Source organism: Siphateles boraxobius, unplaced genomic scaffold (assembly GCF_051911475.1).
Source record: "Siphateles boraxobius isolate OS27281-9 unplaced genomic scaffold, OSU_SipBor_1 19, whole genome shotgun sequence".
Classification (NCBI taxonomy): domain Eukaryota; kingdom Metazoa; phylum Chordata; class Actinopteri; order Cypriniformes; family Leuciscidae; genus Siphateles; species Siphateles boraxobius.
In genome coordinates, this window is record NW_027508799.1 from 15,400,613 (window position 1) to 15,688,970 (window position 288,358).

General features: G+C 39.3%; 7 protein-coding genes and 1 pseudogene across 30 annotated transcripts in view; 2 read left to right on the forward strand and 6 right to left on the reverse strand.

Moving 5' to 3' along the window:
• Nucleotides 1-925: 925 nt before the first annotated feature.
• Nucleotides 926-76,191, reverse strand: gramd4a (GRAM domain containing 4a). 3 transcript variants are annotated; one of them, XM_077233900.1, is made up of 20 exons: nucleotides 75,857-76,191; nucleotides 71,712-71,919; nucleotides 60,303-60,411; nucleotides 28,788-28,908; nucleotides 27,604-27,665; nucleotides 25,854-25,989; nucleotides 23,217-23,242; nucleotides 23,016-23,107; nucleotides 22,241-22,332; nucleotides 20,579-20,627; nucleotides 20,403-20,474; nucleotides 20,014-20,057; nucleotides 19,420-19,529; nucleotides 17,755-17,909; nucleotides 17,521-17,538; nucleotides 7,127-7,271; nucleotides 6,856-6,949; nucleotides 4,814-4,904; nucleotides 3,069-3,137; nucleotides 926-1,519 (listed from the first exon to the last, which is right to left on the reverse strand). In XM_077233900.1, the coding sequence occupies exons 1-20, from the start codon at nucleotides 75,883-75,885 to the stop codon at nucleotides 1,421-1,423; spliced, it is 1,821 nt and encodes a 606-aa protein (XP_077090015.1). In that variant the 5' UTR covers nucleotides 75,886-76,191; the 3' UTR covers nucleotides 926-1,420. The 3 variants fall into 3 exon arrangements, with proteins under 3 accessions (XP_077090015.1, XP_077090016.1, XP_077090017.1); XM_077233901.1 differs by lacking the exon at nucleotides 17,521-17,538; XM_077233902.1 differs by lacking the exons at nucleotides 926-1,519; nucleotides 3,069-3,137; nucleotides 4,814-4,904; nucleotides 6,856-6,949 and having other exon boundaries at nucleotides 7,035-7,271.
• Nucleotides 76,192-83,535: 7,344 nt separating this feature from the next.
• celsr1a (cadherin EGF LAG seven-pass G-type receptor 1a) lies at nucleotides 83,536-183,659 on the reverse strand. Of its 21 annotated transcripts, none has more exons than XM_077233919.1 (36): nucleotides 179,753-183,416; nucleotides 145,639-146,277; nucleotides 144,182-144,404; nucleotides 143,273-143,388; nucleotides 138,255-138,343; nucleotides 132,300-132,380; nucleotides 116,448-116,605; nucleotides 115,052-115,215; nucleotides 114,817-114,942; nucleotides 110,228-110,400; nucleotides 109,965-110,150; nucleotides 109,779-109,892; nucleotides 107,098-107,272; nucleotides 106,862-107,003; nucleotides 103,146-103,266; nucleotides 102,841-103,024; nucleotides 102,627-102,728; nucleotides 100,647-100,741; nucleotides 100,311-100,520; nucleotides 99,233-99,416; nucleotides 98,978-99,121; nucleotides 98,674-98,854; nucleotides 98,355-98,522; nucleotides 98,082-98,208; nucleotides 97,462-97,662; nucleotides 95,752-95,926; nucleotides 91,849-91,961; nucleotides 91,667-91,746; nucleotides 91,449-91,575; nucleotides 90,346-90,471; nucleotides 89,986-90,080; nucleotides 88,383-88,483; nucleotides 88,061-88,204; nucleotides 87,706-87,933; nucleotides 86,022-86,286; nucleotides 83,536-84,513 (listed from the first exon to the last, which is right to left on the reverse strand). In XM_077233919.1, the coding sequence occupies exons 1-36, from the start codon at nucleotides 183,279-183,281 to the stop codon at nucleotides 84,486-84,488; spliced, it is 9,114 nt and encodes a 3,037-aa protein (XP_077090034.1). In that variant the 5' UTR covers nucleotides 183,282-183,416; the 3' UTR covers nucleotides 83,536-84,485. The 21 variants fall into 21 exon arrangements, with proteins under 21 accessions (XP_077090034.1, XP_077090033.1, XP_077090035.1 ...); XM_077233918.1 differs by having other exon boundaries at nucleotides 83,536-84,516; XM_077233920.1 differs by having other exon boundaries at nucleotides 83,536-84,546.
• Nucleotides 183,660-184,751: 1,092 nt separating this feature from the next.
• Nucleotides 184,752-194,398, reverse strand: trmu (tRNA 5-methylaminomethyl-2-thiouridylate methyltransferase). Its single transcript, XM_077233903.1, has 11 exons — nucleotides 194,193-194,398; nucleotides 193,660-193,825; nucleotides 193,462-193,568; nucleotides 192,863-192,985; nucleotides 192,286-192,458; nucleotides 192,026-192,079; nucleotides 191,325-191,391; nucleotides 190,410-190,510; nucleotides 190,146-190,290; nucleotides 189,618-189,700; nucleotides 184,752-185,519 (listed from the first exon to the last, which is right to left on the reverse strand). The coding sequence occupies exons 1-11, from the start codon at nucleotides 194,272-194,274 to the stop codon at nucleotides 185,370-185,372; spliced, it is 1,251 nt and encodes a 416-aa protein (XP_077090018.1). The 5' UTR covers nucleotides 194,275-194,398; the 3' UTR covers nucleotides 184,752-185,369.
• Nucleotides 194,399-197,572: 3,174 nt separating this feature from the next.
• LOC143742401 (solute carrier organic anion transporter family member 1C1-like) lies at nucleotides 197,573-203,735 on the reverse strand (annotated as a pseudogene).
• Nucleotides 203,736-207,778: 4,043 nt separating this feature from the next.
• On the forward strand, nucleotides 207,779-212,448 carry srr (serine racemase). 2 transcript variants are annotated; one of them, XM_077233905.1, is made up of 7 exons: nucleotides 207,779-208,145; nucleotides 209,111-209,321; nucleotides 209,395-209,576; nucleotides 209,663-209,793; nucleotides 211,049-211,197; nucleotides 211,341-211,430; nucleotides 211,552-212,448. In XM_077233905.1, the coding sequence occupies exons 2-7, from the start codon at nucleotides 209,144-209,146 to the stop codon at nucleotides 211,791-211,793; spliced, it is 972 nt and encodes a 323-aa protein (XP_077090020.1). In that variant the 5' UTR covers nucleotides 207,779-208,145; nucleotides 209,111-209,143; the 3' UTR covers nucleotides 211,794-212,448. The 2 variants fall into 2 exon arrangements, with proteins under 2 accessions (XP_077090020.1, XP_077090021.1); XM_077233906.1 differs by lacking the exon at nucleotides 207,779-208,145 and adding an exon at nucleotides 208,902-208,955.
• A 229-nt stretch (nucleotides 212,449-212,677) lies between these two features.
• On the reverse strand, nucleotides 212,678-214,192 carry tprkb (Tp53rk binding protein). Its single transcript, XM_077233907.1, has 4 exons — nucleotides 213,965-214,192; nucleotides 213,202-213,324; nucleotides 212,946-213,122; nucleotides 212,678-212,859 (listed from the first exon to the last, which is right to left on the reverse strand). Exons 1-4 carry the CDS (start codon nucleotides 214,103-214,105, stop codon nucleotides 212,773-212,775), a joined length of 528 nt encoding a protein of 175 aa, XP_077090022.1. The 5' UTR covers nucleotides 214,106-214,192; the 3' UTR covers nucleotides 212,678-212,772.
• A 514-nt stretch (nucleotides 214,193-214,706) lies between these two features.
• On the forward strand, nucleotides 214,707-218,921 carry alg10 (ALG10 alpha-1,2-mannosyltransferase). The gene is made up of 3 exons (XM_077233904.1): nucleotides 214,707-215,096; nucleotides 215,176-215,373; nucleotides 217,194-218,921. The coding sequence occupies exons 1-3, from the start codon at nucleotides 214,932-214,934 to the stop codon at nucleotides 218,250-218,252; spliced, it is 1,422 nt and encodes a 473-aa protein (XP_077090019.1). The 5' UTR covers nucleotides 214,707-214,931; the 3' UTR covers nucleotides 218,253-218,921.
• A 27,797-nt stretch (nucleotides 218,922-246,718) lies between these two features.
• The window catches only part of LOC143741650 (copine-8), a 161,428-nt gene continuing 119,788 nt past the window's right edge, over nucleotides 246,719-288,358 (reverse strand). Inside the window, exons 14-20 of the mRNA XM_077233941.1 lie at nucleotides 278,006-278,052; nucleotides 277,316-277,497; nucleotides 276,426-276,553; nucleotides 261,788-261,890; nucleotides 260,795-260,852; nucleotides 256,250-256,323; nucleotides 246,719-249,377 (exon numbers count right to left, since the gene is read on the reverse strand). Of these exons, the coding sequence (XP_077090056.1) occupies nucleotides 249,189-249,377; nucleotides 256,250-256,323; nucleotides 260,795-260,852; nucleotides 261,788-261,890; nucleotides 276,426-276,553; nucleotides 277,316-277,497; nucleotides 278,006-278,052 (781 nt within the window). The 3' untranslated portion in view covers nucleotides 246,719-249,188. The remainder of the gene's footprint in view (nucleotides 249,378-256,249; nucleotides 256,324-260,794; nucleotides 260,853-261,787; nucleotides 261,891-276,425; nucleotides 276,554-277,315; nucleotides 277,498-278,005; nucleotides 278,053-288,358) is intronic.

Consider the following 288,358-nt stretch of genomic DNA (forward strand, 5'->3'; position numbering starts at 1 on the left):
GAATTGAACTTAATTTAGTAACGGTTTAAAGTGACAAAACGTTAATAAGTAACCGGTGTTTATCTGTAAGACATACATACATGAAATACTTGGTTAAAAAAATTCTACAGCACTTTATTTGACAGTCCTGTTCTAGTATGTACTATGTACTAAACTTAACCTTAATATTAAATCCAAGTAGTTACCTTATATTACTCAGTACTTTCTTGTAGGAGTACAAAGTTAGTACACATACTGAAAAATAAAGTGCGACGTTTGACACCTTTCATATCTAACTAGTGCTTTCAAGCGTAAGCAAACCAATCGATTAGCCGACTGCTAAGACATTACAACCATTTTTAAAGAAAGGCCATTTGAAACCATTTTGAAACTACACTTTCCACAAAGTTAAGTTTGGGAAAATGTTCTGCTAAACAGACATGAAGCACACTTTGCTTAGAGGTGAGATTTAAGTGAGTTTGAGTGTGACTGTTGTGCGCACACAGCAACAATGTAAACAAATGTAAAAAATAAAGGCGTTTTTTTTTTTTTATCAGTCTGAAAGGTCATTTGCACTGACAGTGATTTGCAGTGACAAAGCAACCAGAAGTCATTTTCAATGAAAGCTGTCGATTTCTAGCAACTCGAGCAACAGCGACTGTTGCCAACATGACAAAGTGAGCAAAGTTTAACCATAACCAGCCTCATAACTTTTAAAAATAAGTCTTTTTGAGATTTGAAAGATGCTGAAGATGGTGAAGAATGAATATAGTGCACAAGACATATAAACTACCTGTACGGCGCCTTCAATCGCCAACTCTAATTAAAAATGAATGACTTCCTGTCGATTTGTTACTGCAAAACGCCTAAAGTGTGAATACACTTTTTATTTATTTTTTGTATTTATCATTGTTTTTGTCTTGTTTTCCAGTACAAAATATCTAAATTTAGTTAAAAGACAAATTTACTTGTGAAGCAAAATTGTGTAAGAAAACAAGACACATATCTTGAATTAAGTAAAAAAAAAGAAAAAAAAAGAATACTGATTGAGAAAATGAAATCTTGCAGTGTTTAAAGTGTTCAAGATCTTCCTTAACAACACCCCCCCCCACGGATAACATCTTCCAGGTTAAAACCAGACATGACATCTGAATCATTGACAGATGAGTACAAAACACAAAGTCGGATCAGTGTGCTCATCTTTTGAAAGCCAAAAAAGGTCACAGTCGCATGACGAGAAGCCGGCCCGCATCCCTCCGGTTGGAAAAGTCTCTTTCTTTGAGATGCAGAACTCTCGCTGGAATGTCAGCTCGCTAAAATCTCCTGCTGGTCACGTCTCGAGCCTACAATCATTCAAATAACTGTCAATTAAAGTTAACCAGACGCTGGTCCGATACTTTTTTTCCAAACAGGATATCCTCAAGAAGGATAAAAGGTTGAGTTATGTCTCAGGGTTGGCTGTGGTCATGATCTTCATGTACTGGGTAAAGATCGTCTCAAAGGCCTCGTCTCTGTGTATCATGGCACCAAAGACCAGTGGCTGCGAGAACAAGATAAAGCGATTCACTGTCAGACTTTACTCAATTATTCATCAAAGCAAAAAGACAGACACTTTATCTATTTCAATGAGAGTGATGTTGCTGTAAAAAAAATAAAAAAGAAGACATTAAATCGCTTTTAACTCTTTTTCCGCCATTGACGGATATTTCTAGTTTTACGCGCTTTCACTGTTATACGGTAGGGTGCGCTATTACGCATCTTCTGAAAGAGTTCGGAATCTCCTGATCAAAAGAAATGTGAAGAAGAAGAAGCAGAAACAAGCGATAGCATATGTATGGAAGCTTGTTTCCGCCACAGAATAAAAAGATAAAAAGGTAATTGCGCCTTTTTATGCAATCGCAAATTTATATCTCACAATTCAGACTTTATTTCTCACAATTGCGAGTTATAAAGTCAGAATTGAGATATAAATTTGCGATTGGAAGAAAAAGAGTACTTAATGGACTTTATAAATCGCAATTGCGACTTTATATCTCACAATTCTAAGAAAAACAATTGCGTGTTATAAAGTCAGAATTGCGAGATAAAAAAACAGAATTGTGAGTTTATATCTCAAAATTCTGACTTTATAACAGACAATTGTGAGTTTATATCTCGCAATTCTGAGTTTATAACACACAATTGTGAGTTTATATCTCGCAATTCTGACTTTTATAACACGCAATTCTTTGAAATAAAGTCAGAATTCAAAGATGTAAACTCGCAATTGTTAGATTAAAAGTCGCAATTATCTTTTCAAATGTTTTATTCTGTGGCGGAAACGAGCCTCTATGCCTATGCAAGCAGATAAATATGTAAAATAACGCGATCGTCAACATTAAACAGCCAATAAAACTGCCTAAATGTTACAGAATGAAATGTCAACCCAGGATGAGCTATAGGACTGTGAAGCATTGGTAAGTAAGTTGATGGACTCGATCTACTCCATCTGTGTTTTGATCATCGTTTTGAATCCGATACGACTTTGACAAAAACGTGTTTTTTCAGCTTTAAGCTCAAAATGTTGCTTTTTTTATGAAACTTCCTCGCATTCAAGTGTTGATAAAAAAGAATGTATGAAGGTAGAATAAAACTGTTTGTTTGTTTAAAAGCAATAAATACAATAAAATATTCTGGGGGCCATGAAAATTTTGTGACAATGCTAAAAAACGCTGGTGGCTGGCAACCTTTTTTTTTGGTGGGGAAAGAGTTAAGCAGGACGTATTTAAGGTACATCCAACTCGCAACTGCGTGATTGTTTTATCGTAACAAAATTGAACTATATTATCATCCAGCTCTTTACATAAAGTAGGATATATAAGTATGCATTTACAGTATACTCACATAGAGTGGTACTTTAGGTATAGCAAATCTCAACTGTTTGATTGTTTGTACCATTGCAAAGTTTTAACTATTATCGCCCAGGTCTAATCTGCTAAATATGTCTCGAAGGTATTACGATAATAAAAATATTAACATCACGATTTTCTGCTTTGAAACCATGTGTATTGTGAAGCGCTATACAAATATATTTGACTTGACTTGACTACCTTCTGTGTTGACGGTGTGGCAATAGAAATGCCCATTCCAGACCCAGGCAGAACTGATAAAACTTTATACTGTGAAAAAAGAAAAGCAAGAGTTATTGTAACAGTAAGCGATTTGCAATAAACATTAAACATGATATGGTAACAACCCAGACAGCAACATAGTGTCGGCCCAGATCCAGTACAGATCTGGTACAGTACATCTGGATTCCACCCGTACCAAATGTGGGCCAGATTTGGGCCGACACTATGTTGCTGTCTGGGAATTCCTCAAAATGTCCTATTATGGGGGAAAAAGGATAATGAATAGAGTATAGCTCACTTTGGTCCACTTTGCAGCTTTGAACCATTAAATTACTCAAGAAAAAAAACAGTTAACCTCCCCTCCCCCTCGAAACGTCGTCTGCATGCAACTCTTCATGTTGTGTTTCGGAGTAGACTACATAAATATTAGACTAAATATCCCTTCACAACTGACTGCAAACTGCCATTCAGATCTGCCTCCATTTAGTTAGCAACGCCCAACTTCATACAATCCAATCCACTTGAATTTCACTTAAATATATGTCACAGCAGGGAAGAAAAGAATAACGTCCGTTTAATGCCGACTATAAATAACTGAACATGTTTAGAAAATCTGATGTGGTAAACCTCACAAGCTTTGTCAAATCTAGTGACTTAGCTCTTCATCAGACGTGTTCTTTTGTATAAAGTTTTTCATCATGGAAATTGCAGAAGTCAAATTTGAGTTTGCCATCGTTCAGTGTTAAGGCTGGAATACACTACACCACTTTGGCCCCGATTTTTTATCTGGATAAGAATGACGATAGTAGCTAAAAAAGTCATAGCCAGTCTGCAGATGTTTGGGCAGTTGGAGTTGAGTAGTCTGGCCTCAGATCCTACATTTAAAATCAGACAGACAACAGTCAGATGCCTTTAAACAAATTCTGTGCTCATCAGACTTGAGTAGGCCGTCGGTCGGAAGCTAGGTATTTTAGTTGATAAAGTTTTAAATATGGATATTTTTCTCACACAAACGCAGTGCTTGGCTTCAGAAGGCCTTTATTAACCCACTGAGACGGTGTGGAGCACTTTTATAGAGAATGGATGCACTTTTTTGGGCTTCAAATTTTGGGCTCCCATTCAAAATTATGCCATTATAAAGCTTAGATTAGCCACTTCATGTTTTAATATAACTCCGATTGTATTCGTCTGAAAGGAGAATGATATATACACCTAGGATGACTTGAGGGTGAGTTAATCATGGGATAATTTTAATTTTTTGGCGAACTATCCCTTTAAGGTATGAGAAAATGTGTGTATAGAACTTATATTTTAAGGTCTAAGATGAGCAGTTTTTTGTTCTGATTGCAAAATAAATGTGAATATTTGCAAATAAATATTCTAATAATTACAATTGCATGATAGCTGTGCGAAATTATAATTTAGAAACTCTGAAATTGCTTTTAGTAATTTTAAAATAATTCCACAAATATTTAAATGAAAATGCATTTTTCATGGGCAGCCAGTGATGGATTGCTATGTGACGCAAAGTTCATAGAGCTCATATCTAGAAAGTGCATGAAAGAATAAATAGTCAAAGATCCATTAAGTTTATTAACAAAAGCTGAAATAGTCTCATTTATTTCTGTTAGCTGCCAAGGCAACATTTTCATGCAATATTTATATTTTACTTTGTTTCAGCTTTATTTCAACGACTTTTTAGTTGGAAATAACACTGCACATACCTTCTGGATATCTGTGATGTCCACCAGTTTAATAACTTTGTTCTTCTTTGAAGACCCCGATCTTGAGCTGGAGCTCTCAAAACACAGGTAGCTGATGGATGGACAGCCAATTGTAATTATAATGTTACTGCATTAATGTACATGTTGATTCTATGGTGCTTCTCAATCTGTTATTATGTTAAACAATGACATGAACTTATTCATAATGACTATCAGATACTAAGCAACAGTTGTTGGGGGTAAAGCGTTACAAGAAATCCGATTTACATATGTCATCAGATTACTTTTTTAAGTTACACATTACTTTTAAATTTGCAACAAAATATCAGTTACTTTTTTAAATGAGTAACACAAGTTACTTTGATTTTCATTTATTGACTAACATCTCTCCTGTCTCCATGTTGAGAGAATTGTGAGTAACTGAAGAGGTGTTGTGTGCGCTGTGTGAACATGATGGTTTTTGTAGTTCTAGACTAAATGTGAGCATGACTTTACTTTTCACTTGCACTAAAGCATTCAGAATTCCTCAAAATGAATAGAAACATTAAAATGCAAACTCAGAATATTACGCAAACCTGCAATAATTAAATATGTTAAATAATACAAATATACTTTATGCATTTAATCTCACTTTATTAACCAATGTCGTTGGTGCTGACCTTTGATGATCCAATTCATCTCTACTAATACGCAAAAATGACTTTAGTTAAACATCAAATTTGTGATTAGATTTTTTTTTCACAATCCAGAATGGCAGCACATCTAAAGTTTAATTTGAGCTGCCCAAAAATTTAACTTTTATTAAAACTGTTATTAAAACACAAACAAGCAAGCCTAGCTCAAGTGACAAAAAGTAACGCAAAAGTAATGCAACACATTACCTTCCTTAAGAAGTAACCAAGCAACACAATTAGTTACTTTTTAGAGACTAATGCAATATTGTTTTGCACAGCTGGTCCAAAATGGAGTCGCTACAGTTCTTACCAGAACCAGGAAGTATGACCGTATTAGCCCGGTTCTGTCAACACTGCATTGGCTCCCTATTAAACATCGTATAAAATATTGCTGATTACTTACAAAGCACAAAATGGTTTAGCTCCCCAGTACTTGAGCGAGCTCTTAACGCATTATAGTCCTTCACGTCTATTGCGATCTCAAAATTCCGTCCAGTTGATAATACCTAGAATGTCAAAATCGACTGCTGGCGGTAGATCCTTTTCCTATTTAGCACCAAAACTTTGGAACAATCTTCCTAACATTGTCCGGGAAGCAGACACAGTCTGTCAGTTCAAATCTAGACTAAAAACACATCTCTGTGACCTAGCATACACATCACACATAATAGACTTCTATAATTCAATGTTAGGCTGCATAGATTAGGTCAGCCTGAACCGGGAACACTTCCCATAAATCCTGATGTACTTGTTACATCATAAGAAGGATGGCGGCTACGCTTATATTAGTCTCTCTGTTTATCCCGAGGTTTACCGCAGTCCGCCGGATCCAGGCCGTATCCGGATCTGATGAAGGACCTGTGCGTGGACACGACGACAACGCAGTCCTGAAGTGTCACTAGTCTCTCCACTGTGAAGGCCTCCTTCCCTTCCCTTTACCTCTGTACTGATAAAACTTTGTCGGGATAGTTCAAGTTGACATGGCTACACGGAAGCAATAACAAATTCTGTATTATAAAATGTTCAAGGCTTGTACCTTGGAACCTATTTCATGGTTTGCATTCTCGAGCTACCAGGCACTGTTTTGTGCAAATGCGCGGCCGGATCGCTTAAGTTAATAACTAATGATCATTGCGACAGAAGTGAATCAATCAAAATTAACTTTAGCTGGACAATAACTTTATTCTAGAGCTGCTGTAAAGCCAAAACAATCTCTGTTACTTTAATTTCCTATTATTACCGTGAAGCTGCTTTGAAACAATCTATATTGTTGAAAGCGCAATATAAGTGAAGGTGACTCGACTTGACTATTGTAACATTACTTTTAAAAGTAACTTTCCCAAACACCGCTGAGCAAATGTTTCTTACTTCTCAGTGACGAAGAGCATCCCGTTGCGAATGTAGTCAGTGGGCATCTTCCTGTCTCTGTTTATCAGACAGCATCTCCATCCATTCTCACACACTGAAAAAAACAACACTACTAATTCAATTGGTTGTACACAAGTGGAAAAATAAAAATCAGTTTGGCTTGTCCAACTGAAGCCTTTTTTGTTTTGTCTATTTATGTTTCAAGTACTTTTTTTTTTTTTCAGGATGCGGAGTCTCATAAGACAAGAACCAAGTCTACGAGAGGTCTCACCGGGCAGAGGTCTCTCATTCTCGGGTAGGTTGAAGATCTCATGGAATGCTCCTTTCTTTGTGTTGTGTGAACGGCCAGGCTCTTCCTCTCGGGTCACTCCGGCTGGGATGGTGGCTAAACTGCTCCGTGAGACCACTGGCTGAATCTTAACATAAAAGAGAGGGATTTTGTAACAACTCAAATAAATAGCTTGCATTAACTGATACTTTTAGCCATTACATTAATGTGTAAAAAAACATTTTACTTACATAATGGGACATATTTCTGGTATGTATGATATTTATATTCAGAAAGGGTAGGTGTTTGAGGGGGTGAACAATTTTTTTACTCTCTTCTGGAAAAACATGCACTAATCAATCACTCACAATAGCAATTATACCATGGTCTGCCTGAATACTCAATTCTGATTGGCTGAAAGGTGTGCAGTAAAACCGTTTAATGCACAGATAGTTCCAAGTCAGTTTAATCACCATTCTATATCAATGTGCTGCTTTTTATTGAAGCACACACACTCACATGTATCCCAGACAGCATCATAGTGTCGGCCCAGATCTGGGCCACATCCGGTACGCGTTGAATCCACATGTACAAGATGTGGCACGTTTCTGGGCCGACACTATGCTGCTGCCTGGGATGTCACTGACTCGCACACAGAAATCAAAGATTTCGCTGTACATACAGAAACAGAAGCGCAGAAACTTATCAACGCTATCCCGTTTAGAGAGAAATAAAACTAGATAAAATTAAGTTATAACTACAATGTACAATACCGTTAACTAAAAGCTAAGTTAAAAAGATAGGTTTTTAACTGAGACTTAAAAAATTTCTATTGTTTGAGCCAGCTGGATATGAAGGGGAAGACTGTTCCACAACTTGAGAGCCACAACTGAAAAAGATCGGTCACCCCTTTGACGACTTTTTAGAATAATGGACAGTCAGCAAAAGTTGGTTCGTTGATCTTAATGTCCTACCTGATATGTAAGATCCTAAAAGGTCAACAATGTAGTTTGGGGACATGTTATGGAATGCTTTAAAAACCATTAATAAAATCTTATAATCGATCCTGTACTGAACCGGCAGCCAATGACAAGAGGATAATACTGGAGTAATGTGGTCCCTTTTATTAGTGTCAGTCAGAAGCCTTGTTGCGGATTTCTGCAACAGCTGCAGACGGCAAAGTTGACGACAACAGATCCCTGCATAGATCTGAAGGACAGTGCTAGGACTTGCAGTAGTCCAGTCTTGACGTAATAAAAGCATGGATGATGACCTCCAAACTTTAAAACTAAGAAAGGGTTTATTTTATCTTAGAAATCAATCTAAGCTTTTAGATAATATTACTGAAACATTACTCAGCAAGGAGGTTGTAACGTTGCTGTTTTTATAGTAATTCAACTCACAGCTTCATTGCTAATAGAGAGACTCTGCACAGCCATCCACATCTCTCTCTCTCTCTCTCTCTCTCTCTCTCTCTCTCTCTCTCTCTCTCTCTCTCTATATATATATATATATATATATATATATATATATATAAAGGCTAATTAATTCAAATAAATGTCCTATCATACAATCAAATCATTTTAACCTTACCGCACTACTTTATCTCTGTGTCAGATTTAGAGCGGACAGAATGCTATATCTAACAAGCCATAGCTGACGAAATTAACCACCATTTTAACCCTTCCAGTCAAATTTAGCGCTACAAACATCAATGACAGCTTTAATTGGTCAATTCTGGCAAATGACCATGGTATAAGTGGAATAATTAACGGCTAGCAGTGTATTAAAATGATTTGAATGCTTCCCTTCGCGTCAGGTGGTTCCCTTTCAGTCGATAACGTCGGACGTAGTCGACGCCGACTGAAATGGGATCACGCTAGGGAGCCTATCGTCTTCGAGTATTATTGAACGAGCCAATACACATTGGCGTGCGAGATTTGCATCTCACACTCCGCCCCGCAGCGCGGGTATAAATACGGAAGTGGATGCACGCACCATTTGCCTTTCGCTTCGGAGCCGAGCTTCATGTCTGGATCTGAAGAGTGTTGTTGTACAACGAGCGAGTGTGTCGGCGCTTCTTTGGGAAGTCTCTCCTGGTGTCGGTGGTTACAGCGCGAGTGCAGCGGTGATCGCGAGCTTTAAGCTCTCAACTGCTGTTTTCACAGCAACCAAATTTCTGTTTGTGTTTGTTTGTCTGACGGTCGGTTGAGGGCGAGAAAGTGAGTGCTTCACTGGCACAGGGTGCACCATTCCTGTGTCAGTGTTGCCGCGGTCATTCCCCTGTGTGCTCCGGCACTGGTGAGAGTTTTTCACTTCCTAAAAGAGCAACACGGGTGCGTTTGCGTCTTTTTCAAGATAACCATTCCCGGTAACCATTCCCTGTGGGCTCCTCACCCCTCCCTTCCACTGCTACCATTGGAGCCTCCGGTGTTATCTGCTGGTCCATCTGTAATGGGTGGGCCAGCGGTTTCACTCGGGGCTCCCCTGGGGGACAGGATGTGGATTGCAGCATCAGAGGGTGAGCTGATGTCTGGAGATGACGACTCGGCTGCGTTGTCTCCCTCCGGGAGTTCAATGTTGCCCGAGCCGGATCCAGAATTATCAGCTATGCTGAAACGGGCCGCCGAGGCTGTCGGGCTCGAGTGGAACCCTCCACCGTGTCCTGTTCAGTCTCGGTTGGATGATTGGTATCTCGGGGCGGGCCGTGCTGGTTCTCAGCCCGCCGCCCCAGTGCCCTTCTTTCCCGAAGTGCATGAAGAGCTTACTTGGTCGTGGACGGCACCTTTTACTGCTGAAAACGACTTAAGTAGTTCTTCCTCCCTCACTACCCTTGTCGGAGGAGCGGTGAAGGGTTATGAGGCTATCCCTCCAGTGGAGCGGTCTGTTGCGACTCATTTATGTCCAACGGCCACTGCATCCTGGGTGGGGGATCCTTGTTTCCCCTCGCGGGCCTGTGAGTTCGCGTCAGGATTGGCGGTCAGAGCTTACAGAGCTTGCGGGCAAGCCGCTTCCTCTTTGCATGCCTTGGCGTTGTTGCAGGTCTACCAGGCCAAGACACTCATGGACATGCACGAGGGTAGTTTGGACCGGGCGCTCATGAGTGAGCTCCGCACCGCCACTGACCTCGCCCTCCGGGGTACGAGTGTCGCGGCGTGTGCGGTCGGTCTAGCGATGTCCACTTTGGTGGTCCAGGAACGCCATCGTTGGCTCAGCCTGGTTGAGATGGCGGATGCGGACAAGGTTCGGTTCCTGGACTCCCCAATTTCCCAGGTTGGGTTGTTCGGCGACGTGGCGGAGAGCTGCGCCCAACAGTTCTCTGCCACCCAGGTTCGGACGGAGGCTCCCCGACACACCCTATCCCGGCGGCCCGCTGTTGCCTCCACCCTGCCGCCGGGGATAGTCCCTCCGCCCGTTCGTCGCCGAGGGCGCCCCCCTGCCGCTGCCTCCGGTTCCGCGGGGTCTCCGCAACAGCCTTCACCCAGGCCCCAGCGTAGAACCAGCAGCAGGCAGGCCGCCCAGTCTGTCTCAGTCACTGCCCAGCCAGGGGGCGAGTGTCAGAAACGTTCCTGAGACAGGCCACCCAGGGATGGGGGGACTAACTCTTCAGATGGTTACCGTTCCACCATTGGTTCTCCGGAGTCCAGTGGTACCCAAATTATCAGAAGAGCGAATTTCTCCGTCCCTGGGTCCCAAGAGGGCGAGGCTGGCGGCTTGCGACCCTGTAGAACAGCCTTGCTCCCCCCAGCCCCCTCTTGTTCGCCAGCCCGCAACACGAGGCGGTCGAGGACCCGGTCATCCGCCTTCTCTCCCATCCTCTGTTGCCCCGTGGAGACAGGTAAGTGCAGCACGGCTCACTCAGACCCCGCTTCGGGCCGCCCACGGGCCTTCCGAGCCGGGTCCCTGTCCTCCACCGCGCTGCCCCACCCCGGGTATGCCTGTGTTACCTTTGGTCCCCCTGGTCCGGTTCGTCGAGGCCTGGAAAGTGCTCTCCAACCCGTCCGGCTGGCTCCTCCGTACCATCAGGCTCGGCTACACGATTCAGTTCCGCCGGAGTCCGCCCAAGTACAGTGGCATTCGCCACACTTCAGTGTCGAGCGAATCTGCTCCTGTCATGCGCGCGGAGATCGCGGTCCTGCTGGCGAAGGACGCGATAGAGCCGGTGTCGGTAGCCGATATGAAGGCCGGCTTTTACAGCCCGTACTTCATTATACCCAAGAAAGGGGGTGGGTTACGACCAATCCTGGGCCTGCGAGTCCTGAATCGGGCCCTTCACAAGCTCCCGTTCAGAATGCTGACGCAGAAACGCATCTTCCAATGTGTCCGTCCCCAGGATTGGTTTGCAGCGATCGACCTGAAGGACGCGTACTTTCATGTCTCCATCCTGCCGCGACACAGGCCATTCCTGCGTTTCGCGTTCGAGGGTCAGGCGTATCAGTACAAAGTCTTACCCTTCGGGCTGGCCCTGTCACCCCGTGTCTTTACGAAAGTTACGGAGGCAGCCCTCGCTCCCATGAGAGAGCAGGGCATTCGCATTCTCAACTATCTCGACGACTGGCTGATACTAGCTCAGTCTCGGGAGCTGTTATGCGAACACAGGGATTTGCTGCTCCAGCACATCAGCCAGTTGGGTCTTCAGGTCAACTGGGAGAAGAGCAAACTCGCCCCTGTGCAGAGGATCTCTTTTCTCGGTTTGGAGCTGGACTCGGTCCAACACACGGCGCGCCTCACAGAGAATCGCGCCCGGTCGGTGCTGAACTGCCTGAATTTTATCAAGAGCAGAACAGTGGTTTTTCTGAAACATTTTCAGAGGCTCCTGGGGCATATGGCAGCCGCAGCCGCAGTTACGCCGCTCGGCCTGCTTCATATGAGACCACTCCAGCACTGGCTTCGCGACCGAGTCCCGAGGTGGGCGTGGCGGAGAGGCACGCTCCCTGTGAGAATCACCCCGGCCTGCCTCCAAACCTTCAGCCCGTGGTCGGACCTTTCGTTTCTCCGGGCCGGTGTGTCCCTAGAACAAGTCTCCAGGCATGCTGTTGTCTTCACAGACGCCTCCAACACCGGCTGGGGGGCCACGTACAACGGGCATGCAGTAGCTGGCACCTGGACGGGGTCCCGCCTGCATTGGCACATCAACTGCCTCGAGTTGTTAGCAGTGCTCCTTGCTTTGAGACGCCTCAGGACGACGCTGCTCGGCAAACACGTACTGGTCCGGACGGACAACACTGCGACCGTTGCGTACATCAACCGCCAAGGTGGTCTACGTTCCCGCCGCATGTCACAACTCGCCCGCCACCTCCTCCTATGGGGTCAGAAGCATCTGAGGTCGCTTCGTGCTGTTCACATCCCTGGCCTGCTCAATCGTGCCGCCGACGAGCTCTCACGACAGATTGTGGCCTCGGGAGAATGGCGGCTCCATCCCCAGGCGGTCCAGCTGATATGGGACCACTTCGGGGCCGCACAGATAGATCTGTTTGCCTCTCCGGACTCGTCCCATTGCCAGTTGTTTTATTCCCTCGAGACGGATGCACTGGCTCACAGCTGGCCCCGGGGCCTCCGCAAGTATACGTTTCCCCCAGTGAGCCTTATTGCACAACTACTGTGCAAAGTCAGGGAGGAAGAGGAGCAGGTTTTGCTAGTTGCCCCTTATTGGCCCAACCGAACCTGGTTCCCCGAACTTTTTCTCCTCTCGACAGCTCCTCCCTGGCCTATTCCTCTGAGAGAGGATCTACTCTCTCAGGGACGGGGCACCATATGGCACCCGCGTCCAGACTATTGGAGACTCCATGTGTGGTCCCTGGACGGGACGCGGAGGTTCTAGGTAGTCTACCACAGGCAGTCGTAGATACCATCACGTCAGCGAGAGCTCCCTCTACGAGGCTTGCTTACTCCCTGAAGTGGAAACTGTTCGTTGAGTGGTGTGCTTCTCAAGGAGAAGACCCCCGAAGGTGTTCGATCATTTCCGTGCTTTCTTTCCTGCAAGAGGCTTTGGAGCGTCGGCTGTCCCCCTCCACCCTCAAAGTGTATGTCGCCGCTATTGCCGCACATCACGATGCAGTAGACGGGAAATCCCTGGGGAAGCATGACTTGATCGTCAGGTTCCTGAGGGGAGCGAGGAGGTTGAATCCGCCTCGCCTCCCCTATATACCCTCTTGGGACTTATCTCTGGTGCTAACCGCACTGCAGAGACCACCCTCCAAGCCTTTGGAGGTAGCAGAGTTAAAAATTCTGTCCCAAAAGACAGTTCTCCTACTTGCTTTGGCCTCCATCAAGAGGGTAGGGGACCTGCACGCATTTTCGGTCAGCGAATCGTGCCTGGAATTCGGGCCGGCTAACTCTCACGTTATCCTGAGACCCCGGCCTGGATATGTGCCCAAGGTTCCTACCACCCCCTTTCGGGACCAGGTGGTGAACCTGCAAGCGCTGCCCCCGGAGGAGGCAGACCCAGCCCTGGCTTTTCTCTGCCCCGTTCGCGCTCTGCGCTTGTACGTGGACAGAACGCAAAGCTTTAGGACCTCAGAGCAGCTCTTCGTCTGTTATGGAGATCAGCGGAAGGGAAAGGCTGTCTCCAAGCAGAGGTTGGCCCACTGGATAGTGGATGCCATCATCTTGGCGTATGAGTCCCAAGGTGAACCCTGTCCCCCCGGACTGCGAGCTCACTCCACAAGGAGTGTTGCCGCTTCTTGGGCGTTGGCGCAGGGTGCCTCGCTGACAGATGTCTGTAGAGCTGCGGGCTGGGCGACACCTAATACGTTTGCTAGATTCTATAGCCTACGTGTCGAACCGGTTGCTTCCCGTGTGCTCTCTTCTCATAGAAGCCAGTAACACCGTGAGCCCCGGTTCAGTGTCGGCTTGCTGCGCCATTCCCCTCTTACGGACCGGATACGTGCGCCGTTTCGCTCCGGTTGAATTCCCTTGTCCGGAACCTGTTGACCTCCTCCGTACCCCCCCCCCCAACGTCGGACGTGGCGGAACGTCTGGTGTTAGGCCTACCACTCGTATGCAGTGTGGCACCCGTGTTAGGCTGGGTCCATATGTTGCGGTCCCTACGGCGACCCCATATGTGTATTCTTCCACGATACGGCTCCCCAAAGTGAGCCCGTGTCTTTCCCTTGGCAGAGTCCTGCCGTCACTGCAAATTGGTGTGTCTCCCCCCTCTCTAGGCTGGAGCCACCCCAGTGACATTCCATACGTTATACTGCCCGGCCCTCCGCCTAGTTCATATGTGTATATCCCCCCCCCCCCCCTTTCGGGTTGGTTGGGCTTCCGCAGCGTCCCTTCCTTCCAATGTTGGGCACGCTTTCCCAGTGTTACCAAGTCTAACTGAGTGGGTCTTGTGGAACAGCAGCGACTTCCTGGCCTAAGCCCTGTCCTTTTCCGCTAGAACGTCGGGAGGATCAGAAGGCTTTTGTCTAGGCACTGGAAGGTGGCAGCGTTAGTGGCGTGTTCAATGGTTGATCCCATTTCAGTCAGCGTCGACTACGTCCGACGTTATCGACTGAAAGGGAACGTCCTGGTTGCGTATGCAAGCCACCGTTCCCTGAAGGAGGGAACGGAGGACGTAGTCCCCTTGCCACTACCACTGGACCACCGCTGACTCCGAGTTACGCTCGGCTCCTCAGCGAAAAGCAAATGGTGCGTGCATCCACTTCCGTATTTATACCCGCGCTGCGGGGCGGAGTGTGAGATGCAAATCTCGCACGCCAATGTGTATTGGCTCGTTCAATAATACTCGAAGACGATAGGCTCCCTAGCGTGATCCCATTTCAGTCGGCGTCGACTACGTCCTCCGTTCCCTCCTTCAGGGAACGGTGGGTTGCATACGCAACCAGGACGTTCTTTGCCTGCATGTATTAAAATCGTTTGATACACAGCTAGCCGTGAATTATGCCTCACTTTTAATATGTATTAGGGAAGAAAACAGGTTTCATTTTGATTTCATGTTGAGTTTAAGCTCAAAACAATACAAAGTGCGTTCACGGCATGTCTTAATTAACGTAATTATGAGATTGCGACTTGTAAAAAGCGTTCACGTCCTCGTAGAACTCATAATTACAATTTGGAAACAAGGATTTTTCCGAGAGTTCCGATTTGCAGATTGATAGTGTTGCCATAAAAAAAAAATTCCAAGTCCGAGGACATGAACAACTCCGAGTGGGAAGACGCGTGTTGTCATCTCGTAATTACGACATGGCGTGAACACAGCGAATGTCAACGTGAAATGAGTTCATGTGGGTTTCAGTAAGTCAGTGTAATGATGTTTGAAGGTTAAAGGTAATGTTAGCAACCGCCATTGAGCTCATTCTCAAGGGCATGTAGTATGTTCTCTGTACAGATTCCCAAACAACACAGTCAAAATACTAAATTTCATTCTCCTAAAGGCAAACATTCAACTATTTCTACCTCTAATGATCTACTTCTAAGAACCCAAACTACAGCTGCATTGTTGTGTAAACCAGTGTTAATTTAGTTAGCTAAAAGCATGAAAAAAATATACTGACATAAAATATTATATAACGAATAAAATAAAATTTGATTTCAGCTAGTTTCCAAGAAAACATGTCTCATTTTCATTTAGTTTAAATTGATGTACTAAAATAACTAAAATTGAAACAAAAAAATGATACAGACATAACAAAATAATACAAAATTACAAAAACACAGAAGATTACTAAAACTAATAAAAATAATATTAATAATAATAATTCAAACTGTTAACAAAAACAATATAATAATATCTCCCTAATACTAAAATAACACTGGTGGAAACTACTCAAAGTAATCCTTTTCTATCTATGCACACACACACAGAACAAACCCATCAAATCGTCTGTGAAAATGGATTCAAAATGGCACATTAGCTGTTAACATTACATTAATATGCAATAGCTACATTAGATTACATTAAGCAAAATCATTAATATTAAATACTTTCATTAGATCAGTCAATTAATGCTATTTTATATCAGATTTTAAATAAAGAGCCAATTCTGCAGAGAGCAAGAAATGCCCATCTGATATTACACCACATAATTATATTTTGGATGAAGGAAATAAAGACTATTTTTAAGACCGTTAATATTTGCATAGTGACTTAGCTTTCATGACAATAAGGTACACCCTCAACACATTCATTACCATAATGCAAAAAATAAAATAAAAATCTCATTCCTATTACTGTAACACAAACGATTATACTGTATAATGCTTTTATTATAGTAATGAGAACAGGATTTTTTCATTATAGTGATTAGAATGTGATTTGATCACATTAGAGTAATGAGGATCACTTTTTTATTGTAGTTAGAGAATATGTTTTTAAGGATTAGGGTAATGTACAGCATACAAGCTTGTTTCCGCCACAGAATAAAAAAGGTTATTGCGACTTTTTTTCTTACAATTGTGACTTTTTCTCAGAATTGCATGTTTATATCTCGCAATTTAGACTTGTGAGATATAAACTCGCAATTCTGAGGAAAAGCCTGTATTTTCTCTTTAGAAATTTGACTTGATAACACGTAATTGCGACTTTATATCTCACAATTCTGAGAAAAGATGTCAGAATCGCAAGATATGAAGTCTCAATTGCCTGTTATAAAGGTTTTATAGTTTATATCTCACAACCTGTCAGGGTTGTGAGATATAAACTCTCAATTGTGAGAAAAAAAGTCAAAATTGCAAGTTTATTGTGAGTTTATATCTCACAATTCTGGCGTTATAACACGCAATTGTGAGTTTATAACACGCAATTTTAGCTTTATATCTCGCAATTGTGAGAAATAAATTCAGAATTCCCAGATGTAAACTCGCAATTGTGAGATAAAAAGTTGCAATTATCTTTTAAAATGTTTTATTCTGTGGCGGAAACAAGCTTCCATAGTACAGAGCCCCTGAAGGGACATGATGATGGGAAAAAAATTGGAGATGGGAGGAGAAATTACATGTCTTTTCCCTATCTCATTTTTTCCCAACACCATTAGATGCTCTGCATTTTGACATTACAATAAAAAAAGAATGGGCTTTTTTTCATTACAATAGCGTGAACTTAGGTGTGAAATATGCCTAATTGTAATGAAATAAACTAAATAAAATCCTGGTCCTAAAAAAAATAAAATATGTCTATTTTGTGGTGAAATAGGACCTGAACATTTCTCTGTGAGATAAGAGTTAAGTTAGTTGAGATTAATTGAATTGGGCCACTGAGACTAAGTGGCAATTTTGATCCACTTGGCCACAGACGAAAATTCATATCACAAGGTGCATCTAGATCCAAACACACACAGGTAAAGAAAGTAAGGTCAGCTGGTTTGATCACACACACACACACACACACACATGCACACACACACACACACACACACACACACACACTGGCAGAAGCACACCACAGTCCCTACCTTCTCACACCCAGACAGCTGAGAGAGAAAGACAACAGATTATATGTGATCGTCATGTCAGCGACCTATACTGATGATGATTCCCTTACGAGGCAACACCCATCACTCTCATACGCACATATTTACAGTGCCTGACACTCTGAAAAAAAATGTTTTAAATAGGTATGACATTTTAAGTGTGAAAACAACCAGGAGGCTGCTGTATGAGTATGACATTATCTCTTTCTGTCTCACCCGTCGAGACACAGTGGCATTGCTGCGCTCTTTCAGCTGAGGGTCCGTGGGCAGGTTGTTCCACATGATGAACGGAGTGTCGTATTTGTCTCGGAGTTTCGGGCAGCTCTTAAAAAGGAAGTCTATAATAAAGAACTTGATGCCTGCGTAAAGCCCTACCAGGGAAGACACATACACACACCATGAGAATGATAAAAACAACTGCATTTCAGCACAAAAACCTTCTATTTTGCAAGATTTATTTCATTGTGTTTAATAAAATTAACTTTAATTTAATGGAACAAGGTGAAAACACACTTAATTTCACAGAATGATCTTCTGTACTAAATATTATGGACAAAAATACAATACACTACCATTCAAAAATCGGTAAGATTATTTAATGTTTTTGAAAGGTGTTTCTGATAAGGCTACATTTATTTGATAAAAAATACAGTAAAAAAAACTAATATTGTGAAAAAATGATTACAATATAAAATAACTGTCTTCTATTTTAATATAGTTTATAACTGTGATGAAAAAGCTACATTTTAAATGCTACATTTTCAGTAGACTTTAAGTCTTCAAAGAAGTTGTGCTGATCGTTATTTAATTTTTTTAACAATGTAAAGTATTTACAGTCACTTTAGATTAAAAAAAGGCATCCAAGGCTAATAAAAGTATTCACTTCTTTCAAAAACATACATTTTACTGATCCCACATTTTTGAATGGTACTATACCTTGTTGCTAAATGTCTCTTGTTCAAAGTCCCCCTGTGGTGAAAATCAAGTTTTTAATGTTGTTTATACCTCTATGTGGTGTTTTTAAAATGCTTTAAGACAAACCATGTGCAAATTCATAAGTCAACACCATCGCTGAGTATTTTCTCTTTAAAACTGCAGTGAACCAAAGACAGTCTCAAAAACGCGGTTTGAAATCACTGGTGTTTCTGACGTCACAAACTACCTTGTAACCAATCAGGGTGCATTTCCCATACAACGATGTAACTCGATGCTTCACTACCGTAGTACGATGCATCGTTGAAGAAATCAACTAGCCAGTCACGACTATTTCCCGATACCATATTGTTGCAAAGTGGTCATTGAACCACGTTGGTTTATAGACGTCACATAGGTGGTGGAGAAATAACTTATTTTAATGAAACTATTTGAGATCGAAATAAAGCTAGATGTTTTGATATAAATTACAGACATGGCATCTGAAGACTATTTCTCGTTTTTCTCAGTTATTTTGCTTTATTTCCAGATTCAATCATAGGCTTGTTCTTGCATACTAGAGCACATTCGCACATGCGCAGTTTTCAAAAACGGTGCTTTAAATCTCTTGACAAACTCAAAGACGTAAATGACATTTGTATGTATTCTAAATAAAAGAGGGGCTAATTTGCATATTCAAACAACCGTGTATACTAAATGAGGCAAGGGTGTAGAGTTACATTCAAGCTATTTTAAGGCATGGAAAAAATATTTAAATATGTCATTTTGGTGATCAAATATGAGTTTTAAGGGATAAAATGATTGACTACAGGGGGACTTTAAATATGCTTACAGCATATTTAGTTTCACATGAAAGCAACACTGAGCCATTCAGAATGGCGGTGTTATTAGTGTGTATGGGGTGTTTATGTACAGTACATATGTGGGGTTATGTATAATGATTCTCACCGATCATAAAGCCCATCAGCTTGTATGGCAGGACGCAAGAGGAGATGAAGGCCACCCACAGAGCGATGTACAACTTCTGAGTGATCTCAGGCTGAACCCACATAAACAAACTGATGTACACAAACACATACAAACATGGAGAAACATTCATTAATTTCCTTCAGGTCACTTTCCCTGTAGTTTTTGCGTTCACCTGTAAACCTCACAATACATGAAACATGTGTGTTGTCAAAATTGTGTGCTCTCACATAGGCAATGAAATATATTTTTCCCCATCTCATATTATTTTCATCATTTTTGTATTTGCTAAGGTTTTGCCCTTAGAAACTTCTCAAAACGTTTGCTCTGTCTTGTGAAATGTGTGCGTTATTTGCGAAAATTGCATTTTCTCTCATCTCATATTACTTCCATCACCAGCTTTATTTTTGCAAAAAAATGTGCATTTGTTTGTGAAGTTTTTAGGGAAAATGCTAAAAGTTTTGCAAGGGAACGCAAAAGCACATTGATAATGTTTTCACCCATCTCATATGTTTCCATTACCATGTCCCTTTAAGGAGCCCGTAGTCCTACAATAAAAGTTACAGAGCTACTTACTTTTTGATTTTCTCCAAAACATCTGACATCTTACCAAAAAGATTCTGCAGAAAAATACACACAAAATGAAATTTGAGACATTTCCATAAAATTTAAAATCACAATCTAACATTATAAAATAAAAGTCCTCAAAAACTATGAAATAAACAATTTTACAGTAATTTCCATCTATGCTTAACAACTATTGGGTATTTTTCTTTCCCAATGACTATTACAAACTCACTCATATACAATTTTGTTTTAAATTATTTTTTTGTAAATAAATTTAAACATAAAATAAGCCTTCTAATAGAAAAGATTTCGAGAGCAGGAGTGTGTCCAAACTTTTGACCAATAATATAAATGCTATGGATAGCTTTATTATTTAAATGAAAATGTAAAGTTGATACCTGTGCTTTTTGTGCGACGTCGAGGACTAACTGAAACTTTTCAGACACAGTCAGGTCTTCTTTTGGAGGTTCCTGAAAAGAAAAAAAAAGACCACAAGGAAGAAAATTTAAATATGCCAAATATAAAAATAAAAGTCACTTACATGCTAACATACACCCTGGAAAACCATTCCTACCACAGGTTCAGAAACTTCAGGCACAATACTCCACTGAATTCTCCATCCTCTATAGAAAAACAACAACATTAAATCCATTTGTTTACGTTACATGAACACGTATATACAGTGCTGGTCAGAATTATTTGCCCCCTTGGTAAATATGATCAAAGATGGATGTAAAAAATAAATCTCCATTGTTTATCCTTTTGATATTTTATTTTAAAAAATGCAAAAATCTTACCTTCTATTGAAGTAAAAGAATTGAAAGTGGGGGGGATCAGATTATGAAATAAATATTTTTATTAAATACTTTTTGCAACCTCCTTTTTCCAAGATAACAGCTCTGAGTTTTCTTCTATAATGCCTAATGAGTTTGGAGAACAACTGACAAGAGATCAGAGACCATTCCTCCATACAGAATCTCTCCAGATCCTTCAGATTCCCAGATCCATGTTGGTGCTTCTTCTCTTCAGTTCAGCCCACTCATTTTCTATAGGGTTCAGGTCTGGGGACTTGGGTGGCCATTGCAGATGCTTGGTTATGTGCTCAGTGACCCATTTTTGTTTTGATTTTGATGTTGGTTTTTGACAACTGACACTACTGGAACTTCAAACGGGACGGGTTCAGTTACTTTTTAAGCGTTCTATGGTCAGATGAAACAAAAAAAGTAACTTTTTTGGCAGCAAACACTTTAGATGGGTTTGGTTCATACAGGGATAAAAAGTACCCCATGTATCTTTAATGCTGTGGGCCTAATGCTTTCTGCCAGAGGTTCTGGACATCTTGTTCAGATACATGGCATCATGGATTCGATCAAATACCAACAGATAAAAAAAACAAAACCTGATAACCCCTGCTAGAAATCTTATAACGGGCCATTTCTGGGTCTTCCAACAGGACAGTGATCCAAAAACAAACATCAAAATCAACACAAACATGGGGCACTGAGCACATAACCAAGCATCTGCAATGGCCATCCCAGTCCCCTGAACCCTATAGAAAATGAGTGGGCTGAACTGAAGAGAAGAAGCACCAACATGGATCTGGGAATCTACAGGATCTGGAGAGATTCTGTACGGAGGAATGGTCTCTGATCTCTTGTCAGCTGTTCTCCAAACTCATCAGGCATTATAGGAGAAAACTCAGAGCTGTTATCTTGGAAAAAGGAGGTGGCAAAAAGTATTTAATAAAAGGGGGCAAATAGTTGTTCCCAATGTGTTTTGGAGAAAAACATTTATTTCATAATGTGATTTTCCCCCCACTTTCAATTATTTTACTTCAATGAAAGGTCAGATTTTTGCTATTTTTTTTAAAATAAAATATCAAAAGGATTAACAATGCAGATTTATTTTTTACAGCCATCTTTGATCATATTCACCAAGGGGGCAAATGATTCGGACCAGCACTGTATACGTACACATATGTATGTTTATTAATATACAGTCACTGCATGTGCAGTACATGTACAGTGATAATGTCTCCCTGAGTGCACTCATATGCTGACACAAGGCCCAAGTTGACTACTGATCTTTTGGTAGTATAGAAATTCTTACAATTGGCAATTTCAGGCAATACACGACAACATAGAAATTTAAGTTAAATCTAGGTAACATTTTTAATTTAACCCTGAAATGATTTGACCGTTTCAAAGCCATTCTAGTGAAGAAATAAACATTTTACCTGGCGATGAGGTAGTTCAACGACAACCTCAGAATGGCTAAGAATAGAAACAAAGGAATAGCCCAGCCATGCCATGCTGCATTCATATAAATCTGTGACAACAACACAAAACACATTACATGGCTGTCCCCTTGATGAGCAATTGAATGAGCAAGTAAAGATTTTGCAAATAAAACATTTGGTAACACATTATTTTAATTTTAGTTACACTTAATTATAAGGTGTCCCTGTTACAGTGTAATTATATATTTAAATACTGAGTAATATTAATCAACTACATGTACTTACTATAGGGTTAGGATTAGTGTTTGTTTTAGGGTTAGTTGCATGCAATTAACTGTGCATATTTACTGGTATTACTATATTAAGTACACACAACGTGTAACAAAGAGACTAAGGTTACACTATTTAGTAATAACTGTAAATTATGCATAATTACATGCAAATAGCCCTAAAACAAACATTAATCCTAACCCTATAGTAAGTACATGTAGTTGCTTAATATTACTCAGTACAATATATAATTACACTGTAGCAAGGACACCTTAAAATAAAGGGTTACACTTTATTTTAAGGTGTCACCGTAACCGTGTAATTATATATTTAAGTACTGAGTAATATTAAGCAACTACATGTACAGTACATACTATAGGGTTAGGGTAGGATTAGGCTTTGGTTACCGTAACTTATTTGTGTCTAAAAGAAATGTATATGTGTAAAATGTACAGTATATATGTGTAACTGTAAACATAGAAAAATGATGAAGGCCGCTCACAATGAAGGCAATTGCTGACGTATATACTGAGTGCCAGTTAGATAAGGCGGAAAGATTCCGTAAGAAATTTGTTACCGGTCTGGCACCCCGTTCTAGAAAACAATAAAAAGATAAACAAGTAAAGCTGAAAAATCGAAGCAAAAGAGCTTTTTGTAAAACCATGAAGTACATCAACAAAAACAACAGCAAAAATAGACTTACTAAGTCGTCGCATATTTTCAGTTAATCTGAAAAAAAAAAAAAGCAGTTTAATTTAGCCACAGTTCGAGATATCATTCATGTCAATGGCACAAACAGTGGGGGGCAAGTTACCTTGCCTTCAGCTAACATCACTAATTTCTTCCACCAACCACGGACTGTCTTGTATTTTTATAGCGAAGTGACACTTAAACTGTGTAAATCAATGAAAGCAGACAGCTGTAGGCAGCACATACTCAATTCCTCTCTTCAGAGACAGATAGATGTACTTCATTGATCCCTGAGGGGACATTTAAAAGACATGGACTCAATAGCCTCATGTATAATTGAGGCAGGAACATGCATTGACTGGACATCAGATCCAGAACTCCACAAACCACAAAACCTCAAAGATTCTCAGGTGGTTTCGAAATAACTGTCTGTATGATATAAACCAAGTGGATTAAAAAGTGAGGAAGCTCTAAAACTTTTGAAGTTCTGAACATACTGGATTCTTCTTCTTATTAGGGGTTCAAGTGCATAGCTTGAGTAAAAAAAAAAGTTTAACAAGGTAATTTAGAAAATGAGTCTGGCCAAGTGCATGCAAAAGCCTATAACTCCTAATTGAAAACTCGGAACTTCATGAAAATAGGTGGGCACATGTGGGGACAAAATAATCGTGCAGATCTGACAATAGGTGCTTCTATCCACATTATTCCTGCGCCCCATGACGCTTTGCGCGAATTATGGGTGTAACTTCCATTAAGCTGTAAACAATCAGGGAAAGACTAGCTCTGGACGCAATAATATATTTTTAAACCGTGTACGATGACATTACATTATTCTACTTACCCTTCAACCATTGAACATTAAAAGGACATTTAAAAGTGTAAAAGCGTAAACAAGGTACTTTCAACAGACTATGAATAATCTATGAAAAAGTATCTTTCCACAGCAAAATCGGCGGTAATCTGTATTATGTAACATATGTTGCCTTAATAATAAATTAAATGTTTTACTTCAGCATTGCGTGATACTATTTTAAAGTGATTTCAGTCATTTTGAGAGATAAGAAATTGTAAATTTACCTGTGAAACCAAACCTGGAAAGAGACGTGCAGGATTTGGGGAGTATTCCAGTGAATTGGTATAGGCTACATCGTAAATTAAATCGGGGGAGAACAGACCACAAATGTGCAGTATATGTTGACCTTTATCATACTATTTCAGCGAAATTCAAAAGTAAAAAAGAAAATAATCATGAGGAAAAGAATGCAGAGCTCTTACTATAGATATTCTTGTTATAACCTGTCACGTTAAAATACCAAGTGTTACGTTATTCTGATGTTATTCTTAGATAAAACATGAAAGAAAATTGATAGCTCATTAAGTCAAACTGACGGATCAGCTTTATTTGTAGGGCAACCTTATGATTTGAAATGATTCGTTTCAGTCCTTTTGAATGGGAGTTCCCCAAACCGGAAGTGCCACCCATAATTCAAAACGCAGTAAGCTTGTCAGGAATAAGGTGGATAACAGTTACAAAGATGAAGAATGACAATGGTCCTATGATTATAATGGGGAATTCCCTGTAATTGCCATTCTAACCACTAGGTGGCAGCAGAGGACCAATCCCTCAATTTTGAGTCAGCCTAGGGTCATCAGCACCCATGTCATAAAGGTCATAAACCCAGATAATTGTTGCTGGCAGCTATATTTATTATTATTATTGTAACTTGTTGAGTCCTGCTTCACTAGTTTCAGTTCAGTGTATATAAATGGAAAATTCCAGTAGACAAAAGGTAAAAGCAAGGCTGTACAGCGCATGTTTGTAAGCATAGATATAATAAATACATAGACGCTCTATTGGCCGCTTTGGAACGTTGCTGCCATACTTCAATGTGTCCGCCATATTGCTGAGGGCAAGACTGCGCTGTAAACAAATGCAAGTAAACGGGTGAGCTGCGGTTTTTCTGGATAAAAACAAAAATAACGATTTCAGTGGTTTGTATGTGGTGTACAAAAAGTTCCATCTCTAGTTATTTAAAATCTCGATAAATAGGCTTATAAAATATTTTTTTTTAATAAGGAATTGTCAAAGCTCAGGCTTGTCATGTATTTGGCTTTTTATTCTTGGATAAGAATTGTGAACCTCATAAAAAAACTTCTAAAACCTTTACAAGCAGACTTGACTTGAGTTAAGATCTTGTAAAAAGATCTTAAAAATTAGTTAAGATCTAATTATAATTATAGTACAAGTAATTATAATTTCTGAAAAAGAGCTGGACCACCAAAAATTAGACGACCAAGGTTAAATTTGGCATGGTAAAACCTAACACTAACCCACTGATAAGTACATAATTTGATAGAACCAGAGGATAACATATTTTAGAAAACTTTTATTTTGACAGTTCTGAAAGTAAAAGCTTAATTTTATGTCAGTTGATGGGTCTCCTCTTTGTCACTATACTTGGCCTATTCTGACTAAAAGCATCCTTAACACAGGGGGGCAGATGTTTACAATAAAATGTAACTGGACAGAGAAAGAAGAACTATGGGAAATGATAACAGCGCAGAGTATTTTAGTGTCACAAGAATGAACACTTCTTCCAAACCTGTACAGAGTTGTATAATGTTCCACAGGTGATCGTTCTTCACTGACCTTTTAGCACTTAGTGGCTCCTCAAACTCAACTGTGTTCTCCTCAGGCTGGAAGCGAAAATCCTCGATGTAAACCCCAAACCGATCATACAGCCAACTCTGCAGCTGCGAACACACCGTCTCCTTCTGCTGTTTGTCTACAGTGAGAGTTTAGAGATATACTTCATTCAGAGGCCATAACCAAAGCTCTATTAATCTGAATCCTGAGAGTCAGGGAGCTTGTGCTCTACATTCTCATTTCCTGCCTCAAACAAAAGCGGTCGATCTGGCCTAGTTGGTCTACAAATTTAGAAAAGTGCCTAAAATAACAGCTGAAAGCTTCCTGGAGCAGAGATTTCAGAATTACTAACCAAAATCAGGCGGAAAATCCAAAAACGTTATACTAGATTAGAGCAACTATTGTCACTTTAACCCAAATGACTGAGACAAAAAGACTTTTCAAAAAGAGATTTAATTGAAATTACTGTTTTTGTGGCTGTAATTTACAAAATTTAGTTTTTAATGTTTTTATGTCGTTTATATGTCTATGTGGTGTTTTTAATATGCTTTAAGACAAACCATGTGTATATTCACAAGTCAACAGCATCGCTGAGTATTTTCTCTTTAAAACTGCAGTGAACCAAAGACAGTCTCAAAAACACGGTTTGAAATCACTGGTGTTCCTGACGTCATAAATGACCTTCCAACCAATCAGGTCAACGTGTGATCGTCAACGAGTGGATCTCTGAGCTGGTGTGTGTGAGTGGAGGCGATTTTTGAGGTCATTTTGGCGATCAAAGAGTTTTAAGGGATAAAATGATTGGCTACAAAGGGTCTTTAACAATTAGGATACTATATTTACCATATTATGTATGACAACAGATGTACAATAGTCATACATGACAAAAAAAAACAGCAGAAAGCGTAAACAAGATTTATTAGATTTAACAACTTTCATTTTATTAATTTTTTTAACTAAAAATAAGAACAAAGAAGCAAATTACAAACCATTGAAAACAATTGAAAAAATACCTCAGCCGCGTGAAAAAACTCTTTGGTGGACACACGGCCTTAGAGTTGAACTAAAAATGGTGAGGTGTAGACATATTTTCATCCAAAAGTGAATCATTTTGAGACTTTTAGGGGGAGTTTACACAACACTAAACTCGTTTTCAACTAAAAATGACAACAGCGTTTTGGGTAACAATTTTTGAAAACGGGTTTCAAAATACAATGTTAAATTTTATAGTCTCCATGTAAACTACAAAAACATGAATTTGTGATAACAGTGACATCATGCGCATGCGCATTACATGTTCAGTCCATAGGTGCATAGTTTCTTTAAAAAGTAATATCTACTACTGGCCTGGCATGAATAATACAGCATTTTTAGATGTTTTTCGTGGATGCATGTTAACTGGGATTATTGTCGTTAGTACACAAAAACTTTTACATTTTAAGTACATCGTTCTTGTGTAAACGTATGCTTAAGCCCAATTTATACTTCTGCATCGAACTCACGCCGTAGCGCGTGCGTACCCTTCGGCGTACCCTGACGTGCACCTCTCCAAAAATGTAACAACAAGTCAATTCTACGCAGACGCAAGCGCTGTGATTGGTCTGCTAGAACCCCTCCCTCGGGTTTCACATGCTCCCTCTGCAGAAGTATAAATGAAAACCAACGCGTAGTCTATAGCGTAGAGGCTCCGGCGTAGGTCCGACGCAGAAGTATAAATCAGCCTTTAATGTCATAACATTGTGGGTTGTGTTACCTGTGCCATTAGCTGCAGGTGGCTGCTGTTTCCGTGGAAGCTGAGGTGGAGAATCTTCACACCTGCACCAGAAAACAAAAAATACTTTAACTTTCCATTCATACAAAAACTTACATTAAAAAAAATGACTATAAATATGTACTTCTATGAAACATATTCACAGTGGCAGAATATGACAGAAAGCAGGAGCAAGTGGCATCTGCAAACAAATTATGTTTTCATAGACCTAACCATACTTTTCTGAGCTATTTTTGCAATGACTTTTAACCAACTTGAGTCAAGGAGTCTGCAATAAGTGTCCTTATTAAAAAAAAAAGAAGTAAACTCTTAAAAATCATTTTTGACAATTGAAATGAGGCTGAAATAAAATAGAACAAAAAATATTAGATGAAATACTTAAAAATGTTTGAGTACTTAAAAACTGAAATAGACTAAAATAAGTGTAAGCTGAGCTACTAAAACTGACTGAAATAAAATCAAATTAAAGCTAAATAGAAACATTAAAAAATATATATTATAAAAGCACATAACAAAATGAAACTTAACCTGAAATTAAAATTCAAAATATAAAAATAAATTCAAAATATGAATATATATATATATATATATATTTATATATATACTAATTTAAAAAATATAATATATAAATTATTATAAGATGACGGTCAATGACAAGCCACCATTCACAAAAAAACAGTGTAAAAATAAAGTAAAATAGAAAAAATAAGGATGCAATGTTTATATAAAACTATAATCTGATTATTTTGATAATTGTACAGATAAGAAGTTAGAAATCTATTACGGTTTTAATATTTATAAAAGCAAACACATTTAATATTTATATATTATTTAAGTTTTAATTGTTTTGCCATTTTTCCAAAATTTTGAGGACTTTAGTATAAGCTAAAATGATATAAAACGTTTGATTTGTCAAAATCTCATCCACACATATTTGCAGATCAATGGTCAGAAACCTCTCTTCAACCTACAGTGGCAGCCAAACAGAGTACAGGACCGTGTCATTGAACACTGTTTACACAAACTATAGAACTAATTCCAAATAAGAAGCATCCCTAGTACTTGCATAGAGCATCTGTGGTCTCAGGCTCTCAGGCTTGTTTGAAACTTTATCTCAACTCATTTTATGTAACGAGCTCATTTGTGTTGGTGTGATTTTTTTTCACCTGGTCTTCAGCACATCGCTCATCTTCTGTTCCAGGTCAAGTCTTCTGCTGCGTTCTCTCTCCAGCTCCTGCTTAAGGGTCTCCACATTGGTCTCTTCTCGGAGCTTCCGCAATTCCTCCTCTGAAAAATAAACAAAAACAAGAACATACAAATCAATGTGCTTTCTGTATGAAGACAAATATTATGATCCAGACCTGGATATGTAAGTGTTAACAGGAAGTTTTATAAACATATTTGAATGTTTTCTGACATACAGTACATAGATGTACCATGTAGAAAAATTGAGTGATATTTATTTTATTTTTAGTGATTTTTATTTATTTGGCACATGAATATGATAATAATATATCACCACCTAATGCCCAATGACCCAGACAGCAACATAGTGTCGGCCCAGATCCGGCCAACATCTGGTACATGTGGATTCCACACAGTCTAGATGTGGGCCGTATCTGGGCCAACACTATGTTGCTGTATGGGGAGTGATGATGGATCTATTCATAATACCATACTATACTTTTCCATTCATACAAAAAAGTTATGACTTTTTTTTTAGTTAATACAGTAAGAAAAAATAAGTTAGTAATAGTAATTTTAAATGCTATAGTTAAAAAATCTTCATTACGATACTTGTTAGCTGTACAATCCCTTACAATATATGCCCATTCGACATGGAAACCAATGCTATACTTCGATGTCCCCTGTGTCACTTCACCCTCTCTTTTTCTTATGTGACGATAGAGTTCAAATAAATAATTAATTTACATTTATATACAAAGGTACTTAGTAAAGTAGCTTTGTAATAAGCAGGTTCATTTGCACTCATTCAGTCATTATTGGAAAATAAACCCCTTTTGGATTATCGAAGATGTTTCAGCTTCACATCGGGAACAATTTGAAAGTGTTTTCCTCAATAACTCTCCAGTCTTCTCAGTGGGCTAATGTACCGCTGTGACCCTGCAGCTATGTACTCTACATGGTCTTTGTTCCCAGCTAAGCATTATAAATATCTAAGTGCTAATATGAGCTTCCCTCATACAGAGAGCCATAAAGGAGAGAATAAGATCTGAGCGACCATCAGCGCTCTGTAAAACTCTAGTACCTGAACCCTGAGTTCAGAGAGATGACCATTAGTGGAAGTGCTTCTGTGTGACAGATGGTTTCAGAAGAGATGAACATCACTAAGCAGGCAGTCAATTAATCTATAGCGATGTTTCTATTCACAGCATTTAGATTTTCACAAGGCTGAACTGCCTAAATATAGATTCTAAATAAAATAAAAGGCCCAGTGATCCTAATATAGGCCTAGCATCCCTTGTTATTGGTGTTAGCTAAGGTACGCACGGTAAGGTAGCTAAGTAGCTGTTGCTCATGCGTAGAAATAGAAGTTTAAACAAACTTAGTAATAAACTTGGTGTGTAATGTTTCTTCTGGTATTCATTTTCTAAGCAATTTTACTCATAGTTCTCGCACTGTTTTCAACTAAAAACAGAAAACTATCAACTACTCAGAACACTTTAGCAAACTGCATAGCAAGATGCAAACAGTTACTCTGAAACCCTTCGTAAGTGCACTGCAACTTTGTTACATCCACTTAGAACATCTTAGCAACCACAATGTCCTGGCAACCATTTATAACACCATAATAACAGCACAACATTGCGTCAACAACCATTCATAGCATCTTAGCAACGCTAGCATTGAAACACTCTGAAAACCTCCTATTACAGCCATAGCGAGAAAATCTAATTAATACAAATAAATTTTTTCATGGCAAAAAGTTTTTTTTAAGTAAATAAAGAGTTCTTCAAAGTGTTTTTAATTTGTCAATAGCTGATGGACAAATCACACAATGTACTGAGCTGTGGTCTGTCTCATCATCTGCATCCAACATCTTTAGATCTGTCTCCATCATTAGAGACAGGCCACACAGAGAACAGACTGATTATGATACTACAGCAATCAGTTCATCTCTAATTCTCATTGATCTTCATGAGGGGAAAAAACACATTTTCTGCCTGTCTCTTCAGGCAGAAAATCCTATATTTCTGCCTCCTTTATTATTACTCGAAGGCTGAATGTGTCTGTGGTCAGTCTGTTAATATGAACTACAGAATATGTTGACTGAAATGCTGAAATTATATGTTAGAAAGCCATGCTAGACACATTTTACACTCAGTAGCTTCAGAAAAGCATGATGACTAATACAGTGTGTGTCTGGCTATTGTACAGGGTTTCCAAGTTTCGTGTAACAAAACCAGCCTAATTACTATTCAAAACCTGCCTAGTCACGGCCAAAACTATCCCAATTGTGATATTATGAAGAATGTCGGTAACCAAACAGCTGATGGTCCGTAACCGCATTGACTTTCATAGTATTTTTTTCTTTATACTATGGAAGTCAATGGGATACATCAACTGTTTGGTTATCCATTTTCTTCAAAATATCATCTTTTGTGTTCAGCAAAAGAAAAAGATTTCAGGTGCCCGACACCTATAAAGACACTCCGCCAACTCCCGCGAAGACTTCAGATGATGTAATAACTGAATCAACATGCACCAATGCTACATTTTTCTAAATGTCATAATCATTTGTTAACAAACAAGTATTCATTATTTCAATGAGCTAATTGTTTTTGCATTAAGTTATTAGATTGTTTAAATGAATACCTTTTTCGCTAACTTTGATTGTGTATAGGCCTATGTATATTTCGGAAATACATAACTTAGACAGTTACCTCTGATAACAGATCACTCTAAATTGTAATATGGGCTCATGTATTTTCTGTAAAGCTGCTTTGAAATGATGTATATTGTGAAAAGCGCTATACAAATAAATCTGAACTGAATTTAATTGAATTGAATTGAATTTGGAACAATGTTAGGGTGAGTAAATGATGACTGAATTTAAATTTTTGGGTGTACTATCCCTTTAAGGAATAGTGAGAGCAGACGAAAGAATCGTGAAATAGAGTACATTTTTACATTTTCTTAGCAGGTTGCAGTTAGGTGCTCACAGAATAGATTTGAGCTTACAGTTTTTGCCTGTTTCTTGAAAACTGTCAGGGTTTAGTTTGAATTTAATTAGTTTGAATTAATTAAAATTAAAGGATAGGTGGTTTGTTCCAGATTTATTTTTCTTTTTTTTTAATTCTGGTTAAAAGTCTCTTCACATCCTAACACCAATCACTAAGTTAAGTGGTCTAAATATATTTATATGTATATAAATCGTCTGTGGAAGGTGTAAAATGTCCGTCCAATCGTTGCCCTCGGAACGATGTCCTACCTGCCTGTCAACGTATGTATTTTCATACCTCCGCATACATGCTCATGCCGACATCAGCGCATTTCAGCCCATTTTATGCTGTGCAGAGTTCGACAGATGTCAGTCACAGCACCTTTTACAGTTCCTCCTGAAATAAAACTAGAGCTTATGCTGCGTTCACGCCAGAACTACTCTAATTCGGAAGAGATTGACGTTGTACTTGGTTCGTGAGTCGAATTTATGCGTTCCATCATTTGCAGCAGTCAGGTGGTACAGGCAAATGCTCTTTAAGTTGTTTATGTTCCGTATTATTGTAATATTATGTGCTTTTGAGACATGAGGTAGTTTAACGCGGTCTCTCGTGATGCTTTTGTTTGCTCTCTGCTGTGTGTGTTCATGTGTTTTGGAGGAGGGTCGTGGCTTTGGAGACTCTCTGAAGAGAGGGTGAGATCTTATGATTTCAAAGCTAGCTCGCTATTGCTAGCCTCTCTGAAAATCACCTATACCCTTTTTAACAAATCTTTACAGTGTTGCATTAAACATTTAGCCTATATTTCTATTTCTATTACAGCAATTCCATCTGCTTTTGTTCTTGTCAGGCACAATATCTTCAAGTAGAAGGATGCCACCTGAAAAATTTGCTTCATAAAATAATGTTGTCTTATAAAATAATACTTATCTTACAACAACAGCCTTTAACTTTGACTGTATTAACAATATAGAAAGGCTTCTAGTATTTTTTTATTATTATTATAGGTATGGATTAGCTATAGATTCTTGTAAAAGAAATGATAAGCAATATAAAACCTATCAAAGTAAGAATGCTGGAAGGTCATGAATATATATATATATATATATATATATATATATATATATATATATATATATATATATATATATATATATATGGCACTCTGTCTCTGCCTCTTTTTCATTCCTCCTTCCTCTCCCGACACTCTCTTTCTCTCTTAGTAATAATAGCCCTACACAATGTGCTTCACGATCTCGCTCTCAATGCCAGTAGATTTACAGCACCCCGCAGACAGACAGGAGACGCCATAAGGCAGCAATAACAGAAGTGGAGTGATCTACTGTAGTGCTGATAGTCCTCCATCCTCCACAACAGAGCCATTTCAGAATGACCACACACGCTAGACAGATAAATAGAGATACGAGTCATTATGTCTGATGTATGTTATGAGTATACGTTGCATTTGTTGTGCTATTTTTTATACTAAGTACTGTATAGGTTGAAATTTGAAAGAATATAAATATAATATATAAATCATCTATGCTCAATTCAGTCCTTATATTAAAAAGGGCTGTGGCTGCACCATGGTAATGTAACGATATAAAAGAAAATTCTGTCATTACATTCTCATGTCGTTCCAAACCTGTCGACTTCCGTTCATCTTCGGATATTTCTTATGAAATCTGAGAGTTTTCTGTCCCTCCATAGACAGAACTACCACTTTGACACTTCAAAAAGTTCATAAAGAGATCATAAAACCTATCCGTATGAATTGAGCGGTTTCATAAAAAGTCTAAATTAAATCTGTTCATCATAAAAAGCGATCAAGTCTTTTCAGAGAATTTGGACTAAACCGCTCAATTCATATGGCTTAGTTTTACAAACACTTCATTGACTTTTTGAAGCGTCAAAGCGGTCAATGGAGGGACAGAAAGCTCTCAGATTTTATTAAACACTTCATTTGTGTTCTGAAGGTGAACAAAAGTCTTACGGGTTTGGAACGACAAGAGGGTGAGTAATTAATGACAGCATTTCCATTCTTAGGTGAACTATTCCTTTAAAGGGTTAACTAACACAAAAAGTCAGCATTTACTCACCCTATTGTACCAAATCCAAAAGATTTTAATTCATCTTAAAAACACAAATGAAGACACTTTTTAAAACCTAAGAGATTTGAGGTTTCAGGCTACAAAAGGCCAGCTTTCATGTGATCAGGCACACATATTGAGCTATGAGGAAGTGAGGATATTTTGTGAATAAAGACTTCGTTTTTGTTTTGTTTTCACACACAAAGCAATCACATCGCTTCATAAAATGTGGATTAAACCACTGGAGTCACATGGATTACTTTTTATTCTGCCTTTTATTATGCCTATATGACTTTAAAAGTTTTGATTACCTAGACTTTCAGGTTCCTCAAGTTCCTAAGCTTTTTCAGGTCAGTACGTCTACCTTGGTTTGTTTCGCCAAGTGTGTAGTATAAACGCACATAAAAAAATCGGGGTCACACTTTAGATTGGGGTCCAATTTTCACTTTTAACTATTAACTACAACTTTTGCCTCAATAAACTCCTAATTACTGCTTATTAATAGTCAGTAGTTGTTAAATGTAGGTATTAGGTAGGATTAATGGATGTAGAATATGGTCATGCAGAATAAGGCATTAATACGTTTTTTTAAAGTACTAATAAACAGCCAATGTCCTAGTAATATGCATGCTAATAAGCAACAAGATATTAGAATTAGACCCTAAACTAAAGTGTTTCCGAAATCGGAAATAGTCAACAAATCAGAATTGGGCATCAAGTGGCCTTAGCAGTCTGGATGCAAAGCAAGTAAATGGCATCATATATATCTGGTCTAAGGCTAGTTTCGATCGATTAGAAAATGTATCCATATTCAAATAAAATGTACCAAAATTAAAATATAATTGCATATAATGTATTTACAAAAAAACAAACAATATTTACCCAAAATAAAGGAATGTAATATATTGCTGACTCATACCTTAATATCCAAGTTAGAACACCGTAATAAATTAGCACACATATAAACAAGCTAATTTCATCTCCACCTATCAGACGATATAAAAGATTCAGGAGCTCTCAGAGCTGTTACACACAAACACACCAGACTAGCCGTATAAGGCTGAGAGATGTATCCATCCACATCCGTAATTCCCTAAATAAAACCTTGTTGGCTTCCTCTGCTAATGGTTTGACACTGCAACATTATGATTGTTACTAGAACAACACAGTCACACCACAGATTTATTTGAGAGCTCCACTTCGAGAACACCAATTATACAAAAACTCAGGCCAGCCCATTTATATTGCAGTGCCGGATCCTGACATAGGCGATACAGGATTGCGCCCACTCTCAGTTCTGCTTGCCACTTTAATTAAATTTATTTTATTTTATTTCTTTATGGATAACTTTTATGGAAACTCCATGAGCTATTCTTTATAACAAGTTTCGAATGACAAAATCTATTGAGATTTTCGTCAACGAATACAAAAACTAAACGAAAATTTAGGTACGATTTGAGAAGAGATCAGAACTGATGTCCTGCGTGTGTGGTAGATGTGAATTATAATGTGCTGATCTACCCGGCGGGACATGAGTTGTCACGTGCTTGATGCATGTCTCATAAAACGTTAAAAAATGTAAACGTCTGGGAGAAAGAGAAGAGCAGACATATGGATTTAAAAAAAACAAAACAACAATGAGTGATGCAAATTTTAGCAAATTAACACTGCATCAGAGACTAAATTTGATAAAATTTGCATCACTCATTTTTTTTCACGTTTATTACTGTGAAGCTGCTTTGAAACCATCTGTATTGTATAAAGCGCTATATAAATAAAGGTGACTAGACTTGACTTGACTAACCAGTTCAATTTAAAATATTTTATAGACAACATCAGTGGCCTAAAGTTGAAGAAATATGTGCTGACCAACCTCATAACCTAAAGCAAAGGTCACAACCAGTCACTTGTGGTTTGCTGATCTTAGGAAGCTTACAAGTGCTCTTACTAAGCTTGGCTGCGATTCATGTAAACCTATTAAGAGCACAGCAGAAAGGAATTACCATATACCCTGGAGAAATACTAACACCGCTAACAAAGCTAACAAACAGCTCCCTGTTAGCAGAGAACAAACATTCTTGTCAGTTTGTTCTCTGATTGTGTAATTAGCATTGACCAGTGGCCTGGTTTGATGTTCTGGTAATACTGCCACTCTGCATTGCATCATGGTACTATAGCTTTGGGCATGACCTGTTTTACTGTTGTCACAACACTCCATCAAACTCTCAGCCAGTGCATTATGTGTGGATGCCACTAGACAAGTATATACATTACTGTAAATACCACACATTTAAAAAGTAACTGAAGAATGTAGAATTAGTAATACAGATCTAAGACCCTAAAGAAATAGAACACCCAAAAATGAGAATAAGGCCATCACTTTCTCACCATTCCAAACTTCTTTGACTTATTTCTTCTGTAGAATACAAAAGGACCAAAGTAAGTAACTTTTTATTAAATTACAATTGATTTTCAATTATTGAATTCCATGTACTATAAAATAATCCTTGTGCACAAAATTCCAAGTCTTCTATATTTTTGTGTGAAAAACACATGGAAATTTAAAGCTGCAGTCCGTAGTTTTTCCTCTTTGTCGCCATCTCTGTTCGAAATCTGCAATTGCTGTTATTCACGGAATTATCAACTTTACGTGGGTTGTGCCTTGGCACGGCACAGCGCGGATGAATTCAATGTTTTGAGGAGAATGTGTGGCTGTCAGTCACCGCGCCGATGTGGATATTGTCATTCTGAATCACAGATTCTACTTTTTGGAAGTATGACCAACATAAGAATTTTCACCGGAAAATGTCATCTGAACAAGAAACATTCACTTTTGTTCTGGCCAACTAAGGGAAAAAAGCATTGCAGTAAATCGCACTGATTAAATCTAATGATCGCTTAGTGTACAGTCTTTATGTGTACAGAATAGATGTGACGTAATGACGCAAACACATGCTCGAATTTCCCACAGAAATCCACCAGTACCACTGGAATTAAAAACATTATTACAAGCTTATCATTTTGAATCGAGCTAAGGCAAGCAGATAGTTTTGAATACTGGCTGGTTTTGTACTTTCTCAAACATTTATTTTGGTAAATTTTTAAACTAAAAAAAGTTACGGAATGCAGCATTAAGTGTAAATGTCAAAAGTCAAACTGGTCTGAATGATTCATTCACAATATCTGACATATTCAGTACTTGAAATAAGCTCACTGACTTGGTTAACTGCTCACTGGAAAGGAAAATTACCAGTGAAAAATGTATTACATTTCAGTCTCTTTCTCACATTTGGCTTCAGACGACATTTGTGATGCTTATATTATGGTTTTGAGTCCTTGTTTAATCTTAAAGGCTTCTATTCCCATGCATTGTAATTGCAAAGAAAAGAGCGACCAGAATTTCTCCTTAGGCACAAGGGACAAATATGAGACAATTTAAATTTTTGTGTTACCTATTACCTTAAATCAACACTTTTAACAAGAAGAATCGAATCAAGACAAGAGCTTGACTAAAATAGTGTTTACCACTTACTTAGGCTATGGTTGCCTTTGAGGTCATCTGTGACTCCATTGCAGAAGAAATCCATATCTGAGAGATAGGCCTCCATCTTGGCCTGATGCATCAAGAACTCATGAACAATCAAAGTCACGCAGTGGTTCTAATGTTCAAGCATAGTTGCCTTCAGTCATCAAGGCCCCAGGGATTTTTTGTCGAACACAAATAAATATTCTTAAAATTCATCTATTCCTGTTGGTGCACCAAAAACACGTGGTCAATTTTGCCTGTTGTGAACTTGTCCAAATGACAGGAAATGTAGAATCTAGAAGCTGGCATCCAATAGATTATGTATGTCCTTTACTACAACCCTCAAAACAACAATCATAACATGCAGCTTAGCGGACTGGATCTAAACCCTGCCGGTAAATCTACCTAAAGGAAAACTACTGTTCCCTACTGATTGAGGTGAAACAAAAGCTCTATTCATCAGAAAAAACCATTGGTCCGTACTGTTCACATTCTGTAAGGTCTTTTCCACAACAGTGAGTCATGTACACAAAGACAATAAAGTGATGTTACCCAACTCAACCAGGTTTGGTACAGATGCTTCCATGACTTCATGTGGTTCAGTGTTGTCAATGACCAGACTGTAGTTTAAAAAGGATCCATTTGAATTTTTTTCCATTCATGATTTGCATGCTCAAAGAGTTTGGTGTATCTTTATATAAATCAGCCACTACTTATGACACCTATTCATAACTCTAACAGAATTACACCATTAGGAACGAGGGTTTAAGTTCCTCTAAGCATTTTTGCAAATATCTTTTCCTTGCATCATTAGCATCAGTTTAACTTTGATATTGTTTTATATAATGCCAATGGGGACCATTATCCTTTGTTTTGAATTCAAATGTCAAGGGACTTGTCATATATGTATTTGCAAGAGCAAGCAGATAATGCCTTTAAAGACAAATACAGAGGGCAACGCTTCTGCTGTTTCATACCAACATCCTGTTTCTAAGAAACTTCCTGAGATGTAGCTCATCTGTCTTTGGGTACACAAGAAAAAGCTTACTTCCTGCACATCAAAGTCAGAACATCATTTCAGTCACCATGTCATTCATCATTTTCTACTTGGTATTATCAAAAGTGCTCAGATAGAATAGGATGACCATTGCTTTGTTTGTAATCCATTATTTTATTAAGCAGGGCTCAAATCTTGTGCTCTTGGACCTTTAAAGACCACATAAACATAGCCTTGGTTGGACACATTACTGGTCGTGGTCTGAGTCTCATTTTTCACTCTTTTTGGTCCAGATCTGAGTCATGTTTTATCTCAGACCACAGTCTATTTTCGCTGTACAGAAGGTGATAATTACCTCAACCAGAGGTCAGCAGGCATCTTCAGCCATAAAGAGAATTTGCAATAATTTCATAAAAGCTCAGAAAAGCAACTGAGTCACCGTACGAAATATCTCTGTGTTTGAAATAAATGCTGCAACAAAAATCAGCATGTTCTCTGTTTCAAGTGATTAAAATGGTTTTCGATCAACAGGTCTTGACTCGCCTATCTCAGGTCTTTTCCTTTTCTAGCGGTCAGGTCTTGGTCTGGCTCTTAGGGTGTGTGGTATTACTCTGGGTACCGTTGATGCATCGCATCTCACCGCAACGGCTAGAAGCTGTCTACACTGGACGTGACAAAGCGAACGTTGCAAATCCATTTGTCCTTCCTATGAGAAGTATCGGGAGTGCTTGGGATTACATCAGTTTCTGTCGGGATTTGTCGTTTCCCATCGCGTCGCGAGGCATCCTGTGTAATCAACGTAAAATGGATTATATTGGCGTTTGTCGAGTCGCAGCAACGCTGCGCTCGCATCCGGAGTAGACACGGTGTTGGCAGTCTGTTATGTGTTTGGATCTGAGTCTTAGAGGGAGGGGCTGTTATTAGTGTAGGCTCTTATTGGTCTGAATCTTAGGAGGTCTGTTATTGATTTAGGTCTGGGTATCAGAATGTGTGGTATACTGGTGTTGGTAAGGGCCTAAGGTGGTGGTCTAGTATTGTTTTGGGGCCTGGTATTGATTTGATTCTTTGGTAGTCTCTAACTGGTCTAACTCTTAAGGGATCTGGTATTTGTTTGGGTCGTAGGGCATCTGTTATTAGTCTAGGTCTTAAGGAAGTTTTGTTTTGTTTTGAGTCTTTGGTTGTCTGGAATCGGTCTTAGTCTTAGGTATTTTAGAGACGGTCTGGGCCTTAAGGGGGCTGGTAATATTTTGGGCCTTTGGGTGGCTGAATTAGTCCTGGTCTTTTGGGAGTTTGGTACTGTTCTAGGTCTTAGGGGGGTCTAGCAATTGAAGACTTTGCTATATTACTATATCCATTATTATGGTTGAAGAGAACATTAGAATAAAGTAAAATTTCTAATATCAAAGCTACAATATTCTAGCAAACAAATGCCTGAATAGACTATTCTGCTGTCATCACCAATCTTTAATTATTCATGGTGACTCTGAGACACTGTTCTTGGTATTGAGAGCCCAGGGCTGAGACATGGTTGGTGTATTGTTGTACTGTGTTAGCTGCCTTTCACAGCAGTGATCCTCTCGTTCCTCTGAGAGAAAACATAAGCTTTCTCTCTCTGCGTCAGCGGCAGGCTTTCAGTGCAACAATAAACTCCTAAGTGAATGCCGCAGTCGCATGGTAACCTGCCTGAAAGAAATAGAAAGTGGAGGAGATGGTGTGGGTGTAGTACATAAGAGAGTATCATACATAGGGATGTTGTTTTCGTAAATAGCAGAAAACCCCAGCAGGTTTAGGCCATTTGAGCCACCAGGCTTCTTCTGGCATTTATGGGGGGGGGCTACTGAGTTTTTAGAGGTATAATGAAAGTCATTTTCATTGTCTTTTAACATCCTTGTTTTCTTATTCTGCTGTTTCATTCTCTTTTGTCTATCTATCCTCTATAAAAGTGCTCTGGATCAATGTTGGCCCACTCACTGGCCTAATTCTGTCCTGCTCTTCAGCTGATATTTTACAGGCTGTCACAGTTCCTGCAAGCACCACTGTCATACTAATTATGAGTCAAGGCCACAGTGAGGGGTCAAATCTGACAAGCAACCAACGATTCTTTATCACTTTTGGAGGATGGCATTTTTACATGTCTATAGACCAATAGCTTGCCAATATAAAACAAGCTTGCTAGGTTGTTGCTATGTGGTTGTTGAAATTTGAAAGGTGTTCTGAAATGTTGCTTGTGATTTGTTATGTTGTTACTAGGGGGTTCTGAGTGGTTGATATCATATTCTAAACTTTATATTCTAAAACCTACAAATGACTCTGGTCATTTACTGATCATAAGGCTAACCGCTTAAAGTAATCTTTACTGGTATTTGGTTGATCTTATACTACTGTACTGTAAATAAAGGGCCTTAAATTACACAATAATAAGTGGTTTATGGCCTTTTCAAATTTCTTTCAGGAAACTTTAATGTCTACTGTGTTCCCTTTCGTTGTCACTCCGAGTTACGTCGGATGACGACGAATGGGGTTTCGCTTAGAAAGCCTATCAACTTCGAGTATTACAAAACGAGCCAATGGCAAAGAAATGCCATGGGTCTGCGGAATTTGCATAGCGTATCTCGGCCCTACCTCGTGGGTATAAAAGGAGGACGCCGGCAACATGCAGATATGTTTTCGCTTCGGAGCCAAGTTTATTCTTCGTTCCACAAGCCATCTCTGAACTGTCAGCTTTACAGAAGAGCGAGATTCTCTGGTGTTGGTGTGACGGCGATCTCCCGGCGAGCGCACACTTCCTGCTTATCTGTGCAGTGGTTTGCCAGTGAGTGTGTTTCTCCCCGGGCGCTTCAACACTCTCAGAGTTTCTTTTCTCTCATAAAAGAGCTTGCACGTGGCACGTCTTTTTAAAGATGCATCGCCCGTGCACTTCTGGTTGCGGTAGACTGGTGGCCGACTTTGATGGGCAAGAGCGCTGCATAGTGTGTTTGGGCATTGATCACGCTAGAGCAGCGCTCGTGGATGACTCATGTTCTCACTGCGGGAACATGACCATCGCAACATTACGATCAAGACTCACTGATCTCGCAAGAGTGTCGGTCCCCTCATCCACACCCCGATCTAGCGCCTCCACGAGAGGTTCTACTTCGGCTGGTGGCAGGGTGATCTGAGGGTGACGGTTTGGAACAAAGCGCCGACTATCCGTCCGTGCCCAGCCGCACACTCTCCAATGTTGCAACCCGCGAGTGTTCAGGGGATTTCCGCGGGACCATCTTCTGATGCCCCGCGGATTTCCTTTGGCGCACCAGAGGAGGACACTATGTCTATTGCAGCATCACAAGGCGGGTCTGATTCTTCTGGAAGTGAAGATTCGTCACAGCTGCCACCTTCTGGTGTGCATACGGTTGTGCTCGAGTCCGATCCGGAGATGACGGCCATGCTTTCCCGGGCCGCCGCGAACATCGGTTTAGAGTGGTCCCCTCCACCCAGTCCCGAGCGCTCGCGGTTGGATGATTGGTACTTGGGTAAGGCCGCGGACCCCCGTCCGCGTCAAACCCAATACCTTTCTTCCCGGACGTGCATGATGAGATCTCAAAGTCCTGGAAGACCCCCATGTCTTCCCGTGACCGCTCGTTGATCTCATCCGCCTTTCCTCCCCTCGATGAGGCGGCTGCCCGTGGGTACACTGGGCTCCCCTTGGTTGAACGCTCTGTTGCGATGCAACTGTGTCCTCAGAGCGCTTCTTCTCGTGATGAGCCTAAGCACCCATCCAAGGCCTGTAGATATTCGTCTACGCTAGTGGTGAAGTCTTACAGAGCGGCGGTACATGCAGGCACCTCTTTGCATGCCATGGCCATTCTGCAGGCCTACCAGGCCCAGATGCTCAAGGACATGCACGAGGGTAGGACAGACCCAGGGCTCTTCAATGAGCTGCGCGCCGCCACCGACCTTGCTCTCCGAGCGACGAAGGTGACCGCACGCTCCCTGGGTTTGGTGATGTCCACAGCTGTGGTCCAGGAGAGACATCTTTGGCTGAACCTCGCTGATATGCGGGATGCCGAGCGGTCCCGCCTGCTCGACACCCCCATATCACAGGCCGGCCTTTTCGGCGATGCAGTCGAGGATTTTGCCCAACAGTTCTCGACTGCGCAGAAACAGACTGAGGCTATCAAGTACATTCTGCCCCGACGGCACGCTGCTGCCTCCACCCAGCCGACCGGGCAGAATACTCAGTCTGTTCGCCGCCGAGGGTGCCCTCCTGCGGTTCCCCCCCCTCCCGGGGGAATCTTTTGTTCTCCACTCCCCGCTGCTCACCCCCGGGTGGGCAGCACCCTATTGTGGTTAAAGAAAGAAGTGACATGTTCATCCCTGAGCACACAGAGTTCTCGGACGACACGGTGCGCCGCCTCCGAGCCGTGCACCCCTTGTCCCCCTCTGTTCCAGAGTCGGATGACAGCACGCGCCGTCCCCGGACCGTGCAGCTCTCATCCCCCTCTGTCGCCAGCCCCCTGGCAGAGCAGACCCCCGTGGAACGTTCATCCTTCCCTGGTCTCCTCTGTCAGGACGCGGTCAATGACAGTCATTCCGCCTCGCTGCCCCACCGACGGGAAGTCTGTGGTTCGCATGACCCCGCTGGTAAAGTTCTTGGGAGCCTGGCTAGAGCTCCCCAACCTGTCCCGCTGGGTCGCTCGAACGATCAGGCTCGGCTACGTGATTCAGTTCACGCGGTCTCCTCCCCTCTTCTGGGGAGTCCGCTCCACTTTGGTCGCTGGCAATGCCCCTATCATGAGAGCGGAGGTTGCCACCCTGCTGGCGAAGGGTGCGATCGAGACTGTCCCTCCAGCCGAAATGAGGTCCGGCTTCTACAGCCCGTACTTCATTGTCCCGAAGAAAACCGGTGGGTTAAGGCCAATCCTGGACCTGCACGTGCTGAACCGCTCCCTTCACAGGCTGCCGTTCAAGATGCTCACTGCCAAGCGCATTACGCAATACCTCTTTTCTAGGTATGGAAATCGACTCGGTCGCCATGTCCGCGCAGCTTACAAGCGAGAGCGCGCAGTCACTGCTGACTTGCCTGAGACAGTTCGAGGGCAAGAGTGCGGTTCCACTGAAACTTTTTCAGAGGCTCCTGGGGCATATGCCATCTGCAGCCGTGGCAACGCCACTCGGATTGTTTCATATGAGACCGCTTCAGCTTTGGCTTCGCGACCGAGTCCTGAGGTGGGCATGGCAACACGGCACCTTCCGAGTACCAGTTACTCCGACATGCCGTCAGACCTTCACCCCATGGTCGAACCTCAGTTTTCTACGGGCCGGAGTGCCTCTGGAACGAGCTTCGCGGCATGTTGTTGTAACGACAGATGCCTCCTCCACGGGCTGGGGCGCCATGTGCAATGGACGTGCTGCCGCGGGCTCCTGGATAGGACCCCAGGACCTATGGCACATCAATTGCCTCGAGTTGCTGGCTGTACGTTTTGCTCTGCGCCGCTTCCGGGCCGTGCTCAAGGGCCAACATGTACTAGTCCGATCAGACAATACCGCGACTGTAGCGTACATCAACCGCCAAGGTGGTCTGCGCTCCCGCCGTATGTCGCAACTCGCCCGCCACCTCCTCTTATGGAGTCAGAAGCATCTGAGGTTGCTTCGTGCCATTTATATCCCCGGAGCCCTGAACTGTGTAGCCGACGAGCTCTCACGGTTTCAGTTCCTTCCGGGGGAATGGCAGCTCCATCCCCGGTCGGTTCAGCTGATTTGGGACCAGTTCGGGGACGCGCAGATAGATCTGTTTGCCTCTCACGACTCGACCCATTGTGCCCAGTTTTATTCCCTGACCGAGGGCACGCTCGGCACGGATGCACTGGCACACAGCTGGCCGCAAGTATGCGTTTCCCCCAGTGAGCCTTCTTGCGCAGACCTTGCGCAAGGTCAGGGAGGACGGGGAGCAGGTCATTCTGGTTGCGCCTTACTGGCCCAACAGGACCTGGTTCTCCGAACTAGTACTCCTCGCGACAGCACCTCCCTGGCCGATCCCTCTGAGGAAGGACCTCCTTTCTCAGAGACGGGGCACCCTATGGCAACCTCATCCCGATCTTTGGAACCTCCACGTGTGGCTCCTGGATGGGACGAGGCAGGTTTGAGTACCCTACCACCAGCGGTGGTGGCTACCATCACTTCCGCTAGAGCCTCGTCCACGAGACATCTCTATGCGTTGAAGTGGAACCTCTTCGTCAACTGGTGCTCTTCTCGCCAAGAAGACCCCGGGATATGTTCGATCAGTGTCGTGCTTTCCTTCCTACAAGGTGGGTTGGAGCGAAGGCTGTCTCCCTCCACCCTAAAAGTCTATGTCGCCGCCATTGCCGCACAGCATGACTTTGTTGAAGGTAAGTCTTTGGGAAGGCACGACCTGATCGTCAGGTTCCTGAGAGGGGCAAGGAGACTGAATCCTCCTCGCCTTCCTCTCGTTCCCTCTTGGGACCTCTCAGTGGTGTTAACTGCCCTGCAGAGTGCTCCATTTGAGCCTCTGCAATCAGTGGAGCTTTAGTTCCTGTCAATGAAGACAGCGCTCCTGGTTGCACTGGCCTCCATCAAGAGGGTAGGGGACCTGCACGCATTCTCCATTTACAAAGCGTGCCTGGAATTCGGGCCGGCCTACTCTCACGTGATCCTAAGACCCCGGCCTGGATATGTGCCCAAGGTTCCCACCACTCCCTTCCGGGACCAGGTGGTGAACCTGCAAGCGCTGCCCCCGGAGGAGGCAGACCCAGCCTTGGCACTGCTCTGTCCAGTACGTGCTCTCCGCGCCTATGTCGATAGAACGCAGTGTTTCGGTCGACCGTGCCCCCTTGGTGTGACTGCCCACTCCACCCGGAGTGTGGCGTCCTCTTGTGCTCTAGCGCATGGCGCCTCGCTGACAGACATCTGCAGAGCTGCAGGCTGGGCGACACCGAACACATTCGCCAGATTCTACAATCTCCGAGTGGAACCTGTGTCCTCTCATGTACTCGCTTCAACCAGCTAGTACTGGACCCGCTCAGGTGTCTTCGCTTGCTCGCCATTCCACTCCACGGACTGGATACGTGCGATATTCTCCTCAGGTGAGCTTCCCCGAAAGCCCTGAGTTCCTCCAGCACTCCTGACGTCGGCGCCAGCGCTATTGCCTGCGCGTCGGCTGGGGGCCTCCCGTGTGCATGGTCCTTCCCCTGAGCGACCCCCACATGTGTATTTCCACTGTAAGCCTCTCTGAGCATGTGTTTTTCCCTTGGCAAGCCACCTTGCCACCCCTGGGGTTGAAATATTCCACCTGCGGCTGGACACCCCAGTGTTCTCCATATGCATCCTTCGGGTCATATGTGTATTTACTAAGTCCCCCCTCTGGGTTGGCAATAATTGCATTTCCCCTAAACCTTGGGATATGCTCCCCAGTGTACCTTGGTATTCCTGTGCTAAATAGGAGTCCTTCGTCCGTGCCAGTCTCACGACAGGGATCTCAGATTTATGCAGGGCACTGAAAGCAGCCGAGAAGGTGGCGTGATTAGACTGGTAACCCCATTCGTCGTCATCCGACGTAACTCGGAGTGACAACGAAAGGGAACGTCTCAGTTACGTATGTAACCCTCGTTCCCTGAGTAGGGAACGGAGACGTTACGTCTTCCTGCCACTATCTGCTGTACCGCGGGGATTGCCTGAAGCTCAGTCTTGGCTCCTCAGCGAAGAAACATATCTGCATGTTGCCGGCGTCCTCCTTTTATACCCACGAGGTAGGGCGGAGGGACCATTTCTTTGCCATTGGCTCGTTTTGTAATACTCGAAGTTGATAGGCTTTCTAAGCGAAACCCCATTCGTTGTCATCTGACATAACGTCTCCGTTCCCTACTCAGGGAACGAGGGTTACATACGTAACCGAGACGTTTTTTCTGTAGGGAGGACAAGGAAATAGGAGACAGAAAACATAGGTTATAAATAACAGCAAAAGAGAATAGCTAATTTCAGAGCAGTCTGGTGTGAAGCAGCGCAATTGAGATTAGGCTAAATAATGCAAGAAAAGGAATCCTCAGCTGTGATGTGTCTTCACGAGGAACTGTTATGTAACACTCCTTCCTACACATATGTTATGAATATTGTGTGAGTGATATTTTTCAAAGACCTCAGATGAATTATGATTGGATTTTCTTTGTGTCCAAGAGAATGAGCTTCTATGCATTGCTTAAATGGAGTCAATATACTGAAATATGTCTGATTTATATGGTTGAATCAGCATTTTCATGTGTGGGGTTTGTGTGTGCTGCCAGAGAGAAGGCAATGAACTTCTCATCTCTTAATCTCATTACTTAACCCTAACAAACATAGAACTGTGACACTGCAACAAACACACATATGCTGCCATGACTCAATCATGTCTATAAATCACATCATAAAATGAATTCAATATAGAGTGGGGTTCAAATATCTGACACCACATTGAATGTAGGATTTAAAATTTAATCTAAACCTATTTGTAGGTCTCTAATCAAAATGGTATGACATATTAAATAATAGGGCTGCCCCAGACTAAAGATATTTCTAGTCAACAAGTAGTCACTCATTTAAGCCATTATTCAACAAGTCGGATGTAAATGATATTAATTTAATTACTTGTATACTTGGGAAGTCGCATCGGAAAATGGTTAGTTTCAGGGCAGAGAAATAATATTGTGTGTTACATTGTTCTACATTACAGAGAAATACTAAACCATAATAATGAGCATTTATAATATAAATTAAGCACTCAAGCGCACACATAAAGCTTTCAGCAATGCACAGGCCAAAGTAATGATGTCAAGGAAAAAAAAGCAAGGAGGCTGTCTGAACATTTTAACAATATATTAATAAATTTGTGATTTCTGAGTCAGTGTCGGCTGCAAAGATAGCGCCTTTAGAGAGAAATGCTCTAAAACTAAACACTGAAATTGAATAGGATTAAATTTATGTCCTGTACACTTACTTGTTCTGAGCTCCATGGAAAACATTTCTAAAATTAAAGAAACATTTCTACATATGAAACAAGAAGCTAATAAACACACGATTACGACAGTATATGAATTGTGTGTGATTTTCAAAAAGTGAGTTTTGAGTAAGCGTAAAATATATCTTTAAAATTGTGTCATTGCTTGATGCTAATTGAGCTCTAATGCACCGGACATGCCAGGAACGTTTGTTAAAAGAATTCACATAAGGTCCCAAAAATATGCTTTTTTTTGTTTTGTTTTTAGACTTTAAATCATAGGTGGATTATATATAGGGATCAAGATAGATGGTAGATGGGCAAGCCATGTAATGCCAGAATAAAGGCTAATAATGGCTGAAATTCTGAATACAAACAAAAGAATAATGATAAAAGAATAATGAAGATTAGGTCAAAAGTGAGAAAGGTTTGTTTGGCAATAGACTGCAAGTGGGTGTTTACAGGGCAATCCAACCCATACAGAAATGTAATATATGTCAATATATGTAAACTACACATATAATGTCAGTGCCCATGTATGTCTGCTGCCTATATGAGAATATATGCAAAATGCATATATATATAAAACACAGACATATATGAAACATTTATTTAAAATATAGCAAAAATGGCCGTTTTCATGTAAGTGCCATATATTTTCCCGTATATGCACATAAATATTAAATATATGTAAGACGCATATATGTATATATGCATATATGTGCTTATTTCAATTCATCAGTATCACATGCATGTATGTTTACATACATTTATTAAATATGTGGGAAACAAATATGGATCGATGTCACATATTCATACTTAATGTTGTCCATATATGCGAGAAACCAATACTATACTGTAATATATGCAGATATATGGTATCATTTATGGATGAACTCAAATATTTTCTTCACATGTTTGGACACATAAATGTTCATATATGTTGCAGGCATATATTGTGTTCTCAGATAAGTCAAATATATGTACAGATATATGTCATACTATTTAAAATATAAGTACATATATGGCCATATATTCGATTTTGGTATGGGAATATTTGATTAGCATCTTATCAGCCTTCTCTAAAAACTCACTTGACATGATCTTAGAAAATGATACATAAGAATCATAGTTTTACAGATTTAAAGTGAAGCATGACCACATTTGTGGCTTCAGTTTCATTGTGTTTTAAATTGCTACACTACAGGCACATCATATTTTATAGATTTAAAATATATATTGTTAATATTTTTTTAAGATAATATATCTCCATATTAATTAAAAAAAGTCTTGAACTGTAAACTCTCAAGTGTTGGCTTTCTAAATACATGTTGGTTATCTATTTAGAATGACTTTTTTATTTTGGGTATGTCATTTATGCCCCACTTGCCAAAATGAGGGGGTGTGGGAGAAGGTGTTAAACAAATCTGAAGTCCAAATCTTTAAGTTTGAGAAAAAACAATACTGGAGACAAAAATTGTAACATGGAGTGCCTGTGATGTCAGCACAACTGCTCTCTGATGACTGGTAACGCATTGTTAAATGGGTCAGAGCCTTAAGACGGGAACACACGGGATAACACACACACACACACACACACACACACACACACACACACACACACACACACACACACACACACACACACACACACACACACACACACACACACACACACACACACACACACACACACACACACACACACACACACACACACGCTTAAAATAGACTCTCTGTCATATGTGGAAATTGATGTCAGCAGAGGGTAAAACCCAGCGTCTGTTCCACACACACTCCCATCAACAAAATCTGTAGTTTAACTGGTAGATCATGGCGCTATCAACAAAAATAATATAGGTTCAACTCCTGGTGCTGGCTAGTGCATCAATGTCAAATATATGTGCTTCGTTGAATGAACAGAACCACAAAATAAAAAGGAAAACCATGATTTTCTTGTCCATGAAAAATAAAAGTTCATCTTATACAGAATTTCCAAATAAAACATAAAAAGTGGAAGGTGATTTACACTGCCAAGCTACCAAAATGAGAGAAAAGCACAAAAAAGCATCCCAAAGGCAGCCCATATGACTAATCTACTATATTTCAAGAAGAGATAGCTTTGTGTGAGGAATAAGTCAAAAAAGTTTTCATGCACAGAAAATCTTGAACTCTGCAGCTCTTATTCAGCTCACAAATCTCATTCATGTTCAAATCAATTCAAACTTGAGTTCGATGAAAAAATGTAAGTTTTAGACATGTCCCCCAAGTCTTAGACCTACTTCAAAAGACTTACAGAAGATGTACACTTTTATTATGTCATATAAATCTTAAGCTCAAATCACACATAAAAAACACTTATCTGGTCCAGCTAATGCCATGCGTGTTTAATAGTAAACAAACTTGCTCTTTAAAATCTACAACAGGACTCATAATACTGCCTCAATCAAAACAGCGATTGGCTGTTTAAACTAAAAGGCAAGACTTTAGCATTGTAATATCTAGCACTGTAATTTCACCTATTCACATACAGTATGCATGATATGCATATTTGCACACCAGAGCTCACAGATATGGCTATAACTCTGAGCAAAAATCCTCAGTGCTGACGCTCTAGCAGCTTCACTCCTTAATCCCTTTCCTACTTCATATTTTATATCTCTCTCCCCATTCATTTTCTTCTAGCTTTCCTCTAGCTAATGTGTGCTGTCTCACTCCCTCTCATGTGTGGGTTCTCCTGTGTGTGCAGACAGTGGAACGCTTCGGGTTATATAACAGTATATTGTGACTGTGTCATTCACTAATGACCTTCAGTTGCGTTTTCCTATGACATTGTCAAATGAGACACTGAGCCAGTCCAATGTTTACTGTAGCTGTGATGGACAAGATGTCCAACACACACACACACACACACACACACACACACACACACACACACACACACACACACACACACACACACACACACACACACACACACACACACACACACACACACACACACACACACACTCACACACACACACACACACACACACAAAGTTTAATTGTTTTTCGTTCAGGGTACGGACTGTCTATTGACTGCTTTAGTTCTTATACTGAGCTAATTATATTGTCTATACCCCTAACCCTTACAGAAACATTTGCATTTAAAGTGTCCCTATTATGCTATTTTAAAAGTTCCAAATTTTGTTTTGGAGGTCTCCTAACAGGCATCAAAGGTCAAAAACCACTTTCATTTTCTCATAATGTACATTGCACATCACCACATTTTTCAATGATTATCAAACGACTCGTCAAAAGATTCAGTCTCTCGAAATCCCTCCTTTCCGTGAGCTACTCTTCTGTGATTGGCCAGGTGGGCCAGTCTTTTGTGATTGGTCTACCGCTTACAGAGAGTGTCGGAAAGGACAAGGAAAGGAAACGTCCATTACCATAACTGAATTTCAGCTCCGGAGGCTTCCTAAAGCTCAGCGATTGTACACACTGTATCAATCTGAGAACGAGTCCGACGGCGAAACAGTTATTCAACCTAAACCTCCATCGAAACCACCAAGCTCTTCACATCCTCATCCTTTGGAAGTGTTTACAAAGTGTATTTGTTTTTGCAGAGCTGTCTTTTCGACAAGTACGCAACACGAACCAGCTACAACGTTTAAGGGAGGGTCAAAGTAGACGTTGTTAGTGGGCAGCCAATGAAGATCATAGGCGGGCATTATGCCAATTTGTTACTGCGTCACGTTTGCAGGTCACGGAAGTGAGACTGAACCGCCTAAACGAGTCGTCAGGAATTCTTTAGGGGGACAATAACTTTATTTGTCCTGCACTTGCGACTTTCACTGCATGAAAGCTAATAGAATTTTTTTCCCCAAAGCAAGCTGTAGGATATTCAAGGTATAGCCTACATTTTATCAGTATATGTGTTCCACTTATGCTTTCAATCTAAAAAAGGACATAAAAGCAATATACAAGTACCATGAAATAATCCATACAAGTTATGCACAACAGTTATTATTCACTGAAAATGTCAAGCTCTCTTTGGCCATTCATGAAAGAAGCAATGTCCTGTTTGTGAACGAATCAAGTAATCTTTTCTGTGAATTGGTTAATCCAGTTCATAAAACTGTTCTGAATGATTTGTTCACATCAAAAAGAATTGGTTCTCAGAATCAACTAGATTTGATTTTGTTTCAAAGATCAGTTTGTAGCAGTTAGAAAGGTAAAATCTCAGTTTGTTTCTCACATGTTGTATGGGTGACTTTTATGATATTTTATGCAAATTGTACATCTATTTACGCTCTAGTTCCCTTTCAGTCGATAACGTCAGACGTAGTCGACGGTCGACTGAATTGGGATCTCGCTAGAGAGCCTGTCTTCTTCAAGTACTATTGAACGAGCCAATGTAATTGGCGTGCGTGATTCGCATCACACACTCCGCCCCCGCGGCGCGGGTATAAATACGGAAGTGGATGCACGCACTAGTTGCCTTTCGCTTCGGAGCCGATCGTTTGATGTCTCTGAGAGTGCTGTTGTTCTACAACGAGCGAGTGTGTCGGTGTTCTTCAGGAAGACTCTCCCAGTGCTGGTGTTCTACAGCGCGAGTGCAGCGGTGATCGCGAGCTTTGAGCTCTCAACTGCTGTTTTAACAGCAACAAATTTCTAAATGTTTGTGTGTGTTGATGGCTGGTTAGAGGGCGGAAAAGTGAGTGCTTCACTGTTTCAGTTCTCTGTTCAGTGTTGCCGCGGTCATTCCCCTGTGTGCCCCGGCACTGGTGACGGTCCTATTTTCTGAAAGAGCAACACGGGTGCGTTTGCCTCTTTTTCAAGATGTCATTCCGCCCGTGCGTTTCTGGGTGCGGTCGTTCCCTGTCTCTCTCTGATGGTCACAACTGTTGTGTCACGTGTTTGGGCTTACAGCACGCTGAGACAGCTTTTGTGGACAGCTCATGTTTTCACTGTGGGAACATGACTGTCGCAGTGTTGAGGGCGAGACTCGCCTTCGTTCGCGGAGAGCGAGTCCCCATTACCATGCCCCACCCTCGGGTGCTGTGTGGGATGGGTGACCGGAGGATAGTGTTGGATGTCCCGCCCGGTAACCATTCCCTGTGGGCTCCTCACTCCTCCCTTCCACTGCAACCACTGGAGCCTCCTGTGTTGTCTGCTGGTCCATCTGTAATGGGTGGGCCAGCGGTTTCACTCGGGGCTCCCCTGGAGGACAGGACACCGATTGCAGCATCGGAGGGTGAGCTGACTTCTAGAGATGATGACTCGGCTGCATTGTCTCCCTCCGGGAGTTCAATGTTGCCCGAGCCGGATCCAGAATTATCAGCTATGCTGAAACGGGCCGCCGAGGCTGCCGGGCTCGAGTGGAACCTCCACTGTGTCCCGTTCAGTCTAGGTTGGAATCTGGAGTTTGGTATCTTGGGGCGGGCCGCGCTGGTTCTCAGCTCGCCGCCCCAGTGCCTTTCTTTCCCGAAATGCATGGAGAGCTTATCAGGTGGTGAACAGCATCTTTCTCTGCCAAAAACTGCCTGAATAGCCTTTCCCCCTCATTACCCTTGATGGAGGAACGGTGAAGGGTTGCGAGGTGTCACTCCATTGGAGCGGTCTGTCGACACAGGTGCACCTGTGTCCGGCGGCCGCTGCCTTTTGGGGGGATCCTCGTCTCCCCCCTAAGGCCTGTGAGTTTTCGTCTGTTCCGACGGGCAGAGCTTACAAAGCCTGTGGGCAAGCCGCTTCCTCTTGCGTGCCATGGCGTTGCTGCAGGCTAGGGCACCCATGGCATGCACGAGGGTAATCCAGACCGTGCGCTCATAGGTGAGCACCGCACTGCATCCGACCTCACCCTCCGGGGTACGGGTGTCGTAGCGTGCGTGATCGGTCTGGCGATGTCCACCTTGGTGGTCCAGTAGCGCCTTCGTTGGCTCAGCCTGGTTGGTATGGCGGATGCGAACAAGGGGGATTCCTGGTCTCCCCAATTTCCCAGGTTGGGCTGGTCGGCGACGCAGTGGAGAACTGCATCCAACAGTTCTCTGCCGCTCAAGCGCAGACGGAGGTCATCAGGCACATCCTGCCCCGGTGGCCAGCTGCTGCCTCCACCTGCCACCGGTGGCAGCTCCTCCGCCTGCTCGTCGCCGTGGGCGTTCCCCGGCAGCCGCTCCTGCTGGCCCTCCGCAGCAGCCTCCACCCAGGCCTCAGCAAGGAGCCGGCCGCAGTAGAGACGCCCAGCCCGCTCCAGGCGCTGCCAAGCCAGGTGGCAAGCGACAGCGAAAGCATTCCGGAGCGGGCCGCCCAGGAATGGATGAGATGCTCTTGGAGTGGCACGATCACTCCCTCCCCCCGGGTGAGGGCCGGGTGGAGCCTTTGTTTGTGTGTGTGTCTGTTCCGCCGCTGGCTCCCTAAAAAAAATAAAAAATAGCGGAGCAAGCGGTACCCACACTTCAAAGAGAGAGCAATTTCATCTGTTCCTGGGTCCCAAGAGGGCCAGTCTGGCGGGTGTGACCCTGTATAGCCTTACACCCCTCAGCTCCCCCTTGGTCGCCAGCAGGCAGCTTGGTGCGTTCGAGGACCCGGTCATCCGCCTTCTCATGCGCCCCCTGCCGCTTGTGGAGACAGGTAAGTGTTGCACAGCACACTAACACCACTCTCTCTACTTTGCTGCCCCACCTCAGGCTCGGCTACCCCGCTCAAGTCAGTGATAGTCATCACATTAAGTGTTGAGCAGACGTGCTCCTGAAAATTCAGTGATATTCATCACACCGAGTGTTGAGCAGTGCTCCTGACCTGTGCGTGCTTATCTTATCCTGCTGGCAAAGGATTTGATATAGCCGCTCCTCCAGCCGGTACGAAGGCCAGTTGTAAACTCGTTCTTCGTGCTACTAGGTGGTAGGTCGTGACCATCTTGGCCCAAGATTGGTCTGCAGCTCCGACCTGAAAGACATGTGCTTAAGAACAGATCTCTACCTTCCGCACCGCAGGCCATCCTGTGGGTTGCGTGTAAGGGTGCAGTATCAGTACAGTGTCCTTCCCTCCGAGTGCTCCAGAGCCCGTTGGGTCTTCAGGTCAACTGGAAGAGAGTAATCTCGCCCACGGGCTTAGTATCTCTTTTTCAGTTTTGGAGATGGACTCGGTCTAACACGTTTCTCCAATGAGAATGTGTTCAGCTGGTGTTTGAAGTGAGAAAGGATCCCACTGGAAGAACTTTCAGAGGCTCCTGGGGTATATGGTAGTTGCAGCCATTGGCTTCCTCCATATGTGACCGCTTCAGCGCTAGCTTCATGATCGAGTCCCGAGGTGACCGTGGCAGAGCAGCTCACCCTGTGTGACTATAGTTCATCCCGGTCTGCTGCCAAACCCTCTTCAACAGAGGGGCCATGTACAAGGGCGTGTTTTAACGGGGGCCTGGGCGACCCCCGACTACACGGGCATTCGTGCCTCGAGTTGTTAGACATTGCGACCGCTGCTGTCACAACTCACCCGTCACCTCCTCCTTGGAGTCAGAAGCTTCTGAGGACGCTTTGTTCCACTCTTCCCGCTTTACTCAATCGTGCCGCCATCGAGCCTCACGCCAGTTATAGCCAGGGCAAGTGGAGACTCCATCCCCTGGGTCCAGCTGGGTCATGACCATTCCGGGGCCGCTCAGTTGCCCCCCCGGTTTCATCTTTCCGCCAGTGTTTGTGTAAACCGAGCGGACTACCCTTGGACAAACACTGGGTCTCAGCTGCCCCAGGGGCCGTTTAACCCCAGTGAGCCTTCTAAAAGTGACTGCGACTCATGGTCGCCTTGCGCCTGCTCAAGTCAGTGAAATCATCACACTTCATGTTGAGCAGAATTGCTCCTGAAACTCAGTGAAGTTCATCGCACTCAGGTGTTGAGCAGCAATGCTCCTGTAGCTCAGTGAGTTCATCACACTCAGGTGTTGAGCAGAAATGCTCCTGTAGCTCAGTGAATTCGTCACACGCAGTGCTGAGCAGAAATGCTCCTGGTGCTCAGTGAAGTTCTTCGCACTCAAGTGTTGAGCAGAAATGCTCCTGAAGCTCAGTGAGTTTATCACACTCAGGTGTTGAGCAGGAATGCTCCTGAACTTGTCACACCCAAGTGCTGAGCAGAAATGCTCCTGGTGCTCAGTGAAGTTCTTCGCACTCAAGTGTTGAGCAGAAATGCTCCTGAAGCTCAGTGAGTTTATCACACTCAGGTGTTGAGCAGGAATGCTCCTGAAGCTCAGTGAACTTGTCACACTCAAGTGCTGAGCAGAAGATGCTCCTGAAGCCCAGTGATCTTCTCATGTTGTGTTGAGCAACGCTCCTGTCTTTTTTGCGCCCGTCGCTTGCACCTACGTGCTAAGTCAGGAGAGGAACAGGTCTTCATAGTTGCCCCTTATTGGCCCAACTAGACCTGGTTCCCATCGACAGCCTTCCTGACTTCCCCTGAAAACTCTTTCAGGGACGGGGCACGAGGGCACCCGCGTTCTTCCCCCGGAGATTCCTGGCGTTCTTACATCTGAACACGGAGGTTCAGGTGCCTATCACAGGGCATGTGATAGTTACCATCACTTCTGCGAGCACCCCCTAGAAATAGGTAGCGTGCTTACGCCTTTAGAAGTGGAACCTAGTCGTTGAGTGCGTCTTCTCTCCAGAGGAGATCCTGAAAGCTTTCGATCACTTCAGTGCTCTCTTTCCTGCAAAATGGGTTGGAGTAGGCTGTTTTCCTTCACCCTCAAAATGATGTTGCCTCGGTGTTTAAACGACGCTCATCGTGTTGCAGAAGTGTGCAGAAGCACGTTCTGATCGTCAGGTTCCTAAGGAGCAAGGTCTTGTAAATCCTTGTGTCCCTCTTTATCCTCTTGGGCCTTGTCCTGGTGCGACTGCACTGCAGAGACCGCCCCTGAGCCACTGCAGGCAGTGAGTTAAAAATTCTGTTATATCAGTTCTCCTGCTCGCGTGGTCTCTACTAGAGGGTAGGGACTTGCTCGCTTTCGGTCAACGTATTGTGCCTGGAGTCTGGGCCGGCTAACTCTCACAAGCTGAGACCCCGGCTCGGATTGTGCCCAAGGTTCCTACCTCTCCCGTAATAGGAGCAGGTGGTGAGCCTGCAAGCGCTGCCCTGGAGGAGGCAGATCCACCCCTGGCTTCTCTGTCCGTTCGCTTGGACGTGTACAGAATGCAAGCCATAGACCTCAGACCAGCTCTACAAATATCTGTTGGAACTCAGCAGAGAGGGAAGGCTGTTTCCATGCAAAGTTGCACTTAGTGCTTGCCTTCATTTCGGTGAAAATCCGAGATGCAACATGTCCACTTAGGTGTTGAGCTCCTCTATGATGAGTGTAAAGTGCTCCGCCTGGGCGTTGACGAAATGCTTTGCTAAACAGATTTTAGAGTTGGGGGCTGGACGACACCTAGTTGAACCGCTGCTTCCCGTGGGCTCCTTTCTCATGAAGCCAGTTTCACCGTGAGCCCGGTTCAAGTGTCGGCTTGCTGCGCCATTCCCCTCCTATGGACTGGATACGTGCGCCTTTCTACTCCAGTTGAGTTCCCTTAAAATTGAACCCTGTTGAGTTCCTCCACACCCCTCCGACGTCGGACGTGCGGAACGTCTGGTGTTAGGCCTACCACTCGTAAGCAGTGTGGAACCGGTGTTAGGCTGGGTCCATATGTTGCGGTCCCTACGGCGACCCCATATGTGTATTCTTCCACGATACGGCTCCCTGCGGCGAGCCCGTGTCTTCCCTCGGCAGAGTCTCTCTGCCGTCACTGTCCGGTGTGTCTCCCCCGTCTTAGGCTGGAGCCACCCCAGTGACATTCCATATGTTAGACTGCCCGGTTTCCGCCCAGTTCATATGTGTATTCTCCACGTTACCTCCCTCTGGGTTGGATGTGGCTTCCGCAGCGTCCCTTCCTTCCAATGTACGGGGAACGCTTTCCCAGTGGTCCTGTAGTAACAGCAGTGACTTCCCTGGCCTAAGCCCTGTCCTTCCCCGCCTTAAGTTTGCGGGGGCATCAGGAGGCTTTGGTTTAGGCACTGGAAGGTGGCAGCGTTAGTGGCGTGTTCAAAGGGTGATCCCAATTCAGTCGACCGTCGACTACGTCTGACGTTATCGACTGAAAGGGAACGTCCTGGTTGCATATGCAACCCTCCGTTCCCTGAAGGAGGGAACGGAGGACGTAGTCCCCTTGCCACTACCGCTGGACCACCGCTGACCCCGGGTTACTCTCGGCTCCTCAGCGAAAAGCAACTAGTGCGTGCATCCACTTCCGTATTTATACCCGCGCCGCGGGGGCGGAGTGTGTGATGCGAATCACGCACGCCAATTACATTGGCTCGTTCAATAGTACTCGAAGAAGACAGGCTCTCTAGCGAGATCCCAATTCAGTCGACCGTCGACTACTTCCTCCGTTCCCTCCTTCAGGGAACCGTGGGTTGCATACGCAACCAGGACGTTCTTTTTAACAGGTTTTTCTCCTGAATTCAGCAGAAGAAATTTAAACATATTTAGAGCATCTTAATTTTAAGCTGAACTATCTCTTTAATAAAAACTCTATTTACAGTAGTCCAGTTACGAAGCAGTTTTTCTCATGGGAACTGCAGCGAGAACATTTTGTCCACATTATGTAGGTGTTTTCGTTTTACTATCAAAGTGCGGACACTCTGTTACATAAAAAGATAGCAAACTTTGACTAACAACATTCACACAAAAGTACCAAAATGCTTTCTCTCTCACACACATCCACACACTCAGGATGATCAATAGCTAATCAGTTTACAATTAGGTAACAATTGTAATTTGTGCACCCTAATACATGAGGCACACCTTTTTTGTTTGGTGTTAACAAGACTTAAGCCATGTGGTAAACTGACCAAAAAACTGTGTCCTTCTCATTAAACCAACCACATAAACACAACCCCACTATCAAGATACAGAGGATACAAATTATCTGTTCATGTCACTACAATAAACAACAATAGCGTAAAATCGTTCTGGGGGGTAAAACCCTCTGGCAACAATGTTTTTAATATGTATATGTATTTTTGTCACTTTCTGTGACATTTTTGTCAAAAGACCCTGGTCAGAAGTATTTTTAATAACAACAATGGTCACACAGTAAAGGCTTTATAAATCATGCAAATTAAAATAAAACTTTCAGTGAAACTATGCTACAGTGCTCACTCACATTAGTTGCATGTTAAATAATGGATCGAAACCAAAATATTGGCTTTGGGACGTTGCTACCCTCTGGCTAGGGTGACCACCATGTTATTGCTCGATTGCAGGACAGTAGATGTGATTTTGCAGGACAATGCGTGACACTTTTGTGATAAATACATTAACTGTTATTATACTATGTAAAAATTTATTTAAATGAAAGCCTATTTGCTTTCACGTTGGATGATAACTTTTTAAATCGTCAGTAAGCTTTGTTAATTGTGACCGGCTCTCTGACTGGCACACAATTTGCCCAGGTTTGAGTAATGTAATTTACTCTATGGGACGCATTCAGTCTGCTAAATTTGATCAACGGAATAACAGGCTAGAAGATAAAAATAACATTCAAACTAAAATAAATTTCCTGTAGCGACTAGTTTATTTTTCTCTATGAGACTATGCAAACAATAAATGGCTGGTGTAGCTGTATTTAATGACTTTTGATGAGATCTACACTGGTTCCTTTGACCATCCATAGGGGCTTTCGCACCGGAGGAACTTTTTCATATTTCCTAGAACTATTAGCGGAAGTTTCCGGTTTTTAGCGTGTTTGCATCGCAGGAACTAGGAATAATTTTAGTTTTAGGAACTCCTTTTGGAGGAACTAATTTAGCTGCTACTTCAGAGTCGGGTCTAAACCAGCACTATTGGAACTACCAGTGACGTTAGTGTACGCTGATTGGCCGAACGCACGCAAAACACCAGTCCCTGCCATTTTTAAAAAAGCTGTGTAAACACGGATTATAGCCTGTCTATATTTACTGCAGAAACTAACTCTACGAACATGGACAACAGTGATAGATGAGCCTCTTAACCTTTATGATGAGGAGAAAATCCAACGCAAAAGTGATACATAATTACAATAGCAACAGCTAGCAACACTGAACATTAACCACACGGCATATGCTAATACCTTTTCATATACTGTCTACTTTCTATTTAAAACAGTTCTAGCTAATAATGTAATAGACAGGACTTTTAGACAGATTGTAAATTAATGAACGCGGAGAATGCAAGCACTGTCGTTCTCAGCGCCATCAAAATAAAAGTCACAACAACAAGCGCAGCTTACGTCACTTCAGAGTTCCTAATGGCGGTGCGAATTCAACCAGGAAAACGTTCCTATGGCAACCATTATTTCTTGGGGAAACACCCTGGTGGCTAGTTCCTAGAACTAAGTTCCTAGAAGTATCCGGATTTGAAAGCCCCTCATGTCATCAGCGGAAAAATCCCACTCTACGAATGCGTTGGTTGGCTATTTTTTTTTCTAACATGACGGCTATACAAATGGATGTTTTAAATGACAATCGCATTTTTAAGTATTATATTTCTTTTTGTACTTCTTATAGTGATTGTAATTTCAGGGAATGAAAAAAAAATAATAGAGACACTTAAATGCGGGGCACTTCTTACATCTTGCAGGACGCGGGACAAAGCTCCCAATTTTGGGACTGTATTTTTGCTCACTCTACCTCTAGCATCTCATATCTGAATAGCATCACACCATCATTTGGGTCAGATACTGAAAAATTTGGTAAATTCCAAATTAGTATACAATGCATGCTGAACACCATCTTATATTGCATAACCTGTAGGTATGAATGAAACATTGTGCATATACTGTACATCCACAGTATATATAGGGCAATCCCAACTTTTGTTTAGCTTTACTCCACATATACATAGAATACAAGGAGACGTTCTTCTTCAAGTACTCACGTAGGAAGTGTTTCTCCAGTAAGGCAATTTCCAAATGACCCTTGACCTCATTGAGACGTTCTGATTCGCTCCTCAGGTCTTGCATGACAGACAAAGTCCCCAAACCAGCCTAGAAAGAAACAGACAGGGTTATTGACAAACATGGATGTGATACATCCCACACACACAAAAAAGCTAGTCTCTCCGAGTGGTGACTTACAGAATACTAGTCCTCTATATGGTGTCTTCCTCCTGTTTTAGTCAGATAAGCCTCAACCTGAAGGCTGGTCTCAATGACAAATGTGGACTGTACTACAATTCTGACTCACTGATAGCACAACATGAACCTGCTTCAGACTCCATTCCGCCCCACACAGACAAACACACATACACACACACACAGGCCGAAGGAACGCTAGATCTGCAGAATGATGAACCGCAGTGAGTGAGAAAGAGAGGGAGAGGCAGAGAAACTAGGTGAGTGAGAGATTAGGAGAGAGGGCGGCACTGCAGATACACAGCAGAAAAGCAGAGGTGTCTCTTTAAGAGGCCAATGCGACTGACAGAGCAGGCATGCTACAGTATCTTCACTGACACACACATACACACGTGCGTTTGGGAAGAGAAAAAGGGAGAAAGGAATTAAGAGGATGAAAGAGATCTCGGGAAATCATTCTCGCTAGTTTGCACAAAGAAACGTTTAAGCAAAAAGGTAGCTTAGAATGGATTTTGTGATGGGCAGTTAGTTCTTGGCCATAGGTTTTTCAAGGCAAGCAAATCACTCTAGAGCTGCGAGAAGATTCTGACAGCTGACTGGCTGATGGCATCACAAAATGCTATTCGCTAGCGACTATCCTTAAAGGTAGGGTAAGCAACAAGGTGGCTAGCAATAGCAAGCTAGCTTTGAAAGCATACGTTCCTCATGAAACATGATGTCTACTCGAAAAATTAAAAACACATAGGCTAGGTTAACAAAAAGTCTTATTAAAAAAATTGCCCAAAAATACCTTTAACAGTGATGTTAAAAAGAGAGAGAAAAAAATTATACTTTTAACTCTTTCACCGCCAGCGTTTTTTTTTAAATGTTGCCAGTCACACCCAACGTTTTTGATTTTTCCAAAAAGTTCATGGCCCCCAGAATATTTGTTGGTATATATATCTAAGCTTGCAATAAATATAAAAAAGAAGAAACCATCTGCTTTTATTCTGCTTTTTTTTTTATTCTAGCTTCATGCATTATTTTTTTTATCAACACTTAAATGTGAGTAAGTTTCATAAAAAAGGCAATATTTTCAGCCAAAAGCTGAGAAAATCACGTTTTTGTCAAAGACTGATTCAGAACGATGACCAAACATAGATAGAGTAGATCGAGTCCATCAACACCCCTAATGCTTCACAGTCCTAACCACTTCCTGGGTCAACATTTCATTCAGTAACATTGGGCAGTTTTGATATGTTGATAATTCCGTTATTTTACATATGCATATGATTACATACAGTATGTTAACGCTTGTTTCTGCATATTCTTCGCATTGATCAGGAGATTCAGAACTCTTTCAGAAGATGTGTCATAGCGCCCCTTACCATATAACAGTAAAAACACAGAAAGCCAAACATATCCGCCAATGGCGGGAAAAGAGTTAAAGTATCCCAAATAACTTAGTGAATGTTTTGCTATGTAAAATATAAAATTGATGCTTAATTTTGTAGCTTACAAAAAAAGTTTTTCATTAAAATTTTTGGACCAACTAGGATATAAATCATGCAGAATTCCACAAATTTGGATACCTAGATTTAGGTATAATTAATTCCTAATACAATTATAATTAATCCACTTAATTAATTCGGATGCTGTCTTTGGTTATACAGTAGACTCTTAGTTTCATTACTACATTTCACAATCATCTCATAAGGACTTCAAAAATGCTTGACAATGTCACCACAAAATGGAAAGAGTTGGGAAATCCATTCTGAATCAAGTGTTTGCATGCAACAAATTCCAGGGATAGGATTCAGAATTTGGGGAATCAAAATAATGTCTTAAAAGTAATATGGCAATCGGATTGAATGTTTAAATGACTTAATACTTAATCGAACCATTGAAAAATTCTGATTCATGTGCATGTAAAGTCAAACATAATGTGACAACAATGTAGCATACTCCAATTTTCCATAGGTTCTCTATTCCCATCCCTTCTAGCTAACTTGAATCTTGCACCTCTGTGACACAAATCAGAGTGTCCTGAGAAAGAAGGGCGATGTTAGAAGGGTCATCAGCAGAGGCAGTTTCCAGTAGGAGACTAGCTCTCATAAATGGGGTATTCAAAGTCAATCAAACCCCTGCTTGTGTGAAAAAGTGATCTCATTAGCCCCGGCCTTCAGGGAGTCATTAGTGAATGAATAAAATAGTAAAAAGTGCTGCATCGACACATTCTAAACAACATTGTGATGGCTCCATGTGTATCTGTGTTTGTATGTGTGCGGCAGAGCTATTTCGATCCGCATGCGAGCGATGACTCACTCCTCTCTGCTGTCACATCACCACTGGTTACAATCTCTGTAAGCAGGCTGTTGCATTAAACACTAAAGTTGCCCATGACGCAGGAAATTACCAATGCAAACATATGCAAACACAGTGGTAAGACTGGTCAGCAGGTTACATGCTTCCTGAAAGCCACTGCAGAGGTGTATCGATATTTAGCTCTTCAGAATGTTTTATTGCCAAAACTCAATTATGTTGGAGAGAGCTCAAGGTCTGTGGGAACCATTACACTATCATTTTGAATTATACAAGCCTTTTGAAAAGCTTAGCCTTGGACAAGCCAAATATGCTTCAGGGTATCATAGAAGCATCCCCAACACAGCAGCAGAAAAACTAGAGAGTAGAGTTGTCAAAAGTACCAACTTCGGTTCCAAGTCGGTACTGAAATTTAAAAAATGTGACGATACCAGTATTTCCCTCTAGCATTTCGAACGCTGTTGGACGGATTCGTAAACACCTCTGATTGGCCATTGTGTTCACACGCTCAACATACCTGTAGAGTATATGTCTGTGATTAGCTACAATGATCAATACTTCAAAAACATTGCACTTCACCGAAGTGCTTACACAGATACACACGGGAGCGTTTGAAAGCTGGCGTCTAACAGCGGATCCATCCATCACTGGATATATTAGGGATCCGCTGATAGACGCCAGCTTTTAAACACTCCAGTGTGTATCTGTGTAAGTGCTCGGTGAAGAGCTTCAAAGATGTCATTGTTAATCATTGTAGCCAATCACAGACATGTTGAGCCCATCAAAACAATGGCCATTCAGAGGAGTTTAAGAATCCGTTCAACAGCGCTTAAAATGCTAAAGGGAAATGCTGGTATCGTCACATTTTTTTATTTCAGTACCGACTTGGTACCGAAGTCGGTACTTTTTGACAACACTACTAGAGAACTAGATTAAGAAAGGGGAGGGGGGAAATAACATAGGCAACATCATATTTTTATAAAAAAAAATTAAAATATTGCATAAAAGTTATGGATGGATACATCAACGCTGCATCTGAAATCAAATAATTCCCATACTATATATTATTCAAAAAACAGTGCGCCAAAAAAATAGTATGCCCAAATACAGATAAAAACAGTAGTCCCCGGGAGAGGATATATTAATGGAAGTTAAGCGACACTGGTAGGTCAAGTGATCGTAACAACATGGTGGGTGAGACGTTTTGGGTGTTTGTTTCTTTGATATTTTGGTGCCTAGATACGGGCAAGAGTCTCTCAGTGTAAGCTAATAGGATTTTTTTCACAAGTATGTCAGATCAATTAGACAATAATAATAATTCATCCTTTTACACTAACATACTAAACTGTAATCAGTCATGGCCTAATGGTAACAGAGTTGGACTGGTGACCCAAAGGTTGCTGGTTCGATTCCAGTAGCGGCAGGAATATGACTGAGGTGTCCTTGAGCAAGGCACCTAACCCCCAATCGCTTCCCGGCTGCCACTCAAGGCTGCCCGCTGCTCCGGGTGTGTGTATCCACGTTTGCAGTGTGTGTGTTCACTACTCACTACTCTGCTCCTAATGTGTGTGCACTTACTTGGATGGGTTAAATGCAGAGGTCAAATTCCAAGTATGGGTTACCATACTTGGCCTTCACTTTCACTTCACTTTATAAAATCAATGCGTGCAAGTCATTCCATGGGCAACCAATAAAAAAACGCCACCATTGTAAAACTTGCATAATTTATTGCCTCAGAAAAATGTCCTAATGCCAACAAATAGTCGAAACTAAGATGGATCAGGAACAGAATCCAGTTCCGAACCAGGGTTAAACACTACCACAGGGTTTTAGAAATCTTATGCAATTTTTACAGTTCACATCAAGCACATGGGTAACTCCCAGAATTAAATGCCACTCCCTTAACCCAGACCTTAAATCAGTTAGAACACTTGGGATTTAAACTCGTGACCATATGTGCCGGTTTGATAGGATTTCAGCTTTAGAGGATAACAAGACGTGACTCTTGCCTCATAATGTCCGTGGCTGATTACGCCACTGTCAACTGTAAATAAAGCTGATAAATATTGTTGTTATTACAGCACAGTTTATTTGTTGTGTCTAGTAGCTTGATGCTATTGTTTCACTAAGTACATCAATAGTCAATATTTGTAACAATAGTAAGACATAAAAGACTCGAAAATGTCACGTTGTTTTCACTATGTTGGCTATACATTTCAAGGAAAAACTTTTTTATTAAGTCTTTCCCTCAAGAACTTTTTTCCCCTCAAGTCATTTTTATCAGTTTCCACACAAGATCTTAGGTCTTATCCTCATAGTACTTATTACATACTAAAAAACAAAGCATAGCTTATACTGGTGACCAGTAATGCTAGATTTTTCATAAGGGTGCTCATGGCCTAGATCCATGATGAGAGCGCGATGAGAAGAAAAAGGGATTATTTCATTCCACACCCTGGTGACATGTCTCAGCGTCTACTTGGTGTCTTGCCAATTTACGGCAGTATCTTAACTCATTGTTTTATAACTGACAGTTTTTAAAACAGTTCCACACTGCTTACACTCTTGAGCTTGTTTGAGGAGTCTGATGCTAACATGTTGCTAAGCTAATGACTCAATATTCTAATACACACGCAATTGCCTGAAGTAAAAAGCTATTGTTAGGCTATAAGCCATCTACACCACGGACGCATAACTTTAATGTCACCACCACTAAACTTTTGTTTCAGTCTTTATTTCAATTCTACAAGTTGGAAAGTTTGAGTTATAATATATTTTGACTGTTTCATTAAATATTAAGATTGTGCTTAGAAACACAGCAAGAATGTAAAAGCAGACTAGTAAGTAGATGAGTTCAGTTTGCATGTTTGGTGTGATGAAGTTCAATGTCCCAGAGAACCATTGGACCACTTGAAAATGTAAAAAATATCCTGAGCTGTGTTATTTCAGTCATTTAACCAAAAACTTATAAATGAAATGAGTGAGAGAGAGGAGGCGGGTTTGTGTGTCAACTCGCTGTCGGAGAGATGACAGAACGGGAATGCGCAGCTGGTATCCTGTGTCTATTCGAGAATTCAGCGCAAAATTAGTATTGGAAGCGTTTCAGATATTTCAGTATCGGTATCGAAAATCCGATATTTCTGACAACACTACATTTAGTTTACTATTTCAGGAGCCTTTTGTGTGACTGCGTTACACACCACTGCTGAAATCCACCTGCATTTGACAGGTTGGCTGGTGTTAATGGCAAGTCCTTACAGTGAGGCAGAAATAAACATTCTAAAGAATTGGGTCAAGTCTTTTGATTTGGACCAATTACTAAACATTTTTAAATTCTGGCTGCTAAACATACCATTTTAATGCAGTTTTGGAGGGACAGAAATACCTTAACGGAGCTAGCAGCAACCCTCCTCTACCTGAGGACTAAGTTAAAGTATCTATTTTGTAAGTTTATGTAAAAGACAGGTTGATGAAAGAACTGTAAGCTCAAATTCAAAAGCTTTTGAAGTCTACTTCATTAAAGCATGTTTACACACTTAGGCCTACTGCACATGATTTTAAAAACAGTACCATTGCAGTTTTTATGTTTTGATTTTAAATTGGTATGTGACCTAAGAACGATCTTACATTAAAGGTACATAAAGGTGCTGAGGTCTGACTTTGTGGTGCTCTGAAATTAAGTTTTCTTAATATTATTATGTGATGAAGGACTTTGAAAGAAGTTTGACAACTAGTTTACGGTTAGACTAGGCTAGCTATCGATAACGTTACACTGACACAACTTAATTTAATGCTCTGAATTCGCAGCTAATATCAAATCCATAACTTTTTGATCAAGTTAAAATTTCCAGGTCAACCACAAATAATCCCACTACCTTTTAATATCATCTGATAACTAATTCAATGCCGATTTGTTGCTTTTCTCACTTACCACATCAAGACCATCTGTAAAACATTGCCAGCTCAACGTGCGAGACGAGTGAGTTGCTTGAACATACACAGCAAAGATTCTAGAGCGCTACGTGCGCAAAAAAATTATCAGGGAGGAAAAATCTGAGGGGGCACGTGCCCCTGTGTAATTGCCCACTTTGAATGGGCATGACGCCACTGAGTGCATGTTCTCCCTTTGTTGGTTTGTGTTTATTGTGGGTGCTTCGGTTTCTCCCACAATCTAAAGACAGGCAGGATAGGTGAGCTGAAGAGACTAAATTGCCGGTATCTAAATTGTGCGCAGCACTGCGATGGACTGGCCATCTATTCAAGGTGTCCCAAGATGCTAGGATAAGCGCCAGGAATCATGTGACCCTATTTAGGATAAGCTGTTGGGAGAATGGATGAATAGTTTAGCTGTATACTATTTGGAACACTCAAAGATCCCTGAAACTACTGCCTGGGTGGGCAACTCACTAGGTTTTCGAACAGAGCCATGGATAAGGGGTGAGAATTAGACACCTTCTATAGAGAAAGATGCTCTACAGCATCCTAGAGAAAAAAATCCCACATGACTGTCACCCGACAGCATTTCAGTTTACATTTAAAAAACAAATGAAGCAGAGAAGGTTGGCTCTATTGTGAGACACTTATGCAACACCATGACTAATCTGAGGCTCCGTCATTGAGGGGAAAGCCTCAAAATAATCAGAACACCAAATTACACAGCTATGACCATAAACCTCTCAGAAAACATCTCCAACACGATTACGGCAAGGAATTCTTCCATAAACCATCTGTGAAATGAAAAGGTACCAGACTGAAGCAGCAGTGTCTGGTTTTAACAGGATAGTAAAGTGCATTAAAGCATAATTTGGCTGCAGGATGACAGACCGAGGACTGCATTTCTTGCTTCCTTCATATCAACTCAGTTTAACCAGACGAATGAGACAACAGAGATATTTACAACATTATGGAAAATAAAGAATAAGTTTATGTGAAAAGGTCAGACTCTAAAAGAGATTCATCACAAGCACAATTTTAATAGAGAAAACTGATTTAAAGGAATTGCATCTACCTTCTCATACAAAACAATGTGTTCGAAATGTGTCCTTTAACACAACATTCTAGCAGCCATCAATCTTCAAATGATTTAAAAAACTCTACATAGGCAACAACACCACATGCCACACAAAGAGCCCTGTGGACAGACTTAACTCACAGTTGATTTCAATTTACCATCAGCATGTTAATATGCAGTGCATTTTTATTGATACTTAATCATCAGCGCAATGTGTTCAGGGAATGCCTTCTCTCAAAATGATACAATTGGCAAAATAAGCCTTGACAGTTTTCCTCTGACATTTTGTGGTATATAATATTTGGTAACTGACATTTGACCAGTGTTGGCTCAGCAAAGAGCTGAACTGAGACCCCAAAATGAGAACCCAAGTCCAAGTCCAAAATTACCTTAGAATGCAGCATTATGTTGATACCTACCATTTGTGTTGGAAGCAAACATATGATGCCTAGGTAGATTCACTAGGTTTTGCAACGGACTTTCTGTAATACATGTATTACATAACTAACATACAGAAATTCCTAAACTGTTTTCCTAAACAGCCACTATTTGTCCGACGGCTTGTCCTGTATTTTACTTTCTTGTTTTTATTCTAAACTATTTTTATTATTCTTATTTCTTTTGATTATTTTAATTTATTCTATGTAAAGCACTTTGAATTACCATTGTGTATGAAATGTGCTATATAAATAAACTTGCCTTGCCTAAACGAGTACTTCATAAGGGGCTTTCGCACCAGGTAGTTACAGGAACTTAGTTATAGGAACTAGCCACCAGGATGGTTTCCCGAGAATTAACGATTCCCTTAGGAACATTTTCCTGGTTGCGTTCACACCGCCAGTAGGAACTCTGAAGTGACGTAAGCCGCGCTTTATGTTGTGACTTTTATTTTTGACGGCGTGGCATGCCTTTATTTTGTAAGCGCTGAGAATGCCAGAGCCTGAGCTCACAGTGCTTGCATTCTCCGAGTTCATTAGTTGACGATCTGTCTAACAGTCCTGTCTAATACGTTATTAGATAGATCTGTTATACATTGAAAGTAGACAGTATATGAAAAGGTATTAGCGTATGCCGTGTGGTTAATGTCCAGTGTTGCTAGCTGAGCAGAAATCCATAATCATGTATCACTTGCACTTCAAAGTTGCGTTAGATTTTCTCCTCATTGTAAAGGTTAAAGGACAAGTTCGGTATTTTACATTTAAAGACCTGTTTTAAGATCGTTTCTGATGAAATAGAACGGTTAAGATTGAAATTTGGAAAAATGCTGCTGTCCCGAGAATTTTCAGTTTCTGTGTTAGCACCCCCCCACCTACACAATGGTATAATAGGGCACTGGAAGAATCATTCGTAAAACGCATTAAACTTTAGTTTACAAAGACATGAAACTCACCGAGTGGTCTGGGGTGTTCACTAATAAGCTCAAACAAAAATTGCTGCAAAAGATGCTTTCCAACAGGTTTTATCGTACAACCCCAAATCAGAAAAAGTTGGGACATTTTGTAAAATGCAATAAAATCAAGAATCTGTGATCTGTTAATTCTATTTAACCTTTTATTAACTGACAAAAGTACAAAGAAACGTTTTCCAATGTTTTCACTGACCAACATAATTGTATTTTGTAAATATGAACAAAATTTGATTTTGACGGCTGCAACACACCCCAAAAAAGTTGGGACAGAGACCAAATAAAAGTGAAAAGATTATCCAAATTAGATTATCCAACTCTTTTGAAACATTCCACAATGAGCAGGTGAATTGGTAATAGTTGAGGGTATCGTGTTTGGGTGTAAAAGTGCTTCTCATTCTTTTTAAGCAAAGATGGGTCATGGCTCATCACTTTGTGCCAAATATCTTGAGAGAATTGTCAAACAATTAAAAAATCCCATTTCTCAATGCAAGAATGCAAAGAATGTATGCCTTTCATCATCTTCCATACATAATACTGTCACAAAGTTCAGGGAATCCAGAGAAATCTCAGTCTGTGTTGGGTAAGGCAGGAGACCTCTGTTGAATGTGCGTGACCTTTGAGCCCTCAGATGGCATTGCACAAGATACCATCATGCTACTCTGTTAAATACAGACACATGTGCTCAGGATTAATTTGGAAAACCGTTTTCACTGAACACAGTCTGACGCTGCATCAAGAAATGCCACTTGAATCTCTGTTATGCAAGGAGAAAGCTTTACATCAGTTCTATGTGGAGATGCCGGCGAGTTCTCTGGGCCTGAGCTCATCTCAGATGGTCTAGAAGACAGTGGGAATGTGTGCTGTGGTCAGATGAGTCCATGTTTCAGCTTGTTTTTGGGAGAAAATGGACATCGAGTTCTCAGTCCCAAAGACGAAAGGGACACCACAGACTTTCACCAGCGACAGGTGCATAAGCAAACATATGTGCTGGTATTAAGGTGCACCATTGCAAACGGTATGGGTAACTTGCATTATTGTGAAGGTACCATTGACATGGAGGCATATATTTGGATTGTACAGAGACATAAACTGCCATCAAGATGACATCTTTCCTGGGAAGCAAGACAATGCCAGGCCTCATTCTGCACATGCTAAAACTGAGTGGTTTCTAGACACTCTGCACTACAGAAGGGATGTGCCTGCCTGTTTACTGCAGTACAGATATGTCTCTTATGGAAAATGTATGATCCATCATGAAAAGGAGAATCAGGCAACGATAACCACAGACTGTTGAGCTGCTGTCTTGTATCAGACAAGATTGGGCAAATATTCCACTAGCAAAGCTCCAAAAATTAGTATCCTCAACTCCCAAATGATTAAAAAGTGTAATTAAAAGGAAAGGTGAAGTGACACAGTGGTAAACATGTCTCTGTCCCAACTTTTTTGGTGTGTGTTGAAGCCATCAAAATCTAAATTTGTTCATATTTACAAAATACAATTATGTTGGTCAGTGAAAACATTGGGCAATGTTTCTTTGTATTTCTGGCAGTTAATAAAAGGTTAAATAGAATTAACAAATCACAGATTCTTGATTTTATTGCATTTTACAAAATGTCCCAACTTTTTCTGATTTGGGGTTGTAGTTTTTGTCCAACTCCATTGACTTGTATTGGATGTTCTGTGAGGTACAGTATTACTCTGCCGACAGAAACGCTATAGCTACGCTATTCAAGCTCTCAACGGAAGAATGTCCGGTTGTGAGGCGTTTGGAAAAATAGGTCCACGGTTTTACAACGAATGGTAAAACACCTGTTGGAAAGCATCTTTTGCAGCGATTTATGTGTGAGCATAACAGTGAACACCCCAGACCACTCGGCGAGTTTCACGTCTTTGTAAACTAAAGTTGAATGCGTTTTATGAATGATTCTTCCAGTGCTCCTATGAAGCCATTGTGTAGGTGGGGGGGGGGGGGTGCTAACACAGAAACCGAAAATTCTCGGGCCAGCAGCATTTGTCCAAATTTCAATCTTAACCATTCTATTTAATCAGAAGCGATCTTAAAAACAGGGCTTTAAGTGTACAACACCGAACTTGTCCTTTAGGAGGCTCGTCTATCACTGTTTGCCATGTTCGTAGAGTTAGTTTGTGGAGTAAATATATAGGCTATAATCTGAGTGTTTACACAGCTTTTTTAAATATGGCGGGTGCTGGTGTTTCACGTGCTTTCGGCCAATCAGCGTACAATAACATCACTGGTAGTTCCTCCATTGCTGGTTTAGACCCGACTCTGAAGTAGGAGCTAAATTAGTTCCTCCAAAAGGAGTTTCAAGAACTAAAATCGTTCCTAGTTCCTTCAGTGCGAATACGCCAAAATCCAGGTACTTTCCGCCAATAGTCCTATAGGAACTATGAAAACGTTCCTCCGGTTCGAAAGCCCCTATACTTTACAAAGTTGCCAACTGAAATGAGAACATCTGTAATTACAGTACTTACAGGGTCTCTTTGCTCATCATTGTCTCGTATTGAAGGTCGAGGTCTCAGTAGCATATCATCACTACATTCAGTGTCCGACCCCGTAGGGGACTCGGGTAGATCCATGAAGTCATCTCGTTTTGGACCGCGGAATCTTATTTTGTCCAGACGCTTTAGCATGTTCAACACAGCTGCTTTAGGCTTTACCTTAACATTGTGTATGGCAGCCCTGCAGAGTCAACAAAGTACAACAAAGTATTAAGGACAAAGGGACAAACTTTACAGGGAACTTTAAAAGTAAGAACTTACACAGGAGAACAAATGGTTACATTTTAAGGCCAATTCATGTTTGTTGGGTTTTGTCCGTCGGCGTCTGTTGACGTTGGTCAGAGTTTGTTTTCACCTGACTGACCATGTTCAATCAGTGTTTGTTTCTGTCTGTTGGGGCAGTGTGAACATGACAGTTATTTTTCATAAAATACTAAATCCAACTGCCAACTTGTTTGTTGGTGTTTGTCTATGAAGTGTGAATTGCCTTAAAAAAGAACACAGGTGTTACACTGCCAACCCGCTGGAAAGCTCACTTATACATAATGAAGAAGCAAAGGGGCTTTATCACAGTGTGTCAATATTACTGACAGCCCGATATATATCATCCAATCCCATTAATTAGCCAATTCGTGGCTCTTTTTGAGATTACTGGCGTTGGCTGATGCTCGTCAACTTGGTCGACTGACAAAAGTTTAAGTACTGTGTAGTGTTTTTTTTGATTTCCTCAATCATCCTCTATCAAAAGTTAAAACATTCTGAAGCAACTAAAAAACAAGAAAGAAAAAACAATTAAAAATCATACGCAATCATAACATAACCATGAATTTATTCAACAGCAAGGTTTTATTCACTTGACATTAATGAGCCGATTAAATAATTAACAACCTGAAGCTTTTATAATGAATATGTACACACCAAAGTATGCAAGCCACTAACCTGTTCTGATTTCATTAATAACACAACCCTTGTTTAAACATGAATCTCCTCTCTGAAATATTCATCATAGTTTACCCAGAAGTCACCTCTCTGATACGTGCTTATATCCTCAGGTCTTCCACAAAAACACGTGAATGAATATTCTCAGTAGTCTCTAAGGCTGACCTTTTAACACGAAAGGGAATTCATCTGCTGTTTTTTCTGAAAACCAACGGCAAGAGGAAATCTCTAATGATCACAACAAGTTGGAAATGGATTAGGGGCTTTTCCTGCCTTGGGCAAAAATCACTGACCAAAAGTTGTTTTGTTTAAAGTACAGTGGAGGAAGTGCCATATGTGGATTTCCCACAGAATGTAGTTGAATAGTTTCAACCATTATAGAGGACAAATGGCTTCAGTCCACAACCTTAAAAACCATGAAACCCCCCCCACCTTTTTCTACTTTTCTCCATTTAACCTCTGCTCTAGCCTGATTCCTAATAGCTTTCTATTAAACATGCTAATTGTGTTTACATATCATTTACTATGTGTTGAATTGCTTGTTATGTTCCTCTTTACTCAAGTCGCTTTGGATAAACCGTCAGCTTAAGTAAATGTAAATTAATTTTTTTTTCCATGGAAGCAAGAAAGTCATAAAGGTGTTGAATATTAACTTGAGGGCGAGTCAATTATAACAGCATTTTAACACTTTTTTAACACTTACAATTTAAGCTAATATTTACAAGTTAAAATGACAGGTTAAGAATAAAAAGGTATTATGTAGAGAAAATAATGTCATATATTATATCCAGCCATGAGAGGCAACAAAACAATGGGGACGGGAGATTCAATTGTAACCGTCCCTCTCAGGAACTACACTATAGAACAGGGATTGGTTTGAGAGCCATCGGTGCTTATTATTATGAAATTATATTTGGCTGTTCTTGTGATTCTGCATGCTGTGAGAGCTGCAGAAGTCTCTAATCAAGTACACAAGGCGGAAGTAAATGTGTCCACCCACAGATCTCTATTCTCTACATGAATATCCACCACCAAGGTGGATACACCAATCTGAACACCATTGAGAGCACTGGACAAACACCATGACTTTCAATATCAGAGGAGATTCATATTTGCGAGACAGAGATTAAATTCAGTTCATTAAAGATCAAATATATGCTGCATATCACACAAATATATATATATACTTCTTTATTTGTGCATTAGTCATCCTCAGAGTTCAAAGCCACAGTTGCTGCCTGCCTACATACACTCTCTCAGCAGGATTCATGCTTTACACTGATCATTGCTTGAGAAAACAGATAAATCTGAAAATGACTAAATCTGAATCGGTCATTCAATAGATACATGAATCAGTGAACAATAGTTCAAATTATTACTAAATCAATTGATCAGTAAATCAAAAGTTTAATTCATCAATGATTCAAAATTCAGCTTATTTTAATGATTCAGTTGATTTGAATCAGTGACTCAATAGGTCATTGAATTTATGGATCAATTAATCCAAAAATGAATCAACAAATCAAGTACTCAATGGATCGAATGACTGACGATTCAGATTATTTTATTGAATTAACCACTGAATTAAAAGTTTGCTGAATGAATGAATCCATGGATCAGTTAGTTAAAAGATTATTTATATCAATGAAAATAAAAAACAGATCGATGAATCGGTTTATTTTCATGAATCAGTTGATTTCACAATGGATAAATGAATCAGTGGCTCAATCATTGAATGAATTACGTATTGATGAATCAATGATTTTGTCTGGGCTATGAATAAAATAAATAAATAATAATAATAATAATAATATAATCCATATTTTCCCATTTAATTTGTCTTGGATGACAAAAGTTTAAAAGTTAAATTTTTAAGCTGATTTAATTTTTTAAGCTGCTTTGCCTCAGCAATCTAACAAAATGATCGAGACGGCCAATCAAATCAAATAAGGCAAATAAGTCTTTAGTGGAAAGATATCAAACCGTTTTTAGAAATGTTCAGCGAACGACAGTAATAGACAATCTAGTGATGCAAACTACTCAACTCTTCATGAAATGTTGCCGTTTTTGCCATAAATGAATGTGATGACATAAGAAACGTTTGCGTTTTCGACATATTGGACATACGAATAAGAGTCAATGTGTGTGCATTTTAAAATAAAATATTATTTTCAAATAGTTTAAGGGATAGCCTAGTTCACCAAAAAATGATTTACCCACAAGTTGTTCCAAATCTGTATGAGTTTCTTTCTTCTGAAGAAAACGTTGGTAATCAAATAGTTGATGGACCCAATTGACTTCCATGGTAGGAAAAAAATACTATGGAAGTCAAAGACTACCATCAACTGTTTGATTAACAACATTCTTTAAAATATCTTCTTTTGTGTTCAGCAGAAGAAAGAAACTCATACAGGTTTGGAACAACTTGAGGGTGAGTAAATGATGACAGAATTTTCATTTCTGGGTGAACTAAACTATCCCTTTTAATTGATTACTTCATAACTGAAATTAGACTAGTAGGCCTACAGTACAGTACAGTATAACTTATTTTACCATTCTTATTTATGAATTCCCTTAAATCCCTTTTAATACTTTAATTATTCAATTATTTTAATATTACTATTATTGTCGTTGTTATTATTATTATTTATTATTATAATTAACCAGCACAAAAACGATCATGCCTAAACGGAACAACGAGGTTGATCAGTTGATCAATGGATCAGTAAATGAATGAGTGAATGACTTATTTCAGGATCACGCGAGTCACGCGACATTCATCGCAACATCACCATTAACAACTTTCACTCCATCATCATCATACGCATGTTTTAGGCCGTCTAAATGTCGTGTGTGTGGACACAATGTATCCGTTCTCCACAGGATGATACATTTTGTACCTTGATTGGCGTGTCTGAATGACAGAATAACGGCCGCGTTCCTGGAACGCATTTAAATGCCACATTAAACAAAGACATGACACATTAGATTATGACGTATGACAAGCTTAGCTATTTAAATCAGCAAGCTCTTAGTGCGACACTGTCCGTGATAGCTTCGTTTTCAAGATCGTTTCTCTGAATAGAAATGAGTTTTCTCTATGAATTATGACAGTGGTGAAGAAGACATAACTGTAAATCGCCTGTTGCCGTCTTGAATCTGTTTAAAGGTCCGCTTACCTAGCTCGCAAATCGTAGCAAAGTTTCATGAACCCTGCTGATAGTCTGTGATAGATCCTTCAGGAACACCTGCTGTAAATATAGCCCAGCTTCCCCTCTGCTGTCTGAAAAAGAGCCGCACGATGTCCCTGGAGCCTGTATTGTGTGCGAGTTAATGTCAATCCCCCCCAGAGAACAGGGATCTGCGTGTGTTGTCGATGTCACTGAACTCACACACACACACACACACACACACACACACACACACACACACACACACACACACACACACACACACACACACACACACACACACAGTAGACGGGCAGATCTCTTAAACGAGTCCACTGATCTCTTAAAGGAGCCGCAGCACTGTCTACTTGTTACTATAATGCAAAACAGTCAGATTGACATGCATGATTTTAGGTAGCGGACGAATATACGTGACGACAATGCATTATTTATTTATTTATTTATTTAATTCTTGTTAGAGTTTTACTTAATATTATGATTATGATTATGATTATGATTATGATTATTATTATTATTATTATTATTATTATTATTATTATTTGTAGTAGTAGTAGTAGTAGTAGTAGTAGTATTAATATTACATGCGGATTTTATGCCTTTATATTAATTGTGCGACTATATGAAATATTCATATTTGCACACTATATGTGTTATATACTGCATAAGCATTTACTAGTGAACTAGTGAAGGTAAAGATGTGATTAATATGGCAACTATCTCTTTGCACTATCTGTTATCCCCCATAACACAATTACATGAATATTTTTTTTAAAGATATGTATTGAAAATTGAGTACACGCCTACTGTCAAGTGATGTCAATTATATTTCATCATTATTTTATTTTTAATATATATATATATATATATATATATATATATACACACAGTATATATTAATAATAAAAAAGAGTGAAATATAATTGATATATATATATATATATATATATATATATATATATATATATATATATATATATATAAACAGAATAAGTCTACCCCTGTAGGTTATGAAGGTGTTAGTTCTTTACCATTATGAACTGATAATGAACTGCACTTGCATTATTATACATTTTGTGTGTGTGTGTGTGTGTGTGTGTGTGTGTGTGTGTGTGTGTGTGTGTGTGTGTGTGTGTGTGTGTGTGTGTGTGTGTGTGTGTGTGTGTGTGTGTGTGTGTGTGTGTGTGTGTGTGTGTGTGTGTGTGTGTGTGAGAGAGAGAGTTTGTGTTATATGCTAAACTAAAGGGGTAGACTTGTTGAGATTTTAGGCCAAAACACCTTTGTTACTACTTTAAAATCACAATAAATTAAATCCATAGAAAAGATGTGAGAAGCTTTTAGTCTCTCTCATTTAGTTTATTTTCTGCATTTAATTGTAGCCTATTTAACGCAACAATAGCTATAGTAACTACTTCTTAAAAAATGCATATGTATAAACAGTAAACAAATATATAAGTATATTGAAATGCTATATGCTACAAGTTTTACTTACATTTTTCAAACATGACGAGCAGAACTCTCAAACTCTTGTCCTGGATCAGACCCAAGAAGACCTTTGACTGCTAGACATAATCAATAATCTCCTTTTAAACAAGAATCACGTATTCTTTACTGATAAGATTACAGTAGCTACACATTGCAAAGCAAAGACTAACTGATTTTGTTTAGTCATTCCATGAAGAGTTACAAACATCAAGAAAACGCTCAAGGTCCTCTCAGTGGCTGGCTGTACCGCTAGATGTCGCCAGATAATACCGGAGATGTTTAGTGGTGAACGTTTGTCGTTTTAAACAGATTTTTTTTAATGCTTTGCCTCATGATCGTCTTTAAATTTCACTCGCATATTTTATTCTTATGAAGCCCCTTAACCATGCGAGATCCAACAAGACAAGTTAAACTATGTTTAATTACGTTTCATACTACATTTCTTCAAGCAATATCAATTATTCCATTAATTATCATATCACACTTGACCAGTCTTTCACAACAGTAAGTGTACCTGGATATAGAAACTATACAGTATAGGCATACTGTTAATGTAAATTATTTATAATGATGAGAATCTGCTCATAACGTGCTGTGCTATTTTTTAAAGGGATAGTTCACCCAAAAATTAAAATTCTGTCATTAATTACTCACCCTCATGTCGTTCCAAACCCGTAAGAAGTTCGTTGCTATTCGGAAAACAAACGAAGATATTTTTAAAGACATCTGAGAGCTTTCTGTCCCTCCATTGACAGCTACGGAGCGAATGGAGCGGTTTAGTCCAAATTTTATGAAGAGACTCATAAACTTTATATAATGAACATATTGAATGTAAGCTTTTATTCACATAAACATTGATCCACTCACACATCAGTTGTGGTAAACGGAAGCTCAGCATGTTCGATTGACGTTTAAGAACTAACAAGGTTCATTTTTGTGTGTTACACAGCACGTTTGAGCTTCAGCAAGAACCAGTGAGGTTCATTTTTCTGTTACAGCACATTTGATCGTCCGCAGGAACCAATTAAGGTTCATTCTTGTGTTACGCAGCACATTTGATCGTCCGCAGGAACCAATAAGGTTCATTGTTACGCAGCACGTTTGAGTTTCTTCAAGAACCAATGAGTTTCACTCTCGTGTTACCCAGCACGTTTGAGCTTCTGCAAGAACCAATAAGGTTCATTCTTGTGTTACGCAGCACATTTGATCGTCCGCAGGAACCAATAAGGTTCATTCTTGTGTTACGCAGCACATTTGAGCTTCTTCAAGAACCAATGAGGTTCATTCTTGTGTATTACGCAGCATGTTTGAGCTTCAGCAAGAACCAATGGGGTTAGTTCTTGCTGATCAATGTTAATTTGTGAATAAAAGACTAAATTAAATCTGTTCATCATAAAGTGAACGAGTTTCTTCATAAAATTTGACATGAGGGTATTAATGACAGAATTTTCATTTTTGGGTGAACTACCGCTATAAGAGGGGACACGTTTGTCAATAGGCTACCCAACCCTCCCATGATCCAGACCAATCCAAACCAGTACTAGACCACTTGAGGCTCAGAGCCATGCGTGCTGATATAAAGATTAAAATGTCAACTTAAATGAACTGAACTGCATAAAAAGCTAAATGTTTTTAATGGTCAATTTTTAACTCCTTTGATGACTACTTTCTCTTGTGCAGAGTGAAAAAAGATACCACACTAGGTAGTGGTTGTGGAAATTATCACTTTTGGTACACTATAGACCATAAGACATACAGTGTATATCCACATGCACCAACACTTCAGTTGTTGAGACCCTGCTTACATGGTTCAGAAATGCCTCAACACCACAAAATTAAGACTCTGGAAAGGGAGACAGAAATACTCCTGACCCATGACAAGAAAAGAGACATCAGAGACTAAAAGATATTCCGGATAAAAACAGTATTTGTTTGTGTGAGGACAGAGAGTAAATTAACCATGATGATCATACTTAAAGGAATAATTCACTTCAAAATAAAAATTCTGTCATAATTTACTCACCCTCAAGTTGTTTCAACCCTGTATTAGTTACACAAAGGAAGATATTTTGAAGAGTGGTTGTAACCAGACAGTTGGTGGACCCCATTGACTTCCATAGTAGGGGGAAAAATACTATGGAAGTCAATGGTGCCCATCAACTGTTTGGTTACCGACATTCTTCAAAATAGTCTCCTTTGTGTTTAGCAGAAGAAAGAAACTAATACAGGTTTGAAACAACTTGAGGGTGAGTAAATTATGAAATAATTTTTATTTTGAAGTGAACTATTCCTTTTAATCCTTTTGTTTGACCCTGAGGTATCAAATAAGCCAATAGATGGTGCTAAAAGTTATGGAAACTGCCTCACAAAATACAAACAATCATATGTCATACCTATATTTTACTGTATCTCAACTATAGAGGGAGATCGGTTTATGGCTGTCAAATTTTTTGCTTCAGCATCAGTAACTTGCTGAATTTGTTAGCTAGAGTGCTCCAACTTTTATACAAAGTACCCACATTTGTTTACTGCAAAAGGCATCAATTCAAACCTCTGCCGGGGTAGGATTTAAAATATGCTGGGGTAAGTTGTAACAATTAGACAAAAGAAGCATAAACTGTGGCCACACCATGCAATATGCTTCAAAAATAGGTTTATAGCAAAATCTACAACAATCTACCCCACCCCTGCAAGCCAGTGTTTAGCTAGCTGTATTAGCATAATGGAATTAGCAGGTTAAAAATGCATCACATTCTGCCTCAGAAACTACAATTTAATCTAATATAAGTTATATGAGTGTGTCTGCAAAAGTTTAAGTACTAAACAAAATTAACTTTAAGTCAAAAAAATGTTATTCTTACCTAAAAATCTTTTCTTTTTCTTCATACAATCATAGGACTCCTAGCAAAACAAAAGTAAAACTAACATGCAAAAAAATGTGTCTGCTAATGTAAATGAAACCTTTAGTATATAATACTATTAGTTTGGCCAATGACACAGCTTACCCCAAAGCATTCAAACACAATACCTCACATTTCTTTTCACATCTCTCAAATATACTGAAGGAATACCAAGGAAAGATAGAGACTATTTCCCAAAGGCCAGACTATTTCCAACCTGTTTTGCCCTCATTTTCCCATACTTTCTCTCTTTTTCCTGATGGCACTAAGTATGTGAGAATTCAGGAAGGGCCAAAGTTTATCAGCACCAAGCTGACTGACAACTCTTAAGTAGCTGTAACTCTATCCGTCCCGCTAGATTTCTGCCCAAACCCTGTCAGTCCTGACAGCAGAGGAATGCTCTTTCATACATATTACTTGCTATTAGCAACCAATTTTACAACTTATTTCTCTAATGTTCCATATTCCGCTTTAAAACTTTAAAATTAAGTCCTATTAATTACCTTTTGTTAATGCATAAACGGACAATACATTTGTTACAGTATTTTTTCATATTTGTTTTCATATATAACAAAATACATCTGTCCATTGTTAGTTCGTGTTAGCTCAGGTCCATTAAAAAATATTGACGGATACATCTTTTGATTTGACTAATGTATTAGTTAAAATGTTGAAAATAACAAATGTTGTTGACATTAGTTGTTAACACTTTACAATAAAGTCTCGTTTGTTAACATTAGATCTAAAGTTAAGAAAAAAAAAAACATTTAAACAGACTCAAAGTGTGAAATAAGCAGTTGGAGGTAACGCAATGAAAGCTTTAGTTTAAGTTCTGTCAGGAAGACTCAATCAGCACGTCATGCATTACCTCATTCCTATCCAATCAGGTGTTAACAGTCACAGTATAAAAGATTGGTACTTACACTTGTCTGAGTTCGCAGATGCTGACGCTGCCATTCACCTCCATCCTCCCCAACCACCACCAAGATGGTACCTTCCCCTCCATCCTCCCCATCACCACCACCAGGATGGTCCCTTCCTTACCTCCAGGGGGTCGGCTGCGCCCCCGCCTTCATCTCAGGCGGGACATGCAGATTCGGCTAACCTCGCTTTGCTCGCTAAGGACGGGGCCTACGCCAAAGAACTTATAAATTTATGCTTGCTGAGCTGTCAATAAATGTATACAGCTTTTCAATTAATCTCCCGAGTCTTTCTGGTAGAATTACAAGTAACACGAGTTACATAATTAGATTACTTTTTCATAAGTAACTAGTAAAGTAAAGCATTACTTTTACATTTACAACAAAGTATCTGAGCATGCATTTACTCATCTAACTTGCACAAAAACGGATTTCCTCAAAATTAATAAACACAGTGAAATTAAAATATTAGAATATTAAGCAAACCTTTTTGTGTTATTATACAAATATACTTTATGTATTTAATCTCACTTTATTAACCAATGTCTTTGCTGCCGACCTTTGATGATCCAATTCAACCATACGTATAAGTAAGAAAGAAAAAAGTTTAGATAAGCAACATATTTGTTTCTTTCTTTTTTGTATTGCTTAAGTAAGAGAGTTGAACTGTTCTTCTCTGGTGTCAGCACAGCTGAAAGCTTAATTTGATAAACGCCCTCTACTGTACAGGAGTGAATTTGCATTTCCTTCAGCCTGAGGCTTATTCATTTCACTTTTGAGGTTAAAGGGCCACTTTACATTTTCCAAAAATAACTTAATAATATAAATACTACAAACTCTATTTTAAACGCATTACTTTCCATAAAAAAGTAACTAAGTAACTTTTTAGGGAGTAATGCAACATTGTAATGCATTACTTTCAAAAGTATCTTTCCTCAACACTGGAAATTAAGATATTCTACCACCCTACACTTTCTGATTTTGAGCATAAGTTTAGAGATCATTCACTTCAGTTGTTAATATTTCATGTTTTCTTTGAAGTGAGGCAGTTAAGATCGCTCAGGATAATCAAGCTCAGCTGAAGAGGAATTCTTGCTCTGCCACCTGCGACAGTAAATGTGTTACACTGGAATTCAGGGTAAAGGGCAGAAAGCAGGCCTGAGTGAAGTAAATCACAAACAAGTCACTCAAACTAACCTAGTGATGAAGCTTGCATATCCAACCTAATCTACCTGCTTTTTATATATATTTAAAGTTGAAATAAGCTTCTTTTGAAATAAGCTAGATGCTAACACAAAGAATATGTGTGGTATCGAGACTCATTTCCGTGACATGGAAGCATGTTCCAGTGCTGTTTTACTAGATACGGATACTAGCATTATGGAATTAAGCAATAATATATTGACTAACAATACAAAAAGGGTCATATTGATTGCTTCACTCACAAAGAAAGTTTGTTTGAGAAATATGCCCGTAGCAATGTATTTCAAAGATGTAAAGCAGTAAAACACAAGGATTCATATATTTGAATAAAATACTTGATTAAGAGGTTATGGAATGGCAAACGTGTTAAAAGGAACAACAACAACAATTCTGTATAACTAATATATTGTCCCCTTGGGTCTCTAGCTGCCTTAAATTTAAACAAATCTTTTAAACAACTTTTATGATTATTATTATTTTTTAATGAATTGAATTATTAATTAATTAATTAATCAATAAAAAAGAAATGTATTTGAGGAATGTAAATATGAAATATATTTGTCATATTTTGTGACCAGGGAAAAAAAAATCCTAACTTCATTATGCTACCAGGAGAACAGTTTTCTTGAAATGTGAAATGTTCAATTATATACTTATTGTTTAGTAATTTATTTATTGTATTTAATATAAAATTATTATTATATTATTTAAACTTTAACTAGCAATTTCTGTCTGTGACCATAAATTAATCCTATGACAAAATGCCAACTCTAACATTTGTTAGAAACTTTAAAATTGTAATGTAATTATTCATGTCATTTTTATAAATTTACTTCATGTACACATATAAATAATAAATATTTTAAAATATTTATTTTAGAAACTATTTCCAGCATTGATTTTAAAGTAGATGTAATCTCTCTCTCTCTCTCTCTCTCTCTCTCTCTCTCTCTCTCTCTCTCTCTCTCTCTCTCTCTCTCTCTCTCTCTCTCTCTCTCTCTCTCTCTCTCTCTCTCTCTAAAATGAAAATAATTTTTTTTATTATTATTTCTTTTTTTATGTGTATATATAAACTTTAGTGCTAATCCTGATTTACAGAAAAAACTGTTTATGTTTATGTTTACTAGACCTCTCAGTTGTGCTTGGAATGAGACAAAAAAAGTTACAAATTCAGTGAGCTTTTATTTTTACAGCTTCAATTTTTGTCCAGTGTCTGAAAACATAAAAATAAATACAGCTATTTCATAAGAAATCCAGTGTCTTTTGTGGTGAAAAATGATTTAAAACATCTACGAGTCTCTTTCACTGCTGTGACTTTGGAACATGAATTATGAACTTTTCGATTAATAACAAAAAAAAAGAAAACACATTCATTTTCATTTCCTTGAGTCTAAGGGCAACGTCTTCACAGTTCCAACATTACTAAACATCACCAGTGAATATGGTCAAAGTTGAACAGTGTTTTTTTTAGTCATGTTTTGAGACTAGAGCACCAGAGAAACCCAAATGATTAACGCTGCAAATCAAGTACAAAAAACATCTTTGATTGAACCACATTGGATAAAAATAGTCTGGCATGAAATGTTATTAAAAATGCTTTTCAATATACAAATGTGCCTTAAAAATATTACAATTTCAAAACAGCAACAACAAATATATATCTACACAGTAATTACACGAGGAAGGCATTAGTCGAGAGAAGGATCTCCTCTATGAGGACGGGCCAAGAACATTTCAGCATTCTGTGATCAGAAAATGTCTCTACACAGTTGCAGCCTTGTGCGATCATACAAAACTACGTACGAAACAACATATGTGTCTCTTCAAGTCCACCTGTCAGTCAGTCAGAGCGCGTCGCTCGGCATGCTGGGATGGTTGAAGTCCCACGTTGAGTGGTTTGGCACTTCTTCTTCGCTGACCTGGTCTTGCGTATTTAGATACATTCCCTTATTCTTTCCTTATGGTTCATTTAACAGACTGACATCTGCAGTAACACTGTCCTCCGATGAAGCCTGGACCCCAGGGACACGCTGGAGAGCAAGGTGCGCATATAAGGAGGGGGTTTTTGGGTAATCCACCTTCCTCCCATTGTCAAGGGCTGATATTCGTCCCTCAAGAGGGCAGAAGTTCCTCCGGTTTCCTGCTGGGTCAAATTGATGTTTCATTACTGCCGCTGTAGTGAGCAGAAAAGGGAGAGAAAAGGGAGGAGGATACATGCGGGTTAGGAGGGTGTTCTGTAGGGATACAGCAGCCGCATGCCACATGGACAACGGGTGTAAAGAAGACGCTCTTTGTTTTCGGGACACATGCTCCAACAGACAACAGAGCTGAACAGAATCAGAGGGCTCAGGTTTCAAAAACATGCAAAAATGAACATCCATAATCTAGAAATATCTGGTACTAGTACTTCGGTAACAAGTCGAAAATGTAACAATACCAGTTTTTGTTCAGTATCGTTCGGTGGAGTCACTACGGTTTAAACATGCACAGTACAGTTGCAACATGTGTGCACCTACATCATGTGTTGATTTTACATATATACGTTATGTAAATATATAGGGGTGCAACAATCTATCGTATCACAATATATCGCAATACAAAAATGCAACAATATGTATCGTGGATAGTGGCAATATGTATTTCTGTGAAAAAGTTTCATGAGTTTTAGTGTCGGTACTACATTAAACTACTATAATGTTGAATATAATGTATAATAATGCAATGGGGGAATATTTGTGGGTCCTGATAATGCCAAATGTCTTCTGTTACCAGTAAAAAATGGCTTACATTACTTTTTTAAAATATCTAGCCAGTGACAGAGTGCAATCATATTTGTCTAAAATAATTCTCTATTTTCAGCTTCAGAATCAAGAATATTTTTGTTCTGGTGTCACTATTGTCTGGTGCATTGGGTTACCAGCACAAGCCTATTCATTTACACACCCAATGTAATATCAAATTTTTTGTTTGTACATTTTTTGTTAACCTTTTACCATAAGTCTTGGAGTATCGCGCTAATATTGTATCGTGATATGTATCGAATCGTGACACGAGGGTATCGTTACACCCCTATTAATATATAATAATCACAGAAAGAACAGTGAAATGTCACTAAGAAATAAAGAAATCTCTTTTTTTCAGTAACACTTTACAATAGGGTCACATTTGGTAACAATGGTTAATGCATTAACTAACGGTGCGTAATATGTTTGCATAGCATTGATTAACCTTTGTTGATGTTAGTTAATAAAAAAATACAATTGTTCACTGTTAGTTCAGGGTGCATTAAATAATGTTAACAGAAATGTTTTAGCAAATGTTGAAATGAACTAAGATTAATAAATGATGTACAAGAACTGGTCATTTTTAGTTATAAATGTTTATAAATGTTATAAATGTTATAAAAATTCACCAATTTGTTTTTGAGGAAGTATCAACATTGGTATCATGATATTTCACTGGTATTAGTATCAGCTAATAATGCAATTATTAATAGAATAAAAGAATGAACCCTAATGTAATTTATTACCCATTACTGAACTGCCTTTGTAATTAAAACCAAACAAACAAGAAAAGAAAAGAAAACAAAAAACAGATAACAAAAGATAGGTTTGGGAGAAGAAAGGTGCAGTGTGAAGAGCCTCTTACTCAGAGTCTGAGTGGTTGCCGCCATTGACGGTCGCTGATTTTAGATTCATGGCGATGCCGTTCTGCTGTTCTCGTGGCGGGACGGGCGGTCGATGAGGGGGCTTGATGAGGACGTTGTGGCCATTTCCTCCATCATTAGAGGCTATAGAGGGTGCTCTGGAGGAGATGGTGGGGGGATTGTAGTCCGATAACTTCTCCCGAAGTTTGTTTTTCATGTTTTTGTCTGTCAGCGGAGGAGGATACGTGATCTTATTCTTCAAAATACCTATGAGAAGAAAGTACATGAGGATATTAGTATAAAAACTGTATGTAGAATGTATAGCAACAAAATATATTTTTGTACTTTTTTTTAAGCCTCTTGACCTCTTCGTTTAGGGGTCACATTTGGCTCCTTCTCAGTCAAAAGTGACAAAAGTCTTGTAGTGTAACTTTTTTTTTTTTCTGTTTTTGTTCAATACTATTTTTTGATTATTATTTCGAATTTTGAGGGGATTTTGTGATACTGTGCAATATTTATTTAATTATTTTTCAATAAATGCAATATTTCACATTAAAATGGCCTTTAAAATTATTTTTTTTAAAGTGAGAATAGTGCCATCCAGAGGCGTTAAAAAAATAAAAACTTGTGTAATATCGTGTTACCACCTGTATAGCTCCCTATATAAATATAAAGAGTGGCTTCGGATTGCCATTTTTAGACATAATTCCTTAATTTTATTAGGTTGCATATGGATATATATCTAGACATTCTAAAAGACTACTTTTTGTCAAGGTTTAGATATTGTGTTAGGTTACACTTTACAATAAGGTTCATTAGTTAAGATTAGTTACCTACCTTAGTTAACATGAACTAAGAATGATCAACACTTCAATGTCATTTATTAATCTTAGTTAATATCAATTTCAACATTTACTATTACATTATTAAAATCAAAGGTTGCATTTATTAACATTAGTTAATGCACTGTGAACTAACATGAACAAACAATGAACAGCTGTAGTTTTTATTAACTAACATTAACAAAGATTAATAAATACAGTAAAAAATGTATTGCTCATTGTTAACTCATGTTAGTTAATACATGAACTAATGTTAACGAATGAACCTTATTGTAGAGTGTTACAATTTGTTGTTAGATAAGAATCAGGTTTTGCATTATGATTACAATCAAACATTAACATTGTTTGATTGGGAACACATGGAACAAAGGGAACACATGGAAAGCATTTTTGTTACTCAGTGTTTGATAATTAAAAAATATAACAAAATAAGGAATGAATAGTGATAAATCTTCTTTGCTCTGCACTTTTTTTCTGTAAAGTGGCTGATTTGTAGTCTGATTTGAGTTTTCGTATTTCCCATTCATTACCTATGTCAGAGCAAAGGAGCCAAGTGTGACCTTTTTTCACCATTTAACATATCTGAATCATGTCCATGATGTTTTTGTGTGTTCACATAGCTAATGAGCCAAAAGTCACCAAGTGTCATCCTATTCTGATGAAGCAAAAAAGTTAAAAAATGTAAAACCTAAAATTGGCCAGAGTGTTAATCTCTTTATTTCTTTATTTTTGATTTCTTTATTATATTTATTTTTGATTTATCTTTCTAGATTTTATAGTTGAAAAAAATCCCTGCTCAACTGGTGTTTTACAGTTAATAAAAGTGTTCATTTTCCACTCTTACCTTTCCTCTGTTCAGGCTGGTGGTTGCTGTTGGCTTGAACGGAGGGTGTTGGTTGGTCTTTGTCCTGAGTGGTCTCTCCAGTGTGATTGAGTTTATTTTCCTGATGGAGCTCCACATTAACTTTCGTCTCCACTTTCAGTCTCTCTGCCCCTCCGGGATCTTCACTGTCACTAGCTGTCGTGGCTTCAATCGGCCAGTAAGGCTTGACATGATTGGACACTGTGTCCACTGAAACACAATGGACGTGGTTAATGTTATTTCGCACTTCAATAACCTGCAAATACTGTACATCCTTCAATTTTTTTAGATTTCCATATTTAACGTAATTATGAAAGACAAATACCATCTTTTGTACCCTTTGGAGTGCTGTGTAGTGGTTGTCTCTCATTATTCCACTTTGGCTTCATGTCGATGTCTTCATCCTCGCTGTCGGATGAGTGAGAGGAGGCGTACGAGCTGCTGTGTTCGTCTACAGAGAGCTCGCTGTCCGAATCTGAGTCTGAATACACACAACCTTACATCAATCTCAGCAGTTTGTTTAAGGATACATACAGAAGCTTAGCAATTTTATCAACACATTTTGTAGTTAGAATAAAGATGTCACACTACCCTAGTCTACATGTGGATAACAGGCATTAAGTATATATCAGTGCTGGCTTGGTAAAGTTTTGTCATACCATCTGCTTTAGTGCCGTTATGGAAGAGTGAGCCGTCAATGTCAGTGAGTCCGGCTTTAGCATTTCCAGATGAAACACTGGGCTTCTGACCCAATTCATCCCTGTGTAGGAGTGAAAGAAGGAGAATGAGAGAGATACAAGACAGATGCCCCTCACATGACCTCTACACAGTGAGATTAGATTCGAGTGAAAAACAAAATAAAATGAAAAATGTCCCACATATGACCAATCAGGCTGTTTTGACTTGCTAAAATTCTTGTTATCTAAAGGTTCAGCTTCATAAAATTGAGTCTAAACTCCTAAAAATGCACTTAATTACACGCCCAAGATACAACTAGCTTTTAAAATATACAGTATATATATATATATATATATATATATATATATATATACTTGCATATATATTGTATATACTTCCATGTATATGAAAGTATGGAGTTGCTACTGCTAATAAACACACAGACATACTGATGTGAGCATGTAAGATAAGCTACTGCTGCATAAATAGACATAAACAAAAGAAAACCTGTGGCAGATCTAGGCAGGTGGAGCTGGGGGAGGTGGAGGGGCTCAGAGGAACTGATGCAGGACTAGCTTACAGCAAATAATGAACCAGACAACTTCTATGTTGAGCAAGCAACAATCTCATTGGCTGCAAGTTTAGTTTATTTTTTTTATTTTTTTATAAGCACATTTCTACTGCCTCAAGTGCAGCCCAAAGTGCTTTTCCAATTCAATTCCAACAATACAATTCCATTACAATTCCAACAATAAAACCATTTAAAACCAGGATACAAAACACAACAACATAAAATTAATATATTTCGGTCTCTCTTGGGTCGGAGTTAAATGCCAAGCTATGGAAGTGTTTTTTCAAAGCCGTTTTAAAAGAATGCAGCGTGGGGATGGAGCGGATGGCGAGAGGTAAAGTATTCCATACCCTGGGACCAGCTATCCAAAAGGCTCGGTCACCTTTCCGCTTGAGTCTGGACCGGGGTACAAGATCATCAGAAGCCTTGCGGTAATGATGTGATGGCTTGCAGATTTCATGACTTATCAGCCTACGCCATATTAAGTTTCATGACTGAACTATATAGTTAATTGGTAGATCCTTCTGCTAGTATGCAATGCTAGCAACAAGCTTGCAGGGAGGTGTTCTTAAAATATAGCATACAATTCATCATAATACTGAATCCTGTCAGCAAATTCATATTATTTACACATAATGATAAGTGCTTTGAAAATGACTAATGAACTGAATCTATAAACAGAGCATTTGAGATGTCACATGGTTGCGTTCAGTGTATAGAATGAGACGGATGTTAACACACAACATTCATGGATATACATGCAGGGACAGGTTAGAGTCTGTGTACATTATCGCAGCACTGCAAAGCAAAGCAGAAGCCATGCATTTTTGCACATGCATATGAAAAGAGAAGAGTCAATTAAAAAAGAATAAATCATTAAAGCTATTGAGAAATGTCAAGTAGGATAGAAAGAGAAAGTGAAATGTTACATAATGAGCGTGTAGCGCCGTGCCCAAGCAGTAGCGTGTTACCTGTGCGTGTAAGTAAGGTAGCTGCTGTGACTCTTAGCTGACCTGACTGTGCTCTCCAGAGACACCGTCGACTCGCCGATGCCCGAGCGGAACAGCGCGCCGTCCTCCATGTATGTGTTATTACAGTTCAGAGTACGCTAAAGACAGAGGAAGAGCACAGTACTGTAAATCAAGACAAATAGTACATTTCCAGATGCCAGACCACTTCACAGCGAACTTCTTCCTTTTATATACGATGAAATTACTTTCTTACTGCTTGCAAATTACATAACTGAAATGACTTGGTTATTCATTTGCTACTAGACAAATTGACATTTAATCCGAATCTAACTGCTGTTTTCAGATGCATTAAGGATAATTCATGTATAAATATTGAATCATTTATATGTTACAGAAACTTACCGTCAGTAGGGTGGTGCGTGTGGTGCTGGACTCATCAGGTAACTGTTTCTTTCCCGTGAAAACGTTCTTCAGATGTTTCCTCACCTCTTTATTGAACACGATGTGGAAGAAGAAAATGAATATGCCCTGAAAAATAGAAACCGGAAAAGGAAACCTGTCTGTGTTAGTTATTTTTGTTTTACGTGTTACGTGCTTTTGTCATTTTTGAACAAATTTATTTAGCTTTATTTTTTATTTCAGTTTTACCTTAACTAATTTTAGTGCTTCAGCTTAAACTTATTTATTACAATTAGTTGATAAGCCAGGGGTTCTCAAGTCCTCTATCCTACAGATTTTAGCTCCAAACTTACCTGCCTGTAACTTTCTAGGGCTGTAATCTGGCTTAAAGGGATAGTTCACCCAAAAATGAAAATTAGCCCACGATTTACTCACCCTCAAGTCATCCTAGGTGTATATATTACATTCTTACGCTTTAGGCGTAAGTAGACTGCGTATAGCCGGGAGCTAGAATTTTTCTTTGTAACTTTAAATATGGATATTTTTCTTAGACAAACGCATTGCTTCGCTTCAGAAGGCCTTTATTAACTCCCCGGAGAACTTTTATGACGGATAGATGCACTGTTATGATGGATAGATGCACTGTTATGATGGATAGATGCACTGTTATGATGGACAGATGCACTGTTATGATGGACAGATGCACTGTTGTGATGGACAGATGCACAGTTATGATGGATAGATGCACTGTTATGATGGATAGATGCACTGTTATGATGGATAGATGCACTGTTATGATGGACAGATGCACTGTTATGATGGATAGATGCACTTTTATGATGAATAGATGCACAGTTATGGACTTCAAAACAGAAACAGCCATTCACTGCAATTAAAAAGCTTGGAAGAGCCAGGACGTTTTTTTAATATAACTCCGATTGTATTCGCCTGAAAGAAGAATGCCATATACACTGAATACTTGTGGATGAGTAAATCATGGGCTAATTTAAATTTTTGGGTGAACTATCCCTAAGCCTTGTCTGTGAAACCGGGCCATAGTGATGCTTTCCTTATTTCCATTTTTTCAGAAAGAGCATGACTTTTACCTGCAGACAGCTGAAGATGGCAAACAGATAGTGGAAGGTCATGACATCACTGTTAACAGCCATTAAACCCAGCACCCAGGTGGCGCTAATGAGCAACAGGAGTAAGAAGGCCATCCGCATAGCAGGACTGGAGCACATGCAAAAACAAACCACAATGAGCACCACTATACTTTATAAAACAATCCTCAGTAAATGCTGACAGGATAACAACGTCTTACATGACCCCAGACTTCTCATAGGAACGTTGTCTACGGCCACACGACGCCTTGGCTGCCAGCATAAAGATAACAACGTTGACCTGTTAAAGAGATTGTTTAACATTCAAGCAGTTAATGCATGTAGAGAATTACATGAGACTGATAGTTAGAATGATCTATAGACGACTGGCGGATAGATTTACCAGCACCACTACACCAATGGGTCCGGCAAAACTCCAGATGAGGGTGTCATGGACAGACAGCCAGCAGAAGTCAGGGTTTCCATATCCCTGAGGATCCAAACCCACAGCCAAACCTGATGGGACATAAACACCAACATGTATTTTACACCATCTTAAGATACCATGATTTTCTCTGTAAAACTTGCTTACTGCCATCATGATGGTGAACGTGATTTTACCACATCTGGAACAACATTCCAATCAAACAATTAGTTTTTGAGGGACAAGCTTGCAGTTAATGTCAAGTTTAGGCTTACAACCAGAGTGAGGAGCTTGTACATCAGTGTTATTCAGTTACCGTCATTCATTACCCTCTAATTAAAGGGATAATTTAGGGGTAGTGTTAGGATTAGGACTAATTTTTCAGACAGGAATGTTGTTCCAGGATCAACGAAATATGTTAATCCAGGAACATGTCTTGTTTGGCAAAATCAAGGTAAATCACAATGCTAAGATTTTGTAGGTGGGTTTCAGGCCGTTGTTATTTGGTTATTGCGAGTAATTTATAGGGGCGTTGCTTAGTGGTTGCTAAGGTGTTGCTATGCAGTTTACACTGTTTGTAGTTTTTTTAACAACCTGCTAGGGTGTTGCTACTGTAGGTGGTTGCTAAGGTGTCCTGAGTGACTGTGTTCTGAGTGGAGTCTTTTTTTTTTTGCAATGCTGTTGCTAAGTTTTTGGGAGTGTTTTTTTAACATGTGAATGCCACAGTGTTCAGGGTGGTTACTAGGTTGTTGCTACTGTAGGTGATTGCTAAGGTGTTGCTATGGTCTCCTGAATAATTGTTACATGGTTGCTAGGGTATTCTAGGTGGTTGTTAAGCAGTGTTGTGCAAGTTACTTCCAAACTGTAATACATTATATATTACTTGTTACTGTTATTTAAAAGTAATTCATTACCTTACAATATTACTGTCTCAGAATTGTAATGCGTTACATTACTCCTGTATTACTTTTGAGTTACTTTCACCAAAATAACTATACAGAAGTAGAACTTAACATTCTAAAATGACTAGGGCTGTAATGATATGCAATATGAAACCGAAATCGCGACACTCAGATCCACGAACTTGCAGAATACCCCTTCCAACTCCCAGCGTTATCCTTCCCGTCCAGATCCAATGCTACCACATCTTTAAATTACTATTAGTATTATTTGAAGTTAACTTAACATTATAAAATACGTAGACCTACACTACAAAACTAGTTAAGGATAAATTATTTAAAATTTGGGAATTCCAGCTTTATGGACATGACATTTGCAGTCAAAACTTGAAATATAAATTCTCAGACAATGCATGAATACCAAAATATTGAAACGTGTTTTTATCCATAGGCTCCTCCCTGAAAGGAGTCCAGACATTAGAAAAATATCAGTCTACACATGCGTTTTATATTTAATATTAGGGAAATAGACAGTCATGCGTGACAAAAAAAAAATCTTTAACTTTTAGGAGGCAACGATTTTTTTAGTTTTTTTGTAATTCTGTGAATTAAACTGCGCAAATCGGATGAAGAAGGGTTGGCTCTCCACAGAACATAAAATATTCATTTTATTTTATTTTTCGTGTTCTCATTTATGAGGAAAAAACAATGTTACAGAAGTGACAGTTCTCCGTTACGGACGCGACCGTTCTGAAGGACTGCACTAAAAGACTGCTTTAAAACTTTCACAGAGAACTTACACACACAAAGCCTTTCTTTAAAGTGAATTTCGTTTAGTATTAATTGTATCTTAATTTTAATCAATGTTTCATCAACCAATTGCCTGGATTTAAGCGCGTGAACTGGAGCGCGTCTCATAAATGAACCGAAACTCAGCGTATAAGGTAGCCTATTCACGGACCTGAAAAAATATATCTATATTGATATGTCTACTTGTAAACAGAACAATTAAAAACGAAAGAAAACAGACTGCTCTCTGCTTGTGAAATGAAATGTGCATTCACTAGCCTACTGCGAAGATCGCGAGTCAGCATCGTCAACTTCATCTTGACTTTATTAATAAACAATTAAAATGTCTCCTTGCTATATTTGACATATTCATAATCATTGCTCTTGCCGGTCCTTTGTGACAGCTTTTAGGTGCTTTATCGGCAGCGCCGCCGCCCTTACATGAACGCGTGACCACCGCATCAAAAACATGATTGCGTGATGAAAACATGAAAAATACCACATAAACATAGGCTAACTGTTTAGAAAGAAATTAGAACGAATAGCCTAATGCTCATACGTCCATCTCGCGAATGTGTAGTCTTCTTCATGCCATCTTCACCATTAGCTGCTTTTCCACTGGCCAGCGCGAGCACAGAGGCCGAAATTATACCTCACGGCACTCCTGTAAAAAATAAATCGCTATACAAATATATCAGACGCTGCCATTTAGTCTTTATTTACAGACTTGGACACCACACGCGGCTATTGACTGACCACGAACAGGTAATTTAGCCTACTTGCATTTTTCATTCGTTAATGTCTCCCGGTCTTCCTGTTATTTTTGTTTTGTTTTTTGTTTGTTTTACAATTAAAACTAAAAGTCTGTTGTAACGCAAGCCTTACTGAACATGTACCGAGTAAAATATTACTGAAAACTGATTAGTAATGCCTTACACTACTGCGTTACAGCAAAAAGTAATATGTTACTGTAATGCATTACTTTTGTAACGGGTTACTCCCAACACTGTTGTTAAGGCTATGCTATGCAGTTACTAATGTGTTCTGAGTGGTTTTATAGTTTTTTGCAATGTTTTTGGTAAGTTAATGGGTTTTTTTTAACATGTGAATGCCACAGTGTTCAGGGTGGTTGATATTGTAGGTGGTTGCTAATGATGCTAAGTGGTTTAAATCCTTTTGTTAGTTAGTTGCTAGGGCTTTGCTATGCAGGTACTAAGGTGTTCCAAGTGTTTTTTAGGTTGTGATGCAGTTAAGTTGTTGGGAGTGTTGTATTTTAAGATATTTCTATGTAATTATTGCAGTGTTTCAGGGTATTGCTAGTGTAGGTGTTTGCTAAGGTGCTCTCGTTGGTTTATAGCATATTGCTAGGTAGTTTCTGTTTTGAAATGTGCTATGTGATTGCAATGTATAGCAGCTGTTTTAAGCTATTTAGCAATGTGGATACCAGGGTGTTCTGGGTGGTTTCTAGAGTCTTTCTACAGTATATGGTTGCTAAGGTATTCTGAAATTTTTGCCCTTAGTCATTGCTAGGGATTTCTAGGATATTCTACAATTACTAATGTGTTCTGAGTGGTTTTTAGTGTTTCTATGCGGATGGATACTAAGCCTCCCCTATGTTTCGCTGATATTCTAAGATATTCTAGTCTCCAGATATGGTTTGGGTTCATCCATTAACAGGAAAAGTCTTCATATCATTCATATCCACAGCACCATTCCAGAAAGGAGTAAAAAAAGCAGACAGGCATTCATTGAGCTGGGAGGAGCAGAGAGGAGTCGAGTCAGCCTCTATTATCTGTAAGATAGGGGCTTTTTCATTGCTTTGAGCATGTGCCAGTGGAGAAAGTGACACCCATTATGGAGAGCGGAGCCATCGGAGAGAAACAGAAAAAGAAAGAGCGAGAGACCGAGAGGTAGTATTATGAAGACAATGGCATCCTGTCTCATTCCCACAGGGATCACACAAACACACACCATGTGTGGGCGGAGTCCAAGCCCGACAACATAAATGTGGCGGATTAAAAATATGTTCAATAGTCAAATTCATAAGCTGAAGGTGTGTATCTATGTTGACATTATGGACATTCGCTGAGTGCATGAGCGTACAAATATGAACCTGCAAAGACGTTAGGTTGGGTGTACTGTATGCACATGAAGTAGTAATTAGGGCATAGACTGAAGAGGGTGTGTGTCTGACCTGTAATAATAGCAGGGATCCCCCAGCCGATGGCGTAGTAGAAGCGCATGTGGCCATGGTTGATGTTTCTGACTTCTGTGAGCATGCGGTAAATGTGCAAACCCTCCACAAACGTCCAGGCAAACGTGCACATGTAGAAGTAGTGCAGGAGGATGGCTATCACCGTACACACAAACTAGAGAGAGAGAGAGAGAGAGAGAGAGAGAGAGAGAGAGAGAGAGAGAGAGAGAGAGAGAGAGAGAGAGAGAGAGAGAGAGAGAGAGAGAGAGAGAGAGAGAGAGAGAGAGAGAGAGAGAGAGAGAGAGAGAGAGAGAGAGAGAGCATATTCTCATTATTGCATTACATGCTTTACATTGATTTATTATTATTACGGTAATACAGTATATTAGCAAAAAAATACAATAATTAACAAAATAATAAAAATTTGAAATAAAATTTAAATAGAAATTTAAATAATAGCAAAAAATTTAAGGCGGCACAACAAATACTACCATGATGTAAAGATTTAAATATTAATTTATTTACATTTATACTTGGAGCAGAATTAGCATTTTTCAAGCTAAGATTTCTCTAGGTAATTTCAAAAGGCTTTTAAGGATTACATTTTTTGATGACTTAAATCAAATGAATACTACATTTTGGTGAAATAAAATGTGGACACACATTTTATATATTGTAATTGTATATATATATATATATATATATATATAAATACAAATATATATATATAAATAACCAAACTTGTTGGTAAAGCCTGTTTTCACTTAACTCATAGATTTAAACATAGATTATCCTTAATAAAAGAACATTTATGTGAATAGCATGTATCACTATTTGCAGTAAACAAGATGCAATATCTTACTATTTACACTTGATCCAAAGAAATTAAGTGTAAATAGCATCTACCTTCTGTTTCACTTAGTCTAAATAGCTACTGCATTATGTTAAAGATCGGAGTAGATATACATGCCTTCTCTACAGAGTTAGACCTAAACAGTGTGTCCGACGTGTAGCCAGACCACACATATATTAAACTAATGTGAGAGTGTGTCGGTATAACTCTAAATCGACCCCTAGTACTAACAGACACCAATGGTGCCTCCACGAGAAAAATCTGCTGGAAATTGTGGAATTTGAAGGAGCAAAATAGTGAGGATTTTAAAACTTCCATTCATGAGTGGTATCGCAAACATATTTCCATGTATAAAGCTTCTGTTGTTTCACATGCTGCAGCATCTATATAAAAATCTGAAATCTAAAATGCTGTTATCCAGTGAGTGCCACCAGAAAGATAGTGTCAAACCGCATATAAATGCATTTAAACCATTAAAGCTCTTCTCTACTCAGCGATGGATTGTCAAAAACACAAAATGAAAGCCTCCTCACAGCAATCGTAGCCATTTGTCAAAGAAACCTCAACTATATCCAGCTGTTAATTACAGACTTAAGAAAGCAATTAGTGGATTTTGAGAATGAGGATCTACATTCTGGATATTGCTGAGAGGGAAAACTACAACATGAGACTTTCTCGATGAGAAGACACCAAACCACATTTATCAAAATGCTCACTTGTGATTTAACGTGATGAAAGATCAAACCCATTTAGCCAGTCTTATAATTTCATGTGTGGTCTTTTGAGTTCCTGCTCGCTATCATTCGACAGTATTTTGCAGGTTTCACACAGTAATGTTCTGAAGAAGAGTTCCTCACCGGGTTCTCGGTCTGGTTGATTCCGATGAGGAAGACCAGCTCGGAGAAGAACAAGGCGACCACCAGGTTCTTGTGGATGCTGTGGAGATTGGAGCGTAGTTTGTGCAGGATGGCCAGCAGGATGAAGGTGAGGAGGAGCGCCAGCAGAGAAGCGGAGACTGTGGTGTAGGTGACGATCTTCAGGGGAAGAACATCACCATGCTGACAGAATGAGAGATAAAGTCGATAAAAGAATCAGAAAAACAAAAAACAAAAAACAGAAAAAAAAAACGTTTAAAGGGATAGTTCACCCATTTACTCTTATTTTGGCTTAATCTTTGGAACGCAAATGATATTTTTAATATTCTATGATTTCTGCCCAACCATTGACTATGCAATCAACATTTGCATTATAATACACATATAAATATACACACATCAAATTTGGTAAACAGAAGCTCAAACATGCTTGGTTCATGCATGAGAACCACTGAGGTTTGAAAATGGTGATTGTGTAGACTTTCAACTTTCTGACTTTCTGATGATAAACGTAAGTTAGGATGAATAAATGATTTCTGTGTTTTCATTTTTGGGTGAACTGAAGTTAATGGGGCAAGTTGGCAGCCTTTTAGCCACAGTACCTCTCTCTTGGAGATGTCCATAAGGACGGCAAAGCTGGTCAAGTGATTGCAGTGGCAGCTGATGTGCGTGTGGTTCCTGGAAATGAGGTCACATCCTTTGGACGACCAGCCACCTGTGCCGCCAACACTGACACACAAAGACATACCAGACTGGCATTAATCATCTACACACCAACAACTTACTGAAATAAGCATGCGGACTGATTTTTGAAATGCTAGTATTATCTGTTATTATGTGTGAAAATGAATGTGTATGGAGGGGTTGTGACTCACATGATAGAGTGGTTCCAGAACACACACACTGGTTTGGTTCTCTCCTCCGTCTCCAGAAGATTGTAGTCCAGCGTGATTGGTTGCTCCAGAGGAATGTGTAATGGCTCGCCTTCACTGTACACAGTTGTGCTCACGATGGGAGTGTTAATGACCGGACGGTTTGGCAGCCTGTGGAAAAAAACGAGCAGCAATTACATGCTAAATGGATCTTCTGAGCATGGCAACAGTGTTCTGTGTTTGACTGTGGAATTCCACCAGGACTAAATATTTGGACAAGTACTATTCAATCGGATAAGCACTAAAAAGTGTCGTTCTGTACCTGAGACTCCGACGGTCAGGGTCGTAGTGCTCTGGTAGGAGCTGGCCTAGAGTTTTATAGATGATGACTGCAACCACAGGAAATGGAGGGACACTCTCAGCATGCCTTTTCCTCTTTTTTGCAGCCTGATCGTGCTCTTCATCAGAGCTTCCCTGAGATTCTGGATCACCTGTAGGAGAAACTACAAGAACAAGATATTTCACCGTTGAACCAGCTTTTAGCAAACCAATTCTGCTTTCAAACTGACACTTTAACTAAGTAATAATAATTCAGTGTCTTATTGTTACTATAATGTATGTTTTACCTTTATGACCTGAAGGTTTAAAGCTGAATTCCGGGAAAAGAACAGATGACTTAAGGTCTTTGGGACACTCCTGGTCAGTTGTTTGGAAACGAGGGATTTTTACCTCATCTGGATAAATGGCGTCCAGATAATCCACTGCAAAAACTGAGGAGTCAAAGAAAGACGGAGGTTAAGAAGACCTGTATGGTGTTCAAAACTATTTAATCAATAATTGGTCTACAGTGTATTTAAATTGATTTAATCAATGTAACTCACCCATGTTCTCGGTAACAATGATGAAGGGTTTCAGGTAGGTTTTCCTCATGTTCTGAGCCACAGTGTTGGCGTATTCCTCAAAGTTTCTCAGCAGATGTGCTGTGCCTCCTTCTGTTCTCTGTATCTGATCCCAGTGCTCTTTATTACTGGCATCCAAGATTGCACTGCCGGCCTTCACTATGTTCTGAAACATTCAAACGCATACCTCAGTATTTCATGGTAAAATTCTGGAGATGTGAGAGCCATTAGAAGTCTGAATCTGGGCCAAGGCGAGACATAATGAATGCGGTCTTTAAAGCGCATCCTTATCCTAAAACCATGTATCAAGATAAGTACATTCATGTTGCCAGATGAGCTTTAAACATGGGCGTTTTCGTTCTCATGACATCAGTCATTATATGCTGTGTTATTTACACTAATCCACTAAACCTCAAAGCTCACAATTTTGGGCTGCCAGAGTTTTATCTTTTCTTTTCAAGCACAGCAGACACCAATAGAAAATTGCCCCTAACATCCCATTATTGGTATAGCAATAAACAGTGGTAAAAAGTGCTTGCATGTGCACAAGTTGACGTCACACGGTTGCTCAGGTTGTAGTCACAGTATGTGTTTTATACACTTGTTCTGGGTGGAAGCTAGGTGAGTGCAAAATACATTTTACATTCACTGAAGAAGATGTCCCTGGCAAGCATCAGTTACAATTCAAAACCCAGAGTATTTATGATATTTTGGATATTACGATGTCTGCAATGTGCACTGCCAGTCTACACAGCTCTTTTAATTATAATGGGACCTTGGTTTATCACGTCATGACATGCCGCATATGTCCGGTGTAGAAAAAATGTTTGAAAAATCATCTCTCCTCAACAAGTTGCATAATTTGATGTATTATGCATGTAGCAAAAACAGTGTGGGAGGGTGATGAAGTTAAATAGTTGGGTTTGTTCAGATATGTAACCCTAAACTGGATGTATGAGCAAAAGTAACAGTGATCCTTGTCTTAAATACCACTGATAAGTATTAGAACTGTAGCAGATTGTATTGAGAGAACATTAGAGATGAAGCAGTAAATCCAAACCTCGTTAAATTTGGCGTCACGCATGGCGGCCAGGTTAAAGCCCTGTTGCTGGCTCTCATAGTGCAGGATCCAGGAAATGAGCTGGTAGGACGTCTTCACGTCGTTGCCGTATAAGGAGCTGGTCTGGTCTGTGGCGTTCTGTAACATGTGAGCGATGTCCTTCGATTTCTGCCCATCCATTGTGGATTCATTACGATGCAACTCCTCATTCTGACCGGAAAGAGGTGGGTTATGAACAAGAGTAGGGGAGATAGAGAGGTAAATTAAGCTTTTTCCAATAATGACAACAATAATAAGTTAAAATCGATTTATTATTATTAAAACAGCTAGATGTACCAGTTTTTTGAGGTGGGAGAATGTGATGGTGGTACAGTTAAAGAGTTCAGGAGGAAACCAGCCTTTCTCTTCACTGCAGTGTCTGACAGCAGTGCCTAAAGTCAGTAAGAAAACAATATGATGAATAATATAATAAATAAAATACATTAAAAAAAACGTTATAAAATTATTAAATGCTTTTACTGAAAGTACAGTTTCTCAAGTTTCTCAAACCAAGACCTCGTTCCAACAAGCACTTTGGTAAATGTGACTATACAAGCGATGCCAAGCCATGTCCCACAATACTCTTGAGACGAGGCCTCATTAACATTCGGTTACCCGACCAATGAAAAGATCTAACTGGATTGTTCTGCCAATGAGAGTTCTTTGTTAACAGAGCTGGCTAATGTCAGTGTGGGGTAGGGCAGTGCCAAGCGACAGAAAAACACTGAAAACACTGGCATTTGCACAAGATTCAGATTCTTTTTTCCCCTTTAATGTCTTAAACTAAAAGACAAACCATTGTAGCTAACTAAGCCAAATCAAATGTCAGTTAGTGTAACCAACAAGTCTTTTTTTTTTTTTCAAGACAATAATGACACAGGAAATTATATCACAGAGAGGAGCCGGTAGACCATCATGAATGAGTGTTAAAGTTAGTATGTCTCTAAAAATATCAGATCATTTAATTTTTAATGGAATGACAAGGTTATTTCAGACTGTCAAATGGTAAAACTCCAAGAAACGTCACAATATTATGTACTATATATATCAGGGGTTTTCAAACTTCTTGTGAGTGTGGACCACTATTTGTAATCAAGAATTTTCACGGACCACCTCATAATACACAAAATAAAATATATCTACACACAGTCCTTCCTGAATTAATCCGCACCTCTAAATAGGCTTACTAACATTAAAACTATAACTGGTCATCACATCAGTACAACAGCTTGTTAAAAGAAAGTATACTGCACACAACGGCTGCCACATATTTAATTTATTTATTTACTCAAGCGCCCGAGGGCATAATCAGGTTCATTTCAGGGATGCAAACATGTATGGTCAAAAAAGAGAGAGGTAATCGAAGCCCTCGCCCTGCGGCAAATATCCAGATACTTACATTGCCGCCAACCCCTGCCACCCCTATAGGCACATATAGTAAAATGAAATTCAAATAAAGTTTTAACAAAAAAGGTTTTACAAAAAGATAAACCTCACATATTTCAGCCTTTAAATCATTTTTTTGCCTACATGAAATAATGAACTTGAGAGCGCAAAAGACACGATATGTGAACGGCCCCTTGACGAGCTACCTCCAATCGTGCGACGTTTTGGAGACCCCAGTAAAAGATACGCAGCAAGAAGAAACACTAGCGTTTCACGCTTGCGCGCATACTGCTGTTTTGGCATGCAGTATTCGGATTTGCTTATTTCCTATTTACTTGTTTGGTGGAGGCAATCCAGAATTACTGTTGGTGAAATTATAATCAGACAAATATTTTATATAATGGCAAAATATTTGCCTCTGCCGCTTTCCTCTTCAGAGAACCTGTTGCTATCCACCGATCCATGTTGTGGTTCTAACGGCACTGAACTTGAACGTCACGGCCGAGCACCACTAGCCTATTTTAGTAATCACACAATAACCTGACAATTTAATTTAAATTTTATATCAATATAGGCATACATATTCTTTTTACTTTTTATGTTTTTTATGGGGATTCCTGGTAAAATGAAGGTAAAAAATATTATTTTATATTTTAATTTGCCTTTCCACGGACCACCTGCAGTACCCTCACGGACCACAGTTTGGGAACCACTGGGTTATACTACCTCACATTTTATAGCTTATAATTGTAACACCATGCATTTTTCAAAGATATTTCTCATTAATATAGACTCTTATTTTCCAAGATTTCTTTGTTTAGTTTGTATATGATCATTTAGATAGTCATTGTCAAATAAATTCAATTCAATAACAAGGCCTGCAGCACTCACCAATAGAACCCTTGGGGCAATTCATGGCAACTGGACGCCCAAAATTGGTCCTGGGCCACCAGATTCCAGCATCAAAGGCTCTTGGGCATCCCTCATACACAACTGAAGGATAAAGATATGGAACATTTCGATACTCACTTAGAACTACATTAGTGTAGATGCACATTACCACATCTTTGATTTAAACTCAAAGCAGGTCAGAGGGAGTACATACCCTCACAGCCCGTGCTGGTCACTTCAGAGAAGGGGTTGTCACAGCGGTTGCACTGTCGCCCAATCACACCCGCCTTGCAGGGGCATTGACCCGTCTCTGTGTCGCAGGAGCGTGAAGTGGCACCCAAATGGAAGCAGTCACAGGGGAAACAGGTGTCACCGTCTTTCGGTCGATAGTAGTTGTCCTGTGGGAAAGAAGTACTTTTAGTCAAGGGACATTTTGTAATACTTGGACAGCAAGTCCAGACAGAAAGGCTCAGAGCAGTTTTTTGGGTGAATTTTTAAAAAAAAATCCCATCTTCATACCTTGCATCGACATTCTCCAGTAGTTTTGTTGCAGTCGGGGTTGAAGCCTTTGCTGACATCACAGTTGCAAGGTCCGCACATGGGGCTGCCCCACCAACCACGAGGACATGGTTTCTCCACTCTGTGTGCAAAAAAGACATTCATTTACAGTGGGGCCCAAAAAGTCTGAGACCAATCGTGAAATTGCATCTCTTTAGAATTCCTTTGTAATACAATAAAATATTTTTCATTACAAATTATATGAACAGAATAACAATTTGGGTGAAAAGAAGGTTCAGAACCTATTCTACAGAAATGTTTCTCCATTTAATGTCATAATTAAATAAAAAAAAATCTAAATCCTAAAACGTAAAATGATAATGCATTTCTGCAAGAAACAACTATTTTGATTAATTTATTGATCTTGATCAATTTATGTATTTACTATGATTAATGTAATAGTAATATATAATTTTAATATATTTAAATATCTAGTTCAGTCATGAAACTCAATATGTCGCAGGCTGATAAGTCCTTTACATGAAACCCATTACCACATGGCACAAGCTGATTGGCCTCTGCTGATCTTGCAGCCAATGAGATTGTTGCTTGCTCAACATTTAAACAGTCTGGTTCAGTGTTTGCTGTAAGCTAGTCCTGCATCGTGCTATCAGACTCCTCCACCTCCCCCAGCTCCACCTGCCTAGATCTGCTATGAGGTTTGAGTATGTCTATTTATGCAGCAGCAGCATATCTTACATGCTCACAGCAGTGTGTCTGTGTGTATATTAGCAGTAGCAACTCAATACTAGTTCTGCCGCAGCACCAATAATCAACAGAAGCAGCAGCGTAGCAGATCTAGTCCAACAAGAACAAATACATTAACACTGCCATTTTCATTTTCATGCTAAAACTATTTTGAGAGTTGTCATGATTGAAATATTCATTTTACTCTTCTTGTTTAGTCTACCTGTAATTCAAACAGTAGAGTATGTAGCTCATGGGTTTGATTCCCAGGGAATGATAAAATGTGTACCTTGAATTTAATTTGCTTTGGATAAAAGCATCTGCCAAATGCATAAATGTAAATTTTCTCTGATTCCGATTTACTGCATTTTACTGAACAATGAAACATCAGTGTCATCACTGGCAAAGCTTACACACTTAAACCTGCAACATCTCAACACTCTTACACTCAGAGAACCAATAAATCAAGAAGATCAACCATTCATCAATCACGGGCAGGATTTATCATGATGTAGGGATCAAGAGATTAAATGTGCAGGTTGGCAGACTTTTGACAATAAGCAATAGCACAACACTGAAGGCAGGAAACTGATGAGAAACAGGCTTGTGCCTGTTTGTACTAGCAAATATAGACCAACTTCCCAAGTAAACTAATTTGAACATCATTTTCTTGGGTGGCATCGTTATCCTGCGCTTTACACACAAAGCAGGTGATTTAGAAAAGACAGTCACCAAACATACTCGAAAACTCTGGCTGGTCAGCATGGGAAAACAATGCAAAATAGAATGATAAAACGCAATGAACTATATAATCATGCATAATAGGAATAGCAAAATAAATAGGCTAATCAGCTTATACATAAGAGGAGAAATGCTTGCCATATTCAGTGTTGTTGACGTCAAAGGTATCTATCACGGAGGAGCGGAAGCATAAAAGGAGGAGGGCCGACAGAGAAGACAGAGAGAAGAAAACCCCAGGACTTATTTTGTGTTTTATGTTTTATAATATGCGACAGTAGACGTCCGTGAGGGGCTGCTGTCTTTTATTTCAGTTTTGTGTTTGCTTATTTTATTATTAAATTGTGTGTTGAACGTTCGCCGGTTCCCGCCTCCTTCATCCGACAACATCTAACTGCGTTACAGCTATTATGTGTGCTAATGTGCTATTATAGTTCCAAGATATTGCAAATGTTTAGTTGCTAAATTTTTATGTTGAAAAGCAATTCAATAGTGTGAGGTAGAAGGTCATTTGGAGGTCAGTACGTTTCCACTGTTGACTTATTTCAGGACACTAAAGGCGAGGAAAAATTCCTTCTCTGTAACTCTCTACTTAAAAAGTGCAGACTGCAGGGCCGCATGGTGCTTATTAACTCAACATCAGGTGCTAGCTGTGTGTTTGGGTCTTAATCTAATAGAGGACAGTCATGTCAACAGAGTGAGAGAGGAAGCAAAAGGAAAAGATGTCCCACGTGTGACCGCTGAGACAGGAATTCATTGCTGATCAGAGGGTTTAGCAGATTAAATATGAAAATAAAAGGGAAGGTTACAATTCTACGGATCTAGTGCAGACTTGTGAAGGGGTGTATTTGTGTTGTTTTCCCGCCGTTTTGTGGAGAAGAGCCAACACAATGACAGACACACCCACACAAACCAGCGGAATGAAGATGACATCCATAAAGAAAATAATTTACACTGCTACACTGCACGATTGTCAGGAATGTGAACAACAATTTTGCTCAACTCTAAGACATCTCAACTCAACATACTTCAGAAATCTCAATGTGTTAGAGTGGCGGGACTAAAAACAGTTTTAGTGTAAAAACTCATTGCAGTGTTTCAATTCCATTAAGAATGCAACAGCTTCATATCCATCCTGAAATTAAGTAAGCTATAATGTACAGTCAACCAGTCATTATCACAATATAAACCCTGATTAGTTTGTCAAGACCTGACGCTGCAGAAATGTACCATGCAAGATCTATTATTAGTCATGACCGCATAATATTTTTGACCAGTTAAACCAGGAAATAAAGACTTGACTAAAAAGTCAGGTCAGTTTCATCTGCTGTATTGCTACTTGTTATCTGGGTCACTGGCTAGACCAGCAATAAACCAGCACTAACCAAAAAGCCCATAGCCGCTTTTCCACTCAGGCCAAACCGTTCTCATTGCTTAACCATTCCATTCCGTACCGATCCGGCTCAGCTGATAAGGATATGGATTCATTTTCCCCTATGGGACTGATTACGGAGCTCTTTGGAATGCAATAAAAAAAATCCGTCAGTTGTTGCCTTGTAGTTTACAGATGGTATGAGATGTAAATCTTTTCAAGCTTCAAAAACGTGGATAAAGCCATCATAAAAATAATCCACATGAACCAAGCGGTTTAATCCAAATTCTTCGGAAGAGACACAATTGCTTTATTTTTATTGCATTTAGAATTTTATCAACGGACATATAAACAATAAATCAAATATGGTCAACGACCGTTAAAAATTGCTTTGAGCGTTAAACTTTATTTTGGTGGTCCACATTAGACATTCTACTGATTATAAGTAAATTTTACAACTACATGTTGACTTATCTAACTAACCTGAACCCTAACAGCTAACCCTAACCTAACAGTCTACTAATACTCTGAGAGTTAGTTGGCATATAGTTGCAAAGCTACTTATAGTTAGAAGAATGTCTAAAGTGGACCATAGAAATAAAGTTTGGTTGCGTGGGTTTCCAATGGATGGGCAAAAACGATGAGAGAATATTAAAAATATCCTCATTTGTGTTTCAAAAGATGAACAAATGTTTGATTGGGTTTGGACTAACCATTTAATTACCTTAACCAGCAAATTAATTTGGTTAACCAGCATCATTAGTCATGCTAGTTTATTTAACAACATGGCTATGCTGGTCCACCAGCTATACCAAAACCAGAACCATCTACAATAAACCAGCCTGGTCTTATCTGGTATCTCATCCGGTAGGCGACTTACTTGTTTTCACAGTACTGTCCATAGTAGTCCTGACTGCACTCGCAAGTGTAGCCGTGAGAGGAGCTCGGCTTACGAACACACGTGGACAAATGCTCACACGGGTTCAGATGACACGCATCAACACAATCTTTGCCAAAGAAACCTGTGAGTGACAGAAAGAGAATTTGATTAACATGTGTGAACTTAAATGAGATGCATCTGTTCAATGGCAGGGAATGTGATGCAGGTGTAAGTACCGGGGTCACAGGCGCAGGTGTGTGCGTTCCAGTCGTCGGTGCAGTCGCTGTTCTCGGGGCAGATGTTGGAGTCGCAGGGGTTGGCCACATCACAGCCTTCCTCCACGTGGATTTTTAGCGCCTGCTGCATGTTGATGTTAGCTATGTTGGTGGCGGTCTCCCCCATCCTGACCCCCTGGGACACGTTTACATAAAGTCAGTCACCTTACACTTCGGGACAAATTTACTAAACAAGGGTAAATTAGAGTGTGAGCGAAAAACCAAGTGGGCGATTTACTGACAATGTTCAGATTAAAGAACACAGACGCATCCGGATAATTTCCATAATGACTAACGCAATCAACCAATGGCCGCGTAAATTAGCGTCTGGTTTAAGAAGTGCTTTTTTTGGGCGTTAAATAATTAAATGTTTTCTTCAGGGTCACACATTAAGTTCATCATAATTACTCAGGCTCTGTTTTTTTATTCTGGTTGGAGATTTATATGTACCCTAGTGAAAATAAACAGAAACGCTTCATTTTACAGTACAGTACTTACAGTGCACTTACCTAGAAAGTACTGGGTAATATAAGGTAAGTACGAGTATAGGTTAAGGGTAGGTTTAGGGGTAGGTTCAGGGTTAGTACCTAGTTATTACCCAGTTATTGTAATTACTATAATAAGTACATAATATGTACATGGGAAACAGGGCTGTAAAATGAAGCGTTACCAAATAAACTAACTAAAATTTATTTGAAATACATTTATTTTATGCTAAATACTACAAATACATTTACATGTGTATGCACTTATAAATATATATGCATATAAATACCCTGCATTTTTACTTTTGGTATACTAAATTGGTACACGTATAGTCTGCTAAACTGGAACAACCATTTTTGTACTTATTGCACTTTAGTTATCTGGAAATAGTGCTGAGTTTCAACTGAAGATATACTTAAGTATATTTGTTTGTGCTAAAGTGGAACTATTGCAAGCATACTTTAAGTACACTTTAAATATCTTGCATTTAAAGACTGATATTATACAGAGATCATATTATCCTTACTAATAGTGACACTAAGCACATTTTAGACTTAATATTAAATGTGTATTGTGCAATAAAGAAGTAATATAAAGTTTAATTATAATATTTATATCAGTAAGTCTATTCAATAAGCGATATGTCAGTAAATATATTAATTGATTTGTTGTAAACTTAGTATGAAATAAATGTATTTTAAATACATTTTAGTATAGGTTTTCTTTTCACTTAGGTTTGGGATTATTAAGAAAATAATAAACTTTTGGCATTAAATTGATCAAAAGTAACCAGTAAAAAATTATATTTCAAATAAATGCTGTTCTTGTAAAATTTCTATTCATCAAAAAATAGTGCAAATAACAGCATATTAGAATAATTTCTGAAGGATCATGTGACATTTTATGTATCTGGCTAACTATACATATATTGAGTGCTAAAAAAAATCAGGAGGCTGCACCAAACCAGATAAATGTTTAGTACAAATATTATAGCTAAAACAATAATTTTAATAATAAACAGATCAGTGGCGGTTCTAGACCATTTCAACTGGGGGGGCCAAGCTGGGGCCAGTTGTACTGTTAGAGGGGCCAGTTACATTTAGACCTTATTGTTGTCATATCATTTTCTGCACTGCACTGCAGGCATTAACAGGCAAAATACCATGTTTATAATCATTCAACAATGCATTTGCATTACATATTCAGTATTAGTCAGAGTAACTGTAATTGACATGATGTCCTTCTTTCTCTTCATTTTGGTGAGAACTATAGAGCAAAAGCAATGGGGACCAAGAAGCTTATTAATTAATTTACTGAAAATAACTGACTTGCTAGGTAACTACTAACCGTTTACAGGGTTCCTGAACACTTTTTAAAGTCCAATTTAAGGCTTTTTAAGACCTGAAGAAATCAAAATTCATACCGTACATTAGGGGTGTGCATTGTGCAATATCGACAAAAATATATCTCGATATTTTCAATGTTTTGTTGATAATTAGATGATATTTTACTGATTGTGTTTATGTGCTGGTGACATGGCTGGTTTAGGCCTGTTGTTGATAGCAGACTCACAAAGATATTCATATTTTTTAATATTCTATGCAGTGGTCAGTTAAGAAAGGACGATAGACAAATGCGATGTCAGCTCACGGTGCCTCGTATACAATTAAAACATTGATTACAATATCATAATAGACAATACACATCGCACACCCGATACGCACATAAAGAATGAACTTGCAACTGAACTGACATTTACCAGCTTTCTCCTTCTCTCCTCTCTCGCGTGCAGGAGACAGACGTTATCCTGCCGCGATTCCCGCGAATGTGATGCGAATTGTCACGTGAACAAGCAAATCCACAAAGATAGAATAATAAAAAAAATAATACGCATACAACGAACAACGATAGCAAAAAAAACAGTTTTGTAAAAATTATTTCACACTCCACATTTAGGGGGGCCACAAGGGGGGCCGAGCTTGTTGTCACAGGGGCACGGGCCCCCCCGGCCCCCCCTCTAGAACCGCCACTGAAACAGATAAATGAGTCTGTCCCATTTTATATACAAAATGTTTAGTCCTGTACAGCTGTTTTGCCAAGAAACTGCTACTGTCTCATTCTAGGTGAAAGATTCAAAGGCTTTCCCTTGGCCTCACCTGCATGCATCCCTGAAAGCCCTGCTGGACGCTGCTACTCGCTCCCTGAATCCCACCAATGAACAGACTCCTCAGCTTGAGTCCAGGCAGTACATTTCCAATCTCTGCTGATTTCTGTAAAACATGTAAGGATGTCAGTAAACAGGTTTCATAGGACTTGTTAAGACAGTGTACCACAGAACTGACCTTGAACATGTCGTAGTCCAGAAACACCTGTGCCATGTACTTAATGTCCTTCCCATCTTTGCTGCTCCTCAGCTCCACGAGGAGGTGATGCCATTCCCCGTCATTCACTCGGACCTCTGGGAAATCCAGCGTGGCCACTTTCTCCTCTCCCAAAAGCACTTCAAACCGCACATACTTGTCCCTTATCTTGGAGGAAATGGTTTCAAATTAAGTATTTACTTTACATAATGGTACATTCTGCTGTCTAACATTTGTACACTTACCAGAAGGTTGATTTGAGACGTGTCCCCAGCGTTGACCTGCATTAGGGTTGTGGTTCCACTGGTCTGTCTGGTGCGGAACATTAGGCCGATGTACCAGGGCACAGCGATGGTGATATCAGGGTCATTCCATGACACCATGGCACGACCATCAAAGTGCTGCGGTGAAGGCATGACTGCAAGAGAGAAAGAAATGGAATATGACTGACTGCATAAAAATACATATTATATATATATATATATATATATATATATATATATATATATATATATATATACTAGCATAATTGGAACGACTGGATTTCATCCGGACTAGAGTATATGCAGTGTTGTGCCTGAACACGTTCATGAACTCGTTCATATTTTGGGCGAACGTGAACTGAACGTACTGTATTACTGCCTGATGAACGTTATTGTGAACGCGTTCATTCTGGTGTCTGTGAACTCACGCTCTCTCAGTTTAACTTCGTTCAATAGGGTACCAGATTTCTATAGTCTTCCAGGAGAAAACCCGGATAAAACACACGTACACAGGCCTTAATATGTAGCGAAAAAACACCCAATCTGGCAACACAAGCCACCAGTGTCGCACCGCGGCCACCGCATGCGTCATCAAAACAAAAAGCAGCATGCAGTCGACAAAGCAGCGAGGAGGCGTCGTATCGTATGATCAGTTTTAAGACAAGGTCGGTGAGGATGGGAAAAATCTTACATTTCTGTGCAAACTTTGCCCGACGATAAAATAACCGCTGTCTGTGGTTGTATATGGGTTGTGGCAATAATAAAAAATAAAAAAATAGCTCGCAGCAACATATGGAAAAAATAACTATGAACTAGTTCATTTTTTGGAACCGTGAACTTAGTTCAAAATTGTGAAGTATGAACTATGAACTGAACTAGTTCATTTTAAAATTTGTGAACTGAACTTTGAACTAGTTCATGTAGAAAGTGAACGTTCCCAACACTGACTATATATGTGAATGTATATTAATTTCACCGACAAAATCCAGTCGTTCCAATAAGAATTGGTGCAATTGGTTTCACGCCGATTTGGCTCGCGTTCAAGTTAGCCAACAGAAATCTGCTTGGTTTGAAATGAACATCTGTGTGAGCAGTGCTTCATACATCTCTACGCTATTGATAATGGAAAATTGCAAACAATATTTTGCCGAAATTTCAATGATTTCAACCTTTATTTGCACATTCACTGACACAATGAGACATTGTGCTTTTCTGATCACATTCTACCTTTTCCTTGTCCTCACTATGATCTTCTAAAAAATGGCCCAAATAAGACAAAAATAAAATGGAAATGAAAAATCTGTCACAAAATTGTTTAATTTTGCCGTTTTCAGCATTAACATGCTGAGTCTTGTGGCTCTGGGCCACATACTGGAAGTTTAATCAACAGTATCTTGACAATGAAGTCATAACATCTATTAAAAACTCCTGCAGTTTAAAGGAGTGGAGAAGCCTTGAACAAACCAAGACTTATCAGTGCTGCACTCCCTTCTACCGTTTGATTTGTGTGCGGGCAAATCGCATAGCACAAGTGTGATCATATGGAAACGCTACTGTAGAGTCACAGAGTCAAGTGAGGACTTGAGAACTCAATGAGCCCAGATCACTGGCAGAAATTGCGTGAAGAATCCCTACTCTAGCAAACTCTACAACTCCTATGAATCAATATTACCCCACATCACAGCAGAGAGTTATTAAAGGAATGACACAAGAGACTTGATAAATTCTAGCCTCAGTAATATTACATTTACGTTTATCCTTTGACCGCTTTATCCAATGTGATTAACATTGAAGTCAAGGTATCATTTTTACACACATACTGTACACTGGGAATCAAACACATGACCTGGGTGTTGCTAGTACTATGCTTTGTGTTTGAATTGCATGTATAAATGGGACATATCTTCAGACACTGGAATGACCAAAATAAGATGTCACAATTAAAGGGATTGTTCACCCAAAAATTGTATCATCATCGTCATTCCAAAACTCTTTGATTGTCTTTTTTTTTTGGGTCTGTGAAACATAAAAGCAGATATTTTTAAAAAAATAATTAAAAAAAATAACATACAATAGAAGTCAATAGACACCAACACAGTTTTGCTACCAACATTCTTCAAAATATCTTGTTTTATGTCCCACAAAAGATCATGAAGGTTTGGAACGGCATAGGTGTGAGTGAATGATTAAATGAATGAATGAATAAATGAATGAAGTGAGTGAATGATTTTTCTTTTTAGAGAACTATATCTACAGTATATGTGCTTGTTTGGGGTCTTTAGACTTCAGTCAGTAATTCTCTGACAACCACCCACAAAGCATTACATTGGCAAGTTTTGCTCAGGCAAGTACCACCACATTTTCTTAAAAAAAGAAATTACACCTACATACTTTAAGCTTAATCAAAAATCTCAGAAAAATGTAAAACATTTCTGAAATTTAAAGATGCATAATGAACTAAAATATCACATATACAGGTCCTTCTAATATACAGGTCCTGCTAATTTTTTGAGATAGGAATTTTGGGTTTTCATGAGCTGTATGCCAAAATCATCAGTATTAAAACAATAAAAGACCTGAAATATTTCAGTTGGTGTGCAATGAATCTAAAATATATGAAAGTTTAATTTTTATCATGACATTATGGAAAATAATGAACTTTATCACAATATGCTAATTTTTTGAGAAGGACCTGTATTGCCTGACGTGATTGAATTTTGAGAATTTGCCAAGGAACTGCCAGCCATCGTGGGCAGAATGACGTGTTTTACTAGAGATGGACACTCTATCTGTGCTATGGCAGAAGTGTAGAGGTGATAATATCTAAATTACGCTTTGCTCGCTCTGGAAATGAGCCATTCGCTCCAAAACAGAGCTATCCTATAACGAAAAAGAAAAAAAAAGGAAAATCAAGGCTACTTCAGGCATCCATCTAATCAGCATCAAAAATAACACCCTTTCCTGGCAGACATGCTTCTCTGCCAGAATATTAAATTGGAGAAGGCAGTTTCAGTCAACAAGCTTGTTGTTAGATGATGACATGACTTGAACATCCAGGTTTTATAATGGAGCGCTGCCCCAACAGGCCTGCGGAGGGACCTGAAAGAGACCAGCGTGATTCACACTATCCCCTCTCGAGCCTTACAGAACGTCCAACCGCAAAAAAAAACAACCACTGGGGATGTCAGGTACACTATCATTTGGGATGTTCAAACACATGCAAACACACCCACTTTCATACACATCAGTCAATTAATCACAGTAGAGTTGTAAAAGTAGTGTAAAGTCCTGTTGAGTATCTATTGAGTATTTACTGCCAAAGATGGCATATGTGGCGAATTTATTAGCCTGTAAACTGACAAACATGTTTTTCATTGCGCAATGAAATTTGAGTGCTGAATTCTCAAATCTACCAAAGAATGAGGTAAGAACAGAAGGTTCTGTGATTCCTGTAATTGTAAGCGAACCTGGGAACAGTGATTTTAATCCAGACCGACAGATACTCCAAAACTGACAATTAAACTATGTTGCAAAAACTTATGAGCTGACTATTTAACTTATTATTTTGTGTTTTCTCTTTTTTTGGCAAGTCACACATAAAATAACTGTAGGGAGGTGAACAGAGAGTTTAGCACTAGGTTATTTACGATATTATTGTACAGTTTGTGTAGTAGCATATAGTAATACTTCATGTTTAAATATTACGGTAATCATCAATACTGGTATATTGTGACACCCCGAAAAACTTTTAAATTTGGATTATTTCAGCCAGCATTTGTGTGTGCTGTTTATGCTTATAAGAATACTGAATTGTTACCTAAGCATCATGTTAGCACAAATCAATTTATTATAAATGTACTTATTTTTTATCAATTAGCAAGAAGTATCAATAAAAAATAATTAAATATAATTAAAAAAATTGACTTTTTCCCATCATGTGTGTGTTTTGTCTTTTCTAATCTTATTAGAATTTCAAGGCATTAGCTTAGCAACATGCTAACATCAAACTTTTTATATGAGCGCTACTTGTGAGGGGTGTGGAATAGTTGTCTAAGTAGAGTGTTTTGGTTTGGCTGCCTTAAAAAGTAGCTGACAGTAGGCAGCAAGGTGGCCCACTTGGTTTTGGAATAAAGCTAAAGCAACAAAACAATTTATCATTCGAGAGTTTATCTTTCCCAAAACTCTCAACCGAAATTACATCAGGTTTGACCCACAAGGCCAAAACAACAGGTTGTAGAACCAAAGCTTTGATATTGTTGGCACTTATTGTGCAGAGTAGAGGCATTATGGGAAATGTATTGGCAACTCAACTCGCATATTGGTCAGAGTATGATGAGTGTGTACCCGGTAAGGTTGATATGGGGCAGAAAAGGAGAGTGGAGCAGATCCTGACTGATGCTTATCGGCGGAGACATTTCCCTTTCAGGAAACACTGCCACATTAAAGCCACTGCCTGCTTCCTTAAAGTTCACGAGCAATCAACGCCTAGTTCAGAATAACAAACACATACTCGACGCATGTATGCATACGCATTAACGTGCACTGGCACGCTACCAAATAGGCCCACCTACCCTGATCGCAGTTCTTGCCGCCCCGGCCTTCAGGGCAGTCACAAAAGTACGTGTTCCACCTATTTTCACACTGACTGCCGTGCTGACACAAACCCTCGGAGCAGAAGTCCTTCTTCGCTGGACAGCCTGACAGAACAATAAATATATCGCTTTTCGTTTGAATGAGGTAGAACAATAATACAAGAATAAGTTTGCAAAACTATAGTTTCAAAATAAGCCTTGATTCATGTCAGACCTTCATTGGTGCCGTTGTTGGCGATGTAACTGGCCATGTCTATGGGTTTACTGTCAATCGTTAGGTTCCTCATGCAGCCCACAAAGTCCCGGTTCCGTATGGGGAAATCTTCTGGAAGGTTGGGCACCCCGCCAAGCAGAAGAGGCCCAGTGAGATCCAAAGACCTAAAGAGAGAAGACAAAACTTTGAAATGTCCCACCAAACTCTCCAAAAAGTCAATGGCATCAATAGCTAGTCTAGGCACTTAGTAAGCTACCCTGCTTTATACTGTCTACTTTTATACCATAAATTCCATCATGAGAATAGTATGCCTTGGTTTTTCTAACTGAGCAACTTTGCACCAATTAGTTGGTCCACAAGGCGGCAACGCTAGCCCAGATGGTTGTTTCACAGACGATAATCGGAAGAGACAAAACAAAGCAGTCTAATAGAGAAACAAAGCAAACAAACATTCCAAATATTAAAAATGAAAGGATTACAATGTTAAAGATTAGTAATGTGTACGTAAAGATATGGTGGAATCCGGCTTGTCCCGTAGATGGTCTGCTTGCACGCTTTAACCTCGCCCACGAGCAGATCAGTTTCCTTTCTGGATTCCACTCCGTGTTCAGTTTTTCCGCTTACAAATCCGCCATGCCGCGAGCGCAAATGGATTTTAAAGGGAATGGAAGATGAGACTCTGATTGGTTTATTGCACGTTACGCCAAAAACAACCCATTACTCATTAAGAGAATAGGGACAACCCTTTTAGACCATGCGCCGGGAGCGCCGACCATTTTTCCCGTCGATAAACTAGCAAAAGTGGATTCGGACCTCCTAACTGCACTTGCACTGGCGCTTTAGACCATGCGCTTAGATCCTTAAAATAGGGCCCAAAGGCATTTTTGCAAATGTGTTGGTTGCTTGTGTTTGTACACGCTATCGAATGGAGTATACTTTGAAAGGCTACTGTATGCATACAGTGCATGTATTTCATGATCCGCGTAGCACATGCAAAGCTTTATAAGAGAGAAGCCAGACAGGTGAAAGGGGGCGTGACCTTCCCTAACCTGCCAATCGCTGTGGAATGTTGCCATGCTTTATAAAACAGGTCAGTGCTTATAAGACTGGAGCGACAGGTTAAACCTTCACATTTATCTGTTGTTGTTCTTTCTTTGATGTGTTTTAATGCACAGCCTTGTTCCAGCATGAAATAATATCTGACGCTGCAATTGCCACCTAAAAGCATGAGAAGATCTTTTCACAAAAGAAAGACATGTGGACATGTGTCCTGAAGGACTGTGCAGGGGTGTGAGAGAGAACACAAAAGTGTAATTATCGACAATTACGACTAATTTTCAAGAGAATGATGAGAACAACTTTCTTGTTCGGTTTACAGAGAGACGGAAAAACTCACTTCTTCTGTCCGGTCTGAGTGCCCTGGGCAGCGCAGGAGTAGTTGGCAATCTGACTGCCAAACCGCACGGCCATGGCGATGTCACAGTCGTCCACAGCGACTACTGCCACCTTCTCACCCGACGGCCCTTGAGGCAACCCCAAATGACTTATCTTAGGCTGAAAAGAGACGAAATTGAAAAAAAAGTTAAAGGAATAATCACAAAGATGATGAGCACAGATTCAAAAGCACATTTTGAAACTAGATTTTTACAGTTTGAAAAGACAACGAGACTGTTGTTTGTACTTGCAAAACTAGAAACATGTTGTTATATATGTTTTACTACCCTTGTGAAAAAAGTGTTTAATTTCATTTAATGTGTTCTTCAAATTTACAAAATTACATATTTGTTTTTTAAAAACTGTAAAAGCAGATAATATAATAGTAATGAAATAAAAGGCCACCAAAATGTATTTACGTACTTAAGAGTACAGTACACTTCAACAAATATTTCTTAACAATTTAGTTCAATTCAATTCACATGTATTTGTAAAGCGCTTTTCACAATACACATAATTTCAAAGCAGCTTAACAGAAAATGCACATTGCAATTTAGAGTGATCTGTTATCAGAGGTAACTGTCTAAGTTATGTATTCCAGAAATGTACATATGCAAAATCACAGTTAGCGAAAAAGGTATTCATTTAAACAATGTAATAATTTAATGCAGAAACAATGAGCTCATTGAAGTAATGAATACTTAAGTTTTTAACACACTTAAGTACATGTTTAAAAAGTGTGATTTGCAAATAAGTTTTACTTTAAGGTACATTTAAAATAATTACTTTTTAATAATCTTTTTTCATTCTTTAAAGAACAACACTTATTTTTATGTGTTGACAAACATACTAAAGAACATTTAAAGCACTTGATTTTAATTGAAACTGTGTTATTCAGTATTACGATATTAAGTAAATATATTTGAAATGTACAAAATTATAATTTCATCATTACAAATGTGCAGTAATAAATATATTTTAATACACGGCATAGAAGTTTCAATCGAAATAACATTTAAGTTTACCATAAACATATGTCCATATTTTTTAGCAGTACACTTTAGCCATAATTTCAAAGACAATAAATGCAATTATGAAATTGCATATTAAAATCTTGCTGTAGTGGGTAAAAAAAAAGCACTGTAAAATTTAGTACATAATACAGTTCATTTTGCAGTTAAGTGTCCAAGAACATTGCATTCAGGTCACACATAAGTATATTTAAAGTATATTATTTCAAAAATAAGTACTCTTGCTAAAGTATACATAGTTTTATGTCTATGGCCTGAAATATGTGTGCTAAATCTCATTTCAGAATTCTGGTTCGTGAGTGTGTTCCTGATGTTAATGTTATTCTGGATGTTCACAGAATCCTGTGCGCACCTGCATGAATGCATGCGCTCACGGATCAAAGCTGTTTACAGGAGATATATCTACATGGCGTGTGTTGGCTCAAAGCACCTAGATCATATGTGGGCCACCTGTCTGATTGTGTAAAGCACAGCAAGAAAGTGACAGTTGGAAAGAAAAGGTTGTGTTGTGTGTAAGCGGTCACTCCCAGCATGGCATACTTTCCACTGCACAGCAGTTTTATCTAAACTATCACTGCCACTCCTAGAGAAATGTCTCTTTCCTACTGCAAAAACACTCACACTTTCCATTAGGTGCCGTATAAACATGGCACAATTTGAGTCTATTGCCTTCCTGTTGCTATTTCTGTCATGACAACTCTCAGAGTGTTTGGCATGGTAATGTATATGACTTTGTTGATATGTTTGGTCTTGGTGGAATAGATCTGCTACGCTGCAGTTATTGCTTCTGCAGAGCAAGTACGGGACTTGCTATTGCCATACATACATGACACACTGCTTTGACCAAATAAGAAATGCTGTTGCTGTACAATATAGTGTACATGAATGACCCGTAGCAGATCTATACAGGTGGAGCTGGGGAAGGTGGAGAGTTTCTGAAACTGCTACAGCATATGCTGACCAAGTATTTGAAAGTAAAGGAGTGAGCTCATTGGCTCATGATACAGCAGGAACCAATCAGCTGTGCCCTATAGAGATGATGTAATTGAGTTAAAGACCTATCAGCCTGCGCCATCTAGAGTTTCATTACAGAACTTTGTATGAATAACTACTGACACTGGAAAATCTCAGGGATTAATTACAACTTTTTATTTTACTACATGAAGATGAAATCCCATTTATTTCAATGTTTTATGGAGTTACCCTTGTCCCAGTGTCAAACTTTCAATTCTAAACTATGAAAATACATCACAAAAATATTATCAATCAGTGAAATAAACACAAACCATTAAAATATGTATTGTGTGGAAATGATTTACATACATTTTATGGACTTTATACATGTCACATGCTAATAAAGTTTATTTTCAAAGTTGCATTGAATGGATGAAATATGAGAAATGTGATTTGTGGAAAAAAAAAACTTGTGAACAGAATTTGTTTACAGAATTCCCAAAAACGATGTCGTCAAATTATGTAAAAAGTAGGAACATGATACCTTGTTAAATATTATTATATTGTGTTATTATATTAAATATTGTTTGTATTTATGATCCATATAATTCTAGCTAGGAAATTAGTAGACAAAACAAAATATTTAATTGTTTTATTTTTTGTTTCTAACAAATAATATTCAGTCATCATTAAAAATCTAAATTGACAATTCTTATCTTTTACAGAATGTTGCAGTGTTTATTATAAATGATTTATCCATGCACATATTTTTTTATTATTCATATGCCCTCATAATCATGCTTATTATATCATATGCACTTACATACAATGTTGGAATTATTAGCAGAAAAATGAAATAAACTGCCAACAAAGACAGTGTGAAAAGTATGTTTTAATGGAGTTTTTTAATGGATATTCTAAAAACACAAAGGCCAAAAGTGCCCACAGCTGAAAACACCTCAAATTATACATTTAAGTTTATTTCCTAGTTTTCTCTATCTGTCTGTCTGCCCGTCTAGCCATGTGCATGTTTCATCAGTTTCTTATGGAAATGAAGTGTGAACAGAAAGGGAATTCTTAAAGGACACAAACCCCATGAGGGGACCAGTAGACAAAAGCAGCTTTAAAGATCTTTACAAATGGAGTCTATCTTTCAACTCCAAGCCCAAACCAAAGGAAACACACTGTTTAGGTGTATTTTGGTGCATTCATCTGGCCTGTTTCCAGCAGGATATGAGGGTGTGAGGTATTATTCAGATGGATATCTCTGGTCATGCTGGGTGCTTTCAACACATATCTGGCTCATAATCTGGAACCACTTGAATACACTCACTTTGTATACTTACTGTATATGGCATGTATTTTTTTAATTGTATTTTTGCATCTAAATATTTAAGGTTTGCATTTAACAAATAAAAATTCACAACATAATTAAGAATTCCATTAGGATTTAACATGCAGATTCATATGTATATTTTCATGCAGCCATTCTTATATAAACTGTGTTATTGGATTGAACTGAAAGAATGGCTTTCATAAATGAGACTCATTGAGTGAGGAGGCTTGTATAAAAAAAAACTTATACCACCTGACATGGAGCACAATAACTGTGTGCCTTGTACCGTACAGCACAACACGGTCAACAACAGACCAGTTCAAGTATGTTTTCCCCGTTGCCTTTGATTAAGGAGTTGAGCTTCATGCTGTTTGATTTCACCAACTCATTTATCTGACCTCTTAATCAGTGGAGTAGAAAACACTCCACCTTTCCAAACACTGCAGGAAACCACTGTTTTTTAGAAAGCTGCCATCCGAAAAATCACAGGCAGCAGTGATAGGACACGGTTCATGATTTGTTGAATAAGACTGAATGTATTGCTATATTAGCGGAGTGACATGACCTCAATACTATTTTCTTTCTAAATACACAATCCTGGGTTTATTGTGAATGATTAATTGGGGCATCTTATTCCAAAAACAAGTGTTTGTAATGTCTCTTCAAAATGTAATAAACTTCAGCTTCCACTGAAACCACTTTCCTTTTCTGCTGACATCATCGAGGTCATGCAAGCTATTGGATAATGTTAACCAAAAGCCAAATATTTAGACCTTGTTTTAGCAAACTATGTCTTTTAGTCTGGCTCTATTCTGGACAGTTCCACCTATTTTTTATAATCTAATCCAATCTGAATGATTCCACCCCTTTTTCTTCTTTATCTGAGAAATGTGACATATTACGGAGGTAAAATAGGTGACAAATTGTGATCTACGCTGACTAGCTTGCCAATGCAATGTTTTTGTGGGAGTAAGTATTTACTTTAAAGGTATATTCCCAGAAAAAAATATGTTGCTCATATGCTTAAAGCTCAGGAGACTTTATGGAGGTCTCAGTTTGTGTCATTTAAAGTAATTTTAAGACTTTTGATTGTAGACTTTTGCCTCTTGACACATCTGAGCACAGTTTAAGGGTACGTTTACACGACAACGATACACTAAAAACATAAAAGTTTTTCCCTTTGCGCTTTTCGCATACAGACGACAATGTTGTTAAAATAATCCCTGTTCACAAAGATCTGCGAAAAAGACTAAAAACGCTGCATTACTCATGCCAAGCCAGTAGTTGGCGATGTCACTTTGCAATAAAACAATACGTCACCGTTTTCACAAATTCATATTTTTGTAGTTTACATGGAGGAGTTACATTGTATTTTAAATCACGTTTACAAAAGTTTCCGTTTTCAGGCCCTCAAAACGCTATTGTTGTGTAAATTAATTTACAAAACGCATAAAGAGTTTCCGTTTTTAATTGAAAACGATGCCATGTAAACGGCCCCTTTTCTTTCTAAAGAGAAAAGTCTGAGAAGCAAGAGACTTCAGAAAAATCTCCTTACAACTAATTGCTATCTCAAATAAAGAGTTGAGATAGATCTTACATCTGTTTTTTCCTAGGGGTTTGTATGAGTGTTAAACCCTCGTGTTTCCGGGTGCAATTCAAGTCAGATTAGCCTAGTTTGCTCTTTTGCGGCGTTTAAAATTACCGACAGACCTAAACAAAGACTTCTGTGTTGAGACAAGTTGCCATTACCCAGAATCCCCCTAAGTTTTGCTATTTCCCACACCTGTTAACAACAATTATCAAACACAGACTTTCTGAAATGTGTGAAAAGTACATGGAAATTTCCAATTTCCAAAAAAAAAAAGACACTTGAAAACTTTCCAACAAAACCGTGGATTTCAAACGGCTGAAGTACAACTTTTGATGATTAAAACCTATTAGCCTAAATATCGCTAATCCCGCTTTGAACTTGTTAATCGACTTTTCCTCTGTTCTTTCTCTGTGAAAACAGCAGAGCTCTATAAATCGCTCTGGTGAGGCAGTCACCGCACCAGCAGAGGGTTTGTTGGGGTCAGTTCCAGAGCTCTGGTGGTTTTGGCTACGTGCCACACAGTACTGGCAGAACAGAAAACAAGCGGGTTTCAGAACATGCACTCAGGCGCAGATGAGATTGCTGTTTGGGCAGGTACCACCACACTGTTTTAATGAAGACTGGAGGTCCTGTACAGCACAGATTACTATAAAAAATATTAGCTACCAGTGTTTTGCTAACTCCCAGTATCTCAATCGTACTAGATCTCAGCGTCTGGCTGCATACCATGTGTCCCCTGGCTTCTGACACAGGCAGGTGTCTACTTGTGTGAGGTTTCCACCTCAGGCTGCTTCCTCAACATCCATCTGCACATTAAAACACTGTTTTTGACTTTTTTTTTTTTGTGTGTGATTTTTTCATTGTTGTTCACCCAAACCTCTCCCCTATGTGATATGGCAGTGAGGCGGATTAATGCAGGTGATTCTATTCAGCACAGCAGATGTGGGATCTGGTTTCATTACAAAGTTGGTACATCAGCCCAGATGTTGGGTTTGAAATGAGGGTTTCTTATACCCCTTTTCCACCAACAAGAACCAGGTGCTGGTTCAGAGCTAGAGCTAGTGCCGGTTCGGAGTTGGTTCAACTGACGAGCTTTCAAAGATCCGGTTTGCCTTTCCACAGGCTAGAGAGCCATCACAGAGCCAGATCTTACGTCACTGTATACATCTCATGTTGCCCAGCAACGCTAGCGCGGCACACACAAACACACCAGGCTTCTTCGAGATGGTTCGCCACTGTGAATCTCGAACTGCGAGAGCGATCCAAAAGCAGGAGTCGTATGCTCTCCAAACACTCCCACAGCTCCGATCAGTCCATGCCGCTCCGATGCATCTCGAACAAGCCTTCCATCAACAATGGCGGTCGTTGCGTTACTATTTATGCTCATGGCTTTGCAAACCTACATCGGTATCCAAACACGGCGAATCCAGCACGTTCGTGCAGCTCGCCGTAACTTGCATTAACGGAGATTACAATCGAGCTGCTATTAGCCTGATTAGCTGCTATTTAAAAAAATGGCGGTCACAAGTTTCTGTTTGTCTTGTTGACGTAAGCGGTTCTTACTTCTAGAACAGCAATGATTTGGTGCTACTTAAGAACCACTTTTACTGGTTCGGAGCTGGTGCTTTGGTGGTCGAAAAACAAAGAACCGATTTGAAACTAGGCTCTGGCTCCGAACCACCACCAGCTCTGCCTTGGTGGAAAAGGGGTATCACAGGTCTGAATTGGAGCCACAACAACTCTAATCGGAACAAGCTCTATTCGGGAGTTCAAATACTGTATTTGAACAGTCACATATATTATACAATATTAAAGTATTTAATCAATTTATTAGGCGCCATTTTTTATTTGATGTGAATGAAAACGAGGCTGCGATGTACATTAATTTTTTTTTTTTTTTTTTTACTATGGCTGTCAACGATAACGCGTTAATGCACGCGATTAATTCAAAATCCTTAACGCGTAAAAATATTGTAAAAAAAAAATTGAACGCAAATAAATTACTGAAGATCGTGAAATTGCGTCATTGATGTAATTTACGCCATGCAGTTAGATGATCTTAGAAAACGAGAGCATCTACAATGGTGCAAGCACCTGTAAGCATGGTTATGTCTAATCAAACGCTTTAACCGATTCCGCTTTTCTGTTTGCGATCTTTTTAAGCCACTTCACTCTGGGGACGTTTTCAGTCCAATGATCCAGTAAAGGAATTAATTCAAACAGCGCTAAACAACACTGTAAAACAACAACAACAAAAACACAGGCTGATTGCATGGGATTACATTATTGATGCGCAAAGGTCCTGTTCGGTATCGCAACTTGACTTTTCTAAAATGTAAACAAACTCTTTGCTGTTGGACTGACTGAACACTTTGTTGTGCATACATTTATATGACTTCTTATATCATTTGGTTATTTGGTGTCCTTTTGGAGTCTTAAAGTGTCCTTTACTGGACAGAAGCCTAAATTTACCTTGAAAAAAGCTTGCAGAAAATACAGTTTTGTGCGAATCACCCTTCAATCTGATGGTTTACTTTGTTGGATACAGCAAATGATGACAAAATTAACGTGTTATCAGGATAAATGGGATATGTTTAATTTCACGATAAGTGTGCGATTAATCATGATTAATCATACAAATGTTGCGATTAATCACAATAAAAAAATATGATCTATTGACAGCCCTATTTCAACCCCCCCCCCCCCCCCCCCCCCCCCATTTACAGTGGACAAAAACTCTGGAAAACATGGCTTGTAATATAGACAGGCTTTTATTTGATTTGATTCAAGTAGTGCTATGTAGATTTAAATTCGTCATTGCAGTTGTTCTTAACACTAACACACCTCTTTTCTAAAGAAATGATGCTCATTAATGCAAAATAAAATGTGCTAACCTAATTTGCATAATACCTTTTGTAAACTCATTGATAAAACAACGCTTATAGCTTTCGCAGGCATAGCTTTCAAACTTTACTTTCAAACTTTTACTTTGTCTAGGCTTAAAAGTTTTGGAATGCATTCTTAAAGTTGTACTATAAGTCTCTTGAATGGTGCTTTTGCAAAAGCTTCAGTTCCCATCGTAACTGCATGGAGAAAGAACAAAACAAGTTGGATGTGAATGAATGTATATATTTTTAATTTTTGCGTGAACTATTCCTTTAAAAGAGGCCTCCAGCTTAGGTTTTCTCTCAGGAGTGTTGAAAACTCCCGTCACCTCTACACACGGATCTCTAGGGACGGAGGGTTTGCGGGAGCCATGGCAACACACTTGATCCCAACAGCTCCTGACAGAGGATGAGGTCAGAGAGAGAGGCATGCTCAAACCTTTATTTCACCCTAACAGACTATAGGGGGGAGTATGAGGAAGAATTGCTTTAAAAAGAGTCATATCATAGAAAACAGGATTTCCATGCTCCTTGGAAATGAGTTTGATGTCCTAGGTCGTATACTCTAATATTCACAACACAGCGCTTTCTCTCCAGTCCACCCAGACCATACTGAAACTATATTACAAGAATTACATTCAGAAGTTGTTTATGACATGATAACTGGCTACTTAACAAATAGCACATTTTTTCAGGAAACAGCCATTTGTGTTTTGCTTTGCTTTCCATATCTTGTCATCCCTATTTGTACTATTATTCATTTGGTTCTGGTCCATGTTTTTATATATATATATATATATATATATATATATATATATATATATATATATATATATATATATATATATATATATATATATATATTCCTACAGATTATTATATGCTATAAATAAAACATTATTATTATGTTTGTTAATAATAATATACTACTTATTAATAGTAGAATACTTATAATACTTAAATAATAAAATACAACCAATGTATTTTACATATAAAAGTCTTAAAGGTATAGTAGCAAAAACAGCCTGTCCAAGTCTAAGGTATAGAGGGTGGAAAATTATAATGAAAAACTTAATTATGATAAAGGTGCAAAGAAACCTTTTGTTACATTTTAAGTGGACACAAGGGGACAATTGCTTGGTTCCACGTGAGTTATACGTCATTGTTAGGTGGTTGCTAGGTTGTTTTGGGTGGTTGCTAGGTTGCTGTTTTTTGGCCCAACTAAAAGAAAAAAAGTCCACGCCAATGTCTCTATGATATTCTTGTATATAGATTTAGGCTCAGGTCCCTTCTCCTTACATATAAGACTATGATACTTATCACCTGCTTTATTGTTCAGATAAAATAAAATAAAATAAAATAATTGATTGCCTAAAAAGTAACAGAGCACTTCTCAACATTAAAACCTTTCAGAATGAGGTTAATTCGACGTTTGTTCCGATTCCTAACGATCAGCAATATTAATAAAATCATAATTAAGTGTAGTATGTGAGCCTGGCACAACTTTAAGAGAAACTTGCTCTAGAGATGTTTTGCACAGTTTGGGCACATTGTACATTTGATAGCTCATTTACAGGGATCAAAATCGCAGTCTTTAGGGTACATCAATGTTTTCCGCTTTGAGCAGGATTCTAGAGTTTCACATTCTCAAATGATCTGTTCTGGACATGTAGCGTTCAGCCCATCCAGTGTACTACAAGCACAAGTGTAAGAATTAATCATGGATATGTGAAAGTGCCCTGAGTCTACCTTCAGAACATCTCAGTGTTTCGACTGCTAACACAAGTCAGTACAGGACAACACGTCTGTAAACGACTCTAAATGGCTTGTGTTTTCCCCACAGGGCCAAACTGAGCTTGGGTTTGACAGTAACGGTTGTGCGGTTCAGGTAAAACTGCTTGGCTTTCAGATAAATCCGCCTCTGTCTGCCACTGTCCTGTCAGTTAAACGGGAACACAACTGCTTTATGAGGGATTAGAGCGAAATGTCAATCAACGGATTGTGTTACACACAAAATACGAAAACAACATGAAAAAAACTGATGATAGAGTCATCTTACACCTTCACAATACTCACGAAATATATTCATGTATGAAAACTTTCTTAGAGCTGTGAATGTGAGTATGTTGATTATATTATATATATAACATATATAAAAATATTTCCAATGTATGTAAAATTAACAAACAATTTGACTATTGCAATGTAATTGTTTTTTTTAACTCTCCTAAATACCGGGAAACTCTCGAACCCATTCTTTGTGTCACTGGGAGCTTTATGAATCTTAAGATTTTAAGAGTGTCTCTGTTTAAATAATAAAGTCCTGGGCAACGATTAATCGCGATTAATCGCATTCAAAATAAAAGTTTGTGTTAACATAATAAATGTGTTTGTACTGTGTATAATTGTTTTGTATATAAAAATACACACATATGCAAGTATTTATTTAACTTTTTTAAATAATATAATATATATTTATACATAATTTATATTATTATTATTTTATTTATAAATAACACATTTTGTCTTATATATATATATTTATATATATATATATATATATATATATATATATATATATATATATATATATACATGCATTTGTGTGTATTAATATATACAAAATAATTATACACAGTACACACACACACATTATGCAAACACAAACTTTTATTTTGGAAGCGATTAACCGCGATTAATCGTTGCCCAGCACTATTTTATTTAGTTTATAAAATATATAAAAGATATGAATGTGATATAAAGATTTATCACATAAAGATAAAGATATGTGATATACGGCACTGATCATTTCAAAGAATCGGTTCAATGATGACTCGCGCTTTTTTATGTGCTTTAAAATCTACATGTAATGCTGAGACAATGAAGGCCATGAGGGACATTTTTACAATACAGGAAGTCTCGATTGGGGGAGATGCTTTCATTTTTGCTATACCAAGGAAATGCACTCATTATTATCACCTCACACACACACACACACACACACACACATCCAGACTCTATTTCTTGTGTCTGGCGCAGGTGTCATGGCAGAACCCATCTGTGTGAGAGTGTCGTGTCTTTGTCACACTGATCTCCTTCGCTATCAAACAGCACTACCTCACCCGGCCTCCGGCTGTGTAAACCTAGAGCCGTGAATAATTCAAGCGAACTGGCCCAGGTTCACACACATACACACACACCCTCAGGACATACACATAGCACGGTGTTGTCGGCTGGCCTACGGGACATGGGGACCACTTTTAGACCCATGTGTCTCAATAACACATCTCATTTATCAATGCTGGATGTGAGATGACGTGCGCTTTTGTGCCTCTGCTATGTGCGTAATCCACCAAACTCGCCTTTAAGAAGGAAAAAGTGTGCAGGTACAAAGCAATCTCTTATTACAGGTGCTGTCCACTTCTCCTCGCCGAACAGGTTACTGAAGACATTCATGTCACATAATAAAACTCTTTATGGCAGTCTGAGTACACCATACCCGTGATATGAAACTCAACAAAGCCGCGATGTATTCTGAATGCTAAGATACAAATCTTGAAAAAGTTAAGGCACAAAGGAATGGGTAGAAACTGCACTGATGTAAAAAAATGAGGCCAAGCCTATCTACTACTTTATAATAAATGGCTTTAAAAAAAAAAAATTATTTCACTTATCCAATCTTAATGTGCAGAGTATTGTTACTAAAAAGAGAGAGAGACAGAAAAAGTACACTTTACCTAAAGCCTCTATGTATAATGCATTATAAAGGTATTCAAAATGTCCATTATAACGCATTATTTCTCTGTAGCTATAATCAAAGTTTTAATGTGTTTTAATGCATTAGAATTATTAGATTATACTTATCTAATGCATATAATAATGTATTATAACTGTGGTTACAATTATTCATGGGATCATCCAAAGCATTTTTAGGTGCATTATAAGGTATAATGAATGCATTAAAATACTTTATAATGCATTATAAATAATGGCTTTAAGTAAACTGTAAACTGTAACTGTTTTTTTGGGCGGGACTCTCTGTCTGTCTGACCAATGGTAGATGGGAGAGTGTTTGGTGCAGTGTTATTTTAGAATCACTGACATATTTTTATAGTAATAGTTTACATACCTTTTATAGTTTATTTTTTTATTTTCCATTTCGATTTAAAATTGTGTAATTTTGCTGTTTTTTTTTATTATTATTATTTTGAAATATGTTTATACAGCTTTTATTGATTGTTATTTCAGTTTTAGTTATTTTAGTACATCAAGTTAAACTCAATTAATTATAGCTGAAATAAAATAAGTTTACTTTTTATACTTCATTAGATTTTTCAGTTAACATTTATTTTATTAAGAAACAATGTTTTATGGTTTTAGTTTTAGATACATATAATAACACTTAATTTTGGTGATGTTCAGAAATGATACATTTTGGCTTTAATGTCATGGCTGTTAATCAATATGAAGCACAAAAATAGTGTTTTCTCATTTTAATCTCACACGTTTCAAATTAAATGGGACATTAGCAGAATGCAAAAAAAGATGGATAAGTATCCAATACTTTTGAAAGCTGACACAGAAAAAGAGTATTATTTTCAAACTGGAGAAAAATAACCCCTGAAACTTTGCCTATGAACTCTGCCTATGGGTACAGTCATTCATTGGTACTCTAAAAGCGCCAAAAACTTCACAGAATCTGACCTACGCCACATTATAATGAATGAGTGGTTCATAATGGTTTGTTCTTTAGTAAAACAGGCCTGATCGTACATTCAGCTCGAGTGCATTCTTCTGGCGAGAGCTTTCGAAAGTGAATGACAGCTGAATAGCAGGCGGAAGAAGATCTATGAACTGAAGACATCAGCAGTCATTCTTGATAAAATCCCTTGACATGAATTTTTATCATCTTGACACTAAATCACCACAAATCTCCTCATACACTAGGCCAATTATCTCACTAGTAACTGAAAGTAAAACAACAAAAAACAGCTTTACGTGGACAATTGAGACAGCTTTTGTACAACAACTTATCCTGAGTGATTGGATGTTCTGTAAATGTCACATACTAAGTTTCTCAGTAGGGAAGATATGATGCAGGTCTATCATATCTATCAAGAGAAACTTGTTTTTGGAATTGTTTTTTTTTTTTTTTTTTGGATGTTCTACACATTTTTTTGAAAGGTCAAAAATACCTTGGGTAAATCTTTAAGCATTCCCATTATTCTCAATGGCAGTTGTTTGGTTGGCAAATGAAGTAAGTGAACTTGATTTCACTAAGTACAACATGTTCCTGAATCAGTATTTTTGTTGATCCTGGAACAACATTCAAATCAACCAATCAGAATTAAAGAAGAAGTTTACAGATTATGTCAAGTTCAGTTAGCTTTATACTCTACAAGACCAGTGTTATTCGCCTACCATTTTCCCTCTGATATTAGGGATAAGTTAGAAGTAGGGATAGGGCTAGAAGTAAATTTCTGGTCACAAATATTATATTTGTATATATATATATATATATATATATATATATATATATATATATATATATATATATATATATATATATATATTGATAAATATGTTGACCCAGGAACAGGTCTTACTTGGCAAAATCATGCTGACCAATAAAGTAGTAGAAGTAGTAGAAGTAGTAGAAGGAGTAGGAGTAGAAGTAGTAGAAAAGATTTGCCTGGAGCAATAGGATAATTACATCCTGACAACTGATTGGCTGATTGCCCTTGTATTTTGCTTGCTAAACATTTTATTTTGGCAGAATACAAAGATAATTTGAATGCCGTCAATAAAGAAAGTTTTTTTTTCCTTTTGCCTAAGGGGCTAACCAATCCAGTCTTGAATCCTTGGCGATGGCACATAAACTTTAAACCAAGGTTTATTAGGAAAAACCTACCATTTCTGAGAATTACGGTTTCTAGCACACTAAACAACACTTTTAAAATTAAAGGTCCAGTGAATGGAGCTGATAGAGCATTCAGTTTTATACAAAAAAGATGAATGGAAATCTGGCAAACAGTGCGTATATCACAATGTACATATCACGGCAGTTCAGAAATGAAATGTCCAGTAAGTAGCACTAAAAGGTTTAATGCTCCATTATGTTTACCTACACTAAACCCTACCCTAAACCTAACCGTTAGTGTTAAACGTAAGTTAAAAATGCATTTCCTTAAGCAACCATGCAAATTTAGTTTGTTTATACAAGTCTTTGAGCTCTTTTACTATGATTTAGGATGCTCCGCAATGCAAGTGCAATACTGTACTAGATGAGCTATCGAGCAAGTTTACTGTGCATCATCAAAATGCATAAGTTTACCAATCATGCACTATACGCAAATGTTTTGAGGTCATAACATAGTATTGTGCAAGGAATCATCCAAAAAAATTTATTAATGTATAATCTGCCCCATTAAACATAATTTGAGTGAAAAGAAATAAAAACTGTTGGTGTTTTACTGCCACGAGTGTTAATTTCAGATTAACAGTGAATTGTATGTACAGGTATGCTTTGAAATTGGATACTTATGTGCAATGAGCCTATGTTACAAAATTCACTGTTGAGGTAGAACCTCACATATAGGATAGGCATATGATACACAACTAAGATTTGGAAAAGTTGAGACCTTTTGGTTGGTTCGGATAGCACAAAGTCTGAAATTCATTCTCAACCTCAACTTCAAAACCACACACTATTTAGTCAACTGCATCATGTCTTCCAATATATATACCCTCCTTATGCAGAGATTTTAAAAAGCAGCTGTATAACTGCATGAAGATCCATGATGTCATTCTTCCTTCCTCTACAGGGCGTGACACACTTGCACGGTCTGTGTGTTTCATCCTTTCTCCTGTCCCATTTCCCGCTTTAAAGCATTTGGGGGATCCCAAAACTTTTTCCATGTGTCAGAGGCACACTGGGTTTCCAATATTCCTACAGAAATTAACCTTAACTGACGTACAGTGACAAAAATAGGAGATATCTGCATAATACGTCAAGCACGTTTGGGTTGAACTGGTACTCTGAACAAGCTTCCATCTTATCACTACTATCAAAGTCCTGTATTTCTCTTACATTAACAACAACTGGAAGTTGGTTAACATTTTAACTACACATGTAACTGAGGATTTATCAAATAGCTTTACACCTTGATCAAGATATACCAGCTTAAAGGCATATTCCCATCGGAGACCATTCTTTCTGCAACAACTTGTTAAAACAATATGATTCATTCCATTGGACCTCTTCAAACCCTTAATCAGCCTGCAGAAAGTGGATCTTGTTTTCCCTAACAAACTACCAACAAATGTTTTGATGCAACCGGATTAACTGAATGTGGGTATGTCGATATCGTTGGCCATTTTGTCTGTATGGAGTAGCCATGAGTATACTGGGAATATATTGCCATTGATTTTCCTAAAGAACGGTACTTGAAAGTCGTCATTTCTCTAACGCAGACAAAACTCCATGAATACTCAACATTCAGCAGCACCACAGCACTTAGTTATATTCACATCAGCCAAAAAGACTCAAAACTCATTTCAGGACAAAAGTCCTTGGCTTGAGCCAGTTGAATTACCAAATAGGTCGAAGCAGTTGACTTATTAATGGTATTCATTACTCTCTTCATGTCCAACTTGAAATCAACCGATAGCTATTACTGTGTTATGTGTTCTTAAAACTTGTTAGTTTAATTCACTAACAGAGGAATATTCAGATCAATTTTGATGGATCCCTATAAATTAATCTCTTTGGACACAGATACAAGCTGTTGGAGAGAAAAGAAGCTCTGGGTCTGTATTCACAAAGCTTCTCAAACTACAGGAGTTGGTTTAGGATTTGATTGCCAAAACTGCTCTTTAGTCTCTAAATAACCGAGTACACAACTGATCCAGAAACAGCCCTGGGGACTCTGAGACGCTTTGTAAATGCGGACCCTGAGGTCGGAGAGATAGCAGGAACCGCCACCGCAGAGCTACGCTAGGTCACTGTATACAGTACCTCCTTATGAGTGAGCTCCAGCCAGGCGGTATAGAGGTGGACGCTCAGCACCCCACTGGAGTCCAGCAGGTGCAGGCTGTCCTGCGTAGACCACGGGAGAGAAAGCGGCGATTAGAACGTATGATGAAGCCCTTAAACCCCACAGATTTTGAAAGCCCTTTTAAAGTAGCAGCAGACGCTAGTAAAACCAGCCCCAAATCATTAACATTTAACAGAGATGTCTTTTATACATTTTTTACGACGATTTCTACGTCGTACGTTTTGGGTCCGTGTTTAGTCATCAAAAGCTACATTTACATGCAACCAAACAATCCATTAATAAATGGATTGACGGTTTAATTGGACTGAAAAGCCTCCATGTAAATACTTCAATCAATCTTATTGAGCTCGATTTGAAGGAGATTTCAATCGGATTGACAGTTTCAGCCATTGAATCCATTTCTGATTTAGATACAAAAATGCCTTGTGAATCGGATTTCGAAGTTTCCGGTACATGTGAAAGGAACTTTCAGAATCTGAAATAGGATTGGATTCATTCGCTCGCTACAATGGGTTCCAAATGAACCGAACCCACCGTTTTCTCGACTCGAGTGCTTTCACACCAACCAAACAAACCGAACTTTGGTGTCAAGTGAACTTGTTCCGCTAGGAAAGCTTTAGCGTGAATGCATCCAATATCAATTTGAGTGATATGTACATGTTTTACGTAATTAATGAAATAACACAAACTGATCCTGAATTTAGTTGAGTTTGTATGTATATCAGAATCAGAATCAGAATCAGAAAGAGCTTTATTGCCAAGTGTGCTTGCACACACAAGGAATTTTCCTTTGGTACTGAAGCTTCCAGTGCACATATACAAATACAGATACAACAAGAAAACATAGTAATACAAATTATACAAATAAAATTATACAAAAAAATATGAAAATACTATAAAAATATATGGTCACAGTTGGGTTTTGCCAGAATAAACATTTACAGATTATGAACATATTTACAGTATTTTGAATAGTATGAATAAATATAAATAAATATAAATATCACCTGAATTTTTAAGATATTGCACTAAACTGGGAGTATTGCAAGTTATCTTGCAATACTATATTTGAGTATATTTGAAGTTCTCGGTACGAAAAAAAGGGTAAACTGTAAAACTATCTTCACTCATGCTCTGTTAGGTAAACTAATCCAAGAAGAACATTTGTTTATCACTGACTTTTTAGCTAAATCTATTCACAGTGCATCTGGTGCACCACAGTTTAAAGACTCAAATAACTAATTAAATCTGTTAGTATGTCCATAAATAATAAAAGTTTTTCCAGCATCTATAGCTCATGACCTCTCAGTAAACCTGCCCGCTTCTGTCACCCCCCTCTGTAGGCTAAATTAAATGTGAACTGGCGCCCTTTACACTGACCAGAATGATTGCTTGCTTGCCTTGAGGCCCTAAATCCACTTACTTTTCTTCCAATATTGTGCAATCATCTTTATTAGGTCAACTAGACATTGACAAACTGTTTTTGAGTTAGTTGTTTTAGCATTGCTGAAGAGAGAATCTCTTTCAGTAACTTCCTTACTATCAAGGTTTCCCCCCCCCCCCAGTGGTCTTGTGTTTGCTCATTGTGGATATAAGTACTGCCACCCAGTTAAGCTTCTTTGTGATCCACTGTGCTTTGATATTAGCGATTTAGAAATGAAGCCGAGTTGAACTGAATTGAGTTCAACATGGCATGTGTTAAATTGTTTTTATGTAGTACACAATTATGTGCTTTTCTGGTTTTGTACATACACACATAAGTAGTTTTATAGGGGGCTAAATATATACATATACATTTTTTATACAAAAAAAGCAATGTCACAAACTACGTTATTTTTAAAATTGAAGTATTAAAGTATTATATAATAAAGTATTATATAATAAAGTATAATAAAGTATTAAAATTGATCAAATGTATATAATAATATTCCCTTCTTACAAAAATATCTTGCATTTATCCTGACAGCTGAAACTGACACCTAAGTTAATTAAGGTTAAAGTTATATGGGGATGTCTGGGAATTTAGATTAGTGTCTATGATATATATCCCGCATGTAATGAGTACTAAGCTCGAATCCACTTCTAAGCTGCAGGTAAATTGAAAGGACTGAAATTAACTGTGAGAACTGCAGTGTGTGCAGTCACTGTAAATACAGCAGCACACAATGACTCGGACATGGATTCAAATAGTCTGATTTTGCTACACTACCAATAAAATACTCTAATAAACATAAAATATATGCTCAAGTATGCGGCAACCTTCCGGTCTCTCTCTTGAATCGAACAAAGAAATGAGTTACTAACTGCAATTCATCAACTGGCCGTTGGAGATAGACTCCAAAAGAGAGCCAAAATGGCCAAATTTACAGCATAAAAAAAAATATGTTTACAGCCTGGAACAAAAAGTGGTTTTGGTCTATATAGCTAATTTTGCCCTTCATGACAACTGTGAGGGGGGTGAATTTTTTTGCCACTTGAGTGACAGGTGGATTGCCGCTGCTGTCACTACTAGCCGTTTTTCTGCTTTTTTGTTAGCCGTCATCTCAGCTAATACCGTATCTTTGCCCATTTTCGTTTATCTGGGGGTGACGCGTTACCAACGTGTACGCACTTTTCCTTGTGGCAGAGAGTTGGATTACTGCAGGTATTTGGAAATCCAAGCAATTCTTGCCACTCGCCATTCTCAAGAAAAGAATTTGGACGTTGACTGGTCTTCTTTTACGTTATTGACATTAATTAGGGGGCATTTACAAGTGGAGATCTGAAACCATTCAGCCGCACACAATTTCAAAATCATTTGCAATTTATAAATTTCAAATTGGAAAGAGTCATACGCAGTTTTTTTTTGTGCGTATGTTCGTTCTCTGAATCACGGCATTTTTGAGAAATGATCGTAAGATCAAATGTAGGACAGTTTCTGCACAACATTTTATAAATGAGGCCCCAAGACTGCATGTATTCGATCAAAAATACAGTAAAAAGAGCAATATTGTAAAATAATATTACAATATAAAATACTAAAAAATGTTATGTTTTAAGAAATAATGTATTCCTGTGATAGCAAGATACACCCCCTCACTTCTGAACAGTAGTGTATCACACAAAATATGTGGTAAAGAATTCATTTTTTAATTAGATTACTATTTTTATCAATACTTTAAACAAAAATGAAATAAAGAATGTTTATAACTAACAAGTCACTTGACTTGTAATATATCTTGGTCTCATAACAGTGCATTCTTATTCCCTTCTCTGAAAAAAGGGTATCTTAAAACTATTCTATTTTGCCTAAAAATGCAGTAGGTGAAGGAACAGAGCTAGTAGTCATTTTAATTATCAAATGTTGGTTTTACACTGTTTAAATACAATGCAAATTTAATTATAAAGCATATCTCACTCCTCGAAATGGACTCTATTCAACAAGACCTTTTCCAAAAAATAGAAAATTTAGGAAGTTTTTCAATTGCCTTCTTTACTGTGATATCATCAATGGAGCATCTATCATCTAGTTTGATGATGTGTGAATAGTACCCAGACCCCCAGCTCTATCCACCTTTAGCAACAAAAGGTCTAAAAAGAAACACAATAAAGCCATACTGTTTGAGAAATCAAACACTTTGTTTTTATGCTTTGCTGTGTTCTGAAATGTGTCAGCATTGCCACAAGAGGCGCTATATCTCGCATTAGCATAAACTATCTTCTTCTGTGGTTAGCACCCTACTCTTTTATGAGTACAGTGAATTTCAGACACTTATTTTATCACATACTGTTTTTTGCATACTCTATAGTAGGGAAGTATGTGATTTCGGATGCAGCCTCTCACGTCCACATTACATAACGTCACCTTTGCACACTCGCTTTTTTCTTCTATGTCCTTGAGGCAAACCATCCCCCTTGAAATGAATGGATTGCAGCATTCTCTAGCGTGAACTCTAGTGTGTACTGTGTACGCAGCCACAAGCTTTTATATATTCACCCTCTGACCCCATAAATTAAGCATTGGGCATTAGGTATGACTAAGGCACTTTGTCTTTCTGTATGTTCCTTTAAAGTGCAGCGGTACCTTAAAAGGTTGTGAAAGTATGAGCAGATTCCATCTAAAATCCTCTGAAATCCCAACAGACCTCTCTCTGGTGCTGTGCGGAGGTGATAATCAGGGGAAGCATTAACTGATTGTGGAGGAATGTCTTTAGATCTGGACAGTATACCTGCTCTTGACAGTTCTCACACTCTGCGAGACATGGCTCGAGACAGAACTGAGTGTGACACTGCCGTTGGTTATTCTCACAGAGACTGGCTCTTCTGTGCCAATGTATGTGTGTGTGTTTGTGTGTATGATCAAATCACCATGGTAAATCACCTCATGCACTCAACAACAGCTGCAGGCTGTCACACACTTGCTGCGTATCTGGCCTCCCTTTTTACAATTTGTGTGTGTCGGAGGCAGGTGGAGTATTTTTGACACAGCCGTGTGTGAGGACTCCCACTTGGCTGGTGGTCTAACACCTTCTCGGCACCCACTGTGAGTTGTGTTTATGTAGTATCCGTGTATAAACGAGTGTGTGTGTGTGTGTGTGTGTGTGTGTGTGTGTGTGTGTGTGTGTGTGTGTGTGTGTGTGTGTGTGTGTGTGTGTGTGTGTGTGTGTGTGTGTGTGTGTGTGTATTCCACCAATAGCAACTCAGGCTGGACATAAAAGGGCTTTAAACTATTATGCTCAATCACAACAAAACCAGCAAACACTGCATAACCCATTGTATACTACATAGGTAACAATTCACAATGCATACTAAACAAAACTTTTAGGTGCTCGCAGGTCCAAAACTCACTCACATAATGTTGTGTTGTGGATGGTTGCTTTACTAGTCCAAACAGCCCATCCCAAATGTATATAATATTCTCTTATTCAATGGAAGTCTATCATTTTATCATCCACCAACTGAAAATTACAAGCCCAGTGCTTTGAAAATGAATAATACACCTCTCTTGTCCAAATCACAATACGCCATATCATCCATTTTTTTTGTATTACATATACTTAATACATGACAAAACAATAAAATGATAATAAACCTTTCTGTGTTGTCGTATCTCCAGAAAAAAATAGCAAACCACAAGTCTGATATATCGTCATCAACTAATGTCTTTACAAGAAACCGCATTAGTCTTTTTGCAGTAAATTAAAACACAGTCGTAAACTCCCTTGAAATTCGAGACATCCTCATTGTTTCCGTCTCCAACTACTGCTCACTTATACGAGTACAAGGATATGCTTGAAGACTACATTGAAAACAATCTTAAAAGCAGGTTTATGAAACTCAAGTTGGAGTCTCTTACAAGCAGGAAGACTCTTCGCACATCCCAAATGGCATATTCAGTTTCTGATGTTCAGGGCTTGGAAGAGTCGAGAATCACACGACTGAAATAAAGACGACTGTGTCTTTTGTTACCAAAGCGCATGAGGGTTTTTTTTTTTTTGGAAGCTTTACATGAATCATGTGGCCTCCAGTTAGCAGACTGTCTTTCAGTGACTGGCAACATGGAGAGGGCAATGCTAGATAAACTCTAGTCATAATCTTCATGTGGAAGACTAAGCAACACATGCAAAAACATGCTAGTAAGTGCATTTAGACTTAATTAAGCAATCTCGTGCAAACACGCTTAGTTGCCTTTGGGTGTGGAAGCATTTGAAAACAAACTCCAGTTGAGTGAAATGCAATTCAAGTCAAACAGAGAGAATCCGATAAATGCTATTAAATAATCTCCTGTCTTCCTCAGGTCAGATACAAGTGGAAAGTAAGAAAACCATCGTGGGAACAAACACCGTCTATTAATTGTCCTGTTTTTGCAGAAGAAGCGAGAATCCTCAGGAACAACCATTCCAACAATTAAAAGCAAAGATGTCTTTATATCTTACCTTGTTGTAGTAGTGAAGCTGAACCGAATGCCACTGGCCATCACTAACTCCACCTGGTACGAAAGGTGCAACCGTTGTTTTAGACTCACCTAGGACAGAAAGATGGAAAAAATGTTCATTAAAGAGACGGGAGAAAAGCATGTACATTAACGTTGTATATATATATGCTACTTTACTATGCATTTTTATGTTACCAACTCATTATTTTAAAGGGGTCATATGATGGTTCTAAAAAGAACATTATTTTGTGTATTTGGTTTAATGAAATGTGTTTACGCGGTTTAAAAAAAAAGTCATTATTTTACACATACTGCACATTGCTGTTGCTCCTCTATGTCCGGCCTTTCTGAAACGCGCCGATTTTTACAAAGCTCATCGTTCTGAAAAGCAATCCAGGACATTGTTATTGGCCCAAAAACCTTAAGCGTGTGACGGAAATGTCACGACCCTTACCATATTTGGAACATCAGATCCCAAAGCAATAATGGCAGGTTATAATGTCTGAACTACCTTGTAAATTCGAGCCTGAATCTGAACCGGAAAATGCAGATCGATCAACTTCGCCAGCACGACTGGACCAGATCGTATCAGATTGGTAAAGTTTTATTTCATTGGGGACATAATTACTGATTAAAAGGACTTTACTGTCTTTTTACGCATTGCGGCGCGCTACGGGGGAAGAACACTATGTAAACATAAAACCATGTCTGCATTAGTGATCGTAGAAACGACGAGCAACTGCTACTCTATACTGCTAAAAACTTGTGTTTGAACAGTTAGTAGTAAAATCTTAAAATATGAAAACATACTTCCAGGCTGTGTCTGTGAGTCAGAAGGGCCAGAATATACTTGCAAAGATGGAATTACCCCACTGTTTTCTAATTGTGTCCTCTTTTGGAAGGCCAAACAAAGTATGGCTTTCGCAACGAAAGACACAGAGTCTCCACGACATGGCGGCGCCAGCGGCAACAATACAGTGAGAAAAAAAGTTACGCCTTCTTTCTTTGCGTATGCGTTTGGGCGGTGTTCTGAAACACTGACGTACATTTGTGCGGGCGTGTTTGAACGAAGCGTTTTAGGTAAGCGTGGATGAGCCTTAACTTTTAAGAATATTTAGTAATAAGCTTAGTAACTCTGCTGATCTTATACTTGCACTAACAGCAACATAACACACTAAAGACAAAGGAAAACAAGAAATTGCATCATATGACCCCTTTAAGTCACTAAACACAGTTTAGCCTGTTAAAAAAAGTAGCAACACAAGCAACTTAATCTAACTTGATCTATTTATGTGTGCAATATCTATTAGATTATATAATCTATTTTTGAAATACATTTATTATATCTGTATGTATCTGACATAAAAACAATTAGGATCTCAATGCAGGTTGATAGCATTAAGCAAGATAATGTTACACAAAATACAACTAATAAAAATAATTATATAACTCAATATATAAAAATAAATGAGTTGAAAACAGTGACAAAAACAGTTTACTCTGTCTAACACTGCATTGCATATTAATTAACTGCAAGTTAAAAAAGTTGGTGAAGACAGTATATTACTGTAAATGTTTAACATGCTGCATTTATGAGTACATCATAAAAACAGACATAGCTCAAAGTGTGTGTTTTGGCATGCGATAAAGGTCTTTTTGTATAAATTGTGTCTTTGTCACCTCTGGTGCAATATAAAGTAATTTAGTGGCTACAGCACAAAGCTTCTAACATAACTATCAATCATGTTTAGATATTCTCTCTCATCAATAGAGTTCATTCAGAGGGTAGGGGCGCAAAATGTACATTGGGTTTAGAGGAATATTTACCCAAGGCAGGAGTCCCTTCTGGTATTCGTAAAGAATCAGTAAAGAACAACAGAATATTGTGTCCTCTTTGATAAACAATTGCAACATTGTCTGAGAAATGTATTCATTTAGATTTTTTTAAAACCTAATATATTTTTAATGAAATGTGTACATTCTTGCAAGTCTTGATCACTGAAAAACTAAGAATGGTGTTCCATTCCCTTGACCACTTGGCCAAAAGAACAGTATTAGTACAAGTGTCATGGGTTACAGCATGTTAAACAGGCTCCACAGCATGACACCGCATTGTTCTCTTGGTCTGGGAAAGATTTATGTATGCTTTAAGATCAACAGTCCCATTATAGGGCTGTGCTCATCTTGCGTTATTTATAACTGCCTGTGAGCTAAAAAGTGTGTGTGTGTGTGTGTGTGTGTGTGTGTGTGTGTGTGTGTGTGTGTGTGTGTGTGTGTGTGTGTGTGTGTGTGTGTGTGTGTGTGTGTGTGTGTGTGTGTGTGTGTGTGTGTGTGTGCGCGCGCGAGAGAGAGAGAGAGAGAGAGAGAGAGAGAGAGAATGCATGTTTGCGCAAGTGTGTCTTCCCCTGCACATGCATGGAGAAGTTGGAAAGACCAGCTGGGGTCACAGCATAGCCTCATTAAGGTTTGGACACTTTACGACTTTGAAATTCTTTGTTGTAAACATATCCACCAAGAGCAATTCTCTCACAAAGTGACACATGACTGCACAAACAAGCTGTTTAGCGCGGCATGACGTCACCTCAGGTACATAAAGTCAACAATACTTTCTGCTGTCCCAGGAGTAAATCTGACAAACAGTCCAAAGACATACTCTATAGAAGTATACAAAAGCATAAGCAAATGCTTGGCTAAAACATTGCAAGTGCATGGTCCTCTATGCATAAGGTGCATTACTGTTGCTTTAACATAACTCAGTATTTAAGGAGGTGAGTAGGGCTGGGACGGTTACCGCATTACCGCGGTCTCGTGACTCCAACCGCGGGTCTGAGCTCGTCACCGTCATCACCGCAAAAAAAAAAAAAAAAAAATTTGGCCTGCACATGTGTGCACGTTGTGTCTAATGACATGGATTAATTGATTCTAATGACATGGATTATGTCTAATGATATTGTGTCTTACATGGATTCAAGGTTTTCTAAACAAAACTTAAAGGGGGTCGCACACCGGACGAGAAGCGCAGCGCCATGTCTTTAAAAAACACCATGTCTGATGTTATCGTATTTCATATTTAACGGCTCTGATTTTTAGGTGATATACTCAATTCATTCAGTTAACGGACGCTCTGAGGTAAGTGTGTTCAGACTGCAGACTTAGCAACGATTGTATTTTATTGTACAGTACAATCATAACATAGTACAGACATTATCTTAATTCCATAATGTCCTTAAACATAACAATATTGCTGGCCATAAAGTGAGAAAGTGCGCGTCCGGTGTGCGATACCTTGAGTTGTCCTAGACGCGAGTTGTTGCGCGGCGCTTCTCATCCGGTGTGCGACCCCCTTTATCATCAAAAGATGGAGCAAATCCGACCTTTCGCAAGTTGTGGAGCGCAATGTTCGATGACAAATAATAACATTCCATTCGTATTAGAGATGCGCGGATGGGCTATTATTATTTCATTCGCAACCGCATCACAAAACTCATGAGTTTTGCGCTCCACATCAAAACTCAGCAGCGAGGCGCAGCTGCCGCGAGGCTAGACAGCTCTTGGCTGTTCTAGAAAGAACACTGATCCAATGCAGCAAAGATATTTAAAGGCTAAAGTCCCTAGTATATTGGCTATGTTGCATCCCCAATATCAGGGATAAATTTGAATAAGTAAATAGCCTATAATGCACATCGGCAAACCTGACCTTACCTGACTAGGCTACTGTAGCCTAAAATTTTATCATTTCGTTTTGAATTTTGTTTAAAAGTAGACATTTAGGCCTAGCCTACGCCGAGTTTCGGTTCATTTATGAGACAAGGTCCAGTTCACGCGCAAGAGACCGCACCGCACCTGCTATATTTGCTTCTTATTTATTAATTCCAGGCAATTAGTTAATGAAACAGTGATTAAAATTAAGGTACAATTTATACAAAACAAAATTTAATTTAAAGAAAGGCTTTCTACCAAACAAAACTTCGGTCAAAATCGTGTCCGACCCATCTTATGATCCTATCCTACTCATGCTGTTCACTTTTCATATAATCAACATAGATTAAATAAAAAATAACACTATATTATGTAAACATAAATATGAAGTATAATATTTGTAATTAAGACATGTTGCAAAAGGTGTTCATCTTTCATTTCCAATGTGAACATCATGTAGCCTATTCTCCTGAAAATTATGAATTCAATCAATGCGAATGTATCTGAGAATATTCTGAAATAAGGAAATCTATTCAGTGATTGGTGCATGCCAAATTACTGCTTGATGAAAATTTGACTTTTTCAAATTGTGCTAGTTTTTTTTCCGGATGTATGTGACAATATTTAACAAAGTCTGTCTAGCAAAACCGACTTCTGGTGCGTGCGCGAAAGTCTGTTGGGGTGGGGGGTGGTTAGGTGGGGGGGGGGTGTCTATAGGGTGGTGTTTAAAGCGGTTTACCACCATACCATGGGAAAATCTTGCTTTTCAACCGCGGTTAGAAAAAATCCATACCGCCTCAGCCCTAGAAGTGAGAGCTACCTTCAAATGTCTGTGCCATTACACTGAGCATGTTATAATTTATGTAGCTAGCTGTAAACGTGTTGACAATTTGACTAACTTTAGCTAACATGCTCTGCAAAATTCTCTTCAAAGAGCACTAAAATGCTGAGAATGCATACTTGCATTGGGTTATGAATTGTGGACTGACACCCAATGACATGTGAAATCAAGCTTGCATGACTAAAAAGGTTTGTGTTCACACACATGAATAAAGTATATTTTGGTTAGCGGTGCATTACATAGCTGTGCTATATCTGTTATGAGCAAATAGTAGATTTTTCCATTGTATTGGTATATATTTGTGACTTTTTTTGTGCATGCTCATTTCCCACATTTTTACATATAGATTCTCGGTTTATCTTCCATAGGATAAAAACTATCATTGGCTGATCATATCAACTAGATTTTTACTATCAGTGCATCTCAACTAATGTTGACCCTAAGGTGACCTGGGCTTCCTGTTTGTTACAGTGTCATACCTGCTGAGAAGGTGAGTTGAATCTGTTCCTCTATGATCTCCACAGCTATGAAGTCGTGTTTCTCGTTAAAACGACCGTTGTAAAGTAAAAGGGCGTTTCTCTCTCTTGTGGCAAACCTGGACAGAAAAAAACATTGATCAGAACAACCAGAACTACAGGTTTTATTGAATGTCTACACAACCCCCTCATAAATATTTAACTCTATAAAGGTTCGATTGCACTTATTTCCTCATATGTTAGAATTTACGACCTAAACCAATTGAGCAACAAGAAACCTCCCAGCCAGACAGAAGAAATAACATCTATTAATCAAGAGAGGAAAAGAAAAAAATCAGAGAGGAAGTAAACGTAAGGCCAGTGGTCTAGAAACAGGAAGTGGTTCCTCTGTCTTGGGCGCCACATCCCACCTCTATCATGCCTGAGCCGTGGCACAGAGGGAAGAGGAGTCAGAGACCAGCTGCTCCACAGGAAAATTATACAAATAAAGAAAAACACTGATAGTACTCTCTCAAAATTTATAGCCCTTCCTGTTTTTACACAGCACAGGAGCCCAAATATTTCTCTGGTGCCCCTGTCTCAACATTTTTTGCTTAATATAACAAATTAAATATAACAAATGTGTTTCTAACTTTAAAAGACTTCACATTTAAAAAATAAAATCTACATAAAGGGCAAACATGATTTGAGCTTGACATTAGAATTATCAATGTATGACCCAGAATGAGTAGAAGATGAGTCCAGGCATGCCAACTAGCCAGACAGAGCTCAAGGGCTCCTTATGCAACCTCTTCAACGAATTACCCTTTACAGCATGCAAAGGCAGATGTGTCAGTGTAACAAGAAGATAAATGGGGGCATAAGACTTGAGGTCAGAAACAATTTTCTTGTCAAATATAACCCACTACTTACATGAAGGAAACAGTGAAGTGGAATCTCTGTTTCAGGCCTCGGAAGGTAATGAAGGACTGTCCGGGAAAGCTGCGGGTTGTCATCTCACAGAAAGGTTTCTCGTACTCTCCAGAAGGGCAATTGCACGTGAAGCCACCCACTAGCAGGTTGACACACTCACCTCCATTTTTACATACCCCGGGGACACAGCGGCCAGAGCGGGCATCTAATTCACAGTTCTCACCTACAGAGGATTATCAGAAGTTTGTAAAGTTATAGTGAACTTAAAGTACCAAAAAAGTATAGGAATACTGATTCAACCTTTTGACATCTTTGATCACTGTAACGCAAGGTATATTGTTACAGAGGAAAGTAACCCAAGCTGTAAATGGTGTCTCAGTGAGAAAACATCTACACTGGTCTGACTCTATACGGCAGGGCTCTACAGCTCTTGTTCTGGAGGGCCAGTTAGACTCCTGCTGGGTTTAGCTTTAACCTAATCCAAATACACCCCAACAAGCTAATCAAGGTGTTCAGACTTACTTCAAATTACAGGTAGGTGTGTTAAATTGAAATTGGTACAACTCTGCAGGACACTGGCACTCCAGGACTGGAGCTGAAGAGCCCTGCAATACTGGCCTTAAATCAAAGTTTGAGCTCTTACTTAAGTCTCAGATTTCCATACGGAAGCACTTGACAATCCAAAAGTTCCTCTATGGCACCACCAATTCCCTTACCGAAGATGGACACACAGATCATGCAGTGTTATATATCAACCATCATCCAGACAAGATCTGGACAAAGGGTGTTTATGTGTGGCGGGGGAACAGGATGGCAGTCCCTGTGCCTGTAATGACCCCTGATTTCCTTGGGATAATCTTTCTCTTGGAGGGAAATAGACAGATCTGTTTCCCTCTAATGTGAGAAAGCCAGAAAGGGATAGATGTTTAGGGGCAGGCTGTCATCGCCATCATAATGGACGCAAAATACCTGGAGTTGAACTGTGACCTTCAAAGCACTGAAGGAGGTGATTAGAGGGGTAATTAGCCTTGATAAAGAAGGGGGAAGTGGTTAGGAATGACAGAGGAGCCTCCCAATTGGAGATCGATCAGATATAGCCATCACAGTCTTTCATGTTATATTCGTTCTTTAAGACACAAAGCTTTATTTATGGCCTATCTGATCTTTGCCCAAGAGTCAATAAGTCCCTCACAGGTGGACACATCGTTCCTAGTGTTTGTCCACCTGTGACATGGACATCCTGACATTTGGTTTTGAAGGCAGTGGCTCTGGTGGTTTCCCTATTTGTGGTTTACCCCAAATGACTGATGGTTCAAACCTCAGGTTCTCCAGGGCAGCATTCCTTCAGCTCCTGACAAAACACTGCTCCCTAACCACAAACCACTCTACCACATATTCCTGAAAATGTACAGACTAAATACACAAATGCTGTGTGCCATTACATGTTTTGCACTCACCTGTGAAGTCCTCTAGACACTCGCAGCTGTACCCTCCTTCTCGACTGCGGCAGCGGCCATTATTGAGGCATGGTCCTGAGTAGCACAGGTCAATCTCGGTCTCGCAGTAGTCACCAGTAAAGCCAGCCGGACAACGGCAGCGCAGTCCGTTAATGGGATGGATTGGTCTGAAGAGAACAGTGTCAGAAGCTATGAAAGGTGGAGAGCTGTCGAACTTTAACACAGAGACACATTTCATGTAGTTTTCGCAAGGTTCCCGCAGGCAGATGTTGTCATCAAACGGAAGGACACTTTGGCTGGAGATTTTCCGTAACAGAGTTCGGTTCAGGTAGATTTGCTCCTGAAGTTCTTCCGAAGGGAAATAGCGGTCCGGAACTCCTCCAGGAAGCAAGGCGGAGAAGGTAACATTGAGGATGTTGCCACTGACATCCGAGTCATTCTGGACGTTGAAGACAAAAACTCCTTCGCGACTAGTTGAGAGGACCGCTGCCACACCTTCGGCAAATAGAGAGAGCAGCGGGGATAGGAAGCGTTCCTGGGACATGTTCTCCAGACGGACCGTGATGCTGTTCGTTAGCATCTCGTCAGTGATGATGGTCACACGGAGAGTACAGAAGGCCGTCACTTGGTGGATACCATCTACAAAGGATAGAAACAACCAACCGTTAATAATTCAGTTTAACATTCCATGAAAGCACCTGCTTCTGATCTTAGAATATTGGCATTTTGGAATGTTCAGGTGGGAAGTCAGCTGCTTCCGGAAGATATCAGTATACACTTCACACTGAGAAAGTCCAAATACTGTTTTTGGTTGGTGAAGAAAGCATGTTAACAGACAAGATTACTACAAATTTGCACCACAATTAGACAGATCATCTTGGTATCTTGCTTCAGGACACAAACTCTTCTCTGTTGAAACTAATGCTATAAAAACCTCGACTTGACAACCGTAAAACACAGTAAATGCTTTCTTCCACAAAAGTACAAAAAGGATTGGAATGCTTATAATGGGATTGTACATGATCTTAACTACGGAGCTTCACACTGAATGGCAAAATTAAGCATACACATTTTCAGGAGAGGACAGTTGCTTCCACATTTGCCGATTTCATTCTTTTCCCTCAGGTCCTTGGGTTGAGTTTTTGCTACACTGGCCATACATTTGCTATACTTTCAGCACAGGTGCGCAAGGAATTATGTATTCTCTTATTGTGCTTATGTCATTACACCGTAAAACTGACAAAGTTCCAAAGCCTTTGTCCAAAGGGATAGTTCACTTAAAAAATTAAATCATTTACTCAACCTCATGTTGCTCAAGACTTTTATGACCTTCTTCTGTAAGACATAACGAATATTTAAGCTTTTTTTCTTCACAAAGTGTTGAAATCTAACACACAGAATATTGAACTATCAACACTGCATTACATTAGAGAGCTGCCTGGAGTACTTTAGCCCAGATCTGATTAAAGCAGTCTTAAGCTGCATTGCCGTATCTGATCTCAGTCCCACTATTTTCCTGTGGATAAAATGGATTTGACAGGAAGCTCCCACAAGCACTGCAGTGGCTGTTCTGTTTTGCTAAGGGAACAACTGCAGAACAGGTGGTATATCCAATTAATACCCCCGGCAAAACAATGTGGCTAAGACCTTTCAAAAATGGAGGTGTCATGTGTCTTTGAGTTAAGTTATGTGTCTCTAAATTATATCTCAGCCATAAATCAAAAAGGGGGTCTAGGTCACCATTCCCACTAAAAGGGTTACATTCCCAGCTCTGTCTAGTATGTAGTATAGTGTGTTCATTCCACTAAAGTTGCACAGGATGACATAATCAATTTGCTTTGACTTCAAACTGCAGGCCTAACCTGATATAATTTGTTCACCAATAACATGCTGTTTCCATATACATTTAATTTCTAGTAATTGGTATAAAGTGGTGCAGGTATGACGTCAGAACCCAGAAGACTAATTCTCTGATAGTTCTTTAGAGATTTTCCTATGGGATTTTCGATTTATGTATAAAAGACTGAGGTAAATTTAACTTGATGATACTTTGATGTTTCAGTCTACATTGTAGATTACACACACCCATAGTGAAAAGGTGAATTTTAAAGCAGTTATGTTAATTTTGAATATGTATGTTTTTAATATGTAACTACATAAGCCAGCTTGGGGTGTACGTGGGCAGTTTACGTAGTATAACAAAACATAAAAGTATCGTCAAGTAAGTTATGTTTACCACAGGGTTTATTTTTTCTTATTATAAAACCCCATAGGAAAGTCTCTAAGGAACAAGTGGGGAATTAGACTTCCGGGTTCTGACGTCATACCTGGACCACTTTATTAGATTTGGAAAGTGTATTAGATTTGAGGTCATTCTCTTGTGGCTTTTGCATTTAAATTAAGCTACAAATGCGAGCTTGGTTGTGACATCATTCTGGGTGAATTGAAAGCTTTACCATTTGAATATTATTATAGTAGATCAAACTCTTTTTTGTTTCAAAAGAGCAAGAAAACTCCTTTTCACCCCTTAAACAATTTCAGAGCATCTAGTTACTTTCAATTGTGCCTGCTTTTCTTGTGAATTAAATCTATAAACTGACACATCATTTTAAAAGAACATTTGCACACACATAAGAAAGAAAATTCCTTACTTTTCTCTCCCTCTCTCTCTCTCTCTCTGTCTCTCTCTCTCTCTCTCTCTCTCTCTCTCTCTCTCTCTCTCTCTCTCTCTCTCTCTCTCTCTCTATCTCTCTCCCCCTCTCGCATTATCTTTTATATTCCTTAAATGCAAACTAAACACATTTACTGTAGGCACAGAACATCATTTTATCAACAGGGGAGGATGCTAATGAAAATGTTTGCTGGCACCCGGCCTAACAAAACAGGAATATCATATCAAGTTTTTGTGCAGTTCAGGGATGAAGGATTGATTCTAACAGATAGGTATTTTCTCTCAGGATAGGGAAATGTGTTTTTAAACACCGTATTATATGGCATCACTAACAGCTCTTGTTCTGATTCCAAACTAAATAATTCAAAAAAATTCAAAGTCATCAGGAATTTCAAATAAATTAATAAAATGAACAAGATTTCTTCTAAAGAAAGTGTCTTCTTAGTTTAACTCACTCAAAATATCAGTATTAAGTGGTCGAGACAAAAGTAAGACAGAATGTGTTTTCTTGATTTTTTTATGGGTTTTCCACCTGACATAGCAGCGCAGTTTATATTTAGTCTGCCAGCTGTTCACTTAGTATCAATGTAAAGTTGTGTGCAGTCAGTGACCAGGCAAATGTTGTTGTCATGCAAAATGCCCTCATGCCCCTCTCAGGGATAAATCATCTCAGTTAACCTTTGTGCATAAAGAAGTACACCTTAACATACTTTAAAAAATTGTACTTATTACATAAATTGAATACTTTAAAAGAATACTGAAGTGGAAATTTAATGTGAAATTAATTTTAAGGTGTCTTTATTACACTGTAATTATACATTTAAGTACTGAGTAATATTAAGTAACTACATGTACTTACTATAGGATTGGGATTAGGGTTTGGTTTGGTTTAAGGTTAGTTGCATGTAATTATGCATAATTTATAGTTATTACTATATAACTACATGTAACACATGTAACAATGACACTGTAAAATGAAGTTTTACCAAAATTTTAAGTGAATTTAAATTTGTTTTGACACTTAAATGCATGTTAATTCAATAATTATTAATTAAGTGTATAATGATTTAAATTCATTTTAAATGCAATTAGTTGAACTTAAATAGTGTTTTTGACCCAGTTCAAGTACATCTTTAAATGCAATTTCATATTTACTTCTAATGTCTTTGAAATATGGATAAAGTGTACTGCCAAAATATCATCTAATCTAAAATATATTTGAATTTCATTCCTATTGAATCTTGTATGTATTTAAATATATGTGTAATTATTTGTAATGAAGTTGCAATTTAGTACATTTAAAATATATTAACTATAAAAAATTAATATTGAATAAAACCCTACAGTTAAAAGGATAATCAAGTGCTTTACATGTGATTTAGTATGTTATTCAACGTGTTATTACAATATTAAAATATACTAATTTAAAATGTACTTTTAAAATAAAACTTTTAATTTGACATTAAAAAGTGCACTTTTTTAAAAGTGTACTTAAGTGTTAAAAAAAATTTAATCAAGACACAAATTGAAAACTGATTAGTTTATGAACTAACAGTATTATTATTACTTTATGAGGCTGCAACAATCTGTTAGATAACCTTTATTATTATACACTCATACTCAAACATTCAGATAAACAATTTTAATTTAATTGGTATGTGTTAGTGTGGTGTACGTTGATGTTTAACTTGAAATTGTTAAGTGTGCGATACGCCTCACACTATCTTATCACAGGTATTGGATAAAAGCCACAGATATTCCAGCTGTCACAAAGATTGACAAGGGCTTCTTCCTCTCAGAGCAACGTCTCGTGTAACTCAAGCTGACTAATGTAATTACGTGGAGAACATGGAAAAACGAACTCTGCCATTAGCGTTCCCTGTCATTATCCAAAACGGCCGGTCAAAGAGCAGCGATCTCACACAAACAGGACAGAGGGGCAGTCCAGTGTGTTTAAGAGTCTGTCAGGGGTGGATTGGCACGAAATGAGTTTTCCTCTTGTTGGCAAAGGATGACTAAAGAACTGGTATGCAAGACGAGACAAGCATAATTGCTCATCCTAAAGAGCTCTACTTGATTTGTGGTTAAAATAGATTAAAATCAATGATACTTCTATAGATTTTCATGTCTTAAATTAGACATACAGGTAAACAAATACATTACATATTTCATTACGAGATGTTGTCCAGGACAGCAATGTTGAAAACAAGTCAGTAAATGAGTGTGTAGGAGATGTGGCTGTTGTAAGTGAGGTACACGTCTTCAGGAGCCAATGGAAATCAGTTTGTGTGCCAATGTGACAGTCAGCATTTTACGGCCCTCCCTCAACTTCAAATGTTTGAATCACAACAAAGGAAGCAAAGGTGCCGCCCACTGAACCAAAAACACTTGAGGAACCCATCCATGAATCCCTCCTATTTCAGTGACCTGCTTTAGGTACGGTGAACAAAAACATGTGACTTTCTATTGTCTTCCTCTAATAAATAGACACACACATACTCAGGGTGTGAATTGCTAAGGACTCTGGAGTATGAAATCCGAGAAATACTTATTATTATGTGTTTATGTGTTGCAAAACACCAAATATTGCCAATTTGACTGCACGTAATAAGCTTTTTATAACTATGCTTGAAAGTCAAGATTTAATATGTCTAGTCATATGACCATGACCATAAATCTTACCATGATTTAGGTACCACTGCATACACTGAGATTTGATCGAAAGTGACTTACACATAAGAGATACAACAAGCGATTTGTCCTAAATAATCTGTAACCTTAGAAGTGCTAAATTACAAAGTTCCAAAATAGATGGAATACATGCTTGAAGGGGGGAAAAAGATTTTTTTTTTTAATGTAATTATTTATTAAATAAGTATAGAGTCGAGCTGAAAAAATACAAGAACATTTTAAAATGCATAATAATGACACTTCTCTTTGTAATACATGACTGTGATTGGTTGATCGGACATTCTGTATATTTTTGCTCAATAGCCACTAAACTGTGTAACTGATTTTTGTCCCAGGGAATAATTTACCTAGCTGAGCTAGTTACAGGCAAATAAAATCTACCCTTTTAGTTGTTATAAGAATTCTTGTAATATGAAATGCTTTCATTAATTTGAAACAGATGCCAATGTAACAGTGATTTCCAGAAAAGTGGGAATGGACACAGCTGTTGTGGGGTGACTTGATGAATGGTATTAGGTGTGGACAGGTGAAATGATCTCCATACGGGACCCTCAGACTGATCTAAACACCTGTATGCACTGCTGGCGTAAAAATCAAAACGAGCTCTGGGAAATGACAAACTGCTAAATATTGATCAAGTTGTATTCAATGAAGTATTAAAGTCCCCCTATAGTCAATAATTGTATCCCTTAAAACTCGTCTTTAATCAGCAAAATGACATATTTGAATGTTTTTTCCTTAAAAAAAAAACATTCTTCATGCATTAAAATAGCTTGAATGTAACTCTACATCCTTGCCTCATTCGGTATATGCAGTTCTATGCGTTCTATTCTACACGTTGACCTGATTGGTTACAAGGTAGTTTGTGACGTCAGAAACACCAGCAATTTTTAACCTGCGCTTTTTGAGACTGTCTTTGGTTCACTGCAGTTTTAAAGAGAAAATACTCAGCAATGGTGTAGACTTATGAATTTTCACATGGTTTGTCTTAAAGCATATATATATATATATATATATATATATATATATATATATATATATATATATATATATATATATATATATATATATATATATATATCACCACATAGACATAAACAACATTAAAAGCTTGATTTTCACCACAGGGGGACTTTAAGAAAATGTTAATATTACTAGATTGACATTGAGAGAAAAATGTATGTTAAACTACAGTCTAAATGGCCTTTTAAATTTAAATTAATAAGTCCCATGGAGAGACGCACAGTTGGGACTGTTTGCTAGGCGTAGTCGGGTTCTCAGCGGTATTAACCCATGTATGAGACTCTGATACTTTGCACAGTAAGGTGTTTTAAATAAAAACACACCTCAGAGTCGTTGATTAACCTGAAGAATGACACTGAGAGAGGGGATAAAACATTCTTAGCCTTCCAGGAAACGACCTTGATGCAGAAATGTGACTGTCATTTTTGTTTGTGTCAAGAGTAGCCTAATTAATCAGTTTTTGTGATAAGGACTTCAGTTGTCATTGCCAAGCATTTGTTGACGTAGGGTTAGACAAATGAGGTCCATTTTATGCATGGTTTTGAGGGTCATGTTCAAACATGTTTGTGGTTGTTGTGTTTGGGTGGTTCCTTCTAACTCACACTCTCACACACATACAAAACCTCCAATTCCACACCTTACCCTGTCTCGGAACCCCTCTGGCCCTCACTGCAGTGAATATGAGGGCGAGACGTTGTCAGATGTACCCGGTGTTTCCATCGGCCAGATGGGACCAGGCGTTTAATGAATGGGTAAAACGAGATTACGACTCGTTGACATCATCACCACCTACTCTCCCTTAAAAACCAACAGATGGAGCAAAGGGGAGGATGGGCATTTATTTTGTAATGCATAGAGAATCATGAGGCTATGGATTTTTGGTGGATCTCTCAAACGTTACAGGCATTTGTCAGAGAAGACGCCATATTTAATATGATGGAAATGAAAAAGAGAATGCGAGTGACAAGGAAAATGTGCTTACTGAGCCATATTCGTAAATCTTTGTAAATGTAAATGTAAACCTATGGTTTAACAAACAACATACACAGAAATTTGATCAAAATTCTGCATTCACTGAAACAATTTGCATAAAAAGAGTTTTATGAACAGTTTACACAGAAAGTTGATCTTTATTCTGCAATAAGTATTTCAAATAGAAATTCGTTTGGAATTCTGCATTTATTCTGAAACAATTTACATACATGTGTAAGAATGGGTTTACAAACAATTTACATAAACATTCATTCTGCATTTATTTTGAAAAAATACGTAAGCATTGTTTTACAAACAATTCATTTTAAATGCTTAAATGAGAATGGGTTTCGGAGAAATTTACACAGAAGTTTGTTCTCTGTTTTTTTCTGAATCGATATACTTAAGAACATTTTTCGCAAGTGATTTAAGCAGAAATCTGTTCTAAATGCTGTAACAATTTACATAAAAAAAAATTTTTACACGGAGCAACAATTTATTTTAGAATGGTTTTACAAACAGGTTTTTTTGTAAACATTTGCACAGAAAATTAGCTCTTTGTGTTAAATGAATAAAGCCTAATATGTCGTAATGTTATCTACCAGGGTATTAACGAACTGTTCAACAAGTAAAACAATTCCAATGGACAAAAATGCGTAACATACACACAACTGTGCAACTCAATTGTTCATTTAGATCAAATTAAATACAGTATATAGTCTAACAAAAGCATGTTACTGTCAATCTCCCTAAACATTTAAGAACCACAATCAGCTACCATATCAGGGTAGTCCAGCAGCGATAAGGGCGCCTGGGTGTAGATGTCTGTTATGACAGCTCTGAGGACAGAGGGATGAGAGATAGATAATGGAGGAAAGAGATGATGAGCCAGAATGTAGTGTATGCACCTACAGTAGTCACAAGCAGGCTTTGTTCCCAGAGAGCGCACTTGAGTTTTGAGAGAGTGCTTCATGTTGACTTTGAAAACTCTCGTTTGTATATCAAGAGTGGGTGCAGTAGGGGCACATTACTGCCAAAGCTAGACTTGTCCAACTCAACATCCTCTACACAGTGAGGGCGGCTGGAGTCATGGTGTCTTTTCCTGTTCCATTCTCCATTGAAAGTGATGCATGCCTCTGCTTGGCTTGCTGGGATTAGTCGGTTCTCAGAGACGGACTGCATGCACACAAAAGACTTTATTCAGCCTGGGGAAGAGGGAGGAGGTGGGTAGACTGCAGAAGTACATCTCTCTAGCCTGTAACAGGTGGGATTACAAAACAGACCTGGCTGCAGTGGGATCAGTCCTGGAGTGCACGGGGTGGGCTGATCAAAGTAGACTCAATGTATACTGAGAAGTCTCGAGACTGGATATACAGCAGTGGCAGTCTAGTTTACAGACTGACTTGTGAAATGGATTTTCAACAGTTAGTCTAGTATTCAGACTACTGAAATGGATTTTCATCAGCTAGTCTAGTGTTCAGACTACTGAAATTGATCATCACCAGTAAGCCTGGTGTTCAGACTACTGAAATTGATCGTCATCACTAAGCCTAGTGTTCAGACTACTGAAATTGATCATCATCAGTGAGCCTAGTGTTCAGACTTCTGAAATGTATCATCATCAGTAGGCCTAGTGTTCAGACTACTGAAATGGATTTCCATCAGTTAGCCTAGTGTTCAGACTACTGAAATGGATTTCCATCAGTTAGCCTAGTGTTCAGACTACTGAAATGGATTTCCATCAGTTAGCCTAGTGTTCAGACTATTGAAATGGATTTCCATCAGTTAGCCTAGTGTTCAGACTACTGAGATGGATTTCCATCAGTTAGCCTAGATTTCAGACTATTGAAATGGATTTCCATCAGTTAGCCTAGTGTTCAGTCTACTGAAATAGATTTCCATCAGTTAGCCTAGTGTTCAGACTTCTGAAATAGATTTCCATCAGTTATCCTAGTGTTCAGACTACTGAAATCTATTTCCATCAGTAAGCCTAGCGTTCAGACTACTGGAATAGATTTTCATCAGTTAGCCTAGTGTTCAGAATACTGAAATTGATCATCATCAGTAAGCCTAGTGTTCAGACTACTGAAATGGATTTCCATCAGTTAGCCTAGTGTTCAGACTACTGCAATGGATTTCCATCAGTTAGCCTAGTGTTCAGACTACTGAAATGGATTTCCATCAGTTAGCCTAGTGTTCAGACTACTGAAATGGATTTCCATCAGTTAGCCTAGTGTTCAGACTATTGAAATGGATTTCCATCAGTTAGCCTAGTGTTCAGACTACTGAGATGGATTTCCATCAGTTAGCCTAGATTTCAGACTATTGAAATGGATTTCCATCAGTTAGCCTAGTGTTCAGTCTACTGAAATAGATTTCCATCAGTTAGCCTAGTGTTCAGACTTCTGAAATAGATTTCCATCAGTTATCCTAGTGTTCAGACTACTGAAATCTATTTCCATCAGTAAGCCTAGCGTTCAGACTACTGGAATAGATTTTCATCAGTAAGCCTAGTGTTCAGACTACTGAAATGGATTTCCATCAGTTAGCCTAGTGTTCAGACTACTGCAATGGATTTCCATCAGTTAGCCTAGTGTTCAGACTACTGAAATAGATTTCCATCAGTTAGCCTAGTGTTCAGACTACTGAAATGGACCATCATCAGTTAGCCTAGTGTTCAGACTACTGAAATGGACCATCATCAGTTAGCCTAGTGTTCAGACTACTGAAATGGACCATCATCAGTTAGCCTAGTGTTCAGACTACTGAAATGGACCATCATCAGTTAGCCTAGTGTTCAGACTACTGAAGTGGACCATCATCAGTTAGCCTAGTGTTCAGACTACTGAAATGGACCGTCATCGGTTAGCCTAGTGTTCAGACTACTGAAATATATTTTTAGTAGTTAGCCTAACATGCAAACATGCAAAGTTTAGTTTTGCTGCTAGACTACTGAATTGATTTTCACTGGCCTACTGTTTGGATTACTGAAATACATTTTCAGTATTTGGTCTAGAGTTAGTTACACTTTCAGACTACTGAAATTGATTCAGTAGTTACTTTATCATTCAGACTGCTGAAATGAATTTTCAACTGAACTGTTTTTTTTAGTAGTCGATTTCGCTTCCAAACCACTGAAATGGATTTGTAGTCTGACAGACTACTGGAATGGGTTTTTAGTAGCTGGTCTATCTTTGAAACAGGCTCATTATACTTCTGGTACACTGTACCAACCTGTTCTTAGGTTGCCTGTTTGTTTTCAACATGTTCAGCATGTTATGACAACATGACAAAACACTTTGGATAAGTATTTCTCACGGAGTAACATTATTTATTCCCAAAGAAGACAATCAAAGCCGAACTTCAATTTTTACATTCATGTTTTCTTTTTTTTCACCACAAATAAAATGAAAAGACAGTCTGCTCTTGTCTTTTAGCATCCCATGAGAAGAGAAAAGATACGGTTGAACAGGCAGACCATGTTTAATGGGTATATTTAAAGAACTAATAGTTTGATTACTTCTAAATTTTTCATCTGTCCCTGTGTCATTGTTGACTAACTGTGCTTACTGAGCTGTTCCTCAGGACAGTAGATCACATCAAGATAGAGGCACACAGTGCTGCTCTTTGTGCATTAGTGGAACGGTTTGGAAGGACTGGGAGTGGGAAATACCATCTTTATTGAGTTAAAAGCGAGTGTCATGTTCATTTTCTATTAAATTAGTAAAAGTTTGATGGCCAGCGACATGCAATCTTCATCTAATGAGGGTTGAGCAACAGTCCCAATCCAAATAACATATATTTCACATATGTTCTCAAAATTCTTGGAAAGTGAGAAAATTTTTTAATTTTATTTTGTTTTATTGATTCACTTATGTGCACTATAGATGCACACCTCTGCAGATTCACTTTATTTTGACTGTCTATTTCCTAATATTTGTTTAATATTTGTGGCTTGGGTCACCATAAACTTGGTTGAAATGAATGAATGAATGAATGCATTAATGAATTAAAAAGTTAAGTGAAACCCAAACTAAACATAATAATGTAAAATCTAACAGAAAAACACTTAATCTGCTCCGGCCGCCCATCCGCATAAAACAGTGCCTGGTGTCTCGAGAACGCACTCCCTGAAATAGGTTCGAAGGTGCAAACGATTATCTGATATCTCTACCCAAACCTCAAAAATTATAGCCAGTACATTTTCTCAGTTCTACCACCATTGGCAAATTTGACCTACGTTCACATTCCAGTAATCCAGCGCTGTCTTTGCAACAGTAATTCTACTGTCCATTACCATCTTGTCACTGCCAAGTTAGAGGTATCTACAAAGCAGGTGTTTTCACCTGACCATAACAAACAAAACAAACTCGAGAGGTCAAAGGTCAACCACCAGCAACATGAGAGCTGTCGCCGAACACTCTCATTCAATTGAGAACCAAGTCAAGACAGCGTCTGAGAGATTTAATTAAAATGTCATCTTATTCAGCTCTTAAGTCTCCTACACTGACCTGACTCACTTTTCTGATAAAACATTATCGCACGCCAACGCAGTCACCTACCATGAATGAATTGCTCCTGCAGGTCTCTTTTCTGGGAAAGAGCAATACAGATTACTGGAATGCTGACTTTGATTTGAAATCAGATATTGACAAATTAAATAACACAGCTGGCCTGTTGAAACGCTCAGCAGGTGATACAGTAGTGTGGCATGCGGTGAAACAAACGTGCCCTCAGGCAAATAAACTCATCAATGTGACACTGAGGTAAAAGCACCAGACTGAATCATAACAATTAAACACATGCAATATAAAAGAGTCAGACAGGCCTATCAGTAATTCAGCTAGGGAAATTTGCTTTCTGGATGCAAGATAAACGATAAGGCATAAACTAAATCAAAGTGATGAAAGAAGAACATTTCATTGAAATCTGATAACATTGTCCTATTCTAAAATTTGAAACCAACATTTAAGCCAAGTGCACAGTAAGACTAAAGCTCTAATGCTGTATGTGACCAGTTTGTTGATAGTTCAGACTGTAAATTCTTTCTAGATATGTTATTACAGTATATACAATATGCAACTATATTACAGTAATGCAACTACTACTACTACTACGACAAATAATAATAATGCAAAGATAATGATGTTGATATTATCCACGTGGAAATGCAAACATCTGCAATGATAGTGAGGGATTCTCATATTTAAAGATACTTTAGCAGCCAGGTACTTGTGATTATCAGAGCGTCCGTCTGCAGTTGAGAGCTCAGATACTGACAGGGCTCTGGCTCTGTCTGCAGTGGACATGAACACGTTCCTTTGTTCCTGCGAGCTCTGTGGGCAGGTAACTGATGATAACCCATGTATCACGGGATGCTAACAAGTGTATGAGTAAAGAATATGCAAAACATGGAAACGACATTGTCAGAGAAGAACAGTGTAATTCAAATCTGAAGATATTTTCTGCTAACACTGTACAACGTGAGGATCAAATATTGGCACTTGTGATATGAAGACCTGTCTTGCAATGCTCTGAATGAAAAAAGTGACAAACAGCTTATGTCAAGACTTAAGCATGCCAAAATTACCAGTACGAAGACATCTTATGGATACTAAAAAAGTTGGCTGGCAAGTCTAAATGCCATTTTTTGTTTTTGGCTGAAAGTAAAAGTTGAAGAGTTGCTTTAACATCCAATGACTTGTCAGTTTTACATATAGAGTATAGACTTGTGAAATTGTTTAAAAGAAACCTTCTTACATTAACAGTATATTCTACAGTATTAAAATCTACTGCCAAAGACACTCCTTTATTAAGCGAGGGAGTTTTTGCACTGTAAATCTTTAACCTGTAAAGAAAAGAGCTGGCGGTGATGATCGCAATAACTGCAAGCAAAATTCTTGTTGTTCTAGTTCACACCCCACGTTTTCAACGATTTATTCTCTCCCGTTTGATGAAACTCCTCACACAGGTAGAAGACAACATGTGGCAACACGGCCCAACTTCAAGAGCACTTTACAATGAACAGAAGCAATAATTCACCTCAAAAGAAAACCGTCTTTTTGTCTTTCTGTGCTTTTCTATGAAGTGACAGAGCAAAAGTCTTCAAACCTTAACTGAGCCAAACACTTGAGTGATTTATAGCCCTACTCAAGGAATTCACCAGAAGGAAGAACAGAGCAGAGAGGAGTGTATTAGAAGTATAAGGAATGCTCTCATCTTCCTGGTCCTCAAAAGAGTGGAGCCCCCAATAAGGATGAGAGCCAGACAGAGCTCATAAATGAGTGAATGATGGCGTAAGTTCCTGATGGATTTTTTTGAGATTACCCGAATTCTTGCCCATCCTCCTAATACTACCTGCAACCGACTATCAATAGCAACAATCTAAAAAATGCTTGGTTGTTTCAACCCATGTTTGGGTCTAATATGGAAAAACCCAACCGTTGAGTTAAAAACTTTTAAACCAACGGTTGGGTTTGTCTATATTTTAAGTGAAGTAGAAAAGTAGCAAATACTTAAAATCCCTGTTTACACCTGGTATTAGAATGCACCTTCTGTGACCACTTCTGTTCAGATTTCTCTTATTTTGTCACACTCTACATTACTTTCACGACAGTGCCGTGTGCAAAATAGTATAGACGAATAGCATTGATTGAACGAAACCATGTTAGGTGGTAACATGCGATTGGGGAAGGAAGCGAATGAATTTGCAGTTGCAAATTCGACTGTAATCTGTGTGGTTGGGTACAACACAATGAAGTTTGAACACATTCCACAGTGATTACGTATTAGGTCAGTAGGCAGAGAGTAGGCAACTTTTGTCGCTGTGCAAATGCATTTGACCTTACGGAAGCAGTCAAAATCTCTAAAAGTTTTAGACCCCATTTACACCTGTATTTCCACATGTGTTTTGGATCAACGAAAAATAATACCAAGTGTAAACAGCCCAAGTGGTCTTGAAAGGACAATTATGAAGGCATTTTGGTTTGTCTCTCTCTCATTGGTCTCCTCTCCCTTCCTACCTTCCATCTGCATTTCTTCTCAACGTATTACTGAAATCACAAATCACCCTTCAGCACCTCCAACATGTCACTACTGAGCCTAATTAGCAAGCTAGTCTTCCTGTAGAAGCATCCGACTGGCCTAATAAAGTCTCAAACGAGCGGAATATGTCTGCAAGGAAAGAATCTGGAGCGGTTCGCTGTGGTCTAGTGAAAAATAAAGTGCACCTTGTAGAGCCTCTTCTGGGCCTTAATCCACCCAGATCCCCCCACTCAAAACCCTTGAGTTGAAATCTTTGTTCTCTTCTCAGAGGGGTGGAAAAACTGGGGTGTGAGGGGCTCAGATGGATGTCTGATGCTATCATGGTGAATTGGGTTTACGGCGCTCCACGGGAGTAAAGTACCAGATAAAAAAGAGAAAGGGGCCAAGCCAAAACTCAATTAAAACATCAAAAACCTGAGAGTGAGCCTCAGGGCGAATTGGGTTTATGGCAGTTTTAAGACGTCACCAGGACTTTTTTTACTGATATCTAATAAATATATTGGATTATTCAAAAAAGTATATTGCACAGATAAGATATAATGTATATGACTTGTTTTGGAACTATTAATGATGTTCATTAATTGTAAAAACCATTAATTTAGGAAATTCTTAGGCTTAAGCCTAAGGATTAAATTTAGACATCACATCAAATCCCACATCATTTGTACTACAGACGTGACTGATACCCCACATTGTATGGCTTGCTGAAGGGATATGGCCTGTTGCTTTTCTAAGCAATTATATGTATAGGGCTGTTTCAATTTTAATTTATTTGGTTGCATTTCAGTAATAATGTTTATGTTGCTTACATATGAAAGGAATTCTCTTTCTGCTACTGTTGTAAATTATTCACTGAAGTGTTTAATGTTGATTCAAACTGGTAACTCGTCGTTTGGAACTATTAATTAAAAGAACCAGATCATAAGAGTAATTTGTTTCGCAAATAGTTTTTTAAAATATATATATTATATTTTTATTATTCTCTTAAAAAAACGGCCCATAATTAATTTTGCTTGTGAATGACTGACTGAATAATCAGTATTTTAACCCAGTCCGGATCGTGTGTATTACTTTTACCTGCATGGTGGCTGCGACGTATCGTGACATTAAAGGATAAGTTCACTTCAGAATTTAAATTTCCTGATAATTTACTCACCTCAACTTCATCCAAGATGTTTATGTCTTTCATTTTTCAGTCGGAAATAAATTAAGTTTTTTTGAGGAAAACATTCCAGGTCCATATGGACTTCAATGGGGTCCAACGTTTTGAAGGTCCAAATTGCAGTTTCAATATACCTTCAAAGGACTCTACACGATCCCAGCCGAGGAATAAGGGTCTTATCTAGCGAAACAATCGGCCATTTAAAAAAAACTAAAAAAAAACATTTATATACTTTTTAACCACAAATGCTCTTGCACTGCGATGCGCCACGCATTATGTAATCAAGATGAAAGGTCTGCAATTTGGACCTTCAACCAATTGTACCCCATTGAAGTTCACTATATGGAGGAACAATCCTGGAATGTTCCATCTGGGATGACATGGGGGTGAGTAAATTATCAGGACATTTTAATTCTGAAGTGAACTAATCCTTTAACAGTAAACTGATATATTGTTCCTTGTTCTATTTTTGCCGCAATTGTGCAACATGCAGAACTTTCATTTTGATGCGTCCCGTTCAGAAAGACTCTGAAAGAAGATGTTGCAGATAGGTGTGACACCTTGTTTAATTTCCTGATTGCTCGATAACTTTTTTAAATTAATTTATTCATAATTTATTAAATATTTGTCAGCTCAATTCCTGTGGTAGAGTGGTAACTATGATTAATTAGGTATGAGAACTTCTATTATGACCACACTTGTGCAGTCTTTGGTTCATATCTTACATAGTTTCCAAGGCAGTCAACAGATATTATGCATGGAATGAGAAGGATGTTACCGTACATCAAGTCACTCATGCAAATAAACCACAAAGAATAAATTATACACATCAAAACAAGCCCAAATCACAAGATTCTGCAAGTGTATTCCTCAACAAAACTGAATGTCTCTCACGGCAGCATTACCCCAGCGTCTATAATAAAGCATTCAGCAGTGGACATGGTACATCATTAAATGGTTTATGGGCGGTGGTTTTTCCCAACAGGCGATGGCAACCGAGTAACAGAGGCCCAATACTGACTTGTGTGCTCGTAACAGCTATGGAAATGTCTCCACATTGCCTCCTATTCGCCTGTTTTTTCAAATGTACACAAGTTCCTGCTTTCCCCCGGCAACGCTTTTTTCCCCTTTTGAAAAGAGCCAACCATCCGGGGGCTGGTAACTAAGCACCCTGTTTATCAGTAACCAGGCTTAACAATGTCCGTAACCAAACACCGCTGTGGCAAGAGCGAGAATGAGAGAATGAGAGAAAGAGAGAGAGATCTTATGACATTGCAACCGATACACTTGGCACTAAGAATCATGAGGAGGTACATGGGTTGGTGACTTTGAAGACAAAACGTAACTATCTGTAAGCTACTAAGTCGGAAATGCACTACACGTACATCAATGCCAAAGAACACTTATGTGCGTTTTGGAGTTACTGTAGTGGTAAAAACTTCAATACTCAAGGGGGTGATGGAGTTAACTTCAAATATCTGTAGCTTAGTTTATTATAGCTATAATAGCTTATTATCTAGCTAGGTAGTCATAAACAGCTTTAGCTAACTTTCTAAGTAAGATTCTCTTTTAAAAAAAAGTTGACCTGTAAGAAAAAACTGACAATAGGAGATGGTGTTAATTTTATGTTAAGGCACTATTAACATTCTGAGATGATTCTGAGATTGAGCCCTCTGACACATTTCGTCTTCGTTCTGTTCACACCAAGACAAATGTGCAGCCCAAAAAAGGTGTAATAAACATTTTAATTAAAAATGAACGGCAGATAATACATCTGTTCAGACCGACACGAACATTCACATGCCGTCAATGCTATTTTTTATTTATTTATTTTTTACCGAGAGGGGTTCTAATGTCTTTATTGTCTCTGTGACAAGAAATAGAAAGTTGGGATGCATTGGCCTTTTGTGTGGGTCAAAACTCTTAAACATATTTTGGTAACACTTTATTTTACAGTGTCCTTGTTACATATGTTACATGTACTTACCATAGTAATAACAGTAAAGTATGCATAATTACATGCAACTAACCCTCAACCAAATCCTAATCCTACCTATTATTACTCAGTACATAAATATATAATTACACTGTAACAATGACAAAAACAACAATTCTCAGTATTCAGAACAGAGTAAGCCCAGCATCTTTAGCCATTTAATTGTTCAAATTGTACCAATGATACTAAAAAAGAATCTACATTTTGACATTCCATGCAAAAAAATGCATTGTTTTCAGGTTTTGAAACACAGGACTGTTCAGAATGGGTGTATTACAGGTTTGGGCCGTGTGAGTTTAGCATTTTAGTGACCGCATTGTCACAGATCGCCGCTGTTAACCTCGACTGAATGAGCAGGTTAACTCCTGCCCTGCTGACCTCTCCTCCTTAGGGATCTAATATCTCATTCACAACTCACTATCATCTGATTTCTTCCTATTTTTATCCCATACAACAGGAATGACCGGATTTAACCATGAGTATAACTCGCATTTATTCATTAAACTTCAGCTTTACTGCAGGACAGAGTTCACTAAACATAAAAAAAATACTTAAGACTCGAGTAAATGATGTTTATTAGATAAAACGGGAATACATATTTTTACACTTAACTCTGTCCCTGCAAATAAAAAAAAGCAACTGAGAGACTAAGACAGGGACTATATGCATTTGTGATGCAAAAATAAAATATCGGTTTGGCAAAAAGTCCTTTTTTGATTGCTTTTCTTTATTGCAAAGATTGATATTTCTTGATGGTATAAGGTTTTGTGTTCAACAATCTAAATCAGTGAACAGGTGACAAATATTCCCATTCCTACAAAATCCTGTGACCCCCCCACCATGACCATGTGACCTAAGCAAAAACCCATTAACACTTTCATGTCTACTACAATAACGAATATGACTTAATGAGTTTTACATGTTGATTTAATAAAGCACAACATATAACAAAACAGTATATGTAATTATATATATTTGGCTACTGAGGTCTCTTCATAAAAAAAATTAAATAAAAAAAAACCTTAAACATAAATCAACTAATCAAAATTAATAAAACGTTCCCAAGCTAAATTGCAACAAGACAGGTCCACATAAATCCTGATGAGTCAAAGTAAGATTTTCTCACAATGAAAAGTTTTTTTTTTTTTTGAGAACCGCATGGCAACATTTCACTTCAGTGTGATTCAGAGCCAACACAGAGCAACTGAGCCAAATGACTAAGAGAGCACAACAGTCACCATGACACCGTCCTCAGAGTCAGTGTGGTGTGTGTGTGTGTGTGTGTGTGTGTGTGTGTGTGTGTGTGTGTGTGTGTGTGTGTGTGTGTGTGTGTGTGTGTGTGTGTGTGTGTGTGTGTGTGTGTGTGTGTGGCTTTGTAAGGAGGATAACAGGATGCTGACACATGCTACATTTAGTTTAGGGAAAAACAACAAAGACAGAGAGAGAGAGAGATTGGCATGCGATACGCGGTACTGTCATCATGGTAATAATAATGCATTTATACTTGCAGTCCGTGTGCACATTGATAAAACCTTGTGCCTTAATGAAATATCTCAGTTATTTTTTTGTTTACTGTTTTTTTGGTCCCACTTTATATTAAGTGGCTTTAAGTACTTTGTACTTACATTGAAACTAATAATTTGATACAATGGACTTATTGTGTGCATACATGTTTTTACATTGTACTTATATTTTGAAAATACCTGCGCAGCTGTAATTAATGTATGTGGTAATTACATTTGTAATTACACAATTGACCCTTCCCTTAAACCGACCCATACCACACACACCTGTCCCTAACCTTACCAGTATCACACCTCAATAGCAGCAAAACTGTTTTACAATACAACATGAAAACAATAAGTACATTGTACATATTTTTCAATGTAAGTACATAGTACTTAAAGCGACTTAATATAAATTGGGACCGTTTCGTTTATAATTTTATTATTAGATTTTTTTGGTATTTGTAGTATATATTGATTTTTTTTTAATTAAATTATATGACCTCATATTAATATTTATGCGAGAAAATAAATATTTTCTATAAAACTGAATTTATCGCAGGACCATTTAAAATAAATGAGTGAAAAAAATAATGTTAACCAGTTACAATATACATTCAAATAAATGTAAAATCTTAATGATATAAAAATTGGTGCATAACCAATGACTTGGCTATGCCCCAATTACCCATCTGCACATCCGCAATCAAACCCGAAAATATTTGATAAAACCGCAACAACATAACGTGATTATTAACATGTAAAAAAAGGAGTAAAATCGAAGTCCACTGGTGCATTGTGGGAAAATAAGCCCAAGATAAACATCACACCCTCTGTGCAAACAGAGTTTCCTCCATGTTGGGACAAGGGTTTAAAACAATGTGCAATCCACAGAGATATATGGGAGACTGTCTCATAAGACATAAAAAATCATGAATGCAAACTCTTTAATATCTCAATTCTCGATTGTTATCTCGATTAAATTGACAAAAAAATCTCCAGCTTCTCAGATGTTTCTCTTAAGAAAAAGAGCTCAGTAATCTCACATGTGGCTCCAACAGAGTCTCAAAATTGATGTCAATAATGTCTCAAACTGTAACAGACTCAAGAATGTCTTAAACTGTGTTCAAATGTGCCAAGATGAGTACAAATCTGCATCTTAACATGATCGTTTTTCGTAAAAATTCTTCCAAAACCAAATTATTCGAGCTGCTGTCCACATGACTTTTGCACCTCTGTTCTATTCTTGTGTCTCAACAATGGACTTCTTATTTCTTTATAGAAGTTTTGGAGAAAAATCTGAGACATATATACAGTATATGACAGATAAATGAAACAACTGAGACCTCATGTTGGAAACATGTTTAGAATACGAATTGCATCTGACGCTGTATAGAAAACTACTAGTATACAGTATACAGAAGAAGCAAATGGTTAATTTGATTGGTTGTTCGTGAAAATAAATGCAATCTTCTCATTTAAACAGTTGAAATGTCATTTGCAATGCATTACACTTGCTTAATGTGATGCTTCATTTTACTCACCGGGATTTGATTGGATCATGTGTGTGAGGCTACAATATTATTGGTTAATATTATGTTCCCCCACCCACAGAGCCCTGATTACATCAGCAGGAAAGAAAAGTTGTTTACGCTGGAGAAATGTATTACATTTTGATGAAAGATTGCGACAACCAACTGTTTTGATCAAAAATAAAGTGTATTTAATTTCCTGTTGACTTTCACAGGCACAAAAGACCTCTGTCAGTCTAGAGCCTAAACTGCACAGCACACATAAAATCTAACGTTCAACAACAAATGATTAACACGGAGGTGATTCCTTTTAACATACTAAAGGAGAATCTCTAGACAGTCAACAAAACTTCCCACACCCCAAAGTTCATGGCCAATTTAAATGTACCAAGACCATAGAAACCCTTCCAGGTTGCATGCATTGTCTTGTCGGTCCATTAACAGCTTTGTGAACTGAGACACCCTGACGAGTCCGCAACACCTAGGAATAGTGTGGATAATGGGTCGGACCCCTAACACCAGCTCCGACGACCCACATTCATGCATGAGGAGCCTTTTGACATGGAAAACACTGTACCTCCCCCTCTCCTTTTAAGAAGGTTATTTGCATTGAAGAGAACAACACAGGACACTTCCGTAACATGAACACAGAATTGTAAATAAAGAGTACAAGGCACTATCAAGGAGTTCAACCGAACAGTTAATAACAATTAATAAATATATACATTTAAAAAAACGATCACGCCCCAAATTGTCATTACTTTAATGTGAAAAAAACCCACATTCTCATTACTCCAATACAGTAATGAAAATCATTTTGCCTAAATTTTCTTCGGTACAACAAATACCACCATTATGTATAAATACTTCTGCATGACAATGGTATTTTTAACATCACAGTATTGAGAATTAAGGGTTACATTTGGTTAATTGTGATGAATACGACCTTCTTCATGTTTTAAAAACAGGGGTTGTTTTCTTTTTGCAGCATTTCTTATTATTTCTTTTTATATATATTTTATTTTGAAATTGTAGGTATAAATATGACCTGAACGTATTCTTAACATAAACTCTTGTTAACTACGTTAATGATTAATATAACTATAATATTTATATTCATTTTATTAGTTTTTTGAGATTTTATCTTGTTTTTAATTTAATTTAATGACTTTTAAATAAACACTTTTATTGTCATTCTATTTGTTTTTTAAAGTTTTTATGCATAATTTTTATGCATAATTCTATTTTATATTCTGACCACTGAACTAACTTGAGATTAATTTAATGTTTAAAAGGCCATGAACATAAATTGTTGTTTTTTTGTTTGTTGTGAGAATAACCCAAAAAGATATTATTTTTAGGGTCAAAGCAAAACTTTTTTCATTTCATTTCAATTCTGCAGTTTTTTAGTCTCTCTCTCTCTCTCTCTCTCTCTCTCTCTCTCTCTCTCTCTCTCTCTCTCCTCTCTCTCTCTCTCTCTCTCTCTCTCTCTCTCTCTCTCTCTCTATCTCTCTCTCACACTCTCTGTGGTTCAGGTAATGTGCGTGCGTGTGTGTTTGTGTGCGCGTGTAAATGTCGTGTGTGTGTGTGTGGCTCAGGTAATGTGTATGTGTGTGTGTGTGGCTCATGTAATGTGTGTGTGTGTGTGTGTGTGTGTGTGTGTGTGTGTGTGTGTGTGTGTGTGTGTGTGTGTGTGTGTGTGTGTGTGTGTGTGTGTGTGTGTGTGTGTGTGTGTGTGTGTGTGTGTGTGTTCTGAAAACCCAGATGACCTCTCTTAAGCACTTGAGTGTCAGTATTGATAAGACTCTACATTGACACTATAGTCATTAAACTGAACTGGTCAGGCCAGATGTGACCTCCTTGACCTTTTTAAGTAAATGTCATTGAGCAAAACAGAGGTTATTACCCAGGATCTGTTTTACCCCAAAGTTTTACCCTAGAGCAGATCACGAGCATAAATCACATTTATAAACACTAAAACACTAGGAGACAAGTAAGGATCAAAGATCTTTAGTATGCAGGACTTCCTGTTATAACACATCCATCTACAAGAAATAGATAAATAGAGCCTAACATACAAGCCCACCTGTTTTTTTTTTATTTTATTTTTATGAATAACTAAAATTGGTATAGTTAAATTTATAAATAGATTGACTTTATAAGTAAAAAAATTTTAAAATCAATTTACACATCTTTTCCAAAACTATATTTTTAATGAATACCTTTCAATATAATGAAAATGATGAAAAATGATGAAATTATAATGAAAAAATAGCATCTTTCACGTCTCCAGCAGTGACCCCTGCACTTCAAGCTTTCCTAAACCAGCTTATCATTAGGGAAGAGAGATAAATAAAATACCAGGCCTGGCCAAGGTTACAGTGGGGCTCAGATCATGTTTCCAAATAACACGGATTACGAACGGAACAGAGAATAGCATTGTGTGAGAATATCTGCCTCCATCATGAAACAGAACCTGCTTTAATGTAAATGTAATTTGAGAGGGCGACTTCATGTTTAAGAGTGAACATTCAAACAGAGAAGAGCTTTTGTTTTCAAGCGTCGTTGTGAGGTGCGAAAGGTCGTGAACGAAATGGTTATATTGGCTGTATAATCAGGGGGAGGTGAACCACCCCCCCCCCCCCCCCCCCACCCCCGTAAGAGGTGACGGCATTTCTAAAATGGTGGCTTGACACCTCGCAACGACAAGACAAATTCAATACATCTAGGATTTCTAAGCTTAGCCTGAAGGTTCAAAAAGTACAAAGTGCATCTCAAAAAGCAAAGAATAAATGCAAATCACCCTGCAGGCCTCTCATGATTTTGGTTAAACTACAACTTTTACTTGTTAGTGGCTAAAATGACATAATGAAGTATTTCCATGTCGACTTGCTCAGATATTGCCTTAAAGACTTGTGCAAGGGTAGACGACATTTAATTTGACATGGACGAAAACAAGGCTGTGAAAGATAGGCGTACTGTCTGTTCAATGTTTTGTACAACTTGGTTCTTTTTCCAGAAAAATAACCAACTCAGTACAACTTATTGGTTCCAGTGTCCAAAATGTGATTAAATTACATTTTTTTATTAAATTACATTTTTAGCCTGCAAGCCAAAAGTAGTTGGTCGGATTTTACCAAACCAGTTATATTTTAACAGTGTAATAAGCAAGTAAAAAAAAAACTTTTAATTTCAAGAATTAAAAGAATTTTACTTATGAAATAGAAATTCATATGATATTTTCCAATTTGTAATAACCTCATTGGATTTTGGATACTGATATATGTATATATATGTATATATGTATATATGTATTGGCTTTATTTATGTATATATGTATATATGTATATATGTATTGGCACAAACCTTTATTTTGGATGCTATTAAACGTTGCCCAGCACTAATTTATTTTTATATATATATATATATATATATATATATATATATATATATATATATATATATATAAAAAAAAATTAGTGCTGGGCAACGTTTAATAGCATCCAAAATAAAGGTTTGTGTTTACATGATATAGGCCTATGTGTGTGAACTGTGTATAATTATTTTGTATATATAAATCCACACATATGAATGTATATATTTAAGAAATATTTGCATATATATATTTATACATAATTTATATTATATATAATTTATTTATAAATAACACATTTTTCTTAAATATATACATGCATGTGTGTGTATTTATATATACAAAATAATTATACACAGTACACACACATATATTATGTAAAAATTGGATGCGATTAATCGTGATTAATCGTTGCCCAGCACTAATAAAAAATATAATTTCTTGCATGCATGTCTTGCATAAATTCAATATCCAATAACATTTGATCAACATCCAAATTTCAATCTAAAATATTATTTTTAAAATTATTAAAACATTTATTATTTTTTTTTAAATATACCCTGAATGGTTTTTATTTTGGACCCTGATTGGTTCTCATTCATGAAACACGAGCAGAATGAATTTGTGCACTTAAATTGTTCGTAAAACCTTTCTTACATAAAATATTGCATTGAAATCAATGATTTTTGCTTGTGTTTCATGAATGCGGGCGATTTCTTGATCAGAGTGATGTAATATTATATTACCCAAAATGCACAGCTTAAAATGTATTGGATGGCCGCCCAAGTGTCACATTTCCCAAGCCTTTCCCCATAAAATGTCCAAAAAATCCCAACAGCAAGAGCATGTCGCTCAACCAGCAAAGTTTGCTATCAAATACATGCTTCCATTATATAGTGGCATTGTCATACACTGGTATTAACAATGCTATTGAATTACAGGCTAGCTATTATAGAAAAGCGTGTGCTAGTTCATGCATGCTGAGTGAAAACAGGAAAGTCTTTGAAAGCAAAATGAACTTTAATTTCCCTTATAATCCCTAAATGCTCTCCATGGATGGCCTTTGGAGTATATTTCTAAAAACGTAGAGTCGGTCACCGTTGGACACATGTAATGTCACACTTTTTGGCCGTTGGCTGAAATAGATGCTTTTCTAGCTCCTTAGTGTTATGGACAAAGACATCTTTTATGTGCGGCAGAATAGGGTCAGGACAGAGCGGAAAGTGTGTCGTGTTACACGCGAACAGGTTCCCCTTCCGACTTCCCAGCCCGGGAAATCACGGATCTGGATAGCGTCTGATCCGTCGGTCTAAGTCTAACCCCTGAGAATGGGACCTCCACTTCACCTGAGCACACAGGTCAGGCCTAGTCGGTTAAAAAATGCACCTTGATGACTACCCAACCTGTCCGGACTTCCCAACCAGCAATCTGTCTGAACAAACAGCCATTTAATCCTGGGCGAGAGTTCACAGCGTTCTTAAAGAGGCTTAGAAAATCTACAAAGAGGTGGAAAGTTTATATATCATTCTTCGTTGAATGCTGCCATTCAGCGATTCTATGCATTGTAGGGTTTCCTTGTCACTTCAAGAGCGCTTCGGATTTCTGTTGAGATTGAGGAAGTTGCTTTTAAGACTGTGTGAAGATTAAACATTTTCGGAATGGGCAGAATTCATCTTCACAGAAGGCATTCGATGCGAAGGGGGCTGTAGAACATCATCAAACATCTGTGACATTTCTGGAGACCACAGGTGGAGTTAATGGTTAAGATCTCAGTAGTATTGCCTAAGGGAGATGCCATTTTCAGACAAGCACCTAAAAGGCGTTTCTTGAAAAAAGAAAAAAGAAAGGCCTGTGATTTATGTTCCAATTTGCCTCCACTGCACCACTGTGAGGCGTAGCTCCATGAGTTTTACAGGAAAATCCACTCCATTAAAGGAACGTTTGGGGTTCAAGACAAGTTAAACGACAAACAGTTATACGACAAACAGACAGTAATTTCTCATCAATTTGTTGAAAATTGTAAGTACTTACAATGGAAATCTTGTTTCCGCCACAGAATAAAACATTTTAAAAGATAATTGCGACTTTATATCTCAGAATTGCGAGATAAAAAGTCAAAAATGAGTGAAATAAATTCAAAATTGTGAGATATAAACATGCAATTCTGAGAAAAAAAGTCAGATTTTTGAGATAAACACTCAAATTTGCACACGATTTGTCTTAAAGCATATTAAAAACACCACATAGACATATAAACAACATTAAAACCTTGATTTTCACCACAGGGGGACTTTAATTGCAATGTCGAAACATGCATTTTCTGTAAAGCTGCTTCCAAACGATATATATTGTAAAAAGTAATGTGAAACTTATTAACCTTGCCTGTCGTAAGTTTATATTTAATCTTTCACGTCAATACTGTCATGTTCATGTGAAACCGGTAAAAGCCAGGTATGATTTGCATGCAGAGTATGTGTGAGGATACCAAAAGGGACATAACCACCCACAAATTACTGTTTACATTGAGCAAACTCCACCCAAAAGAAAGTACATATCCAGAAAAGTTTCAACTCAGAACAGTGGTTACACTTTTACAAGGATGATTTAGACAACTTTATAGAAAGAAACGATTTAAGCTCTTCAACAAAAATATGGGCAACATATTTCCGATTTAAGCTCATTGGAATGACTTTGTAAACTTCCATTGTTAAGCTACTGTAAACAGACTTTTGTTTCGTTTGACAATCAGAGGGAGTTGCAATTGTTTTCTGTTGCAGAGCAGAAGTATGTAAACCAGAAAATTCCTTTACAACTTGCAAAAGTTAAAACGGCAATTGCAAGTGAAAGGCCGATATTCATTATCACAAAAATTCCAAGTAGTCAAGGGCAGATGAAGCCTGAAAACACTACAGCTTAAACAAAACCATATAATTAGCGTACAAAGGCAAAACAATGCTGAGCCATGTTTTCATGTAAACTACCCTGGAATGACCCAAACCTGGAGCGGTTATTGTTTGCCCCTCTTGGCACCGGTTCGAGACCTCATCGCTGTCTCTGTCTTCTCTCTCCACCTTCAAATGAGTTTGCAAGATTAAACATGAATCAAATTCCTTTCCTGCTCATTTAGCAGAGATGCAGACAGCTCGCACTGTTATTTTAGTTTAATTAATGTTCAGGTTTCCCGGTCTCGGCTGTATTCCGCTATCAGAGAGCAGGAATGTGAGGAGGAGAAGGATTTCTGATCTTCATCTCTCTTGAAAATAAGTTTGAAGGCCTTTATAAACATGAAAAAATTGTAAAGAAACCTGAGGTTAACCAAAATTGCTAGTATCAGATACATAGAGGCCATTTGCCTGTCTGTTAATAAAGGGCAATGTTCAAGAGGACAAAAAGATGGGTATAAGAACAGTGCTGAAATAGTGTGCCTCAGTAGTCTAAAAACAGTTTCAACAGACACTATGGGGTAGGGCTGTCACTTTTGAGAAAAATCAAATTCGAACGGTTATCGAATATCAAGTAATGCATTTGAATTGATTTTGATTTTCATTTTTTTTTTGATTATTCGCTTGATTTGGTCATGGGCTTACGCTACAATACGTTTAGAGCGCCCGCTTCTGGATGAGATGGCAAACAATAATAAAAAACAAAAAAACGGTCTAATCATAGACTGTAAAAAATGCGCTAAACATGGCACTTTAAAAACCGGATAGTTTATTTATAGTTCGAATACGGATATTTCACGTCATGTTCGAATGCATATTCGAATATCGTATAAAAAGTGACAGCCCTACTATGGGGACGGATGTGGCATTGCACGCAAAGTGGAAAGTTTTAATACAACTCAGTTTGTTTAAACTACACAGACCTTGAGCCGTTTTGTTATGTCTACCCAACTTCTGCAATGAAACAGAGTGTTCATATCTAGAGAAAATAAATAATATACAAAACACACTATCATGGCAGTTTTAACTATTGGTGGCATATTTGTACAATCTCATTTGTACATTTTCATACTATCTTGCTTGAACCCCACTGAGGGTAGGTTTAGGAATGGACCTTCATGTTTAGATATTTTCTAAAATGTGTATGTTTTTGCACGACTCAAATCATACATATTCATATCAATTCGCCAAAGTGTAAAATAGTCTTCCCGCGAGATCGTGATGGAACATCAAAGATGCTGGGTGTTATTAATATCATACATACTAAATTAAAACATTATTTTTTATTGTATATATATATATATATATATATATATATATATATATATATATATATATATATATATATATAAACTAACATAACTGGGAAAATCTAAACTAAACTAAAATTTCCAACATTTCCATGACTTCAAGACGAATCAAAATGCAACCAAAATGTCAGCAAATTAAATTAATTACTTTTTGGTACATTATAAAACTTGAAACCTGATAATAAACATGATAAATGTAACAGTTTAAACATTTTTAAATGATACCAGTTAGAACAAAATAGAAAAACTGAAAAACAAAGAAAACTTTAAACAAAAAGAAAACCAAAAATAAGATGAAAACTAACAAAAACTAATCTAAATGAAGATAAATGAACGAGAGAAAAAGCTAATAATAGCAACACAGTAGAAACCGAAAAGCAAAACAAACAGCTTAGCTTAGTATTACGGCAGTGAGTTTTGCATGTGGAAGCATCGCTTAACACCTTCTTCACACAACACTATAAAAATAATACCTAAATATCTAAACGTTATTTCATAACACTTTCTACTACTATTTCAGCTTCGTTAATGAATGATAAATGGGATTCGTTCCTTTAAACAAAGCATGTTTGACAGAGTGACGCCCACAACATGTCTGTGACCTCGTGTGTAGATGAGGCAGAAGGACAGTCACACCTGGAGTGGAGATCTCCTCTGGTAATGACATGTAGATGACAGGGGACAGGCAGTGCACTTTTACAGTGATTAAAGTCTCTGTCTGTCTCTCTTACAGCTGTTGTGTGCATGTCAGAAAGCAGATCTGAGGACACAGCTGGCCAGCCCTACTCTGACCCCGTCTGCTCACACAACGAACACACGGGAACAGCTTCTACAACTCAAGCCAATTCACGTTAACTTTAGTAAAATGGTTGACTTTTTTCAGGACCACTTTAATTAGCCAATCAGCTCTATGAAGTAGTTGTACATTTAGCCTACATATCGCGGCATATCATTCATAACAGTCATTGCGAAACAGATTACTCAGCTCATTACCCCATGTACTCACAGGTAGGCCTGAAGGGAACCGACAGCTGCCGAATTCCATTGAAAAGCCCCGCCGAGTTCCATCATTCACAGAGTTCAACACACGCACTGCTTCACGTGCCTTGTTGGGAAAGACTTGATCATCACATTGAATTTGATCAATTCACAAAGTCGGAATGCTACAGTTGCCTCGATCAGGGGGAAGAGGTATAACATTATGATATTTTCAACTATATCTCAAATAAGAGCACACATCAAAGTAGCTAATAATGATATAATTGATTTTATAGTACTTATCAATATTGCATTGAATAGTTTCACCTTTATATGGTACTGATTCTTTTAGTTGTCTGGAATATTTTTATTATTAAGACAAAAGTCTATGTGGAATCTAAATATAATGAATTATATGAAATCATTTAAATCTGTTTTACTAAAATATACTGATCAATTAATAAAATAAGATGTCTTCGACTACATATTTTGATTAAATTATGTTCATTACGCATTTAAAAAGATCACATTATATTCATAACCTGTTACAATTAGCCCCGACCTCATAGCCGAGATAAAATCATACACAGTAGCTACTAGTATCATTCTTAATAATGTTTGTTAATTTACATTTAAAATAGGCTAGGCTATATAAATGTATACACATTTAAAAGACGCTGGAACAGCAATAAATAAATAAATAAGCCAAAAATCAATTTATTTATTATTTAGCTTAAGTTTATTATAGTTTTAAAAGTCTTGCAGCTTAACTCAATCTATTTTACTGTGTTTATCGGTTTTGCAGAATTTCACTGATTTTCTTCCACACACTCTAAAAAATATTGTTTCGGAGTTGTAAATAAGGGAGCGTTTACACAACATCATTTTCAACTAAAAACTGAAAAATTTGAATGCATTTTGGCCATTCATTTGCATGACAATGGCGTTTAGGGGGCCTGAAGACACAAACTTTTGAAAACAGGTTTTTTCAAAGTTTTTTCAAAATTTGTGAACATGCTAACGTCATGCGCATGCGTATTACGTGTTCCGTCTATAGGCGCGTAGTGTTTCATTGCAAAGTGACATCGCCAACTACTGGCCAGGCAAGATTAATATAGTGTTTTTAGTCGTTTTCGCGTATCCGTGTGAACGGGGATCGTTTTGACATCGTTGTCATCTGTACACGAAAAACACAAAGAAAAAACGTTTACTTTTTTCACATAAACATACCCTAAACCAGATTATTTGGAGAACGTTTAACAAGAAAGTACTATTTCAGTCTTTCTATTCACAATTCCATGTTTAATTCAATGAGTCTCTTGCCATTTCTTTATCATTTGTTCTAAAATTAACAAAAACAAATCTACTAACAATTTCTGAGTAAAAATCCTACACCATTGTTTGTCAGTGCAGAAAATGTAAAAAGTGTGCAAGATCCATGTGGGCCTAAACATTTAATCTACAGACCTCAACCATCCCAATTACAAGAAATCGTTTTGTAGGATATGAAGCTAAGACTTCAAGTCCAAACTGAAATACAAGTTCACAGAGTTTGGCAATGCAATGTAGAATAAGTCCTGCAGCGCTGAGTGGGCTATACCGTCAACTACATGAGACGCAAACGCAGTGGCCCAAGGGCAGAAGCTCACCGCATTGAAGGAGTCTGCGTGTATCGGCAGGATCGGCTCGCTGACTTCAGGGGGAAAATTGAAAGAAACTGGCTAAAAGTGATAAATCACCTCCCCTCCTCTCTTTGGATGTGATATGGATCTTAATCGAAAGATAAAGACATCAAAAATGGGGAAATTCAGTTTCCCCAGTACAAATGATGGCTGGCTCCATCTATCTTGAGGCTGCGACAGATGGCTTATCACCCGTATTGATCCAGTGAAACAAAGCACAAAGGTGCAGGGATAAAAAAAAAAAAAAGGCATCATTTAGCAGAGGACACCCCTAAAATCGGGAAAAGCCTTGTTGAATGTTAACAGACACAGATAAGAGAGATTAGGTTACTTTACAAACACGCAGCCCTCACTCCGTCATGTTTACTGTGCAAACTGGTGTTGTTTTAGGCTAGTATGGCTCTTGTTTTGACTAGAATGTTAACTTGCTTTTATCAGGGGCATATCTGGGACTTGTGTGTGTTCCCAAGTACTTGGATAAATAATTAAAATGTCGATAAGGAAAACACCTGTTCAGGAGTGAAAGATAACAGTGTCTGAATAGTCTTCCATTTGTGAGGTAAACTAAAAAAATGTGAGTCGTGCGGTAACTGTAGAAGTAATAGGTTTTGTTTTAATATTACTTTAGGTTAAACCAACAAAAATCATTTTTTGAGAGTCAGACCGGGTAGAAAATTATACAATTTTCCAGTACAAAGAGTGGAGCATGGTAGCCTATGTTTAAAATATGGAAGAGTGGTGTAATTAAAACCCTAACCTTAAAGGCCTTTAACACTTAACTTTAGTTCATCTTTAGTTCATGCCAAAAAAAATAATAATAAAAGAAAAATTCTTGTTTCAAACCCACAATACATGTTCCAAAGTGTCCCTTCTAAAGTAAATCTGTTCATCATATAAGCTAAAGCAATCATGATATCTCTTCACAAGACTTTTATTAAACCACTCAATTCGTATGGGTTTATTTTACAAACAATTTATGACCTTTTTGGATCTTCTAAATTTTGATTACCTGAACTTTCATAAAAAAACATCTTCATTTGTGTTTCGAGGAGTAACCAAAGTTTCGTTTTATGGGTTTGGAACAACATGAGGGTGAGTAAATGATGACAGAATTTTCTTTTTGGGTGAACCATCCCTTTAAGTTTGACCAATAGCAAACAGAAACACATTTAAACTGATATATCTTAACACAGCAAATACCAGAAGGAAAATCCATAATTTAACTAAATTATTTCTGTCTAAGCTGGCTTCTTCTAAGACTCAAATATCGCATGATCGAAAAACATTTGTTACCTTTCTGAGGATGGTTGAATTTGAAATTGAGACACCTGATTAAATTCACTCATAGACCAGAGTAGCCGTTAAAATCTAGCTAAGAGCTCTGTCACATGTTTTCCCTTTAGGGCCGTTTCCTTTCCCCTGGGCTGGAGGTGAAGAGGTCACACAACCAGTGTTAATGGTTACCTAACATCTGACATGTGGCTATGTCCAAGGAATAAACTGCATTAGTTTATTAGACAAGAGAGAAAGAGATCTGTGTGGAATTTGAGGGGGTAAAAGAGGGCGGGAACTGCAATGGCGATGGAAACCGATGTGTCTTTGTCATGAATGAGAGAGCATGGCATGAATGCGGCTCATTACGACCCCAACAATGACCATGAGCATGCAGATTCAGATGAGGGCCGGCAATCAGACCAACAAAGACACGGTCGTAAAGCCACAGAACACAGGTCTACAAGAGAGCCGTTTTCTGTGAGATGTATTTGAATTGCAAGTTGCAAATTAACAGGAGGGCCGGTGTGTGGGAGGAAGAGAGAGATAGAAAAGGAGGACAGAAACAGAGAAGGAAGAGTGTGAGATTTGAGAAGCTGATGCCATTTGAAGAGGCTGGCTGTATATGAGCATGGTATAATCTAACACCGCCACAGATATGATCATAATAAAGCACTGTAATAACACACTAACAAGCCATGCTCTTAGCGTGTCGGGCAAAAAAGACAGAATTTATTTATTTATTTTTGTCAATGAAATGAATGTACTATATTTTGGTTTGACAATGTTTTGTTTATTTAATATTTTGTATTTTTAGGGGATTTATAATCCATTTATTCACATTTTGAGCACATTTTTTTAAATTTTCAACTTAAACTTTCGTAACTCTTGAATGCTTTAGTGCAAAGACTTAAGTTTGATCTGTTTTCAAAGACGACGCTTGGAGTGAAAAAAGTTTAAAAAAGAGAACTTAAAAAAGTAACAGAATTTTACATGTATTGTTATGAATAATGCACAACAATACTATTTTCAATTTTTATATAAAATATATATTTTCAAAATCAAGTTTTACTCTAACATTGCAAGAAAATCAAAGCCAGAAATCTAAACAAGTTGTGTTTCAAAGTTGAGCTTGATATCTCAAAAAATTAGCTGTCAGCATTAATTTCCAATGCGGTCAAGGAGCACAAGTGTGACTAAGTTTTATAGGATTGTGTGTGTGTGTGTTCACATAGCAAGTGCCAAAACCTTTACCAGATTTTGTACCATGCCAATGAAGTAAAAAATTCAAAAAAAAAAAAAAAAGAATGACCAAAGAGCACCAGAGGGTTAAAACAGTTAAATTATAATCATTTTAAATCCATTCAGCACCAGTCATTTACAAATATATATTGGCCAGGTCAATTAAACAGCTTATATTTGGTCTTTTTATATTACTGGCATTGACCAAAACTGTAATAAATGATCCCAGACAATGAAAAATGTAAGTGATCTGTCAGTGTGTAGTACTTCATGATATTTAGTTCTATTTCTCCAAAAGGGCACAGCCATCACATACTTAGAGCCACCTAATTCAACAATAATAATGTGTTGCTCATCTCAAACATTTCATAACAGAACACTAACCGGGATCTCGATATAACAGTGAACCGAGTGAACAGAGAACTCATTCTCACACAAACGGTTTTGCCTTCTTCAACATTTCTAACAAACACCTCATAAGCAGAAGAACATGATTCTAATTCAGCCTGCAGCAAACACACACTGAAAACATGCAGCTAATCGGAGCAGCAGCTCCATCATTAACATCAACCCAATATATTTAAGTGGCATAATACATATTATTTTGGCTGTATCAAATTCGTTTTTTCTTACCTTTTTACACTGGAAAATCTCAAATGTAAAGAGTCATTACAAGAAAAAACAGTTAATGCAAAAGATACAAAGGGAAGTTAACTGACCTGTGACAGAAACTTTCATGGTGGCCTCCAGAGGTCTGTTGTTATCCAGATCTTTGCTGAGTTTTAGCTCTCCAGTATCCGAGTTTAGAATCAGCAAACTCAGCTCATTCCCTTCAATGAAGCTATACTTGAGATTATCTGATACATCTGGGTCGTGAGCTGGTACCTTTCCTATAATCCCAGAAGGAAAGCTATTGGATTTGTTGGTGACGTAGTTATTGAAGATAATCTCAAAATTCTGCAGGACCGGATCGTTGTCATTGACATCAACCACACGGATGTGGACGATTGCACTGCTGACCAGAGGTGCAGACGTGGCCTGCACTTGTATGACATACTCCCGTTTGGTCTCATAGTCCAAATCCACAAGCACTTTTAAGTCTCCAGTCAACATATCCAAGTCAAAGACCTCAGGGTTATTTCCTGCCAGAATTTGGTACAATATCTGAGCATTGGTGCCTTCGTCGGGGTCCATGGCGGAGATCCGGGCAACCACTGAATCAACAGGGCTGTTTTCTTTGACGTCGATGAACAGTTCATTCTTCTCAAAAACAGGAGCGTTGTCATTGGTGTCCAACACAGAAATCTGGATCTCCACTGCTGCTTTGAGAGGAGGAACACCTCTATCTACAGCAAAGGCCTTCAGGTTATAGACTGGAATGTTCTCTCTGTCCAGCTTCCGGTTGATTCTGATAATTCCAGAGTACGGCTCAATCATGAAGTCTCCTTCCCCATCGTCGCCTCCTTGAAAGGTGTAGCCTACACGTCCGTTTGACCCCGAGTCCTTGTCGGAAGCAGATATCTGGAGCACGCTGGTCATCAGAGGAGCATCTTCTAACACAGAACCCTGGTATTTGTCCCTCCCAAACTGTGGAGTGTTATCATTGGCGTCCAGAACAATAATTTCCACATACGTGGTATCAGACTTCTGTGGGATTCCATTGTCACGGGCAATGATGGCGAGTGTGTAGGAGGCTAGATCTTCATAGTCGATCTCCATCTGTGTGGTGATGGCACCTGTGTCCGGATCAATCTTAAACTGTGGTACGTTGTCCTCCATGATGTAGGTAATACGTGCATTCTCACCTGTGTCCTCATCCGTTGCACTTATTACCACAACAGTTGATCCAATGGGTTGGTCCTCGCTGAAGGTCTGATGGTAGCTGGCGCTCTGGAACACGGGTCTGTGAGTGTTAGCATCAGTTACGTTGATGAACACCTGTACATTGTCAAAGCGTGTACCGTCAGAGGCAGTGACAGTCAGAACATACTGCCGTTCCTTTTTGTAATCTAACGGTAACGCTAGCGTGATGAGTCCACCTCCGCTTTGACTAGTGATGGCAAACCGGTTCCGCGTGTTACCACTGGAGATCTGATAGGTGACCACACTGTTTACATCACGGTCCAGAGCTGTGACAGTTAACACACTGGACCCTAAAACTGCATCTTCGTTGATTTTCAGCGAGTACTCCTTCTCAGTGAACGTAGGGATGTTGTCGTTCACATCTAGGACGGTAATGCTAACGCTTGCTGAGGACGACATCACCGGAACTCCATTGTCTCTGGCTTCCACTCCAAAGGTGTAATACTCAGTGGTTTCCCTGTCCAGCTCAGTACTGACTGTTACCCATCCAGTGCTGTTATTGATGGTGAAGGGGAAACCTGGAGTGGTGTCTGTGAGGCGGTAATCCAAACGGGCGTTTTCGCCGGAGTCAGAATCAATGGCCTGAATGTGAAACACAGAATATCCAATGGGCACGTTCTCTAAAACGGTGGCTTGGAAAGGAGTGCTTACAAACATGGGAGCATTGTCGTTCACATCCACAACTTGGATGATAACAATGCCGGTGCCGTTAATAAGAGGAGGCCTGCCTCCATCCTGTGCCTTTATGCGTAAATTATACTCTCTGATCATTTCGTAGTCCAGGGGGTTGATGACATCAATGGCTCCGGTTGGTGTGTGAATGAAGAACTGACCTTTTACGTTGCCGCTGATTATACTGTAATGAACTTTACCGTTATTGCCCTCGTCTCGGTCAGAGGCTTCAACCTGGGCCACTTTAGTGTTAATCGCCACATTTTCCGGCACCTGAACTACATATCTCTTCTCACTAAACTGAGGGTAATTGTCATTTTCATCTTCAACTGTAATGTACACTGTTGCAGTAGCACTGCGGGGTCCAGGGTCCTTTCCTTGGTCATTGGCCTCCACTATCAATTGATACTGGGCCATGGTTTCTCTGTCTGGACGCAGCCGAATCTTAACCAGTCCATTTCGGGAATCAATTTCAAACCCGGAATTAACACCTTCGCCATTCACAATCTTATATATCATGTTTGCATTGGATGGTGCATCTCCATCTGTCGCCCTTACCGTAATCACCTCAAAACCAACTTCCATATTTTCTCTTATCCTAACCCTATATTCATTCTGCTCAAAAACGGGTCCGTGGTCGTTGGTGTCACTTACTGTAACGGTCAGGTATGACGTGGCTGAGCGTCGCGGCGTGCCATTATCAGTAGCTGTGACTTTAAAAACGTGTGTGTCTTTAACTTCTCTATCTAAGGGCTGGATAGTCTCGATGCTGCCGGTTTGAGGGTCTATCCGAAAGAAGTCCTTAGAACGGCTGTCGAATAATGCTTCCATGGCATACTCGATCTTTCCCGCGTCTCCAGGGTCGCTGTCAGTCGCTTTGAGGGCAATGACGCGGGTTCCCGCAGGCTCGTTCTCAGGCACTGAAACCTGGTAGTTCGGTAACTGAAACTGAGGCGCTGAATTCACTGCTCGCTTTATTCTCGGTTTCCATTGATTTGATACGTCTTGCATAGAATTTAACAATGAAGTTTGGATTGAGGCGAATCGTAATCTAAGGCACAAAGAGAAGGGCTCACCGTTTGAATCGCGAAACGAACAGCGAATAGTGTTTTTAAAGCGTCTCAAGTCCGTCTCCAAACAGTACGCGTCCTTCACTAGTAAAGTCCCGTTACGCAAAAACACATTCAAGTGGTCTGAGGTGCAAGAAGAAGCAAAAACGCCAGAGTATCTAGTGAAGACAGGTAAATAATCCTTAAAACTAAGGAGTAAATCACCTGGAGAAAAGCAGGAAGTTAGTCCCAAGTTATAAATGCAGTCCACGTTAATATCAGGCTTACTCACTCTCTTCCTTTTATATTTGAACACGCAATTGCGTCCGTGTACAAATACATTAAAATGTGCGTTAACAAGTCCTTCAGTTGTTAATGATGTAATTTTAAAATAAAGAGGCAGCGCGCTCTGATGGGCGCGCGCGCAGTCCACCTCTCCATTTAAACGCACTACACCATCTCTCCAATCAACTTTAATAAAGTTCCCAATGTACTTGGAAGTTAAAGTCCTGTCTATTTTATAAGTCCAACCTGGTCCAAGTGACAAATTGGCAAGAACAGCTCCAGAATGTAAGGTCTCCGAGAGGTGTAAGTCAAAACATCCCATGAGAGGAGCGCAGAGGAGAAGGTGAACCCATAATAACCAACGCATTACTAAATCCATGATGTAAAACTCCACAAAACATGCAGAAAAAAAACACGTCAGCTCTCCTTCTGCCGGCACGTCGACCTTCTTTTATCCTTCATTGTAGCTTTTTAACAACAGAAAACACAGTTTGTCAGGCTGGTATCCATGGAGCCAAGTGACATTATCCACGTTAAGTTTTAAATGAGAACAAAATGGCTCCGTGCGTGCGCGTCTCTCCCCCCTGCACACACACACACACACACACACACACACAGTCATTAACATAAACCTGCACTGCACCTCCTCTCAGGACTAAAGAATAACTATCATGGAAATTGAACTATTGTTATTCGCCGCTGCATATTCCTTGGTTCTTTTGCGACTTTTCTCAAGCGAGCGACGCGGCGCGTCACTAGAACTCTATTAGGCTATAGCCTAATAAAAAGTTTCGCGATAAACAGTTTCATGCGACTGTCTGCATGTCGTGGACGCGAATGCTTTCATTAAAAATAGACGCCGTTTACAATGTCATTTATAATAGTTTGTATTTTAGTTGGTTGCGTTGAGTCGCTCGCTTGTAGACTACTGAGATAAAGTTTCTGCTTTTTTTCTACCAAAGTGACATGAATTCACACTATATGTTTAAATCACTCAGTTGATCAGCGGCTGTTAAGTAGGCTAATAAAGAGTTATCAATGCTGGATTCTCTGTTATTCGCTGAGTAGAGTATAACGAAATATACAAAAACCATGGTAGCCATTGTTTTCGCCAGTTTGCCACAAGTATTATAGGCTTATTAAACAGTGCAATGTAACAAGCCTCACAAACCCTTACACATGAGCCCTTAGAAAAAGTTTTAGAATTTCGTTTTTAAACATTAAAATAAGTTTTTTAAGGCGCAAAAAAAAAATCACGGCAATGATGTTGTTGACATAAAAAATATATTCATAGGACCCAGTTATAAAAAACAATCGACTTATTTTTGTCATTCAAAACTTGACTTGACCACACCTACTGCAATACAGATATATTTGCTAATGTTCTATGGCAGATATTAGAGGGTGATTTGTATGCAATGTATTTTCATAGCCTTATATCTGGTGTTTTTATTTTATAGTAATATGTAGCTACAAATACAGTTATTTTCTTTCACCTTATTCAATTTAGTGTCTTCTAAACGTAAAAACATGCACTGACTCTCTGCAAAGGAAATAGAAAAAAAGTGTATTTCCTCTCAAATAAAATCACTCTGCTTTGAAAACAAATTTTTCGTAAAACATTTATTTACAACAAATGCTAATTATTATAATAAAACAATACACTTAGTGTCCTCTTTCACAATTTTCTTCAATTGTTATATCATACATTTAAAAACTCCCAGAAAAGGAATCATGCCCAAAACCCAAACATATGGTATTATATATATATATATATATATATATATATATATATATATATATATATATATATATATATTTATTTATTTATTTATTACACATACACACGTTTATATATAGATAATGATCTTTATATTATTACCAGGTCAATCATTTATTCTAAATCCTATTTTAAACCAGCAAAGTAACCGTAACCATCTTAACCGATTTTATAATATATTACAATTGTCTGCCTACGTATAGATTAAATATGTTAATTTACATTTAATTTAGCATTACACGTGCAGCATAATTAATGAAAATTGAGGAAGATTGTATTTGTCCAGCAGCACCAGCTACAAATGATGCTCTTACGCCCTCTATTGGTAAAGTAAAATACTCGTAACAGTCGTAACCATGGCTTAATATTTGCATTAAGGTTGCATAGATCAGGATGTTGTGCACAATAAAGGCACTAAAACCATTTGCATTTATAAAATCTTTAAAAATAAAAATAAAAAAGTAATCCGATAATCATTCACCAGTATTTATATAATACAAAATAAATTACAATTTTCAAGTTAATTGCAATTGAAATAAAAATGCATACATGTTCAAAATACCATCAAAGTTTTTGTATTTTCTTCCCAGTCTGTAAACTCTGAGAGCATCTTTCCACAGCACAAGCATGTTGAGATCTTGTTATTGTCCACAAGAGATCAGAGGTGTGCTGGTTTCGTGCGGTGTCTCAGCGGACGGGCTCTGGATGTTGGTAGTTTGTGTCTTTAGGGTGGCAGTTCGTGCAGTTTTGACCTTTCTGAAGAGTGAATTTTGTGGGTCCCAGACGAATGATCTTCCCACTGCCCAAACACTCATCTCCCTTATATAGCACAGCAAACTGCAAAGCAAAGACAATGGAGTGGAAGTTCAAATAAACAATAATCAGACCCTATCCAAAAATTCCCAAACTTCCTTTCCATGATTTTAACAAAGTAAGACAGTACTTTATTCTAACCGTGGTCTAAGCTCTGCAAAGTTTTAAAGATCAAAGTGCACCACAAATAAACATATTTTCTCCTAAAAAGAAAGAATCGATTCTGAATTACTGAAAAGAGTCATCAGCAATTCAGTCTCATTTCCTGTTACAGACCTACGTGACAATGTAACACATTTGCATAATGCCAGCCTATGGTCTTCATTGGATGTTTGTGAACAAATTCTATTCAGACCCTCAAACACAGAGTTGTAGCTGAGGCCTGGAAGAGTTTGGTTCATGTTGTTGACATGTCGAGAAGACGCTGTTTTCTTTGATGTGAATACACGTCGCATGCATTTCAAAAGGACAAGGACACGCGCTGGAATTGATACGGAAAAACCGACGCCATCGTTACTGTTCGTATCAAGTGCTGAGGAAGAGCTGAAATTCAAATATGGTAATGGACGTTTTGTTTCCGACACACGCTGTAAGTGTTGGACAAAATCGCAACAGACTGGGCCATTTGACCAATCAGAGCAGAGAAGGTTTTCAGAAAGGAGGGGTTTAGAGTGACTGAATCTTCGAATGAACCGTTTACAGACTCTTTGAGAAATTAGGTAGTGTAATGTACAACCCCAAATCAGAAAAAGTTGGGACATTTTGTAAAATGCAATAAAAACAAGAATCTGGGATTTGTTAATTCCATTTAACTTTTTATTAGCTGACAAAAGTACAAAGAAACGTTTTCCAATGTTTTCACTGACCAACATAACTGTATTTTGTAAATATGAACAAAATTTGATTTTGACGGCTGCAACACACCCCAAAAAAGTTGGGACAGAGACCAAATAAAAGTGAAAAGATTATCCAAATTAGATTATCCAACTCTTTTGAAACATTCCACAATGAGCAGGTGAATTGGTAATAGTTGAGGGTATCGTGTTTGGCTGTAAAAGTGCTTCTCAGTCTTTTTAAGCAAAGATGGGTCATGGCTCATCACTTTGTGCCAAATATCTTGAGAGAATTGTCAAACAATTAAAAAATCCCATTTCTCAATGCAAGATTGCAAAGAATTTATGCCTTTCATCATCGTCCATACATAATACTGTCACAAGATTCAGGGAATCCAGAGAAATCTCAGTCTGTGTTGGGTAAGGCAGGAGACCTCTGTTGAATGTGCGTGACCTTTGAGCCCTCAGATGGCATTGCACAAGATACCATCATGCTACTCTGTTAAATACAGACACATGTGCTCAGGAGTAATTTGGAAAACCGTTTTTACTGAACACAGTCTGACTCTGCATTAAGAAATGGCACTTGAATCTCTGTTATGCAAGGAGAAAGCTTTACATCAGTTCTATGTGGAGATGCCGGCGAGTTCTCTGGGCCTGAGCTCATCTCAGATGGTCTAGAAGACAGTGGGAATGTGTGCTGTGGTCAGATGAGTCCATGTTTCAGCTTGTTTTTGGGAGAAAATGGACATCGAGTTCACCCCAGACTTTCACCAGCGACAGGTGCATAAGCAAACATATGTGCTGGTATTAAGGTGCATCATTGCAAACGGTATGGGTAACTTGCATTATTGTGAAGGTACCATTGACATAGAGGCATATGGGTCCTTCTCAAAAAATTAGCATATTGTGATAAAGTTCATTATTTTCCATAATGTAATGATAAAAATTAAACTTTCATATATTTTAGATTCATTGCACACCAACTGAAATATTTCAGGTCTTTTATTGTTTTAATACTGATGATTTTGGCATACAGCTCATGAAAACCCAAAATTCATATTTCAAAAAATTAGCATATTTCATCCGAAAAATAAAATAAGTGTTTTTAATACAAAAAAAAGTCAACCTTCAAATAATTATGTTCAGTTATGCACTCAATACTTGGTTGGGAATCCTTTTGCAGAAATGACTGATTTAGTGCGGCGTGGCATGGAGGCAATCAGCCTGTGGCACTGCTGAGGTGTTATGGAGGCCCAGGATGCTTCGATAGGGGCCTTAAGCTCATCCAGAGTGTTGGGTCTTGCGTCTCTCAACTTGCTCTTCACAATATCCCACAGATTCTCTATGGGGTTCAGGTCAGGAGAGTTGGCAGGCCAATTGAGCACAGTAATACCATGGTCAGTAAACCATTTACCAGTGGTTTTGGCACTGTGAGCAGGTGCCAGGTCGTGCTGAAAAATGAAATCTTCATCTCCATAAAGCTTTTCAGCAGATGGAAGCATGAAGTGCTCCAAAATCTCCTGATAGCTAGCTGCATTGACCCTGCCCTTGATAAAACACAGTGGACCAACACCAGCAGCTGACATGGCACCCCAGACCATCACTGACTGTGGGTACTTGACACTGGACTTCAGGCATTTTGGCATTTCCTTCTCCCCAGTCTTCCTCCAGACTGTGGCACCTTGATTTCCGAATGACATGCAAAATTTGCTTTCATCCGAAAAAAGTACTTTGGACCACTGAGCAACAGTCCAGTGCTGCTTCTCTGTAGCCCAGGTCAGGCGCTTCTGCCGCTGTTTCTGGTTCAAAAGTGGCTTGACCTGGGGAATGCGGCACCTGTTGCCCATTTCCTGCACACGCCTGTGCACAGTGGCTCTGGATGTTTCTACTCCAGACTCAGTCCGCTGCTTCCGCAGGTCCCCCAAGGTCTGGAATCGGTCCTTCTCCACAATCTTCTTCAGGGTCCGGTCACCTCTTCTTGTTGTGCAGCGTTTTTTGCCACACTTTTTCCTTCCCACAGACTTCCCACTGATGTGCCTTGATACAGCACTCTGGGAACAGCCTATTTGTTCAGAAATTTCTTTCTGTGTCTTACCCTCTTGCTTGAGGGTGTCAATGATGGCCTTCTGGACAGCAGTCAGGTCGGCAGTCTTACCCATGATTGCGGTTTTGAGTAATGAAACAGGCTGGGAGTTTTTAAAAGCCTCAGGAATCTTTTGCAGGTGTTTAGAGTTAATTAGTTGATTCAGATGATTAGGTTAATAGCTCGTTTAGAGACCCTTTTAATGATATGCTAATTTTTTGAGATAGGAATTTTGGGTTTTCATGAGCTGTATGCCAAAACCATCAGTATTAAAACAATAAAAGACCTGAAATATTTCAGTTGGTGTGCAATGAATCTAAAATATATGAAAGTTTATTTTTTATCATTACATTATGGAAAATAATGAACTTTATCACAATATGCTAATTTTTTGAGAAGGACCTGTATTTGGATTGTACAGAGACATAAACTGCCATCAAGAGGACATCTTTCCTGGGAAGCAAGACAATGCCAGGCCTCATTCTGCACATGCTAAAACTGAGTGGTTTCTAGACACTCTGCACCACAGAAGGGATGTGCCTGCCTGTTTACTGCAGTACAGATATGTCTCTTCTGGAAAATGTATGACCCATCATGAAAAGGAGAATCAGGCAACGATAACCACAGACTGTTGAGCGGCTGTCTTGTATCAGACAAGATTGGGCAAATATTCCACTAGCAAAACTCAAACAATTAGTATCCTCAGCTCCCAAATGATTAAAAAGTGTAATTAAAAGGAAAAGTGACACAGTCGTAAACATGTCTCTGTCCCAACTTTTTTGGGGTGTGTTGCAGCCATCAAAATCTAAATTTGTTCATATTTACAAAATACAATTATGTTGGTCAGTGAAAACATTGGAAAACTTTTCTTTGTACTTTTGTCAGTTAAAAACAGTTTAAATAGAATTAACAAATCACAGATTCTTGATTTTAATGCATTTTACAATATGTCCCAACTTTTTCTGATTTGGGGTTGTATTTTATGAGAAAATATGTGTTTTTTTTATCCTTAGGTGCATGTAAACCTATTGTAGGAAACATTCAAAACAAAATTAGGAACCTTAAAAATAGCATAATAGGCGGACTTTAAAGTTTGTTTGTTTTTTGTTTGTTTTTTTAATCTAGTGTAAAAGCAAAACCAAAAGTAAATGATTTGGAAAGTTAAGATTCATTCTGCCACCGGTGTAGATATTTCTGGATTACCTGCCCAGGTGTCATTGCTCTCAATGGCTCTTTCATCATTACCCACACCGACCCATCAAGATTCAAAGTTACGGTGCATGGAGCTAAAAGAAACAAGATGTTTATATTAGCACTGTTTTTGTCTTGTTGTAAATATTTGTTTTACAAATTAAAAAAGAAACTTGTCAATTGAAATAAAGCTGAAAAAAAGAAATATAAATATTAGATGAAAATATTAAATAAATAAAAAATAGAAATGTTGCTTTGGCAACTTAATGAAATTAAATAATTTGTAAGTTGAAATGCTACAAATAAATGAAAGTTAAATAGAAATAAATAAAAAAAAAACAAATAATATTGACCAAACTTAAACTAAAATGAAAATAAAAGAAAAATATGAATAAATTGTATAAATAATACTTAAAATAACACTTCTGTAGACAAAACTGAGAAAAATATTGGCTGCTGGTTGTAGTGTGGTGGCACTTGCATAACTATTTCAACTGACCCATTTTCAAATAATTCTGGGTAAAAAAAAAAGCGACTCACTCAAAGGCATCCGGTTGTTGAAACGGAAGTGACATTCCATCATCTGAGTGTGGACAAGTTCACCGGGCGGCTCTTCGGCGATCCAATGGAAGCGGCCTGTCTGTAATGTGTCTCGTAACAGTGCTGGGTGGTTAGTGGTTGGACCCTGCAAGAGTCGCCATATTTTACAAAGCAATCGACCTGAAAAGTCATATTTGGTCCTTTTTTAGCAAAATAAAAGCACATGAACTATGTGCTATGAAGTATCCAAATTGTGTAACTCACCACAAATACATCACCGGTAGTGATATCTTTATCAACTACAAACCAAGGGTCTTCTTGCCCTCCTATTCTCGCCCTCTGACCCAGTGTTAATGTGAACCAGCCTGTGAAATATAGTATTGTATGCATCAGTCATGCAGTATCACAGACACTATATGTAGCAGAACATCAACAAACTAGATGAGTAAGGTTTGATGACTAACTTTGATATTGGCTTGAAAAAGCCTTGTCTTAAAGTTTGAAATAACTTTGAAAAGCTTGAAATTTGAAGATTTTACTCAACAAAGTCAATCAAATGTTATTAACATGTTCTAGCACATTTCTAACATGTTTAGCAAGTTGCTAACATGTCTTAGCATTATTTAGGATGTTGCAGGCATATTTCTAACATGAATGAATGTTGCTAGCATGTTTAACCGTGTTACTACTAACATCATTTAGCATGTTGCTAGCATAATTTACCACATTGCTAGCATGATTGTCACATCGCTAGCATGATGTAACATGTTCCTAACATGATGTAACATGTTCCTAACATGATTTAATACATTGCTAACATGTTTCCAGCATAATTTACCACGTTGCTAACATGATTTAGCATGTTGCAAGCATGATTATCACATTGCTAGCATGATGTAACATGTTCCTTACATGATTTAACACACTACTAACATGTTTCTAGCATGATTTAACACAATAAAAGTCTGTGGGAATTTGGGAATACAGGAATTCATCAATTAGAAAAGATATAGCCACCCGAGTCAAAAAAGTCAAACAGGTCTGATCCACTTTTGGTGGTTTTAGCTTTAAAGCTCGAGGAAGATATACTGTTAAAAACTTTGTCTCAGGAAAAAAAAAAAGAAGCTTAAATAGTAGATAAGTATTTTGGTTTGTCAAACCAATATAATTAATATTCACCTTTATGCTGCCCCATGATCTTCCCATCTTCAATGGAAACAAAGTTTCCTGGTTTGGGCTCCAAGTACTGTAATAAATTTTACATGGATAAAAAGTACAATATTAGGTGTATATATATATATATATATATATATTGAATAATGGCAATAGTCAAAAATATAGTTCAAAATAAAGTCTGAAACTCTTAAAAAGATTTCAACAAACCATCAGTGAAAATAGGGTTTTAATCTGTGGAAAATACTGTTCATAAACCTTAGAAGGTCAAGATTGGTTTAATTTCGAGAGATTTGACTGTTTTGCAACCCTGTTACCAAAATTTTAATACAGTTTAAATGTCAGATATTTGTGCAGCAAACATAAATGCTCAATAAAATTACAAAGAAAAGACAAACAAAATATATAACAGGGTTATAATAGGTCAGAATAGGTAACAGGGTTGAAAATGTAGCTTAAATTAAAGTATAGGTGAAGGCTAAATAATTTAGGACCAAATTTGTCATTAATGAACTAATACTTTTTTATAAATTAAAGAAAAATAGTTGTTGAGTATCATTTTTCTTACAATAACTTTGGTAACGGGGCTGAACTGTTGTAGTTTTCATTACAAAAAAAATGAGATTGTGTTTTTATTGCTTTAAAAAACAAGAGGCCATCAATAAATTCCTAATACATACAGCTTTAAGCTGCACCATAGAACGTACCTCAAGAATAAAGTTCTCAAAATCTCTTTCTCCAATGAAACAGATTCCCATGCTCTTCCCGAGGGGAAAAAGGAGATTCAATTAATTGCATTTACAATAACATGTAGTCATTTAGCAGACATTTTTGTATCAATTAATCATTAATACAGTGGATTATATTACATTTATTATACTGAACACTAATGAATGTCAAGTCTCCAGTGACAGAGATCCTTGATATTGTATGAGCAACTTGAAAATGAATTTATTTATTACAGTACCTCTTTTTTCTTTAGAACATGCTGGAAGCTGGCCTCAGCAGCGATCTTCTTCACAAAGTCTTTGGTTAGACCAGCTAAGGGGAATAGTGTGTGCCGCAAAGCATCCTGGGAGATCTGACTGAGGAAGAACGTCTGGTCTTTCACGCGATCAGCTCCCTGATAGAGCCTCGCAGCTAATAAGATTCAGAAGGAGATTAAAGATCAATTCTGAAACAAATCACACATACAACTGACATGAACACAAATTAAACTAACATCATTTTATTTCACTCCAAAAATCGAAAGAAAATGATGAGAATTTATGTTTTGCATAAAGAAAAGGCATTTTTCCCATTGTGACATTATTTTCCCATTACTGTAATGGAAAAAAAATGTTTTATATTTATATTAATTGTAAGTATACAATTTTAAGTATACATCATGGTAGTATTTTTTTTTTACTGCAATTCAATTAAAATATATGTTTTTACTAGTGTCTGGAAAGGATGAATTTCATTACTTATTTAGACATTTTGATTCAATACTGATTTTTTTATTTCCCTGTGCTCTACATCGTATGGACAGATGTTACACTTACGCTTTCTAATTTCAAAGCGGTCTCTGAAGAGGGTTCTGGGAGGTGGAACCTGCTTCTGTTGAAAAACCTCCTCATCCTCCTGGGATGTCCGGGCATAGTGTCCCGTTGCTATGGCATCAGCACCTGTTGTCAAATAAAACTAAATATGACAGACACCAAAGTTCCACGAATAACAAAGACTGGTGTCCCATTATATTTTTCGCAAAAAAAGCACAAATCATCACACACACACACACATATATATATATATATATATATATATATATATATATATATATATATATATATGTATATATATATATATATATGTATATATAAATATATATATGTATATATATATATATATATATATATATATATATATATATATATATATATTTGTGTGTCTGTGTCTGTGAAATGATTAATCGCATCCAAAATAAACGTTTGTTTACATAATATATGTGTGTGTGTGTGTACTATGTATACGTGTACAGTACTTGTGTGTACTATGTATAACGTCTATGTATAACATATGTATGTATTCAAACAATGACAGTCCAATTTTGTATCTCTTTTACTGGGAAATTCTGAGACTTCAGCAATTCTACTTAACTTACCCAAAGTATTAACTGCATACTTATAGAAGTGCTTAAACTTGATGTGTTTGTTACACATTATGTCTGGATTTGGAGTTCTGCCCTTCTCATATTCCCTGAGAAGATTACTGCAAACATAAAGAATAAAAATGAGAGAATATTAACAAACTGAGCACAACATTTTGAATTTAATGAACATAAAACGACTGCTATATTTACCTAAATACTTCATGCCAGTATTCTTTAATATACGAGACCTGGTGGAAAGGCATATCCAGGATCTTACACACTTTATAAGCATCTTCACAGTCTCTCTCAGATGAACAGATGCCTTTCTCATCCTGAGAGTCCCAGTTCTTCATGAACACACCAGTCACATGATAGCCTGATGGCAGACAAACAGATATCACATATATCCACAAACATATGATGCTAGTTTGGAAACCAGAAAGTGTCTTGAACACTGTATAAATTGGTTTCTCACAGCTTGCCTTAATATTTCCTATCTAATTCAATGACAGACAAATAATAGTTACTTTCAGACATATATAAGTGTCTACTTTATTATAATTGCTACAATACAAACTTACAATCCAGTATTGAATATAATAAGCACAACAGCATAATAGCACATACAAAATACAACAGAGTGTATGTTGATGCTCATAATGTGCTCCGTGAACTGGACTGTAAATTCAATTTAATAAAAATGTGTAGAATTGTGTATCATTTTTAATACACTGAAAACTTACCCATTCTTTTGAGTAACAATGCACTGACAGAACTGTCAACCCCTCCAGACATAGCACACACAACATGTCTAATTACACCCATAACACCTATTAAGTGTATATGTGCTCAAATAAATTTAATTATACAAGTAAAGATAAATTATGAGACATTTCACGCCTGTGCCATGAAGGTCGCCATAATTAAAGTTCTTTTCAAAATCATGACCGATCGGAAACAAAGAACAACACAAACAAAACTATAGTTCCGTGAATTGTTCCTAGTTGAACACTTTAAACCGTAACACTGCGTGTGGCGTTTAAATATATCCACAGAAATATAATAAGTAGAATGGCAATCAGATTTTCTAAGAAATTAAATTGCTTGACTGTTGCCTGAAAGGTTTTCATCACAAATTCTTCTATTTCAGTTTAAATTCTCATCATTATTCAATTCAACAACAAAAAAGTTGTAGGCTGAAATCCTTTGTTTATAATTCCTACCCTTTATATATTTATCTAATGAGCGTCACTTCTCTGACTGGATTTGATTAATTCAAGATAAACAAAAACAGTTAGCCTACATAAGACATTCCCCAAAATGTAGCCTACATACATAATTACAAAGGTACACATTCCAGTTTTTCCAACATTAAGTTTTTTGAGTTTTATCAATATTGAGTTATATTTATTTATCACCTTGTTTTTACAGATTTTCTTGAATTTACAAGGTAAAATACACATTTAAATTCCTTATCACAATTATAAGATCTGTTTTTTTTTTGTATTAGCTCTTGCCCTTTTTTTCATAATTTAAGAAAACATTTAAATTCTCTTTAATACTGACTTTCTCTCATTTCGTACAGCCTTTGAATACAATTGGGAATAAAATTATGATATACTTTATACATTACATGTGCAGTGTAAAAATCAACCGATGTTATTTATGTCGTCATACTCACGCGGTACCCAAACCTTTTTGTTGGATAAAACCGTTTATCTTAGAAATTTAATGAGATTACACGTACTGATTTATAGACTATATGTATGTGTTTGAACGATTATACTTCAAAAGTAAACTTAAGTGATTTGATTTTCTGAGCCATCGAGCTCCCCCTGCAGGAATAAACTGTTAGGGCAATGACTGATAATGCTCCACCCAATGATTATTTCATAATGATCGACACCGTTGCTGGTTCGTGGGAACCCTGAATGAAATTTCTTGATTTGGAAAAGTATCCTCATAAAATACAGCATTATATTTTTTGATTGAACTATCAAAAGGTAATACTATAATCGAGAAACAAAGCATTTTCAAAGCAGTAGAAATACAGTGCAACTAAATGCAATTCAGCTGAAAGGGAGGTTTTATGGTTTGGTTATTCCAAAATAAACAAGTATTTGACATCATTTCTTTCTTAAAAAAAACTCCATTAATGTTGTATATTTTGTTGTTTTTCTATATGGTAGAGTTAGCCTCTGGAAGGTTCTCTGAAGAATCTTTCTTTGTTTAATCCGTTGTCCAAACTATAAAATATATTGTAGGGAAATTTCCAGTTAAGACCGAGTACCAGATATGATGAATGAAGAGCAGAAGTCAGAGATGGAATCAAGAATATTTTACTGAAGAATAGTTTGCAGTTTCATCAGCAGAAGTCAGCTTGAACACTCAGCAATGAGTTCATATAGGCCGCTTTGCGTACATCTTCAATACACGAGCAATTATACTCCAACACAAGTCACTAAACTCCTCATTACTTCAGGTCGAATGATTCTGATTGGTTAAGCCATAAATAAACTTCTTCACACATGGACATAGTCAGAAGCATATCTCCATAGATTTTCCAAATGACAGCCAGAATCCTGGATTAGGCACAAAGTGACCCACCGAGGTTACTTACAAATCTGAGTTTCGATGCTACAGTTTGTTGAGGATTAAATATATGTTTTAACATGTGTTGGGTGCTTCTCCTAAAATCAAGGAGCAAGTTCCAGTGAGAAGACATGTAATTCTATAGCTAAATCTCATAAGCTTGAAGAAATAATTTAAACCGTTTAATAATTAGAAGGATAAATATTGATTAATAACTTAATTACACACTGACTCTTTGCTCCTCCCTTGCTTTGGAGGAGCTAGAGCCTGGCTCACAGATGCCTCTGGCTCTTGGCCCTGGCGAGGGAGGAACTGCAGAACATATCAATGACAGCATTGACTGCTAAATAGGCTAGACGGTGAGCCAAGTCTATGGGCTGTCCCAGGTCTGGGAAGAATGGACTGAGAAGAAGGACTCTTCCCGCTTGCTTTATTGAATGCACTCATGCAATCCCATAATGCACCACAATGAGTGTACTTCTGATGTACACTCAATGGAATAATACCCATTATGCACTGTAAGCGTCGTGCCGAACTAATTCCAACGTCTCGCTATAAAGATAACGCCACAGCTGAATCATCATCCATCCATCCATGTTCCAAACCGCTGGTCCAGTGGTGCTAAAGCATGATATCTTACAGGTATAAATTCATTTTTAATTGATTATTAAATTATTTAATTAATAAATACATAGTATATTGCAAAATGTCTTTCTAACCTAACCTTTACGATTTATAACGACCCTTATTAATTGCACAGAGTGAAAATTTTACTTTAGACAGATATGATATAACAACAATAATTAAATAAAACAAGACACATTAACAGCACTTAACAAACTTCAACTAACAATGCATGCCAACACAAATCTGCTTACTTGGTGAAATATGTAGATGGCTGCAGTGGTTTGTTTGTGGGTTCACATGCACAAAATTTAGTCCCTTTGCAAAACAGTAAACTTACTGTTAATATGTTGAAAATTAATGGCAAACAAACCAATTTCCTATAAATAATTTCCAGAGGCAACAACAAACGTTTTGCTGCTACTAGCAAAAAACCTTCTGTGAATGTTTGTCAGTGCTGGCAAACAGTTATAGAAAATCTGGAGTGATGGTAGACAAGTCAGTAGTCTAAAGAAAACATTACTGTAGTCAAGTGAATTCCAGTCACCTCCATTTATATAACGCTTTTTACAATACAGATTATTTCAAAGCAGCTTTACAGTGATAAAAAGAAATGAATGCAACAACGATTGTTTTGGCAGTACAGCAGCTCTAGAAGAAAGTCATTGTCTAGCTTATATACATTTTTAAGCGATTCATTTCCGTTGTAAAAATCATTAGTTATTAACTTAAGGGCCGCTTACACAACACCATTTTCAACTGAAAAAAGAAAACTTTTAATGCGTTCTGGCCGTTCATTTACACGACAGCGCTCAGGCTGAGAATTATTTTTAAAATGACCCAGGAACAAAACAAAGCACATAAAAAAACACACATATACAAATACAAAATAAAACGATGCAGAACATTATTTTAGAGTATTCTGCTTTTCTGGATCATAGGCTCCTGCAGTTCTTTTACCTTGGACATCCGTTTATGATTCTGTACTTTCCTGTTAATCTGTGTGATGGCCACCCATAACAGGATATATCCTAACAACCGCAGACAGTTGACCAGTCCCAGAAACAGGAACCTGGTGAGGGTCACATTACATTTTAGCATGCATCAGTTGGGGCTACATAGAATACTCCTGCCAGATTTGCTCACCTAAAAGTGTCAGTGTCATACATTCTGCAAGCCCCTCTTCCACCACATTTCTTGTGACCCCATGTCAGACAGGTAGAGTCAATAAGAGCACCAAAGTAAATAGGAGCAGGAATACCACCTTTAAAAGAGTGAAATTACGTTAAAAACTATGCTGTGCCGTACCTCAATGTGAATAACATCTGTGAATTAATTTCCATTCTTGGGGCACTTCTTCTAAATAAACTCAAACAATACAAATGTGAACTTACCCAAAACTCTTAAAAATAACAGTAGCACGCCCACTGAGAGAGACTTCAGCTCAGGATCCACAATTCTGCAAGAACAGATTAAACATTTAACACAAATTTCATCCATATAAATATAAAAAATAGTTGTGATTAATCATTCACTGTAAGATACTGTATGTTGTAAAGTAATTAAACAGAACCTCAATGAGATGATGAAGAAGGGAACAGTCCCCAGACAGAACACAAAGAAGGCGAGAGACTGCAGTGCCAGATAGATGTAAAACATTACAGTACATCTGCTCTCTCGTGAACACTGTCCAAGCACTGCAGAGGAGTTCCCAGCGCTCATTCCCCAGCTTTGGACACATGCACAGTGGTGGAATGTCTGACAAACACATGCAAATGAAAAAAAGAAAAGAAAGAAAAGACACTCAAACACATGTAATAATGATTTTGAGGTCAAGAGTTAAAGATAGTTGTTCACCATATTCTGTCCTGTGCCACGAGTGGAACTGCAGCCTGCGTGACAAGGAGAGATGTAGGTCACTCCATTCTGTCCACACACTGGATCCCATTGGAAGTCAGGACACCCACAGTCGGCATTGCAAGAAGTGAGAACATCACGGCTTATATTCTGGACTTCTACAGATCTGCCACATAAACAATATATTATATTACATATTTCTATGACCCTACATAGGACAAGCAGTTTGTTGAATGGTTAGACTGAAGTGATGGAAAATGGATAATTTCCATGATGCAATTAGAGTGTGACTGGAGATGAAAGTACCCTTGATAGGGCACTGTGACCCCAGCGACATCAGTATTTTCACAGCTGAGAGCAAAGTAAGGTATGGTGAGAAACAATGCGGCAATTGCAGTGAAAAACGACATTCTTGCAGATCCCAGCAGATCCAGTTTAAACCTCTTCATTATCCACCCACTCAGGAACATCCCCAGAGCCACAAGCGGAATAGATGTCACTCCTACAGAAAAACATAAGCACACTCAGTTTAAAAAGCCAGCAAAAAAAAAAACAAAACATGGCCATAATTATGGCAGTTGTCACCTATGAGAAAGTTGGTCTTGGATGCACTTTGTCCAAATTGCTGTTCCAAATACTTTGGCGTATATGTTATGGCTATGACAAAGGCATTGAATGCCACTACATTGGAAACCAGGTACAGGAGATAGATCTTGTTGGTGAGCAGACGCTTCAGAGACGGCCCAAAATCTAGAAAACAAGCAAATTAGCAAATCTTTTCTTCTTATTATTTTTTTTTAATTTTTTTTACATTGTCATAGTAGACCATAATAACACTTTATAATTTATAATAATAACCTCCATTATTTTCCTGAAAACTCATATTCTTCCAAACCTGTATTACATTGATCTGTGTTACATAACAGTTGGTTTTCTGGAGGATCTCCTGGCCACCTTTTCAATATGTATAATTAAAAGAGACTGACACACACACACACACACACACACACACACACACACACACACACACACACACACACACACACACACACACACACACACACACACACACACACACACACACACACACACACACACACACACTACAAGGTTGCCATACCTTTAGCTATCTCTGTAATGCTGGATGTGTGTACATTATGTTTTGAGGGGTTGTCTAGCTCATAGGTTTGGGGGTTTTCAGGTAAAGCTCTTGGCAGGAACCAGAGAGGCAAAGCAGCAAGCAGAGTCAACAGCCCAGAAACCACATAACCCAACCACCAGGCCCCAACCCAGCGAGAGTCCTGAGGGGTGATGGTCACACTCTCTGATAATGAGAAGAAAATATACAAATAAACAATATATGTGAATATATATTAAAACCTCCACTGGGCTCCCCATATCATTTCACTATTCGCCCACTCTATGTATTCTGTCACACCTGCTATCAAGAACATCATTTATACTCCACAGTCACTCAGTGTCTGATCTCTGATAAGAACAAATGGACTTCTCTGTTCTAAGTTAGTAGAGTTACTTACCTCATGTCCATCTCAGCTTTCCTTCATCGAAAGACTCTTTATCTTCATCTGTTCTCCATCTGTGTGGTCCCTATCTTACCTGTCCTGCAATCCCACCTGTTCTTTTTCTGTTATCATCCTTACCCATTTCACGATCCATAACCTAAAAAAAGACCCTGCACTTGGGTTCCCCATCAAACTGTGTGTTGTCTACCGGAAAGAAGACCAGTCCTTTATTATGAACACAGCGCGATCTTAACTTCTCACAGAGGACAAGCTGATAACACTCCCTCCTGTATCTTAACTACAGAGAACAACCAGATCTTCATCCCTGCCATCTCTGTTGTTGAGATCAACCATCCTTTCTTCCATTCCCTTTTCCTGACCATAGAGGCCACTCGTGGGCCATTCTCTCAGGTAACAGGAGTCCCCATTGAACTTTTTGTTCTGGCCACAAAGACCAACCTTAATCCTCCTTTACTACTCCACCAGCTCCTCCATGGTATTTCCATACATCAACTACTCAGGGTTTCCTCCTTTAACTGGCTCCCTCTGTGTCACTCCTCCCTCCATTTTACCTTGTTACCTCTGTACATTGATTCCTCCAGACTCCTTGTTCCTTTAGCCTCCATGGCTTCACGTGTTGGACTCCCCTAATTCTGTTTCTCCTAACTTTCCAGGGAGTTCTGTTTTCCCCAAGGTACCAAATGGGTCTGTTCTCCTGGTGACAGTAATGGACGGTGGTAATGGCTCAGTCCATCTACAGCCTGAAGACCAACTCAGTGCTCCCAGCTGCATCTGTTGATTCTTCCCCTGAAGCATACTTACCCTGATCTGCTGCAGCATCGGAGATCCCTGTGGCACAACCCACACTTCTGGTTCCCTATGGTGGGTTTCTTATTTCTCATCTGTTGGCTCTTTTGTGGTCTTCCACTCAGCCGGCTTTCCTAAGGCCTCATAGTCTGCCTCCCATTCCTGGGTCATTTTCTCCTCTGGCCGTTCCTGAGCCTCCTGCTCTGCTGGCTTCCCCAAAGCCTGCTTTCTGCGAGATCCCCTAGGGCCTCCTGCCTCACCTGCTCCCTCATGGTCTTCTGCTCCACCATCGTGTTCAACTGTTTTGCCACGATGGTTCCAGTTCTGCCATGGTGGTCTTCTGCTCTGAAAATGCTTCTGTGGCAGTCCCCTGTTTTCCAAATTGAGACCCTACTGACCCTCTAACTCCACCTTGTCAATTACCATATTCATATGCCATGAATATGTATGGTATTTTGTATTTGCATGGTACCTCAAGGTTCTTCAAAGAGGAAGTACTACCATGGTACATGTCAAAACAAACAAAGTAATACTGCACTTCTTTTTGGTACTTTCTTTTCAGTGACCTCTAAGGTATAACAATTTTAACTCACCTCTATTAACTAAGCCAATGTCCACGTAAAGTCTAGCACAAAGAGATCCTAGCGAGTAACCGAAAATAGGCCCGATGACTCCGCAACCTACAGAAAATAAACATCACATGAGGGACAAGGGTACTTTGGTTTGAGATTAAAACAGACACACACACAATCATTTTCTCACCAATGTAAAAAGCAGAGTTTTCTGGGTGTGCATAATCATCTATGAAAGACATTCCCAAAGGACCGATGCTGGCTTCCCCGATGCCACGAATAATGTTTCCCAACAGCACAATCACCCATGTGGGTGAGCTTTCCTCTTCCCCTTTTTGGCATCCTATACAACCCATATAGAGTGCTCTGTTGGGTATTTTACTGCACTTTACAATTAAAATATCCCACATGCATGTAACCATGCATTACCGGACACAAGCTGTTGAACAGTATTCTGGGTGTCAGATGAGCATGTGGATCTCACTGTGAAATTATCAGCATCATTATTGTGGTCGGCAACTGTATCATACTTGTACCTGTCAGAAACAAACAGACAAATGATTAGTAAATGCATTTAAAATACAGATATTTAAGAATACTGATCTTTATGAGGTGGATCTTTATTCAATATTTTAGTATGAATATGCTAATTGGGGGTATTATGTATTATGTAAATTTATTCAACATAACATTAAAAGTAATTAATAGATACCATGACTTATAAACATCTTTTATAATCGACAAATCTCTTAAAATATCAGATAAGGAAAATTAGTAATTACATTTTAACTTTTCATGAAAATGTTTTTTTTTTTTAATTATATGAAACTGAACATGAATACAAAGAGTTCAAGTCTAAGGACTTACAAAAGATCTTCATCGCAGACACCCTCATTTGTCATTGATCCATGAACGTTACTCACCGGTCCATAATGAAGTGAGGTAAAGCCATTATCAGTGTCCCTATACCCATCAGCAGGACCCCTGCTCCAATGATCTTGGGCCTATGAAACTTAGCGCCAAAGTAGCTTACCACAGTGATGACCAACAGATTACCTGCGAGCAAATGTGATGTTATTTAACAAGTTCTTTGTTGTTTCATAGCAAACCATCAACTAACTGTCCCAAATTCAGTCACATTACAGCCTCAGTGGTGTGACTCACTGCTATAAGTACTCATGTAATGGGTGAACCTCAACCCTCATTTCTCAGTGCAGCTCGCCGCATCTCAACTCACCCATTTCAAAACTGCCATCGATGATACCAACAGTAGAACTTGGGATCTCAAACCGCCTCTCGATCTGAGTGATGGTGCTTTTGGTGTAAGCCCCCGTCAGGGATTTGGAGAAATAACAGAACGCAAGTACACCAATAAAGATCTTTCCAATCACAAGTGTAGAAAAAAGGTTAAGTCAGAAGATTTAACCTTTTTTTGTCAGAAGTATAAAAGCTAGTATACAACACTATTAAAACAAATAATCAGCTAATAGTGGTTCTACACTTGTTGTGCGGTTAAACATGCATATGGTCAAAGATGTCTCTTGACTTTAGACTTGGGGAGCAGCATTTGGCCTGAGATGTTTTCTTATTACTGTCTGAATCCTCCATTGGTCTGGACTCAAAGAACCCCCCCGGGCTGCCCTCCACTGTTATGGTGAACTATGGGCTAGTGAAGAGGAAAGTCACAAACTGAAGAGAAAATGAAAGAAGACAAAGTTGAAGTTGTGTGCTTATGTGGAAAAATGGAAACTGTAAAAAATGTAATAAGGGAAAAAAATAACACCAATAAAACAAATAAAATAAAATGCTAATAATAAACTCTTGACACACTAAACAATTTTCCCTTTCAGTCCATTCCAGGTTAATAATTTAGCATATTCTGGGATTATGCAGTTCATGATAATATTAAAACATTTTCAACGATTTATTTAAGGACATTTTAATTTCTTTTGTACAATCAACCATTTTGATACTATGGTTGAACTGCCTCGATGTCTTAAAAAACAGACCAAAAAATAAATAAAGTTAAGAACCACTATTTAACGGACTTAAGCAGTAACAGACTTATGTTCGATCCTAATGTTACAGTTTCTTTTAAATAAAAAAAGTGTATCCATCCACTTCTATCATGTCAGAGATGATTCAAGGCAAAATAAATTGTAATCAAATGCAAACATGATTAAAATATTATAAATTCACAATTTTGAAACACTCACATGTCTAGAAGTGTCTTAGAGAAAAAGCAATTGAATATGCAGTTGAAATATGCCCAAAGCGAGATCTCGGAAAGTGTCTTTTATATTCACCTACAAGTCATTAGACAGTTGTATTAATCTTTAATTTCCACTGAGTGTTCCTTTAACCCTATTGTGGATCAAACAAAAAGCATCACATTTACATGCAGTGGGTTTTTACTCAAGTTGTTTACATGTTGATACCTTTTTGAAAGAGCAAAAACATTTTTCACCAAGCTGAAATTAACTAAATGACTATAATTGTGTTGCAAAAATAGGATTTGAGATGCATCGAATTGTACTACTGAGTGAGAACAATGTACTAAATGCATCTTGATACATTTATGCTGTATACATAAGTTACTGTTAGGATGCAAAGTTGGTCAGGGAGAAAAAGGAATTTCCAGTCAAAAACGTTAAGTCATGGATATTATGTGTTCTGTATATAGACGCGTAGTATTTCTTTATAAAGTGGCCTAGCATGAATAATACAGCGTTTTTAGTCGTTTTCACAAATCCGTGTGTTTCCTTTCAGTTTTTAGTACATCATTGTCATGTTAACATACCATAATTTATGACTTTAATTTCAAAAGTATTATTGTGTCTTTTTATGAGTATTTATATGGAAAATCGTGTAAAACACCATAAATTTAAAAACAGAGAGAGAATTTACTTCAGACAGATATAAAAGTAAAAATGAATTAAAACAAGGTGAGCCATTAAAAGCATCAAAAACACCAATGACACCAACCAACACAAATGTGCTTATCCTTGGTGCAACATGTATGTTCTGTTAGCAGTTCACATGTGCCTTCTCTGCCTTACAAAATAGTAAGCTTGCAGTTAAAAAATGGCAACGAAATCCCTTTCTTACAAATAATTGCTTAGGTTTCCAACGCTTCAGCAGTTTTACAGCTACTGGCAAACCCAGTGCCCTGTCAGACCGTTTTGGCATCCAATACACAATGTTATGTAATTTGTTGTTACTCTTTGGTCATTTCATGACTTACTAATTGACACCATAACTACGACATCTATGGTTGGCAACTTCAGCAAAGGAAATAACATGCAATAACAAGTGATATGGACATTTTACATTTACATTACAATTATATCCCTTTATATGATATTTAATTAAAATAAAATATCAGCAATCCGATATTCCGTTACAGTTTTCTATTACACATGTTTATGAGGTCAGATGACCTTATGTGTTGCGTCACCAACACCATAAAAGAGCAGCTACATCATTACAGCCCTAGTTCCCATCAGTCAGTCACGTTCGATATTACGTCAGAACTGACTGACGTAATGAGATCTCGTCTGAGACTCCAATCACCTTCGAGTGGTAACAAAACAAGCCAATGCACATTGGCAAATGAGATTTGCATTGCAAGCCACTCCCCATACATGCGGGTAGAAAAGGCAGCGTGCAAAATTCACCAATTTAAGCTTTCGCTTTGGAGTCGCGTGGCCATCATTCACTCTGCTCTGACAATCGTTGTTTGTGTGTGAAGAACAAGAGGGAATCAGTTCTGGTTTGTTGGCATGACGGTGCATTCAGTGGAGCATTCACAACTCAGTGCAGGGACTGCACACCTGGGCGCTTCAGCATTAAAGGAGCTTTTTTTCCGTAAAAGAGTAAACACGGGTGTGAAGTTGCTTCTCTTTCAAGATGTCATTCCACCTGTGTGTTTCTGGATGTGGTTGTTTCCTAGCCCTGTCTGACAGCCACGATCACTGCCTCGTGTGTCTGGGCCCTAAGCATGCTGAGGTAGCGTTCGTTGATGAGTCATTTACCCATTGCATAAAGATGATACTTGCAATGTTGAGATCGAGACTCCCAATACCTTGAAAAAGGTGGAGTGCACTCTGCTATTCCCCGATCTGGTTTCTCTATTCCCTTCACTTCAGTTAATACACAGGGTGATCTGAGGGTTATAGCGGGAGCTCTCCTGCCGGGCCAGTCCCCGCCACCCTCCCAATCCTCTTTCACATCACAGGATGTGGAGCTTCTGTGTGAGGCTACTGGTCCTTAACATGAGGGACCTAGCAGAGTTGACTGCCATGCTTTCCCGAGGCGCTGCGAGCATCAGGCTTGAGTGGAACCCTCTACCTTGTACAGAACACTCACTATTGGATGATTGGTTTCTTGGCACAGGGCATGCTGAACAGGAGTGTCCTTCCCCAGTTCCTTTCTTCCTGGAGGTGCATGAGGAGGTAAAAAAGTCGTGGAAGGCACCTTTTTCTGCACAAAGCCACTTCACTGCCTTCACTGTTCTCACTGCACTCGATGGTGGGGCAGCCAAGGGGTACGTGGAGATCCTAACGTGGAGATCCCCCAGATTGAGCGTGCAGTTGCAGTGCATTCATGCCCGAAAAGTGATGCCACCTTGTGGCCAAGGCTTACAGTGCTGCTGGACAGGCTACCTCCGCCCTGCACGCTATGGCCCTCCTGCAAGTATACCAGGCCAAAGCGTTCAAAGAGTTGCATGAGGGAAGTTCTGACCCAAGGTTGATTCAGGAACTGTGGACAGTGACAGACCTCACCCTCCAGGTGACTGCATGGTGAGACGATGTACACACTAGTGGTCCAGGAAAGGCATCTCTGACTGAGATGAAGGATGTTGACAAAGTCTGCTTTCTTGACTCCCCCATCTCGGAGGCCGGCCTCTTTGGCGACACTGTCGAGAAATTTGCTCAGCAGTTCTCCGCAATACAGAAGCAGATGGAGACGATCAAACACATCCTGCCCGGCAGGATTCTGTTGCCACCACCGGCCCGCCCGGGGCTGTCCCCCCGCCTACTAGTCTCCAAGTGCATCCCCCTGCGCTGTCTACATCTGCTCCGGTGCTGCCACAGCAGCAGCCTACACCCAGGTCGCAACATCAAGTTTCCCACAGGAAGGTGACGCAGCCTGTGAGATGAAGGGAGCAGCTCTTCAGGAGACGGTGGGCGCACTGTCAAGTACACTGGGTATATGGCCCCAGTGCAACTTTTAACGCAGCCTCAAAGGCAGCTGAGATATAGCTCCTCTAAATGAAGCAACAATGAAATGGCTATTCTAACTGTATTGTCATATCTGACAAATTCATCGGTCCATGACTTAAAAATGCTACAGTAAAATGTCGGAAATTGTGCATGGTGACAGTTAAGCACACCGGGTATAAGGCCCCAGTGCAACATTTAAGGCACACTCAAAGGCAGTTGAGATATAGTGCCTCCAAATAGGCCAACAATGCAATTCTCCTTTAACTGTTGTGTATTGTCACATTTGTCAACTTCATGGGTCCATAACTTCAAAATGCTACAGTAAAACATTCTAAAATTGTGCATGCTGATAGTCAAGCACACTGGGAATAAAGCATCAGTGAAACGCCCCCAAATGGGCCAACAATATGATGCCTCTTCTAATTGTATTGCCAGATTGGGGTCCATAACTTCAAAATGGTACAGTAACCAACAATGCAATGGCACTTTCAAGTCAATTAAATTTAATTCATACATTCATTTGTATGATGCTTTTCATACTACATATCATTTTAAAGCAGCTTTACAGAAAATGCATGTTTATAAAACCACAATAGCATTTTATGAGATGATATAAAAAAAAGTACAGTTGTAAGATAGTACAAATTATAGTATTTACAAATATTTTATATGCATTTAAGCGAAATTAGAGTGCATTTTAAAGCAATGATAACATGATCGTTTTGTATAATTATCCATGTGTGATGTTCTGGAGTCCTTGTAGTCCTTGTCCTTGGTAGGTGCCATCTATTCAAAGGTGTCGGGTCATCTGACGTCTTCATAAGAGATGCCAAGCTGGAGCTGGCATAATCTGTATTTACCTCGTGATATTGAAATCTGTAATATTTTTTTTTTTCAATTTATTTATTAATGCATTCAAATGATGGCATGTGCAATAATTAAATGATGTTGTTATATTTTTTACAGTCATTTTCACAGATATTTCTGTGTTATTTACCTTTCAAAATAGCTTAATATTATTTTCTGAAAATAGACATAGTAACAGGATCCCTAAAAAGTGTAAATTAGAGAAAAACCACATGGTCCCTAAATTGAGCTGATGATACAATTAAAGAATACTGTAATCATGTGCGGTGCCTTTATATGTTTACAGTCCATTTTCGCGGATACATCAGTGTTATTTGCATTTCAAAATAGTTTATCATTCTTTTATTCTGAAAATAGACACAAAAGTAACACAATCCCGTAAAAAACGTGAAAAAGAGAAAAACCGCACGGTCCCTAAAGTAGGCTACCTAAGTTAAGCATGAACTAACAAACGCGGAAGTTCACGTGTTTTAAGGTGGAACTGATAGGGTCAATAAGAAGCTGCGAATAAGAAGCTGGATTTGGCCTCCTTTGCTTTATTTAGTGTACGAGGACCTATGCATATGTTAATTAGCCCCGCCTCCATTCATTCATGCCAGCTCACAGATTCACTCGGCCAACTTACCGAGGTAAACGCTGCACAATGTTATCTCTTTGCTATGTCGACACAATGGTAGCTATTATGATTAGCCTTTTGCCTGACTATGTTATCAAACAGCTAATAATGTGTTGCTAATGTTACACAAACCATGTTCCCAGTGGTAGTTTGTGACGTCTGAAACACCAGCGATTTCAAACCGCGTTTTTGAGACTGTCTTTAAATTCAATATAATTCACATTTATTTGTATTTTGCTTTTCACAATGTATACAAATGTATTAAGAAGATATTTAAATGACCGAAAATTAACGATAATGGTATAAATAGCTTGCTATGTCCATGTCAAATGTATAAAAATGTATTAAGAAGTTAAAGAAATGCTGCTACAAACTGGCCCAATGCCATGTTTTGGCAATGACCTATTGGATTTGAATGCTATTTGCGTTTTCAACACATGACGATGAAATAAAATAGGAAATAAAAACTTTGATGCACTTCTGTTGAATTACATGATTACATTATTCCAACAACCAAATTAAGCCTTAACTATAATGCCATGGCGTGTCAGAAGACGACTTCACAAATAACAGAAGTGCATCAAAGTTTTTATTTCCTATTTTATTTCATCGTCATGTGTTGAAAACGCAAATAGCAGTCAAATCCAATAGGTCATTGCCAAAACATGGCATTGGGCCACTTTGTAGCAGCATTTCTTTAACTTCTTATACATTTTTATACATTTAACATGGACATCGCAAGTTATTGATACCATTATCGTTAATTTTCGGTCATTTAAATATCTTTCAGTGGTGCATGAGATGGGGGGATCCCCAAAATGAGGTGCCGGATAGGATTTGTTAATAAAAAACAACACTAATCATAAGATATACAATAATTATTTTGAATAATAATAAAGTATGGATGAATTATACAATATAAATAAATAAATACAATATTTATAAATGTTTTCTTTGGTTTTGTACATTATCCATTAGCAATAGGAAAGTTTGACTGATCGCCCAAGAGCAATGGGAGAAGTGTCATCAGACAGCATTACAGTAGAGATGCTCAGAAAGGCCTGTGAGACTGTGAGATTCAGCCCGCTGGATGTGATCAACACACCAATGATCCCATGGTGCCAAACCACACTGCCGCTCAAAACATCCGGCAAAATTCAGATCAAACTGGAGAACATGCAGAGGACAGGTTGGTTCGTGTCTGTTTGATTTGGTTATGGTTGCAAACAAGGTTTTTAAACTTGTCTCTCCTCGTCCTGCAGGCTCTTTTAAAATAAGAGGTGTTGCTAACCAGTTTGCCAGGAGACTCAAAGGGGACAATTTTGTGACCATGTCTGCTGGGAATTATGGGAAGTCTTTTGCGTATGCATGTAAGCATTATGGATCCAAAGGCAAAGTGGTGATGCCAGAAACCGCCCCCACCTCCAGATCTCTACTGATACAAGTATTCCACACTTTATTTATACTTTGCAGATGCACTTTTTTCTTTATTGAATTTTTAACAAAACAAAATGTGTCAAACATTTGTAGAGTTTGGGAGTTGAGGTTGAAAGAGCGCCAACTACTCGTCTCATAGACGTTGTTAACCGATGTGTTCAAGAGGACAGCATGACTTTCCTGCATTCCTATGATGATCCGGACCTTATAGCTGGACATGCCAGGTTAAATGCATGTCTGGGATTTAAAGAAATAGGTCACCCAAAGCATGAAAATCCTGTCTTTATTTACTCATCCTCATGTCATTCCACATTTGCATGACTTTCTTTTGTTTTACACAACAGGAGGTATTCAGAGGAATGTTCACTGCTTTTCCTCTATAGTGAAATTGAATGGTGACTGTGACCAGTGTTGGGGAAAGTTACTTCTAAAAAGTAATGAGTTACAAATCGTGTTACTCCTTAAAAAGTAACTAATTGTGTTACTTTTTTATGGTAAGTAATGTGCAATGTTAATTTTGCGTTACTTTTTCCCCACCTGGGCTGGACGTCCCTGTTTTTTAATAACAACAGTTATGTCCTTGGAAAAATGTAAAGTTCCTTTCACACACTAAAAGTGAAATGAATAGCCTAAGGCTGAAGTACATGCAAATTCACGGTCGTACAGTAGAGGGCACAGCTCAAATAAACTTTTAAGCTGTGCTGCCATTTTAGATTGCAGAGGAATAGGAGACAATAAAAGTTTAACACTTTTACTTCAGCAATAAAAAAATAAAATAAAAACAAATGTGATGTTTATCTAATGTCATTTTTACTTATTTGTACGGTTGAATTTCAATCACTGATGGTCACCTGCAAAGACATTGGTTAATAAAGTGAGATTAAATAAAGTATATTTGTGTTATTTAATAATTTTAGATTTGAGTAATATTCTGAGTTTAAAATACTGAATTAGAAGTTAGATATGTTAATGCCTACTCGCATTTAGTCTAGAACTACCATAAGCATTATGTTCAAACGACGCCTCTTCATTAATTACGATTTCTCTCAACATGGAGACAGGAGAGCGGTCAGTCAGTAAATGGGAAAACAAAGTAACTTGCGTTTCTTATTTGAAAAAGTAACTCAGATATTTTGTAAATTCAAAAAGTAATGTTACTTTACTCGTTACTTTGAAAAAAGTAATCGGATTACATAACTCGTTACTTGTAATGCGTTACCCCCAACAGTAACTGTGACTGTCAAGCTCCAAAAAGAACATTTAAAGGTATCATAAATGTAGTCCAAGTTTTATCAGTATTAATGAAACTTGTATGGAATAGAACTGTGTGAACCTGTCCACAATGTACTTTTGGGTTGCAAAAAATAGAAAATAATGTCATACAGCTCAGAGTTGGTAAATGATCAAAGGCATTTTCATTTTGCATGAAATATTGTATTATAATTGGTTAACTCATGCTAGTGTCTTTTTCAATGATAGCTTAGGTTTTGAGATCCTGGAGGTTGTGCCCTGTCCAGATGTGGTGGTGGTTTGCTGTGGTGGAGGAGGGTTACTTGCTGGTGTGGCAGCTGCCGTCAAACTGTCTGGTTGTGAGAACACAAAGATCTATGGAGTGGAACCAGAAGGAGGTGAAAGTGCCAATTCGTTTTTAAAGTGATTTTTGAGAGTCGTCCTCAAGAAATGATGCCATTTGAGAAATGTTGCCTTGAAAAATAGCTGAAATAAAATTTAAAAAACAACATTTCAGTTAATGTTTATTTTATTTCAACAGCATGTACAATGTACAAGAGCTTCATTGAGAAGAAGCCTGTTGGCATGGATGCTAAAAGCATCGCTTCGGGACTAGCGCCACCATTTGCAGGTATGGAATCTACTGTAGATGAAACTTTACGGCAGTGTACTTTCTTATAACTTTACATTATTTAAGATTCAGGATTTTTATTTGAGCTAATGGAAACTTGTATATTGGGATTGAACCTCAGGTACCTTGCCGTATGAGCTTTGTCAGAAGTACGTGGAGGACATTGTGCTGGTGACCGACGAGGAGATCAAATCTGCCGTTTCCACGCTTTATAAGGCTGGTCTCGTTGTTGAACCTTCAGGTACTGCGGCGTTCGCTGCCGTCACCAATGATAAAATACCAGATATCAGTGACAAGAATGTGGTGGTCATTCTCAGCGGAGGAAACATTGGCAAAGATGAGCTTAACAACTTCCCGGACTAAGCTCACTCAAATAAAAAGCAGTTAAACAAAATCTCCTTTTGTGTCCAGAAAAGTAATAAAATAATTCAGGACATAAGGGTGAGAAAATTATATTTGTTGAGTCGATGAATTTTCTTCTAGCCACCATTGCTTGTTTTAAGATTAAATACATGAATGATAATTTAAGTGCAAAACACTAAAATTGTACAATAACCAATTATTAATATTAGATATGAAAACAGTGTGAATAAATAAACTGCAGTGGTCATCATAAAAAAATCGATTATTTTCAAAGCAATAGCATACAATTTTAGGTTTTAAATCACATCTCTTCTACTTTATCTGTGCCATGCAGATGGTGTTGTTTAATCTCTTTTTAACATTTGTAATATTTTTAATATACACGACTATAGTATCTTTTTGCATATTTCACATACTGGAGGTATGAAATGAGTATGTTAGACATCAAAAAATGTATCAGAAAACGGCTGAATGGAAAGTGAAAATTTGGCTTTTTCATTTAAAGTAAATATGCATATATGATATATACATATGCTATTATAAAGGGCTCGATTCCCGTTAATGTACATTTGACATGAAGGTTTATGTCATCTCTGTGATGAATTGCTTGTGTAAGTCACTGTTTGCTAAATACATAAATGTAAATCATACACTTTATATGAGCCTGTTTTTTTTCTCAGACCCCTTTTTAGATAAATCTCACTAGTTAGTTTTTAACAGCACACACACACACACACACACACACACACACACACACACTCATTTCTGCATTAAAGTATGTTAACAATGTATCAAAAGGTGCGTTTTTTTCTATCATTAAGAAGTTCTAATTTTCCGATTTTTTCAGTGTAGAATATCTGAAAAATAGAGATACAGCAAAATAGTCAAGATGATTTATTTATTTAAAATATGTATATAATAAAACCAAGGAATTTCAAATAAATAGGCTTTTGTTTACAGATCAGCACCTATATATTCTCTATGCAACATCTTTAGTGGCCATCCTGCAAACAACAGCATCCAAAAGGCTGCCGCACTTTTCCTCCTGCGGTGCAACTTTGTAGAGCTGTAATGAGAGACATACATGTACTTTCAATAAACAAGATCCATCTTAAATTGTTCTACATCAGTACTGTCAAAAAGGAGACAAACCTTTTTAATTTTTGCCGCATCCATTAAATCGGACACTTGATCAACAGGAATCTGTTGTCCGTCCACCTTTGAGATGATGTCATCGACGTTCAGGTTCTCTTCTTTATTGTGTACTAGCACAATATGAACCGCACTGTCACTGTCTGAGACCCCGAATCTTTTGAACGCTTCGGATATCTGCAAGGTCCAAAAAACGTAATGTTACAATTGCACCATGTAAACCAAATGAAGTTAGTGTCAGCTGTGCGTCACTTACGTTGTTTGTGGGTGAAAGATTAAAAATTATTTCAGAATTAAGGCTCCGGGTTTTCATTTTCCCAATTTTATGTAGGTGAACTGCTTTATTTGCTGCCACAAGGATCTGGAATGCGTCCACAACCTTTACAGAGAACAAGAAATTAGTCAATAATATACAGCAAATCTCAAACTAGGATAACAGCAGAACAATAGGAAAAGGTTACATAATTTACCATATCATAATATCATAGTATAATAGTATGCATGCACCAATGCTAAATCTTTCTAAATGTCATAATCATTTGTTAACAAACAAGTATTCATTACTTCAATGAGCTCATTGTTTCTGCATTAAATTATTACATCGTTTAAATTAATACCTATTTCGCTAACAGTTGCTTTGCATAGGCCTATGTACATTTCTGAAATATATAACTTAGACAATTACCTCTTATAAGACTACTCTAAGTTGAAATGTGGACTCAAGCATTTTCTGTTGCTTTGAAATAATGTGTATTATGAAAAGCGCTATACAAATAAATGTGAATTGAATTTAATTATAGTATAAATGTTCAAAAACTTCGATACAATCGAAAACATGTTGTGTCTGTCTATCGATCTTCAACAGAATTGCCATGATATGCCATCCAAAAAAAAGGTATCCCCATTGTACTTTTTGAGACAATATTATTTCGGCGTGAACTATGGATGCCATTGGTGATTTTCTGCAAAGTTTAGAATCTTAAAAAAGTCTGTAACGTTACATAATTGCGTGCTCTCACCATTGATGGATTGATCAAGGCGCCTTTTATTTCTCCATTCACTGCCATTTTTCTCAACTCCGTCGCATTTTTCACATCTTTGAAGAGCAGTTGAGTCACTGTGTATTCAGGAAACAGTTCCAAATCTTGTGTTAGCTGCATTATTAATATGTTAATGCCTTCAGTACATCAACTTTATCTAGACAGCACGCGCTGCCCAGTGTGTCAACGGACGGAATAATAATAATGTGACACCATCATTTGTTGCTGGGAATGTTCCGACTTGAGATCGTTGGTGATTATTATTATTTTTTAAGGTCTTCGTTAAATAATCTACGGCAAGTCTTTTAGTTTATAAAAGCATAAGACAAAAAACAAACAAACAAAAAAACACTAATTCAGTGCTTAGTATGAAACATTGTAAAATGGGCAGGAACTATCGGCCCAGAAGTCGTTTCTAATTGGTCAACGTAAATAATACTAACACTTGTATTTAACTCTTTATTGTGTATTTTTACAGATGGAGTATATATAATATGCAGTAAGTAGAATAAAATACTTCTACAGTAGAAAGCAGATGTCATGTTTGCAAGGCTTTTATTATTTGTCTAAGCACTTGTCAAGATGACTTATTCAGATTTTAAATAAGAGAATAAGGAACAATTCTATAGTAAAAAATATATAAACATTATTACAGACAAAATATTTATTTTTATTATTTTAATAATCAATGACAAAACCTGGGTGGGAACTAATTATCTAAGCTTCCGGTTTCCACACGGACTCTAGTATGTGACGCACCACTAAGCTGTCAAAAATCAAAACTTAAAAATGCGATTTTTGCATATATTTGCACATTTTTGAAACACCAGAAGAAGAGCGATTACAAGGAACGAATGCATCGCATACGATCTTAATCATAATCATATACCACCCATATCCATAAGCGTAATAACATCAAAGATCGAGTTTGTTTGTTTGAATAAGGATGGAGCGATTTGAGATTTATATCTTCACGGCTCTGTGCAGCATTAACTTTCTCATATCCTGCCTTCTTTTCTCCAAAATCACACGGGAACAGAGAGATCCGTACATGGATGAGATATTCCATGTCCCTCAAGCGCAGAAGTACTGTGATGGGAAGTTTAATGAGGTATGGTTGAAAATGATGCGTGAATCTCTCAGCATGTGTGTGTGATTGGTCATTAATGGCCATGTGTGTTCTTCCACAGTGGGATCCGATGATCACCACTCTTCCTGGGCTGTATCTGGCATCAGTGGGTCTGATCAGGCCGGTGGCTTGGCTGGCAGATCTGAAGGGAAGGGTGGTTTGCTCTACTGCCATGCTGAGATTCATCAATCTGCTCTTTAATAGTGGGAATCTCTACATCATCTATCTGATCATCTGCAGGCTGCACATCAAAGATAAGGTGTATGATTTGATCTCATTTTTTCATAAAAGTTGTGGTGATTCTTCAATTAGGTGCATGCAACTTCGTCAATTTTAAGTTAAATATTGGTAACACTCTTGAATAAGGTTTAATTTGTTAACATTAGATAACATGAAATAAAAATGCGAAATATTTCTAAGGCATTTAATAATCTTAGTTAATGCTAATTTAAACATTTAACATCACATTATTCAAATTAAAAGCTGTTCTTTAGTGGACCTGAGGTGACATGAACTAACAATGAACGCTTGTATTTTATTAGCTAATATTAAGAAAGTTTACTGAATACTGAAACGAATGTATTGCTCTTGTTAGTAAACTAATCAGAATTGATTGTAAAGTGTTTGCCATATATATATATATATATATATATATATATATATATATATATAGTGGCGTTGCTCAACCTTTTAAAATTATGTTTTTGGTTCACATTTCTGTTATTCATATTTAAAATGCTCTGTATTTAACAACATATCATAAGCGTTATACTATTTTGAAATACAATAAACTCTCCTGTTTAACCCTAAACCATAACCCTAATCAAATATAAACGCTATTGGAAAACTCAGTTATTTTCTAAAAGGTTTTGCGTCAAGGTAATAACAGCAGACAGAAGTTCTTTTTTTCCTAATAAAATAAGTAGAATTTCCTTGAATTCAAAACTGTATATAAATGTATTATTGTTTTATTATTGGTTAGGAGGCAAGCACAAAATAGACTAATGAATTTGACTCTCTTATGAACTTATAAAATGAAAGCGATATCATTAAAAGTTTAAGATTAAAATGTATCTTACAAAATAATAATGATAATTTTTATTTTATTCTTTACTCCAAAATCATGCTAGAAGACAGAGGACAAAGGTTTCTATGAATATGATAATTGTTTATTAATAGTATGCAGTAAATGGATTTTTCTTCATTATCTGATAAAACTGTGACCAGCATATGCAAAACTTGCATTTGTTGGGTGTTGCTAAGGTGTGAAATGTTTTTCAGTTTTCTATTTTTATCATGAAAAGTTTGTTATAAATGATAAAAATGATAAACCATAACCAAATATACACTCTATTGGAAAACTCAGTCTAAAAATCTGGTGTAATATAAGGGAACAGAGAGGCTTTGTTATTAAAAAAGAATAATATAAATTGTACACATAAATGTAATTGAACTGATGCTTTAAAAATTTGAATAAAAATAGAATTCCCCTGAATTTAAACTGTTTATAAATTATTGTAAGAAATTTAATTTATTAGAATATTAATTATTGATGGGGATGCATGGTTTGGAGACGAGCACAAATAAATAAATACTGACAAATACAATGTTTTGAGACACTTAAACATTGTAATTTATCCCTCAAAATATATTTTTTTTAAATATATTTTTTATTTTTTTATCACAATAAGGGGGTGGGGACACAATAATCAGTACAAGAGACACAAATATAATAATAATTTAATGAATAGTGAATGCAGGGTAACTAAACCCATTATCCAAAGAAACTGTGACTGTCACTTGCACATGCAAAACTCACAATTGAATTGTTGGGTGTTGCTATGCGGTTGCTAAGGTTGGTAGTGTCAGCAGTCTGTTGGTTTGTAGTCTATTTTTAGCCTGTTTTATTGTCCACCAAGCAAAAACAGTAAATCTGATCGTTTAGAAAAATAATAACCTCAACAAAGGCACCAAGCGACCACACAAACCACCTGAGCAACAACATAGCCTATGCTGAAACGCCTCAAAAACAATTGAAGGTGTAATACTGTTATCATATTTCATTCTCTCTCTCTCTAGTCCCGTTCTGCCTCTCGTAGAATATTCTCGGCCCTGGCTCTGTCCACGTTCCCCGTGCTGTACTTCTTCACGTTCCTGTATTACACCGACGCCGGCTCCACGTTCTTCACCCTCTTCATGTACCTCATGACTCTGTACGGATGCCACAAAGCGGCGGCTTTCCTCGGCGTCTGCGCCGTCCTCTTCCGCCAGACCAACATCATCTGGGTTGCGTTCTGCGCCGGCACCGTGGTGGCCCAAAAAATGGACGAGACCTGGCGAACCGAACAATCGAAGAAGCGGGAAGAAAAATCCCCCTCTCAAATCCCTCTAACCATCAATGGTGTGATGAGAGTGATGCGTTTCCTGTTGGATTTCCTGAAAACACCCTCTAATATAAAAGCAGTGTTCTTGTCCACATGGCCGTACATTGCAGTAGCCGTTCTTTTCGTGGTTTTCACGGCGTTGAACGACGGAATCGTGGTCGGAGATCGCAGTAATCACGAAGCATGTCTGAACTTCCCTCAGATTTTCTATTTCCTGTCATTTGCGCTCTTGTTTTCTCTTCCTACCTCAATGAGTTACCAAAGGGTCGTCCGGTTTCTGCAGTCTTTAAGAAAGCAACCCTTAATTTATGCCGTGCTGATGACGTCCTTCCTGTTTTTGGTCTGGAAATTCACTTTTGTTCACAAGTATCTGCTCGCAGACAACCGACACTTTCCGTTCTATGTTTGGAAAAGGATTTTTCAGAGGCATGACCTTGTCCGTTTCCTTTTAGTCCCTGGATATGTGTTTGCAGTATGGAACTTTCTAGATACTTTGAGGTCCAAGTCTCTGTTTTGGTGTCTGGTGTTCTGTACATGTCTCGTGGTGGCAACAGTTCCGCAGAAACTCTTGGAGTTTCGATATTTCATCCTCCCGTACCTGTTATATCGCGTTCACATCCCTGTGCCGTCTTTACCCAGACTGCTTCTTGAGTTTAGCTTCTATACCGCAGTTAATGCTGCTACAGTCTATATATTCATCAATAAAACATTTCAATGGCCCGACAGTACGGCTGCGCAAAGATTCATGTGGTGACTTGACCTGAATAATTAATTAAAGCTGATCGTTTCACATTTTCTGTACGCAAAAGAAATGTTTTCACCATATATCAATAATAAAAATGAATTTTATGTGACATGATGCCATGACATTGCAATGCTGCATCTTCAAATGCTGTTTTATTTCATGTGCTTTTTTAAGCCACTGGTGATATTAATTTATTTGTACATGTATAATAAGGAGTTTGTTTTAGTTGACCTTGTTTTCTATACAAATTCTGGATATAAAAATATGCAGAGTAGTGTTGGATGAAACCATCTTTCTGACCAACCCATCAGAATTCAATTTCTGTTGTAATTTAATAGCATGTTAAGTACAACCAGCGTTTACACCTGTCATTCATGTTGTGTTTGTGTTTTAAATCCTGTGTGAGTTCATTGAATTAGGATAATAATTTCATCTTATGGTGACTGTTTTTAATTGTGGTCTTATTTTGTATTTCTGTATTTCATTGTTAAACTTTGTTTTTTTTAATGGTAGACAGTAGTTTTCTCTTGTAATTTCAAATGTTAATTTCTCACTCTTAATAGTTGGATGTCTTTTTTTTCAAAGGTCATTTGTTTGTCTTTTCTGTGTTTTTCATTGGTCTTTCCTCTCAGTTTTTTTTTTTTTTTGAGGGCTATTAAATTTGTTTTGATACAGAAACAGAAATGAACGTATTCATTATCTCCGTACCTTCAATTGTTTTACTTTCAAGTTCGGAGTAGTTCAGCGAAGTTGAGCAGATGCCTTTGTTTATTCTACATTACAAGCCTTGTGTTTTCCACAAGGTGGCAGTCTAAAATTTCTTCTGGAAACAAGGGCTAGAGATTAATGCATAATATCTTATCCTCAGACTGTAGCGCCCCTCCTGTGAGAGCTCTTCGGCTTCTTCCACAACGCCAGGGTTCACACCCTCCTCCGTCTGCTTGAGGTGAACCAAAAACAACTGATACCAGCTCTCAGTGATATGTGTTGGGTCCCCGCTATGATAACAGTAATTTCTCAAATGTTTACTGAACAAGCGGTAACCCAGTGTGCCTGTATCTATCTCTATTTCTGTTCTATTATATGATAGAAAGTCTAAGGCCTTCTCAAGGCATATAGCAAACCCATATAATCTGCAGCCTATTACACGTCAAACAAAGATTGCTGTGGGGACAAAAAGTAAGACTGTTAATTTAGCACTTTTAAACATCCGCTCACTTAAAAATAAATCGCTTATAGTCAACGACTTAATGCACAAACAACCTAGATTTTATGTTTCTAAATGAAACTTGGCTAGAAGACAGCTGCAGTGCAACAGTCCGCAAAAGAAACAAGCCCTCCCAACTTTTCTTTATGAGTGTCAGCGGAGCAGGTAAGAGAGGTGGGGGCGTGGCTGCTCATTCTAACGATGTCTATCAATGTAAGCAAATATAATTTGGGAATTACCTGTCTTTTGAATATCTTGGTATTGTGTTAAAAGGTGCTCCACGCATTCTACTTATCATTATTTACAGGCCTCCAAAAATACTCTCCAACCTTTGCTGAGGACTTTACAGAACTGTTATCAACAATAACCTCAGAGTTTGACTGTTTTGCCATTGCTGGAGATTTTAACATTCACATAGATAATGCAGAAACCAATATGGCAAAAGAAATCAAAACTGTAGGCTATATCTTTAACACCAAGCATATCTGCGGACTCTGTTGATTTTCTCCTTGATTCTTTTAACTCAAAAGTTAAAAGTGTAATTGATGATATTGCTTAGCTTAGAAATCTAGACGCACCCTAGCGGCAGCAAATTTTAATTTGCAGCCAATGTAGTCTAGCAACTCTCCGTTGACTTTCGAGCTGGAAAAACCAAACTCTAGTCAAGCCAATCACATCGTGTATACAGTTTGTAGGCAGGCTTAACATAATGACGGCAGAGATGTGACGGTTCCGCGTGAATTCCCTGCTACTTGAAAACAAAGAAGATGACCGCTGCTGCTGGCGAACAGCCTTTCGAATCAGCTTTGGCCGCGACTCTGGAGGACTTGGAGTTAAGCTTTTCTTTGAGAAAAGAACAAAGAACGGCACTGATGTCATACTTAAAAAAGGAAGATGTGTTCAGAGTTTTGACGACCGGATACGGCAAAAGTTTAATATATCAACAAGCTCCGCTGGTGGGAAAACGCATGGGACTCACTCAGCCACAACCGTTCGTTGCTCTGGTTGGTTGTAACTATTGCGTGCAGAGGGAATTTGAAAGACAATCGTTTATCCCGCCCCTCGGATTGAGGCATGCCAATGGTGAGTTCCCAGACCTAACATCTTGATGTGGGTCTGGCGCGCCAGGCTAGATATTGCTCCTGTGAAAGTCAGGAAGAAGAGTGGCAGACAAAAAGCACCTTGGAGAAACTCAACAGCTGTGCAAAATATGAAAATGCAGAAAAGCAGAGCGCATGTGGCGGAAGACAAAACTTGTAGGCCATTATAACATCTATAAAGACAGCATCCATGCTTTCAATATGGAACTAGGCAAAGCTAGACAGACTTTCTTCTCAAATATTATAAACAGCAACTTAAACAACAGACGCACTCTTTTTGCTACTGTAGAGAGACTGACAAACCCCCCAAGCCACATTTCCAGTGAAATGCTCTCAGACAGCAAGTGCAGTGAGTTTGCTTCTGAATAATATCAGAAAGGTGATCAGAACATCCTTAAGTTGCGCTGGGGTCAGTCAGAGAAGACCACAACCTGAGAAAGTAGTCACTATGTCTGATTTCGAAGAAATTAATGGCAACATTTTGGAAGAAATCTTACAGCACTTTCAAACATCAACCTGCGCCCTTAACACACTTTCCACATCTTTTATCAAAAGTGTGTATATCTGTTTAGAAGCTGATCTCCTGGAAGTGGTAAAGGCCTCACTTCTCTCTGGGAGTTTTCCAAACTACCTGAAAACTGCAGTTGACAAGCCCCTCCTGAAAAGAGCAATCTGGATAAGACCATATTAAGCAACTATAGACCGATCTCAAAATTTCCTTTCATAGACAAGATCATTGAAAAAGTTGTCTTCAATCAGTTGAACAAATTCTTAAGCTCGAATACTTTGACAACTTTCAATCTGGTTTCCAATCGCATCACAGCACATAGATAATCCGCTCATAAAGATAATAAACGATATTCGCTTAAATACTGATACAGGCAAATGATCAGTGCTGGTACTGCTCGACCTCAGTGCTGCATTTGACACTGTGGATCATAACATACTTCTTGACAGGCTGGAAAACTGGGTCAGGGTTTTTGGGATAGTCCTAAAATGGATCAGGTCATACTAAGGAGGGAGGGAGAGGTTATTATGTGAGTACAAGTCTGAGTGGACACCCATGGCATGCGGAGTCCCTCAAGGCGCAATTCTTGCGCCACTCCTATTCAACCTGTACATGCTCCCAATGAACCAAATAATGAGAAAGAACTGAAGCTCTTACCACAGTTATGCAGACGACACACAGCTCTACTTAGCCCTATCGCCTAACGACTACAGCCCCATTGACTCCCTGTGCCAATGCATTGATGAAGTAAACAGTTGGATGTGCCAAAACTTTTTTCAGTTAAACAAAGATAAAACTGAAGTCATTGCATTTGGAAACAAAGATGAAGTTCTCAATGTGAATGCATACCTTCACTCTAGGGGTCAAACAAATAAAAATCATGTCAGGAATCTTGGTGTGACTCTAGAGACAGACTTTAGTTTCAGTAGTCACACATATATACAGTGTTGGGCAGTAGCGTCGCTACAAGTACTGACGCTACTAGTTTAACTACATTTCTCAGTAGCGTGGTGGTAGCGTCGCTGTTTTCTGAATCAAATAGCTTTTCAGTAGTGAAGCTCTTTTTTTGATCAAGTAGTGCGGTAGCGTCCACACAAGCTAACGTTACATTTTCCCAAGCATTTCTAAAGCTCAAGCTCAAATCGGAAATACAACTGCTAAGTATCACTGATGCTGGATCAGTTAGTGACGGTGACTTCTTATTCTTCTTGTTTTACGGTGGTTGGCAACCATAGGGCTATATGATTTCATTAAGTTACCGCAATACGGAAAACATGGACTGAATTGCGATATCCATGCATAAAAACAAAATTTACTGTATAACGCGGAATTTCACGGAATTTGTCAGATCTTGGATGAAAAGAAGGTAAGTAGCCTAAACTTAAATAAAATCGCGATATAGACTAGTGTCTGTGAATATTAAACCGCTTAAAGACTATTTAAAAAGGAATCATGCATGTTCTGCGTGTCTCTGTGAATGAATGGCTGAGACTCGCGGATTCATTTACCACACACTAAGCACCCATGATGCTTGCGATGTTTTCAGTAATGGAAAGATGAACTTCATCTACACAGCCGCTCTGAGAGTCACTTTAGCAGCATTTTAGCTTGATTTGAGAAAAACTATCGTCATATCAAAAAACAAAACAGAGACTCAAAGGTCTAGCTACATGGCAACCTGTCAAAATAAAAGGTTGGTTTTAACCTTTGAAGAAAGTTTTGCTTAAATCATTAGGCCTACATTTTAAATAATTGGTCATTACAATTTAAACCATTAAAAAAAACTATTTTATAGAGCCCTTAAAATGTAATTAATTTAAAAATGTTAATAAATTATTGTTAAATTATATACGTTTCATGATTTCAATTAATTAGACGTTTTTGATTACTAAAATGTTATTTAACCATTAAAATGGGAGTCCAGAAAAATGAAAACAAAATAAAACTGAATTTGGAATGTGGGAAAAAATAAAACGGATTTCATAGGGCCCTACAAACCAGCTTTTTGGTGCATTACCATCACCTTCTGCTCCGTATGGTGTGACATCACGTACCAATATCAATCCTTGGGCTGATACGTGAGAAATGGAAAAAGATGCACACACTCTTGACACCTGGTTTTGGTACAGTTTTATATAGTTATATGGTTTTATATAGTCATGTTATTATTATTTTTTTTTGCCAAATTGGTTTGGAACAGTTGTTGAATAAACAATTGAACTGACAAATTATGCCTGCCTATATGTTTGATTGACAATTTTATTGCTCACTGAGATAGCACTGACTTGGAATTAAGTTGGTTCAATATAAAAATTAAATTTGAAAAAGTAGCTTTAGATGTAGTAAACTACTTTTGCCATATTGCTGTAGCTTAGCTTGCTACATTTCCCAGGGTTGTAGCTTCAGTGTAGTGAAGCTACATTTAATGTAGAGTAACGGCTAGCTTAGCTCACTACATTTTCTAAGTAGCTTGCCCAACACTGCATATATATATCAATATATCTGGCTATATCGGCTGTGCGGAGAGTCATGTGGTGAATAAAATAATCAGTAAAGTTAATTCTCACATTTTCGAAAGAAAATGAGTGATTTTTCCCCATTAAAATTATAGCCTTCCAGCATTTATTTGTGGGTATTTTCATGTTAATTTGTTTCTTTAAGCCACTGGGGATATAAAGTCATTTGTACACAATGAATTTTGTTTTAGTTGACTTCATAAACTTTAAATAAAACATATATAGCTACTGTTAAATTAAAGCTTTCCTCTGACCGACCCAAATCAGAATTCATTTTTGTTATAATTGTGCCTCATATTAAGTGCAGGCTTCAGTCATTCATGTTCTTTGTGTATTCAATTCTGTTAGAGTCCTTTGAATTAGGAAAATTATGATGATGGTTGTTCATTGTGTTTTGTTTGTGTCATTTCCTTTCCTTTTTTTATTGTCTCATTTTTTATCGTAGACATATCAGGTTTCTCATGTAATTTTGAATGTTAATTTCTCATTGTTATTGGATTATGTCTGTGTTTTTCAAATTATTATTGGTCTTTCCTTTATTCTTTCTTTGGTACAAAAAAATAGTTTTTTTTATAAATAAACGTTTAAAGGGTTTCTGCTTTCTGTTTTTCCAGAACTATCAATGTCTAGATCAGTAAAGCCTGCCAATTATTAATTTTTTCTACATTGCAAGCCTTGTTTTTATCCCAGTCTATAATTTTTTCTGGAAATGAGGACTATGAAGTATTTTTGCATATTGCATCGTCAAGCTGTATTTTGCCATCATTGTATATAAAATGTGTTAGAAATGTGTGAGAAACAGCTCTGAGTTGTTGTTTTTTTTTCAAAGAAACCTTGCTCTGTCTTTCGGTCCAGCTACTAAACATAAATAGCTCTCACTTTAGATTAGGTCACGGAAAATAGCATATCATTAATGGAGTGCTTTGATCCAGCCTTTATTGGACATTAATTACATGTAACATTAGTATGTAAACATTTTAACATTTAACTCTTTATACTAATGAAATTAATGTCCAAATAAAGGTTGGTTTAAAGCACTTAATTAATGACAATTTTCGATTTTCCGTCACCTGATCTAAAGTGAGAGCTATTTATGGTCAATAAGTTGTTAATAAAGCATTATCTAAAATGTTATGTATTTAAGCATTTATATACAGTATGAGCTAATTCAATAATAATAAATAGTTAATTACAGTAACATACTTAATTACAGTGACAATGAATGAAGAACTCACTGGTTGTAGCCTATAGTCTATTAATGTATTAACCACAGTTTATAAACTATTAATTAACTATAAACTAATAGTTTACAAATGATTTGTAAATACTTTATTACAGTATAATTATTATAATATGTTACCAGAATGTTTACATGTGAAATGCAATATGTTTCTTGCAGTGTTTGTTTAGGTGTAATACATCTTAGACACCGAACAACTGAAACAAGTGAACAATACTATACATGGTTAAAGAACTATGAATGAACTTTCTATAGCATTTAATGACGTGTTAGAGGAGGAGCACCTCTTATAAAAAGTCTAGCAGCTTCACCTGTACCATGAGAACACACAACAACAAGGTTAACGTAAGTAAAACATTCAATTTTCTTGTTTATACGAGACAGTCATTAATGAAATTATAATTTTCCACTGTATAATTCTTGTACTATACACGATATAGAAGCTTTTTGATCATTTATGTATATGTAAAAATTGGATAATTTTTAATACCAGCGTATTTCTAAATAGATTTGATAAATAGATACTTAGAAGCTTAGTTAATCACATACTTTTCCAACTCTGGGAATTTTTAAATTGTGTGTTTGATATAGCAGACTGTGTTTGTTAATAATTACGTAATTGTTATTTTTATGCGGATGTCTTTAAACATACTTTTACTATGAGTGTGTCATTTGGAAAATCAGGCCCTTCCCTGTTACACTATTCATCTACTGATCATTCCAGTAATTTTACTTTCATTGTCTCAGACCAAAATGTCTACGTCTGACAACAATTCACACAAAGAGGAGAAAACAGACTCCTCTGCTATGAAGAAACAATCTGAGATGGAGAATGAGGAGGAAGAGAGGGAGGCAGGAAATTCAGGACCTAAACAACTTGATGATTTGTTTGAAAATCTCACCATTGAGGTAACAGAAGAACAATTCTGGGAGATGCCATTCCCAAATGGGACTATACTTTTTTTTCTAGTAAATGACATGACCCTTATATCAAAATTTTGTCATTATTCACTCGCTCTTATTTCATTCTAAACCCATATTACTTAAAATAAGGTTAATAAATGAATAAACAATATTTTATTTATATATATATAAATGTCAACATATATTATTAATTCCTGTAAATGTTTTTCATTGTTTGTTTATAAAAACTGGTTCTCTATGACCAGTTCTTAAAGTATTTGCATGTTTGAGTGAGAGTTTACAAAAACAACAAAAAATGTACAGGGTGTGGATTAGGAACAAAAAAAAAAAAAAAAACATTCCAAGAAATGAAATAACCAAAATACATATCCTCATCTAAACTGCACGTTTAATGGCACTTTAATAGCAGAGAAAAGCATGGTTAGGTAGAAATAAAGACGAAGGCAATTCAAAACATGGGACTAAAATACAGTTCTGTTTTTATAAAATAAAAAAGATACATTTGAATTGAGATGAAAGAAGAGACAGAGTTATATAAACGGGAAAGTGATTTAAGTTCATCTTTTCATTTTAAGAAAATAATAACATTAGTTAACTAGTTAACATTAATGTAATATTTAACATACAATGAATAATACTTTTAAAAAATGAATCTGTGATGTCATTTGTACATATACTGTTCATTGATACATTTTTTAACATTTCAACTTGTATTAATTAAAGAACAATATATATTTAAGCTGTAAAATGCTGTTAATTGTTTGTGATACCCACTAATGTTAATTAATTGAACATGATACAACATGCTACTAACATTTAAATAGATCATTTGATATAAAGCACCTTACTGTGTTATGACATTGTACTTATGTTTAAAAATGCCTACATTATTAATTTCTGTAATTACATCTAAAATTAGTCGAGGCTAACTTTTTGGTTTAGGGCTAGTTGCTTGTAATTTACAGTTATTACTGTATAAGTACATGCGAGTTGTAACAAATTCACTGTAAAAACATTTAACTGTGTTTTTACAATTCAGCATGAACACAATAAATACACTGTACTGTAATGTACATGTTATGCAAGTGCATAGAAGTAAATGACACCTAAAGTGAGACAACTTTCTTTCTTCTGTGGAATGCAAAATATGTTTTGAAGTATGTTCATGCTCTTCCGTAAATTAAAACTGGATAGGGGCTGTCAAACTTAATTTCAAGTCACCTGAAGCTTTTACTTTCACTTGAATGGAAGAGAGCAACTCTGACCATAAATTAGCTACTCTTATGATTCATGCAAAAAGTAACATAGGTTATCATGATGAGCAAATTTCAAATTGGAATTGTTGAGAATTGATGAATGCAGTTGAATAATAGTTGTATAAACTGTTGATTTCTCTTTCCATAGGAATCAACAGTACCATCTGACAGAAAAGATATCAGAGTCAAGTTTTTGATCAATGTCCCAATGGGGGTTACACATGAAATGAGTACAAATGCTGAATCATATTGTCAGAAGTTTCTTGATCTTCTGAAAAGAACCGCTTTCAGGGAAGAGGACAAGCTCCATTTCGAGGACATCGCTGTAGTTTTTGGCCTTAATGGAAAGACATCAGATAGAGGTGCTCTAATAACTGAATTTCAGAAGGACATTAATTGCGAAATTGCTTTTGAAAAATTCTGGTTTACATGGCCAGACAAGGACATCCCATATCGAAAAATAAGAGAAAAAATTAAAAAACATGACCATACCAAAGTATTAGTAAGACAGTTTAGGACCAAAGACCCTAACGGTACAATCTATTTCTGCTTTTTTGACGCAGACACAGTTGATTTTAATCACGTGTTGAGCTCTTACATAGATGTAATCAAAGAGCACAACTACCCAACAGTGATGTCAACTGGTTATGTGTTCCCTGAGAACAGTTCACTCAGAAAAAAGAGCGAAGACGATCGACAGGTGCGCATAATTACAGCAAAGCACTTTCCTCTGGGAACTTACTACCCAGAGCCCAATTTCTGTGTGCGTCTATCTGATGAATTGGACACTCTCCGTGAGAGTTTTGATTATGCAAGAGATACTAAAAATAACATGGAATCTCCTATTTTGATTAGACAAGTAAAACTACGTGAGGGTTTCAAAGCTGTGTTTGCAGACAGAAAACCAATTATTACTCCTGTTTCAGGAAAAAAACAGTTTCACACCAATCGAAGAACCTGGGCAATTAGTGCTTATACACACAGAGAGTTTAAAATCACTAAGACGTGTAGAGACGAATACATAGCTGATAGGATTAATGCACGTGGTATTTATTACTTTGCTATTGATTTGTTAGGGAGTCTTTTAAAGTCAGAAACGGATGCTCAGAGGAAAGAAAATGGCAAATATTTTGGGGGAACTGGTGCAGATAAACTATTCATGGCAGCTAAAGCTGTTCGGGAGTATCTTAAGAACAGAAAGCCAGAAGCATGATAACAGAGGGTTGGAAATTTATATTGTCATGATTTCTGTTCACGTTGTAACAGTGACCCTCATATGCTCTTAGTTTCCTGTTTACACTTTGCATTTGTTAAGAGCATGTACAAACATGTATAGAGCTATTGTACAAAACATATAGATTTTAATAATACAAATTATATATCTTTTTTTTGTTTACTTCTCATCTATATTTTTATGCTGTGTTTTGGGGGATATAAAGTACTTTTTTTTACCTATTTACTGCAGAATTCCTCTACTACACCATTAGCATACATATTAAATATTACATTTTTATGAAAATAAAATCATTAATGATGATCAAATTTAAATATAATTGTTTCTGGATATTGATATAGGTGTTAGATGCATAATTCTGCCATCTGCTGGTTAGATGTTTTTTTTTGTAGATAATATAGTTTTAGCCTGAAAGTGTAATTACCATATACTTTCAACAGATGCCCCATAGAGATCCATTCATTTTTCTGGATGTGACTTACTGCTCTTATAACAGCTTTTGTATATATATATATATATATATATATATATATATATATATATATATATATATATATATATATATATATATATATATATATATATATAACAAAAACTATATATATATATATATATATATATATAAAAAAATATATATATATATATATATATATATAAACATTTTAAAACACATTCAATCTGTATTTTGTAAAAGTTTAGAATTATTTTTGTTGTTGTTTGACATCTTTTGAAGTATCTTGTTATTGCAGCTAATGCTATATAAATTTGCAGTAACGCCAAATAAATGTGCACTAAATTTAAAGTTGCCATGAAAATACTTGATTGCAATTACATATTATTTCAATAAGCGAATTGTATAACCTGAATAACTTTAGAATAAGAATTAAAAAAAAAAAAAAGTAAATAAAAACAAAAAAAAAACAGCTATAGACGGATAGGAACGGGAGTGAAGAGTAAACACACCTGTGTGTCTGTGTGTTTTAGTGCGCGCATGTTTGTGTGTAATCATGCCCATTCCACATTGTTTTTTTGCTCTATAGTGCCAGGCCTTCATTTATGTCTGAACAGTTTTAGATTCATGCTGGAATTATTGATTTTATTTGCCAATTTCAATAAAAATGCTCTCTTTTGCAGTCACACTTGTCTGTTTGTGTGTGTCTCTGTGTGTATGTGATCTGTGTGCAGTCATGTTCTTTCCATAATGCATTTGTGCTCTCATACCATACCTTCATTTGTGTGTGAAAATGTTTATATTTATTCAGAAATTATTGATTTTATTTCCCAATTTCTATAAAAATGCTCTCTATTGCAGTCACACCTCTCTCTATCTGTGTGGGTATTTGTGTCTGTGTGTGGGCGCACATGTGTGTGTGTTTGTGTGTGCATGCACATGTGTGTGCAAGTGATCATGTTCGTTCCACATTAAATGTATGCTCTAGTACCAGGACTTCATTGCGGTATGGAAATTTCAGATTTATTCTGGATTAATGTTTTTTTTTTGATTTTCCCATTCATTTCAATGTGGAGTCATATTGACCCCAAAGGTCATGAGTGTGATTTTTGTTTTTTTGTGTGTATAGATAATGTAGAAAAAGTGACAAAATTTTATGCAACTGAGATAAATGGAACCATGTTTATTTACTACGGAAAAGTCGATTGGGTCCATATAGACCCCAAAGATAAATTGAGGGTTGAGCAATGGGACAAATCTGTTGTTAATCATGGTATTTCTATCAGCCACCGAATAAATCTCACTTCCAGACTGCCAGAAATGATTTCATTAGCAGTCGAGTTTAGAGTTGTAAGAATGAGTACTGGTCTTGAAGAATTTACTTCTTTTCAGCATAACAATTCTACCAACCAGTCATAGATACATATTATTTATTTATCTTAAGTGTAATCGTAATCAATCATTACTGTCTTCAGACAGTCAATAAGTTATAAAAGTAAGTTTTTTGCTTGTTTTTGTCATGTTTGTCATCTACTGTATTTTTGCTCTGGTGTTGCTGTTTTTCTGTAGCTACATTTTTGACACCAATAGCAAGAATACAATTTTATTAAACTACAATATTTTGTTTGTGTACTGCAACACATCAATCTTAACACCATACACCACAATTACAAAGCAAAAAACAACAACAACAGATTTGTGATTTTCAATTCAAAAGCATTCAAATTTCGCTGGATCATCTATGAGATGTTTTTTCACTTCGATTGGAGTTAACCTGTTTCAAATTCAAGTGTATGGACATGATTTGGAAAAACCAAGCCACGAGGTTAAAATAATGGGCTATTGAGCTCAGAGACAGGATTGCCTCAGATCTGGGGAGTCTACAAACACATTTCTGAACATTCACAGAATTATGTAGCCTTTATCTGTATCTGTCATGGAAGGATAACCATGACTCTTCCAAGAGCTGGCCTTCTGGCCAGACTAAGTAATTGATAGAGAAGGGTCTTGGTTATAGAGTGGAGAAACCTGAAATCGTCTACGGTTACGTATGTAACCCTCGTTCCCTGAGTAGGGAACGGAGACGTTACGTCGGATGACGACGAATGGGGTTTCGCTTAGAAAGCCTATCAACTTCGAGTATTACAAAACGAGCCAATGGCAAAGAAATGCCATGGGTCTGCGGAATTTGCATGGCGTAACTCCGCCCCACCTCGTGGGTATAAAAGGAGGAAGCCGGCAGCAAGCAGATATGTTTCTTCGCTGAGGAGCCAAGACTGAGCTCAGGCGATCCCCGCGGTACAGCGGAAAGTGGCAGGCAGACGTAACGTCTCCGTTCCCTACTCAGGGAACGAGGGTTACATACGTAACCGTAGACGTTCCCTTTCGTTGTCACTCCGAGTTACGTCGGATGACGACGAATGGGGTTACCAGTCTAATCACGCCACCTTCTCAGCTGTCTTCCAGTGCCCTGCGTAAATCGAGATCCCTGTCAGCCTGGACAAAGGACTCCATATAACACAGGAATACCAAGGTACACTGGGAAGCATATCCCAAGCTTAGGGGAAGTATGCAATTAATGCCAGCCCGGAGGGGGGGGACTTAGAGAATACACATATGACCCGAAGGAAGCATATGGAAAACACTGGGGTGTCCAGCCGCAGGTGGAATATTTCAACCCCAGGGGTGGCAAGGTGGCTTGCCAAGGGAAAGACACACGCTCAGAGAGGCTTACAGTGGAAATACACATGTGGGGGTCGCTCAGAGGAGGGACCATGCACACGGGAGGCACCTAGCCGACGCACAGGCAATAGACACTGGCGCCGACGTCAGGAGTGCTGGAGGAGCTCAGGGCTTTCGGAGAAGCTCACCTGAGGAAAATATTGCACGTATCCAGTCCGTGGAGTGGAATGGCGAGCAAGCGAAGACACCTGAGCGGGTCCGGTACTAGCTGGTTGAAGCGAGTACACGAGAGGACACAGGCTCCACTCGGAGATTATAGAATCTGGCGAATGTGTTAGGTGTCGCCCAGCCTGCAGCTCTGCAGATGTCTGTTAGCGAGGCGCCATGCGCTAGAGCCCAAGAGGACGCCACACTCCGGGTGGAGTGGGCAGTCACACCAAGGGGGCACGGTCGACCTTGCTGCTGGTAAGCCAAAGCAATGGTGTCCACTATCCAGTGAGACAACCTTTGCTTGGAGAGAGCCTTTCCCTTCAGCTTCCCACCATAACAGACAAAGAGCTGGTCTGAGGTCCTGAAACACTGCGTTCTGTCTACATAGGCGCGGAGAGCGCGTACTGGACAGAGCAGTGTCAAGGCTGGGTCTGCCTCCTCCGAGGGCAGCGCTTGCAGGTTCACCACCTGGTCCCGAAAGGGAGTGGTAGGAACCTTGGGCACATATCCAGGCCGGGGTCTCAGGATCACGTGAGAGTAAGCCGGCCCAAATTCCAGGCACCCTTCGTCAACGGAGAATGCGTGCAGGTCCCCAACCCTCTTGATGGAGGCCAGTGCAACCAGGAGCGCTGTCTTCATAGACAGGAACTTAAGCTCGACTGATTGCAGGGGCTCAAAGGGAGCACTCTTCAGGGCAGTTAGAACCACTGAGAGGTCCCAAGAGGGAACGAGAGGAGGACGAGGAGGATTCAGTCTCCTCGCTCCTCTCAGGAACCTGATGATCAGGTCGTGCTTCCCCACCGACTTACCTTCGATGAGGTCATGATGTGCGGCAATGGCGGCAACATAGACCTTCAGGGTGGAGGGAGACAGCCTTCGCTCCAGCCCCTGTTGAAGGAAGGAAAGCAAAACACTGATCGAGCATCTCCGGGGGTCTTCTCGGTGAGAAGAGCACCAGTTGACGAAGAGGTTCCACTTCAACGCATAGACGTGTCTCGTGGACGGCGCTCTAGCGGAAGTGATGGTAGCCACCACCGCTGGTGGTAGGGTACTCAAACCTGCCTCGTCCCATCCAGGAGCCACACGTGGAGGTTCCAAAGATCGGGACGACGGTGCCATAGGGTGCCCCGTCCCTGAGAAAGAAGGTTCTTCCTCAGAGGGATCGGCCAGGGAGGTGCTGTCGCGAGGAGTACTAGTTCGGGGAACCAGGTCCGGTTGGGCCAGTAAGGGGCAACCAGAATGACCTGCTCCTCGTCCTCCCTGACCTTGCGCAAAGTGTGCGCAAGAAGGCTCACTGGGGGAAACGCATACTTGCGGCCCTGCGGCCAGCTGTGCGCCAGAGCATCCGTGCCGAGCGTGCCCTCGGTCAGGGAATAGAATTGGGCACAATGGGTCGAGTCGTGAGAGGCAAACAGATCTATCTGCGCGTCCCCGAACTGGTCCCAAATCAGCTGAACCGACTGGGGATGGAGTCGCCATTCTCCAGGGAGGGGCTGAAGCCGTGAGAGCTCGTCGGCTGCACAGTTCAGCGCTCCGGGAATGAAGATGGCTCGAAGCGACCTCAGATGCTTCTGACTCCATAGGAGGAGGTGGCGAGCGAGTTGTGACATACGGCGGGAGCGTAGACCACCTTGATGGTTGATGTACGCCACAGTGGCGGTATTGTCTGAACGGACTAGTACGTGTTGACCCCTGAGCAACGCCCGGAAGCGGTGCAGGGCAAGGCGTACTGCCAACAACTCGAGGCAATTGACATGCCACAGCCGCTGGGGTCCTGTCCAGGAGCCCGCAGCAGCATGTCCATTGCACATGGCGCCCCAGCCCGTGGTGGAGGCATCTGTTGAGACAACAACATGCCGGGAAGCTCGTGCCAGGGGGACACCGGCCCTGAGAAAACCGAGGTTCGCCCACGGGGTGAAGAACTGACGGCAGGTCGGAGTAACTGGTACTCGGAACGTGCCGTGTTGCCATGCCCACCTCGGGACTCGGTCGCGAAGCCAAAGCTGAAGCGGTCTCATATGAAGCAATCCGAGCGGCGTGACCGCGGCTGCAGATGCCATATGCCCCAGGAGCCTCTGAAAAAGTTTCAGTGGAACCGCACTCTTGCCCTCGAATTGTCTTAGGCAAGTCAGCAGTGACTGCGCGCGCTCGCTCGTAAGCTGCGCGGACATGGCGACCGAGTCGATGTCCATATCGAGAAAAGAGATCCTCTGCACGGGGCAAAGTTTGCTCTTCTCCCAGTTGACCCGAAGGCCCAGACGGGCTAGGTGCCGAAGCACTAGGTCCCTGTGTTCGCAAACCTGATCTCGAGAGTGAGCTAGGATCAGCCAGTCGTCGATATAACTCAGGATGCGAACCCCTTGTTCTCGAAGGGGAACAAGGGCCGCCTCGACGACCTTCGTGAAGATGCGAGGAGACAGGGCTAGCCCGAAAGGGAGAACCGCGTACTGGTATGCCTGCCCCTCGAAAGCAAACCGGAGGAACGGTCTGTGTCGAGGAAGAATGGAGACATGAAAGTAGGCGTCCTTCAGGTCGATCGCTGCAAACCAATCCTGGGGCCGTATGCATTCGAAAACGCGTTTGGCGGTGAGCATCTTGAACGGCATCCTGTGAAGGGAGCGGTTCAGCACGCGCAAGTCCAGGATTGGCCGTAACCCACCGGTTTTCTTGGGGACAATGAAGTAGGGGCTGTAGAAGCCGGACCTCATCTCGGCTGGAGGGACAGTCTCGATTGCACCCTTCGCCAGCAGGGTGGCAATCTCTGCTCTCATGATAGGGGCATTGCCACCGACCAAAGTGGAGCGGACTCCCCTGAAGCGGGGAGGAGACCATGCGAACTGAATCGCATAGCCGAGCCTGACGGTACGCACGATCCAGTGGGACAGACGGGGAAGCTCTAGCCAGGCTCCCAGGAACTGAACCAACGGGATCATGCGAGCCACAGGCGTCCCCCCGGAGGGGCAGCGAAGCGGAGTAACTGGCCCAGATGTGGACGGCATAGCGGCCCGGAGAGGGGGCACAGTTAGCAACCGCGCCCTGGCAGAGGGGGCCAGGGGAGGACCAGGCTGGTCGTCCCGCGGGGGCCTGCTCTGCCAGGGGTCTGGCGACAGAGGGGGACAGCGGCGAAGCGGTCCGTGGACGGCACGCCATGTCAACCACCTCTGGGACAGAGGGGGACGAGGAGAGCACGGCTTGTGGGCGGCGCTCTGTGACGTCCGAGAACTCTGTGCTCAGAGACGGGAGAATCAGCTCTTTGGAGAATAAGGATTCTTCCCCGGCCCTCCCCAGGGAAAGGAGTGGTCCTGCTACCAACTCCTGGAAAGAACTGAGTCCCATCTCTAAGGAGCCCAACTCAAGAGCGCCGCTTAACCCGGCGTGTAGCGGGGTGCGGGGCTGGAGAGGACTGTGGCGTCCGACCGCGGCCTCCAGAGCCGACCCGGGTGAACGGGCGGGGTGGGAGCCGCGGGGGGGCGCCCTCGGCAGTGGGCAGACTGAGGGATCTGAGCGGACGGCGGGGCCGTCGGGACAGAATCAACCTCAGTCTGCTCCATCGCCGAGGTGCCCGTCTCACGAGCGCCGCTTAACCCGGCGTGTAGCGGGGGGCGGGGCTGGAGAGGGCTGTGGCGTCCGCCCGCGGCCCCCAGAGCCGGCCCGTGAACGGGCGGGGTGGGAGCCGCGGGAGGGCGCCTTCGGCGGTGGGCAGACGAGGGATCTGAGCGGACGGCGGGGCCGTCGGGACAGAATCAACCTCACTCTGCTCATGGGCGGCTGAGAGCTGTTGGGCAAGCCCTCAACCGCACCGCCGAAGAGGCCGACCTGGGATATGGGAATGTCGGACAGACGGGTCCGCGCGACATCCAGCACATCAGACAGGTTCAGCCACAGACTGGTGAGCATCACCTGACCCAGGGAGCGTACGGCCACTTTCGTCGCTCAGAGAGCAAGGTCAGTGGCGGCGCGCAGCTCAGTGAAGAGCCCTGGGTCAGTCCCGCCCTCGTGCAGGTCCATGAGCATCTGGGTCAGGTGGACCAGCAGAATGACCATGGCATGCAGTGAGGCGGCTGCCAGTCCCGTGGCGCTATAGGATCTCGCCACAAGCGTAGACGAAAAACTACAGGCCACGGGCGGGTGCTTAGGATTGCGCCGAGAAGAAGCACTCTGAGGACACATAGCATCGCAACAGAGCGTTCAGCCGGGGGAACCCCAGTGTACCCATGGGCAGCGGCCCCATCGAGGGGAGGAAAGGCGGATGAGATCAGCGAGCGGTCCCGAGAAGACAAGGGGGTCTTCTTGGACTTCGAGATCTCATCATGCACGTCCGGGAAGAGAGGTATTGGGGTTTGCCGTGGACGAGGGTCGGCGGCCTTACCCAAAACCCATCGTCCCAGGAAAACATGGTCGTCATCTCCGGATCAGACTCAGGCACAGCCGTATGCACACCGGAAGGTGGCAGCTGTGACGAGCCCTCACTTCCAGAAGACTCAAACCCACCTAGTGATGCTGCAACAGACATGGCATCTTCCTCTGTAGCTTCAACTGAAACACGCGGGCCACCAGAGGGTAGACTCGCGGGAATCAGCAGTTCACTAGCGGGCACCGTCATTGAAGAGGGGGGCTGGGGTCACGGACACATAGTCGGCGCCTAGATCCAGACCGTAACCCTCAGGTCACCCTGGCCACCAGCCGAAGATCGGGGGGTGGATGAGGGGACTCTCACTCTTGCGAGTTCACCGAGTCTCGACCTATATATGACGCGATGATCACGTTCCCAGCGAGAACATGAGTCACCCACGAGCGCTGTTCAAGCATGATCAAAGCCCAAACACACTAGACAGCGCTCGTGCCCATCAGAGTCCGATACCAGTCCGCTGCAACCAGAAATGCACGGGCGAGCCGTCTTTAAAAAGACGTGCCACGTGTAAGCTCTTTTAGTGAGAGAAAACTCAAGTGTTGAAGCACCCGGGGAGAAACGCACCGACTGGCAGACCACTGCAACAGATCAGCAGGAAGCACGCTCTCACCGTAGATCGCCGTCACACCAACACTCGAGGTACTCGTTTGTAAAGCTGACAATTCAGAGATGGCTTGTGGAGAGAAGAATACACTTGGCTCCGAAGCGAAAACATATCTGCTTGCTGCCGGCTTCCTCCTTTTATACCCACGAGGTGGGGCGGAGTTACGCCATGCAAATTCCGCAGACCCATGGCATTTCTTTGCCATTGGCTCGTTTTGTAATACTCGAAGTTGATAGGCTTTCTAAGCGAAACCCCATTCGTCGTCATCCGACGTAACTCGGAGTGACAACGAAAGGGAACTGCTGTTCAACCCTTTGTAACATCCATCAAATAGGGAATCTCTTTTCTTCCACCAGATGGCAGTCTCTGCTTTATTTCCAACTAGATGGGTTGTCATTTAATAAAAAAAAATATATTGTCATGTTGTCAAAAAAAATCATATTGACATGTTATATTTTTGAGTTTTGACACCTTTAATTAGTATTATGGTGTATTATGGTGCAGTTGTGGATGATGGCTAAATGAGTGCAGGTGCGGACCAGGAAGAATGCTGGGAAGTGTAGTCCAGAGTGGGAGTGAGGGAGTGTAGCAGTGAAGGATGACCGGTGAAGAACTTACCCCCAAAGTTTTGCATGGTCATGTATAATGTTTTCCTCAGAAAAAATATTAATATTTTAGCTTTGATAATGATACAAAATATTTCTTAAGCACCAAATCAGGCGTATTAAACAAAAATGAGACAACTAACATTAATGTTCTGATGTTCTTCAGATCCTACTCAACATAGAAAGTAGAAAGTGCTTATTTAGCATTAATTAACTGATTTTAGAAATTACACAAATATGATAAACATCAGGCTATTTTACCTACTACTACAACTACAGCAAAAAAAAAAAAACCAACAAAAAAAACCCAAACATTAGAAATATCAGCAACCAGACAGTGCAAGTTCTGCCCAGTGCCCACACAGCCTAATATTCATATTGGTTACATTAGTATAAGACAACAATTTGGGAAACAAAACTACAATTATGCTATTAGGGTTGTTGTCGGGATTGTTTTTTGTGCGAAGGTTTGCAGGAAAAAGAGCATGCTAACATCAAACAAACACCATCTATGATGTTCATGATATTCTCTTAGATCAGTCATGACATAGGCTCAGTGTTCTCACTGTTTTTTGTTTTTAATATTTGTTTTAACTAAATCCTTGGGTATATTTCCTACTCAGCATATCATAAGGTACACCTAAATTTAATACATGTATAAGCTCAACTTTAACCACTAGCAATGTAGGTCTCTAAATTTGAATATACATGGGACTCTGCAACTGTTAATAGTTCGTTCCAAACTAAGTCAAAGCAGAATCAACTGTTGCGCGTATTCGAGGGCACAGTAGCCTAGTTTAGTGTTTTGAATAAATGAGTGTTGTTGAACAACTGAGTTGAGTGAATGATTCAAACACTGACTCAAAAAGACAGTCACTTATCGCCACCTATTGCATAATGACTTAACCTCAGTTACTAAAAATTCCCAAATACAAACAAGAGGAGTGCAAAGAAAGAAAAGTCCTAGAAATGTACAACGCTATCTCACGACCAATTCGTAGGAGTGAGTACGAGATAGCTAATTCATACGCAATGTCACTGAACAGGCGGAAACAGCATAAAATTGGATCTGGATACAGCGAGAGGTGCAAACCTGTTGAAGGACTAAAAACGGCATAGAGTTGGGTGGTGGTCAGCAGGGGTAGATCCAAGACGCTGGATCTGCTGTCGAGCCCTACCGAGGTGTTATGGGCTTAAATCGACGAAACACCAAGGAAGGGGGGTGCCCATCTGATGACCGGCTGTTGCCACCTAACTCTTGTAGTGTTGAGAGATGTAACCAAGCCTTGAGCTGGCCCAGGGAGAAGGTTGGTGCTTGGAAGGAGGAGAGAAGGAGAGGAGAGAGCGATGCCACTGGCTCATAGATGGGGTAGGGCAGAGTACCTGTAAAGGTGGGCCAGTTGCGACGATCACATAGTTTTTTTTGCAAACAAAGTCGTATGATTTGTCTAAACCCCAATGAGGGGTAGGTTTTTGGGCGGAGTCACGGATTTTGCAAAAATCGTACGAATTCGTTCGCGTGAGGTCGTATGAATTTTTAGGAATTAGCCACCTGATAAAATACGCACAAAAAATACGCACAAATTGCTGTGAGATCGGGTTGGATTGTATATGTCAGCACTCTCGGCCAATCCAATTTGAGAACTAATTGGTGCCTAGCAGATTTATGCCAATATATAGGTAAAACACAAAATTAATTTAGATTTTGAATGCCTCTCATTATTAATAATACATCAAATGATTGTTAATTTTTTTTTTTTTTGGTACTATAACACATTGCTGTGATTCTTGTGAATGGCCCATAAAGAATTCTAGCCAATCTTCAGTTTCACTTATTATACACTGATGATGACAACTCTTTCCTACATTTTAATAATTACCACCTGTCAGTGTTTAAATTGTGTTTCCCTCCTTTTTGTTGCTTTTTTTTATTTTAGGAAATAATTACAGATATTTGGATGTAAAAGGAATACTTGATCTACTTGGCGCACAACTGCAGTATACGAAAGGCGTGTGACATTTATGACATTATGACATTGCACCTCCCAGAAACTTCCCTTGCAAACCAATTAAATACAACAACACAAAATAAAGGTGGTGGGTGCCTTTGTTTGTTAGCTTTGTATATTATTCATCCCATGTTGTTGTGGAAGTTTTGTGCAAAGCATTCTGGTATGGCTCCCTTTTACTAATAGAAACGACCGTTGTATCATAATCAGAGGCACGGTATTTTTTATTACACAATAAAGGTATTCAAATGAAAAGATAATTACATCTAATGCAATGCAGAAAAATCTCACTGCATAAATGTCTCTTTGTTTTCAAAAAAGATTAGAGGTGTAAAAGGTGTGTTTGCAAATGTGTACATTTTGTGTACAAAGAGACTGCAATAACAGACCTTGTTTATGTTATAGGTGTCTCTGTATGTGTTAGTTCTGTTTACTTTGAGTCAGTATTAACCCTGCTGAACAAAGTGACACTTCAGCCTATAGTGAATATATGGCGCTTTCAGATTGATTATTACAGATTACCTTATGTGTGATGTAATATTGACCAAATGACCTGTACGATGATGTAATACATTCTTTCTATTAAAAGGAGGGTGCATTTTCCATTTTAAAAGCATAATTTAACAATTATCTTTTTGCAAGATCATAAACATTCTCTTAGATAAACAATGTTAATGGATAGAGTGCAGCAGGAAATTTTTTACCATTCCTTCGAGAAAAAAAAAAGCCAATAGGAATTTTTCCACTGGCTTTTGGATTATAGCAGAAATTAAGCCAACAAACGTTTACGATTCGAATACACGTTTTGTCATCAAGATAATCTTCACAAATGAACACGACTTTTGAGCCTAAATACAATTGACATAAGAAAAAAGCTAAAGTTATGCTATAAACAAAAAAATATTTTTTACAATACAATTGGAAAATACTATAAATTGAAAATACCACAAGTAGCAATGTTTGAATTAGAATAGTTAGCAAAAATGCAAATATAAACACAATGAGGCTGTAAAATCAGACTAGTGAGTAGATGTTTGAGTTCGTCCTACCTTGCGTCACCGAGAGCAATGCAAGTCTCTATATTTGAATATATACTTGTGTATTTTTGCTCAGCCAATGAATGGTTCCAAACTAAGTCAAAGCTGAATCAATGTTTGCACATCTCAGAGGGCATAGTGTTTTGAAAGAATTAGTGTTGTTATACGAATTGGTTCAGGAAATGTTTCAAAGACCTACTCATAAAGACAGTTTATCGCCACTTATTGTTTAACATTTCAACCTGTGGAAAGAGTCACTATAGAAATCCCCAAATACAGACTTGTGATGCAAAGAGAGAAAAGTCTTAGGAATGTACATCTCTCTCGGCCACTCAAATTTGAGGACTGGAACTAATTGGTGAGAACATTGTGTTTGGTATGTTCTTTGACTTTCCACCAAACTTGGGTCTTCAGCCGACAAAGTTTAAATCCTGTTTGGCTAGCGAGCTTCACATAATGTTTACGCATTAGGTCAGTAGGCGGAGATCAGGCGGTCTCTTTTGTGTCTGCTCGAACGCTTTCGACCACATGAGCGTTTGCACTATAAAAGTGTAAACATTCAAAATCCTGATGTACTTGGTACATCATAAGGATGGCGTCTACGCTAATATTAGTCTCTCTGTTCATCCCGAGGTTTACCGCAGTCCGCCGGATTCAGGCCGTATCCGGATCTGATGAAGGACCTGCGCCTGGACACGACGACAACGCAGTCCTGAAGTGTCAACTAGTCTCTCCTCTGTGAAGGATTCATTCCCTTTACCTCTGCCCTGATAAAACCTTGTCGGGATAATTCCGATTCACGTGGCTATGCGGAAGCCATAAAAAATTCTCAGAGCCACCAGGCACTGTTTTATGCAAATGAGCGGCCGGATCGCATTAAGGGTTTTCTGTTAGAACGCGTCGTGTTAGCGGCCCCTAAGTTAATAACTAATGATCTTTGCAACGGAAGGGAATCAATCAAAACTAACTTTAGCTGGACAATTACTTTATTCTAGAGTTGCTGTAAAGCCAAAACTATCTCTGTTACTTTCATTTCCTATTATCACTGTAAAGCTGCTTTGAAACAATCTATATTGTTAAAAGCGCTATATAAATTAAGGTGACTTGACTTGACTTGAAAGCAATCCGATTGGATGAGTTTTCGACTACCTCTGGAAGTGGTCAAAAGTGGACAAGCTCAAACCGTTTTAGATCCTGTTTACACCTGTATTTAGAGTCGTCCACTTGTGATCTGATCGATCAAAACGCATCTTAATAACAGGTTTAAACATGGCCTAAGTTAAACCACATCATATGAATAATGTGCCTTCTTTTCTAGGTAAAAGAATGTAGGAAACAATTAACTGAAAATGTTCTAGATGGCTCTTTTTGAAATAAGTAATTCTTGTATATAAAAAGTCTACCCTGCTGTACAATGACAACGTTTCCAAGAAAATAATTTGGATATTCATACATTAGATCATGATCTTTATATGTCAGTGGTGGTGTGTGTGACTGGAGCAGTGTGTGGACAGAGCAGAGGATGTAAATTTAGCCCAGGGTGATATTAATAGATTCAGTGTCGGCCATGCCTGGCTGGTGCACACCTGCACACAGGGAAAATTACACACACATACACACGCACACTAAACCATGCACAAGTATACACACAAACAGGCATACACACACCTTCCTGGTGATGGGGGATTTTGTGTCCTTGATCGGGGTTTGGACAGGGGCTGCTGGTGTCCTCTTGTCCTTCATTTGGAGGTTGGTAGGGTAGGCTACATCTGAGATGCAGTGCTTTCCAAATGTAGATAATTAGCTGCATTTCAAAATGTTACATTCACTGCTGGTATCTAGTGATGTAATCTTTACTTCCACCACGATCTGGTCCAACTTCAAAAAAAAAAAAAAAATCTTCAAAAGATCTAGAATGCACTGGAGAAATTTTTATTTTATTCACAACATGGTCTTCTATATTTACATTAAATGATGTGTTGTTTTCTGTAAGGTGTTAATGTGATATACAGAGCAAAACATTTCTACTACCTCATCTGATATGTAGAAGACATAATCAAATTGATCACATTTTGCAACCTATTTAATTTGCTGCAACAGCTAGTAGAAACAAAATGCTTTATCAAGTCAGAGTAGCAAACAAGATTGCAGAGGATTTTTATAACTGTAAAGCCTGAGATGAAATAGAAAAATTAAATGGAATAGTTTATTGAAACTTTTGATAAAAGGAGATGGAAAAAGGGAGAAAGGGTTCCATCCGGGTTTTATGTTTTGTATCATATCATGCTTTTATTTTATATAATATGATATAATGACAATACGAAAAAAAGAGAACTATCATTCAGTTTTATTGTATTTTTACAAATACAATTTTGTTTAGATGTTATTTATATGGCTAAAGATAAGATTAAAAGTAAGTAAGATTAAATTCTGATAGCTTAAATGAGATGTTTATTACAGAAAGCACTTTTTTACTTGCTAAAAAAATCAGATGGCATAAGGCATGTAGAACATCCTATTATTGTATTCAGACCGAATACAACGATTGGACAAACATTTTTATTTGGTCCTGAGACTTCCAGAGAAAATATATGTGCATGTTTTGATATTTAGACCACTTCTGTTATTGATTTCTATCAGAATGTGAAGAGAATTGTATTCAATATAACAAAAAATGTATATAAAAACATTGCCTACCCTACCTTCAAGAAAAGTAAGTGGAAGAAATAGCTCTCTATTATAACAACTTTTTACAGTGCATATGTGGTCCTAATGTCATTCTAAAAATTACAAATAAAATATAATTTAATACACCATTTATTACTAAACTCTGGTAATTCTGTAAGTGTTCTTATAGATTTAAGTGGGCAAGTCATTAGACTGATTCTGAACATTTGAAAATAGTCTGATTGAACAATATAATAGAGTTATTCATCCATTAATCTGACTAAACTGTCTGTGCTAACAATTGTTTTCCCTGTGCAACGCGCTGTCTATTTATTGTCTTTATTTTATTTTGTTGTTCTTCGCCTTTTTTTATTCTCCATAGTACTGTAGATTTGACTGTAAATTTGATGTGATTTGATACCAGCACTAAGGCATGAAATATGATTACAAAGGTTTTGTGTGCCTTGATTTATGAGTGGGAGAATTGGGAAATGTCAAGATGGGATTATCTGTAATTTAGAGGTGTGGAAATATTGCATCGTGTTGTGTGAATCTGTTCCATGTGGATATCCTGGCAAATCCAAAACAATATTCCCCTTTGAGGAACACACTTTCAGGACCATTTTTTTTCTTTTCTTTTTTTCAAAATCAAAAGCTGAACTGAGCTGAATTTATCAAGTTTTATGCAACATTTCCTTACAGACTATAACTTATAAGAGATATGCACAGAGAATTAAGACATGAGTAATTAACAATAGCAGCTTAATTATTCTTGCTTTTGCCTCCTAGTCACACAAATCTGTTTATAGAAAGTAAGAGGCGGCCACATGCGTTATGAAATATGTATATGATGAGTTGTATGTAGGAGGTGGTGCACATGGCAAAATGTGAGATCTTTAAGTATTTCTAAAGATTTAGGCGGAAAGAAACAAGAAAGAGAATAGAGACAATGATAAATAGAGCAGCACAAATTTAAAAAGGTTTTTTTCAGTATCCTAAAAAATTTATAGTTTTATCTAGAGCATCAAACGTAGCAAAAGTATGCAATTTGGTGTGTGTGTGTGTTTATATATATATATATATATATATATATACATATATTTCTTTGCTATATGGCCAAAAATTAAGATGAAATTCTGGGTTGTACTGTTAATCAATGAGACTTTTATAAGCAGATGACTTACATAAAATATATATAAAATGCTTTAAATAAGTTTAGTCATTTTTACTCAACTGTTTACTTAAAATGTATTATTTGAAATTATTTAAACTTGATAATGGGTTAAAAATGCTAAATAACTTCTATGTTCACTAGACACCACTTGCTGAATTAAACATGCAAGTTGCTTAAACACTGTCCATTGCGATCAATATGAGATGGTACAATGACTAAACAAAATGATTGTTATTATCATGTTATTATCATTGAATGACATGTTACAAGTATTTCATTAACAAAAATACATAAGATTGGTTGAAAATTAATAAAAATATTTCTTTGACTTGTCTAGAAAGTCACTATATAATTCGCACACTGCTAATGTTCATCAGCAATGTCTTTCCTTGTTGATACAGATAAAGTGTAGCTCTTTCAGCAGACACTAAGAGCAACCAATCTATAAAAAGAGGTTTTGTTTTGCAAGTAGTTAAAAGACCATTATTCTTTTCCAAACATTAAAAGTTCATTTGCTTTCATGCCAGTGACAGTTCTAAAGCCAATTAAATCTGTATAGGCGATACTGGAAAGCTGCCCACACTGTACAAGCAACTGTACAGCAATCCATGCAAGTACTAAGCACAAAGTAAGATGAAACTAATTGGCTGTTCTGTCAGAGAATAGAAATAGACTTAAAGGCCACTGCGTTACCCGGGTGTCATGTGAAATAATGCGATGATGGCTGGCTCACACTTTATACATTAACTGCAAGCTGTAAATATCTGTGTGCGAGGGTATTAGATACAAAGGTATAAGTGTTGGTGCAAATCAAACATCAATTGCACACTAAACCACCCACACTAGTTCTGTCAATTATTCCAAGTATGAATTTAGAAGCAGGGACCGGTTCAAGGAATGAAAAAAAAAAAAAAAAAAAAATGAAGAATGAACTAGCCTACATTTTAACAGGAACATAAAAACAAAATCAAGCCAAATCGTTCTGAGCAGAAACACTTATTTGAAAATGCCATTAACCGTTTATTAATGTTATTTTATCATTCTGTTTTAGATTTTAATTTGGCAGTCAACCAAGCATGAATTTAAATACAGGCTATGTAAATGTGACGTTGTGTCCAAAACCCGTGAGTGAAATGCCCAAGCTCAGTTGTCAAGACATCACAGGTAATTGGCTGACAGACATTAGCTTTTGGATCTTAGGAGTTTTTTTTCTTTTTTCTCGAGGATATGTCATCAAACGTTAGAGCATTACATTTAAGTGAAAATTATTTGCAGATAATGTGGTGTGTTTTGAAACCTGCGAAAATATTAGTGTTAAGCTACTGTAGAACCACATGCTATTCAGGAAAAACCTGTAATTTTTGTAGTAACCATGTTGTTTATCACACCATGTTGTAATAGTATTGTGGCTTTATGTATGGTCAGATACTTCATGTGCCATTATCAACATTTCACCAAAATCAAGATCAAATGGAGTTAAGAGACTTTTCCACCAGCGATTGTCGGATGTTTGTGTTTTTCCTGTCGGTTCATACAGTTGGACAAATTCTTGTGTTATAAAAGATGAAGTGCTGCACAGGCTGCATTGGCTATGACTACGGCAAATATCAAACTTCTCTGCTCCTCAAATAAACATCAGCCTTAACAAACATGTTTTTTTGAGTAAAGAAAATGCTGTACTTATTCAAAGAACCAGTTATTTATTTACCCTTGCACTGCAAATAAGCAGAGACCGTCCAAAATGCGTGCACCTCTTCATTCACGATTGAGGCTGAGGTTTTGTACAGTTAGAGGATCCACTGGAGTTATGATGTTTAGTGGCAAGCACCTTTTAGGATGGAGTTTGATTCTAGCTCTTGTATAAAATAATTATTTTTTGCTTTTAAACCCTGTTTATAAGTCTACCCTCTGGCTCTTCTACAGGTCCACACGCTTTAGCACCCTGATATAATTGGGAGTTTACCAGCCAGCCAATGTGCTCCTTCTGCAATTACAGTGTCACACCAATATGGAAAACAGTTATTATTCCTAATGGCTCTCTAGTCAGAGAAATAATAGGGAATATAGGAACAATATTGGAACTCCGTTCCAAATTAAAACGCTTCCCAAGGCCATAAACTCTACATGCTACACAAATAGCACTCCTCACATTGAGGGCACAGGAGACTTGACTTAAGACTTTTTGTTCCTAAGTTAACAGTGCAGTACCAGAGACAGTAGGATTCCACACGTACCAGATGTGGGCCTGATCTGGGCCGACACTATGTTGCTCTCTGGGATTGTAGGTGCATCCCAATTCACTTACTTTTTTTCACTTCCTTCCTGAATTTTCTCAGGCAAAATCAAGTCATTTTAAATGCAAACCATGTGATGGGGAAATTAGTTATTTAATTTTTTTGACCAACGTTGATGAACAGAAAGCTGTTTGGTTTGAAAGCGACTTCTGTGAATTGTGATTTATGCATCTCTACATATTCGACAATAGACAATAGACCTTTTTTGCCAGCGAAATTTTTCCGAAATATGACCTCACCTTTATGCAATTTTCTAATTAGTTTTGTAGTATAAATAGTGTAAGTCGTCAGTATTCATCTTACAACCAGAATAATCATTGCCATTTCAGACTCATAAAGCAATGTGTATATATTAAGAATGTTTATTCCAAAATTAGTACTTGATACATAAATAATAATTTCATTATATGGACTTACTAGACAATCAGAACTTCAATCATGCTTTCTCTGATTAATCACCGATTCCAAAAATTACAATATAATTTTTTTTCCATACATGAGTTGTGCAAAGAAAATATACACTAGAAAGCAATTGTACACTGACACAAAATATATAATAAATCATCTGAAGGCATCACACAATTCCAAGAATTCAGTGAGAGATTAAGGCCATTTGTACAGTTATTTTCCTGTAATGATTTTTTTTTTTTTTACTCAAAACACTAACAATAACAAAAGACCTGGTGAATCTCTTGTAAAACTGTACATGCAAACATAGTGCACGCAATATTTAGATATGAATAGCATACAATATAATATTTGGATATCTTCAGTAAACAAATTTCATGTGAGTCGAGTCACACATTTAAAAACACTTCGATGATGCTTGCCAAGCTGACATCCACACGCTCACGCACACACACACACACTCCCTCACACACACACACGCACAGGTGCATACTTACAGGTGAATGGGCTTGCCAAAGTGGCAGCTGCCGTGGAACCAGCAATGCAGAGAGGAACTAAATTGAGGGCAAGTAAAGGAATGTTGAGAGTCAACATTCCCAGAAGAGAGATATTATCGTCAACTAAATCCCAAGGTTGAAGTGCTGCTTTTTCACACATACATCATTCTTCAACTGTCACTCTGTTCAGTTCATGCTTACCAAAGTCAAGACGAATTTGTTCCTCAACGATCTTAAATCTTTTGATTTGAAGCGTTACGCCTACATGATGGAAAGTAGGTTTGTAGACCATTATAAATTGAGCCCACTTTCTTTATGAGTGAGTTGAGTTGATAGTGAAGGAAAAGCGGTCTACAAAGTATTTTTATAATAATATTATAAAATGATTAGAACACCAAACTAGCTTCACCTTTTTCAGCCAATTTTGCAATTACGTTTAAGGTGATTTTGAATGATTATGCATTTTAATGATAAAGCAGCACAACTGAGGAAAAAATCCTGAATTCCAGAACAGAAGTTAAACAGGGAATGTTCCCCCTCAACATGAGGCTGTTACCCAAAATAGTTCACTAGTGTGTGATGAAAAAATTAGTTGCTACATACTAGAGGATTCACATTTACTATATGTGAACATTTTGAAAAAAAAAAAATGTTGTTTTAGTACTTTGCAATGGTATTTTTCAATCAAGAAAAAAGGAACTCTGCTAAATGAAGTTAATATGTGATGTTTAGATGAAGACATTAAATTATTTTTTTCCTGATACTAGCAGCACGTTTCTAAAATAATGGGATCAAAAATATTTCTAGAAAAGACTTTTGTAAATTAGGTTTATAATTCTGCATCTTATCAGGTTTCAACACTTTAATATTCACATTGAAATCCAAGAAGGATTTGTGCTTTGTGCTTTTTTGAGCAAATCTTTGGGCAAATCCACTAGGTACTTATTAAAAATGATGAATTAATCTACATGTTATTGGAAAAACATCACACAGCATCACCAAATCAACAGAAAATGACAAAACATCCATACAAAGTTTTAAGACAGAAAATGATAATGGCATTTGTGTTTTTGACCACTGGGCTCTTATTTGAGAGCAGCTGCTCAGATATAAATGTAACGAAGCACGTTGCTATGAGGTTCTTTATGCACAATGAGGTGCCCATCAAAAAAAAAAAAAAAAAGAAAGAGAAGAAGATAAGAAAGTGAGTGAGAGATAGAGAGAACAAGAGAAGGCCAAATAACATGAACGTTGCACGACATGCATCGCATGCCTGAGCACACCATTTCCATGCAAGAAATGTGGTTTTCCGCGACGACACCAGCCGCTGCGACCTGACAGACTTGGCAAAGATAACATGCTGCGAGGATCATGTTGAAGATATACACTTATAAAAGTTAGATCCAACAGTAAGAAAATCATTAACATGTAAACATTAAGTGAGAGCTCAGAGAAGAAAGAAGAGGAAGAGATAAGAAATTACCGAATAAGTCTACCTCAAATTTATGTACAACAGTCCATTTGAGACTGTTAGCCTTTTCCCAGTCTGAGGAAGAGGAAGCTGCTCTGCTGTTCTGAGACATGGCACAACATTGTCAGCTCGCTTTTTAGTCATTCCGTCATACACCTTCATCCTTCTTATCATGGTGAGCCAGAAACGTGATGTTCATTCTATAACATGGCTCTCAGAAAACAAGCTAGCCAGGCATTGAGAGACAGAGAGAGAAACTGAGAGACATCCTGACAGAGAATGCCTGTAATGGAAGTAAACCTGTCCTCAGAACCCTGTCGAAGCATGGTGTCCATCTACAGCCCCCATAGTGCAAAGAGAAAGGGACAGAAAAAGCTGAGGAAACTTTCACCTCACTGAGTGATTTGAGAGATAGATACTGAGATACTGCAAGGCCCATTTCAGATCTGAGTTTGCAGTGGGTGTCCTGGCGGTGTGTACGGAGGGGGAGCGGGAGATGGCTTGATGCCTCTGGTCCTCATATAGGATAGGAACTGGTCTGGGATCTCGGCAAGAACGTCTTTGGCCAGGCGGGCCATGCTGAGGATGTGATTCCCAGTGCGATCGATGTAGTCTCTGAATGGAACAAACTGCAAAAGCAAAAAGGACATTAAAATCAACATTTAGTTTGTGTGGCCACAAAGTTTGTGTTAGTTTGTGTGGCCACAAACTAACAATCCGATCCCATGACTTACTAATACGTCAGCCTCATTTCAAGTAAATTGTGCGCACAATATAATAATTAATTCCCTCATTTTACGAAATCATGGACACATTGTACTAATTAGTTCCCTTAGTTAAATCAAAACAAGGGAGCAAATTAGTTTAATGTGGCTATTATTTAGTAAACCGAGGGAATTCATTATTATTTTGTACGCACAATTTACTTAAAATGAGGGAACAAATTAGTTCAATGTGGCGACGATTTACTAAAACGAGGGAACGAATTCTTTATTCGTGGCCACATAAATATATATATATATATATATATATATATATATATATATATATATATATATATATATATATATATATATATATACACCATATATACATGGACATGTATTTCTTGTCCATACAGTATGGATTACAGTGATTGTTCTTCAGCATGTTCAAATATAATATGTTACCATTCTTAATTAAACAATATAGTAGACAAGCTAATCTTATTTAAAAAAAAACACAGTCACAAAACACATTAACATAATTCAATACCCATGTCAAAAGTAAAAAACATTATGATACATCACACGTCAGCAAGCTAAAATATTGTAATTCAACATGTCTGTTAGCAGTAAACAAACAAACATTATATAATGGCAAAAATAATGGGGAAACAAACCAAATTTGGGGAATGTTACCTAACATTTCCACGTAGAGTAGATTTTATGGTATAAACACACACTTTATGTTGACTTTCATCAGGTGAAAATAATCTGAAGCAGGTCTCGCATTCATCTGCATTTCTGTAGGAATTTGCAAAGCTGAAAAGAGCGATTAACCTGAAATGAGGGCACAGCCATCAAATGCTCAGCATGCCAATCAACTCAAAACACCTTTGAGACTGAGAGCCAAATTATCCTAAAAGATACGGCTGTTTCTGAGAGCACTACACAGCCGATTAGTTAAGAAAAAATGGGCTTTTAAGTATGTGTTGGCCGCCGGGAAGCCAAATCCACTGGAATGTGTGTGTGTATGTGAGGGCACATCTAATAGGACAAGCCTCCCTAGCCACCAATGATAGTCAATCATGCACACTTCCTGTTAACATATTCCTAACAAGCATGGGGCGACCTAGGAACATAATGATGACTGCCTCAACTATAAGAGGAGAGGGAGGAGCACGGAAAGCATTAAGAAATACAATTTTGAGAGAGACCGAGAGAGCTCTGTTCTTAATTGTAAAAAGCCAGCAGAGTTCAGTCAGAACAAATAATAGCTAATCTATGTGTGTTTCATGTATGATGGTAATGGGTATAATGAACATAATTTGCATGGTTTTAAAACCTGGAAATTCATCAACTTACATGGTCTATGTTTTTAGACCTGGATAAATTCACATACGTATGTTATCCACCATGTAAAAGAAAAATTTGCGCATTAGCATTTTAGCATTAAATATGCAGGATTTGAAAACATACTCGGTTACTAACGTAACCTCGGTTCTCTCTAGAGAGGGAACGAGTACTGCGTAATATCTTAAGCTATGGGGAAAACCTCTTTTCCATGAGATATTGAAGCTAAAAATTATCCTTAATTCTGAATTAATGTAAAATGCTGTGCAGCAGTATGCAGATATAGGCAGGGCGGCTCGCGTGCCTATTGGCTGCCCTGCGGCAACAGCAGCAGCCTATCGAGAGAGGCGCTGCGTGACACCATCCTATGGGGGCATTTCGCGCCCATTTCGTCACGTCCCGCCAGAAAAGGCGCAATCTTGCCCTATGAATATAGCTCGATAAGGCTGGTACACTGGTTTTCATCGCCGATGCGAACCAGAGCTGTGTATGCACAGCAAGATACGCAGTACTCGTTCCCTCTCTAGAGAGAACCGAGGTTACGTTAGTAACCGAGTACGTTCTCTTACGAGAGTATCTCTCGTACTGCGTAATATCTTACGCTATGGGGAACACAATGCAAAACGCCGTGCGTACTGAGATCCGACACCAAGGTCCCAAGGGCAGTAGCCCGGGGCTCATGTAGTGCATAATCACCATAGACTCACAGAGAGTCGGAGAAGAGAGGCTGCAAGCATCATTCCCCATGAAATAGCATCCTATAGGAGCTAGTTATGTTAATAGTGTTTGACACAGGCAGGGTGAACGTGTTCAGCCTGAACTGGGTAATAGTACGGGTTATTCAACACCCATAGAGCCGTTTTATCGCTCAGTGATCGATACATAAGCAAAACTCAGCATCTGGGCCGGCACAGCGGGGCAGATAGCACTGAATTCTATACCGACAGAAGCTTGGCTTGTAAGGCGGGAACCTCTAGGTTATAAAACCTTATAAATGTAGACGGTGAGGCCCAGCCCGCAGCCGTACAGATATCCTAAAAAAGGTAACCCCACTATACCACGCCAACGACGAGGCAACGCCTCTCGTGGAGTGTGCTCTGACACCCAAAGGACACTGCAGGCCCTTAGAAGTGTAAGCCAGTGCTATGACGTCGACTATCCATCTGGATAGGCTCTGTTTTGATGCGGCCAGTCCCTTGGAGCGTCCGCCAAACAAAACGAAGAGCTGCTCGGTATGTCTGAAGGCAGACGAGCGGGACACATAAGCTCTCAGTGCCCTGACAGGGCAAAGGAGACTCGCATCCTCCTCCTCATCATGAGCCAAAAGAGTGCACAGGGAAATAACCTGGGCCCTGAACGGTGTGTTGAGGGATTTGGGCACGTACCCGTGCCTTGGTTTGAGTATGATTTTTGAGTCATTAGGCCCAAACTCCATACATGGCGCGCTTACAGAAAGCGCTTGTAAGTCCCCTATGCGCTTCACTGAAGCGAGAGCCAAAAGAAACACCGTTTTGAAAGACAGATGCTTCATGTCTGACAAATGGATTGGCTCGAACGGGGCACCTTCACTGAAGCGAGAGCCAAAAGAAACACCGTTTTGAAAGACAGATGCTTCATGTCTGACAAATGGATTGGCTCGAACGGGGCACCTTTCATGGCTTCCAAAACCGTAGAATGGTCCACACCGGGACTGAAGGAGGTCTAGGAGGGTTCAGCCTCCGAGCTCCCTTGAGGAATCGCACGACTAGGTCGTTCTTCCCCAGTGACTGGCCAGACACAGGTTTTGTGAACGCTGCTATGTCCTGCCCTTATCCAGTAGCTCTTGCAGGAAGGAGAGTACTTCCGTGACCCCGCAGTCTACTGGTGAAAAGCCCTGAGCTTGACACCAGTTAGAGAACACAGACCATTTCAAGGAGTAGAGCCGTCTAGTAGACGGGGCCCTCGCCTGCCTGATTGTGTTTAACACTCCCTCCGGGAGGTTAGTGGGTACCCGTTGATGGCCCATGCGTGTAGGGACCATAGTTGCGGGCGAGGATGCCAAATCGAGCCCTTGGCCTGAGAGAGGAGGTCTTTCCTCAGCGGTATTGGCCACGGGGCAGTGCTGGTCAGCCGCATCAGGACCGGAAACCACGTCTGGTTTGTCCAGAGCGGAGCCACAAGCAGCACTGGGCATCCGTTTTCCCTGATTCGCTCCAGCACTTGAGGCAGGAGTGAGACGGGGGGAAAAGCATAGAGGGGACAGCGGGGCCAAGCGTGGGCCAGCGCGTCCTTGCTCTTGGAGAAATATTTCGGACAGTGAGCGTTCTCGTGAGACGCGAACAGGTCCACCTGCGCACTGCCGAATGTCTCCCACAGCAGTTGGATCGTCTACGGGTGCAGCGACCATTCCCCTGCTGGGACATTGTTTCTGGACAGTCTGTCTGGTCCCAGATTCAGGCGACCAGGCACATGTGCCGCTTTCAGCGAAAGCAGGTTTTGCTGAGCCCAGACATGGAGGCGTTCCGTTAGCCTGTAAAGGTTTCGGGACTTGATGCCGCCCTGGCGATTTATTTATGCCACCACTGACATGTTGTCCGACCGGACCAAGACTTGGTGGCCCTTTATCTGGGGACAGAAGCGCCGTAGCGCGTTGTCGACTGCCATCATTTCCAAACAGTTTATGTGTAGGAGCTTTTCCCGTTCTGACCACTGGCCAAAGAACGGTCTGCCCTCGAGCAGCGCTCCCCATCCCGACGTGGAGGCGTCCGTGGACACCACCGTCACACTCGAGGGAGTCCCCAGACTCACACCTGACTGAAACCAGTCGGTTTTCTGCCAAGGTTCCAAAGCTGAGACGCATTTCAGATTGACCCGGAGGCGAAACCGACCAGCGGTCCATGCCCGGGGCGGAACTCGCGCTTTCAGCCACAGCTGCAGTGGGCGCATGCGAAGCAGACCCAGCTGGAGCACTGAAGCTGCTGAGGCCATGAGGCCCAGCATTTTCTGGAACCTTTTGAGCTGGACAATCGAGCCGCGGCGAAAGGATTTCACGGCGCGCTGAATGTCCCGTTCACGCTCTGGCAACAGACGCGCTGCTATGGATAGCGAGTCCAGCACTGTTCCCAGAAAAGAAATGTTCTGGCTGGGAGACAGCGAGCTCTTCGCCCAATTGACTGAGAGACTGGTTGTAATCATTCTGAACTGGCGCTTCATGAGCGTTTTGTTCAGCCGTCGCAGATCTAGAATGGGTCTAAGACCCCCGTCTTTTTTCGGTACCAGAAAATACCTGCTGTATAGACCCCCGTCGCTCTGAGCCTGAGATAAAGGTTCTATAGCCCCTTTGCTCAGTAGTTTCGGTATCTCGGCTCGAAGTAGATGAGATACTTCGTTTTTTACCGTCGTTTCGACTCGCGCCGCGCAAAGGCGGGGGCGTCGAGTGAACTGCAGCGAATAGCCTCTTTTTATAGTGTTCAGCACCCATTTTGATACCCCGGGAAGCTTTGCCCACGCATCTGCACGAATAGCTAGAGGTAGAATGAAATCTGGGCTCTGGCCGCGGCATAGCGGCGGCCGGAGAGCTCCGGTGTGCTGAGAAATAGACACTGTGTTTGCAGTGTGCAAGGCGGGGGGCTGCGCTGATCACAGCGGGCAGCCCGACTGCGCTCGGCTTCTCTCAGACAGGTTGTGCAGAGAAGGTGAGCGGGACGAGCCTCGTGGTGTTCGGCATGTCTGTGCGGGAAAGTGGGCGCGGGATAGCAGGCACACTCACTGCAGTGAGAACACTGTCGGCTCGCGCCGATTGAATATGTGTTGGTTTCGTTTTTAAAGAAACCGTGGGACATATTTCGAGTAGTGTTTGTGGGCACTGCATTGTGGGCACGTACACTACATTTCTTGCACAATCAACATGAGTCGATTTTATTTGTGCTAGCCCTGTATTGTGATGGGCTGTGTCTGCGTGTAGGAATGGGCACTGAGACGTGGGCATTCTTACAACACTCATAACACTTTCGGCCGTGGCCGGAACATCAGAAAATACACTCTTTATCGGATTTATCTGGGTAGCCGTAAAAACGGCTTTTGTGTGCAGGGAAGCGGGTAAATGGACCGGCTTGTTGACTGCTAAATACGCTGGAACAGTCACATTGCATGGAACTGGACGAGCGAAACGTTTCGGTGAAAATCCGGCCGCAGCGGGATTTGAACACCGTCGCTTTCCCAGAGAGGCTAGGAAGACCTCTGGCTTGATTTCAATCCTCGGCAGGGGCCTGCGCTGAGGGGGGCGGCGTCCAGCAGAGCGAGAGCGCGGTCTCTGTTCTCGGGCCTGGCGGCGTTGAGAAGCAGCGACGGCGGGTTGTGTGGGTTGAGGCTGGGAGCTCCGGGCAGGCGGCTGTTTAGAGCGACCTGCTGTGGAACTAGAGCGCTTCGGGAGGAAGTGCTTCATCGCCTGTGATGTCTTTTGAACTTCCTGGAATCTGTCCACGAAATCTTTGACGGCAGATCCGAAGAGGCCAGCTGACGAAATGTTAGCATCCACACAATAAAGTTCTGTTACTACATGCACTTCATAATAACAGGCATTCATAACTACAGGCATTCATAATAACAGTACATTATGCATAATTACAAGTAACTAACTCTAAACCAAACCCTAACAGTAACTCTATAGTAAGTACATGTAGTTAATTAATATTAATTAGTACTTATTTGAGTAAGTACAATGTATCTACGTCACAAAATAAAGTGTAACCCACAATTATATTAGTATCCACACATTAAAGTTGTGTGTTTATTATAATAATCTGAGAAAATTATTCTTCCGTTAAAAACGTAATTCACCGATGGCCAAATGGCCTTTCAATAAACTTTGCTTCCTATGTGGCAAACAATGTTTGAAATCGATGCTACCCGACTAGAGAATACAGAGAAAAAAGCCTGTTGTCTTCAAAGAGTAAACGTTTAGTGGGAGTCAGTTATTTTCAGTTTCCAGTGAAGGATCCAGCTTATTGTAGGCAGTTGCGAAAGGCTGCAAAGAATCGTAACTATGGAGAAAACACCTCGACTGAAAATCTGAAACTTGATGACTGAAATAATCTGCCGTTCCGTAGGTTAATTCGGAAGAAGAATAATGGGGAGCACCTTCTGCCCAAAGTCCCAAAGCAAAATGCTGTTGAGTACCACTATAGATGGATGTTGCATTGTTCCAAGAGTAGACAAAGTCCAATACAATTTTCAGTGATAAACCTACTTTTTTTCAATAACTGTTTTATTAATAACCCTCTGCTGATCTGACACTCCATGCGAGAGAATACAAAAATGCGGAAGTACAATGTGTAATTTTTACAAAAATGGAGCTGTCAAAGTCCTTGTTTTGTTGACAAACAAATGAAGAAAGAGACACGGAGAACGAGTAAACGTAATTAATTTACATATACCAACAAAAGAGGGCGTTAGGTATGGTATCATACCTGTACGATGTCTCTCTCAGCACATCTGCCCCTCGATGAGATTCTGACTTCATCACCATCCAACTCGATCATGGCTGAGGACACAGACAACACATAAGAAACATGCATGACCGGAGATATGAAAACATGAGTTAGCTGTGTGTTTGAGTGCCTGTGATTGTGTGTGTTTTGAGTATTTTAGTCTTGTTTCATTATTACTAAACCCATCTGCATTACTGTCAGCGCAACGAGGGAAACGGCTGTCACATTACATGGTCATTTACTCTGCAGTAGTACACAATCCTTTTATCCACTCAAGCTCAAGACCTGAGCATCACTATAAAGCAAACAGCACATCTAGAGGGTAAGGGGATGTGTTGTATAGATAAAATGAGCTGAATATAAAAATGAGGATACAAAGAAAATAGGTAACACTTTAGTTTAGGGTCCAAATCACGGCCACACACATATTGCCTTTCCAAACATAAAGTGTCCTACAAAATTTAAATCAATGTATAGTTTTGTGTTTTAATGATTAGGCAGGATGATTTTCAGATCATTTTGGAGCACAAATTCTAGGCGATAACATCTATTAGTCAAAAGTCTTGTGGACACATATTTAGTATGTATTTTGTGGCCTTCAATAACCATGCATAAACAATATTCTCTCAAAAATACAAATATGTACATGCATGTTGCTCACATATTTGTCACAGTGTTGGTTAGTGTTTTCCCCGGGTGTCCACTAGAGGTCTCTTTCCCTTACTGTCACCATTCATTCTGGAACTGCATTTCCCACGATCCTTTGTCTGTTCTCATCACTCATCATTGCACGCAGCTGTTTTCCATTACATTGTTTAGTTCTGTGTATAAATACCCTGTCTGTTTCAGTCCATGTGACGGATTCGTTGTTTAATGTCCCCACACTTCCGTTCCTGTTGTTGCTTCTTTCTCATGTTTTGTCGTTTATTCTTGGACTGTCTTTGTTGGAATTTGACCCTTGCCTGGACTGGATGTGAGTACGGATTACCCCTTTTAATAAATACCTGCAATTGGATCTACGCTGTCTGTGTGTGTGTTCGTGACAGAACGAATCCGTCACAAAGAGATCCAGCATGATGGGGTTCCGTATCCTCCCTCCTACCACGGAGAAAGAGAGGATGGGCCGTGTCCAAAATTTGATGAGCTTTCGTCAGCAATGCCTGCCGGTGGGTTGCATAGCCCAGTCATTTTGGACGCTCTCGAGGGGAATGGGATACAGTGAGGCAGCATTAAAAGACATTTTTAATACCTGTCTTGATGACCCATTGCCGGGGTGGGAAATGAAGGGTCTGGAAGTCTTGGACTTTTGGAGTTTTACCAGATACCTTGAGCATCGGAGTCAGTGGGATGTATTGGAGCCTCGCTATGCCGACGCCGTCACGAGTCCGGTGGTCCCAGTTCCGGTGGTCCCGAGTCCGGGGGTCCCGAGTCCGGTGGTCCGAAGGCGGAGGAGGAGGAAGAAAGAGACGTCAACCGTCACTTCTGCCGAGTCAGAGACTGTTCACGCTCCATCTGCCCAGTCAGAGACTGTTCACGTCACGTCTGCCCAATCAGAGAATGTTCACGTTCCGTCTGCCCAGTCAGAGACTGTTCACGTCCCGTCTGCCCAGTCAGAGACTGTTCACGTCCCGTCTGCCCAATCAGAGAATGTTCACGTTCCGTCTGCCCAGTCAGAGACTGTTCACGTTCGGTCTGCCTTCATGGACCTGGACTATCTGGAGCATCTGGCTCGGATCCTGGACATGCCCGTGTCTGCCGTTCCAGAGCCGGAGGCAGAGCCAGTGCCCGTTCCAGAGCCGGAGGCAGAGCCATTGCGCGTTCCAGAGCCGGAGGCGGAGCCAATGCCTGTTCCAGAGCCGGAGGCAGAGCCAATGCCCGTTCCAGAGCCAGAGCCAGTGCCCGTTCCAGAGCCGGAGGCAGAGCCAGTGCCCGTTCCAGAGCCGGAGGCAGAGCCAGTGCCCGTTCCAGAGCCGGAGGCAGAGCCAGTGCCCGTTCCAGAGCCGGAGGCAGAGCCAGTGCCCGTTCCAGAGCCGGAGGCAGAGCCAGTGCCCGTTCCAGAGCCGGAGGCAGAGCCAGTGCCCGTTCCAGAGCCGGAGGCAGAGCCAGTGCCCGTTCCAGAGCCGGAGGCAGAGCCAGTGCCCGTTCCAGAGCCGGAGGCAGAGCCAGTGCCCGTTCCAGAGCCGGAGGCAGAGCCAGTGCCCGTTCCAGAGCCGGAGGCAGAGCCAGTGCCCGTTCCAGAGCCGGAGGCAGAGCCAGTGCCCGTTCCAGAGCCGGAGGCAGAGCCAGTGCCCGTTCCAGAGCCGGAGGCAGAGCCAGTGCCCGTTCCAGAGCCGGAGGCAGAGCCAGTGCCCGTTCCAGAGCCGGAGGCAGAGCCAGTGCCCGTTCCAGAGCCGGAGGCAGAGCCAGTGCCCGTTCCAGAGCCGGAGGCAGAGCCAGTGCCCGTTCCAGAGCCGGAGGCAGAGCCAGTGCCCGTTCCAGAGCCGGAGGCAGAGCCAGTGCCTGTTCCAGAGCCGGAGGCAGAGCCAGTGCCTGTTCCAGAGCCGGAGGCAGAGCCAAGGCCTGTTCCAGAGCTGGAGCCAATGTCTGTTCCAGAGCCACCGCCTGTTCCAGCGCCAGAGCCAGTGTTTGTTTCTGTGTTTGTGTCTGTCCCTGTGACCATTTCTGTTCTAGTGACTGTTCCTGAGCCGGTGTTTGCAGTTCCTGAGCCGGTGGCTGCTGCTCCAGAGGCAGAGCCAGTGCCTGTTCCAGAGCCGGAGACAGAGCCAGTGCCTGTTCCAGAGCCAGTGTCTGTTCCTGAGCCGGAGGCAGAGCCAATGCCTGTTCCAGAGCCGGAGGCAGAGCCAATGCCTGTTCCAGAGCCGGAGGCAGAGCCAGTGCCTGTTCCAGAGCTGGAGCCAATGTCTGTTCCAAAGCCAGTGCCTGTTCCAGTGCATGAGCCGGTGTCTGTTCATGAGCCGGTGTCTGTTGCTGTTCCTGTGCCATGGTCGCCCTCGCCCTGGTCTTCACCGCCCTGGCCTCCCGAGGGGTCTTCACCGCCCTGGCCGCCCGAGGGGTCTTCACCGCCCTGGCCGCCCGAGGGGTCTTCACCGCCCTGGCCGCCCGAGGGGTCTTCACCGCCCTGGCCGCCCGATGGGTCGTCTGCTTCGCCCTGGCCGCCCGATGGGTCGTCTGCTTCGCCCTGGCCGCCCGATGGGTCGTCTGCTTCGCCCTGGCCGCCCGATGGGTTGTCTGCTTCGCCCTGGCCGCCCGATGGGTCGTCTGCTTGGCCCTGGCCGCCCGATGGGTCGTCTGCTTCGCCCTGGCCGCCCGATGGGTCGTTCTGCTTGGCCCTGGCCGCCCGATGGGTCGTCTGCTTCGCCCTGGCCGCCCGATGGGTCGTCTGCTTGGCCCTGGCCGCCCGATGGGTCGTCTGCTTGGCCCTGGCCGCCCGATGGGTCGTCTGCTTGGCCTTGGCCGCCTGATGGGTCGTCTGCTTCGCCCTGGGCGCCCGATGGGTCGTCTGCTTCCCCCTGGCCGCCCAATGGACTGTCTGCTTCGCCCTGGCCGCCCGATGGACTGTCTGCTTCGCCCTGGCCGCCGGCTAAATCATCACCCCCTGTCTCTGTTTCCTTCCATGGACCTGGCCCCCCATCCCTCCCCCTGATCCTCCACCGTTACACCTCCCTCCTGGACTCTTGTTTTGTTTGTTTTTTGTGGGTCTTGGAGCGTCTGGTAGCCGCTCCGTAGAGGGGGGGTTATGTCACAGTGTTGGTTTGTGTTTTCCCCGGGTGTCCACTAGAGGTCTCTTTCCCTTACTGTCACCATTCATTCTGGAACTGCATTTCCCACGATCCTTTGTCTGTTCTCATCACTCATCATTGCACGCAGCTGTTTTCCATTACATTGTTTAGTTCTGTGTATAAATACCCTGTCTGTTTCAGTCCATGTCACGGAGTCGTTGTTTTATGTCCCCACGCTTCTGAGGTTTGTTTCTGCTCGTTTCTCGTTTTTGTTGTTTTGTTCTTGGATTGCTTATACGGTGTTTGACCCTTGCCTGGACTGGATTACGTGTACGGATTACCCAATAAATATACTGCTACTGGATCTACTGTTTCCCTGTGTGTGCGTCGTGACAATATTATGGTAGCCCTGTTTGAGCCAAATAGAGTGTAATTACACCTTTGCCATTAATATGTTTATAAGCAACTGAAAAAAGCACAAATGTCAGGGCATGTCAAAACATCTCAAGGACCCCAAAAACACCTTAACTAGTTGTTTAATATAATTGAATATTACTAGTGATCTGCATGATCATATTCTGCATGATCATATTCTACATCCCTTAATCCTACCCAATACCTAAACTTAACAACTACCTTACTAAATTGAAGTTTATTGAGGCAAAAGTCATAGTTAATAGTTAGTTAATGGTGAGAATTGGACCGTAATCTAAAGTGTGACCAGAAAATATAAGCAAAATTAAATCTATAAGAGGAGTTTAAATAACACTAAATAAATAAATAAATAAAATCATCCTTTTCTTACCGTCAAACTCAGCTGGTCCAACTCCAACAATAATAATTGACATGGGAAGACATGCAGCCTGAAGATGAAAAAAAAAGAAAAAAAAAAGAAAAGCAGATAAAATAAGAATTTACTATGACTAATATGTCTTTTTTTATCCCCCCCAAATCTCAGTCTGTTAATATGAGAAGCTTAATTTAATGACTTATTAACTACCTTTCATGATATTGGCGTACACTGAAATAAGTGCCTTTTTATAATGGTTTAATCGAAAATAGTGGGTTCTGGATTTAATCCTTTTGTTAAGTTTGTCTAAAAGCAAATAACACTCTCCATAGAAAAAAGAAAAGAAAAAGAAAAGTAAGAAACAATATTGTTTAAATAGTTTTTTTGCTTGAGCAGAACACATCTGAAAAGACTTTATTTTATGGTGAAATTCAAAATTATATTACTGACCTACAGTAAGTGACATTTTTGCTTGTGAAAGAAAATATTGATTTTGTATGTATGGTCTTTATAATAAATAATTACTTTTCATTAATGTTTTTGTCTTTGAAAATATTTTTTATAAATATTAAATCAAAATTTAAGGTTTGAAGCAAACCACAAATATAATTTGAGAAAAAAAATTGTTAGCTGTAACAAAATATTATTTTTATGCTGGCTTTTTCAGTGTAGAACATGTCAGATATCTAATAAATAGTGACTGTATTTACATATAAATAAATTTATTTGATAGTTTTTCAATAGTTATTTAAATATGAAATATTAAAATGTTTAAATATATTTATTTATATTTATAATATAATATATTTAAAACAGCACAAAAAACGTGCATTTGTTCTTCATTTTTAACTTCATCAACATAAATATTCATGGTCCAAATACAATCCGCAAATCCTTTTTAAATTCAATCAATATAGTAAAAAAAACCACTACAGAACATTTATTTTAAGAGTGGAATTTTTAAGTTGATCAAGAGCTAAAGACTTGTGTAGTAGACGGAATACCCACATTAACAATGGACTCTTTTGTCTGGGCCATATCTGATATCACTCCATCCGTGATGATGAGCAGGATGAAGTACTGCGATCCGTCCTTTACTGAGGCAGCGTATCTGCACAAAAGAGCACATATTGTTACATTCATTAAACATCTCATTACTGGGGGATATGCAGCCAAAGCCTCTGGATTATTTCGCTGTATTACTACATTGCAGCCTGGCATCCCAATTATTTCCATCAGCTTATGAGGTAAATAATGTACTCAGAAGCAGTAAAAACGAGACACAAGCAAATATATTCTACACAGTTAATTTGTCTGTGCTTGTAACAAACCTTTTAACAAACTAATCTTTTTTTTTGGCAGTCCAACTGTTCACATGTTACAGTCATGGTCAGAATTAATGGCACCCCTGGTAAATATGATCAAAACTGGCTGTAACAAATAAATCTGCATCGTTTATCCTTTTGATCTTTCATTCAAAAAATTTCCAAAAATCTAACCTTTCATTGAAGTAAAAGAATTGAAAGTGGGGGGAAATCACATTATGAAATAAATGTTTTTCTCCAAAACACGCTGGCCACAATTATTGGTACCCCTAGAATTTTTTACGAGTAAAATATCTCTGAAGTATATTCCCATTAATGTTTACCTTTTTTTTAGCACACCAGGGTGAGGAACATGAAACTGTCTATGACTTCTTGTTTCACAGGAGTTTAAATATGAGGAAACACAAAGGCCAAATTCCGTTATTTATCCATCACAATGAGTAAAACCAAAGAATATAGTTCTGATGTGCATCAAAACATTGTTGAGCATCACAAAATAGAATGTGGCTGTAAGAATATAGCTAAAGAATTGAAAATCCCCATTTTGACCATCAGGGCAATAACTAAGAAGTTACAATCAACTAAAGATGTTATGAATCTGCCAGGAAGAGGACGTGTGTCTATATTGCCTTAATGCAAGGTGAGGAGGAGAGTTTGAGTGGCCAGAGACTCTTCAAGGTTCACAGATGGAGAATTGCAGAGATTACTTGAGTCTTGGGGTCAGAAAGCCTATTTAAAAAAAATAATCAAACAACCCCTACATCACCACATGTTGTTTGGGAGGGTTTCAAGAAAAATCCTCCTCGCTCCTCCAAAAACAAACTCCAGCATATTCAGTTGTCAGAATGACTAAAACAGCACAGGGTTCTGTGGTCAGATGAAACAAAAAAAGAGCTTTTTGGCAGCAAACACGCTGACTGCTTCCATCTGGACAACGATCCAAAACAAATATCAAAATCAACACAAAAATGTGTTACAGAGCACAAAATGAAGCTTCTGCCATGACCGTCCCAGTTCCCTGACCTGATGAGTTGAGTGAACTGAAGAGGAGAAGCACCAACATGGATCTGGGAATCTACAAGATCTGGAGAGATTCTGTATGGAGGAATGGTCTCTGATCTCCTGTCAGGTGTTCTCCAAACTCATCAGACATTATAGGAGAAAACTCAGAGCTGTTATCTTAAAAAAAGGAGATTGCAAAAAGTATTTAATAAAACCAACGTGTTTTGGAGAAAAACATTTATTTCATAATGTGATTTCCCCTCCACTTTCAATTCTTTTACTTCAATGAAAGGTTAGATTTTGGCAATTTTTTGAATGAAAGATCAAAAGGATAAACGATGCCGATTTATTTTTTACAGCCAGTTTTGATCATATTTACCAGGGGTGCCATTAATTCTGACCATGACTGTACATACATTTACAAACATGTTTAATAAAAAGGTCTTATCAGGGTTTATCATGTCTCGCTCTCTCTTCTCCCCGCTCTGACATTTGACACCTTTTACTAGCATCCTTCAACTCTCTGTGATATTTGCTCCAAGCTCTGGTGAAATATCTAATACAGACTTCAGTGCGAGGAGAAAGGATGAAATGGTCTTGGCAAATGTTTACCAGCCCCTGCTTTCTCAGATCGACTTCGGCGGATTAAAGCTTTGAAAACGTAATGTCCCATTGAGGATTTAGAATATGATGTACGCAGAAATGCTTAAAACATTTCTTCACCTGTCACTGAAAATGTGTGCCGATTTAAAAAATCCTCTTGAGGACACACTGGGATTTCGTGAAACACACATAACCGGAAACTACGAGCTGAATTCTTTTTTAAAACAAATGTACGTTACCATTACAATCAAAAAATTGGGGTTACAGTGAAATATTAATGTATATTTATATAATATGTTCTATCATTATTTGCGTATGCTGTCACAAACATTCAAACTATTTGATCCAATCCTTAGAATGCACTAAGTTTAAGAGTTTACATTTTAAACCCTTGTGAAATGTGATTATTAGAATATTATGATATTAGTATGCATACTAGAACTTCAAACTATTGAGGAATACTGAATGTTTTTGTGCAAGTGCGAAGACTAAATGCCTGTTCACATTTAGTCTACTCTAGAACTACAATAAGAATCATTTTCACACAACGCCTCTTTACTTACTCATGATCCCTCTCAACATGGGGACAAGAGAGATGTGAGTCAATAAATGGGAAAACAAACTTGCGTTAATCATTTAAAAAAAGTAACAAAAAAGTAATCTGATTACATAACTTGTGTAACTTGTAATGCGTTACACCCAACACTGGTTATGTTTCCCAATACTCTGAACCCAACGTGAAAATGTTGAATTGTTGGCATTTGTTGCCACAGTTTGAACCAGCCTTAAGATTTTGCAACAAATTTCACCAGTAACAAATATGACCACAGTGGAAAACCCAGGCAAACAGCGCATTAGCTTCAAAAGAACAATTTAAAAGCAGTTTATTATTAAACTGCGTGGGCGCAACTTACGGCTAATACACACAGAGAGATAAGAGCGGTACAGTGTGACAGATCTGTCTTGAGCACAGATGAGTGGACACCGCAGTGACTGTGTGTGTTTGGAACACAGGGGTGATAATGACTTGATGGACTGTCCTTTACTTCACATCCTCAGAAAATCCATGAAATGGACATATAATTAGAAACACAGTGTGAGGACGTTTCAGTGACTGTTGGCTCCCTTTAAATCATTAATTAGTGTGGATTTAAGCATAGCATAGAGGTCTGAAGTGCAATAATAAAACATAATGAGTTGTAGAAACATGTTCAAATGTAAAAACAACCGCAAAATGTTATACTAAATAAGAACCAATTTATCAACCTGTATTAAAGTGTTTAGTATGACTGTCTCACTGGATATTCCAGGTAACATGCACACTAGAGATGCGCGGATGGGCTATTATTTCATCCGCAACCCATCATAAAACTCATCATCCGTCCGCCATTCATCCGCACCGCAACGTTCTCTTACAAGAGGTTCTCTCGTATTGCGTAAGCTAGCTTACGCTATGGGGAAAGTCATCTTTGCTCGAGATATTTAAGCCAAAAATTATCCTTAATTTTGTATTTATTGTCAACGCAGTGCAGCAGCTAGCAGACCTAGAGCAGGCCATATTGCGTGCTCATTGGCTGCCCTGCGGCAACTGCTGCAGCATACCACTGAGCCTCGCACATGACGTCACGTCCAATGAGGGCGCTTCTCGCCTTCACGCGTCATAGTCCGCCAAAATGGGGGTGGCTTAGCGTACAAAAGCCATTCTCGTAGGTTGCCTCACTGATTTCATCATCTTCAGCGAAGCTCTCCGCATCGCTGGACTCTGAGAGAAGCCTTCCGTCGTTGAATCCAGCGGCTAGCAAGCAGAGGAAAGTGCTTGAAGAAGCCGGCCGCCTTCGCCACCTTCAGCCATCCGTGGCTGCTACGCCATCCGGCGTGTATCCTTTAATTCCAATCTGTGTGTGTTCGCCGCTGCGACACTCACTCTCTCTCTAACTAAAAGAGCGCAAGCGTTTGTTCCAAAATGCCTCGCCTTTCTTGCGGCTCGTGTAGAGCCCCGCTAAGCGAAGGAGACCGCCAAGTTATTTGCGCTCTCTGCCTGGGACTGGAGCATGCAGCCCTCGCCCTGGATGCGGGCGGCTGCGAGCATTTTGAAGCGCTTCCGCTGTCGACCCTGCGGGCTCGACTCGAAGCCTTCCAGGGAACGTTGTCACTCCACCCTCTGGACCGCGCAGGAAGAAGCGCCGTGCTCAGAGGATGCCGGAGCCTGTTGCTACAGTGAAGTGCTCGCCGGAACGTCTCCCGCCGGCCTCACTCTCTCCTTCTCCGCCCCTCCCGGACGCGCAGCTGTCAGCTTCGGCCGCCGCCTCAGGGGATGAAGCTGAAGGAGGCCACTCACTGGACAGCTGTTCCATCCTGGCGTCGGACAGTGAGCAGAGGTCGAGTTCACATCACTCCGCCTCCTCATCCGTCCAGGAATCCAGCAGGACTCGGATAGGCGTGGTCCTTGCCAAGGCCGTCGACCAACTCGGCCTCGATTGGTCACCACCGAAGGAGCCCACACCCAACAGGCTCGACGGTTGTTTTCTGCACAGCCGCTGCCCCCTGCCCGTTTCCAGATCTGCACCGTTTCTGCCGGAGCTGCATGCTGAGCTGTCAAAATCGTGGAGCGCACCATTCTCCACGAGGCTCCACACTAATGTCTCCTCGGCGCTCTCCCAGGTGGACGGCGCCGCCGAGAAGGGATACACCTCTGTCCCACAGTGGAAGAGGCGGTCGCAGCGCATCTTTGCCCGCCCTCCACGAGATGGCGCTCAAAGTCTGCCCTCCCGTCCAAAGCCTGCAGGACCACCTCAGCCCTTGTTGGCCGCGCTTTCGCCGCCGCCGGAACAAGCTGCTTCCACCCTGCACTCGATGGCCGTGCTTCAAATCCTTCAGGCTGATCTCTTCCGTGAGTGGGACGAGAAAAGCAAGGATCCGGCCGCCATTACGGATTTGAGGAGCGCGACGGATCTCTCCCTTCGCGCCACGAAATCTGCAGCACAGGCGATGGGCAGATGCATGGCCTCACTCACTTTCACAGAGAGACATCTCTGGCTGACGCTGGCGGACATGGGGAGGCTGACCGGTCCGTGTTCCTCAACGCGCCGCTCTCCCCTTCCGGTCTCTTCGGCCCAGCAGTACAACGGGATCGTCGACCGCTTCTCCGAAGTGCAGAAGACCACACAGGCCATGAACCTTTTCCTGCCGCGACACGCTAGCTCTTCTGCAAGCCGCCCACGTGAGCCACCTGCACGACATGCTAGCCAGCGCCCAGCCTCCCCCCGGGGACCACGGTCCAAGGTTGTGCTGAAGCTCACAGCGGCCATGTTATGAACGTAAGTCACGTGACCACCAGCGAGCGCTCACGCTTACTGACATACATTTCGCCCCAGGCTCCGCTCGCAATAAATATCGCCACGAAATGTTCCCCATTCCCAATAATCGGTCATATCAAGTGGCACAGGCAGTTACAGCTATCAGCAAGCCGCCGTTACTGAGACCAGAGAGCGCACGCAGACAGATTGGGTGCTAAGCACAATAAGTCAAGCCTATTCGCTTCAGTTCGTTCGCCGCCCCCCTCGCTTTCAAGCGCGGACCGAGACGAAAGTGAAAGCGGATGTAGCGCATCTAATCCGCGCAGAAATAGCCAAACTGCTGTGCAAAGGGGCCATAGAACCAGTACCTCCTTCTCAGAGTGAGTCAGGCTTTTACAGCCATTATTTTCTCATACCCAAGAAGGATGGAGCTCTAAGACCTATCTTAGATCTGAGACATTTGAACAAGGGTCTCATGAGATGGCCGTTCAAAATGATTACGACCAGAAATCCTTGCGCATATTCGCCCGAGGGACTGGTTTATCTCTCTTGATCTGAAAGATGCATACTTTCAGATCCCGATAGCCCCGCGTCACAGGCCATTCTTGAGATTTGCCTTCGACGGTCAGGCATATTAATACACCGTCCTCCCGTTCGGCCTATCCCTAGCGCCCCGTACATTTACGAGGTGCATGGATACGGCTCTCGACCCCTTGAGAGTGAAAGGGCTGCAAATTCTGAACTATTTGGACGATTGGCTGATTTTAGACCTGTCAGAGATGGAACTGTTATCTCACAGAGCTGCGCTTCTCAGCCATCTGGAAAGCTTGGGTCTCACGGTCAACTGGACCAAGAGCTCATTACTGCCCAGTCAGTCAGTTTCGTTCCTAGAAATAGAACTGGACTCTGAGGCTATGACAGCCAGCTAATCGACACAGCATGCGCGCCGTGTTCGACAGCTAGCCGTGTCTTTCCAGAAGGGCAGCATTATACCTCTGAAGGCATTCCAGAGGATGCTAGGCTGTATGGCTTCAGCTGCGGTTGTGCTTCAGCTAGGCCTGCTGCGCATGCGCCCGCTACAACGCTGGCTGAACTCCCAAGTGCCTCACCGGGCTTGGTGTTCAGGCCACAGGCGAATCAGAGTGACTCAGAGCTGCGTTTCGGCTCTGCAGACCTGGTTAGCGGCCGACTGGTACCAGCGGGGAGTGACAATGGGGGCTGTTTCAGAACGATTGGTCATCTCGACGGACGCCTCCAACCTGGGTTGGGGCCCTGTTTTCGAGGGCAGACCGGCCTTTGGCCTGTGGTCAGACCAAGAGAAACGCTTCCATATAAACTGTCTGGAAATGATAGCGGTCGAGAACGCGCTCAAACGCTTCCTCCCGTTCATACACGACCACCATGTACTGGTCTGCTTGGAAAACATGTCTGTGGTCTCCTACATAAACCGTCAGGGCGGCGTCAGATCCAGAAACCTCTGCCATCTGACGGAACGCCTTCTTACATGGTCTCAGGGCCGCCTGCGCTCGCTGAGAGCCGCGCATGTGCCAGGCCACTTGAACGACGGTCCAGACAAACTGTCCAGGAACTACGTTCCCCCAGGGGAATGGTCCCTGCACCCCCAAACAGTCCAGTTACTGTGGCACCTCTTCGGTTTGCGTCAGAAGACAACGCTCAATGCCCGCTGTTCTTTTCGAAGAACGAGGATGCGCTGGCCCAAATCTGGCCCAGCCACCCACTTTATGCTTTCCCTCCGGTCTCTCTGTTACCACAGGTAATCAAGAGAATCAGGGAAACGCGCCACTCGGTGCTCCTTATAGCCCCGCGCTGGGAGAATCAAACTTGGTTCCCGGAGCTGATGCGGCTGTCCCACACAGCCCCTTGGCCGATTCCGGTGAGGAGAGACCTCCTCTCTCAAGCCCGTGGCTCAATCTGGCATCCCCATCCAGAGCGCTGGTCTCTGCATGCATGGTTGATCAACGGATACCCGTTGTACTGCCAGAGGGAGTGATGCACGATTACGCAATCCAGAGCCCCCTCTACGAGGCGGCTTTACGCGTCTAAATGGTCGGTGTTCTCCAAATGTTGTGCCAAAAGAGATCTAGACCCACGAAGGTGTGTGGTCCCCGGGTTGCTTAGCTTCCTTCAGGAGCTGTTGGATAAGGGCAGGTCCCCATTCACGCTTAAAGTCTATGTGGCGGCCGTTGCAGCGTTTGCTGAGTCGACGCGCGGCCATTCAATAGGAAGGAACAAGCTCGTCATTCGCTTCCTAAGAGGAGCTAGACGGATGAATCCCCCGCGAACCCTTTCGGTTCCCATTTGGGATCTTTCTCTGGTCCCAGAGGCCCTGAAAGCTTTCCCCTTTGAACCGCTAGACTCCGTGGACCTAAAGTACCTCTCGCTCAAAACCGTTTTTCTGACAGCTCTGTCATCAGTTAAACGTGTGGGGGATCTAGACGCGCTATCTGTTAGCGCTGCGTGTCTTGAGTTTGTGCCAAATTACTCTAAAGTAATCTTCAAGCCAAGACATGGTTATGTCCCTAAAATATTGGGCACCCCCTTAGGAGCGCAGGTCATTTCTCTCTCGGCTCTGCCTGCATCCGATAGTGAGGGTGATGTTAATCCCCTCTGCCCCGTCAGGGCGCTGAAGATTTACATTACGCGCTCCGCCTCTTTCAGGTGATCGGAACAGCTCTTTGTCTCGTTCGGTGGGCGCACCAAGGGTCTCGCCACCGCGAAACAGAGCCTGTCCAGATGGATAGTGGAAGCTATCACATCTGCTTATAAGTTTAAAGGTCTGCAATGCCCCCTGGGCATCAGGGCACATTCCACCAGAGGCGGAGCGCGTAATGTAAATCTTCAGCGCCCTAACGGGGCAGAGAGGATTAACATCACCCTCACATCGGATGCAGGCAGAGCCGAGAGAGAAATGACCTGCGCTCTGAAGGGGGTGCCCAATATTTTAGGGACATTGCTGGCCACCTATTTCCCACTTATCTATGTTCCCCATGAATCCCTGGGGCTCATGGAGTGGAGGCTGGGCGCGCACAGCATTGACAACGGGTTCCCGTAGCGTAAGCTAGCTTAAGCAATACGAGAGAACCTCATCGTAAGAGAACAATACTCGGTTACTAACGTAACCTCGGTTCTCTCTAGAAGAGGGAACGAGTATTGCGTAACCTGACCGTGCAGGCGCCACGAGCGTCTTATCGCTTCAGCTGATGAAACCAGTGAGGCAACATACGAGCCTGGCTTTTATTTGCAAAGCCACCCCCATTTTTGCGGGCTATGACGCGCGAGGGCGCAAAGCCAATTTTCAAAACAGCACCCGCCCGCCATCCGCTGATTGGGCGATACTGCTGATGACAGCCGCGAGACTAGAAACCGCCCGCCACCTGCCCGAATTTAATTAAAATATTTTTTTTCGTCACGTCATCTGCCCGATCCGCAGTGTCTGCCAACCGCGCATCTCTAATGCACACAGCTACCCAGATGCATAAATTAATTTGTTTCAGAATTGATCAGAAATAATAATTTTGGCCGCAAAATTGCACAACAGCGTTTGTTCACTTTTAAGCAACCTTGATTCTATAATAATAATTTTTTTTTTTTTTTACAAAATGGGGTAATACTAGTTAACACTAATTACTTAATTTTTCACCATTACCATGACTTCGGTTAGTTGAGAGATGTTTTCAGTAAACAAATGAAATTAACAAAGTAAATTAAATTAAATACATAGAAAAGTATTTTTTGTTTTTTATCTCATAGATTCTTAATTATACTGTATATCTGATACTCAAATCATACAAGATCTCATTAGCAGTCATATGGATTTTGGAGTTTTTTTTTTTTTTTACATTGTAAATTTAGATACAGTCCATATGTTAATATTGTTCGCCCCTAAAAAAAAAAACCTTCTGTTTGTGCTGGAATCACACTTTTTATTATACCTGACCATTTCACTGTGATCTCTTTCATATTTTGTTTATCTTAAAGAAATGAAAATTCTGTCATACCTTACTTACTCATAACTTATTATTTCCATAATTAGTATTTCCATTACTGCTTGATATCTATATTGATATTCACTGAATTTCTTGACATTCATTTTAGACACATGTCCGATTTGTTAATGAAAGGCTCTTTTGAGTCAGATTTTCAAAAAAGTGATTGATCCAAAATTACAAAATGATATAGTGGGGAAAATTGTGCCTCAACCATTTGCATTTCCATACCAAACAAAATAAAAGAGCAAGATAATGACATTATCTTGACGACAAAGTGTTGATTCTCTGAGGAAAGAGCTAGTGGTGAATGCCTTGCTCTCTCAATTTATTGTACACTGTAGCAGGCATTGTTATTATGTGGACGATGAAATGAGCTTAGACACTTTGCGCTGCAATTGAAGCATAATGAATCCAGTCTTTTATTGCTGTTGATAGAAATGTAGAGGCTCGGGTTCTTGAGCCCCACAAGCTGTTAACAACATCCTTTAGAAATTTTATTTTGACCTCTAACAGTGTGAAATAAGTAAAGCATATCTGGACATAGGCATAGAGCTTGGATTTTAGGAACATGATAACATGAACTGTTCAAATTCTGCTCATAACAATTCATTTTTAATAGGACATTTCACAATACTTGTATTAATATTTCTAAAATTATTATTTTTATTCTACTTCTCGGTTCAGCATTTGGACAGTGCACATTTATTGATTTCTGAATACACCTTTATGAATACACCTCTGTTAGTTACAACTTTTTAATCTAAAAAAAGCTAAATATTACTGTCATCCTGCTTTTCAAAACCCATTCAGAAATCATGGGGATAATTGTGATTATTTTATATTGAGTTTTATACATACTTTATTCAACTCAATACAATGTAAAAATTTACCACATAATATTTTCATAATTTCTCTTGGTTTTATAACAATGCTATTGGCATATATAAAAGCTGATTAATTAATTTTGAAAAAAGCATGTTGTTTTTACACTCACCTAAAGGATTATTAGGAACACCTGTTCAATTTCCCATTAATGCAATTATCTAATCAACCAATCACATGGCAGTTGCTTCAATGCATTTAGGGGTGTGGTCCTGGTCAAGACAATCTCCTGAACTCCAAACTGAATGTCAGATTGGGATAGAAAGGTGATTTAAGCAATTTTGAGCGTGGCATGGATATTGGTGCCAGACGGGCCGGTCTGAGTATTTCACAATCTGCTCAGTTACTGCGATTTTCACGCACAACCATTTCTAGGGTTTACAAAGAATGGTGTGAAAAGGGAAAAACATCCAGTATGCGGCAGTCCTGTGGGCGAAAATGCCTTGTTGATGCTAGAGGTCAGAGGAGAATGGGCCGGCTGATTCAAGCTGATAGAAGAGCAACTTTGACTGAAATAACCACTCGTTACAACCGAGGTATGCAGCAAAGCATTTGTGAAGCCACAGCACGCACAACCTTGAGGTGGATGGGCTACAACAGCAGAAGACCCCACCGGGTACCACTCATCTCCACTACAAATTGGAAAAAGAGGCTACAATTTGCAAGAGCTCACCAAAATGGGACAGTTGAAGACTGGAAAACTGTTGCCTGGTCTGATGAGTCTCGATTTCTGTTGAGACATTCAGATGGTAGAGTCAGAATTTGGCGTAAACAGAATGAGAACATGGATCCATCATGCCTTGTTACCACTGTGCAGGCTGGTGGTGGAGGTGTAATGGTGTGGGGGATGTTTTCTTGGCACACTTTAGGCCCCTTAGTGCCAATTGAACATCGTTTAAATGTCACAGCCTTCCTGAGCATTGTGTCTGACCATGTCCATCCCTTTATGGCCACCATCTAGCCATCATCTGATGGCTACTTCCAGCAGGATAATGCACCATGTCACAAAGCTCGAATCATTTAAACTTGGTTTCTTGAACATGACAATGAGTTCACTGTACTAAAATGGTCCCCACAGTCACCAGATCTCAACCCAATAGAGCATCTGGATTGGAGCATGGTGGATTTATTTTTGTGGCTGACCTTATTGCATATGCATTATTGGTAGGAGTTTCAGTTGCAAAATTTATAGAAGGAGAGTATTTAAATGAATCATGCAAGGTGATTTATTTGCGCTCGGTAATGTACTGGTGTTTGCACCATTATTCACTGTGACGCAGCCGGCCGCGGTGGAGACGCAGATGGAGCCGACGAGACACTGAGCCAGATACTGACACTGCAGGTCCAGGGGGCTGACGGCTCATGGGGCCGGGGCCGAGGCGGGGATCTGGAAAACCGCAGTGGAGCCAGTGTGACGGAGGTCTGCGGTGGACCCGGAGAGGAGGTGCAGCCTAGTGGAGCCGAAGGGATGAAGAGGAGATGTGTAACCAGCAGACCAGAATTCCAAGGTCGAGCAGGTTTGACATCCGATTAAGGCGGAGACGGTGGGACAAGGGTATCTGGTGGGCCTTCTGGGATTACGGACCATGATGGAGCTGAGGGAGCATTGAGCCAAGTCGAAAACGATGTGTTGGAGGACCGCGGTGGCTCTGTGGATGGAGGCGGAGACGGGGAATCATCACACCAAGGAGAAACTGGGGACTGGAAGACCCAAGGCGGATCCGGCACACTTCAGGGGCCAAACTGTGGATGAGCTGAGGGACTGCCAGGAACCAGAGGAGAAAGAGCTGATGAACAGATTAGACTTGGTAGAGGAGGTGGGAGAAGGATGCTTGGAGGGATCACAAGACCTCAAGCTCTATTAACTCGGCTCAGTTTGGCTTACTGGCTCTGTTCCTGCGGTGGAGATCTGCTGTTGTTCCGTAGGGCGGGGCGAATGCTGACTGGGCTCTGGTTCCGGGATCTACATAGAGCAAGCGGTTGGGATAGTGCTTTTAGGCATGCCAACTTCAAAATATCCCTGGTGTGCGACTCAAAGGAGCGGCCCCTCTGCTCCAGGCACAATAACTGGTCAGCAGGAAGGTCCACGTTGACAGAGGGGAGAGAAAAAAAGAGACAAACACCGCAAAAATAGCTTCTATTTTGGTCCTATCCTTTGTCATGTAACGCGAGTGTAAGGAGCGCACAACGAAGGAGAAATCTGATTCAATCACCGTCCAAAGCCACGCGTCCACACAAACAGAGACAACGTTATTGGATTACATCATGTGCCATTCACCAGTGAGAAAACTTTACAGTACAGTGAGGTGAGAAACAGAAGTGCTTGCTTGCATACATAAGAATGTGGTTGTGAAATAACTCCAATTCAGGAGTTGACATTATTTATAAATCTTTATAATTCTTAAATTTTGTGCATAGGGCAAAGTCAGCGGTATTTAGAACTGTACTGTCATACTTACTTGCCACTTGTTGTCGGTTCAGGAGGAAAGTTAATTCGCGCCGATGACGTATAATGTCTGTGAACAGGCTACGCAGTGGTATGCAAACACACGTTGAACGACAGGGAACACATGGTATCATTTTATTCGGACCAAATGAAACGATTGAACGATAATTTTATGGTCCTACGCCTTCCACGGATGATATATATTTATAAAAATACATTTAGACAACTTAACATAGTGATGGCTATCAGGATATGAGAAGACTTTCAACCAGCAAACAGATCTGTAGAGAATCACCTATTACACCTTTAAATAAGTCCATGCAGGGGAAAAACAGGAGAAACAGGTAAATACATCTGTTAAACACTAAAGTAGCACATAGATGAGATAGGACAAAGAACTGAAAGACACAGGGAGTATATACTAAAACAAATGAGGGAGGTAAATGAAATAATTGATTAACAACACGTAAACTGAATGAGAACGGAACAGACATGAAAACTAGGTCACAGGAACACAAAGCATAATCCTTACAAAAAGATTCTTTATACATAATATATCTAAATATATCTCCCTTTATATTTTAGGAAAGGTCCCGAATTAGGGGATTATCATATTTGGGGGTTCATGGCATCAAAAAGTTTAAAAACCCAAAATACAATTCGACAAAATGTTAACCCTCCATCTTTTATATTCCTATTGGGTACTTCAAATTCCAGATCTAATTTTCAGGCAATTGTGCCACATTTATGATAGCCATTTAATGTTTTCCTCTCATCATTTGACTGATGATACAGACCAGGGATGATCTTATTTGAGATAGGATAAGATCAAATCTTGTTGTTTTACCTCTGCAAGTCTAACTCCACGGCTCATTTAAAGTGATTTAAAGGTCATATATCACACCTCGGAGGCCATTTCGGATTGGATTATCTCTGTGTAAATGTGACACAATTTGTTTGGATGATGCAACTGGGGGTTAATGCACATTTTGAGAATATTTGGCAGTTGTCAATCTCTGAACATGTGCAAAATCTGCATTGTGGCAGGTTGTTGTTTGCTTGCTTCATTTCAGCAATAGAAGAATCATTCAGCTGCAGTTTATACCAGTGTTTCTAGCCATCCATCACAATTTAATGTTCACTATATAAAATTATGACAGTTTTCCCAAGGCACTTTTTTTTAAATCACAGACATAGTTTATTTATTAAGTTGCAAGACTGTATTGTTGTGTTAACAAAATGTATCAGATGGCATTTTTCAAATATGTGATGCATTCTTTCTTACCATCGCTATAGCTGAAATTAGTGTAAATTGAAAATAGTGTCACCATGTTTATTATTTGAAGGTAACCTGCCTACTTAAAGTTGGCACAAATCTGATATTTTGATCAACCATTCAACTTTTCGTATTTATTGTGAGTAAAATGGCTTATCGAATGAGAACATAGAGTATGTAAGGCAGGACTCGATTTTGTCCATTGAGAATCGATTGGATCATAGAAAGTGTCAGTTGCAAACTGCAAAAAGTGTACATTTACACGACAACGATGTACTAAAAATTGATACGTTTTTCTTAAGCTTTTGAGAAGGTTCGCATACAGACGACGTTTCCAAAACGATCTCTGTTCACACGGATACACAAAAATGACTAAAAATGCTGTAAAGAAACTGTACACACCAATAGACTATAGCATGCGCATGATGTCACCGTTTTCACAAATTCACATTTCTGTAGTTTACATGTAGCTGATATAGGTATAGTTTTTAAAAATTTTCATTTTGAAACTTGTTTTCAAAAGTTTGCCTTTTCAGGCACAAAAAACTCAGTTGTCGTGTAAACAAAGGGCCAATAAAAAGTTTTCAGATTTTAGTTAAAAACAGTGTCATCTAAAGGTCATTCTTAATGGATGATTGCTGAAAGAAAAGGGATTGAAACTCATCTGGCCATTGGATAACATTGCTTAGTATTGGAATATATGTCACAGACAAGATGTCACAGTGAGGAGTAGAGGACTCTTACCACCATAGTAATTCAACATAGATAAAAAAAATAAAAAAAATTCTGAAATGTTTTGAATGTACCTGGCTACATGGTTGATGACAGGCGAGAAGTTGGTGGGACCGAAGAGCTGAACGGACTTTAGACTCTGGTAATATGCTTCCATGACTCCATCAATGCCATTGCAATATGGATTCTGAGGGTTTCCATTCTGTCGGAACATAGAAAATAAAATATTGCAAAATCAAATAAGGGTAGACATGGCCTCGTTTAACATCTGCTGTAGAAATGATAACTCACAATGGAAAGTCCACATTTTAGAGCCATATAATAGATGTCTACATTCTTTGAAGAAAATGTAAGTGCCACTTGAATGGTTGCCAGGGTGTTATGTGGTTGTTATGAGATTTTCTGAGTGGTTTTTAGTGCATTGCAATTTGATTGGTGGGATGCTATAGGTTGTCATAGGCGTTCGCTAAGTGGCTACTTTTTATCCCAAGTCAAAACTACCTCCTATTCTCTATAATATTCTGGTCTTTCAATGTAAGTCTACAGATTTTTTTTTTCCCATTTCACCATTCATCAATTGTTCTAAAACTTTGCTGATTGCACAAAAGCATTCAGTTCACTCTCTCTGAAACAAACATAACTACTGGTATTGTGTAAAATATAACTCATGTCATTCCATGAGAGTTTTGTTTCTAGGATGGAGTAAAAAGAAAGTACGAGAGATAAACAGAGGTTTTGGATTAGAGTAGTGGCTTGTATTTACAAGAAGGGATCCGTCAAGTGTATATGTCTAAAACCCAGTTTTGAAATTGAAAGCTTTGTGAAAATTTCTGTCTGTAGACAACACATAGTGAGAGAACATTCAGAAACATTGACATCAAAAACTTGTGTCTGCATATCAAACCTGCATATCTACAGTGTGTAAAGCTATCGCTGCCGGACAGGTGTTTTAAGAGTTGCTTACCAAGGCAAATTCATGGGATATTCTCCCATCAGGAGGCAGTTTGGCTCCGAACCCCAGTGCAGGGAACATCTTGTCGCTGTCATAGTCCTGTATGATCTCCCCCACAGCTTTAAGTGCCATGGCGTAGGCGTTGAGCTGATAGGGACTCATGTAATGAAGGGAAGTGGGCTGGGCTGGGTTGCCTGGGAACCGTGTGAAATAAAATGTGTACTTTAAGTGCAACTTAAGCATTAGTGGGAAAGCTTGGCAAAACACATCATATAAAGCCTATAATGCTATAAAACAATGTATATACTAATTTTAAATTTAAGTCTGGTTTATTTAATTTCTAACCTCCCAACTCTCTCAACATCTATTTAACTAATTAAATATCAGCCTCTCAATAAATATATATATATATATTTATTGAGAGGCTGATATTAAGAATCCAGAAGCAAAAAAAGCTAGTTATGTATAAAAATAGATTTCCCAAGGATGGCCCTGTAATTTAGATGGTTTTGTGATATTCCCTTTGAATCCACAAATGAATTTAAAAGGCAGCCCTCTCTGTATAATCACAAAGATCAGAGCTCTTATCACATTAAACCTCAATCATTATGATAGAGGATGGCTATTACTGGCTCTTTTTCATGCCTCATCTGCATACATTTCAATAATTTCAAACAGCCTTCTGATGGAGACGGCACTCACCGTTAGAAGCTGTGAAATCAATCGCCACTGTGAAATTAATCTGAGTCCTGCACCAAAAGAGACAAAGAAAGGTAATGGTTATTTTAGTCATGCTTCAATCTTGTGAACATTAAGTAAATTCATTAAGAAGTGGAAATGGTTATAAATACAGCCTCTCCAGGAGCTTATAAGGAAATTGATTAATTGAGCTGTCATTGAGAGGGTAAAAGATTGTTTAAATATGTTAATGTGAAACATAAAAATAATGTAAAAGGTCATGCTCTGATGTACAAGACATTTGTGCACCAGGTTTTCCAGATGTTTATCATCTGCAACTTATATTCCAAAGCGATATAATGCAATTAATGTCAAGCATGCAAAACACGTACAAATCACACACATGTGGAGAGGTAGATGCAAGTTTATTTGTATAGCACATTTCCCACTTGCCAGGAGATAAATTTTGTTTGCGTGACTGATCCTTTAGAAAGTATTTGCCTATGCAGAGTGTTCCAAACCACCACCTTTTGAGGTTGTATATCAGTTGGGATGCTACTTTATGGCAGCCTATGTAAGCAGTAGACTGCAAGAGTTCCAAAGACTGTAGAACAGAGTGAATTTTATGAGGTCTACTCTTGAGTCTGAGACGTATGGTCTTTCAAGGATATTAAGGCATCAGAAAGGAGTGGCTATTATATGCATGTGTAACCGGTCCTACTCGACTCGCTCCAAGCGAGATTCGAACCGGGAGGCGGGTGTTCTAACAAGGTGCAAACCGCAGCCGCAAGCTTCAGTCACTAGCGCGTCTCTTGAGGTCAGGGGAGTGAGGTTTATACGCACAAGGCCTCTTACAGGCCTACGTCTGTTACACTCACCCCCTAAACCTCACTCACATTCGGGTCACGGCACCAAATGTAACCGGTCCTACTCTACCCACTGAAAGCAGGATTTGAGCCACCGGCCACCGGCATGGGAGGTGGGCGCGCTAACAACGACATTAAAGGCCGCAGTAGCCAGGGGTGTGAGGTTTAAACGCACAACTCTTCATGATCTACGTCCGTTGCACATGTATGTTTTCTCTTATTTGTTCTTTTAACGTCTTTTAACTCACTGGGAGAATAGATATACAGGATACATTGAGCTGGGATGGGTGTATGTTTGCTGGGACATTGAGACAAGCAAACTAATGGCGTAAGTTCAGATCTATCTCCTCTCATTAGACTACTCTCATTACTTAGGTTACAGCTGTAGACACACACACACACACACACACACACACACACACACACACACACACACACACACACACACACACACACACACACGGAACTAGAAATACTCTCGTATGAAAATACACAAAATGTATGTGCAAGAGTGTGGATTGTCCTATCCCCCTGATAACTAAGCATTCCAGCATGCACTAAAACTAAACACAAACAACATTATTTTCATAAATATCAACAAAAATGGTCAAGTAAACATGAAGTACCCAGGCTGGAACTAGTTTGCCTGTAGAAGCTGTGTTGGGACATGTTTCTGGGACAGATATAATATGACTTTCATATAACAAAAAAAGTTTAAATCTGTTGGTTGTATGTATTACAGAACCAAATGCCTGTAGCTGAAGAAACACCCACTCAAATGTCTCTTGAGATGAACCAGCATTTAAAGGGAATTTTAAGCACATTTTTAGCTTATACTGTTGTGGTCAGAATTAATGGCACCCCTGGTAAATATAATCAAAAATGGCTATACAAATAAATCTGCATTGTTTCCTTTTGATCTTTCATTCAAAAAAATAGCAAAAATCTAACCTTTCATTGGAGTAAAAGAACTGAAAGTGGGGGGTAAATCACATTATGAAATAAAGGTTTTTCTCCTAAACACGCTGTTCATAATTATTAGCTCCCTGTTATTAAATACTTTTTGCAACCTCCTTTTTCCAAGATAAAAGCTCTGAGTTTTCTTCTATAATGCCTGATGAGTTTGGAGAGCACCTGACAGGAGATCAGAGACCATTCCTCCATACAGAATCTCTCCAGATCCTTCAGATTCCCAGATCCATGTTGGCGCTGCTTCTCTTCAGTCCAGCCCACTCATTTTCTATAGGGTTCAGGTCTGGGGACTTGTATGGTCATGGTAGAAGCTTCATTTTGTGCTCAGTGACCCATTTTTGTGTTGATTTTGATGTTTGTTTTGGACCGTTGTCCAGATGGAAGATCCAACCACGGCCCATTATAAGATTTCTAGCAGTCAAGTTTTGATTTTTTGGTATTTGCTAGAATCCATAATACCATGTATCTGAATAAGATGTTCAGAACAGGACCTCCAGTAAAAAATAGGCCCACAACATATAAGATCCAGCAGTATATTTAACCGTAGACATGGGGTACTTTTTATCCCTGTTTGCACCAAACACATCTGGTGGGTTTGCTGCCAAAAATCCCTTTTTTTGTTTCATCTGACCATAGAATCCAGTCATGTCTGACAACTGAATATGCTGGAGATTATTTTTGGAGGAGCGAGGATGATTTTTCTTGAAACCCTCTCAAACAACATGTGGTGATGTAGGGGTTGTTTGATATATATTTTTAGGCTTTCGACCCCCAAGACTCGAGTAATCTCTACAATTCTCCATCTGTGATCCTTGGAGAGTCTTTGGCCACTCAAAGTGTTTTGGAGAAACACTCCGTGTTTTGGAGAAAAACATTTATTTCATAATGATAGATTTAGATTTTGTGCATAGATTTTGCACATTTTTTGAATGAAAGATCAAAAGGATAAACAATGCAGATTTATTTTTTACAGACATTTTTTTTAATCATATTTACCAGGGGTGTCATTTATTCTGACCCCAAGTGTATTTATTTGAACTATTACTTTTGAGCATTGCTGTCTATGTATTGTGTTTCAAATCAGTCACTCGTGAGTGTACATAATTGGTAAGGATGCTGCCTTAAAAGGTAGCTGCCTAAGAAAGGAATTGGATAGTAATACCCAAGTGATTTCACAGATGAGATGAGCATGAGGCAGCTGAGTAAAGATGTCCCACCATTACTCACATTCAGTTGAGACTGAGCCAGTCATACCATCTGTTAGGATAATGCTTACAGCTCTCAGAAAACATATTTGTGACACAAAACACACCCAGAGTGTCATACAGACATATTAATTGTTGCATAAAATGTTCATATTCATACAGTGATTATTCATACAATGATTCATGTTTCTCATGGGATTTTGATTAGTTGGCTGGATTAATTCATACATTCATCCTGCCAATCATTTTCAAAGAAGAATGTTCATGTGACCAATAAAGCCTCAAAAGCCCCCAAACTAGTACAGATGCTAATGGATTTTACTAGCCACAACTCAACTTGTGAATGCAGAGAGGAAATAATCTATATTGGAGACATAGGATTGAAAGCATCACTACCATCTAACCCTATGTTTCCTATCTGGAGATTCTCCAAATATTACACAGAACCCTCTGACTGTATGGATGGGATCAAAGTGGTGTAGATGGGCAAGCCATGCAATGCCAGAATAATGGCTAATAATGGCTGAATATAAACAAAAGAATAATGAAGATTAGGTCAGAAGTGTGAAAGGTTTGTCGAATGAGAACCGTAGGAACATGAATGGGGCAGTTCACCTAGCCAGACCTTAGACAATAGAGTGCAAGTGGGTGTTTAAAGGGAAATCAAATATATTATTATTATTATCTTCTCAGCCTTCTCTAAAAACTCACATGACATGGTCTTAGAAAATATTTCATAAAATTCATAGTTTTAGAGACAACATCCTCAAAATTTGATATGAAGCATGAGCAGACTTCAGCTTCATTGTGTTTTAAAGTTGCTACACTACATCCCATCATATATTTAAACATTTAAAATATATTTTACATTTAATCATTTAGCAGACGCCTTTGTCCAAAGCAGCTTGTGAGAACTAAATCAAGCGAGTCATCATGAAGAGGAAAAAACAACACAAGAAGTGCTCAAAATACAAAGTTCAGGCATTGCTTAGAGTAGCATAAGCCAGACAATGGAGGATTTAAAGAAAAAGGAAATAAACTTATTTATTCATTTATTTTTTAAGAAGTCAAGTGCTCACGGAAGAGATGAGTTTTCAGCTGTCTTTTGAATGTTGTCAGGGATTCTGCATTCCAGACGAGGGTGGGGAGATCATTCCACCAGCAAGGAACCGTGAATGAGAATGTTCTGGAGAGTGATTTTGTGGCTCTCTGAGATGGTACAACGAGCCGTCGCTTATTTACTGATCGTAAGCTTCCGGTAGGGATGTAGACTCGTGGTCAATTTCTAAGCAAGCGTCAATGCCTTGAACTTGATGCGAGCAGCGAGTTTTAGCCAGTGCAGAGAGATGAATAGAGGGGTGACGTGGGCTCTTTTGGGCTCGTTGAAGACAAAGACGAGCTGCAGCGTTCTGAATCATTTGTAGGGGTTTAATTGCTAATGATAGAAGTCCAGCCAGAAGAGCCTTACTGTAATCAAGCCTAGAAATTACCAGGGCCTGGACGAGAAGTTTTGTTGCATGCTTAGTTAGGAAAGGCCTGATCTCCCTGATGTTGTGCAGTGCAAACCTGCATGATCGAGCTGTCTTTGTAATGTGGTCTGTGAAGGTCAGCTGATCATCAAATTTTACTCCAAGATGTCTGACCGAACTTGATGGGGTGATTGAGGATGAATGGCGAAATCGGGCTGTAGAGACGGATTGGCAGGGAAGAAGAGAAGCTCAGTCTTTGCCAGGTTGAGCTGTAGGTGATTTATAATTTGGTGATATATACTATATATTAGGTGATATACATATTGTTAATATTTTTATGTTTGAGATCTTATATCTCCATATCTGAGTAATTCTTAGTGTTGGCTTTTTTATGTCGGTTATGTGTCTATTCAGAATGACTTGTGAGCAGCAAGCTTTTTATTTTGGGTATGTAATGTATGCCTTACTTGCCAACATGTGGGGTGCTGGTGAAGGGGTTAACTTCATGGGACAGCAGAGCTCAATATTTAGTAAATCAAAAAACTCAAACTCCAGATAACAACAGCAAAAAGAACCAGTTGAATAGAAAAAAAAAGTAGGGTTGGGAGAAATGTTGGTGATGTGACACAATTGAGCTTGAGAGTTCCATTGCAGGCAAGAATCTTGATTGATTCAGGCAGAAACTGACAACTAGTGAGGGCACTTGAGGAGAGGTGATCATGACAGTATTTCCAGAGGGTTTATACAAACTGAACAGCTACATTCTTGAGAGGACATCTGGCGTTAGTCTAGTTATTAAATTATTAAAACTTAAACAAGGAGCTGAGCACAGTTGGGGTCCAGGAAATGGTCTGATTTTGCTTATGTTATGATGAATGGCTTGAACAAGAGAGTTGCTGCAATGTTGTCCACAAATGGTCTTCTAGGGTGGCTTCTACAGTTAAACACACCAGTGGGTGACACGTTGTGGCTGGAAGGAGATACCAGTTTTGTCAAGACTGAGAATGAGGTGATGAGTAATCCTCAAGGTCTATACTGTATGTCAGAGTGGATACAATGTTCTCTGAGAAAACAGATGTAGACAACAAAGTGTGATAAAATGTACACCTGTATGTGATCAGCAATGCAATAAGAAGAGTGAAGAGAAGAGTGATTTGATGTAGAAAAAAACAAAACAAAAAAGGGACCTAACACTGAGCCCTGTGGAACACCAGCTCATTCCTAATTTTGGAGATCTAGCTTCCTGCAGAGTTTAGAACTCTAATCAAACACGCATGAACCAGATAATCAAGGTTTTAGGGTTCATTAAAAATTACAGACTCAGAGCAGGGTTCTGAAGGAAAATTGTCAGTAGATCTCACAGACCAGGATTGGAAACCCCTGGTTGGGTACTTGATAAAGAGGGCAAATCAAATTAAGCCTGTGTGACAGGCTTTTAATGTTTGATTGATATGTATTCATTACTATTTAAACAGTTACAGAATTATCAGTCTTAATCGTTGTAACACATTCTCTTGGGACACCTGACATAGTCCTGTCAGTCTAGACTATAGATACAGACCAAAAGATTCCTAATACAGTGCTCCAAAATCAAACATCAAAACCTACCAAAAATACTTGTCAGAACAGTTCTGCAAATGTTTGTTTTCTCTCAAATAGCCAGAGTTGATTAATGTGCACTAGCCATATCAATGAGGCAGTCATTCACAGAACACATAAAATCATAACACCAGGCTTACTCATTCAAAACCTCATATTACATTCTGCTGTAACCCCCTGGGATTTCTTGTCCCAATCTATGTCAGTGGTACCTGACCACCAATTCATAGTGAAATCAAAAGTCAGAAGAGAGAAAGGCATCATCAGTAGGTTAAAGTGGAAAAGATCATGGCCATTCACTCACACAATATATTCCATTCAATAGGGGATGACTTACAGTACAGTACGCTGCCACAAAGCTCTTAGTTATTACTAAGAGCTTTGTGGCAGCAGCATACTAGAGTGGTACCTGCTATCTTAGTGTGTTTGTAATGGGGGCGGTTACTGTGAATGCAGGTGCGAAACTCAGTGTCTGAGATAATGAAAGTTGGAAGATTAGGACTGCCTCTGCCACAGATGGGACTCAGATGTTCAAAGAATATCCTCAAGGATATCAGGTTTCATTATCTGACAAAATCCCAAAGACACCTGCTTCTAGGACTGTGGGAAAAGATGAACAGTATGGGTGAATAAAAGGAAATTAAGGCTTATGGATATCACTTCATATACTGCATTATTAAAATGTTTCCATGATATAAACATAAGGAATCGTCAAAAGTGAAAACAGTACAGTGATATAACAGCTCCTGATAAATTGAATGAAATATTAAACTATTGAAATGTTGTCCTGTCCATGGTGTGCTTGAATTTGAAAAACTGTTCGAGAACCTCATCAATTTATTAAGACATATTTCAGGTCTTCATTTTGATTATTGTAATAAATGTTTTAATTTATCGTCAATAACATTATGTTCTTTATGCTTTAAAAATTGAATTGTCTTGTTGTGTATTCTTGATGTGTCTTAATGACATTATCTCCAAAAGGCATAATTTTCTTAGAAACAACGAAGATAAAAAAAATTAAACCTACTTAATTAATTATGTCGCAAAACCTTTTTTTTCCTATGGTGTAGTTTTTGTGGTAGGCCCAGAAAAAAATGGTCACAGATATGAATTATGAATTACTGGTCTGACTATGCCTGCAAAAAAACATTCTTGTTGTTGAGTTCTGACAAAGATGGATTAAAGTAGACGAAAGCCATCACGTTGGGACAGCTTTCTATTGGTCTGATAGAATGATTAATAAAAGTTGAGTTTTCGTTCTTTTTCCAAGGTCTCATGAAAGCTGATGAGGTGTTCTGTATGCATGAGCCGGTGGCTGGAGAAATGTCTTGTGACATAAGCACGGGAGACGACAGATGTTGTTGACTATAGGTGAGGGGACACTGTCCATCTGGAGCAGAGGGACTTCAGGGTACGAAGCAATTTAGTCAATACTGCATTACCTAACTACAATATACATCTGACAAGTCACATATGCTAGATAAGCCCACTTAAATGTGTCTGTTTAATTCTAAGGTATGAAAAAAAAATTATAATTGAGACTATTTACTACTATACCTTTATGACTTCTATATGTAAACAACCTCTGGTGTGTTAGGCTAATTCTGTATAGCAGCGTCATTCATCAGTGTGACATAAGCTGCTGAATTTTGAATAGATGTTGATATTTAAATGTGGGTGGTCATATGTTAATGTGCTCATGAGTGTTACATCCTTCTTAACTCTGACCTAAACCAACTGCTTCACAGGGAATTAGCCAAAAATTAAAAAAACAAATTATGATGTCATGATTGACCGAGATAATTCTCACAGATTCAAGATGTTTTAACCAACTCTTAAAGTCAGCATGAAATCAAAATTGAAAAACTGAAAAGTGTATTTCTTAAAGCAGCACTATGCAGTTTTTTTTTAGTTTGACTGAACAGCTTCAGAGTTATTGGAATGGTTATATGTGAGTGGAAAAACCGCACTTGCAACTTTGGGCCGGCGGTCCGGTGGAGAGGCCGTGAGTGCAGATCATAGACTGTCACGCTCTGCTTGAGTTGTATTTACGACAGTAACGTTAAATACAAGTACTCTACAGCAACTCTAGGGGTCGCTGTTTGACAAAAATGGAATTCCTGCATAGTGCTGCTTTAATACACAGTTCTGGCCTAATAGGAAACAAATTATGCTTGGACAGTGTTCTAAAAAAAATTGTGTTTGTACTCTTTTTCCAAATTATAATACCTTAGTCTACTTAGAAAACAATGTCCTATTCCGCTGATGTCACCTAGGCCCTCGTTCCTTTGTATAGCGTTAACCAATATCAAAATAACAGAGCATGTGAGCGAAGCGGAGCGGTGTGACACTCAGCTCAATATTCCGCTCTATGCGCGTGCGCTCCACTCAGTCGCTCGCGTCCAAAGCGAACGCTCCACTGATGAATCGCTCACGCTCACCGGTAAAACAAATCCCGCTCAGATCCTGCTCAGACATAAAATGTCTCTGTAGGCTTCTTGCTTTCTGTTTGAACTTTGCAATGAATATCTGGAATAAATGTATCATTTACAGTATCTAGGATTGTAAATAGAAGTTATTTCGGGGTGATTCTGAATAAAAGTCTGTTCTTTTTATTCATTTAAATGCATTAAAAAACATGTCTAGCCCTTTGGTAAACTTGCTTATTAATGCAATAACTGAAAAGGTATATTTGATTTTCGTTATTTTATTTCCGTGAACATAACTGCAGTTGCAAAACAGGTATATTAAACAGGCGCGCGCACGCACGCACGCATGCACACACAAACAAGATGCATGTTATGCATAAGGCTCGCAACTTCCTTAAAACAATATTTGAACTCCATAACCAACCCACTATTACTTTAGCTAATTCACCGATCCTCGAACTACCAAATCACAATAGGGCATTCTGAGTAGAGCGAGCGGCGCTGAGCGGACGGAGCGAGCGGAGCGGAATCTTCAGAAAGGCGCTCTCCGCTCAGGAGAAGTATTACCGCTCCGCTCACATGCTCTGCAAAATAACTATTTACACATTGTTTTAGCAAGCTCACATTTGGCTCCATTCTTGTAAGGAACGCCCACTTATCATGATCCAAACAAATTCCAAAGGGGCTTTTGCACAGGAGGAAACTTTTCATAGTTCCTAGAACTATTGGCGGAAGTACCCGGATTTTGCCGTGTTCGCACCACAGGAACAAGGAACTATTTTAGTTCTAGGAACTGGTTTTGGAGGAACTAATTTAGCTCCTACTTAAGGGATGGGTCTAAACCAGCACTATAGGAACTACCCGTGACGTTAGTGTATGCTGATCGGCCGAACGCACGCGAAACACCAGCACCTGCCATTTTTAAAAAATCTGTGTAAACACACAGCTTATAGCCTTTTATGCTTTTATACTATAATGTCTTTCTATGTATAACAGTTCTATCTAATAACATATTAGACAGGACTGTTAGATAGATCGTAAACTAATGAACACGGAGAATGTGAGCACTGTGAGCTCAGGCTCTGGCGTTTTAAGCGCCATCAAAATAAAGGTCCGACATTCAGTCAAAATAAAAGTCACAACAACAAGTGCGGCTTATGTCAATTACGTCAACGAGTTCCTACTGGCGGTGCGAATGCAACCAGGAAAATGTTTGAACCATTTGTTCTCGGGGAAACACCCTGGTGGCTAGTTCCTTGAACTAAGTTCCTTGAAGTACCTGGTGCGAAAGCACCTCAAATGGATAAAATCAAGTCCAACTATACATTTTTTTGATGAAATGGGTTGACATTCTATTTGCTCTACGATCCCATTCTATATTCTGGTTAGGCTAGTCTTATTTTGTAGCATGTGAGAGCTAATTAGCATGTGAGAGCTAACAGACGGAATACTGTTGACAGTAACATCGAATCCATTTTGCCAGTTGAAATCTCAATACATTAGATTAAAGTAAATAACGGCCAAGTTAACATGCAATAGTGTAAAATAATTAATGAATCGTTAATCCGTTGAGCTTTTCTCTCTGATGTAAAAAGACAGCTGTTAGTGTGGCTCAATCCAGGGAGCAAAATCGTCAACCAAACACACAAATGTGGCTGACAACAGCTGTCCTTTGAGATAACTCCACACACAGAACTGTAATTTACGACTGCAGATGCTCGCAGAGTTCTTCTCCTTGAGGGCTCCCTTATACCAATTAACTGATTGAATTGTTCTTCATCACAGTGGCTGTCTCTCTAGAGCGCTGTGCTCTTCATCTCCTGCAGCTAATGAG

What these genes read in the sequence shown, in the direction of transcription:
- gramd4a (XM_077233900.1), bottom strand. Translation starts at nt 75,885, where the DNA reads ATGAAACTTTGCTACGATTTGCGAGCTAG. An exon ending in ACCTGCAGCTAATGGCACAG is followed by an intron (nt 25,990 to 27,603) that starts GTAACACAACCC and finishes CTCTCACTGTAG; the next exon opens with ACAAACAGCAGAAGGAGACG. An exon ending in ACGTCGCACAAAAAGCACAG is followed by an intron (nt 20,058 to 20,402) that starts GTATCAACTTTA and finishes ATTTTTCTGCAG; the next exon opens with AATCTTTTTGGTAAGATGTC.
- celsr1a (XM_077233910.1), bottom strand. Translation starts at nt 183,281, where the DNA reads ATGGATTTAGTAATGCGTTGGTTATTATGGGTTCACCTTCTCCTCTGC. An exon ending in CACTTCACTGTTTCCTTCAT is followed by an intron (nt 143,389 to 144,181) that starts GTAAGTAGTGGG and finishes TTTTCTGTCCAG; the next exon opens with GTTTGCCACAAGAGAGAGAA. An exon ending in GCTTTCAGGGATGCATGCAG is followed by an intron (nt 107,273 to 109,778) that starts GTGAGGCCAAGG and finishes AACGTGTCCCAG; the next exon opens with GGGGTCAGGATGGGGGAGAC.
- trmu (XM_077233903.1), bottom strand. Translation starts at nt 194,274, where the DNA reads ATGGGTGTAATTAGACATGTTGTGTGTGCTATGTCTGGAGGGGTTGAC. An exon ending in ATGTTCTAAAGAAAAAAGAG is followed by an intron (nt 192,080 to 192,285) that starts GTACTGTAATAA and finishes CCCCTCGGGAAG; the next exon opens with AGCATGGGAATCTGTTTCAT. An exon ending in GATCATGGGGCAGCATAAAG is followed by an intron (nt 190,511 to 191,324) that starts GTGAATATTAAT and finishes TATATTTCACAG; the next exon opens with GCTGGTTCACATTAACACTG.
- srr (XM_077233905.1), top strand. Translation starts at nt 209,144, where the DNA reads ATGGGAGAAGTGTCATCAGACAGCATTACAGTAGAGATGCTCAGAAAG. An exon ending in CCAGATCTCTACTGATACAA is followed by an intron (nt 209,577 to 209,662) that starts GTATTCCACACT and finishes AAACATTTGTAG; the next exon opens with AGTTTGGGAGTTGAGGTTGA. An exon ending in ACTAGCGCCACCATTTGCAG is followed by an intron (nt 211,431 to 211,551) that starts GTATGGAATCTA and finishes ATTGAACCTCAG; the next exon opens with GTACCTTGCCGTATGAGCTT.
- tprkb (XM_077233907.1), bottom strand. Translation starts at nt 214,105, where the DNA reads ATGCAGCTAACACAAGATTTGGAACTGTTTCCTGAATACACAGTGACT. An exon ending in CCTTGATCAATCCATCAATG is followed by an intron (nt 213,325 to 213,964) that starts GTGAGAGCACGC and finishes TTCTCTGTAAAG; the next exon opens with GTTGTGGACGCATTCCAGAT. An exon ending in ATGCGGCAAAAATTAAAAAG is followed by an intron (nt 212,860 to 212,945) that starts GTTTGTCTCCTT and finishes CTCTCATTACAG; the next exon opens with CTCTACAAAGTTGCACCGCA.
- alg10 (XM_077233904.1), top strand. Translation starts at nt 214,932, where the DNA reads ATGGAGCGATTTGAGATTTATATCTTCACGGCTCTGTGCAGCATTAAC. An exon ending in GTGATGGGAAGTTTAATGAG is followed by an intron (nt 215,097 to 215,175) that starts GTATGGTTGAAA and finishes GTTCTTCCACAG; the next exon opens with TGGGATCCGATGATCACCAC. An exon ending in GGCTGCACATCAAAGATAAG is followed by an intron (nt 215,374 to 217,193) that starts GTGTATGATTTG and finishes CTCTCTCTCTAG; the next exon opens with TCCCGTTCTGCCTCTCGTAG.